This window comes from Callospermophilus lateralis, chromosome 13 (assembly GCF_048772815.1).
Source record: "Callospermophilus lateralis isolate mCalLat2 chromosome 13, mCalLat2.hap1, whole genome shotgun sequence".
Classification (NCBI taxonomy): Eukaryota; Metazoa; Chordata; class Mammalia; order Rodentia; family Sciuridae; genus Callospermophilus; species Callospermophilus lateralis.
The window spans coordinates 20,743,480-21,031,837 of record NC_135317.1 but is presented as its reverse complement, the minus strand read 5'-3'; the positions used below and the strand labels follow the sequence as shown (position 1 = coordinate 21,031,837).

The following is a 288,358-nucleotide window of genomic DNA, read 5'->3' as shown; positions in this document are numbered from 1 at the left end:
TTTCTCCCTCCTTTCCACCCCCCCCCCCACACTCATCACACCTGGCAATACATCTGTTTAAAAATATACTTTTCCCTTTTGCAAATAAATGAAGATAAATTGGGTCAGCCTAGCAGTTTGGGTGTCCCAATGAAACCGCTCCTCGTGCCAAAAAGAGGAATAATGCGTCAGTTTGGCTTAAATAAAAAGAGCTGGAGCAACATAAAAGGAAATGATCTTTAACCCTCTAATCCACAGCTCAGTCTCACAAATCTGAAGTGATGTGAGACACCACTAGGGAAAACCCCACTGTTGCCATGGAGACCGTGGATCCTGAGCACCTCTCAAAGCCCCCGCCCATCCCTGGCTGCCCTCTTTACAGGCCATGTATTTTTAAACTGGCACCAAGCTGTTGATTTTGCAAACAACATTGACTTTAGTTTAAATATATACCTAGAAAGAAACACCCACCACACAAAGCCCCCGCACCTGATGAATACACTGTGGGCAGACAATAAAACCTTTATCCGGCTACCAAATGGCAGGAGATGTTCTCCCATATTTAAGGGCTCAAGGGAGAACTCCCATCCTGCTCCTTGTACTGGCTGGAGCCTCCTTCTCAGAGGTAGGTTAAAGTTCCAAGGCGGCTAATGCTGTGAGGTTTCCCAGTGTGGCCCAATTACAGAGAAGCCTGCGCCATCATTACTGGGGCTCTACTGGAGAGTGAAACAAATCCAAGCCCCAAGTGCCTCCTTCAGCATGGTTGGAAGGTGTGGTGTGTAATTCCATGAGGAGACACCAGCTCAGGGAGAACAGAGGTCACCCGCTCTTTAACTGTTTGCACCCTTATGCGGCAGCCAGCAGGATCCAGTTCATTGTTTTCTTTACCATCTGACCATTCCTTTACTGGAATAATTTATTTTGAAACAGATTTAATGAGCAGCAGCCCAAGAGCGCTAAACCTCCAGCTGATTGCTATGGAAAGTCAAGTTCATTCACGAATCTCCCTCACCTAGGAAACAATGTATTTCACAAATGTGGTGTGTGTGTGTGTGTGTGTGTGTGTGTGTGTGTAGCTTTGGACATGGGTGTTTCTCTGCATTTTAATGAAGCAAGGTTCTGATTTATTAATTATAGTGTTTGTGTTTATAACATTCTCAAAACAGATATCTTGTATCAATAAAATAAGGGCATTTAAAACACTAAGGCATCCTTTTTGCTTTGACCAGATATCTCTGTTAAACATTATCCTAAGAGAAATTATTTACAGTAGCTTATTAGAAGCAATATTTTTTTAAGAATCTGATTTAAAATTTTTCCTATTCTTGACTGGACAAGTATGCATTAAGTCCAGTAACCCAACTACTGCATGATTAATAACTATAATTGAATACAGCACTAAGAATCTCAAACATGTTCCCCTCCAAAATAGATGTTTCTGGTGACAGCTATTATGTGATGTTATAAGGCCTTACTTGAATGAAGACCTCAGTGCTGGAGGCAGTGAACCAGAGTTCTCACCACAATGACCCAATCCTAGCTTTAGCTCTGCTAAAACTGACGAGACACCCTCAAATGCTGTAAGAGCCAGGTTGCAATGTACGCCAATAGCTGCATTTTTTGTCAATTAAAATTCTCAGGGTGTAAATGAACAAATGGACTGACAAAATTGTGAGCTCAGGTTTATAAATAAATGGAATAGCATTTTTTTTTTTTAACGGACTAGGTTTAGGTAACACAAGGGAAGAATTTAAAATTAGTCTCTAGCTTCCTATCAGCCTAACTGGCACATGTGCAAAGGAGTTCTCATGCTTGGACATCGCCATAAGGATTAGTCAAGGAGGCGGGAACCCGGGGCTGCTGTGTTCCTTCCAGGATGACAGCAAGGACCTGTCTCTTTAGTCTGTAAAGACAGTGACAGTTGCACCCTATGTATGAGTTGTTGGTTTTCCTGTGTGAACACAGCACAAGAGGACACTTACCTGAAAGGTGGTTGTGACAACCTGATTGCTAAGCTTGGTCCCTACCTTTGTGAGAGAGGGGAGGCCATTTCTTTAAATATGTAAGGAGTATAGTTGCTGTGAAATAAAACAAAAACAGATAATTTGGGTTGGAATGTAGAAATAAAAGAATTGGGGGCACATGAATGTGTTTCTCATGTCTCAGGATGGACAGGTCTTTCCAGAATTGCTGGATGCCAGGCAGGTGATGTCATCCACCTTGATGTCATCCACCAGGAAGATTCTCATCCCACAGATGGGAGAATATCACCAGCCCAACTTCTGGGAAGGGGAAGAAAATCTATGCTATGGAATCTATGGCTTCCTAACATTTGCATGCAATGTTGCAATATCCTGCTAATTACAGCAAATAGAAAAACTTCTAGCAACAAATTCAAAGTTTCCCTTCAAGGGGTAAACCTGGTACTCTGAAAACTGCTCTGGAGGTTGTAACTTTTCTTTATAAAACTTACTATTTTTTATCTATTGTTTAAATAAATAGAATTGGAGGTTGTTTCAGCAAAATATCACAGCAACTGAATTAATGCAGGTTCTTTCTTTCTGGAAGAGAGAAGCATTTTCACATATATGAGCCCATCTTCAAAGCCTTCAGTGTTCTGTATGCTCTTTCTTATTTCAGAGGGACAGAATTTGCATTTCTTTCTATGTTACAGATGCATTAGAAAGGGATTCATGTCCCAATTACCAATTTGAATGAGGTTTGAAAAGCGGTCAAGGTGAGTAAAGATGAGCCCCATTAAGAGATGCAAAGAGAGACAGTGCAAGACCTCTAGGCATTTTCTCCAAGAAAATACAGATATGGCCACATGATGACATTTCTGTCAACAATAGACCACACATAGGATGGCAGTCCTGTAAGACTATAATGGAGCTGAAAAAAATCCTATCTCCGAGTTACAGTGCAACCAAATTAATGTCACAGCATAATGCACACTCAAGCATTTGTGAGCACACTGGTGTTAACAAACCAGTGACTATGTTACAGGTTTATATATTGACTGTACCATATTGTTATCACTATCTTAAAGTGTATTCCTTCTATTTATGTATATTAAAAAAAAAGTTTCCTGTAAAGTAATATGCCTTGCTATAACAGTCTCACACGCCTCCTGTCACCTCCTCCCTTGATTACATCAAGAGGATTCCTGGAGCAACTGACCCCAGACCCTCTAAGTCTGTGGAGGGGCGCCCTATGATGTTCATACAATGAAATCATCTAATGATGCGTTTCTCAGATATACCCCATCATTAGGAAGAACATGACTGAAATTGAATTTCTTTTTTCTTTATGTTAACAAAGATGTGCTTAGAGGGTCCTCTTCTCCCAGGTTCTCTTCTCTTGCTGGCTCCTGTGACAGAAATACACACATTTCAGAAAAGATTAAAATACGAAATTACAATCTTAACATTATCTTTATGCACACATTTTTCATTTCCTGTTGGTATAAGCACTTTTCCATTGAAATCATGTTGATGGTTCACAACCTGTAGCATATTCCTCATTTGCACTTGACATCTTACCAAATGCATTTATAAGGACTGAGCAGAGCCCAGAACACAGAAAGAAGCTGAGGAAAACTGCCAACTCCAAAGAGGGAGCATCGATCTGGGAATGAAGACACTCATGGTAAAGGTAGAGAACCAAAGAAACCGCACAAAAAGCAAGTAACAGATTCTTCAGCATAAAATAGACTTGTGAGAAACTAATTGCTACAGATTTTATCACGCCCAAAATAAAACACAGGGAAAATATCATGAGCATACTGTAATGCATAAAATCTTGACACTTATGATAAAATACTCAAAATACACACGGGAAGGTTGGAGCCTGTCTGTAGTGTTCAATTCTGTAAATTATTTCAAACAGCTAGCCATATTTGTGGCATCACATTGAACTGGGTGTGAGAGGAAAAGAAACCGAAATAGACACGGCTCCTCCTTGAACACGAGCACCCCAGAAGGTGGCTTCCGAGCAGTCCAGGAGCTGTGGGCGATGGAGAAGAACTGCATTTCAGAGACACAGAAATGTTGGCCAGGACAGAGGAGGGACTTAGCCACATGGTCTCCTTTTTTTAGATGCAGGGGCTCAGAATCTTCTACCCACTGTTTCTCTGGATGAACTAGAGACAATTCTTCTTCGGCAATTACGGCAAATGATTGTTTATCACTCAGGAGTTTGAAGGAGGCCATAGAAAGATTACATTCCAGAGATTTGATCAAGGAAAATGCCTGGGTTGAAGCTGTAATTACCGGCTTTCCCAGAGCCTGCAGCACCTCCTCTGGGGTTATTTGCATAAACTCATTGCTCTTGGCAATTCCTGAACACAGCTGCCCCTCACTACTATTTCCGTGTAAGAAAGGAGGCTTCCTGGGTGAGAATTCTATCATAACTTTTGCTAAACCTCTGTGTGGCTGTACTCACAAAAAATGAACACCTAGGAGGCATTCAGGGTCCCCATTGCAGCACTTTGTGTTAATTATAGAACATCTAGAATAATCAATCCAGAGCTTCTGCAGTACAGGAAAGAGGAAAGGAGATTTGAGAGCCAGTGGGTTTCAATTAAAAAAATGATGGTGAGGTTGGTGGGTTCCTAATGGGACTGGGTCTTACTGTATTAGAACCTGGAAGGAAGAAGAAACCAGAGCCAGGAAGGAGTGACTTTCAGAGACCCAGGTAGGGGTCAGAGTATACAGAATTTGAATTCCAGCTATGCACTGCGAGTCTCAAATGAAATAACGGGCTGGTATCAGTGGATAACTTTATCAACATAAATTACAAAATTAGAGTTCCATGACAGGGCTTGGAGGAAAGGTACAATCAGCCATCGAGGGCCCAGAAGAATTGTTTAGGGTTCCTAAAAGAAAAAGTAGAACCTCAGGCCTAGTCCCTGTGACACAACCTGGCAGTTTCCTTCCCACCTTGGAAATGGCTGCCATTTCCTGTTTGTGGAACTTGGCTAGAAAAGGAAAGCCATTAAGAAAGAACTAGGTCTAGGGGTTTAGTGGGGGAAATGTCCCCATTTTATTTTCAGAAGTGTTGGTAAGAAAACAAATTCCATGGTGAGATCCTTCCAAGCAGAGACTGCTTTCTCAGTGTGATATTGGTACGTTAGTTTGAAGACGTTTAGAGAACGTTCATTCCCTTTTCTCCTCTGAAGGAGGGATAGCCTACGGGTAGCACTGGGATTCCAGCATGGTACGTTACAGCTCCCTGTTCAAAACACACACACAGGCTCACATAATTATTCACAGATTTGCACACAAATGCTCGTGTGTACACATACATGCACTGACACATAGACACACAGACATGCATACACACAATATTCAAAATCATTTCCTGAGTGACCCCCTTACCCCATTCAGGAAAAAAAGAACAAATTCTTTATATACATTTTATTATACTAGTCATCACTTGCTTATTAGACAACATGTCTCCCAATTTCTGATTTCATAATAACTAACTCACCCATCATAAATGACCCATGAAAACTTTTGAGCTTAGAGATTAAACTTGAATTTATCTTCAGTCACTCTGCCATGGGAACTTCTTGGATGACCTTAGAGAATCTAAAACAAATGATGCACACAAATATGCCACTATTAAGTGTAATGTGTCATTATTTCCCGGGCAAGGATTGACTCAATTGTTTATCTAATGGAGCACAGGAAACTAGCAAAGCAATTTTACACCCATTCTTTTTTAATATTGAGTGATTTCTTTAAAAAGGGATCCCCGTGACACTCAATGACTTTGGAAGGAAGGAAGAGCAATTCTCTGGAAGTTGTCCCCCCTGTCTTACCTGTGGCACATTATAAATGATCTTAAAAATGCCCTGTAATGTTTTAATAAGGAATCTCTGACATCAGTTTTTCTTACCGTGCATGATCCTTCACGGCTGGCTTTTCAGGTTCCTTGGCACAATGGTACGATTACAAACTATGTGAAAACAGGGGTAGGTTACAATAGGTTGCAAAATTACTTGGGCAAGACATGTGCACACTTCTCTGACTATGTGTATTAACAGCTAAGCAGCAGCCATTTGCAAGTACAGAAGTCTGTCCACATCTCAGTGCCACCACAGCAGGATTGGGCCACCTCTGTATCAAGAGTCAACACACACACAGCCTGATGAGGTGAACTTTGAAGGGCACATCGGTGCCACTGCTGGTTCTTCTCCTACACGTCTTCTCCTATTGTGCTCACCATTATCGTCTTCATCACACTGGGAGATGGTGGGTCGCTTTTCTCCTTGACAATCCTGGGAGATAAGGACATTTTTCTTATTTGTGTCTCTTGTCAAATTCAGTCAAGGAATAGGCTGATATACAACTTTTCCTAAAAACAGGAGAATAATGAATAAAGGCAGGTTGCCCCACACTGCCACTGAATTTCCATCATTTCTACCCCCAATGATCTTAAACATTCTAATTCCCTTTAGAATTTAAAAACCACATTGTATGAATTTTCAATTTTTTCTCCAATTCCATTCTTATGAATGTTTCCATTTATTCCTTCTACTTTTATGTATTGTGCACAGATCTAGCCTGAATTTTGCCTACCCCTCCAAATTTATAGATTGAGTCCTAAACACACATTATTTCAGAATGTGAAGATGTAGTTGTCGAAAGGGCCTTTAAAGAGGAGATTAAACTATAATGATTAGGGTGGCCTTCAAACCAAGATGACTATGTCCTTGTAAGAGAAGAAAATCAGGAGACAGACATACACAGAAGGAAGACTGTGGATGTTACAGGAAGAAGGCAGCCATCTATATGCCAGGAGAGAGGCCCCAGGAGAAACCTGCCCTGTTGACATCTTCATCTTGAACACGCTGCCTCCAAAACTATGAAAAAAATGAATTTATGTTGTTTTAATCCACCAGGTCTGTGGTGTTTGTTATGGTATCCCCAGCAACTCATGTGAGCACTGACGGTGCACCGGGCATTTTTAGAGCTGAGGGAGATAGGTTAGTGACTGAAACAACCTCTCTGGGCTGATTCTCCAGTGGGCAACCCACCTGCAATCAGCTGAAGGTTGACCTGAGTGAGTGAGTGAAAAAAGCAATGAATGGTAAATCCTGTAGCTAGAGTTAAGAATATGAAAATTTAAACTTTGAATGGGACTCCTTAGGACATTTACTTTCTAATGCCATACAGGTAGTAAAATAAGAAATGATGACATCTCCTGTTCCCCTTTTCTCAGTGTTTCTTTTTGAATCTACAGCCTTCATGATTGAAATCTTGGAGATGAAGTCAGGCTTCTCAGATGAGTAATTGCAGGGCCTCCCATCATTCCTGACTTAGACAAAGGCAATAATCATGTTGACCTTATCAGGAGGTGCAGTGAGTTACTTTTCAACTTGGCTGTAGTTCCCTTAGTTCCTTCCAATCCTACCAAGGCCCGGAACCGTGGTTCTCAGCCTTGAGAGAATGCGAACATGCTGGTGCCTGGGTCCTGCCCCTAGAGACCCTGATCTGACAGGGCTGGAGCAAGGCCCGAGTGCCGGAGAAGCTTAAGCCCTTCCCACTAATTTTAATGCTCAGTCCTGACCCAGAGCTGCTTCAGAGGAGCCTAGTTAATCCATCAGCTGCTCAGCAGGCCCTGGAGCAGATTCAAGCACTAACTCTTGGAATGGCACCATTTGGTAAATACAGTCGGTTCTAAAAGATTTCAAAGAGCAAAATCATATGTGGAAACAAATTTGCCCATTTTCTCTAGTCTCTATCTTTCTAACAATTTACTCACAGGGCTTCTTGGTCACATCCTGCCTTCTTTGATGTGCTTTTTTTTTTTCTTTTGATGTGTCCTTTAAAGTGACCCACATGACTGGAGTTGCTGTTCCATGTGACCCTGTCCCTTGCTCTGCATTTCCCGGTATTTCCATCCCTGGTGCTCTTTTCCTTGACTCAAATCCGGAGCTTTCCATTTATGCCTGTGATGGGCTCACTCAAGACTTTTCCCTTGTGGTCCCAGGGACGATAAAGAACCCTGATTTCCCTTTAGTCACTTCCTCTGTTGAATGGCAGCATTGTCACTTGTCTTTTCTGATCTTTAGGTGGCCTTTCATGTACTCCCCATACAGTCCTAAGAACTCTGTTTCTCACCAAGATGGCATGAGCATTCACGTCACTCCTCTGGTCTTATTTCTCCAGGATAGCCACATACTCTCACTCTGGGGACTTTACTCGATTTCAGCTTTGACTGACTCTCACTCTTTTCTGTCTCTGAACCTTCCCAGTTTCTGTGGAATACTAACTCATTGGGCTCTGACATTTATTTAATGAAATAATCCCTTTAAGCCCATTTCCAATTGGAGCTTTCTTAGGAGGCTTGAAAAAGACACAGAACTGGACACACACAGTTCCCATTAGTTACCTTCCAACAAACACACACACACACACACACACACACACACACACGCACACACACGCACACACACGCACACGCGCCTACAGTGGAGCTGGTCTGAGTACATGTGTGACACCAAGCAATGGATCATTGAAATGCGCTCTTGTTACTGTGTGCACCTGTCCATGCCCTGTAAATTGACATTTCATTTGCCTTAGATTCTAATGTTTAGAGCATGAATTCACCTTTCCACTCCTCACCAAGATTTACACCCTTGACACAAAGACAGAAAACCAGTCAGAGGCCCAGCAGGGAGCAGGATACCCCTCTGACCACTGGACTGACAGGCCTCGCAAGAAAACTATTTGCAGACACTGGGGAGAGTTAAGAGTACCAAAGGGAGGCTGAAGTCTCTGGGGCTCAGCAATAGAAGGAAGATTTCAGGGACCCAAAAAGAAAACAATGTCAACAGAGATCACTGGAAAATGAAGCCAAAGAGAAGATGTCACCCTGTAGGACCCATGCATGGGGTACCCTGGATGGACATATCCCCTACCCTATTCTGAAGCACCAAGAGGGGAGAAAATATCACCACCTCTCTCTTCCCTCAACCCCTGTCTCAGGCAAACAACTCTCTTTGGCCAACCTCAGTAGGGAGAAAGTCTCCAAGGGACCTGGCTAGGACTATTCTTAAGGGACAAGACCAGGATAATGATCATGGAAAATGGGTTAGAGAAAGGAGTTGGGCTCATGGGGGAAAAAAATCATGATTCGTTCCCAGTGCCATCAAGGGGACAAAGTGTTAGTGAAGAAAGGAATCACCAAATGCAAAGCAAACTCAGCTGTCACCTGACGCCCTGGAAGTTTCCCACTAGAATATAAGCTCAAGATGTGATCGGTTGCTTTCTACTCACCAATGTGTCTCCATCAGCTCTAGCAATGCCTGGCACTCCTTAGATGATTCATTAGTTAATTCATTAACTAAACATTGACAGACCTTTGAGTTTAAAAACGAATCTGTCAGAAGCGTTATAAAGGTTTAGTGAGGAAACCACTAGTTACTATGGAGGCTCATGATAAACAGGGCCCAGTGGGTTGTCCACACTCTCCCAATTCCAGGGAGTCAGAAGCAGTTGGGAATGAGTGACATTTATAAAGACCATATCTGTGGAAGGATGATGACAGTTTGTGGCACCACTGGGCTGCCTCTGAGATTCAGAGTTAACTCCTCTCTTGGCTGGGTCTATGATTCTCTAACCTCTGTCGTCTGTTTCCTAAGTAGGAAACTATGACACTCATCCAATCCTCAATCCTGCCCTCTTTGGGGAGTCTGTTGGCAGAATACCAGTATGTAGAATTTTAGCATCATTTGATTTTAAGAAATGTGTTCTAAGCAAGCAGATGCACATCATCCATCTATGTGGGCTTTAATCTTCAGGACTAGTCTGAGCATTTCTTGTTAAGACCTCCCTTGAAAGATTACTTTATAAAATAGTTACTATTAAACAGAAGTAGGGTTTCTCTCATGCTACATTCTGTATAACTTACTCGTATTTATGATTGATCTTCTCTCTCCATCACCACCACTTTCTCATTTTACCTGACAAAATATAAGCAGCAAGAAGACAGGGATTTTTGATCCCTTTATTTAATAATGTGCCAAATGACTAGAACAGCAACTGACTTGCAGATGAGCCATTTGTGTCTGTTACAGCAGTGAGATTTCCATGTTTATTCCATGTGAGACATTGTCCTAAATACAATGGATACTACTTTGAGAAGCACACAGCCCCAGCCTTTGAAAAACAGGATGCAGTTTTGGACGTACAAGGATTTGACTCTGAATTATAAGAGAGAGGTGAAGGAGAAAACCCCGAAGCTGAGAAAAGATACAGAAATATGCCCCCTCCCAAAAGAAAACAATTCAATTTAGGTATTTATGTGATGCTTCAGAAACCCCAAGGTGATAAGGTACTGGACTCCTGCAAGGCATGCTCCTGTTGGCCTGTGGGTATCCCATGTTTTATGTGGTGTTAATCGCCAGCACAAACTTAGACTGACTTCCTCCACATCTCTGGAAATGCCCTGTCCCATGTCTCTCTGTGTCTGCTCTTACTGCTCCCTCTGTTTCAATGCTTTCCCCTTCCTGCACCTGCTATTTACCCAGCAAACTCCCATTCATTCTTTAAAATCCACTCAACCATCCTCTCCTTGCCAAGAGCCTCCTTGTTCCCTGATCACATGGACCTTTCCACTACTGTGGTTGCTAATAACTCTGGTTTGCATTTCCTGACGACTTATTTCATGCCTGTGCATGGAAGGAATGAATGCCTTCACTCACTGCTGTTTGCTATTGGAGCACAGATACTGTAGCACAGAGAGGTCAAGTGACCAACTCAGCCATATCCATGCTGTCATTTTTCTCCTGCTACCTTGTCCACTGTATTCTAAGGAGAAAAAACACGTTGCTGCTTTCTTTGTTATCTACAGACCAGAGAACAGTACTGGACACCTTATGGATGCTTTGTAAGAGCTTGATGATCCTTCTCATGGAATCGTAGGCATATCCCCTCCACTATCCCACTACCTCCAATCTATATAAATTATTTCACGCCAAGGTTAAAATAGTAAAGGTTTTGGCATTAAAAAAATAATAATTGGAAAATTTAAGGTTTAGCCTAAAAGGAATGGTAGGATTTTATTTAGGTCAACGCACACCCTGGAGGCTGTTTTTGAGAATCCATCAATTTGGTTGACGCACTAAAGGGGGTAAAGCTTAGAGGCTGGAGAGTGGAGAGCTTCCTCAAGTTACTCTTTTATTCGCCTTCTTACTCACAGAATTTGAGAAGATGTTGAAATCAGGTACCAGGTAGCTTACTTTGTAACCGCTGAAAGAGTGGAAAGCTAAGAGGTTCAAACAAAGCAGGCGAAAAAAGTCTAATGAGAACTTGGTGATGGTCTCTTGTTCCTTATTTCAAATACCATAGTGACAGACAATGGGATTTTACTTTTAACAACAGTAAAAACAACAACAACTGCAAAACCAGTAACCACCCAACAGTAATAGGGAAAAAAAAAAAAAGGCAACATTTATATCACTGTTGGAACTTAGGCATTGTTGGAACTTAGAAGTTCTTAAAATAGCTACATTCAATAAACTATCCCATATAATTATATGAAGTAGATACTTTTATCCTCACTGTTCTCATGAAGAAATGGAGCACTGAAAGCTGACTTGCTGAAGGTCATGCTACTCATAGCAAAAAATAAAACGAGAAGGAAACTCCTCGTCCCTACACTCATCATACGGGCACAAACAGAAGAGTGGAAATATAAGGATGAAAATGTACAGATCATGTACAAATAGAAGACAGAATAATACAATTTTAGGTATTGACGTTTATCCAAGCTGGAAAGTTTGGAAGCATACATAAGAGAGGGTAGTGATCCTGACTTGAGTTCAAATTTTGATATTTATTTATTGCATTAATTTTGATTTTTAAGTTACATTAAATGTTATTTATCTAGATCACTGGATTCTTTCACATACTTTTAAGTTTTATGCATAAGGCAAGGTGTATTCTGTCTTTAGCAAGTATAACCAGATATTGATGAACAATTTCAAACCACAGCATAGGAGGGAGAATATTCCAACAAGGTCATTCACTGATGAGAGCAAATTGCCAGGTCATAGAATGAAATATTTGAATAAGAAAGACCTTTAGATACCCTGATTCTACAAAACAGGAGTCTACCTATTTCATGGTACAAAATCTTTACCTTCAGAAGGTAACACAACAAACTTGAGAACCATTGTGCTGAGAGCAAGGGAGACTTTTCATGATAAAAGTTTTGCTGAACTGAGGGGGTGAGCTAAACTCCAGAGGACCCTTGACCCTCATAGTCCTATCTGTACTACATGTGCATGTGATATAACCTCAATAGCTTGGGAGGAAAATAAATAATTTCTGATTTTTTTAAAAAGGAGGTTTATACAATGTACATATTAAAAATATTTGGGGATTTTTCTTCTGATTAAGATACTAAAAATCATGGAAGAGACATACTCATTTGTGTTAGTCAACCTCCTGTCACTATAACAAATACCCGAGATAAGCAACTTGTAAGAAGAAAGGTTTATTTTGGCCCAAAGTTCTAGAATTTCCAGTCCATGGTCAATTGGACCAGTTGCTTTTAGACAGTACCTCATGGCCAGGATGCAACAGAGAGGAAGGAAGGGATTTGGGGTCTCACAGTCCCCTTCAAGGGCACACCTCCAATGACCTGAAGATCTCCCCTTAGGCTCCATTTTCCTAAAGTTTCCACCATCTCTCAATAGGTCATACTGGGGACCAAGCCTTTACCCATGGACCCAGGGGTTCATTCAAGATCCATTATGCTAACAGCAAAAACTAACCAATGGTCTAAAGAACTGGTTTTCAAAGCCTGTTAAACACAACTCATTCAGGTCCTGTGTGTCCTCTTCTGAATGCAAAATGAGTCAAGCTCTGACCTCAGGGAGACAAGACATGAGGTTGCTTTTATGCATGATCAGATGGGGAATTAGAAGCCAGAGACAGATGTGAATGTAGAGCCCCCAGATGATTTCTAATAAGCTCAAATGGCTGATGACTAGGAAGATGGACCAGAATCCCAGGGAATCCCTCCCAAGTACCAGCGACCTCCCCTAGACTCCACCCTAAGTCCTCCACACAGCCCCAAGCAAGGGCAAACTCCCTGTGCAGGCAACAGCCTGGGGACCCTTAGTGCAATGTGCTGAGGAAGAGAAAACCAACATGAAGAATCCCAGAAGGGATTATGTGGGGAGACTGACTGCAAAACAGCACAGGGAATACTCTGGGGTGAAAGAAATGGTTTTTATATGTGGCTTGGAGTGAAGTCCACACAGAGGGATGTTATATAGCATTTTAGTGCGTATATCTTACATTTCAATAAGAATAAAGTGCTTGAGCATCTCGGCTAATGAATATTGAGTATATATATACTCAATGTTTTATATATATATATATATATATATATATATATATATATATATATATGCATGTACATTTTTTAGCTTATTTAAAAATAACTCACTACACTGCTTTTGATATTATATCATCATTTTATAACTTTTATTTGTTGCTCTATGGGAGTGTAAGTAGCTAGAAGCTTTAATTGATGGGATTGTGGGGTTTTCTTAGTTACATAATAATTAAGGTTTTGATGATAATCTGCATTTTCCATATGTACTATTTAAATTTCTCCTTCCTGATGAGATCTCAATTTTACCTTCTGACATGATTTTAAAAACCCATCTCTCTCTTTACCTTCTCAATTGTGACAGTGCCTCAGCATACTGTCCTTAAACACAATGCCAACCTCCCCGTGAATATAGGCCTGAGGAAGAAGGGAGCTAATATTTCAAGAGTGGTCAAATAAGTTACCCATTAAGAAATAAAGATGTGTTTGTATTCAAACTCGAGCTTTATAACTTTGAGTCACTAAGATATTCAATGATTTAATGAGAAACAAGCCAGTTAAGAAAGCAAGCTGTTGAGGAGGACTGAATAAACATATTAAGCAATGTGGCAAAGAAATAGAACATGGAGATTCCAAAGCTATAAGACTCGGAATTTGAATTTCACGTGGGGAGGCCTTTGCCAGAGAGGTTTTTTAATTCAGTATGTCGTTTTAATTAAATTACAACTCTGAATTAGACATAAATCAACTAGACCCATTTTGGTTTCATTTTTAGCACAAAGAGCCTATCATTTTTTTGCATTTCATTCAAAGCTAATTAAATATGGATTTATGGCTCATGGTACCTTGAAATACAGGAGGACTCTGGGAACTCGCTGACCCACTAGGAAGGGAAGTGTTTTGACTATAATAACTGCATCTCAGACATTTGCCACAGCACACTGCTTCTCAAAGCTAAATGTGTTTTCAGGGTGTGTAAACACATCTCATAGAACTCTCATTGTTTTCCATCCCTAGTAACAGTGTAAATTCACCACAAGCTGAAAGTCCCTGTTTGCCGCCAACACTATTTCAACACAATGGCTCCTGTTCGCCTCTTTCCAGTCTCTTCCTGTCTTGGCATTCCTGTTCTTCCAAGCATCAGTCAAGTAAGCAGACACACCATTTCCTCACTCGGACCGTCTATTCCCCAGAAAAAGTTGCTGTTGAGGATTTTCAGTTCTGGTTCTGGGTTAGTAAATATCTTTGAGCTGAGTTTATTGAAGGCCTTAAAAACCTAAGGGCCAGCCTCCTAGTGGCTGTAGTGTGTTCTCTGGAGGTTCCCTGTTGTACTTTGCTGGGGATTTAACACCCTCTGGTTGGTGATGAGAAACACACCCTATGAAGATGTCAAGTTACTTCTTTCCACATTAAAGATAAGCTTTGTGGTCATGCAGAAGAATGTCTCCTGGAAATAGTGGGTCCAGAGATACAGGAGGAAAAACACTCTTTTTCAAAAACAGTAACAATGGAAATTAAATGCAGTAAAAGCATTTTGGCAAAGAGTGCCAGTGTGTGTCTTGGGAGGGAAGTGGTGGCTCTGGGTAGAGACCAATAGCCGGTGGGGGGCTCTTGGCTTCCTTATGCTTCCCCATACATTTCTAGAGGCTGCGGGAGCCTGTACACAAATCACTTTTGGATTCTTAAACAATGACTAAGAAAATAATCCAAAAAGTTCTGATGAGAGAAGAGAGACTGTGTCCAGTTTCTATTTCCATGGGAAAAAATCACAGTCTGGGACATCTGATGCAGTGGGAGTAACAGAAAGGACAGAAGGTGGAACACTTGGAAGAAATCTGGACACTTCCAGGGAAAGATCTTTGCTCTTAGCTGGCGGCATCCCAGGCCAGTGTCAGGTTGCTTGGAATCTTGTTTTAAAGGTAAAAGTGTCAAAATGCTTATATGAATTGTTTCTGAGTCTGAAGTTCACACATACTCACATGCCAATTTTTTTTTTTCTTCTTCCAAGTTAAAAATAAATAAATAAACACTTTTTGGATTCAATATGTAGGTTGTGTCAGAAAAAAAAAAAATCCTGATCATATGGTATACAAGCTGTTGCTATTTAGATACTAAAGTCCCCCTTCTGCGACCGGGGGACAGGAGCCTCTCTCTGGCCTTCATTCCCCAGTAGGGATAAGCTCATCAGACCCATCTCCTCCCATGTGATGGTGACTTAGCCCCAGTGACGGGAAGTCAGGCATAGCTTTTCAACGGTACCAAGCAACTGCATTCCAGTTCTCTCCTGGAGGGGTCAGGAAGCGTTAAAAGTGATCTTTACCTCATCCTTTCCCATATAGGTGATATGCTAAAATAGATGACAGGCTTTATGAGGAATCTTGGAACTGTTTTTATTGTCCTGGATTTTGAAACTAAAAACAATCTCCCCACACCCCTTAGCAACTCAGTGAGACCTTGTCTCTAAAAAAAAAAAAATGCCAAAAAAAGGGGAGGGGGGTTCTGGGGATGTGACTCAGGGGTTAAGCACCCCTGAATTCAATCCCCAGTACAAAAACAAACAACAACAACAACAAAGAAACGGTTCCCCCTACCCCCAGAAGGGATTGCCTTTGTGTCTGATTGACATAACCACAAACAGGAAACACAGGGTCCTCACAGCACAAGGCCAGCAATGAACTTGAATTGAGACTTGGCCACATTGGAATCGACATCCGTTCCTCAAGGCTGAACCTCCAGTTCTCTTAGGGAAGCATCAACTTTGCTTTTTTTGTTTGGAAGGTAGAGACAAAGACATTCTCGCTTTGGCTTCACTGAGGTATAAAACCTGGCTGTCTTTCTCCTCTCAATAATGGAGGTGTTAATGTTCCTCCCCCCTTCTCTGCCCACGTGAGCCAAATTCCTCAAATAAGAGAGATCTCCCTCCACAGACTCCAGAAAACCCCACACTTCCAAGGGATTAGTGGTAGGATGGGGTCAAATTGCAGCCAGCCATGTCACCACACCACACCCTGTTGGAGCCATTCCTGCTCAGGAGGACAGCCACTGGAAGCACCGGAACGGAAGCAGGCACCCTCCACCTCTACTCCCGCTTGCTTTCTGGACCCAAATGGGAAGAGCTGGCTCAGCAAGAGGCTGAAATATTAGACTAGCTGTGGTTCATCCTGCCCTGGACACTCTGGAACGTTTTCTGGCTGTTTACAACAGCATAATGAGTCATGAATTTCACAAGCATTTTTTTAAAAGGGAAACACCTCTGTACTTGAAATGTGATTCTCCTATGGAAAGAGACTGTGTCGAAACACCAAGGACTCATCCACTCACTGTGTCCCTTTCATTCTTCCTCCTTGAGCCTGTGCTGAAAGCTGGATTTAACTGTTAGAAATCTGAAATCCAATCCTGTTAGATAAAAAAAAAAAAATCCAAATTCTCCCTGGGCTTACGATGAACAAATAAATTAGCACCTCCTCTACGGTGAAAGGTGAAGTCACATGCCAAAGGAAACCTAACCTGCTTTGTGGCTTTAAAAATACTGTAGCTGGAGTTTTAAAAAGGAGGAGGAGGAGGAAGAGGGGGAGGAGGAAGAGGGAGAAGAAAGAAGAGGAAGAAGAAGAAAAGGGAATAAAGAGTAGTTTGAACTGTAAGATGACCAAATGTGAAACAGATGTCATGGGGGGGGGGCGGTGCATGGAATGCTGCTCTGCCCCCACCCATGTCATTTTTACTGTGGTCACTTTTCCATAATAGCATCTCTGTGTTAGTTTCTTGACAACTGTCCAGAGCAGAGAGCAAGTGGCCAGGTGGATCATTCGCTCTTCCCCCTCATAATTAAAAGGTCTCTAGGCTCTCGATGTTCATCATTCTGCTCTTTGTGTACTCCAAATCAGTTTGTCCCCATATTTTTCTAACCGAAGCCGAGGACTTTCTCCCAAAGGGAAAAAGAGCGAGACAGAGTTGGTGAGATATGGGAAGAGACTGTGCTAGTTAATGAATCAGCCCATTTTTGTGGATTTCCCGAGATGCTTTCTGAAACTCTGTTGAAAAATATCTTGTGTGATCTTGTAACAAATTAAACAAAAGACAAACCACCAAGTACTTGCCTGTTTGAATAGGCCAAACCACAAAAGCTATGATTCATGGTGACCCATCCTGGAGGAAGACAAGCCCTGGGTTGGCAGTTTAATTCTAACTTTCATGACCTGCAGCTTACTGTGCTCCTCTGAGGCACTTTAATGAAAGACAGAGGACTGAGTCCATTCTCATAGCCCTAAGGTTCATCACAGGGAAACATTTTTAAAGGATTTAGGAAACTTGCCCCTTCTTAGCCCACTGTGCCAGATAGCACCGATTGCCTTAGTTGACACTGTCTTCGATTATAAATGAATTGGGAAATGGAGGATGCTCGTTGGTTTTTATTTTGTTTTCATTTTAAGGGCTAAGTAATTCCTTAATATATATTTTCTTTAACAATTAACAAAAGTGACTCATGCCTTTTCTTGAAGTCTATTTTCTTTCCGACTGCACACACCCACATTTCTTTGGCAGCTCACTCATGGAGCAAAACAATAAGCACCAAATCTGTTTTTCAGCCACCAAGATTCCTCCCCAGGCATGCTTCATGCGACTGGAATTTCTAGCACGCCCACTCTTGGTACTTGTTGTTGTTGATGTTGTTGGGTGTTTTCCTCTGGACTGAAAGAGAAGGATGGATTTAGGCTTTCACTTACCTCTCTGGGAACCAGCATAACAAAGAAACATTTTCAGCAGCCCAGCCCTGCCCCTCCCTGGCACCCCGCACCAGCTTGCAACGTGCTCATTCACAACACACGCAACTTCCCTTCCACACAGCGGCTCCCATCCTCTACCGACAGCAAGCTCATTCCCCAGCTCCCTGCAAAATGTTCAGTCCTGTTCAATGGGTCTTGGTTTTAAAATTTGAGTTTGCAATTTTGCTGAGGAGCCACAATGACAGTATTTTTTTTTTTTTTTTTGCTTGCCTCTTGCTAAACTGGGCTAGTTGTTGTTTTCATTGCTGCTACTATTTCGCTTTCCGAAGCTGAAATTCCTGCCTTTGGAGAATTTCTGAGTTCCAAAGAATGTACTGACTTGGGAAAACTCACACACACACACCAAGAGGAGAAACAGCATTGCGTGTGTTGCCAAAGACCATCTAAAATTTCCTGTTTTCCAAGTCTCACGTGTAGCTTTACCTTTTGAGGTCAGGTCTTTCCTGTTCTTGGGAATCTGCAGCTTTCCCTGCCTGCTAGTCTCTTTCTTTAAAGATTACTGAAAGATATCCAATGGATTCTTATAAAAAATAAACGCCTTTTAAACACAACTCTTTCTAAGCTAAACTCATTGAATTTGAAACTATTTGCACTCAACTTCTCTTTAAATATTTATTAGTTTACCACAGGGAGAAGAAAAGCTCAAACAAGTTTATAAAAAATTACATTTTACCCTTAAAAATAAAAAAAAAAAATTTCAAACTTTTAATAGTCCCAAATAAAAGTTTTATTAAACATCTGATATTTAAAAATGACTAAAGTACATAAGAAACTAAATATGTAAATTTTTATTCTATATGCTCTTCAGCCATATGTGAATGTAGAAATATATAACATGTATGTCTATATGTTATGGCATAATATAATATGACAAAATATTATAATGTCATAAATAATAGCCCTAAAGGGAAAAACTACAAATGAGTAGGTATTTTTATATTTTTAGGTACAAAATTTAATGGTTCCTCAGAGATTAAAAAAAATATGTTGATAGTTGCTTCTGAACAGAGGAAAATATGCAAATACAAACCCTCAATGACATAAAGTTGGATTCTATAGAAATTGCCTAAAAATTCAGTCTCAAATCTATAATCTCCTTATTCTTTCCTTCAAATCTCCAACTTAATACTAATTTTAGTTGAAATATAGCCTTGTGAGCAAAATCATTTACTCTAAAAATTTCCTCCATCAAATTTAAAGTTTAAAATAGAAGCTCTGCATACTTAAAAAAAAATCATCCTGTAATCATTCTAAAACGCTCAAACGTGTCACACATTGTTAAAGCTGCACGGTACAATGAGCACTCACTCAGTGATCTGACTACCTTGGCGTGAGCTTAAACACAGGAGAGCCAAGAATTCTGACTACAAGCTGGAGTGGCCAGGACTCCTCTCATTCCTATTCTCTCCTTCATGTCTCCTGTATGTGATTCGAAGTGTAAGCTGTAATCGGTTTTTACAGGCACCCCCTATTTATATACACTCATGTTCTTCCAGCTGAGTTTTTATTCCTCAAGTTTGCATAATGCTGAAGTTAAAATTTTTACAAGCTACTTTGAAAAGACTTCCTGCCTTAACTTGAAGGAAGATGAAGAGCTGTGTCAAGTGGCATGATTGGCCAGCAGCCATGTGGTATGTCCCAGTGGATCAAGGTCTGAGTTGTAGCTCTTGAGTGTCAGATTATATGGTACCTGTGAGCCAGGGGAAAGATTGTAATGAGGAGATGATTTCTAAAAATGCATATCAACTTCACAGAAAACCACCATATTAGAAACTTCATCCTGTTGATGGCAGAAACCTAGAATTTGAAAACCAAACCTTTGTTTAACTTTTGAATGTGACACTTAGGAATTGTGTGCACTGATAAATGCAAGTGGGCTCCACAGTTCCACAGGTACCTGTTCTGGTGCAGTTAAGTTATTCAGAAGACGACCACAGAGATGGGAAGAATATTCACCTACTGCGATTGGCATTCAGACAGACAGGAGGTGAGCCAGTATTTATGACGTGGTCTTCACTAAGGCTTTCTTTCCCAGGAGACATGGAAATTACTTTGTGACTTTTGTCCTCCAAGTTCTGAAGTTTCCATGTGTCATACTTTCCTTCCTGATGAAATCTCAGTCATCATTTGCCTTATAAAAGCCTAGAGAGGTGTCAAAAGAAACAAATGAGGTAATGGTTAGGAAACCACTGTTAGAAAATACACTATAAATACAATGCTGTCACCATCTATTTGTGAAATGGTAAATAGCAACCACTGGGTACACACGTGTGTGAAATAACAGACTGATATAACCTTAAACAAGGGCTTCTTTTCAAAATAATGACAACTTTTGATCACTGAACTCACAAAGATTTACACACACATACAGAATTAAAATACAATGTTCAGAAACAGGTAAAATCACCACTCGCATACACATGTAAAATGAATATATGTTTAAAGGTTTATTTAATTCATATGATGTGAGGGAATCAAGCCAATGTCATAACCCAATCAAAGCAGAATCAAACGGCCCAGAATGTAGCTACAGTACAATGAATGTTGAAATCAATTAGAAATGGGGACGTAAACGGAGGAGAAGGGATAAGAAAGGAGGGAGCAAGGACATGAATTAAATCACTACCAGAAAGGGTAGAATTTGGCCCACAAAACCTCCAATGTTGACTATTTGGCCCTTTATAGAAAAATATTTTGCAGATTCATGCTTTGTATCAATATATTACATTCCAAAGTTGTAATTAATTATGCATTTACTTCTTCATGGTTTAGCATCCAATTAAAGCCCCGGCAGGCCCACAACAAGAGGATCATCCTTAGCCACGCACATTAGTCTCCAATAGGCCTACAGTTATGATCACCATGAATCATGGGTTTCCCACACAAAACCAGTGGCTACCAACCCGTGGAAATACTCCTTCAACTGTAGAATCTCTACTATGGACTTTGATAAGATCTCTGCTAAACCTAAACCCAGTCAGCCTCCTCTAAGCCTTCTTTTAACTTGTCCTTGGACCCTGTCTCAAGAGCAAGAGTCCTGATAAGCTGGTTTAGTAAGAGTCCCCCACTCTTAATATCTGATCACTCCCCATATCTGATCAAATTCCTCACCCACCCCCCATCAGCTCTTAGGCAATATGATCACTATGATCTGTCTTCAGAAAGATTCCTTTCAATTCTGTTTACTCAGAATCCCTCTGCCCCTGATGTTTCCTCATAGTTATTTTCCATCAATGCCCTCCACCATGATCTTTGGCTCAAAATGTCCATTTTTCCTTGCTTTACTTGAAGATGAGCACATCTTTCTCCTGTACTTCAAAACCTCATTGTAGTAGTTCCTTCTTGAATAAAATCTTCCTTACCATATTTAACAAGTGTCAGAATTAAATTTTCTTTAATAATAGGGATGGTCAGGTAATTTATCAACCATAGAATAGTCTAACTTATAGGCTTTCAAGTATATGGAAGGTGTTTAAGCAACTTAATCTCTCTGTTATCTTCACCTCCCTGTATTTTTCATTTTAATAAACTTTATAGAAAAGAAGATTGACTCTAAAACCTCTCCAAAAGAATCATTCAGATTATATCATGGAATTAAAAATGATGGTTCTTCAGGTAGCTAAACGATTATTCTACATTCTTTTGAGATCACTCCTAACCAAATCAACTTACTTGCATAAGTCAGGATAAGCTGGTTGTTAGAACAAGAAAACCACAAATGAATAATACCCTGAATACAGTAGAGCAATACAACAAAATTAAGGAAGTGAGGGAGTTTATGTATAGCCAACATCTGCACAAAGATCCTGCCATCCTCCCCATTTAGCTTATAAGTTTATCCTATGATCATTCAAAAGCAGTATGAAAGAGTGACTCATGGAAAATTTTGATGGGCTCCATTTGGAAGTAGCTCACATTTCATCTGCTCAGACTCCTTACCTAAAACTCATTAGCATGCACACCTTTAACTGCAAGGTGAGTTAGGAAATGTGGTCCCTACCCATCACCACTTCCTAGTTCTGAAACAAGATGAAGGCAGGCCTCGTGACTCCCAAATCTACTTCCAATTTATCCAATAAAGGTCAAGGTTTCAGCAACACAGACTTTTTTATTTTAAAATTAGCAGCGATGATTTTAAAATACAAGCATGCCTGAAGGGGAAAGATAATAATAGGAACATTATTCTCATTATGGTGAAAATAATTTACTCTGGCTATAAATTTTAATTATGGCACCATAGATTAAAAGGAGAAGAAAGAAAGAAATATTATTCATGGGTCTTTGGACTTCTGCTTATCCTGAGTTGCCTTTCTTTTGGACAACATTTTCAAGGATGTTTATAGAATGAACAGTGTTGAAGGACAGTGATAGTATCTCCTTCAAGAAAAGGAATTTCCTACAGCCTTGCCAGATGGATAGTAACGCCTTCTGGTGTAAAAGAACAGGCAGTTATAAAAGATGTGGGATCCCTAATCTTTGTGTTCCACCCTTATAATACAATTCAGTGTGGCTATAAGTATCACCTGATCCTCTTTGTGCTGTTTCAAATAATAAGTGCTTGAGAAATCAGAACAAGAAAAATGATAATATTTAGGCAACTATAATTACTGTGAGTTAATAAGTCACCCTTTACCTGATGCAGGATTTTATGTCTTCTGTTGGTAATCATGAAACTAACATTTTAGCTTATAAGTAAAATGAAATGTCTGATCCTTCATAGATCTTGACAAGGAACTATCACAGAACTAGAAAAAGCTGCAACAGAGAGAGGTGGTCTACTTTTTAAATCTTTACTTAGAGCTAGACTCGCCACATTGTCCTTTGTAGAATAAATAGTATCAATGAATATTTTATCGACACATTTATTTAAGAGCCTAGGTCCATCTACTTTGCCTAGGAGCATTAAAACACAATGTTGTAAATGTGTTTCTTGCTGTGAGTTTTTATTTTGGACAAAGCCAATTGCAGAAGATTACTCATTGAGACTAATTGTATTAGTAGATGTTTTCCTATAATTTTATTATGTCAGAAACACACTTTATTCCAAGTTGTTTATTAGATGTTAATGAAACTGTAGTTAACTGTGATGTATATTAAGCATGGACATATATTTAAGAAAATAGAAAAATACATAGGGTTATTAAAAGTTTGGGAAGAGTGCAGGCCTACCTTGTTCCAGAGAGAAGCAAATAGCAGAGCAAGATATATCCTCACACACCATAATTGTTCAGCCTAATTTTAGGTGAGGAATCAAGATTTTAAAACAGATTCTCAATTTCAATTGTATCAGAAATTGATGACATTACAACGTGATAGAAACTTTTCTATTAATATTAGTAATAAAAACACAAGCTTTGGGTTGTAAAAAAAAGATATATCAAAAGTTAAGGTCACCAGGTTGGGTTTGACAAATGTTATCTCAACAAGGTGACTTTCTCCAAACTCATGGGCTTCTGGTGTGGGAGTAGAGCTGGCTGAGAGCAATAAAAGTAAGTAATAGTTTCTTTAAGTCTTGTGGGTTCAGTCAGTTAGTTAAATGGAACCCCTGCTGGGCTTGCTTCCTTGAGAATCGGCTTGATGCATGTAAAGACTAGAGAGGTCATTTTTCCATAAGCAGTTTCATTGTTTTGACTTTAATCTGAAGTAAATTATCCTTCTTCAGTAAAAGGGAAGAGGTTTAATCATGCAGAATACTTTTCAAAGTCAGAAATGCAATATTATGCCAGCATATTAAAATAACATTAGGCTCATGTACCTCAGTATATTTGATTATAATATGGCTCTTTCCAGTTTACATAATCACTAGATAAGACAACTGTGAACTTATTATCAGCTATGAAAACTGAGGAAGCCTGTGTGTGTATTTATAAATCTGAAGCTATTACCTATAAATACCCAAGGCCGAACCATACATCACTCTTCTGATAAACACTCTTGTATAGTATCCAGAATAATGAGAATTCATCATGATGGATTTCTATCAATGTCAAAGAGAATGGAAGTTAGAAACAGAAGGAAGATGTAAAGTCTTTCTGATCTGTTGCCTAATTTTTATCAAGTCAATGCACTATCTCTGCTTGATTGTACACTCTGTCTAAAGCAATGGCTTCTCAACAGACGTGAGAAGTAAGTACTGCAATTACCCCAGTGACAAATGGAAACTGAGACATAGAACAATGAATAAATGTCAGAGACAAGATTAACATCCAAATATTTCTGAATATGGGGCAGGGGAAGAGCAATGGATTGCTCTGAACATACAAAAATGTGGCATCTGACAGAATGTCAGAAGGAATATGCAGAAGAGTGTTTCCAATAATGTTTTTCAGGAATTTAGACTCATAACTATTTGATTTCTCTGGAATAGACATATCTTTCTGGATTTACCCATTAAAGACACCAAGTGAAGGAGACATTAGGTTTTCCAAGGCAACAAAGCCCCAGTTTGGGTATGTATCTGGCATATGGGCTGCAAAGGAAGACTTATTCTAGGAATTCTCTTAGCATTTCTTTAGGGGTAGTATGGACAAGTGCAGTCTTGACACAATTCACATTAGGATGGTCTATCGGTTGGCTTTGTACTACTATAATGAAATACCAGAGTTTTGGTAATTCTATAAAGAGAAGAGGCTTATTTCTGCTCATAGCTCTGGAGGCCTGGGATCAAAGGGCTTCATCTAGTGGTGGCCTTTAGAGTCTCAGTCCTGAGACAGTGCCCAGCATCATATGGCAAGAGATGGGGAGCACTTCTGTGTATCACTTCTAGCCTCTCTGTGTCTTCCTACAAAGCCACAGGATGCAGTCACGAGGGCTCCAATCTGATAACATTTTTTGATCATGATTACCTCCCAAACACTTTACCTTCAAACACCAGAGTTGGATTAGGTTTCCACCCTCTTCTTAACCCATAATGGGGATTAAATGTCAATATTTGAACCTTTGATTGATACAATGAAACCATATCCAAATCATGGCAGAGGGGGAAGACAGGTCTATCTGGAAGTCACATCAAAAAATGACTATTTCCTCGGCATTCAATCCAGCAAGAAGTCAAGGAGGTCAGGATGGTACAGACGATGCCACAAGGGCTGCCACCTACAGTGGTCTCAGGTGACACCTTCCAGATGAGGGTCATATTTAGCCATGACAGATAGTAAATTTCTCAGTGGTATGAATACATTCAGGCATAAGGAAGGATTAACAAGAATGTAGAGGACCAATGGGTTCAGTCCAATTATACATAACATGGTCAACGATAAAGAGAAAAAAGACTAGGTGCATGGCCAGCTAGGTAGTTTAAAACAAGGATAGGATGCAAATTATTTTAACCAATGCAAAAAATGCTCATTTCTCATCAAGAGTGGAAGTAAGAAGGCAATTTGGAAAACATAAACATCTTGTTAAATTAAATCCAGGTGGAATTAGCTCATAAACTTTCAGTTTATAAAAATTAATTGCAAATTAGCTACCAATAAATAGTTGTACTCCAAGGCTTTTAAATTTTACCATAAAGCTGCTTGGTCCTCAGTAAAACAGCTCAACATATTTAAGAGTGACATATATTGTAGGAATGCTACAGGTGCAGAGTAAAGGACAAATACCACAATCCAAAGGTAGCATGGAGGGGAAACCTGGTTGTTTGGTTAGTGCAGAAAAACTTGTGCGCAGGAAAAGGCATATTTCCTACCTGGAGTGCATTTGAGTGTGAGGCCAGGGTGCAGAGGATTGAAGTCAGGGGCAACAAACACGCCTGTGATGCCTGTGTCATACCTGCAGACGGATGAGGAGAACCAAGGCGTGCATCTTTATCTATTAGCACATCTGATCTCAGAATGTGCAGTCATCTGGGGGAACGAATCGTGGTGTTTTTTCAAATCCTACAATCCTGTGGGACTCTGCTTCTCCCCAGTCTCAGGCTGACTCCACAGCAAGTCTCACTGGAGCCACACGTGTGATAGGAAGGCATGTCCAACAGCACGAGCCATCTCTGCAACCACCAGGAACCTCTTAGAAGATGCAGGGCCTCCAGGAAACAACTCCTGGGCTGTACAGCTTCTCTGTTAAGGTAGCTCTCTCACTTTCTTTAAGTCCTCCATTTCTTTAAATGGAAAAAGAAAAGTCTAGTTCAAATGTGCATGGCTGATTTTCCTCTAAGACAATGTGGGAAACCACTGGATACTGCTTATTCCTGCACAACACCTTCTGTGGGTTCCTGCATCATGAACTCCATGTTCAAACCAATTATTGCAGAAGATGAGGCCTGTATATTCTGTGAAATATTAAAATTCCCCTGCAAGGAGGAAGAGGAAAAACCTTTGAGTTTATTCAGCATTCACTCTGTTTTACTTTGAAATATATAGAGTACTTTTAAAAGCTCTGTATTTAAAATTAAGGACTATAGAAATCTAAAAACATCTATCTGGTGGCACAGAAATTATGGGGTAAAACTTTGAATCAAGAATGTCAATCATGAAATTCTTCTGGAAAAATAAGAGAACCAGAATAGCTAAAGCAATCCTTAGCAGGAAGAGTGAAGCAGGTGACATCACTATACCAGGCCTTAAACTATACTACAGAGCAATAGTAACAAAAACAGCATGGTATTGGCACCAGAACAGACTGGTAGACCAATGGAACAGAATAGAGGACACAGAGACTAACCCACAAAATTACAAGTATCTTTTATTAGACAAAGGTGCCAAAAATATGCATTGGAGAAAAAACAGCATCTACAACAAATGGTGCTGGGAAAACTGGAAATCCATACGCAACAAAATGAAATTAAACTCCTATCGCTCACCATGCACAAAACTTAACTCAAAATGGATCAAGGACCCAGGAATTAAACCAGAGACTCTGTATCTAATAGAAGAAAAAGTAGGCCCTAATCTTCATCATGTGGGATTAGGCCCCAATTTCCTGAATAAGACTCCTATAGCGCAAGAATTAAAACCAAGAATCAATAAATGGGATGGAATCAAATTGAAAATTTCTTCTCAGCAAAAGAAACAATCTGTGAAGTGAACAGAGAGCCTACATCCTGGGAGCAAATTTTTACTCCTCACACATCTGATCGAGCACTAATCTCTAGGGTATATAAAGAATTTAAAAAGCTAAACACCAAAAAAACAAATAACCCAATCAACAAATGGGCCAAGGACCTGAACAGACACTTATCAAAAGATGATATACAATCAGTCAACAAATACATCAAAAAATGCTCATCATCTCTAGGAATTGAAGAGATGCAAATCAAAACTACTGTGAGATATCATTTCACTCCAGTCAGAATGGCAGCTATTATGAAGACAAACAACAATAAGTGTTGGTGAGGATGTGGGGAAAAAGGTACACGCATATATTGCTGGTGGGACTGCAAATTGGTGCAGCCAATATGGAAACCAGCATGGAGATTCCTTGGAAATCTGGGAATGGAACCACCATTTGACCCAGCTATCCCTCTCCTCAGTCTATACCCAAAGGACTTAAAAACAGCACACTACAGGGACACAGCCACATCAATGTTTATAGCAGCACAATTCACAATAGCTAAACTGTGGAACCAACCTAGGTGCCCTTCAGTGGATGAATGGATTAAAAAAATGTGGCATATATACACAATGGAATTTTACTCAGTAATAAAAGAGAATAAAGTCATGGCATTTTCAGGTAAATGGATGACATTGGAGAAGATAATGTTAAGTGAAATTAGCCAATCCCCAAAAAACAAATGCCGAATGTTTTCTCTGATATAAGGAGGCTGACTCATAGTGGGGTAGGGAAGGGGACAATGGGAGGAATAGATAAATTATAGATAGGAAAGAGGGGTGGGAGGGAAAGGGAAGGGGCAGGGTAGCAAGGATGGTGGAATGTGATAGACTTCATCATCCAAAGTACATGTATGAAGACATGAATTGGGTGTCAACATACTTAATATACAACCAGAGATATGAAAAATTGTGCTGTATATATAAAATAAGAATTGTAATGTATTCTGCTGCCATTTATTTTAAAAAATCAATAAAAAAGGAATGTCAAGTCACTATGAAATGTTTAAATAAGTGATTAATATTTTAAATACCTATTAATATTTTAAATAACTATTGGAAAGACCACTACTTTAAATAACAGTGTTGTTGGAAGGAGTGTAAACTTTGCCATCTTATGTGGTTTGGCCATCAGACAGAACAGGATCCATAGGTGTGATGGAGAATGAAACTTTGGTCAGAGAGAAGCAAAGAATGTTCTAATAACCCTAATTGATCAGCAATAGAACAGACCACCTATGGTGGAGTCAATCAGATTAGCAGCTCTCAAAGGATGGCAGAAGGCAAAGTTTTTAAGTCAGGTTATGTTAACTTAAAAGTACTTTTCAAATTATAACATTTTACAATATTTTGATGCACATAGTTCAAAATATCCATGCTGAATTATAATAATAGATATTGCTGTGCTCCTTCTCCTCAAGTAGCTTGTAAAGTGGTTCCACTAAGCAAAAACCTTAAAACTAATATATGTTTCAGGGTTCCTTTTTTCCCCCTTATTTTTCAATTTTAAAAAGACAATATGGTAAATTCACCATATTTTAAATCCAGCAGGGGCTAGAGGGTTTCAAAATACATTAATGTTTTTGTACCCAAATGTACACATACTCAGAACAAAAAAGAATTTACAAAGATTATTAGTGATATGTAAATTCAGGCCAGGTTTTGCTGCCAAACTTATGAATAAAACTTGATTTTCAGATCTGTTTTTGATTTTAGAATTTGCAGATGAGAAACCCATATCTTAGAACTTTAGTATCAAACATTACCAAACTTTAACCCTATTCTCCCTGGTTACAAGAAGTGTCCTTGGACAAACTAGGAGAGCAGTTTTCTCAGATGCAAATGGACCTTAATATGCATGTCTCTTCAGAATCCCAAGGTAGGGACTAAAAGAAATGCCCCTTGTAAGAGAGTAAATTTCCAAACCTTCACTAGAAATCAAAGGTGTTATGTTGGCATCGAGCTCAGAAGGAAGCATTGAATCTTGCTAGAGGACGTGCTTATGCCTTCCTGGAAGAAAACCTCTTTGATGTCACATTTGTATGCTGCTTTGCTTTCAGAGGGACTGTATTCTTTCATTTTCTTAAATTAAATTGAATTACATTGAAGAAAGAGAAATTCAGTTAAGAGATGAAAAGACGGTGGAGTCATTTGGAAGGCTCCTGCGAATGGAAGGCCCAGAATCCACTTCAGCGATGCTTTAGGGGAAGAACAGAGCTGGTCTTTCCACTGGAGAGTGGTCATGCTCGGCAGCAGGTGCCTGCATAGCAACCTGGAGGTCACTTCTCTCCCTGCGTTCTTAGCAACCCGCCATTCTGGCCTTTGTAGTAGCAGGTGGTAAATTGACAATTCTAATGGTAATAGTAATAAAACAAGAATGATAATAATAATAAAATCAAACCCTACCTCACTGGAGTGACTGTCAATTTAACAATATAAATATAGATCTCAAATAGTTGGTGAATACCAAATAGAAATAATCAACTTTATTCCACATCTGAGAATGTTCTGCTGTACTTGTTGCGAATTCTTTTCTGAAACAGGATGTTTTTCTTGTCCTATAATTGTTGCCATGGTCTCGGGGGGTGGGGTGGGGTTGGGGGGGAATTACTAATTTGAAATAGACTGGTATCCCCTACTGGAAGAAAAGAGCAGTCCCCTCCCTGAGACAACATCTTTCCCTCAAGAGGAAAAGTCATGTCGCTGGTGAGGTTAATCTGGGAGCCGAAATCATGGTAGCTCGCTAGAAACCAGACGTCCCGGCTGGATTAAGCACTCAGCAATGCAGAGCAGAGCCCAGATGTTATTGCAAGCAAAATCCTATTTTAATCTGCCCTCCTGACTCTTGGAATGTGAAATGCAACTGCACTTTGGAAAGTTCCATCCCTTTGATCTCCCCTCACAGTGGGCTTGTTTTTGAAGCAGAAGCTGCTTACTCTGGGATTTGACATCTTCCAACATAATTTTTTAAGTGAAGTATGCTAAGCATCCTCCCTGATAAGTGAAGAGGTCTTTTTTTTTTTTTTTTTTTTCCTCCTTCCCTTGGGATTCTGTATTTATATGAGGGCCTGGGAGCCTGGGGAGAATGGGTGGAATGTGTGAGTTTGTAGGCTGTTGAGCATTCCAGGGGGAAGCGGGGTCTGCTGCTTACCAGTTCTGCCAGCATGGGTGGTGGCTCCCTGACGTGATGGGACCATGCACCAGCAAATCACAGATCCTTTGTGCTGATAGTGTCTGTTCTGTTTACAACTCCTTTCAAAACAGCAAGAAAAACCTACCAGGGCAGGTCAAATGCAGGCTCGGTCTGGTCATTGACTCTTTTCCAAAGGGAAGCCTAAGTATGTCCTCTGCGCTGAGATCCTAGGCAACCCTCTTCTCCCCAGGGATTAGGACAGTTCTGATTTAGAAATGGCCACTTGGAAACAGGAAGAACCAGAACACCATATTAAGAGAGAAAGGAGGATGAGGCATCTCAGAGATCCATCTGCAGACAGACTGCCTTCAAGCTGAGCCTTTTTGCAGAGATCTTGGGATTCTTGAAGGCCTATTGGTGCCTCATGTGGAGGTTTCTGGGGGAAGAGCAGCTGAGACGCTGCTGTAGCCTGGCAGGGCTCTTTGTTCTTTCAGATCGTGGGTAGTTAATGCGTGTGACCATGCAGTCAGCATTTCCCCTCCCCTTGGGGAGGTTAATCCCACTCTCCACAAAGTGACTCAGTTCATAAGTTTGTGACCTTCTATGGAAAAGTGTTGTTGTTTTGCAGTAGTGATTACTGTAATGACTTCATGCTCCTGCGTGGTGGCTTTCATCTGAGGAACGTGGAGCACCTTCTACACTATAATTAGCCACCCCACTATGTGGCCTTTGCAATTGAATAAATGAGGCACAATCAACATAAAACTATCTGAATCTTAATGACTCGTACAGGGCCACATCGTGGTTAGTGACAAACCATGAGGCACTGAAGAATATTAATGAGACTGGTCCCTTATTCTACCTGTGGAAAAGAGTAACTTGAAGAAATGTCACTATTTTAATTCTACTTTTTTAAAATAGATTTTACTAATGTCCTCACCAAAAAAAAAAAAAAAAAAAAAACTAATTTATGGAGTTTCATCCATCTTAAAGTGAGGAAATGGACAAGCAAGGGAAAGTGACAGGAGGAAACTGACTTGGAAGAATGAGAAGATGGACATGTCCTTGGTGAGGTTTGGGAAGTCTTTTTATTTTGCACACTCATTTCTCCGTCTATTTACATGCCTGGGGTCAAGTATACAAAGCACCTTATTCTAGGCCCCAGCTCTGAATCAGGACTTTGGATAGACCTGTCACTCCCAGGGTGACTTCCAGTTGTGTTTCTCCTTCATTTCTCAAATCTTAGAGTTTTCTGTTCCCTTTAGCTTGAGGTGCAAATATTGGATGGCGTATTAGGGTAAAAATTAAAGTAACTCACCCTAAGTTTGAGATTAACTTTGAACCTTTGAAGAAGCGGCGATATAGTTTGAATATGGGGTGTACTCCAAACACTCACTTGTTCAGGGCTGATCCCCAATGCAGCAATGTTCAGAGGTGGGACTCTGGGGAAGTAATTGGATCATGAGGGCTCTGACCTCATCATCAATGGATAAGTTCATTAAATGACTTATATTTGGTGGTATTATTGTGAGTGGTAAAAGTGTAGGACATGGGCATGATTAGAGAGAAGTAGGTCACTGGGAGGATGGCCTGGAAGGGGAAACAACTTGTCCCTGACTCCTTGCTCACTCTCAATTTCTACTTCTCAGTCTCCGTGAGGAAGGAAGGAAGGAGGAAGGAAAAAGTTGAAAGGAAGAGAAGGAAGGAAAGTTAGAAACAACGGAGAGAGGAAAGAAAAAAAAAGAAAGGAAGTTGTGATAATAGTAGGGTAGAAAGCATTTCAGAAACCCAATTTGGTCAAGTGGAATTTATCTCTGACATTCACGGAGAGTTCAACATATGCAAATCAATAAATGGGATTTACCACATTAACAGAAAAAGATAAAAATCATGTAATCATCTCCACAGATGCAGAAAAAGCATTGACAACATTTTACACCCTTTACTGTGATAGAGAAATGCACCATATGTCCCAAGTCCACAGCTCACATCATGCTCAGTGGTGAAAATTAGTTCCAAGCTTTTCCTCTGTGTTCAAGGGCAAGGCAAGGATGTGCACTTCTTCCGTTTCCATTCAATATGGTTCTGCAAGTCTTGGCCTGAAAAATTAGACAAAAGAAGGTAATGAAAGGAATGTAAATCAGAAAGGAAGAAGTAAAATTACCTGTTTGTAGATGACAAGATATTATATTTAAAAAAATCCCTAAAAACTCCACCAAAAACCTGTTAGAACTAAAAACTGAGTTCAGCAAAGTTATACTTATATATAGTAACAATGATCTATCTATAAAAGAAATTCAGAAAATAATCCCGTTATAATAGCATCATAAAGAACAAAATACTTACATAGAAACTTAGGTGGCAAAAATTTTGTACACTGAAAAACTATAACATTGATAAAATAAATTGAAGAAGACACAATTAAATTGAAAGATACCTCCTATTTCTAAGTTAGAATAAATAATATTGTTAACATGTACATAGTACCCAAAATGATCTATAGATTCAATGTAATCTCTATCAAAATTTCAATGGCATTTTTCAAAGAAATAAAAAATTCTAAAATTCATGTGTAACCACAAAAATTCCCTAATAGTTAAAGCAATCTTGAACAAAAAAGAACAAATCTAAAGTCATTACACATCTTGATTTTGAATTATATTGCAAGCTATAGAAATCAAAGTGGTATGATACTGGCAAAAATACACATATACCAAGGGCACACAATTGGGAGCCCAGAAATAAACCTGGGCATATACAGTCAATTAATTTGGGGCAGGGTGCCTAGAATAGTAAATAAGGAAAGGCAGACTCCTCAATAAGTGGTGATAGGAAAACTAGATATTCATGTGCAAAAGAATAAAACCAAACAGTTATCCTATACCATATACAAATACACTCAAAATGGATTAAAGACTTAAACATAACACATGAAACCACAAAGCTCTAAGCCAAAAACATGGGGATAAAGCTCTTTTACATTGATTCATCTTAGCAATGATTTTTGGGTATGATACCAAATCATGAACAATGAATGCAAATATCAACAAATAGAAATACATCAAACTAAAAAAACTTTGTTTCTGCAAAGGAAATAGCCAACAAAGCGGAAAAGCAACCTACAGAATAGAAAAGAAAAACATTTTTAAACATCTACCTGACAAGAGGTTAATATGTTTGTTACTGCAGTATTTGTGATACCTAAGACACGGAAACCACCTAAATGTCCATTGATGGATGAATGGGTAAGAAAATGTGGTGTATACACAGAGTAGAATACTATCCAGACTTTAAAAAGAAGGAAATCCTGCCTTTTGCAACAACATGGCTAAACACAGGGGACATTATGCTAAGTGAAATAAGCCAAGCACAGAAGGACAAATACTGCATGAAGCTACTTACAGATGAAATCTAAACTAATGAAACTCACAGAAGCAGAGAGCAGGATGCGGTTGCTAGGAGCTAAGGAATGGGGACAGGGAGATGCTTATTCCCATGTGCAAAGCTTCACTTATGCAAGATGAATGCATATAGTGCTGAGTGCCTGCCACTGGCAGTACTGTGTGAGACCCTGGAAATTACCAAGAGGCTAGAGCTTATGTTAACTGTTCCTACAACAACAACAAAAACTCCGTAATTACAATACAAGGGTGGGAAGAAATTATGGGAGGTGACAGTGCATTTATAGCCTTAGTAGTGACTGTTTCATGGGTATACCCTTAACTCCAAACTCACGCACTGTGTTAAATATGTACAGCTTTTTACAATATAAAGTCATTCAATAAAATGATTTGTTATAAAACAGAGAAGCTAGGAAAATGAAAAATATAAGGACAAAAGAAGCTCAACTGGGTTGACTTCACTATTTCTAGTGTAACTAACTTATAGAACCTTTGTTTAAGTCTCAAATTTCTCAACTAGTAAAATGAAAATGGTAGGAGTACTTCATTTCAATGTTGCTTGAAAGATTAAATGAGATGATATACAATTCTTAGCCTAGGTATTGGCATCCAACAATGTTTAACTATTTCTTCCCTTTGCATTTATAGGAATGATAAATATCATAATTACTATTAAGGTCTTAGAATGCATATTTCCAGATGAATAATATTTAGTTGTGTTTTCCTGAAACAACTAAAAAGAAAGCAATGTCCCAATGTAGCCTTTTAGCAAAAGCAAAGAGGCAAGAAAATGGGAATAGAGTTTAGATTGAGGAACTTTTTTTTTCTCTTTTTTAACATTCCTCAACCCCAAGCAGATCTAAGGTCATCACTAAAGAAGAAAATAGCCTTAAACCAGAGAAATATGTTGCAGTAATGGCTCTAGCTCGGGAGCTGGAATTTTACATTATTGACCAAGGGTGATTCTGAGATTGAGGTAGATATTGTCTCATTTTCTCTCTCTCTGTGTCTCAGAACTCAGCCCATGCTTCAATGGGTGCTTTATGCAGAGTAATGGATAATGATAAAAGTCACCTAGATTTCTGAATGTCCTAAATAATGTAGCTTTTTTTTTTTTTAACCACTTGTAAAGCCTTCTTTGAATAAAAGGATTATCTTCTGTTTGATTTTCCTCCTTAGGTTGTTCATCTGTTTTCGATTTCCTGAATCCCATGACCTTCCAGGTGTGCTATTCTTAGACAGTTGTCCACCAGGACTGGTGTATCTGACTGAAGATCAGAAGGTGGCATCGAGAATGTGACACTATTATTTTGAATTGAAGGATCGAGACAAGCCTACGCAAGGAAAGCTCTTTAGCTCCCCGGAACTGCCTAAAATAAAGTAAAAATTTCCTCTTTGGGAAAGGAAACTTACATTGATAAAGGAAATTTCCAGTAGTAAAGAGTCTGTACCAGAAAGAGAGCTACTCTGAGACACCCTGTATCACAGGGGAACTGTTCCCCAGACACAGGATCAACTCCATCCGCCTCCATCTTCAGGCCTCTCCTTCCCACGATTGGCCTCCACCAACCCCAGAAGCCCCACACCCCTACTCCTTTCAGTAGCTCAGGGTGATATATGTCTCAATCAGCTGGCTGTTGTTTGAGTCTCATAGTGTGTGTTACTCTTGTGTATTTGCACAAAATTAAATAGTTTTCTCTTGCAAATCTGTCTTATGTCTATTTAATTTTTTAAAATATTTTTAGCTATAGATGGATATAATACCTTTATTTTATTTTCACATGGTGCCAGGGATAGAACCCAGTGCCTCACACATGCTAGGCAAGTGCCATACCACGTGGCCACAACCCCGGCCCCTGTCTATTTAATTTTTACAACAGCCACAGACCCTAGAATGTAGAAGGAAACAACTTTTTTTCCCTCACCTAGAATCCCAACTGCCCATGTTTAGAGCACTATTATGGTTTGACATGAGATGTCCCCTGAAAGTTTACATGTGAGACAATGGAAGGGACTCGGAAGAGAAATGATTGGGTAAGAGAACCTTAATCCTCTGATGGGATTCAGTGGAAACTAAAGACAGATGGGGGTGTGGCTGGAGGAGGTGGGGCACTGGGGGGCATGGCTTTGGGGTCTATAGGTTGTATCTGGAGAGTGGAGTCTCTCTCTTTCTGCCTTCTGATCATCATGCGAGTTGCTTCCCTCAGCCACACTCTCTGCCATGATGTTCAGTCTCACCTCAAGCCCTGAGGAATGGCACTTGATCTATGCCCTAAGATCTCTGAATCTGTGAGCCCTAAAATAAGCTTGCCCTCCTCTACAATTGTCCTAATCAGACTTTTTAGTCATAGCAGTGAAAAAGCTGACTAAAACATGCACTGTTACACAGGGACCCCTTCAGACAAGAGAAATGGCCATTCTGTGTCCGTTCTTCTATAACTTCTTCAGGTTCGCCTGCTACTTTAGTTTGAGCTTTACAGGGAGAGGTGTCCTGCGAAACTCAAAGCAAAAATCCATTCAGTCTCAAAACAACGTATCTGCTGAAGCTACTGAACATAAACATCAGGTGTTGGGTGGTGATCCATTTGTTAAATTTTGAGTAACTCCATTGTTTTGCTCCCACCCTAGAGGGTTACAAGCTTGACTTTCCCTTTTAAAAGAAACGCCATTTGACCTTGATACCCCAGCTTGCTCAGCAGTCCACCCCAAAGATATTTTGATCCACATGTTAACATTTCAGTTGCAGAATGCTAAGCTGATCACTGTTTCTGCTGCTGTGCTTGCCTGATATTGCCAATTATGTCGTCTAAAACGCAAAATCTACCAGTAAACATTTTCCATCAAATGCACTCTATTAGCCTTCTTCATTAAAGTCAATTTTTTTTTCAATTTTAATAATGCCATTATGATCAACAATCAGTTACACTGAGGCTATTTACAACGCTTATGAAATGTTCAAAGCCTGGTCTAATAATGCATTAGCACTTCACCAGCTGGGTCCTGTTGACAGCCACCAATTAATGGGAATACTTCTAATAAACTGCAGAACCTCCTTCTCGTGCCACGTGTAGAAATGGCTATTATGATCTCCACCAAAATACGATACAAAGAAGGCCACAAGTGCAAGTGTAAAACTGGCATGTTGTATTTTACAAACGAGGAAAATCCCAGGTTTGAGAAAACTGTGTGCTTATTTATGATTAAAATAAAACCAGTCTCATATAACTTGGTTATTTAAAAAGAATGACCTCTTTTACTTACCTGGATAGAGGAGACTAAGAGACAGTGACAGGTCCAGAGGCCACTGCTTCACTTCCTGAAGATCCTCTGTCCCTGCTCGTCATTTCTCTCATCTTTTGTTGCCAAGGGGCCACTTCTTCTCCATAAAAGCCCAGAACATTTTGATGAGATCCAAAGGAAGCCCCACTGTATCAGGGCTTCTACAGATGGGATCACCATCTCTGAAACCACACCTGGTCCCCAGGCAGATGGAAACTGGAGGCATCCTGTCTCTGTGGGCACCACGGTGCTGCCATTTCAGAGGCTGCCGGTCTCTGTCAGGTTGCTCCTGCTAAAGGTCCCAAAGGATTAAAGAGTCCTGCTATCTTTGTCCTCTTTTTCTAACTCAGATCACTCATTTCCATTCAATGAGCTATGACAGACTCCTCTGAAGTCATTATTTTATGTTCTCTTCCAACATGTCTTAAAAGAAGAAGCGTTAACTTTCATTGCCGGGAGAGCTCTGGGTTAGGAGTGAGGAAACCTAGGGTCCAAGTCCAGCTCCTCATTCTAATCTCAGCAAGCCTCACTTTTCTTAGCTATGGAATGGGACTGGTGATACCTTCATGGCCATCCTTATAGAATAGCTGTAAACAGAAAATGTAAAAGTGTACATGAGTGTGCTTTGAAAAAAGCCATAAGCCACTTACTAAATGTAAAGTATTGTGTTTTGAAAATATCATAAGCCGTTTATGAAATGTAAAGTATTGCTTATATTCTGTCTTCCAATCTTGCCTCTCAGAAGTCTCAAATTTTTCATTATGTCCATCTACATCATTTCTTCTTATAAAGAGGTATGTCCAATTTTCTTTCCCTCCTATTCTGAATGATAGATAGCAACTGTGGAAGCTAGGACTAGAACAAGAAATTATTTGAAACAAGTTCCCATGGAGCATCACCAACTCAATCAACCCAACCTTGATACTGTCCTTCCACCATGCAGGAGCTGATGCCTGATGTGTCAAAAGGGATCTATTTACGGGGGAAGACTCACATCAACCAAATGTATAAGGGTTGAAATAGATATTGTGTTACTGCAATAAATGTCATCTGGGACCAGACATCAGGTCCTCCTGACCTTGTGCATGGACAGGTTAATACAGTGAACAGATTGTTTAGTGAACTAAGAATATGACCAAGAAGGAAGAGATGGCTAAACAGTAGGTTTGGGTAGGGTAACCTTAAGATCAGGGTAATAATGGAGACATGCCTTCCATAAAATCCATGCTCTCCTCTAGAGGTGATGGCCAGCATCCCTGCTGGGACTTTCATAAGGTACCACCACAGTAGACTCTCCACGCTTCTTGTTGGCACCTTTTCTTAAGCTACTCTTAGGTCTGTTTTTAGGATATGATCTGTCTCTTTAAGGAAGCCCAATTAATTAGGGATTGATTTCTAATTGCAAAATGCCTATTTCCAAATCCTGGGGAGAGAATTCAGAATTGTAAGTGACTAGTAATTGATTATAAAATTCCAAGCTCTCAAACACTACTAAAAAGATCCAGAAAGAATCATTACATACCTATCAACATGGCCAAAATCCAGAACATTGATACCACCAAATGCCAGGGAAGGCTATGGAGCAGGAAGAACTAGCATTGACTGCTAGTGGGAATGTAGTGAAATGATAGGACCACTGTGAGAACAGATTGGCAGATTCTTATAAAACTAAACATACTTTTACTTTATGATCTAGCTATCAAGTTCCTTGGTATCAACCAAATAAGTTGAAAACTTACCACCACACAAAAACCCACACTTGGTTGTATCTAACGGCTTTATTCATAATTGCCAAAGCATGGAAGCCACCAGGGCATCCATTCCATAGGTGAATGTATAATAAACCATCAAGCTATGAAGAGACACAGAGTGGTCTTGAATGTGCACTGCAAGTGAAAGACAACAGTCTGAAAAGGCCGTGTCTTCTCTGACCCCAACTGTATGATTCTAGTAGGAAAAAAACCATGGTGACAGTAAAAAAAAAAAAAAATCCCTGGTTGCCAGGTCTTAGGGGGAGGAAGGGAGGGAGGGATGCTGGAGCACAGAGGATCTGGAGGCCAGGGGACCTGTTCCCTATGGCACGGTCCATGGGAGACACCTGTCATTACACACGTTTTCAACATGCAACACTGAGAGCCAACCTCGCTGTCGACTCCAGACTCTGGGAGGTGAGGATGCTTAAAGCGGTTCACCAGCTAGAATCCACGCAGCACTCGTTGTAGGATGTTGACAAGGAGCAGCTTCGAGTGTCGGGGGAAAGGATGTGGACAGGAGCTCTCTGCACCTTCTGCTCAATTTCATTCTGTGCCTGAAATTGTTCTAAAAATATAAAAACTTTTTGTAAAAAAGTAGAAAACAAGGAAACTGGGACATATTCTTAAAATTTTGATTAATCATTGATTTTATCAGATATCCTTTTTTATTTTTTTTCTTTTCCTGTTTGTATCTCAATGAGGTCATACAGCTGTCATTTGAGGAGGACATATTCGGCTCAGGCCAGTGCCACCCACACCTCTTGCCCCAGGCTGTATCTCACGGTTCACCTGGGCTTCCTTACATGGGAGAAAACCAATTCGGGAAGAGTTCCAGACACAGTCCTGCCCAGTACACCTGACTCACCAGAGAGTATTTGCTTGTTTTTGACTCCCCCTCTCGGGCAGAGTTGGGAGATTTCCTGGCAGCTTTGCTCAGTTAAATATATTTTTCTGACAACTAGAACTGTATTTTACAGGATTTTTCATCCATAAAATTAAGTGGTTAGACCAGATCATCTCTAAAGGATTTACCAGCTTGAAAGTGGTACGATTCCATCATTTTATGATGTGGTTCTGAGTTTTTCAATTATAGTTTACTCAATACGGATTATCCAGCATCATAGTGACTTGTCACAAGAAAGGTACATTCCATGGGATTCAAGTAACTCAGCATCTAGGTTTATTTGCTTTATGGCCAATTTACCCAACATTTCTTTAAAACAAAATCATTTCTGCAAAACATAAGGTAAAGGGAAAACACCTCAACAAAACTTGAAATAGAAGTACATAGTACATTACTTTACAAGACATTGTATTTATCTATTCTGAGGAGTTGGTCAAAAGAGCCACAATTTCAGATACTGAACCATTCTCCAAAAACCAATCTTCTTAGAGCTAATAAACAGATTTAGAGATAAATGGTTGCATGTTGCAATGATATATTACTATTTAATGTCATTAAATGTTTTCTAATTTTTTCTTCAATTTTTTTTCTCTTTTTATAAACTAAGCAAAATCATCCGATTCATTTTCAGTGCATGCCACAGTAAGAAGAAAATGTGACTTAAATAAATCCAGAAATGGGCGGTGGGGGATTAAGACTCTGGCTTCATTGTTCCCGAGCTCAAATAAACTTTAGAATGTCCTGAGATCTTCTAAAGGCCAGGTCTCATCCTGCATCAAGAGCCATCTAACAGTGTGGGGTGAAGTTAGGCTGCAGTGGTTCTTAAATATTATGCCGTACTTACCCGCATTTTATAGGTGCGGACACCAGGGCACAAGGAAGATACTATCCAAAGTCTACACAGCCAGAAAGTGGCATAGCTGGACTTCAAATGACTCTAGACTCTGTGCTGGGTGCAGCCCCACACCATGCCTTGTGCAAATCCACCAGAAAATTGAAAAATGCAGATTAGCACAGCACCCAAATCCTACACACTCAGAAAAAAAAACCCAATATATGATATTTTCGATTTTATCATCCTTGAGTTATTTTTCCATGTAAAAGGCTTTAGATTTTCACATATTATATTAATTTTAGTTAGGTGTAATTTTGCAGCACCATTCTAAATGAGTGCACCGCTTTTGATTGTATGATGTTGGGGTTCTAAAATATTTCTCCAAATTGTTTGACACATGCCAATTTGAAAATGAAGAGTCTGCTTCCCCTCTGGGGCATGAGCTGGACTTAGTGAATCTCTTCCAAGGAATATAGTCTATTGGAAGTGAAGGTGTGTGAATTTCAAGATCAGATCACATAGGGCCAGCAAAGGCTTTCTCCTCACCCTCTTATCACCAACTATGGTGAAAGTCCCAAGGACACTCACAGGGTCCTGTGGAGAAGTCTACATGGCCACCTGACAACCCGCAGCCCCACCTGCCTCAGTGTGGACCAACTGAGCAAATTTGTCAGTGAATGGCAACTTCAGCCCAGCTTTTGGGTGACTTCAGCCCAGCTGGCATCTTGATCTCAGCTTCATGAGGAACTCTTAGCTGAAACCATAGAGGTAAATTGTTCCCAGAATCCTCAGCTCCCAAAAGTGGGTGGAGAGAAAATGTCAATTGTTTAATTAAGCAATTGAATTTGTTGTAATTTGTTACAGTAGCCATAGAAAACTATTATACTCCTTAACATACTTTAAAACTATTTTGTGTTCAACTTTGAGAAACAAAATAGAGAGAGATGGGTCAACATATCATGACTGACAAATTATCTTGATTGCTCAAGTACTGGAAACTTCTCTTCCACTAAGCTGCCTAGATCACTTTCCATCTTGTACCTAATCATTCTCTCAGTTGTGCGTTTTGTCTATAGTAACACATCTCTGACCTTATTAAAACTTTTGATCTTCTTTGTTTTGATTCTTGAAGGTTATTTTTAATTCTAAGACTCCTCTTTAGCAACTGGCTGTTGTGAATAATAAGACAAGCCCGAACTTAAAATAAGACTTTCGCCTCATAAAACTGCATTGCAGGAAGAGAGAGGGTAAATATCCAGTTTGGAAAGCTCCACATGCTTCTCTTCACTCGGCACATCACAGGCTTTGTTTTATACATGAGCCCAGCCCAGGAGCCCATCCAAGATGCCCTGTGGCCAGTAGAGGAGAAATAGAGATAAAAGCTCATAACCCACAGCAGGGGAGGGGAGTCAGATCCATACCCATCAAAAGGGCTGCTCTCAGGGAACTGATCACATATTTAAAAGGAAGCTCAATGTCTGACCAGAAAAACATAAAGGAATACTTTTGCTGAAATTTCAACAGTATCCTACAGTGGGGCTATATAGTTTTGGAGTAATAAAACAATCTTGCTTATAAAAGACTGCTTTGTACCAAAATAGGAGGGAGAAATTTATTAATTACTAAAACTCACTGCATGTAAGATAGCATGCGGGACCACAGTGTTTAGATAGAATTGCATCCAACTGTATGCAGTACAGTGGAGGAAAGAACAATTAAAACTTCTCACATAGAAACAAATGCCACATGTTCTCACTCTACTATGAAGCTAAAAAAGTTGAAGAAGAGAGTAGAATAGAAGGGGGGAAGGAGGTTGGAACAGGATTCCAAAGTACAGGCAGAGAGAGGCAATGAACACCAGTGTCCTGCACTGCAGTGGGGAGAATGCAGCCTCTAGCCTATTCTACATTTTATGAAGAACTAAAGAGAACAGGTTGAAGGTCCCAAACAGAAGCAAATGACAAGGACATGAACATGCATTCTCATTTGGCCATTATACACTGTGTACATTTTCTGAATTATCACCCCCCCGTAAATATGCACAATTATGATGTGTCTATTCAATAGAAAAATTCAGTTTTAAAATGACAACAGTAAAATCTGATCATATTCACTTGAGAGGCAAAAGGATGACCTCCAAATGGTTTTCTCCTGAGGCACACTGGAGCACATTCCTGAGGTCCACAGAGCTTTCTCTGGGGCACAGACCTGCACAGTAAAACCCAGAGGTGGGCTCCTGGCACCTGTGATGTTTTCAGGATGCAGGCCACAGCAGGCTGAGATGGCCACTTGGAGTTGTGGTCCTGCAGCCTGACTGCACAATGTGGGCTTTTTGATACAGACTGGTAACACACACTTCTCTTTCCAGATTCATGTCATCATCCAGCTTAAATGAGCCAAATGCTTGATTTAAATAAACAACAATGGAAATTTGAGTGTTAAAAGCCACCCATAATTCCTAAATTTCTTGTTGATTTCTAAATAACTCTCCCCTGAGAAGGACTTTGTTGGCAATTCAATAATCAAGTCTGTATTCTTCTTGAGAAGAACTTTAGAATGACCTCTATTTAATAGTAGCCTGAGTTCAATTTTAATTAGGCTATAAGTGATAAATATTAGCTAATAGACTTTGGGGTGAATACTTAATCTGTGAAAGACTGCAATGTACTGACAATTTATATGAACAAACTGGTAGATTCAATAAAGCCTTTGTTAAAACAATCCCTCCTAACCTAATTGCTAAGAATTTAAGATCTCTACAAAACTGTCATTTGAAAAAAAACAATTGTCTGATTTTTCTGTAGAATTCATTCCCATCTCAATAGCTAGAATAAAGAAAATGTTTTATCTTGGTACATAGGTTCAAGCATGTGGTATTCAAGCAACTATTTTGTTAAAATATAATTTTAAAAAATGGAATTAGATGATGTATTTTAGCATTTTGTGGGACCTGAGCATGTTTCTGCTAGACTATTATTTAAAAGAAGTTACATTTTATTTATTCATCCAATAAATAAGAAGTGCTACAATTTCAAGTCTAATTATTTTTTAACAGCTTTATGGAGAGCTAATTTACATGCCATAAAATTCTCCCATTTTCATCGTACAATTCAATTATTTTTTAGTAAATTTGCAGAGTTGTGAAACCATGACCACAATCCAATCATAGAATCACAAAAGAATCCCATTGACAATTCACAGTCATTCATCAGGCCCATCCCCAACCTCATGCCACCAAGGATCTATTTCCGTCTGTATTGATACACCTTCTTTTGACTATTTTATTTAAGGGTGTCTTATATGTGGTCTTTCATGATTGGATACTTTCACTTGGCATAATATTTCAAGGTTCTTTCAAATTGTTGTGTGTAATAGTCATTCACTTTTTACTGTTGAATATTATTCCACTGCATGGATCAGGTAAATTTCATTTACCTAATCATCAGTAGTTGGACACTTGGATTGTTTCCATTTTGGGGCTATTATAAAGAAACTCTCTATGAATGTTTGCATGTGAGTCTCTATATGAACAAGTAATTTTTTTCTTGGGTAGATTCCTTGTTTTATAACTGTAGGTTTATGGTCAATTTGTATTTAACTTTTTATGAACAATGTACATACTGAGAGGAATATAAATTGTACTGTCCAACTGTCCAAGTTAGTGGTATAATTTATATTCCCATCAGTAAGGTATAAAGGTTCTTTGCATGTTCACTAATATTTGTTGTTTGCCTTTTTGATGATAGTCATTCCCGTGGGTATGGAGTATGGAATCCCACTGTGGTGTTCATTTTAATTTCTCTAATGACTAATGATGTTGAGCGTTTTTACATATAATTACTTACCATTCCTGTTCACCATTCTTTGGTTAAATGTACATTTAATTATATTTATATAGTCTTAGGTAGGTATACTCTAACATCATCTCATATACTCCATGTTTTTAACATGCACTTTATTATGTCTAAACGAACATTTACTGTTGCTGGTGTGCTCAGCTATTTGCTTTATGATATTAAGTGAGCATTTTCTGTGTGTAATGTATTGAGCTAGTTGCTTTGCCACATACCAAAAAATTTACATATAAATAAAAAATACTTAAACTCTGGAGAGCTTTATAGAATTAACCACATTAAAAGGTAGTTGGTTCATGAATGCTGAATGCTGATAATTGGGGATTTTGGTAGTTTAAAGGGAGAAAACAGTCTCTGTCATCCTGATAGGAGAGAGGTATGGAGGAAAGTCTACCTGGACTAGATCATCCTTGAGAAGACCTGTCAGTATTGGACCTTGAATTGCAGACAAGGTGCTCATGTGTACACAGAAGGAAAAAGAGAAAGCACTACTGCTCTCGGGCATTTTGCAGGTGCATTACTACCATTTCTTATTTCATAGGAAAACTTGAATCTTACTGAAGTGAATTATTGATAAGAGTATTAATCTTATTTGAAAGTAGGTTTATCTCTATCATATACAAAGAAGACTAAGTAGAGAGGGGTTAAGTAACCAAACCAAATTTGCACAGCTTTGAGAAGCAAGGAGGATTGGAAAGTCAAATCTACTGTTTTCCATAGTTCTGGGGTTGGGTAGACAAATAAGTTGGGCTGAAGGGAGTTCAGTCCAGGTGGGTGAAGACAGGGGACTTTGGGTATGGGGAGCTGGTGAGAGGCTAAGTGACGGTATAGGATATTCTGAAGCAGGGTCTTGTTGAAAAAAAAATTCACTCTGATTGGAATATAGACATTAAATTGTTCAGCAGAGAAGGTGGGGCAAAGAGACCTGGAATGTTTTCACTATCTAATTGCTTGCATTTGCTTAAATCATGCAATGCACAATAAAACTATATTTTTATAAATAAAAAATATAGTTTAAAACTATATTTTTATTTAATGCAAAATAATCTTTTTAAGTACCAACGCCAATACACTTTCAGGAGCCTTTTTTTTAAAAAACATATCTCAACACTTTAAAGACAAAATGTAGCCCTGTTGATATTTTCTGAAATGTTTAAGAAGACCATTGCATGCAGGAGCTCCCTTTTAAGGTGGAAGTTTCCTGGCTGGTGCTGCCTTTTAGGTCTAGCACTTCAGAGCTGTATGATCCTGCTTTGAAACTGCAGAACACGCCGTTTGTTCCTTCTTTCTGTTCCTCCAAATTAAGGAGAAAATAAAAAAAATTGCAATTATCCTCCTCACTCCCTCCACTTTACTATCTAAGATTGGTAAAACTAGGGAACTTCCTAGCTCATCACCTCCTTTAAACAGTTTGTTCACTGTTCCAAGCAGCTGAGCCTTAAGACTCATTCCTGCTGCTTTTTATATTTTGTTATCATCTTATCAAATACCAGAGAAAAACAGAAAAAAGAAATAAAAGCCAAGAGAGACTTTGAACTCCTAATGAAGCTCAATGAATATCTTTCAAGCAAGGGAAAAGCCATAACAATTTACCAGCCCTCTCTTTCCTACCATATCAATGTCTAATTCACATTGGCTGCTTCATTCGCTGCTATAAAGTACACCATAGCCCCATAGCTGGTTATTTGCACTTTGTAAAACACCAATTTTCTTGATGAAGGCATTGATTCTTTCTCCTGGCCATAAGAGTATTTCCTGCATAAGTCAGAGAGCTGTATAGAAATGGCTGAGGATGTCTTTTCCAAATTCACTCCATTCAGGTGTGAGGCTTGGGGGAATGGATGCCTTATATCATGGCCCTAGAAACTGGGTGTTAGAAGGAAACATTCATTGCCATTTATGCTAATTAAGTGTAACCTCATGAATGATTCATCTGTAATTAATTAGCCTATAATTAATTAATTTGTCTATAATTAATTATCTATAATTAATTTTTTTGGTGCTGACCAAAAAACCACTAAAAGGGAAAACATTCTCCTGGATGCTGGTCTGACTGTCTGTGTCAGGAATCTGCACTCCACACGCCTGTCAGGTCAGAGCGCTGCCATTGGCGGAGTCCCATCACTCTCAACACAATCAGGCATCCGTGTCAATGGGTACCTCCACCCCTCTTGCCCTTGCCATCAGGGAGAAGCACTGAAGCACTTCTAGTGCTCTGAAGCACTTCTAATTATGCTTAGGCTCCCAATAAATTTTTGAAGACCTCAGTGAAAGAATTGCTTCTTGGCCAGTTGATAGGATATAAGTAGGGGACAAATTACATGTGATAATCCATTGCAGTGTTTGTATATTAGAACACTTTGAATTGAAATTCAGTAAAGAACTTTCTGGCAATGAAAATTATTGTGTTTCTTTGTGGAGTCCTGGACTTAGGTACTTAAAGAGGAAAATTCCAAGAAGGATTTTTCATCTACTCAAACTACCACTGTGACTCTGAAAACGATCCCTTATTATTCAATCCAATTCTGTCGAAAATTGTGTTTTGCTCATCTTGGTCAGCATCTTTATAACTAAGATGTCTACTCTTAAATGCAGTCTCTAGATTTTTTTTTTTTTTTTTTTTTTTTTTTTGCTTATATTGGTTAACAAGTCCTATAAACCCTTTGGTACACAGGTCTTTTTAGGGATTGTCTTTGTAAACAGAGGGGTTCAGAATTTATCACCTCAAAATATACCATCTTGACATATTTGTTATTTTGAACTAAAGGAAATTGAGAACTGGCCAATGCAGTTAGCTCCCCTGAACTGCCTAAAATAAAGGGCAAATTTTCTCTTTGGGAAAGGAAACTTACATTTATAAAGGAAATTTCCAGTAGTAAAGGATTCTGTACCAAGAAGAGAGCTACTCTGAGACACCCTGTATCACAGGAAAACCAACAGACACAAGGTCAACTCCATTCGCCTACATCTTCAGCCCTCTCCTTCCCATGATTGGCCTCCACCACCCCCAGAAGCCCCACACTCCTATTCCTTTCAGTAGCTCAAGGTGATATATGTCGCAATCAGCTGGCTGTTGCTTGAATCTCATATTTTGTGTCACTCCTGGGCAATTGCACAAAATTAAATAGTTTTCTCCTTACATCTATCTCATGTCAATTTAATTCTTAGACTTGCCACAGGACCTCAAAGGCTAGAAGGAAGCATGTTCCCCCTCTACAAAAGCTCCTCCTGAGTCACATAGGCTGAACTCCAGGTGCAAGTCTGCAGACAATAAGATGGAGAATGAGTGATGCATAAAGTGTAATCTGCTTCCTCCCATGTATAGCATCCCTGTTAGAGCATTGCAAAACCTTGGATGAATAAAAAGCCTCATCAGAGAAGAGAAGAGAGGCTGATGAGGCTGGTGAGAAAGGCTTCATTGGAGTCAGAGGGCACAGTTTGCTCCAAAATGCAAAACTCTCTGATCAGTCCTTGAGTTACCCCTCTTACACACAAAACGCATAAATCAGTTCTGAATTTAGAAAGCATTATCATGTAAGAGCACACAAGTTGATAATGTGTCTTTGATTTTGAGTCATTGGGAGTCTACTAGAGGGGAGCTATTCTTTTAGCAGATACACCTCCAATTAAGGGGGGCCTTCAGTAAGAACTTAGGCTCCTTAGCCTATATCCCCAAGTGTCAGTAGTAAGCCACCCACCTTAAGTATCTTTGGATTCTTTATGCCCCTCATTCACTTCCACAGGAACAGCACCTGGATCCCCCAAAGCCTGGCCATCAGCAAGCACTTCATTATGGTGAATCAGAGACAATTCTTTATTGAGTAGCTTTGTCACAGCAGGCCATGAGTTGACAGATTCATCTCTCTTAATCCAGGCTGTATTTTTATGGCTCGCATTTCAGATAAACTTCAGGTCCCCAAATTTCCCCAGAGCCAGCTGGCTGCAGCCACTCTTGGTACCGATTCTTGTAATAGTCAAGGTTATTAGTTGCAACCAGCAGTAACTTTGAGTGATTTAAGAAGAAAATAAATTTTTGTAGGGCTTAGAAAACAGGCAAGGGCAAAGAGACTAAGCAGTTGGAACCATAGCCACGCTGGAACTACAGATGGGTCCCCGGATGCTGTGGGCAGCCTCCTGCTGAGCAGAGCTACCAGGCCTGACCACAGGGAGCTGCTGGGGGTGCTGGAAGCCCTGGGCCTGAACTTCTGACTCTGCACCTGCTGAAATCCACCCTTATTAAGTGGCTTCTTTGCTTTACTAAGCTGTATTTGTCTGCTAAGGCTGTCATAACAAAGTACCCCAGACTGAGTGACTTAACAACAGAAATTGCTTGTGCACAGGTCTGGAGGTTGGACGTCTGAGATAGAGTGTTGGCAGACTGCTTCCTTCCAAGACTGTGAGGGAGAATCTTCCCATGCTTTTCTCCATGGATTGGAGACAGCAACTTCTCCCAGCATCTCTTGGCATCATTTTCCCTCTGTACCTGCCTCTGAATCCAAATTTCCCCCTTTTTAATGTCCTATTAGATTAGAGACCACCCAGTAAAACTCATTTGATTACCTGCAATTCAAAATCAGATCAAATTCTGTGAGACTGGAAGTTCCACAGAAAACATATAAATTCTGGGGATGCACAATTCGACCCATAACATCAGTGGCCAAGATTGTATGTGTTTATGTGTGTGTCAGTGTGTGGTCAGTGTGTGTGTGTCTGCATATGCAGTACGAACTCCATCATGGCCTTAGATGTGTTTTTATGTAAAAGAAGATCACTCTAAGGCAAAAATATTGGTCATGGGAATACTAGCTAGTTCTTTGTCACCATACTATAAACACGCTTAAATATACTTTTACCAATAGTTGATAAAAACTGTGCAATACACAAGAAGATTCATGAAGCCACTGAATGCACAGCTATTACAATAGAATAAAACAAAGTCATCTAATAAAATCGTGCTTGACAGTAAACAGTGTGCACAACTTTAGTGGTGCTTCACAAATGTCATACTATTTTTGGTAACGAATGTACAGGTGGCCAGATTTTACTGATCACAATATATTTAAACATAAGTGTATCTAGGCCCTATTTATATTCAGGTGTCATTGCCCATCTCAACATCAGCTGTGTATTTTAAATGAGGCTTGTAGTCTTCTGCTTATTAGCATTTTTTTCAAAATATTGATAATGATTCCAATGAATGCATGATTCCACCGAAATATAATGTTGCTCATCATTTCTTCAAGAAGACTTTGGCTGGGCTCAGTGGCACATGCCTGTAATCCCAGCAGTGCAGGAGGCTGAGGCAGGAGGATCGCAAGTTCAAAGCCAGCATCAGCAAAAGTGAAGTACTAAGTAACCTAGTGAGACCCTGTTTCTAAATAAAAATACAAAAAAGGGCTGGAGATGTGGCTCAGTGGTTGAGTGCCCCTGAGTTCAATCCCCAGTACTTCCCCCAAAACAAAACAAAACAAAAAAAGGAAGTCTTTGTTTTGTGTACATCCTTACAAGGCTTGCCTTGGTTTGTAAAGGCAGTGCTACCAGAAGTCAAGGACCTAATGTCAAGTCTACACTTTTCAAACAATTTTTTTTTTCGAAACTCTACGTGAAATACAATTACGACAAGTACATGATAATAGGGTTAGAAAAAGCCTGTCATAAGTTACGGCCAGGCTGAATACAAGAATAACCAAAGTAGTTCTGAGTTGGTTCAGTAATACATATAGAAACATTGAACTTGATATGATAATAAAAACAAATAGATGGCCACAGACTAAAAGAAAATTGATGGGAAAGAGAGCCACCACTTTGTTAGTTTGACTCCATTTGTCATAATTCTAAATTCTACCTGCCAAGGAGTCTGAAAAAGACGACTTCTCTTTCTGAAATAAGCTAAAATCCTAAAATACTTCATAACATTTGCAGATTTCATAATCTGGCCATGGCCGGGACAAATATTGACCACTAGTGAGAAAAATGCAAAGTCTGTTTCTCAACAAGACTTTGCAAAGTCCCTGTTCTAGCCCATCGCCTCCCAGAAATGCCTTCTTCAAGACCTCGGGAGACAGAAACGCAGGATATCATTTCTGGCTTCTGAAATATTGCAAGAACTGCCTGGGGGCAGCAGAGTCAATTGTTTGAAACCTTACATGGGTCAGTAATTTGAGGCTGAGGTTCAGACCTTTCAGTAAACATCAAACCTCCCAACTCTAAGACAGCTATTTAGATACATATCCAGAAAAATATGTAAACTTGTTTTCCTCTGAGACTGCTGTGCTTCCTGTATCCAGTCAAGCCAGAAATAGCACAAGTGCAACCTTTCTCACGGTATTTTTCCACTCCTTCACTCAGTCTCAGCCAGAATCTTGAAGTGCAGAGATGAGCAATAATAATCAAAACTGGACCCTTTCCAGAAAGCACACATTGAATGAATTCAATTCCTGTATCCTCATTAGCATCACTAACAGTGGAATCGCCAGTGTCAAATGAAAGAGAGTGACTGGGAAAAGTGAGAGCAAGGAAAACGGACCATTTCCGAATGTTCCAGAAGTCACATATAACTGGAATCATGGCTCTTCAGGGTGCAGAATCTACACTACTTATTCTAAGTGAATGAGAGTTCTTCAAGATTTATGCAAGGCAATAGCCCAACCAGAGAAAGTTGTCCTGGCTCCAGCTCACAACCAGGCTGCTTTCAGATTCCCTACTTAGTTTCCAGGTAAGACCTTCAGCAGCCTTAGGAAGGATGGGTATAGACCACCATAGATGCTTCTGTCCCTTCTGCAGAGATTTTCCCTTTAGATAGTACCTTATTGCGTTTTTTGCTGCCATAACAGAATACCACAGACTGGTTATCTTACAGAGAAAAAAATTTATTACCTATAGTGACGGATGCCGAAGTTTCAAACGTAGGGGCTGCCTCTGGCAAGGGGCTTCTTACTGCATCACAACATGACAGAAAGCAGCACATATCCAGAGGGAGAAGCTCAGATCTCTCTTCCTCCTCACATAAAGCCACTAAGCCCGTGATGGGGCTCTACCCTGGGCCCTCCTTTAACTCTAAATTCCTCCCAAAGACCCCCACTTTCAAACACCATCAGCATGTGAATTTGGGGTAAAGTTTTCAGCACAGGAACTTCTAGGGGATGAATTCAAGCCATAGCAGATGTCAGATGCTGGCTGCTGCATGGGCTGTGTTTCCACATCCTGTGTAAGTGACAACTCTGGTGGACGAACTTCACCTGATCACTTAGAAATTCGGAGTTCTGGAGAGCAAAGATGTTGAGCATGGCTGTGTTTGGTACTATCTCACTGTTCAGTCATGAACCCGCCTTCAGCTAGCACCCAGTGAATCCCTATTCGGGGATTAATGCACTGATTGGGTTAAGGTTCTCATAACCCAATCATTTTCCTTCAGAACTTTCTTGCGTTATCTTATAGATGAGCTATTTTGGACACCTCAAATCCATACCATAACAGTCGATTGATTTATCAGGTGTTGCAATGTTAGCTAGCTCACCTTGGTTTTCTGATCTATAATATGATGAGAACCAGATGCAGTAGTGCACACCTATAATCTCATCTTGGGAGACTGAGACAGGAGGATTTTGAGCCCATAATTTCAAAACTGGATAATACAGCAAGAGCCCATCTGAAAAAAATAAACACAAGACTAATAATAAAAAAAAAAAAAAAGAAAAATAATGGAAGCAACTTCACAACGGTGAATTGGCTTAACATGACGTCTGGTCTCTCTACCGTTACTATTATTTCCGTGGAAAACATTTTCTGATAAATTGTAAGAAATGAATCAAGATGTCATGTAGTGTGCATGATCACTAAACATATAGAAATTCAATTGTCTTAGATTCATCTGAGACAATGAGGGAGAGTTGGTAGGCAGCCTTGGTACAGATCATAGTCACTGATAATTCAGCTTCAGGCATTTCTGAACAATCTAGAAGTACAGTGGCCCATGAATGACCCCAAAAAGAAATATCTCTTTAAACATACACTTCTGAATTTCTGGCATTTAAGAGAACTATCATAACAAATTAGGTTGTATAGGAAGCAATTTCTTTAATGCATTTGAGTGGTCAAGAAAAAACGAAAAAAAAAAAAAACCAGTTACTCCTTGCCATCTTAAATTAGAAAAGTAGATATTTTCAAATGCAAACAAAATGAGAAATAGTGGAATTTAATGTGAGTATATTTGAGCAAATCCTATTGCTGCCTGGATTTAAAAATACCAGCTTTGAACAGAAGAAAAGCCACCTGCCAGTGAAGTTTATCTATGTGCACTAAACTGAAAAAGTCACGTTCTTTCTCTAATAAAATTCTAAAACAGATGATTAATACAGCCAAGGACTGAGTTAGATTAATTAATTTGGCTAATTTGAAATAATATGGCATTTTGACAGCATAATTTAGTCTCAGCTCAGTGATGAAAAACGGACTTCAAGAGATTCTTCCCCAAGTGTTTCAGTCTTGGAATCATTTTAATTTCATGTTGATCTAATTAGTAATTTCAATCACAGGGGGAAGAAGAGGGAAAAAAAAAAAAAACATTTCCTCAGTTCCTGGTCAATAATTTTGTACCCACGTGGACATGAGCACTCTCCCACTTCTCACTAGGGGGCTGGAAGGCTTCCATCTGATAATGGATGATAATGGATGGATGGAGCTTTCGCACAGCTGGCTGTCCTCCGGGGAGACCGTGCGGCTGGTGACTCCAGGGAAGGAAGAGCTTCAGGAGGCACTCGGACACGGACAGCAGTTCACTCAACCTCCAGAGCATCTCTGCCTGGAAATAGGCAGCAGCCATGGCAGAAAGGGAGAGGTTGCACCATTTGCTCCACTATTATGTGAAAGACGATCAAGGATGCTGTGGGGATATAGGATGGGAACTAGGTGGGTACAGGAATGTCCCCCTTCCAAATGCCAAGAGCAGGGTGCACGCCGGGGGGGTCCCTACTGCCCAGTGCTCACATCGCGGCTCCAGGGAGAGACAATTACAATGAAATGCAAAGGTGACAATAATTAAAGGAAGAAAAATGGACCGAAAATGTCAGTTCATAGGAGTGTGACCAGAAGGAGGCCACCCCACAAAAGGACAGCAGGCCCAGAGGTACACCAGGGCCTGCAGGTGCCACTGTTTTAGACAATGGTCATGACCCCCTATTCCAGAAAGGAGGTGCTGGCCCACTTGACAGAAGCCCCAGGGAACAGCGCCTTCCGTCCATTACCTTAGGGGCAGCTCTTGGAGTTGATTCAATTGTTTGCAGTTCTTGCTTTAAACTTCTCACATTTTGTTTAAAGCCAAAGAAAATTGCTTGTTTGGGGTGCATTTACGAAGTGCTCACAACACTTGAGAGTTAAACATGTCCAAATATCACCCAAACCAGTCTTTTATTTTTACACGACAACACTGAGGCACAGGCAGATGAATGGCACCTCAGGGAAGCTTCTCCAGTTGGTGATAGGAAGCAGGATTATAAGTTTCCTGAGCAGGATTGGCTTCTTAGGTATGTCTGCTTGGAAGGGAGAGTTTAATGGAAGAAATGAAGCAAAATTTAAAAAGCCACAATAGCAAGACCAACAGCATGGAGGTCTGGACCAGAACCAAGAAAGCAAAGGGGCTAGACTTCCAGCACAATAATCCAGGAGCTGCTCAGTGCAGAAGGAGCATAAATTGAGCTTCCCACCGTGTGCCCTGGTGGAATCTTGCACTGTAAGCTGATGTCATCCCTGGGGGAACCAGCAGTTTTCAAGATCAAGTGCCACCTGCCCCCATTATAGCAAAGTCCCCTTTCGATTTCCTCTCAGCCTCTGGCCCCTTCCAGAAGATGTCCAAAGAAGTTTCCTCCTGTGGGCTTAGGATGCTGTGGAAGGCAAAGTCTGTTCTAATAAGCTGTAAGGATGCCGAATTTCTCAATTCTGCCTTATGTCCTCCTGTTCTATGTGCCTTTGAACTTCTCTTTATAATTGTTCTTTTCTATCCTGCTGCCATACCTTTACACCTCTTCATGCTTGAGAGAGAAATTGTCTCAATTTGTTCTTCCCAGCCCCCATCTCTCCTGCATATCCCTGTGGGATTAACCTCTTCATTCATGATCACTTTCCACCTGCCCTATGCAACACTTCAATGGCTCCCCACGCTCCCCAGTCTGAAGTCCTTTCCCTTTGTCTGGCCCTCAATCCTAAAATTTATACCACCTTCTTCTTCCCAGAAGTGAAGTCTCAAGAAGGCACATGCTCCTGGGCCAGTCCTGATCAGGACCCAGGCCTAGGCACCGCACCTCCCTCCCCCTCCCCTCATGCCTTCTTCTCCTGGAGTCCTCCCCTCCTGCATCATCATCTGAACTTTTTGGTGTTCTCAAGCCCTTGCTGGGTCCCACTTCCCTCCTGAACCGAGTCTTGTCTAAAAGCCTCTCAGCGTTATTTCCCCTCTGAACAGAGCCACTCAGCAAGTGCAAATGTTGGCATTGTTGTATGGGATGGTGGCCACTGCATTTCAGGTGTCCTCTCTGCATACCCTAGATCCTTCTGAATCCCACTGAACTAGCTCTTAGGTAATCGGACTCTCCTAAGAAATAAATGGGGTTTCTTATGTTCACTACATAGATCAGGCCTTGTTTTACTTCTTTTCATATTTCCCTAAGGACACAGCTACATATTATAATTTACCATATCTGAATTATCTAGAGTGATTACAAACTGTTGATCCTAATGTGAATTAATACTTGAGAAGCTGAACAGTATGATAAATTCAGGACCATGTAGGTGCCTACCCAGCTGTGTGGATGCTTTCACCATCCCATACAACAGTGCCAACCTTCCATTTGCCGGGCTGCTCTATGCACCCTGCTTTCTCAGGGCATGAGGACTTAAACTGCCAGTGGAGCAATGCCAGGAACACTGTCCCTTTCACAGTGAGGTGTCCACTCAGCCTCAACAGGGTTCTGGGAGAAGTATATAAATCCTTAGGCTGATACCCCTGGGAGTTGGTCTCTTTAAGGATAAAGACTGTATATTCCAGTCTCCCTGGGAGTCAGAGCTTTATTTACATTTATGTTTTGATATTATGCATTTATTTTCTTCCCTGGTCTTTAGAACTTAAAATCCTGGGGCTGGAGCTGGAGCTCAGTGGCAGAGTATTTGCCTCGCATGTGTGAGGCACTGGGTTCAATCCTTAGCACCACATAAAAATAAAATAAAATAAAACTTAAAATCCTGTATCTCAACTAAAGTGTCTTTTTAGTAAAAAAATTATCCTAATCCTCCTCCTCCAGTGAATTTTCAAGGGTTGAGTTAATGTAGCAATCAGATAAGAATGGCCCTTACAATACCAAAACCATTCATTTACTTCCAACTTCAAAGCAGGATTTAAAAAAAAAAAAATCCTGACTCAGTTAGTCTGAGACTAAGAGCCAAGTCATTCTCTCCTGCAGTTTTTAATTGTAAGTAGTAACTGCCCAACAAGCATCCTGGCAGGAAGTTGGGCAAGAGGAAGAGAGAAGAACTGACTTGCTGGAAACCAGTCCGCTGCTGCCTTCTGCAGGCTCCGTGGAACCAACCACAGTTAAGTCCTCTCAGTGAATAGTCCTGGTCAGCGCAACACTGGGCCCCAGGCCCAGGCCCACTGACCTGGGGCTCTAGGAGAGCAAAGCTGGCTGTCATTTACAACACTTTCAGAGCAAGAGTGGGGCAGTCCTTGGAATCTGCTGGACTGGGAATGGGGGAGGGGAGAACAGGGTTCCTGCCAAGTTCAATGCCAAGGTGTTTCATTCATGCCAAGGAGCATAAACACCACCCTAATGGAGGAAAGTAAGGGTCCCAGGCCCAGGGAAAGCCCTTGCAGAATCTGTGGCTACCACATCACATTCTGCTGCCTCAGCCCCTGCCTGGACTCTAGGCAGGACTCACCTGCATTGGCTTTCTTGGGATTTCCCAGACTGAGGGAACCTTCCATATTGTTCTCATGATCCCTTTCTCTCTGAGATCAGAAAGGGGAGAGAAGGAGAGAAAATCTAAGGAGGAATGTAGTAACTGGATCTTGTTTCTATCTTGTAATGACCAGTGAGGCAGGAATTACTATTATACTGGCTTCTTGCTTACGATAAGAGAATTAAGGCCCATCAAAATTAAGGACCATACACAAAGCTTCACAAGGCTCAAGTGGGGGTCTGAGCTTCACCCCAACATCCACTCATTCACAGTCAGATTTGTCCCAAAGGACTGCACTGCCAGGCTCTTTGTTCACACAGTTGTAGGTCAGCTGGTCAAGGATTCTAGTGAATTCTCCATATGGCGCCTTTTGTGCTCTCCAGGGCCACAGCCACAGGCTATTCCATGTAAACGCACAGTTCCCATCTGCAGGCCATCCTCTTCTTCTGGGCACCTGTAATGTCCTGGCACTCACAGGTGCAGAACCGAGGCTCAAGGCCGTGTATGAGCAGATGCTGTCCTGTTAGCTCCATGTCTGTCCAAGGGCACTCTCCTTACACAGTTGCACGTGGTGCAGAGAAGAGGGGATGTGCCCCTCAAGGTACATGCCAACCATGCTTGCCTCTTCCTAGCTTGCTCCTGTTATGAGATAAATCAAGGATAAGATCCAGACAGCGCCTTGGAGACTGGCAGTGTCCATGCAAGTCCCCAGATCAGACTCAAGTCACATCCATGAATGAACGCCATGGGGTCATCTTCTTTTCTGAGGGGCTCTATTGAGGCTGCTTATTCTGCTGCAGCATGGGCCAGATATCCACCTAATTCCTAAGACTTTGCCCCACCTCTGCTTTGAGTGATGTGGCATCCACTGAAGACCAGGCCTTCACTGTTCAGCTCCTGGGAGTGTTGACTGCTGAGGTGCAGAGCTGAGGGACCCCACAAGGCCTCTGCTAATGGGGCTGCCCCACAGGGAAGCCCCAACCCAACTGCCACTGCAGACACAGAGTACAGGCCCCCTCACCTGCTTCAGTAGATTCTCCAGTGGTCCTCCAACTCCAGAGCACCTGTGTGAGCCCTTAGAATTCTGTCCTTTGTAATCTGCCCGGCTCTGCCTTCCTAGCTCATCCTATCCCCACCCCTCCTGCAGCCTCCACCACATAGTCTCTTCCAGAAAATCCATCTTGCAACATTCCCATCAAACTTAACCCATGTGGTTAACCTCTGAGCCCTCCTCCCCTTCCAGGAAAGGATGGCCAGAGCTGGAGAAGTGAGGGTAATCCAGAGGCTTGGAGAGGGAGCTGTATGTGGAGGCCTGTGTCACTCCAGTGGGACTGAAAACATCAGGGCAATATCTCCTCTGACCTTGCACAAAAATCAACTCAATCTATCCATGGCTTTAAAATACTCCCATAACCCATAACCCAGATGGATACACAGATGCATAAGGTGTTTTTGTCAGGTTTTTCACTGCTGCAACTAAACAACCCAACAAGGACAATTTTAGAGGAGGGATAGTTTATTTAGAGGCTCACTGGTTCAGAAGTCTCAGTCCACAGTCAGCCAGCTCCATTCTTCAGAGCTGGAGGTGTGGCAGAACATCATGTTAGAAGAGTGTAGTGGAGAGCAGCTGTTCACATAATGATCAGGAAGGAGAGAAAGAGAGAGAGAGAGAGAGAGGGAGAGAGAGGGAGAGAGAGAGATTGATTCAAAATATATACCCCAATAACCCACCTCTTTCAGCCACACCATAACTGCCTTCAGTCAACAATCAGTTAATCCCATCAGGAGGATGAATTCACTGAGTGGGTGAAACCCTTCATAACCCAATCAATCATTTCTCCTGTAAACCTTCTTGAACTATCTCACACATGAGCTTTTGAGGGACACCACACATCCAAACCATAATATAAGAGAATAAGAGAATTAATTTTATTTATATTATTTATCTACCTTTCCTGTATCATCTATCATCAATCTATAGCTATTGATTATCTATCATCTGCTACATATGTATATATACAATATTTGTTGTTGTGTTTGTATGTGTGATAGTTTTATTCATTACAAAAACAGAATTACACAAAATATAGTATGGGCTGTGGATTTTATAGCCTTTATAACACAACTGAAGATGATGAGAATCAACCAAAACTTGTTGGCATAATTTTTGTAAACATAATATTTCATAATATTGAAGTTTTTGAGAACTATATGATTGAAGTAACAAACACTGTGGCTTTTATAATAAACAAATTTAAGGTTAAATCCACTGTGCTAGTGCCTCTACGGGGTAGAGAGTGACTCAAACATATTCCTGCCTCCAATGTCGTTCTCTTCCTACCATACAATGCCATGTTCTCAACTCAACATTCTGAATTTATTCAAATATAATTAACAGGCAATGCCTGACTTGGTAGTGTAGAGGAAGTGTGGCAGCCACCTGCCTTCAGTAGGGGCAGCTCTGCAGAGCATCCCAGCTCCCAAGCCTCCCCTGGACTTTGTTACCCATTGTTGCCAGTGGATCAATAGCCTGGCATCACCTGTGAGCTCGTTAGAAATGCCAGTCTCAGGGTTCACTCCATACCCACTGAAGCAAGATCTGCATTTTAATAAAACATGACTCAGGCCATAAATGGTAGTTATTTAGCTACATTATTTTTTTTAAAAAATGCCAAAGTATAGGAAAAACAAGGTACAATAGTAATGCTACCATTTTTTTAACTTAGCATCATTTTGAAGAATATTGTTTCATACAAAAAGTATGTTAAAGAAAGGCAGAGAAAGCAAATTGCAAAGTTTGCGCTAAGTTTAAGCAAAGACCCAATTTAACTCATATATATTATTTGCTAGTGATTCTGACCTGTTATAATTTTTACTTGGCTGATTTGATGTCTTGCAGTAGGAAAAGCTGCTGCAGTAAATTATTGGCTTTCTAAGTCTGCGGAGCAAGAGAGAGAAGCTTAAATGTAATGAATACCTGTTGACATCATGCCTGAACTCTCTGTCAAGTCTAATCTTGATCAGAGGTTTTACTCTCAGAGCAACTGGAATATTCAATAGCCTTTATAAGCTCTTGAAAATGGTTTATAGACTTGATTATAATGTGAAACCATAAGAACAACCAAGATTTCAGAAGAGATTCCTGTGCAAGCTATGTGTGCCCAGCTACTTAGAATCTATGTGCATGAGTTTTAAAAAGCATAATCTATGTAAAATAGATGTTTACATGGGAGGGGATGAAGAGAACAATGGATTGTGATTTCAATTTTTTTCTTGACATTGCCACTTCTGCCTTCCATTCCCAAGTAATTAAAGGTAGAACAGGTGTAGAAGAAACCTGACTGAATGATGCTCTTGGAAAAAAAGGGACCTTATCATGACATAATTTATTGTCCATCGTTTTATAGCTCAAACCATAAATACAGGCATCATTCATAATTGCTCTTTATCTCTTACTTTCCATATAACAAAGCTGTTTTGACTCTACCTCCAAGAGCTTGTTTCAATCCATCTATTTTTCTCCTGATGCTTGGGTTACTGGTGTCTCTCAGGACGTACCCATTCAGTGTTCCTGAATTGGAGGAACCCGTCTCATGACCCTGCTTCCACTTTGTCTCCTAAAGTTATTCTTTATTTTTTTTTCATTAGTTGCTCATGACAATACAATGATCTTGACATATCACACATTTGAATCAAATGGGGTATGAATTCTCATTTTTCCAAGTGTACAGGTTTCAGAATCACATTAGTTATACGGCCACGAATATACTACACCAATACTAGTGTCTATTTTATTCTTCAAACAACTGTGCTTTAAATCTTATTAGCCACACCTTCACAAAATATAAAAGAGTGAATGAGCCAATGAAACCACAAATAAAATCATTCAACCGAGAAATAGCTGAGTGATCAACACATTTCTTCTGTGTTAGATTTTGTCTATATTTCTGTTTCTTTAAGGAATCTACAATCATGTTACTGAGAAAAAGACCTACTCTGATTCAACAAAGCTAATTCTAATATAAGACACTTAAAAATAAGTGTCATGGTTCATGGGGTATTAGAAAGTAATATCTTAGCAGGACTGTGAGAATTTCACATGACAATCCTGGAATCCAGTAAGAGGGTGATTGATGTTTCTGTCCACATTTTTGAGGAATCTACTTATCAAGAAAGGTTGAGATATTATTCCTGCAAAGCTTGGGGACTGGCCTCTAGATAAATTCTGTATCTGTGTTCATTATGTGTCCTAAGGAATTAGCCTTTCTCCTGCAAGAAGGTCCTCAGCTAGAAAACTGTGATAATTTAAAATTCCTCAGAAGCTGCCTGGTGGAGTCCTGAGATGGTATAGCCTGTGCTTTTTGAGAACGGGAAGCTTTTCCCTCTACCTTTGCAACCTGACACTTTTCCTACCCCTCCCTTTATCAGCTGCGACCCATGACTCACCTAGCAAATAGGCACAGAGGGAAGGGGATCATGGCAGACTCTGATGTAGGACATGACAGCCCTGGACAGTCATGTCCAGTTTAATTCTGTCATGTCCAGTTTAAGTCCTAAAGCAGTAAGGACTAATTCCTGGGATTTCTCCTCCTGCTTCCCTATTTCTCTTTCTTTATTTCTTTTTTTTTATTGGTTGCTCAAAACATTACAATGATCTTGACATATCATATATCATACATTTGATTCAAATGAGGTATGAATTCTTGTTTTTACCACATGTACAAATTGCAGGATCACATTGGTTATACATTCACATTTACACATACTGCCATATTGTATTGTAAGGGACCGGCGAACGACGGAGGAAGAGACCACCAAGAGACCGACTCATGCAACCGCAAAAGGGGGTTTATTGAAGATCCAGCGCGCTGGGGCTCCATGCTCACTCAAGAAGGGAGAGCAGCCAAGAGCCCCAAGCAGGGGTTAAGCAGTGCTTAAGTACACTTTTTGGGGAGGGCGGGGGCTTTGCATACATGAGAGCAAATCATCATGAGGCACGGGAAAATCAAACAACAACTGTCAAACATGATTAGTTCATTCATTGGCGGGAACAGGTTGGGCGGGGGTGATAGGTTAGTCCTAAGGCGGGGTGTACATTCAAACTGATTGGATTAGGCCCCGGAGTGTGAACGTGCTGAGCTGCTCTGAGCTGCTCGGGGTCGGGTTGTTAAGCAACTAGGTAGTCAAGGGGGGAATCTGACACACATCTAATGGGCAGTTCTGGGAATTGTCTTAACTGCCACAGGAATTTCAGGCTTTGAGTGTAGCTTAGAAACTTTACAATACCTGGTCCTTTACATTTTAACTCAGGCTGTGCAGCTTAAAAGCTTTACAATGCCTGGTCCGTTACATTTTAACTTCAGTTTCTTTTATTCTTTCAGTATGATGATGTAGCTCAGTTGGTAGAGTGCTTGCCTTGTATGCACAAGGCCCTGGGTTCAATCCCCAGCACCACCACCCCCACCAAAAAAAAAAAAAAAATCTTTCTTTATTTCTGAATGAATGTCTTTGTGTGCTCCAGAGGTTAAGATCTTTCTGGGAAAAGCAGCTCTGTCTATAAGAAGATTCTTATGTGTTACTTCCCCCGGCCACTTTTTTTTTTTAATGGTCACTCAGTAAAATCAGAAAATAGTTGTGAAAAGTATGTTGTGTACTCTGCATAAACAACTGTCTAATTCATCCCTAACCAGACCAACTTTAGTTACGGCAATGGGATGATTTGGGACATCCTCATCAATGCTATTGATGACATCCAACTTGCAGTGTGGTGGTCCATGGTGGGAAGTCATAACAGGAGAGGCAGCTTTTAGCAGGTGGTGGTGACACATATCCTGTAAGGCCCTTGATTCTCATCTACACCATGTGTGGGAAGGGAGTAGGAAACTGTTGGAGGTGTGGACTGGCTGGATATAAAAACAAGACAAGCCGTATTAAGAAATAAACACAAAAGATGTGAAGTAAATATTCAAAGCAGGGGCTTGACTGGTGGAAGAGACCTGATAGGTTTGATCCTAACAAAGGGAAAAGCCCTCGAATGTTTTATTTATAGTGAAACACATCAAAGGGATTCAGTAAGGAGCTTCTTCAGGAAAACAGGATAAGAATGGGGAAAACAAGCTGTTTGGAACGTGGCAGGTTACGCCCATCTCTTAGCAGCTGCGTTTGAACCTAGGGCTGTGAGCTAAGGCAGGGCTTCGGCATGATCTGGGCTTTCTTGAACTGGGGCATTTCACTCAGGAGTTCCCAAAAAAGCACCTTCCCTGCTTTATGATGGCTCAAACAAACCTATAGTTCATACATAGCTTCCAACATCTGACTATAGGACAGCCCCTCTAATTCCCATAACTAGGTCTTGTTCCTGCTGTAGCTCAGGAGATCAACCCAGAGGCACAGCCTACAGGGGCTTCAACCGCCCAGAGAAATGGAGGAAAAACTGGGTTCATGGTAAGTTCTTCGGAAATCCACGCATTTCTGGGTTATCCTTCAAAATATAGGAAATGGTTTTTGTAAGAGTCACAAAGAGCCAAATTGCTACATTAAACGGAGATACTTTGCTTCTCCAATTCAATGGGACAAAGTTGGAAAAGTCTTTCCCTCCCGTAGCCTGGAGTACAGTGCCAGGAAGGACCAAGCATTCCTGCTGCTGATGTCCTCCTGTGCCACTGAGTGATATACACTGTTGAGAGCCACAGCTGAGTGGGAATGACCCTGGCATTTTGCCAGAAGGAATGGTTGAGACATGATGCCAGCGAGCTTTTAAGATGATGATAATTAAGTTAAGCTGTGTATAATTGCTGTGACTGGATGATACTGGATTGAAACAGGCTGTATATTCAGTTGTATATAGACCCCTGCTGTCCAGCAATAGGTCGGCTCAGGAATAGGGCAGCTCCTGCTGCCTCAGGCGCTGGCTACTTTTGAGTTCTCTCAGAGTTCCTGTTGAGTTCCAGTTGAGCTCTCCAGGGAATTCCTGGAGAGTTCATGTTGGTTGGTGAAGGACCTGGGGAGGGAGTTCCGGTTGGTGTGGTGTTCCTGGAAGGGCCGCGTGGGTGGCGGAGTTAGAGCAATAAAGGAGTTCCTGTTTGAACCTACAAGTGCCTGTGGCAGCTTGGTTATTTTGTGCCCAGCCATACTGCAGCAATACACCAGGGTTCCTCATGCAACCCTGAGGAGCAGGTTCCATGTGAGGGACCACAGCTACAGCCCTTCCTGCTGGACACAGCAAGTCCTGCTTGCAGCTGATCTCTGTTTGGGGTGGACTCTCCATCTCCAAGATCTGGTGAAAAACCAAAGTTCTCATTTCATCTCAGCAGTTTTCAAATATTTGTGAACCATCAACCCTCCCCTGGATGAAAATCCACATGTAAAAACAGATGAACTCAGAAGTTCCTTTTAAAGTGAAGGGCAGTAGAATAGGCCTCATGAATTGACACTTAACCCTTGGTTTCTCACAAAATGACTACATTTAAACAGATGACCATTCATTAATGGTCATCTGTTTAATGACAAGGTCATTAGGGTGGCCCTCATCCAAGAGAACTGGAGCCTCATAAGAAGGCACTATTAGGACACAGAAACAGGGAAGAACAGGTGAACACATGGGGAGAAGAGGGCGATCCACAAGCCAAGGAGACAGATCTCCTGCGACTTTGCCCAGATATCCCCAAGAAATCCTGACATTTTATAAAACATTGTTTCTGAAAACCACCAATGTAATCCCATCCCCTTATTTTGGAAGCACAGAATTAGTCCCAAGACTTGATATCAGTCCATGAGGCACCCCAGCAGAGCAGAGGATGGTCATGATACACAGGCCCAACTTCATCGTCCCCTCCCTGCTGTCCAGGGCACCTGGACAGGGAAGGAAGGGGCTGCTTGGCACACAGACACTCCGGGACCCCTTGCTTACTGGATGGATATGCTGATCTGAAAAGCAACACAGGGAGCCTCTAGCCCAGGGCTAGCCCCCCTCAACTCTCGGCTCCCTCCCCACCCTGCATGAGATGTGACTTCTGGTGGGTTGTATTTAATCTGGATTTACAGTTTATATCTCACCACTTTTGCTCATGTTGTGCTTAAATAATTTTCCTTTTCCAACAATTAAGCATGGACTTATTTCACCAGATGATTCTAATGACTAATCCTCACAAACGATGTGAGATCTAACTTTTTCTTTTCTGAGAACACAGAGGATAGAGAACCATGGTCCCCTTCTGTTATAAGAACCTGAACATTAGAAAACACATTCTCTGGCTCTGTAGGAAACAGAGTGTGTTCAGAAGAAGAGGAGGAATCAAACAGAACCCAACAATTTGACTTTGACCTTGACTGGTTTGGCTGCTTTATTGTTTTTTGGTTTTTTTTTTTTTTTTTTTTACTGAAACACCATCAAGAATTTATAAGAGAAATAAAGGAGCCGTCAGCTTACTATGGTCACAAAGACAGCTTTCCAAGGAGCAAAATCTCACAACCACCTTTTGCTATGGACTCCATGCTGGGAAGAAAGGAGGGAGACACAGAGATGTGGCCACATCATCTGCTTTTCTCAGGGGCTGCAATCCAGAGCCCAAGCCTGCCTCTTAATGGCGTGTTACCCACTGGCCACTCAGAGACCACCCAGTCCTTACACCCAAGCCAAGGGCCTTGGCCTGCTGGTGCTGCCCTCACAAACACCACAGGTTGAGGGGCTGAAATATGTCATTGAGTTTTTCACATTAATTTTCTAGAGGCTGGAAATCTGAGATAAGGGCATCAGCAGGCCTGCTGCCTTCCAGGGCCTCTCTTCTTGGCTTACCGATGGCCATCTATATCTTCACAGGGTTGTTTCTCTCTGTGTGTCTATGTCCTAACCCTTTTCTGATAGGGACACCAGACAAATGTGATTATGGTCCTGCCCTATGATCTCATTTTACTTTGATCACCCAAAGACCTGAACTCCAAATACTGCTGTGCTCTGAGACACTAGGGATTGTGATTCTGCATCTGAATTTGGGGGGTCATGTACCATGGACAACATCAAGTTCCCCCATTTGGTGCCAACCTCCATGTGCTCCTCCTCTCCACACATTTGTCGAATGCAGCGAACAGACTCCAAAGCTGACCTTGAGCAGATTCTGCCATCCATATATGGTGTTTCCAGTCCTTCCTCCCTGAGATGACTAAGCTCCCGGAGAAGAGAGTGTTGCCTGGGTTGAGCAATGTAAGAGTTATGGGCACACACAGACACAAGTGTGGGGACCTCAGGACAGGACAGGGAGCAGCAGCCCATCCAGCAGCATGTGCTGTCCAGCTCACATGCATGCACACCTGTGTTCATTTGCTCCACCGTGTCTCCTACCTCTCTTAATCTTGCCCCACGTCAAATAAAAGGTAACAGGAGATTGAGGAGAACAAGCCAGTAGTGCTGAAGGCATTGGCCCAAGGGCATTGAATAATAAATATTCAACCCTTCTCTCCTCCAATCCTGCTATCTAGCTTCTGTAATTCAGGACACAGTGAGAACAGTGCATGCCTCATCTGGGCCCCTCTGTGCACCCCTGTCTCCTTAAAGTGGGTCCCTGGTCCTAGCAATGTTGTTGAGTCGGACATACTGTAAGTCCCAAGACAGTGATGCTGGCCAGTGTTGCCATGAGAGAAGGCAGCACCAACCTGGAGAGGCATCATCTCTGAAAGCGCATGAAGGAGAAAGTAAGAGGAAAGGAGGCAGACCTCAATGGACCTGCGAGGTTTTGTTAAGCAGTCAGGGAGACAGCTGTAGAACCAGGAAATTGTGAAAATTTAGAGCCCAGTGTTTTCCTTCCCTCCCTGGGACCAATTGTCCTCCTTTTCTCCCTGGATGTTGTTGTTTTCCCTTTCTCTCTGGGGGGGGGGGCGGTGTTGTTTCCCATATCCTTCAATCTCTGATGAGATGCAGCTCCTCTCCCTGCAGGGCCTGACCACCCAGCCACACCTTCTCCACATCCCTGAGGCCAAATATATCTTCACCTCAACTCACAGAGTTTATGGCCCAGTGCTGCCCATATGGAGATCCTTCCTTTAACGGTGTCTCTCTGAATTTCCCTCATGTGGGACTGAGACACAACTACAGGGCATTATTGTCTTGCATACAAATACTATGCACTCAGCTGGTAAAGATACCACATTAGGAGACTTTGATTGGAGCCATCATTTGGTTAAAGTCACAGTAGCCCAGTATCATCTCAAATAATTCACCTAACCCTGTCAGGGAATGGCGGGGCCACCAGCCCAAATGCTCTAAGTCTTCAGGGTGGCAGGAATCCCTCCAGTTGCACCCAGAATTTGCCTTGTTTCTAGTTTCCTATTGTGACTAAAGGTGGCTGTTTCAATCAGCTCAGGCTGCCATAATGGATTAGCCCAGCCTGGGTGGCTTATACACAATAGAAACTTATTTCTGTCAGTTCCACAGGATGAAAGTTCAAGATCAAGGTGCTGGGAGATTCAGAGTCTGATCAGGGCCTGCTTCCTTTTTCATAGACTATGGCTCTGTATCCTTGCATTGATACAAGAGCACTAATTCAAGGACACTAAACACCTTCGGTACGCCCTCCTTCCTAACACATCACCTTGGGGACTTGGCTTCAACACAGGAGTTTTAGAGGGACACAAACATTCAGACCACAGTGGGGGAAATCCACTTGACTTTTCTCATCATAACAACTAGTAACATCTAACATAACACCCACAGAGCAAGGTTCTTCCTGACATTACATACACACTAGAATACTAGGAAATGGCCAAAATTGGTAATGGACCCACTAAACTGGAGGTGTGGTATGAACTTGGGAGAGGACGCTGTCATCTGATCTCCAAGTGGCATGGATCATAATGTCATTAGTGCTCTTTTTGTATCACAGTTAACTCCTTGAATAATCTTGATATTCCCCCTTCCATAGTGTACAGAAACAGTGTATGCATGTCTGTGCTTTCTTCAGGGGCAAGATTAGGAAGTATTTATTATATATGCTTGCCCTAATGTTGAGGGGCATGGCTCCTTATTTAATCAAGTGGCTGTAGGTCTGAGAACCAGTTCGGTTCTGAGTTGAGAGATGGATTTTGATATTTCATTTTGACAGCCTATATCAGTCTTTGGGGTCACTTGCTCTTAATCATTTGGGGTCATACAGGCCAAGCAATGTCTTTACCGGCACCCCCCAGAATACCACGGCGTCTCCACATTCCTGCAGGGACCTGACTTAGGACCTTCCATTTGCCATTCATTTGTTGCCTGTAATAGTGCTTGTGCCACTTTGCTTCAGAAGGGTAAGCGACATTACCTGGGCTTGGCTATTCTGGAATCCCACAGTCCCTCTGGCATGAGGTAGCCCAGCTCCACAGCATCTGGCCCTTCATCAGCCTTGACTTCAGGAAGACAGTCACTGAACTTCACCATCATTGGGTCATGCATTGCTTTAGTAGAAAGAGTGTCCTCTGGGCCTGCGGTGGAATGCAGTCATCTGGGGGCTTCTCTGACTATATGCAAGAAGTTAATTCTAGTAGTCCTCTCTCTCTGTCACTTCTGCCTCTGTTCTCCATCTGGGCAATCCAGCTTCCCCACTTCACCTACTGTGGATCACCATCTTCTGCAAACACAAAAAAAGCATCCACACAGTGTTTTAGGACTGGTCTCAGCATCCTGTTTAGACATCTGAGTCACAAGAGCCTGTCTCTATGTCTAGCTTATTTCTCACCCATCTGCCTCAGCTCAATGTCACTAGGATCTATAGCCCTACATACCCTCCTGGGTCCTCCAATGTCAGCCTCTGCAGCTCTTCTGATATATTACCCACTTCCTTCTACAGCTAGTACAGGACATTCCAACCTGGACCAGGATGAGACCTGTCTATGATCTTTGGTCTAAACACATGGGGTGAGATGGGGGTGAGGAACTTTGTCTCCCAGCGCCCCCAACACAGGTAAGGTGAATGGTGTCTAGGCGGGAAATGTTGTTCCCTTTAGCAAGGTGGAAGGGCCACTCCTGGATGACCAAAGGGTTCAGGGAAGAGCAGTTCAGAGTTCACAAGCATATCTCCCCATTGATCCATTTCAGGTTCACCGTCCCCTCTCCAGCCAACAGGGTGGGACTTGCTATGACAAACAGTCCAGTCTCTCCTGATTTCGTGAATGTTGCAATAAATTCCCGAGCCTGGTTTTCAGCAGCACGTCTCCAATGAAGGCATGAGATTCTCTCCCAGCACTTCCAAGGACACTGGTTCAGCTTTGGTAGTTGGCTAATGGGAGCCTGCCATTGCTTCCTTCATGGTTTTATGGCAGGTAATCAAAGGCTGTGAAAAGCACAATTGTCATTTTTGTTTCCCTCCTATCTCCAGCTCACTAACACCATTGTGGACGGAGGTCCCTCCCACCCTCCCCCACCATAGTCATGACAGGCTTCAGCTTTGTGGCATTGCAATGTGAAAGCAGATCTGCTTTCAAGAACCACTTCTAGTTAGAGTGACCAGGACACCCAGTTTGCCCAGAAGCTTCCAGATTTAGCACTGAATGCTGGTATTCGGTGAATCCACAGTCTCAAGCAACTGGAAATTCACCTGACTTCTGCTGCCAATTGTCTTAACTAGGGAGTCCCTTGACAGAGACCAAGACAGGGACTGGGGTGCAAATTGTTTATGTGGGACATGGTGGCAGGGAGCCCCATGAAGAGACTGGAAAGCAGGAGAGGGAACAGTTGGAAGTCACATCCCTCTCATACCCATAGAGAATTCTGGAAATCCTAATTGGTTTCTTCTGGGCCAGCCAAGATTCACCTTGCTGCAGACCCTATAAGAGGCTGCCGGGGTATTCTTCAGAGTTGTGCCACAGAAAGGAGGGGGCATCCTGGGGCTCACCCCTCATTGGAGGAGGGTCAGAGCTGGGGCGTTCACTTGCTGGCATTTCAAGCTTGCCAGAACATGGCTGGGCAGGTTCCACAGCAGAGAATAAACTCACTCAGTCAGAAGGGCCCAGCTAGAGGAGCAAAGGGAATCATCAGGCCTTGAGAAGGGTAGGCATAGGAGAGATGGAGCGCATGGCAGACTCTGACAGTGTCTGTGGTGCTGCCACACACAGATGTCAAATCATTGCTTCTCAGCCATTTAATCATCTGCTGTAAAGGCTGCACTGTAGGCACCTCCTGGGGTGTGATGCTGCAGGGAGACCACGGGGCAGCGGCCTGTGGTTATGAGTTGCTGGGGTGCACACATGTGTGTGCGTGCACACACACACACACACACACACACAAACACTGTACTCAGGCACTGTGACTAGGATGGAATATCTCTAATGACTTCCAGACGTGACACACAACACATATCCAAATGCCATTGTGTGGGGGATTTTAGGCAGCATTTGGTCTTTCTTCCTTCCCAGTCATATCAGCAGCTCTCCTACTAACCTGTGCCTTCTGCATGGACCTCATGTGGCTCCCGCCAGGGAACATTGGACCAGGAGACCAAACTCGCTTGAGGAGTTGAACAGGAGGACTTCACACAGAGATGAACTACATAGGAGAGGGAGGAGCTGCAAAGCAGCAGGAACAGTGAGGCCACTCTCAGCTCAGTAATGGCAGGAAGCAGCCACCAGCCCAAGGTATATGTAGACAGTACTCCTGGGGTGGGGACACAGGGACCTGAAGGAAGAGTTGGAGCCACTGAGCAAACTGCACTATGACCAGGAACACCCAAAGCAGAGTTAAGGGTGGGGGATGCCTGCCTCCCTGCTCACCACACAGGCCTACGACTCTATTCCCATAGTCTGAGCCAGGGAACAGGAGGCTGGGACCACAGCCCACAGGGTTCAGCCCTCAGTGTTTAGGGAAGGGCAGGAGAAGGACAAAGAGGAACTCAAGGTCAAGTGAACCCAGGAGACAGACACACCTCCCTGAAAAAAATACCAGGAGCTTCCATTCATTTCTCCCTCCAGCAGGCCCTGTGCAGTGGGTACCTGTGCGTGCATGGCGTTTATGTGCGTTGTGTGAGTGTGTCTGTGTGTGTGTGCATGCGTTGCTTCATTGACACACCAAAATTGCTACACACAAATAAAGGAACATAGGCCTGGTGGGTTGTGACTTGCCAAAAGTAGCTTGTTAGTGGCAGAACCAGAGAACTGCAGGGAAGGCTCATCATCCTACCTCACGTAGAGATGGACCAGGGACCAAGATGATACTTGCTCTTTTTTCACATTTGAGCATGAGTCTTTAACAATAAGTCATTGTTGAATAGGGTCTTTTACCTGTAGGTTTTGGTAGCATCACCAATTGATGATGTTCTGCGAAGATGTTTTGGTCTATGGCCACAGTCCACCTCTTTTTGTCTCATTTAGAATTCAACAGTTTGACTTAATTTAACAAAGAAGTTGATGCTGAGAAAGAGACAGGTAAAGGCAAAGCTCCAAAATCTTAACCACCCTACATGGTTCTAAGCTCCAGCAAAACATGCCTCCTTGAGGAGAAAACAGAGGGTCCACTGGAAGCCAAGATCAGAGATAACAAGTCACAGAATTAAATCTCCCAGCCTGGACCTGAACTTGCAGGGGCTGCTGCTCCATCACAGGCAGCCTTGGCAATACCAAGAGTTCACTTGGTATCAGGCTCATCAACAAGCCCAGCCAGGTCTCACAGCTCCTGCTCCAGCTTGTGCTTTATTAGATGGGCATGCACAAAAAAATGAGGAAGCGAGGTTAACCATTCACTCAGATGTTACCTGGGAAGTTGAGCCAGCACAGCATTTTCATAGTGATTCAATCCTGAACTCTCAGAGTACATCTGGCACCGCTGCCACCTCCTCCTCTTTCTTGACCTTCTCCTCCACCTCTGTGAGTCTGGGAGTGGCCATACACCATATGTTTACCATCTGAAATTCAAATAGAAATCCTGAGAAGCTAGGGCTAGAGAACATCCTGGTCTGCCCTGGGGATTTCTGGGATCAGATACAGGAGTGTGGGGCCTTGGGGACTTCCATACATGCCCCCCAGAGGCTCAGACACCCCAGCCCCCTTGTCTTCTGCCCATTTTCTGGGGATCCACCTTCAGCAGACAGTTGACAATGACCACAGTCTTTCTCCCTCCACTTACCTGTCCTATGACATATGTCTGTCTTAGACATGGCCATTTAGAAGACCCTTTCACCTGAGGTTAAGCCCGTGAAGACACATCATGCTCCTCACTGCAGAGAAGAAAAGCAATACAAACCAACCCTGCAGCCCAGACGGTGCAAAAGACTTGCTTCCTTTCTCAAAGATCTTCAGTTCAGGTACGGGAGGGCAGACTGGTTTTGTTTGTCCTCCCAAAGAGCTGCTCAATGGTCACACTTCCACACTTGCTGGGCTCTTTCCTCTCCCTGGCCATTCGCCCTCCCTCAGAACCATAGATCTCTGCTCTTATTAAAGGCGCTGTCTGTAGGGGTCTCTGCATTGCTATGCCTGGTGTACATATGTGTGGGTGTGCACAATCGACAGTTTGTGGGAAATAGGAATGCAGGTCATGGTGATAGATATCTTCCAAACACTTAAAAAATCAGTAATTGATCATTTCTCAGTATGAAATACGTGAAAAACACGCTCACCTACCCAAACACAAAGAATGGGCTCAGTGATGTGAGGAACATAAAGAAAAAAAAAAAAAAGGCCAGACCTTCAAGACGTTAATGATCGTCTTGCAAGATCAGGTGTCTGGTGCTCACAGACCCCCAGAGGAAATACAGCCAGCATTTTATCCCTTAAAGCACAAGATCCCTCTCCTGTTTGCTCATCAGCTGAGTAATATGAGGTGTACAAGCATGTACCACCACCCCCAGCTCTAAGTTACTCTTTTTTAATAGAGAGATGTCTATGTCTGTTGGGTCAGGTTGACCCCTTCCCCCACCTCCTGTGTGTCAAGGGGCTGTTGCGGTGCATGGACTTAGGATCTGCCACATCCGTAGGCGATGGTGCTCCTGTGTGAGTGAGCCGCTTGTCACTTTCCGTTCTGCTCTGCCTGCCTTCCTTACATCCCAATTCTACATTTAAGGCTAAATACTGTACTCTGAAAAATGGACCAAGGGACTTTCTATTTTCTCACAAAATGTAACCACAGTACATCTTAAAGCAGGTAAAAATGCATTATCTTCAGATTTCTCAGTTATGATGAGATTTCCTTATCAAAACTATAACTACTCTTCCTCTATTTAAAAGAGCAATGCCTGCCTATTAGTTACCCTGGAAGGAAGGCCTGTTTTCTTGGAGACGATTTATAACACCCCCACCAACCAATTCCATTCCACTTTCTGACGGCTTCCTTTTCCGCCCCAGTGAGGAGGACGTGTGGAACGCTATTCACTCAGGTCAGTCTGAGCAGGGACACTGGCTTGTCCTGATGAAGGCCAGTGTGCCCAGGACAAATGCTGCAGCTCCACCCTCTGCTTCTGTGTGAGGGGAAGGCTCTGTGGGGCCAGGCACATTCCGACGACAGGCCCACTCTCCCTCAGAATGTCCTCCCTTCTTGAAGTCAGGTGGAAATCCTCTTTCCCTAGAAGCTCTGTGAGTCTCCCCATGCTCCACACTCAGGTGCTGGCTTCGCGGATGTTCCTCCAAGGAACGGGCCCCCGTGCCTTCTGTTACCTGCAGTGGGTCTACTGCATACTTGGGTATCTGGCTGACCTCCAACTCAAGCCTTGTGATTCTCGGGTACATTTCAATTCCTAAGGGCACAGTGCAACCACTTTCCTCAAGTCATCAGCTCAAACATCTCTCTTGTCCACTACAGAAGAGGAGCTGATGTCACACTAGCACCACGTTCATGGGATGAGCATTAGCTACTCTGACCATCTGTGGAGCAGCATGATCAGCCAGGGTTACTTCTGGCTCATAAAGTGGCCACAGCAGCTTGGATTCACCTTTCCCTGAAGCCAGCAACATCCAGACTCCTAATGTGAGTTCCCACATCCCCACAGATGAGGAAGGTGCTGTTCAGAAGAGAAGAGGAGTCGGGAAGATCTGAATTCAAATTCCAGGTACATGTTTTCAGATCCTGAGCACACTGTTATTCCCTCTGAGCCCCAGTATCTACACTGGCAAAACAACAATAATACCTACTTCACCAGGTATCAGTGAACAGAAATCTACAGGTATCATGTCCATAAAACCCTGAGCACAGTGCTTCAAAAATTGGGGGAGAAAAAGTCATACCTTTCCCCACCCATAGCTAGGTTCCTGGTGGAAACTCCTGTAACCAAAGACAGATTCACAAGGGAATAGCATAACACATTTATTTAATCTATTTTGTGTAGCACAGGAGCCTTCCAAAAATGAAGACCCAAAGACGCAGGTAAAGCTATGTGTGTTTATAGACAGTCATGCAGATTCTGCTTGCAGGACAAAAGGGGCTAAGGTCATGGAAAAGACTTGGGGACTTTGCAAGTCGTGCTTGTTCAGATTCTTCTCGGTCTCTGTGTGCTACATTCTATCCCTCTGGGTTCAGCAGGGATGTGAGGGTCTTATATTTGAATGAGAAACCCGTGACCTACTTTCAGGGAAGCCCTGTGGACATGGAAGGTGGGTCATGGCCATCTCTCAGAGGAGAAAGGTAGGAGAAAGCCAGGTGGCCTGCTTGCTGCTGTTTTTCTCAATTTCCTTTGAAATTAAAGCAAACTTTGTGAAGCATTTGAGTACCAATTCCACACATCTGGCGGCATTTTCTACACCCCATCAGTAGAATTCAAGACACAAACAATTTAGAAATTCAGCTGTCATCAAATGTCATAAAATGGTCTATTCAACCACATGACCATGGCCATCATTGCAAGTTCTCACAAGTACAAACACTGTCTCAGACTGAAAATTTGGAAATATATCATCCTTGAATTACAGACCCCCTTCCTAATAACTTGATCTGTTTCAGACAAGAACCAGGTTATAGCCTGTATCGTTCTATCTTAACAGCTTTGTTGTTCACGTGTATGTTACAGATTATTTCAAAAGAAATTAGCGAAAAGCTCTTGCATACACACACTTGCACATTCGTTGTGCTAAATCCATAAATGTCAATCCTGTTCTAAATTCTGTTTAGTGTATAGTCACAATGGAAGTTAGAGATTGCTCTGAATGAAATGCACTTGTTTTCTAAATCAGGAACCCGTGATAGAAAGAAAAGACAATAAGATGTGGAATGAGCTACATGGACTATGGCTCTCCAATTTCTCCAATTTGCTAATGAATTCTTGAAAATCAACTCTATTTAATGCCCTTCACTTCCCATTTCTAAATCTTAATGGTGTTGTAAAGCAATATACATCAAAGTACTTCAAAATGTAAATATTACGCAAATAAAAGGTGTTTTAACATATACTGTACAACAAGGTATAAAGTACCCAGATAAAAGATATTTTTAATATCATAATAAGCAAAGACAAGAACTCTAATTTCCTGGCTCTCTGTGTAGTATAAATGGAGCAAGTTCAATAACTAACTTTTCTAATGAAATACAATATCTGGCAATTACTTTAATAACTATTCCTCAAAAGGATCATAAACCACCACCTTCAGAAATGCCCCAAATTTACTGTTGCTTCAGACTTAGATAGCCTGTGGTAAATGTAAGGCATTCAATTTCAAAATCTCCCTCATTAAAATAATTCACAGGCTATTCAACAGTGGCTTTGAGATTTTCCTTCTCTGAGTGCTGGTAGAAATGGGAGAGGGAAGTAGCATTTATTAACTATTACTCAGCTTCAAACACCATGCTGTGCATTTTACATATGTGACCTTTGTCAAAAGACAGAATTGCAACACACTTAAAGATTTTAATTGGCTTTATTTGTGATTCAAGATTGGGCGACGCTTCACTCCATAAAACAGAATCCGTGCTCCTCTGGGCTGAGCCTAGGAGGTTCATTCTGTAGACAGATAAGGGCTGAAGCAGCCCAAAGCTGGAACAAAAGCAGCCTACCCATTTTACAGCTATTTCCTTCTAAGGTGAGGACAGGAAGCCAGAATCATAGAGAAACAACTGACTGGTTAAAACTGAATTCCTTCAGAATTTTTCTAATGAAGATTAAAACAGGGAACTTCATTATCATACCAATTAAAATTGGCCTATTTGAGAAATTTGGCTATTGTTCTCTGTCTCCTGGTTCCTTGAACAGTTAGTGAACAATTTAGCTTTGGCTTGGTGGAACGTTGAAATTGCAGTCAGTGTTAGCATGAATGAATCCATTTTGGTTTTTAATTTGTCCATTGGAGTCCAGCACAGGAAGTTAGTTCAAAACAATACCCTCCTGTAATTTTTATTTAACATATATAGATCATTCAATGACTAAACCAAGGCTCAGAGAGTTTCTATCTCCTATCCACCTCCTACTCCTGGTGGATGATTGAGCATAGACTCAGAGCCAAGTATGTATTCCCACCAAATCTACTTTGACTCCCAAGATGAAAAATTGGTAAAAACTTAAAATAACAAGTATTTGCCAGGCTTGGGGTGCACACCTGTAATTCCAGCAACTTGGGAGTCTGAGGCAGGAGGATCACAAGTTGGAGACCAGCTTCAGCAAATTAGTGAAGCCCTAAGCAATTTAGTAAAAAACCCTGTCTTTAAAAAAAGCCTGAGTATATATAGCTCAGTTTGATCCAAGTACAAAAAAAAAAAAAAAAAAATCAAACATTCAAATGATATCATAGCATTTATATTAACCAGTTTGCTTATGAAAGTTGCTTAATCCCCCCACCCAGGATTCTTACATATCTCAAGGCATTTTCTTCTTCTAAAGAGGCCTAAATATGAATATTTTGCTTTTTTAAATTTTTTTTTTTTTTTTGGTCAGCTTTGTCTGTCACTGTGACTGTAAGGGTAAAATTTCTAAGCTGTTTCTAAACAGCAAAGCCTGAGTTAAAGTGTAGAAGTAAAAGTTTCTAAGCTGCAAGGCCTGAGTTAAAAAGTAAAAGACCAGGTATTGTTAAATTCCCCTGCTACCCCCAAAACCTGTAATTCCTGTAGCTGTTAAGACAATACCCGAACTGCCCAGTAAATATTCTCACTGACTCCCTGGTTGTCTAATAACCTGGGACTCTGTGAAGCCTGGCACGTAGGCATTGCTGGACCTAAACCAATCAGTTTGAATGTGTACCCCGCTTAGGAGTGACCAATCACCCCTGCCCAATCTGTTCCCGCCAATGAATGTAGTAATCATGTCTCAGAGTTGTTGTTCAATTTTCCCACGCCTCATGATGATTTGTTCTGATGTATGCAAAGTCCCCGCCCTCCTCAAAAAATGTACTTAAGCGCTGCTCAACCTCTGCTCTGGGCTCTGGGCTGCGCTCCCTTCTCGAGTGGGCACGGAGCCCCAGCATGCTGGAATCTCAATAAACCCCATCCTGCTTATTGCATAAAGTCAGTCTCTTGGTGGTCTCTTCCTCCGACGCTTCGCCGGACCCTTACATGACAAAATACCCGAGAAAATCAACTTAGAAAGAGGAAACACTTATTTGGGTTCACAGTTTCAGGGCTGTATTGTTTTGTGGTCTCCCACAGGGAAGAAATCATTGCAGGGAGCACCAAAGTTGCTCACCTTATGGTGGCCAGGAAGCTGAGAGAAACAGGAACGTTTGGGAGCTCCTAATATCCCCTTCCAGGGCATGCACTGAATGACCTAACCTCCTCCAACTGGGCCCCACTTCCTAATAGTGTCACAGGATGGTGACCAAGCCTTTAACAAATGGGCCTTTGGAAGACATTTCAAATCCAATCTCTGGTACTTATAGTCCAAATACCTAAAAATAGCAATTTAAAAAATTGATTCCCTTTCCTAGACTATGTTGTACAGAAAATATTCCAAAGGTTCTTTTTCACTCCATATTCCAGATTTTGAGTTAAGTAAAATGTTATGATTCACAGTTAGATGCAAGAATAAAACCTCAAAGGTTGCCAATCTCTTCCCATTGGCTGTAAGGTCTCAAAGCACTCAGGTTTTCCCCACATTTTGGTAACTAACCTACTAGAGGCTATGAACCTTCTAGTGGGTGGGAGGCTGTGGGGAATACCATCTAATCACTCTAGAGAAAAAACTATATAAGAAACCAGGTACCCGCTGCAGCCCAATAAGAAACCAGATGGAGAAGGAGTCACACCCCCCACTATAGACTACAGACTGGATGCATCCCAGGAGGCAGCTGCCTGTCTTCTAGCTGGACTGACTGCATTTTCTTTCTTTCTTTTTTTTTTTTTTAGAGAGAGAGAGAGAGAGAATTTTTTTAATATTTATTTTTTGGTTTTTGGCGGACACAACATAGTGCGCTACGACTTGAGCCACATCCCCAGCCTCCTGACTGCATTTTCTGCTTCTGACCTTGTTCATGGAGGTTCAAGAGTGAGGCCACCTTTTTTTACCAAGGAGAGGGACCTACTGAGAAAGTTTTCCTAGGTTAAAGGGAAAATTCCCTACATAACAATTGGGTTTCAGTTAAAGTCATTGCCACTAGCAATTTACCATCTTTTGAACCTAAATTAAAATTTTGTTACCTATTTCTTTTTATGAAAAAGCCACCACATAAAACATAATTACTGTAATGAAGATGCATTGCTTCTCATGGGGGATTTATGGCAACTATTTTGTTCAATTTGCCGAAGAATGTCAGAATGAAATGGCGGGGGTAACCCCTGAAGAGAAACTACCAAAGATAATTTTTTAGTAAAACAGATGAAGCAAAGTAGGAGGGTAGACAATTATCTGCTGCAGTTAAATGTTGTAGATCTCGAAGATAGAAGCACAATGCTCTTCCTCACTGAACTGGATATCCATCAAAGGGAGCATTTTCTTTGCTATTCTATTGATGGTGTCTTATAATAAAATAATAATTTGCATTTCTATGGTGCCTTTCATCTCGCAGGACTTTATAGATGCTAAATTATTTAGCTTTGTATCCACTCTGAGAGGTAAGTCTCTTCATATGCTAACCTGAGGCACTGATAAGCTAAATGACCTCCCCAAGGGCACAGTTCAGGACAGATCCTGAGGTACAGCTTCATCTTGTCTCCTGGGGGCATTTCTGCTGTCTCATTTTTTATGGTTAAACTCATCTGAGAGCTTTCCTCACCCAAACAGATGTTTCTTTTCAAACTCCGATCAGAATCACCCCATCATTATGTGACATAAAGAATTATATAGCCAAGTAAGCCCCTTTGGAAAATAGCGTACTCTATCTAGGATTTTTTTTTTTTCTAATGTCTTTTCATTATTAGTGAATGGATCATCCGCCCTCCTCCAGCTGCTCTCACCAGGGTGAACAACTGGGAGAGGATTGGAAAAACTATTGCAGGACACCATTCAACACCACGCAAATGTATTTCTATCTTTTGCAGACAGTCGTGTTTAATTTATGAGAGCAGTTCAGGGTTTGTGTACTTAAATTTTATAGTCTCTCTAAGGATGGCAAAATAATAATGAAGGACAGACTCTTGCATTCACCATGCCTAATCGGGGTCAGCCCCAAACCTGGGGTAAGCTCTGGGAATCCCAGGGGAAGAAGAGGTTAGGGGCATGGGAGGTAGATAATTATTTCCTAGGTTAGAAATGCTAAAGCTCAAAGAATATAATTGGGTGAGAACAAGAACTCAGATTTAGGAACTATGGACTCTTTACTGTTTATGAGCCACCTCCCATATTAAAATAATTAACTAGGAAGCCAATAGGTACGGTTCCTTTGTAAACTAGGGGTCCAAGCTTAACCAATGAGAAACCACCAACAAACCTCTAAGAAGAGGCCTGACCAATCAGAAACCAGTAACTAACTTTTAACCAGTGGCTTTCTTCTTTCACTCATCAAACATTTTCTTTGTCTTTCTTCTGCAGCATCTTGAAAAAGTTCTTCCTCAAGCCCTTCTTGGAGTCCTGAGCATCTATGGCCTGGCACTGCTTAATTCATGAATCCTTATGTGCCCAAGTAAATTCAGATTTGTTTTTCCCTAGTTGTGGTGTTTCTGAATTTACTTTATTATTGATGAATCTTGATGGCAAGTGAGTTAAAATTTTAATGCATCCAAGTTTATCTTTTAATGTTCCCAAAATATATAAGTACCTTTTGAATTTGGGATGAGAAAAAGATTTTCATTTGCTAATCCAATCTTTTCTCCAGGGAGTATTCTAGAATGCCTTCCAAAAAAGAAAAGTAATTTTTATTTATATACTACTTCTGAAGAACAGAAGCAAGCTATTAATTGGTGCATACCAGATCCTAGTTTCTTATTATTTTTGTTGTGAATGTGATTTTTTTTGGTTGGAACTTGGAAGAAAATATTACAGTATAATTTATTTACTTTTCTGAGATGTAACTCTCAACTAAAAAAAATCCTAAAAGATATTGTTTATCATCTGTTTTCATCAGAGAGGATGATCCCTTTTGGGGACAAATGACAGTCACAAAATCTATTTTCCCTGGGGCATGGGAAAGTGGCATGTACTGCTGAACCAATATTTGCTCTTAAAGGAATTCAGTTCAAACAGAGTGTCATTGGATATTGTGCATAAGAAAAATTTCTTTGCTGCACTACAGTTATCTCAAAACATTGAACATTGCAAACCAAAGATCAAAAGAGGAAAATACATTCCAGAGCAGCCTCTTTCTCATCTTGATTCCTCCTGCTCTCCCTCACTGGAGGGATCCCGGGGTCCACACAGCTCTGAATGGTGGAAACAGGAAATAATTTTGTTTAGAATACAGAATTCCTTGTGGTCCAGCTTCTTTACTTGCTGGCCCAAAATACTTCAGAGATGATGTAATGAAATGTGTTTGAATAAACTCTTTACGCTGGTATGAACTATTTTTATGTGAAAAGAAAGAGTTTCTTCAATGCTGATCTCTCATTCCTCTGAAACCACTTTCAGTATTTCCTATTTTTGCATCAGTTGAACACTGCTACCTAATAGGATAGACTTTAGTCCAAAGATGGCTCCTGAAATACAATATGTACAGGGAGAGGGGTATAGGATGCAGGGTCCCTTTTCAACACCATTGCCATCAGAATTTTTTATACACTTCTTTTCTATCATCTTCAGATTCTTTTCCTAGTTGTGGTGTTTCTGAATTTGCTTTGTTATTGATGAGTCTTAATGGCAAATGCTCTAAATAGAAGTGCCTGTTGTACTGGTGTAATGCGGTGGTTTTCTCTGCAATGAATTCAGTATTTACATTTCCATCAGGCACCTTTGCCAACCTCACTTCAATGAATTTACAAACAGATTGATTCTCTAACCTCCAGCATGGGAGTTGCTCCAAACAGCGTCACTTGCATTTATTTCTCTCTTCAAACGTCATCCCGTTAGCCCTTTATCCTGTTTTATTTTTCACAGTCAACTTTCTCTACAAGCAGGTTAACAGTCCTGTAAAACTATGGAAGCTTTGTATGCTACCATGGATATGAATCCTTCTATCCCAGTAAGAGGAGCAGCAAGAGGAGGGAAATGAGGTAGCTTGGCAATTTATTGACTGCACAGAAATCACAGCTGTGAGAGATGGTAGTTGACAAGACTTATCTACGCCATCTCTTCCCCAGCTCCATATACACAAATACAGACTCTGGAGGACTGCAAGGCTTCAGGAGTTCCTGTAGTCTCAGCCTCAGCACTGGGAGCCCAGAAGCAAACCCAGTGGCCACATCCAAGACCCCTGACCTCTGTGAGCTCCACAGCATCATAGTTTTCAATGTGTCATGATAGAAGCTTCATTGGAAACCAGAATTGTGTCTAATTCCTGAGGTATTATCTCCATTCAGCAGATGAAAGGTTATGGTCAGTCAGTGATTCTCCAGGTAGAGTTCCCCTTTAAGGGACTGTCTTCACATACCAGGCCAGATACTGGGGATGGTCCCAGAAAGCTGGGTTTTATCAATCTTTCCAGGTGATTCTGATGCACTCTCAAGTTTGGAAATTAAAAAAAAAAAAATTGAAATTAGTTGAAGCTGAAAACTTCTGAATAATCAGCAGTCATGGAAAGAAACAGTGTCTAAACTGAAGCAGGTACTTCTGAAAAATTGACTGTTATTGACCCTTCCCAGGAGGAATTTCCTGTTTGGAAAAAGACTGACCCTTGTCACCAGGAAATGCAAATTAAGCCATCCATTAGTATAAAAAATACTCAACAGAACCTTACATACCCTCCCACAGAAGCCCTCACCCTTTCCTTGCTCTCTGTGTGAAGTCGGTGTGCCAGTCTTTCCCTCATTTCCAGTCCTCATGAACATACAGGTCATATGTGTCCACAACTCATCTCTCTCCTGTTCATCTCTGTGTTGTCAGTTAATTTCCAGGCGCCCAATTTTTTGAAGCCCCTATGTTAGAGGAAAGCTGTCTTCCCAACAGATTTAGGCTGCCCATCTGAATTATGCTCACCACAGACACCCCTTTTTACAAACGAGCTTATACAAATTCATGCAGAAAATGGCAGAAGAACCAAGATTTCTGGGAAAACACCAAAATGCCCTAGACATCTCACATAAAGTATTTCATCTCATCCCCACAATAACCTGAAAATTAGAAGTTTCTCACACCATCTTATCAATGAGGGGACAGGTTTATAGAAAGCAAAGAGCCAAGATGCTGATGGTAAATAGAAACAAGATCTAGACCCGCCCAGGGAAAAAGGTGAGACACAGAGGAGCAAACACCAGTTCTCATTAGTGCAACAAGGGCACAGCCAGATATGCCATGTGCTGCTTCTAGGACTTGCTTTTGGTCTCAGATCTGAATTTGTGAAATGGGAATGTGGGGTGCACTCCAGGATTTGGTGCTAAGCAAGGCAATGCCCTCAGTGACTGGCATCCCCAGATTCTATGGCAGTAGGATCAGGGCTCCTACTGACTCCAAAGCCATTTTTCTCTAGCTCAGGCTACCAGTTGGGGGAGCCAAGAAGCCCCCTCACTCTAGTCCTGATCTGTCACTCATTCCATAAATTTAGGAAAATTACTTACCAGTTTGTTGTTTGAGATTCCTCTAACTTTATAAAGGAAGTATCAGGGAAGTTTGTAGAGACCTGTGTGTCTCTCATTCCCCTTGGGACATCTCGGCTCCCACTATGATGTTTCTTCTTCTAAGGACACTAATCCTCTATTCCTGTCAGATCAGAGCTACACCCTCATGACCTCATTTAATTTTAATTATTTACAGCCATACTGTGCGTTAAGGCCTCATCATATGATTTTAGAAGACCCATACTTTCACTCCCTACCAAATGGTGTATAGTAGATTTGACTAGTTGATTTCAACTTCTCTATTGCAAGCTAAAGAAAACTTTTAAGGACTTAAATGAATCATTTAGGCAAAGTAAATGGTTTGTTTTCCATCTGTTTGTATCAACTGAGGTCAGGTAACCCACACTCTGGCAGATAGCAACAATATATGTTGACACTATGGATTCATGCAGCTTTTAATGCTCTCGTGTGTCCCTGGACTGTGGTAGAAAGCAGAGGGATAAAGGTGTTTGGGGGAAATTAGTGTGGAGTGCATGAGCAGAGGACACAAATAGTGTGTTATATTTTCAAGGTCATTGTCCGTGAGTATAGGTGAGTTGCCCAGTATCCATGCAAGAGACAGACTTAGAAGACCCCAGGTCCATCTCTTACTATCTGAGAGATGTGCAGAAGATTCCCTAACCTAAGGAAATCTCTGGGCTGGAGCTGTACTCAGTGGCAGAGTGCTTGCCTAGCATGTGTGAGACACTGGGTTCAATCCTTAGCACCGCATAAAAAATAAACAAATAAAAGCATGCTGTCCATCTACAACTATAATTTTTTTAAAAAAGAAAGAAAGAAAAGCTCTACTTTCCTTATCTACAGAGAGGGGATAAAATCACCCACCACCATGGGTGTTTTTAGAATTAATTGAAATAGGGTGTAAAGTCCTAGGTATTGGGTCTGTCACATAGTGCTGCTCCCCAATACTTCACTCTCCTCTAACTCCAGCTGTGGCTCCGGCTCAGTGAGCTGGTTAGAATGGTGCTCTGGGGTGAGCCTGCTCCACAGAGTCTTCAATCAACAACACCGGGATGTGCTCCACCAGTGAGAGGAGGACTGAGGAGAAGTGTGCATTTTCACACAGCGGATGGCTGAAGAGCAAAAAATCACAGGGTCACAGAGATCTCAGAGTGGTGCCAACTCTCTCCTCTCAGGGCTATGGGTCTTCTGTTTCTGACAATGCCAGAAAACAGTGGTGGGTTTCCCCTAAAGAACTGATTTACTACAAGGAGAGAGAGACCAGGTGAGCAGCTGTTGTGGTTTGAATATGAGGTGTCCCCCAGAAGCTCATGTGGGAGACAATGCAAGACGATTCAGAGGAGAAATGATTGGGTTGTGAGTGTCTTAACCCCATCAGTGATTTAGTCCCCTGATAAGGATTAACTGAGAGGTAACTGAAGTGGTGGGGTGTGGCTGGAGGAGGTGGGGATTAGGGTGTGACTTTGGTACATATACATATTTGTATCTGGATAATGCAGTCTCTCTCTCTCTCTCTGCTTCCTGATCACCATGATGTGAGTGGCTTCCCTCTGCCATACACTCCACCATGATGTCCAGCCTCACCTCGAGCCCAGAAAAATGGAGCCAGCCTTCTGTAGTCTAAGACCTCTGAAACCCTGAGCCCTCAAATAAACTTTTCCTCTCCTGCAGTTGTGCTGGTTAGATCCTTTAGTCACAGCAGTGACATGGCTTAATGTATTTGGCAAGTGACCCAAACTCAACTAGAGGTTTTGTCTTCAAGACATGAAGATGTGGCCCTTTTACAGACTAAGTTTTAGAAAAGGAAATGAACTGTGGTGGTGGTGTTCGCTCACAAAATGTCCAAATTAAGAAAGTCAAATGGCTTCAGGAACAGTTCAGCATTTTCTCACCTGAGCCGAGGTCGAAGTATCAGCAGCAAAAAGAAGAAATGAGCGAGGGAGATGGCTTCTGATAATTGCAAATGGAACAGTTGTTCCTACACTTCCTTCCTCATCTGCGTCGTCATCTATTGACACAGCCGTGCTGTGTTTGCTCTGAGCCAGCGGGTGAGTGAGTGGCAGAAGCCCTGAATTCATCTGGAGGCTCCAGACCTGCCTTGTAATTGGGAATGTCCCCCACCCAACCAGAGCCGCTTTCCTCTCACCACCTGGCTTGGCCAGATGGGTTGAAATGTGCCATGCATAATTGTCTTTCCAGGCTTTTCCCCTACAATGTGCTCTGACACAGCTTGGGGAAGGAAGACTCACCTGGAGCGCAGCATTCAGAGGCAGAGGCATGTGGCTACTGTGGGTGGCCAGAGGAGCCATTTTCTAGGTTTGTTCTGGCCACAGGAATCACTGAAAAGAGCTTAGTACGAGACCTGGCATGTGACATGCCTCTGCTTGATGAAGTCACATTTATCATCCCTCTCTGTTGAACACCAACACCATGGGCAAGTCAGACAGCCCCCACCCCCCAAGTGGAACCACCTGGGGAGAAGCCACGCGCTTTCAGAAATACCATACCCTCCCATGCCTTACTGACTCCCCAACATGTGGAATTCCTCTGAGGGGAGCTACTTTTCTGACTTGAAGAAAGGTTGAGACTAAAATGAGCACAACAATCCCACCATTTGGTGACGGTCAGTTTTCTGTCCAGTAAGAAAAGAACAAGACTCCAAAGAGGCCAGACAGAGGTGAGCAAGTCTGTATCAGTCTTTCAGGTGTGTGAGAGAGTCACATAACTGTATCTTCAGGACCACTGAACTCAGCCACAATCACTCCAAAGCCGTCTTCCTACTGTGTCCACACTGTGGTATAGCAGCACACAGTGGGTTTAAAACAAGTGGAACAAGACCTGAGTGACTCACTTTACCCTTCTGCACCAGAGTCAAAGGCAGACTCCTCTCATCTCTATGGTAATGGATGGGCATGGGGGGTGTTGGGGAGCTCTACCGGGTGTGTGTGTCTACTTGTGGCTTCTCCAGGGGGTGAGCTTCAGCCTTCATTGCACAATTAAAGCATATGGAGGAAGACTGGGATAATGTCAACCCCCAGGACCTGCCACACAGCTCACCTGCCTTCCTGGGAGAACTGGAGAGACGGGAAGGCTCTTGTAGACTTGCATGTGATGAACATTTCAAAAATTGCTTTCACCTCCTTATTCCAGCAAATGACAAAAATGTTCCATGACAAGTACTGGCCACAGAGAACTTAACCTGGAAACATTCTGAATAGGAAGGAAAAATAACTTTCTTGTTTTAGCTTTGACAAACTTTTTAAAATGCTAATCAAAGCCTTTTCAAAGGTCTGGATTTATGTCTTGAATCTTTGTCACAGTCAGGCTAGTGGTGCCTTTGAGCACTCAGTCATTATCCTGGAATAATGCTTCCCAAAACATAGTGCACGTGAGATTTATTTTTATTTATTTGTTTTTCCTGTGCTCATTGTCACTGTAATATATATAAAACATTAGTATTTATTATAGTCACCATAATTATACAATGGATAACTTTACCTTACTTCAGAATTTTGTATCTTTGGCCAGCACTTCCCAACATTCCCCAATGGGTAGCCACATTCTACCCTCTGCTTCTGAGTTCAACTGTGCCTCAATTATTTCACTTAGCATGATACCCTATAGGTTCATCCATGTTAGGCTGAATAGTATTATATTATGTATATATACGACATTTTCTTTGTCCATTTATCCGTTAAAGGACACCTATGTTGATTCCACTGTGGCTCTTGTGAATATTGCTCTAATAAACATGGTAGTGCAGGTATCTCTTCGACATACTGACTTCAGTGCCTTGGGATGTATTCCCAGATGGAAGACTGCTAGATCCTGGTGGGATTGAATAATAGACAGATGAATTGTCCACAGTCTAATAAGCTTCTTTAAACAAAACTGGAGAAGACTAAAGGTTAGAAATTGAGTCAGGATAAGTTGCCCAAATAAGGTAAGCATGAGCTTGAGAGTAAGGAGAGAGGTGTGAGTGACAACTGGAAATCAGGACTAGGAGAGGCTAAAGAACAGGGAAGTGAGCCTGAGTCTGATGCAGACGTTTGGGGATGGGAAAGCTCTGGGGGAGAGTTTGTCTGATGGTGAATCCTTCTTGATCCCAAAGGGCAATGCCTTATGGCAAGGACATGGTACATCTTGATGTGTGTGTATGTGTGTGTGTGTGCACACGCAGGTGACTGTGGTATGTGTGCTTGTGTGATTGTGTATGCAACTTTCTCTTTGGGTTGGCCATAGCTCCTCAAGAAACTGGCATACTGGTAGAATGCAAAGCTTCCAAACTCAATAAACATCCAGTGTATGGAAATGGATTCCTGGCTCATTCTTTTTCCTCTTTGCAGTCTTTAAAGACTGCAAATTTATATCCGTGACTAACAGTTCATTTATAGAGCCAGTCTTACTCCTAAAGCTATAGAAAAAATTTAAAATGTGTTAAATTTTAAAAAATCAATTTATTTCGATGGCTATTTAGGCTTAGTTTATATTCAATTTAACAGGGAAAACAATCACAAATTCAATAGCAATGCAAAGGTATTATAAACAGTCTAATAAGCAAGATGTTATTTTCATTTGGTTCATATTAAAACTGGATTTAGAGGAACCACGCAAATTCACACTTAATAACAAATACATTTATGTATGTATATTAAATTTCCCATGCATAATCGAAACAAGTTTTCTAGATAAGGTACTTTATTGCCTGACATAAGGCATAATTTTAACTATATAAATGTTTAGGAAAATCAGGCTTAGCTGAGTTACATCTACATATACAAATAGTTTTCACTAAATTAATAACATAAAAGGCTAGAATTCTATAAAACCAAATATTTGGGATTGGGGCTGTTGCAGTTGCAGTTCTTCTAATACTAAGATACTGATTTGTCTGGAGTTGTCACAGCTTTGGAATTTGTTACAGCCAAAATTATAGTGGACTAAAATTTATTCCAACTATTGACCATTACAGGCTAATGGATCATTATGTTCCTAGTAGGATTTAGACTGAGATGTTTTGGAGAAAAGAGTGCCATTTATACCATATATAGCCACATTAGATGAAGAAAAATAGCAACTTCATAATAATCCGGTTTTTTTTTTTCAATGTGAGCAAAATTCTGGAACATTCACTACCACCGAAATTTTTAGGAGATTGGTCATCTTGTTTTATGAACAGTGCAATTTTTTTTTCAGCATTCTCAATGTCTACTATACTTTCAGTTGCAAATTTCTCTCTGGATTAATAAATTTAGCCAAAAAATAACAGGAAAAAAATATGAGTCGAAATATAATCCTCTGCTTTTACATAGTGCAAAATATAATGGAAATAGTCCAGGTCAGAAAACAAATGAACAGCAAAACACTTTCTCTTATCCATCAGACTTAACTAGCTAGGAGTGTCAGAGAAGCAGGGAGATCCTAAGCAGGAATTTTCTGGAAACTTTTCTCCCTTTCTTCCAGCTTAACTTAGCACCCTCCATGTGACAGTTCACAGCTTGATAGGGTTTATAATTTGGTTTGAATGTTGTGACTGCACATGTTGTTCTTATTATTATAAATGCCTAATCCTTAGTTGAAACTATTTGTCACAATAATACCCTGTACCGAAGACTTTTACAAGATAATTACATGGTGAGTAAACAATACAATGTTCTCTTTTATCTGTTTTAAATGGGATGCCTTCTAATTTTATCACCTGCCTTTCGTTCATATATTATTGGGCAGGGTAAATAAGAGTCACTGAACAGCCTTTCTAAATCATTTGCTATTATACCTTCTACTATATCCCTAAATTAATGAGCAATATTTAATGCTTACCATCTCCTCACTTTGTAAACATCAGTTTCCATTGCTTTTGTGCAAGGTGGAAGAAATATTGAGCCTGCTCGTTCTCTTTGAATGCCTAGAAGACTGCCTGAAGAATGTTCCTCAGATAATAGACTGAAGAGAGCAGTGTCCTCTGCATTTCTCTGAAAGGGGCTCACTGCTGACCGAGGGTGACCCAGCGTGGAGGTCAGCGATGTATTTCTTTTCTCTTCTTCTTCCTCTTTTTAAAAATTTCCCCCTCTGCTCCTCACTTTCCTTTCTTTCTTAATTCCATCTTAATTTTTTTTAAATGAGATTTTAAGTTGTTAAATAACATTTTATATCTAACGAGTGATGAAGCGGAAATTTTAATCCAGGACTATATGACCCTATAGTGCAGGCTGTTACTAATTCACTCTGTGTCTTTTATAAACCTTCTTAGGATGCCAATTTGCAACCATTCAAGGGAGAGCCATAAGGGACTCTCTTCTAAGAGTCACCTTTCCCATTCCTGAAACAGAGTTGGCTACTTAATAGATCCATAGGTGCTGTCTTTCACCTGTACAAGGGTCCTCAGCATTCCATGCGTACATCAGCTGTCCATCACTGGGGGAAAGGTCCACTTCAGAGTCTCGTTTCAAAGGGCTACACCAACAGTGGACCAGAAGAGCTCCTGTTGGCTTTGTCTTCCTGTTCCTTCTGGTGTTGTTCATCATCCCATTCCAAGAAGGAAACCCCATTCTTCCTTCCTATATCCCTTCCAACCACAGCTCCCAGCTCCTCTTTCATTTTTCTAACCTGCAGGGGACAAGCCCATACTGCCTCTAAGGAAAGGAAAGCCTTTTGGTTTATTGTGAAAAGTATTGGATGGGTTAAGGGTTGGAGATCAGGAACCATGAAAGTTGAATTTTTAAGGATTATACAGGACAAGAATGGGCATTTCTTGAGTGGAGGTGAAAAATAGGGGAGAAGGGGCTGTTTCTTTGCAGGGACAGGCCCTGGAGAGGCTGAGCTAGTGAGGGATTGCCCAGATGGAGTCTTAGAGGTCTGTGCTGATGTTGAGGGAGATGGCCCAGAGAAGCATCCACTGCTTGTGAAAGAGAAACAAAATACACAGAAAGAAGGACAGATTCAAGGAATCTTGCTTAAATACCCAGCAGCTTCTAGAATTTCAGATAACCATGCATAGCCTAGAATCAATTACCTTAGCAATTAACTCTCCAGTCTCTAGAAGTACAATTTTACCACATCCCTACTGGAACTCATCATTGATCATTATAAGAGCAGTGCTTAGATCATCCACTAGCTGGTACTAAGTATTTGCTATGCCATATGTGGATGCCACTCATCCCCAGAATTCCCAAAGTGAGATGCCAGGGCATCTGGCATGGGGTATGTTATGGTTTAGATATGAGATGTTCACCAAAAGCTCATGTGTGAGATAATGCAAGGATTTTCAGAGGTGAAATGATTAAATTATGAGAGGTATGACCTAATCTGAAGATTAAATCATTTAAATGGATTATTTGGGCCATAGGCACTATGGCAGGTAGGGTGTGACTGGAGGAAGAAGGTCACTGGGGGTGTGACTTTTGGGTTATTAGTTTGTCCCTGGTGAGCAGAGATCTCTCTGGTTCCTGACTATCATGTCCTGAGCTACTTTCCTCCTTCACTCTCTGCCATGATGTTCTGCCTCATCTTGGGCCTAGAGCTATGGGAGTCAGATGGAGTCAGTTGACCATGGACTGCACTCTGAAACTGTGAGATAAACTTCCTCCTCTAATTGTTCTTGCCGGGTTCTTTCATCACAGTGATACAAAAGCTGCCTAAAACAGTGGAGATCATGCAGTGTTCCTGGAGCCAGCAAGCATGAGACCCCAGTACTGGGCTCTTGGTTAGTTAGAATCCCATAGGGAAACAGAAAGTGTTTGGTAGTTACTGGAATAGAGGCCGTTTCCATGTCCAGACATGCCCGACATGTCTTCAAAAATATTGCACAGGTATTTTCTGTGTTCCACAAAAATTAAGCTGTGGAATGTTTGTGATCTGAAACTGTAGGTTCATTAACCAAAGAGGTCCCTAAGCTCCCCTTCCAACTCTCTGTGGATCAGCACTCCAGAGAGTTAGAACACCTGCTCATCAGTGAGTGCTCTTCAGTCACAAGGCATGTGCATATCTGCCTGCATGCCTACATATATCGTGTGCTCATGCATATATATATACCCTAAGAGGGTGCTTTTTGAAAAGCTTCCCAGTGATTTGAGCTTCCTATTCCCCTGGAGAAATTTTGCTTTGCAGCCATGTGTAAATCAGGAATTAGGGCCTCACCAGATAATAAACCTGCTGGCCCCTTGATCTTGGAATTCCCATCCTCCAGAACTGTGAGAAATAAATTTAAGTTGTTTAAGCCATCCATTCTATGGTATTTTTTATAACTGATTAAGAGACTACCTGCCATTGGTCCTGACCTGAAGATGCCTTCCATATTCTCAAATGCACATTTAATAGAAATTTAACTAATAGTGGGGTAGGGATGGGGAGCATGGGAGGAATAGATGAACTCTAGTTAGGGCAGAGGGGTGGGAAGGTAAGGGAGGGGGCAGGGGATTAGCAAGGATGGTGGAATGTGATGGACATCATTATCCAAAGTACATGTATTAAGACATGAATTGATGTGAACATACTTTATATATAACCAGAGATATGAAAAATTGTGATGTATATATGTAATAAGAATTGCAATGCATTCTGCTGTCATTTATTTTTTTAAAAATCAATTAAAAAAATTTTAAAAGAAAAAAAAAAGAAATTTAGCAAAGTTTAGCCTAAATGGTCATTGCCAGGTGCAGGTCCTATTGGGAGTGATTTGCCCTTATACCCACCCACTCCAGAGTCTGTGTCCCCTTAACAAGACTCTCGGAACAAGAAGTAGGTGACTGAATATGGAATGGTAAGCCCAACTTCATACCTTGTTCTTGTTGCTTATTTACAGAAAGTGAATGTTTATGAAAACTTACTATTGCCCACACTTTTGTTAAAGCTCTATCCTCTAGTCCAACTATTTATGCATTTCTTCCCTTATTTGTGCATTTATTTAATAAGTCCTGGGTACTTACTATGTCCTGAGCCCTGGTTTGAGGTGCTGGTAGATATGTGCTATTTTAGTCCCCATATAACATCTGAGAAGACTGAAGACTGAAGAAATTTTCAAAACTCACCCCAGGTTCAATTAGTTGTCCTGAAAGAGCCAAGAACTCAAGTCGTTCTGGTGCCAAAGTCCATATCCCTTTTAGAACAATGATTTTCAAAATATCTCAACCCCATAAATATAACTATGTTGTGATTACCAGGCAGATATTTGATTTATTCGCCATTTAAAGAACATTCCACAATTGAATGTTTTAAACATACACATATTTGAGATAACAATTTAGTAAGTTTCCATGTAATCATAACTCATCTTCAACAATTTTCAATATTTTCTTTCTTGTTACCTCAATCTTCATCAATTGCCACTATTTTTATACTGCAGAACTTTAAAGAAAATCTCAAATAACACACCACTTCATCCATAAATGTTTTATTATGTATCAAAACACATCTTTATACTTAGCCACAATTCCATTATCACTCTCCCATTATCATTTTCAAGAAAATTAAAAACAATCCCCTAATAATATCTAATGTGATTCTGCATTTAGTTTCAATGATTATCTCAACATAAATGGTTTATTGGCATTGGCATGATCTCAATGAGGGCTGCATTGGATTTGGTTGGTAGATTTCTTTTTGTCTATAAGTTCCCAACCCTAACTTTGCCATTTTTTTTTCATGACATGTGTTTGCTATTGAAGAAATAAAGAAGCTTATCCATTTGTGCTATAGAATTCCCGCAGTCCGAATTTGTCTGCTGTGTCCCTACGGCCCCTCTGTGTATAATGTGGTTTAAGCATGAGTCTGGAATTGATGGATGCTGCTTCATATTAGCAGATCTGGCAGGCAGTCTTGTTTCTAAATGACATGACACATAATCTGTCCTGTCTATGTGTTAGTGTAGGCAATGCTGAAATTACTCTGTGAAGACAATCTGTTTCTTACAGTATGGTCACTGGGGTACTAGACACATCAATATCATCCTTTTTCCAGTTCCTTTAGCTTAAAGAAATTAAGATAAACAAAATCAGGCATTTCCATTTCAAATCCCAGCCTCCACTTTAAGGCTGGGACTTGGCACAGGTAGCAGGGTTCCTGAGCAATGCAGAATCTCCATAGAATCACCTATGAGCTTCTTTCTTACATGACCTTTTCCTTTGGTGGTCCTTTAGTTTCCTATGAATTCTGCAAGTCCCCGTTTTAGGACTAAATTCATTCCCAATCATGCCCACCTTTCAAACCACCTTCTTGACTGTTCCATTGCAACTTAAACCTAGTTTACTATAGTCAAACTCAAGATGATTCTCCAGAAACCAAGTCTCGCTCTGAAATGTCCTGTTCTCACCAGCAGCACCATCTTTAAAAGGGTCAAAACCTATAAACAGTGTTTTCTTTCCCCATCCATATACCCACCATTGTTCCAATCATCCTTTCTTGTGCAGACAGGAAATATGTGCACCATGAGCAGAACAAGGACAGATATCAAGAGCAGAGGAGGATCCCCATCTTGTCTCTGTATGCATTTTGAGGCTACACCTCTGTCTGAATGTTCATGGAAATGCAGAAAGACCAGAGAACGCTCAGACTCTTGATTTACAAGCACATCAGAGCCTGTGCATCTAAATGAGTCTGATCCTTTTAAAATACTCAGTTACCTACTTGAATTCAAGAGACTTAACTCGAGTGGCTTTTAACTATTTGTGGAAACCAATTCTGGTTTTCAAGATAGTGACTTTCTATCATTGAGAAAAATCAGAATTATGTTCTAAGAGTCGTAAAAATAGTCTTTTTAAAAATAAAAAAAAAACTCCAAAATTTTTGACTGATTCTTTGTGAATGTGCTACATCTCAATAGGACAATTGAAAATAGCCTATAGTCTTCCCAAGTGATTTGCAATTCGATAGTTGGTTACTTTATAGCTGAATGAAAGTCAGGGTTCCTCTGAAGCAAAACATAGTTTGGATAACATTATTTAGTGGTAGACTGTCCTGAAGATAGAAAATATCACACAGGAAATCACTGGTATCCAAACATAACCTGACTACTATGCATAATTTTTTAATGTCAATATTACACTTTTGAGTGGTTTTACAACCATGTATTTTAAAATGTATAATATCAGGTTCACCTTGATAAATGTATACAGTTATATAACTATCCAGGTATCTCTGTGATCAAGAACAGTTCCACTGTTCAAAACATTTCCTATGACTCTATTGTAGATGCTCCTCCAGCACCTGGTCCCAAGTCAACCTTGATCTTCTTTCTGGGACTATGATTTTGTCTTTCACAGAATCTCATATGAATGAAATAAACAGGAGATGTACTTCTAAAGCTTGTCTTCTTTAACTTAGCATAATGTTCTTGACATCCATCAATGCTGTGGTATGTGTCACTGTTTACCCCTTTCTGTTGCTAGGTAGTATTCTATCACATGGATGTTCCGTTCATCAGTTGATGGACATTTGGGTTGCTACCAGTATTAGACTATTAAGAATAATGCTGCTACAAAGACTTTTGTATATATTTGAACAAGTGCAATCGTATCCCCTATATATAGTTTTAATTTTTTGCATTTTCAGTTACAAGTAGTCAGACCATAGTATGAAAATATTAAATGGAAAAATTCCAGAAATAAACAACTCAGGAGTTTTAAATGGCGTGCCATTTCAAATATCATGATGAAATCTTGGGCTGCCCTGCTTGCTTCCTGCATGAAGCGTGAATCATCTCTGGCCAGCATTTCCTCTCTGTTTACACAACCCACCTGTCAGCCACTCAGTAGACATTGTGGTTGTCAGATCAGCTGTTGTGGCTTTGTGGAGCTTGTGCTCAAGTAACCCTTATTTTTTAATTTCATTTTTTATTGAATCTTTTTAGTTATACATACTATGAGAATAACATTTTTACATAGTCACAAAACCCTGGGATATAACTTGCTCAAATTTGGTCCCCAGCACTTCCTCCACCCCCCCTCCCCCTCACCATACACCTGCTCTCCTCCCACTACTCTGCTGATCTCTCTGCAATTTATTATAGTATCTTTTTCATTAGTGTCTTGTGGATATACTTGATGTTGGGATTCACTGTGCTATATTCATGATTGTAATAAGAAAGTTTGGTCAGATTCACTCCACAGTTCTCCTCTTTTTCCTTCCCTCCTTCCTCCCCCTCCATCCCCTTTGTCTGTTCTACTGATTTTTCCTTTATTTTGATGAAATTCTCCGCCCCCCCCCAAACATTTTTCCCATTTTTTCCTCCTCTTTCTTCTCCAACCCTCTTTATTTTGGATTAGCTTCCACATATCAGAAAAAAGACATTCAACCTTTGACTTTTGGGGACTGGCTTATTGCATTTAGCATGACAGTCTCTGGTTCCATTCATTTACCAACAAATGCCATACTTCATTCTTCTTTCTGGCTGAGTAAAATTCCATTGTGTATATGTACCACATTTTCTTTATTCATTCATCTGTTGAGGGGCACTTAGGTTGACTCCACAGCTTAGCTATTGAGAATTGTCTTGCTATAAACATTGATGTGGCTGCGTCACTGTAGTATATTCATTTTGAAATCCTTTGGTTATATACCAAGGAGTGGAATAGCTGGGTCATATGGTAGTTCCATTCCTGATTTTTTGAGGAATCTCTGTCCTGCTTTCCAGAGTGGTTGCACTAATTTGCAGTCCCAACAACAATGTATAAGTACACATTTTTCTCCAAATCCTCACCAACGTTTATTATTATTTGTATTCTTGATAATTGCCATTCTGATTGGAGTGAGATGATCTGCTTTTTGGAAGTGTGTGTGGTTGTGACTGTAAGGTGCATGCCTGTATATGTGTGTCATCTTGGAACAAGAAATAGAAGAAGAAGAATTGTCATACAGCAGGTAACACATGTCAGGAAATGTACTATAACTTGTTTGTATCTGCTTTCTCTGTTTCATTGAAAAGGATGATCAAACAAAAGTGCAGTGATTTTTAGAACCCATACTTTCAAAAACAAAGAATATTTACTGAGGTCTGGAATAAGAAAATCCGACATGTGTCTCCAGAATCAGCAGAGCATAGTCATAGATGTGGTCCTTGTTCAGGTATTAAGGCCAGCAAGGATGCACCCACCTTCTAAGTAACAATTGAGAGAGACTCTGAGGGCCAAGATTATGCAGCATGGGGAGGATCATGCTCCATGAGTACTAGAAGCAACAGAGCGTGCAGTATTGGAAATGGGTGAGTGCAACAGGAATGCACCCAGGCCCTTTGCCTCCCATCAGCCAGGGCTTCTGAGCATCTTGTACCACTTCCCATCCCTACTGTCCCGACTCTCCTGCGCTTCTTTTACCGTCACAGTTGTTCTTACTCCACCCAGACTTACAAGCTGTAACCTACTCTGAGTTTTTCGTTCTCCCCTTCAACTTAAAAATATTTCTTTACAGACCCACACACCATATCTTCATTTCCAGAGTTTACACAGCTCAGGTATCTAACTCCAATCTGTCACAAAGACTCTCTAGGCTCTTCTGCAGCTCAACTATGCCTGTGAGAGATGTAACTAGGAGGGGGAGCCAATCCTGAGTCACATTTAAGGTATTCTGCAACTACACAAGTTTAAGATACAGTGAAGATCAAGTTTAAGTAAGGTTTTCTTTACTCATAGCCAGTGTTCCATGCCAGGTCCTTTCTGAGATTCAAGGTTTCTGTGGGTGACTTTGGGTGACTATGTCAAAATGTTATTCTCATAGTATGTATAACTAAAAAGATTCAATAAAAAATGAAATTAAAAAATAAGGGTTACTTCTAAAGATAGTGCATTCTCAGGTCCAGTGACCCACCGGACCTCTTTACCGGCCCCCTCCACAGGAGTCAGACCTGCCTTGAATCCACTTTCCCAGCCTATCCCTGCTCTTTCCCCAGTCTCCATCTCAGGTATGTCCCCACATACCTCCTGCGTGGCTACCCATGTTTTAGCATTTGCTTTTAGAAAGTCACAGTCTAATCAATTGTACAACTAGATTTTTTAAAAATATAAGTTGAGAATAAATGTTACCTTTTAAAAATAATATCTGATATATTTGCATGCATTTCTAACATTTGTTTGATGTAGTCCTTATCATTTATGATTATCCACTTACAGGAAATTTTTCTTTTTCTTTTTTCTTTTTTTCTACTTTTGGACTTTCTATGGATTGAGGAAATATTCTGCCTTTTTACCTCCACTGATATGGAAGTTACAGAGTCTAGTTCCCATCTCCTCCTTGGATTCCAATTACATCTTGAGAGAAATATTGACTGTGTTTCCTATGATGCTTATAGTTCTTGTTAAACATCCATCTTTTCTTCTCTCACAGTTATTGTAACTTCAGATTGTGGATGAACTCTTTGGAAGCAAAGATTGCCCTGCTCCCTCACTAGACGTCTCTCTAATCCTACCCCATCCATCACCAGTTCTCTCTACATGTAGCTTCCCTGTTTCTTTCCATCTATGGACCACCTACACTTATTTGATCTTTAAAGATGATCTTTAGTCTTCCTTACCCACTGGTCACCCATGCTCTTTCTCTGTCTAGTGTCCTAAGGAGTCTGCAGTGTTGATGGGCATCCCATTGCAAGTCTTCACCAGGCAAATGATATTCATGCAGCACTAGATCCTTAGAGTCAGTGACTAGAGAATTCACCACTGGATCTGAGGAGATTTGGTCACCTTGAATCTGTAGGTCTCACTTCCCCTTCTGCCATTGCTGCATATAGCTCATATGAATTTGCATGAGTCTGGACATGAGCTGCACTTCTAGGTCTTTAGAGACTTCTCTAACAATATTCTGCATTTTGCCTGACATTCTTCTCTCCAGAAGAACTTTGGGTCTTTTCTCTAGGACCAATCCAGCCAACGAGACTTAAAAAATCACTTTACCATAATCTCTTATAAACTCCAAGTTGGCATCCTCATTAAATGCTAGTGTTTTATTTAAACAATGATAACAAGGTCCTGAGAATAAGGGATTGGAGAATGGCAAAGCCTAGAATATTCTCTGAAAAAAAAAATCCCTTTAGAAAATGATGGTTCCGTTTGGCACCCACAACTAAAACCCAATCTGTTCGGCAAACATAAAGTTTTTTTTTTTATTTTCCTAAGAAAATTCAAATGAAGAATTATTTTAGAGAAGTATGACTAAATATGAAAAGCAGAGTCTTCTGTCCCCCAAAACTATGTTACTTAACTCTTAATATCTGTCACAAATTAAGTACTATTTCTTGATTCTTATTCTCAAATTCTTTTTTTTAATAGAGTCATGGTAATCTCTTTTCTCCTGAAATATTCATTATGAAAAACAAGTGTGCTTTATGGTAAGTTAAGACTCATAATGGAAGATCAAGTTTCTGGTATGTCAGAATTTGGGTTCCATGTCACAGTAGTGAATGAATGTTAATGAGAAGAATGCAGAAGGTGATCTCACTTTTATTTTGTTTTATTTTTTTGATTTGTTACAAAGGAATATAAACTCATCTTATTTCCCAGAAGGGGAAAATATCATTTTTTTCTACCCTAAATGATGCTCAAGCAGCCTCTTTGCCATTTGGCCGGCTTACCACTATTACCGATACCAATTCTCAGGCTTACCTGAATCCATTTCCGAAGGCACCGTTGTCACATGAAACTTCTGTGAATAAAATCTGTATGCTTTTTATGTGATTAATATCTTTGTCAGTTTTTTTATCCTCTTTGACACATCCAGAAACCCTAAGAGGGTCAAAGAAAACCATTTCTTTTTCTACACCAGCTTCTTCCAAAGACCCAGAATTTGGAGACCCCAAACTTTCAAGGTGAATCTGGGCTGTGGAGAACCATGGATGAAATTAAGCACCTTGAGCAAGGAGCATCTCCCACAATGCCCTCTGCTGGATGAAGCTCTCTCTGGAAAGATAGGAGTGAACCTTCCAAGCAGGTCATACCACACCATCATTCTCAGAATCTGTCCCCCTGCTTCTCTGATGGGGTCTGCGCGTCCGGTCACAAACAAGACATGTTAGCCATGCTCTTGTTGAATATTCCTTTAGGGAAAAACAAGGCCCAGGAAAATTCCCAGAGAAAATGGACACTGGGTCACTGGCTCTATGTGGACATGGTAGACTCAGACAGCGTCAGGGGCCAGCACAGCTCTACATGAGATCCAGCTGAGCCTGGGGGTGGTCTATGTGCCTGGTGGGAAGGGACAGGACAGCTCTTGGGACTAAGTAGATGTTAGGGCTGTTTCTGGGGAAGTAGTGCCAGGGTGCACAAGGAACCTGAAGACGCCAAAAGCAAAGCCCAGGGATTCCTGGGGAGTGAGGAAGAGCTACTGAAGAGGATCAGGGTCCTGTCCACCAGGCCTGGATCAAGGGCCCACACCAGTTCCAGAGAAGACTAGGGAATGATGAGTAGACAGGGGGTAGACAAAGAGCCTCTGACTGAGAAAAACTATAATGGCAGGGAGGAGAAGAGTGGTGTGGTACTTCCGTGGGTCTGAGGCTGTTTTCTCTAACAGTGGAAGAGGCTTTCTCTGGATCACACTTCCTAGTGGCAAAGGATGGCGTTGATGTTGGAGTGCATCAGTGTGTGGCCTCTGTCACCCCACATGTTACCTAAACGTCATGAGCTTCTCCTTTCTCATTTGTACAGCAAGTGAGAGCAGCACTGCTTGCACCCCATAAGATCCATGAAAGGATCAGGTAAAACAAGGCACATGGAGTCCTTAGCCTTCAAGCGTCTGCTGTGATTCAGGCCACACCCTGGATGGGCCTAAAAAAGGGAGAGCATGGTCCCGGAGGGAGCTGGTGGATTCCCCAGCCCTGGGATCACTGGGCTCTGGTTTATCTTTGTGTGACCCCCTGAAGTCCCCATGTCAATTAAACTGGTTTTATTTTATTTGCATGTTCTATAACGCCACAGTTTGGTGACAGTTTTGCTCAGCGTGGTGAAGTGTTCTCCCTGGGGGCTGATGTTTCAGGACAACCAGAGAGGAGACGGATCAAAAGATTTTATTTCTTTTAATATTAAAAGCAATGTCCAGAGAGTACTCTAGTCATTCCCCCCCGCCTTGTTGCTTTAAGTCTCTTTCTGAAGGTGGGAGCCTTGAGCCATCCAGCTGACAGGGGCCATCCTAAAGTTGTTCCCTCACATACAAACATCTGCATGGAGGCTGTCTGCTGCCTTTGGGGTGCTGTTTCCACTAGCTGCAGGGAGTTGGTGCTCTGCCATTTTCACACTTACCTGGAAGATTTTGAGGCCAGGTTGCAATTCAGTAGCAACCTCCTTGACTTCATTTGTGGGGTAAGAAGACAAACCAATAAATAATCTATCCGAAAGATCAACAATTAATATTTGATATTTTTAAGAACCTAAATCGGGGCCTTAACAAGGCAACTTGTCTAGGGTACTTTTCTCCCCTCTGCATTCATGCTACCCAACTTAGTAGAAAGGGAAACACAAAACTTGAACCTCCTTCTGTAGGAAAAACACTGCAATTGTTTCAGCTAATCCTAGCCTGGGACTATCATTATATAATGATGCCAGGGAGCTCAGCCTCATCTTGAATGTTCTGGAAGGGTCTAGGCCATCATGGAAGCCCCATGTGCTGGTCACCAGAGCTGTAACCAAACAGGCCCTTCACAGAGTCAGAGAGACTGGGAATATTACTTCACATAATAAAAGGGGGCTCTCCAAGGCTCTTCCAGTTACTTTTTTATTTCAATAATTTGCACCCCAAAGAATACACTGTTGGTTCACTTTTATGGCCAATCATGTTATTTTTTTTTATTATACTCTTAGTTTTTCTATCCAAAGTCTTGTAATCTTGGTAAAGCAAGACATATCTCATATGTCTGAAACACTTCCAGGAAGACTAATATCTGAAGAAATTATCATAAGAGTATGGAGGTTCTCCCACCTCTCTTTCCTTTGCCACCAAGTGCAATAAGCAATTGCCCAAACATGCATGTCACATTCAGCCTTTTGGGTTTAAGGAGAGTCAAATCCTTGCCAGATAGATGGGTCTGGGACAAGAGGAAAGGTTGGAGATATCTGCTTCCACTGCAGGATGATGACAGAGCCCACGGTCTGCAGCTGACCTCAGGTTCTATGTGCAACACAGGCAGATGGCCAGCAGCTTTGGGCATCGTCATGGACATGCATGCAGGTTTGTATGTGTGTATGTGTGTGCATGCATGCACGTGTGTGTGTCACGTGTGCATGTGTGCATGTGTATGTGTATATATGTGTACACATACATCAGAGTGGTTTTACAGATAACAGTGAATCTGTCACATCTGAGAACAGTGATGGCATCCTCCCATGAGGGCTACATAACACCTTCCAGCCAGCCTCAGTGCAGTGAATTCTGGAGAACAGCCTGTAGAATTCCTTAAAGATGCTATGACCAGTGAACCCCAGGCAGCTTCACTCTTTCCTTTCAAGCAGAACTAGGTGTCAGGAGCTGGTAACACAGACTTGAAGCTGAGTGCTTGCAAAGTGCTTGTGATGTAATTTGATGACAATGACTTGGAGACTCACAGAATGCAGTGCAATTAAGACAGAGACTGTAGGGGTAGCAAAACCTCTTCTGAACTTGAGCCAGTTTGATGGATCAGAAGAAATTTCACAGGGTACTGGAGAACATCCAGGACCATGGAGGGAAAAAAAGAGAAAGGGGGAGAGAACAAGAGAGAAAGAGAAGCGGGGAGAACAGCATGCATGGAGGAAACTCAGGCAGGGGGTCACTGATGGATGGTTCCTTCTGGCTACCTGCCCTACTGCATGCAAGTGGGGAAAGCTAGTACTAGACTGCAAAGGGCGTGTCCTAGTTTCTGGGTAAAGGTTGAAGACACAAGAAAAGTAACATTTATCCAAAATGTAATTGGGTGTTTTTTTTCTTCCTTCTCCCTTTTGATCAGTTTCTGCCATAAGATCACGTAGACTCCTCAAATGTGCCTTTATTTCACTGGAAACTTCCTGAAAATTCCACCTTCCATCTGTCTTGTGCAATGATCCTCAGACACACTCTGCACCTCACTACTCTATCCTTCATTTACTTGATATTAGCAGCAACCAAAGCCTTAGTCCCATTGCTCTCTTCAGGCTCGTTAAAGGGAACAATTTGCCTTGCTAGTAATTTGTTTGAAGAGTTCTAAGATTCAAATTGCTTCTTTCTAGTAAGTGTACAATCTAAATCATCACCTGAACACACATGCTCAATTGTACATGACACATTGATTACTATAAAGCCCAGCATGTCAATTTTTTTTTTTTTATCAACAGGAAGACTTTGGATTTCAACTGAATAATGTTATATTTGGGGAAAGTCAGCCACACTATTTTTTAATGAAATATTATCTCCTAGTAGCTAATGATGGCCTCACTGGTTTCCACCCCCGCTACTCAAGAAAAAGACACGATCCACAAATTGAATGATTTTCTCTTTAACACAGAGTAATCTGTCTGCTCCTGAATAAATTGCATTCAATTTTTCTTGGCATAATGGCTTCCTCTATAGATGAAATGAGCTTTTTGTATTTATGAAAAATGTGTATAATGTTGGCTGCTAGATGAGATAACAACTTTTTGAATTCAAATATTGGTAGAGTGCATGTAAAACAGCAGCTAGTAATTAATAGGGTATTGATCGGTCCAGCCTTGCCTAATCATAGACTGTATAATAAATCATAAGGTGTTTTGCAATTAGGAAAATCCATACCAAATAACAAAGTGCTGTTATCTTAGTAACCTTAACAGGTATGGAGTAATGCATCATGGAATAATTGCTGCAGTATAAGTGTACCTGTTTAGAACGGCTCTCCATTTATCACATGCAACCAACCTCTTGTTTTCATAGAAACTGCTGTACTGGCTAAAGGGCACTAGTGAAAAACGTACCTAATATCCCCAAAATGCTTGTTTCTCCTCCAGGAATTTTCCATATTGTCAACTACTTGGAGAGCCTTCTCCTCCATCGGCTCACAGGTAGTGATTAAAGGGTCCATTATTTCAGTAGTTTCCACGGGTATCGCAACATTTATACAGCTTTCAGCATTTCCATTACCATCCCCTAATAAATGACCAGGTATAAAGCAAAATTGAACAAGCTAAGGACAAAACTGGCATAAAAAGATTTCAGCCTGAGAGTAGGTATGTTTTTATGAAAAGAATTTCCCATTTATTTTTAAAATATATAGAATATTTATTTACACTCACCATCTACTACTCCCCAGGAAAAAAAAATATGGAAGAGATTTGTGCTACTCTTCTTTTTCATTTTTGCTTACATTGCTTCTAAAAAAATAAGACACTAAAACCTTTTATCTTGAGTGACTCTGAACACATTTTTTTCTTCCATGACATGCTTTAACTTATACCTACAAAAAGTGAAAAGAATATGAACGTAACTAAGTTGGTATCATTACATGATTCAACTTTGAAGACATATTTTGGAGCTGGAAGGGATCTTGAGGTCATTTGTGAGATGAGGCAACTGAGGATGCCCATCAGTTTTCAAGGTTATTGGTCAATGTGAATTACTCACTTGAAATTCAAACTTAAGGCCCACAAGTGCTAGCCTTATACCCAGCTCTCCATCCATATGGCTGCCCCTGTGTAATGCACACTATAGCACTTACACGCCTAGTCTGAGACCTGCAAGTCCTAAATTTCATCACCCTCTCCTCTGCTCTGTGCTTAGTGGATCTTTCCACTGACTCAGTTGCAATGCGACCTAAAGCAGAGCATGTTGGAGGTAACCTCCAAAGGCACATTGAAGCCCTGGTAATCACTCTCATTACCGATGCCAACTGAGTGTTACCAGGGACAGGTATTGTACGCACATGGTTTCAGGCTAGTGGCATCAGTCTGAGCAAAGCACCACAGACTAGAGAAGGGAGCCCAGGTTGACCTCCAGGAAGCCCCATTAGTTAAGCAGCATGGCGCCAAGCCCTGGGCTCATGCGACTGTGCCAAGATGAAGTCAGTTTGCTTCAAACATCATGCATTTTCTTAACTAGTTCAAGTGTTTGTTTTCATTAAATGGCCCCGTCCTCTCAGTGACATAGTTCCCATTTTTCCTGCCAGTTCTTTCCTTTTGTTATTCTGATTTGCCAGCCTTTGACACAGAGCCAATATAGAAACATGAATTATCCAAATTGTTCCTTTATTCAAGACACATATGAGCATTTTTTAACTTCAGCATAAAGTGTATTCATTGATTTAAACAAATCTATTAAAAACGTTGTATGAATCAGTGGCAGTAGTAACCCTGTATTGTGAACTTGAAAGAGTAGATTTTAAATCTTATTAGAGAAAATGATAGTATGTGAGGTAAAGAAAATGTTCATGATCTTGTTTTAGCCATTCCTTCCTATGTACATGTTTCAAAATATCAAAGCATAAACTCCAATTGGTTCATTAATCATGAGGAATGTACCATACTAATATAAGATATCCATAACAGGGGAAACTGAGTGTGGGGTACCCAACCTTTCTGTAAAACTATTCTACAATTAAAAACTCATCAAAAATAATAAAAAAAGAACCAATATGCTGAATGAGAGAAGCCAGTCACAAAAGAGCCCATGTTATATGATTCCATTCCTGCTGAGAGTCCACAAGAAGGAAGTCTAAAAGGCATATAGTAGATGACTGCTTAGGACCCATGGGGTTGGGGGACAGGGAAATAGGGTGGAAATAGCTCATGTATACAGGCTTTCTTTTTTTAGATGATGAAACTATTCATATTTTAAAAATTGTGATGATGGTTGCCCATATCTGTGAATGTACTAAAAATGATTAAATTGTACATTTTTATGGGGTGAATTATATGGAATGGGAATTATATCTCAATAAAACTGCTAATAAAAATGCTATAACCTAATTGAAGTTCATACATCGCTATTGAAATGTACAGGGCCAGTAATGAGTCCTTTCAGATGAGTATTTTCAAAGGGCCAATAAAATAAGCACTAAATATGAGTCTTCATTACATATCAATATTCAAAGGAATAGATTCTAGTGAAAATATGGTCACTCAAATCTCCTTTCTGTTGCATAAGTCTATGCAAATTTAAGGACCGGATGAAAAGCAAATCAATATGCTTTTTTAAAAAAGTTTAATGACGATATTAAATCACTTTATTATGAAGGTTTACAGAAAAAAAACAGTGCACATAAAGTACATTTTATTGATTATGCTAAACATAGAGCCTCTGGCACCAACTAGTTATTTTGTATTTTAAGGTGGAAGGCTAAACAATTTAATTTATAACTTATGAAGATTTAAGAATTGACATGCTTGATCTGTGAATGGTGTTTAATATATCAGTCTATACTTCAAAGCAGAAGACAGGAAGTGGGGCAGGTATGCTCTGGGACGGGTATTTCCTATGAGCTGCTTAAATCTTCTCTCTCATTCTACACCCAGGGTGGAGCTTTGCTGGTATCTCAGAGGTTTGGTGTGTTTGTTTCCTTATTGTTTCTTTTGCTCTCTGGAGATGCTCTCCTGGCCACCACTGTCTCCATCCATCCTTGTCTTCCTCCCTTCTGTGGCTCCATTTACTGTTCCTTCCCACCTCTCCCATTTCTGTTTCTTTTTTCCACCAGTCACTTCCCCCAGCCCAATGAGACTGAACCTGGATGTACATATCATATGTAGTCATTAAAATTTGATTCTCAAGCCTAACATTAAGAGAAGCTGAATTGGAAATTTCATATTTCTACAAGGCAGTCATTCTCACATAGTAACCACTTCCTCCCCTGGACCAGCCTAACGTGAGAACTTAATAGAATGCCAACTCACAGACCTCACCCCACTACCCCATTATCCCACTACTGCATCAAAACCTCTACGTTGGATCCAACAGCTGCATTTGAACAAAATTTCCAGGTACATACAATGAGAACCATAGATCTAAGAAAAGACAAAGACCATTTTGAGAGGGTTGGGTTTTTATAGTTTCTTTTTTCTTATTCCCTATCCTCACTCCACTACTATTTGAACACTCAAAAAAAAAAAAAAAAAAAAAAAAAAAGCAGGGGACACTATGCTATGAAATACTTCCTAAGGTGGTAGAGTGGGTAGGCCATTCATGTCTCCTTTCTCAAATATGGCGCTCACACCTGTTGAGCAAACCCAGTTTTGTAGATCTGGGATGACACCCAGGACTGCATTTCTGACATGTGCCCAGGTGGCGCTGCTGGATCTGACCCAAGGACCACATGCATTGGTCTCAATGAATGTGTTCCTTGCCCCTTGGTTGATCCAATTAACTTCTGTGTCTCTGTGCTCAAAATTGATCCTCTTTAACTTCTCTGTATTATGTGCTGATGAGGTGTGTTGCTATTTACCCTATTAATATTTGTAAAATTCTTTTTTTTCCTTCTTGAAACACATCTAAGACAATGATGTGACTATCCTCTCCAATCTCCAGATGGCATTCATGTCACATGCATTTCTTGTAATTCACTTAGCAACATGAAAACAATTCGTTATGCAAACAATAGTGACGTTACCAGCATACAGGGTCTACACTGGACACATATCTTCCCACCTATCATCTCTTTCATCGTCATAACGCTCTCTGGGATAATCGGTGTTTTCATCCTGAGTGACTAATAATGAGTTATGATCAAGAAAACTTAAGACAACACAAATATTTGATGTCAGAACTATAACTAAAGTCAGCTTTTCTAGCTCACTGTTGCTAATTCTGTAGCATAATAGTCACGGGTTTTTTTTTTTTTTTTTCCTACTGAGACTATGAATTCACTCAGTGCTGCCATTTGCAAACTCACATGTGGGCCACTTAAATGGTGTCTAATTAAGAACTTAATTGTTTCTAACTTTGAATATGTCGAATCTGCCACCTAGGAGTGAAATAATAAATCAACTCATAGAATCAAGTAAAAACTGTGTAATTTTTTCCACAACTCATTTAAGTAAGCATGTATTGAGAACCTGCTTCCTATGATGATAAACACTTTTGAAGATACAGGGATGACCAGAGCATGATTTCTAACTGCTAGTCACTTGCAATGTGGGTGGATAGAATAGGTATAGTGAAGGAAGGAGCCCAGGGTTACCATTGCGTTGTGAATCTACACTCGTTAATGAAAATACTTGCAAACTGTATTATGCACTTAATTAAGAACTAGCTTTATTCTTGTTTTACAGGTTTAAGAAATTAAAAGTTAAATAAAACTGCTGATGTGATATACAGTGTTATTTTATCTCTCTACCCTGGGGTCTCTTATACTATCCTATCTTGTACATGGCTCTACTTAATAGTAATAGAAGTCACACTTGGGTATTGAAAAACACAAAAACTTCCCCCTCTAGAATTTGCACAGGAAAATCCCTGAGGGAATGATATTTTCTACAACCTAGTCATTGCCCTATCTGGACCCAACAAGTTACTCTGCACAGTAATTAAGTAAGCACAACAGGCAAATTCAGACTTCAAGAGTGTGGGTTTTATGATTACAGATGTTCTCCGCATAGTCTGTTCAGCAGTTCCTTGGGTCATAAATGTTTAATTTTTAATCTATTTTTTATCGGTTTTGTGTGATGCAGCCTCCTAGTATACCAAAAGAATTTTTACTAGTGCACTTTTATAAGCAGGAAGTTTGCAATAATAAAAGGTTTAGTAAAATAAAATAAGCTGTATTCCCTCAAGAAAATGAGCATCACTTTAGTTCAAAACACAGGTTAATGTCCTTGTTATGGAACAAGCACTATACAGATCTCATTTACAGCATTGTTTGTGAGTGACAGTCTATTTGTGAAGGCAGTGTCATCCTGGGGCATCACAGGACTTACATTGCAGATGTATTGTTGGAAGCACCTTGAGTTACATCATCTATTTGCACTGCAAATGTCCTTTGAAATGATTCAGGGACTCAAAACAATAGTTGGTTCAGGATTTATTTGCTTTTTACTACTCAAACAGCTGCCCCACTTCTCAGGGGACCTTGTAAGAGAGACAATATGTGCAAATGAAAGGTAAATTGTTGGTAAAATGCCACAAAAGAAGACTGACAACCTCGCCTCTGACATCCAGTCTACATGTTTACTGATAGCTATAAGCCTGAATCTGAGTAGCCCTAAAAACATCACTGCCGGAAGCCATCTGTGAACTGTGAGTGAACTAAAATGATGTTGAAGCCATTAGGCAGGAAAGTCTGGTACCTGGAACTCCCAGCAGCAACCCTGATGATTTGAGAACACCTGATTCATGTGGCTTCCTACCCAGCTCCATCACAAGTTGGGCACAGCACTGGAGATGGAGTAATCCACTGAAGCCACACAGCCCCACTCCCCCAGAGATGGGTGTGGCTTACCAAAATGCCAATCTCTGCAAGACCCCTGCCACACCTAGAAGTAAGCACCAAGACTCCTCCCACTGAAACTTCATCCCTGCCTTTGATGTACTCCCCCTTTAACAGAGAATCTGGGGCCATTTGTTCAGTTGTTCGGTTCCAGCACTTATTAGGACTGGAAGATCTCTCAGGGGCTCCCCTTTTTAGATCTAATTTCTGTATCTGTCTCTATTTCTTAGTAATTATTTCTGACTTTTTATTTCTCAGGCAGCTCACAACTCCTGAGCAGGAATCTACCCTGGTGGGGTGCTTGTCACCTCATTCTTTGCAATGCACTGTGGGTATGAACCTTGAAGCAAACTTTTCAGGTGGGTAGCTTTCTTTAACATGTAACATGACAATTTAAAAATGAAGCCCACGTCTCCTATTTAACTTTGCATTTGCCAAATGACTTTCTCAGTCCGTTCTTTTGGGAAGATTGCCCAATCTATAAGGCGAATTCATTATCACCTTGGTGAAGGCAGACATATTGAAAGTGAAAGAGGCAGGAAATGCAAAGCAATTTCAGTAAAGGAGTTAATAAGGACAAATTGTGGCCAAGCCCCAAAGGTTGAAACCCCTCAAAAAGAACAACAGATGATCCACGGTGGAGTTGCACTTGGACTTGTCCCACTACTGCGCCTGATTGCTTTGTCCTTCCAGCTCAGAACCTCTCTGGACAGCACAGACCCTCGTTCTGGCTGCCATTTCCTACACAGCACCTCCTGATCAAGTCCAGAGTTGGTTTCACAAGAACAAAATGAACCCTCTTGCTTTGAACTAACAACATGCATCATTCCTTAGGTTTCCTAAAATTGAAAAATCACGCTAATTCTATGACCAGTGTGGATTTTCTGCTGTACTTTGCCCTCTCCAGCTGTGAAACTGTGGCCATGTTTACCATATGTACGGGGCTAATTTAAGTGTGAGTGTGGAATCCTTTTGCTATGGGGAGTTTCTCAGAGGCTCATGTGCCTCCACTGAATGACGAAATGTGGTCTGTTCTCTGTAGAGTCCCATCAGGTTTGTGCCTTTCCCTCTGCCTGCCAGTGGTTCACAGTGGAGACTACTTTTAAAACTGACTAACCTATAGAAATTTTAGACACTGTGAATAAAAATATGTGGTACTTATCTTACAACACTTGATCAACTTATAATTTATAAATAATCCTTACAAGTCTGGGAGAGGAAACTGAGTTTCAAAAGATCTCCATTTGAATTTCAGCTTATCCTTTGTTGGACAAGTTTATTGAGGTTGTTGAGTCTTGGTTTCCTCTTATTTCTCTTTTTTTCCTTTTTATTGGTGCATTATAATCATACACAACAGAGGGACTTGTTACATATTTATATATACACACAATATAACAGTATAATTTGGTAAATTTTATTCCCTAGTACCTCCTCTCTCCCCTCCACTCCTTTCTCACACTGGTTTCCTCCTTCCACTACACAGATCTCCCTTCTGTTATCGTGGAATCTCTCCCACCAATACCACCCTCTTTCCTCTCTAACTTCAACCTATTAGAGAAAACATTCAATCCTTGACTTTTTGAATTTGACTTATTTCACTTGGCATGATGCGCTATAGTTCCACCCATTTACCAGCAAATGACAAAATTTCATTCTTCCTTCGGGCTAAAAAAAAAATTCCACTGTGTTTATATACCACATTTTCTCATCTATTCATCCACTGATGGGTACCCAGACTGGTTCCATATTTCAGCTATTGTGAATTGTGTTGCTGTTCAAATGGGAATGTGTGTATTGCTATAATGTGCTGACATTAATTCTATAGTATATATAATGAAATGGTACAGCCAGGTGATATGGTGGCTCCATTTCTAGTTTTTGAGGAAACTCCATACTGATTTTCATAGTGGTCGTACTAATTTACAATCCCACCAATAGTGTAAAATTCGATTTCCTCCTTTGTCTTCCTAGAAACATCTGTGAAATTGCCTGAAACAGAGGTGGGACTCAGAGTAAGTGTGACCCACTTGAATCTACCACTCCCCTTAAGAAAAGGGAGATTTCACCAATGGCTTAGAAAGACCATGCAGCCAAAAACCATGGGACTCATGCTGAAGCAAAGGTTCTCCATAGGCTGCACCCATTTTTGAGGACTGTGAGGTCAAACCCATTTGTATAATATTTTTTTCCTCCCATTCTTTTATGAATGTGTGGAGAATGGCTACACAGGGGCTACATGATGTATGCAGTCACAAGAAACTGAATAGAGAGGCAGAGATAAAGACCCACCTGTCTTGCATAAAGACAGACTTTAAGGACATTTGCAAAAAAAATATAAAACAAAACCATTGTCACTAATTTGGGTTAATATATTTATTTTTATGAAAATATTTATTTCCATTAACATATTAATAAGTTTCTTGATTATTATTTTAATATAATATAATAAGTAAATTTAAAATTTTATGGTTTAAATTTCTAATTTGACAAAAACAGATAAACATAGGCCACATAACAGTGGCTTTTTGAAAGCTACAATATTTTAAGAGTGTAGCAGGGACTCAGGACCACAAAGTTTCAACACCACTGGATTTACACAGTATTTCTGGGGTTCTGGAAAGCATATAAATGAACAAGGGCCATGTTACAAGGCCTATGCTGGATCACCAGGTCCAGGGGTGGCCAAGGCTGCTGTGTTCCAGTAGCTTCAACTGGAATAGTTCTCCACAAGAATAGAAGATCTCTTCTGATCGTATGCTTTGTGAATGTGGCTACTTGCCTCAGGATAGATGGGTGGACAAACAGAGGGTTACATTCAAGCCCACTTGCTGTGGAGCAGCATCCATGGGGAAGAACAACCTGAGTCCTATAAACATCCTTGAGGGACCAGCAGTGGGTGACCTTGAGTTTCCAACTGTTCAAGGAGCATGCTGGGAAGCCAATAAACAAAAGCCCTTCTGCAGGCAAGATGAGGGTCAACTAGATTAGTGAAGACAAGCTAGCTCCAGGGTTGGGGAGCCCTGATTATCCTAGCAGCTTGAGAACCCAATTGTCAATATGGGAGGCAGGGGTAGGGTGAAGTCAGGACTTCTATTTTTATTTACATTGTGATTTGTTTTTATCATTTTGTCCTTACTCCTCCAGGGATTAGTGTTCATCACAAAGCAACAGGTTTTATTTCCACCCCTTCTATTTTTTCACTAAAAATGATCAATTTAAATCATTAATAAACCCTGATATGTTGTTTCTTCAAAATTAATTAACATTGATGGGTGCAACGGAGCACACTTGTAATCTCAGTGGCTCAGAGGCTGAGACAGGAAGATCACAATTTCAAGACCAGCCTCAGCAATTTAGAGAGGTCCTGTCTCAAAATTTTTAAAAATGGGGGAAAAAAAAAAAACAGGCTGGGGATGTGGCTCAGTGTTTGAGCACCCTTGGGTTCAAATCCTGATAATAATTATTATTATTATTATTATTTAACTAGAACTGGTCAATAGTAAGGCAGGCTTCAAGATCTTGCCCACTAAATAAATTCGTGTGGAAAATGGCCCAGTAAACCCAGGCAGCACCTCAAAGCCCTTGAATAAGTTCTGAGAAGGAGAAGAAAACTAAGGCTCATCCAGCAAAAGAAAGAAGCATGAGAGTTGAGAGGAGAATACATTGGACTCACTCAGTTTTATTTACTAGCAGTCATAAACAATCAAAATCACAGCGTACCCCACCATTGCTATTAATCTTGAATCAGGATTCTCAAGAACAAAGGTCAGGAATTGGTCTTGGTGTCTATACTTCCACAGAGAGAGAGCATTCCAGATCTTTGATCTCATGAGAACGGCGCAGGGCAGCCTCTCCAAGAAAACACGACTCAAAAATAAAGGGAGGGAGCCTGCCACATTGGACCCATTTGGTGGATGAAATATTTGCTCCCTGGGGAATAAATCTGTACACTGGGAAATTCAGCATCTCACTCCCCATTGCTGCTAATAAGAGCTCAATGCCTTATTCCTATGCGCTGATTGTCAATATTCTATATGTAAGTTTCTAAAGAGACTTGCTTGTTTTAAACAAAACCTATATTTGGAGAGAGTGATGTCCTTGCAGTTAGTTTTTTTCTCTCATTGATTTGAGTTTAGTTGATGTTTTTGGTTTTTTGCTGCTGTTATTAAGACCTGATTAGAAAAATTGTAGAGGAAGAAAAATTTATTTGGGGGCTCACAGTTTCAGAGGTCTAGGTCCAAAGACACCTGGCTCCATTTTTAAGGACTTGAGGTGAGGCAGAACATCATGGCAGAAGATTATGGTGGAAGGAAGCAGCTCATATGACGATTAGGAAGCAGAAAGAGACTCCACTTGCAAGATACAGAATATATACTCCAAAGGTGTACCCCCAATGACCTACATCCTCTGGCCAAACCCTCTCTGCTTTTAGTTACTATTCAGTTAATCCCTATCCACCTTCGGTTACAACTTCATTTAACAATCTGTGAATTAATCATGGATTAACTCATTGATTGGGTTAAGCCTCTCATAATCCAATCATTTTCCCTGTACACCTTCCTGCATTGTCTCACATGTGAGCTTTTGGGGGACACTTCACATCAAACCATAACAGTTGAGCACTGATATATCACTCGACACAAACAAGGCAGTCATCAGCACTATCCCCATGTATATTGCTTATTACTGTGAACAGGTTTCAAATACTACAATGGGACACAGGTTTAGAACACCAAATTCAGTGTGCACTTCTTAAGACAAATCTACAATAAATAGAAACGTCCATTTCTGTGTAACTGGCAAACGAGTGCTCACTCTACTCAACATTTTCAGTTCACTTTTCAGCTTCAACTTCTTTGAAAATATTTTGGAAGAGTAAAGAGAAGAAGCTAATTTAGTAACCTTGGTGATAATTCATATTCATTAAGAGAAAGAGAGATCATGAGCTGGGGGAGGAACCCACATATTAAGCCCCACATGTTTGCCTCTGAGTTAAGAAAAGCTATGGTGGGTTGTGTCTTCTGAGTAAAGCAATTGGAAGAAGAAGGAAGTACAAAACAATGAGAACCCAGAAAAGATTATGCAGGAACCAAGTGCCCAAGGCTGAGGCTGTAATTGAAGTGTGAACTTTGAAAAGTTTCAGGGAAAATGAAACCACCACTTCAGTTTCCTAGGCTAGGCCCACATCAAGAGTCTGTTATGTCCCCCATTCCTAGCTGACTCCTCTTCAACTCATCAGGGATGCTGCCATGAGATTCAACTACTTTAAAGTGTCTGTGTGTGTATGTGTGTGTGTGTGTGTGTGTGTGTATTTGCATTTTTCCCAAGTCACTCATACCTTGACAACCTTTAGTGTCAGTTGATGTTTGAAGGATAACAGGGAATTTCTCAACTAGACGTCAAAACCTTGGACAGATGAGCCATCCCCAACACCACCTTCCATTCCTGTTTGTCCCCTCTCTGCTCTTCCGCACCCTTTCCTCTTTCATTGAGCAGATAATTACTTTGCAAGGAAAAGATACCTGAATAGTCAGTGTGTCTTCAGTAGTTGGCACCATCTAGATTTTACCTAATTGGACCCCTATAATTGCTCCAGTTACACCTTAAGGAATCTCCTTAGCACTTAAATATTGTACAAATAAAAATTGTATGTAATTTAGAACTTCATCATTCATGTTTTTTATCTTATTCTTAACATAGAGATGAGATCCATGCCATCTCAACCATTGCTAATAGTTCTGCATCCTCAATAAAATCTAGGACCAAACAGAGAAGAGAATAAATTGATTGGATGGCTTAATTATTGATGTAACTACTGAAAACAAGCTAAAAGATTGAGTCAAAATATTCATGAAGTAAAGGGACCAATATAACTCACAGTAGTGTTTGACCTTACACTAATGGTCAAATTTTAATTTTCTTTTAAAATTCAAAAAATCATCAGAAACAGCATAAAGATGACAGTAATATATATTACTGTCAATTGACAGTAATATATATAAATATATATATATAAATTAATATATATAATTATATATATAAAAAATTGACAGTAATATATATATTACTGTCTATATATATATATATATATATATATAAAATATATATGTATACACACACACACACATATATATTTAAATCAACAAAAATTTTAATCATTGGCAAGAAAGTATGGTACTCAAATAGAACCCTGTCTTTTAGACTGATTGGGAACAAAGGATACATTTAAAGCTAAAGATCAGTAAGTATTAGTAAGTATATGATAAAAAACAATAATTGCTATTATGATTGGCATAAGATTCGAATAATATAATGAATGGCTTTTTATGTCTACATTAAGAAATTTCTACAAAATCAAATGATTGAATCTTCTATGAGTGAGCCAGCTAAACTGTTCAAAGAGACTGAGAATGTGGCACGTTCAAAAAAGAGAGTACATTTAGAACATTTGTTGCAAAGAAACACAGGGACATAACAGTTTTAAAATGTGTGAATTAACACAAAACTTGAGTCATCATAAAGCCAAGCACAAGTGTCATCAAAAAAGTGGATTTTTCCAGAGGCCAAGAGGTAAAGGTGGAAGTGGGACACATCTCACAGAGCTACATGGGAAAGCTCCAGGGTCATTCAGGAGGCACAGATGAAGGGAAAGAATCTTTACAATGGGTTACAAGAAAAGGAATGGGCAAGGCAGGTCAGCAGGCATAGTTTTGGATTATAGGAATAATGCTAGCAGGAGCCAGGAGTTGCCCCCTGTTGTCAGGTACCTGGCCCTGAGGTGATTAGGGCACATAGACTGTGGCCTGGAGCGTGACAAACAGATAGAGAAGGTGGTTGGTTAGTCTGTAGCTTAAAGCATGCCTGGGAAATAGGACTCCTCCCAGGGAGGAGAGATGCAGATGAGGAGGGAAAAAGCCAAGACCGTGACAGTAGGACATGTAATTGGATCCTCCAATTACATGTTCAGCATAGGAAAGTAACCAGAATATAGAGCATCAAGTTTACAGAACTAGAAACATGGTTTACCCAATGGCATAAATTTAACACCCACCAAGGATTCCAGAAAAAGTTACAAGGAAAGACAAGTTCATTACTATTTCACCATTAATAGGTCTGAGTATCAGGTCACTATTAAAATGGCAGAAAGCTACCTGTTTTGAAACATGGAATGCAGCCTTTAGCCTGTGCACTAGCCTGTTCTAACTTCGTGCCCAGATAAAGAAGCTGATTTACAAACAAGCCCAAGAAAGCCAACAAATGACCAGAATAGACGCTGATTGTAAGTGAAATAAACGGTAACTACAACATTGAGCCCATAACCTGGGTAGTAAAATAAAATGAAGTGGAAGAAGCCATGCTGTAATAACAATTTAATATTCACCAGATTGTAAAGTGAACCTAGGAGGAACCATTGCCCATGCAAGAAGAAAATTATCACCCCATATAATCTGCAGTGAGACAGATTCATGGCCACCTGGAGAGCTCCAAAATCTGAATGGTAGTTTTCTCTTTAAATGATGGCTAGGCACTGTTGGTACTTAATTCATGTACCTACATCCTCCAGAGCAGAATGATCAATGCTGGTGATGAAGACACATGACGAGAGCTGTCGGGATTCCAGGAGATGGGGCTGGTCTGGTGTTCACCAGTGGATCACTGAATGATTGCATACTAGAAAGCCTTGGCCTAAAATTCAGAAGGCCCGGGAGCTAGAGACCTCTTCCTATAAGTAGTCATTTGATGCTAAACAAATAATTGAATGCTTTTTCCACCTGTGAAAATAGTGAGGTTGAGTAGGATTGAAAGACCTTTAAACTTTCTTCTAATGCAAACTATTATCTTTTCTCCTTGATTCATGGGTCTTGGGACACCTCATTGTACCTTAGCACTTATCTAAACTATCCATAAGCAACGTTTCAGTGATGCTGTTAAGTTTAATTTGTTCATAAGTTCAATTCATTACCAGTAAGAAAAACTCTTATGGGGCCCTCAGAAATACACCTGGCATTCAAAGTGTGGGGCAGTGTCATTTCTCAGGGTTCCCATTATTCCCATTGCCATTATCTTCAAAGCTTGCACATCCAGGATGTTCTCTTTGCTTGTTCCATGATCACTTCAAGTTTACCTCTTCCTCTCCTACCTTCCCCCAGCTTCCAGCCTCCAGGTTGAAAGGGCTCCATTATATATATATATATTACTTTTTATTATTAGTTGTTCAAAACATTACATAGTTCTTGACATATCATATTTCATACATTTGATTCAAGTGGGTTATGAACTCCCATTTTTACCCTGTATACAGATTGCAGAATCACATCGGCTACACATCCACTTTTTTATATACTGCCATACTAGTGTCTGATGTATTCTGCTGCCTTTCCTATCCTCTACTGTCCCCCCACCCCTCCCCTCCCCTCCCATCTTCTCTCTCTATCCCATCTACTGTAATTCATTTCTCCCCCTTGTTTTTGTTTATTTTTTCCTTTCCCCTCACTTCCTCTTATATGTAATTTTGTATAACAATGAGGGTCTCCTTCCATTTCCATGCAATTTCCCTTCTCTCTCCCTTTCCCTCCCACCTCTCATCCCTGTTTAATGTTAATCTTCTTCTCATGCTCTTCCTCCCTGTTCCATTCTTAGTTGTTCTCCTTATATCAAAGAAGACATTTGGCATTTGTTTTTTAGGGATTGGCTAGCTTCACTTAGCGTAATCTGCTCTAATGCCATCTATTTCCCTGCAAATTCCATGATTTTGTCATTTTTTAGTTCAGAGTAATACTCCATTGTGTATAAATGCCACATTTTTTTATCCATTCATCTATTGAAGGGCATCTAGGTTGGTTCCACAGTCTAGCTATTGTGAATTGTGCTGCTATGAACATCGATGTAGCAGTATCCCTAGAGTTCACTCTTTTAAGGTCTTTAGGGAATAATCCAAAAAGGGGAATAGCTGGGTCAAATGGTGGCTCCATTCCCAGCTTTCCCAGGAATCTCCATACTGCTTTCCAAATTGGCCGCACCAATTTGCAGTCCCACCAGCAATATACAAGAGTACCCCTTTCCCCACATTCTCGCCAGCACTTATTGTTTGACTTCATAATGGCTGCCAATCTTACTGGAGTGAGATGGTATCTTAGGGTGGTTTTGATTTGCATTTCTCTGACTACTAGAGATGGTGAGCATTTTTTCATGTACTTGTTTATTGATTGTATGTCCTCCTCAGAGAAGTGTCTGTTCAGATTCTTGGCCCATTTGTTGATTGGGTTATTTGTTATCTTATTGTTTAATTTTTTGAGTTCTTTGTATACTCTGGATATTAGGGCTCTACCTGAAGTGTGAGGAGTAAAAATTTGTTCCCAGGATGTAGGCTCCCTATTTACTTCTCTTATTGTTTCTCTTGCTGAGAAAAAACTTTTTAGTTTAAGGAAGTCCCATTTGTTGATTCTTGTTATTAACTCTTGTGCTATGGGTGTCCTATTAAGAAATTTGGAGCCTGACCCAACAATATGCAGATCGGAGCCAACTTTTTCTTCTATCAGGCACAGAGTCTCTGATTTGATATCAAGCTCCTTGATCCATTTTGAGTTAACTTTTGTGCATGGCAAGAGAAAGGGATTCAGTTTCATTTTGTTGCATATGGATTTCCAGTTTTCCCAGCACCATTTGTTGAAGATGCTATCCTTCCTCCATTGCATGCTTTTAGCCCCTTTATCAAATATAAGAAAGTTTTAGTTTTGTGGATTGGTCTCTGTGTCCTCTATTCTGTACCATTGGTCCACCTGCCTGTTTTGGTACCAGTACCATGCTGTTTTTGTTACTATTGCTCTGTAATATAGTTTGAAATCTGGTATCACTATACTGCCTGATTCACACTTCCTGCTTAGAATTGCTTTTGCTATTCTGGGTCTTTTATTTTTCCATATGAATTTCATGATTCTTTTCTCTATTTCTACAAGAAATTCCGTTGGGATTTTGATTGGCATTGCATTAAACCTATAGAGAACTTTGGGTAATATCGCCATTTTGATGATGTTAGTTCTGCCTATCCATGAACAGGGTACATTTTTCCATCTTCTAAGATCTTCTTCTATTTCTCTCTTTAGGGTTCTGTAGTTTTCATTGTATAAATCTTTCACCTCTTTTGTTAGGTTGATTCCCAAGTATTTTTTTTTTTTTTGAGCATATTGTGAATGGGGTGGTTGTCCTCATTTCCATTTCAGAAGATTTGTCACTGATATACAGGAATGCCTTTGATTTATGCGTGTTGATTTTATATCCTGCCACTTTGCTGAATTTATTTATTAGTTCTAGTAGTTTTTTTGTAGACCCTTTTGGGTCTTCTAGGTATAGAATCATATCATCCGCAAATAGTGATAAGAATTTAAGTTCTTCTTTTCCTATTTTTATGCCTTTAATTTCTTTTGTCTGTCTAATTGCTCTGGCCAATGTTTCGAGAACTATGTTGAACAGAAGTGGTGAGAGAGGGCATTCCTGTCTCATTTCGGATTTTAGAGGGAATGCCTTCAATTTTTCTCCATTCATAATGATGCTAGCCTGAGGCTTAACATAGATAGCTTTTACAATATTGAGGTATGTTCCTGTTATCCCTAGTTTTTCTAGTGTTTTGAACATAAAGGGATGCTGTACTTTGTCAAGTGCTTTTTCTGCATCTATCGAGATGATCATGTGGTTTTTATCTTTAAGTCTATTGATGTGGTGAATAACATTTATTGATTTCCATATATTGAACCAGCCTTGCATCCCAGGGATGAATCCTACTTGATCATGATGCACGATCTTTTTGATGTGTTTCTGTATCTAATTTGCCATAATTTTATTGAGGATTTTTGCATCTATGTTCATTAGAGATATTGGTCTGCAGTTTTCTTTCTTTGAAGTGTCTTTGTCTGGTTTAGGAATCAGGGTGATGCAGATCACATATTTGTGCATTGCTGAAGACTTTGGTTTTTCAGAATTCCATCCTACTAACGATTCCCATGCCAAACAGGCTGGGGAGAAGAAAGAAAGAAAAGAAGGAAGGAGAGATTCTGGGGAGAAAGGTCCACCTGCTAATTCAGGCAACTTTGTTGAGAAGCTATGTTGCTGTTCGAACATGAGACAGTGACAACATTTGTGTCAGACCTTCAGCCAGCTAAGTAGCTGGATTCACTGTGTTTAAATGTAATCTGTGTCTTGGTGTAGCAGGTAAAACCCTACAGGTTTTAGTTTTTTCATGAAGAATCCTCATGGTTCATGCTCTCACTGCTAGGTTCTAGAAAAATCTATTAATCCTTGCTCTTGATGTATGTAAGAATATTCTTTCCTTCCTTGTTTCTTTCTTAGCATTCTTCATTTTAGGGTGGTTCTTATTTGAAGATAGCAAATAAAACATCAAATTCATTCTTCTTAAGTGTTAAAATTTCCTTCATATTTCAAGTGTTCATTACAATATTGTACTTGGCAAATATCACTACATTCTCTGCAGTTAGAAGTATCTCATCTTAAACTTTGGTTTCCCACAGATAGGGCCGTTTCTCTGCACACCCACCCCACTGCTTTCATCTCTACCTGCATTTGGAATAAGAAAAAAGAAAAAAAACTTTCCTGATCTGCATGCTTTGAGTCTTCCCCTTTGATGCCCTCACTTGAATGAGCCTTGCCCTTCTTCCAAAGACAGTTCAGTCATTTTGAATGACTGAAGGTGGTTGGTTAGTCTGTAGCTTAAAGCATGCCTGGGAAATAGGATTCAAGTGAAGTGGGTCAAAAATATCTTAACTCTGTCTATACTGAATACACGCACATATTTTAGTTGCCATTATTCACTCTAAACAGTTCAGTTAACAGTTACTTAATAGTATTTACATGGTATCAGGTATTATAAGTGTGTGCAGGTTGCATATAAATATTAGGCCATTTTATATAAAGGACTTGAGCATCCATGGATTTTGATGTCTACAGGAGTTCTGAAATAAAATGACAAGAAGCAAATGAATTTTGCTATTTACCTCCAGTGCACCCTCCATGATCCCTACTGGCTCATGCATCAGGGATCCTGAGTCCACTCCCAAATCATGAGAAGACAGCGGGCCCTATTCCATGCTCCTATGCATTTGAAAATCACATATTGTCTATTTCTCCTACCATGAATATCTGTAAAATCTATAATAGCTATGATCCAGCATACCAGACCCTGGGTTGTCCCAAATAAAATTTTATCACATTTATATAACTTTTACCCAAGGAAGTTTCCACATTCCCACTGTGTGGACCTCTGTGCTTGCAATGTACTAATCCTTTTCATCCTGACTCTGTGGCTCCCCACCTGATTCCATCTCCACAGGCTGGATGACAGCTGGGTGAGGAAGAGTGCAGACGGAGTTCTAGTTCCCTCTTGCTTACGGACAAGCCATTTTACCTCGGGCTGGCATCGTGCCCATCTGTTCCAAGATTTCTGAGCAGTGTTCCCTGAAAAAAATACGAAGCCTATCCTGGGGACAAGGGGAACCAGCAGGGAGGCTGCAACCAACCTCCACCCTCACACCAAGCAAAGTGGCCCACTTATCACCACAGCACCCATGGCAGACACACTTAGAAATAGGCTTCTACAGGGCTGGGGCTGGGGCTCAGCAGTAGCGCACTTGCCTGGCATGTGTGAAGCACTGGGTAATTCTGAGCACCACATATAAATAAATAAAATAAAGATACATCCACAACTTAAAAAAGCAATAATTTAAAAAAAAAAAGAAATAGGCTTCTGTAAAAATTTCAGAAGTTTAAAAATGACTCTTGTGGGTAGTCCCTCACATTCCTCCCAGATCTCTTCTGTGAATATTACAACTATGACAGCAATTATGGAGGCAAAGTGAATACAGATTTAAAAGTCCTCTGATGTATTAAAAGATCCTTCACTTCAGTAGTCCTTAGAAATCACCATGTGGTACCTACCATCGCACACTCATTAGCACAGCTACCATACAAACAAAAGACGGGTAAAAAGTGTTGATGAGGAGGAAGATGGCGGTGAATAGAGTGCATCACCCCCATGTACCGCGTCACTGCGCAGGTGAATAACGAGTTAGAACAGCCAACAGCTATCTTGTTAGGAATTTCCAGCAAAATTGGGGTGAACCGAAACCTAGAGGAAGGATTTCCATCGCCCGAGGATTGGTTACTGGGGCTCAACCGAGAGTGAACCGTGCGCCCGGAGATTCAGGCTGTTTGTTCAGCGGCCCGCCCTGCTGCTAGAGACTGCGGTGCTCAGGGAAACAGCGTGCTAGCAACGCAGAGGAACGGTGCTGCTGATTCTGTGGGCTCCTGCCGGCTGTGCCCTCACTGTGCTCCGGGCTGAGTTCTGGGTTTGAGACGGGGGAAGGAAGCGGTCCAGTTCTGTCCTCCACACCGGACAGCCCAACTAGGAAGCCAGTGGCCACCATCTTGGAGAGCTGATGTCACCATTGCTAGTTTTCCACAGATTACAGCTCATTCAGCGATAAAACAGGTGTGTGTCATTTAGACCATCTCCCATACAGCAGGGAAATCACATAAAATCTCTCCCCGGCTTTCCGGGGGCGTGATTAACAGAGTGAGCGTGAATAGAGGCATGGGGAAAGGTAAAGGCACCTGACCTCCAACTCCCCCCTCCCACCAGCGGCGAAAACGAAACCTGTCTCGCCAGCTCTCAGAGGAGGGGCTAGTGGAGGGAATCAAAATAATAAGGTGCCGGTTCCCAAAAGCCGCGCTCCATGTCCAGGAAACTGCAGGCCCAGAGTGTAGCTTGAACTGCTGAGAGGTATCACACTGGGAAAGGCCTGGCTGGCAGGAGAAGCGAGGGGACTAGAGACCAGGAATAAACCTAAGCTAACAGGTTTGGAGAGACACCAGGGTGGGGAGGAGGAAGCGGCCTCCCACAGATTGTTTCCTACAGCCGGAGGGCAAAATCTTGGCCCAGAAGGCACAGCACCACCTACTGGAAGCGAAGAAAATAGAAGCTTAACAGTGCCCCCCCTTTTTTTTCTCTTTCCTTTATTTTTTAATTTTTAAATTTTTAAAATTTTTAAATTTAAATTTTTTTTATTTTTTAAAATTATATTATTTTTAATTATAATTTTTATTTTACTGCATTTTATTATTATTTTTTATTCATCATTTCTTTTTCTTTTCTATTCTTTTCCTTTTCTTTCCTCTCTCCCTCTCTCTTTCTTGGTTTGCTTCCTTACCTTTTCCCCATCTTTCCTCTTAAGCATGACCACCCAGATTACATACAACTTACTAAATGCAAATAGATGAATACTACGAATCGGTCTATAGTCCACCTAAGCCCTTAACTACCCCCAAGTACTCCTGTCTATTCTCTTGTTAGTATCTGCCTGCATTTGAGCAACCCCCCAAAGAAGCTAATATACACTAACCTCCATATCATCAAATCGCACGGCCTCAACATAAAATCCTAAGTTCAAACATCAATTCTATATATGCCATCAAAATCTGTAGGCCTTTAATGAAACTAATGAATTTACCTTAAATCACAATTAAATCCAACATCTCTAAACATTGTCTCCCAACACAACGGAGAGATATTGGAACTATAAAAACCAAAACAAATTTAAAGAAGAAAACAGAAACACAGCAGTCAAACAGAGTTGGAAAGTAACATGAGCACCATGAAAAAACAAGGGAAAAAAGGATTACAAACAATGCAGGACAACTTAAATTCACAGGAGAACCTGGAGGCATCAGAAAAATGGACAGAGAAAGAATTCAAGGCATACCTAACTCAGATGGAACGGAATCTTAGAGAAGACTTCAGACAGCAATTCCAAACAATGAAAGTATACGTTGAAAACGAATTATATAAGCAAATTCAAATGACAAAGAATGAGCTCTACCAGGAGATAGAGATTTAAAAGAAAATCAAACAGTAATCCTAGAAATGCAGGAAACCATAAACAAAATTAAAAACTCAAACAAGAATATTACAAATAGACTAGATCAAATAGAAGTCAGAACATCAGATAATGAAGACAAAGTTTATCAGAATATAGTATATATTATATATAATAATTATATATAATATATTATATATAATATATATGATATATTCTTGAAAAGAATATAGTCAACACAGAAAGGATCCTAAGAAATCACGAGCAATCCATCCAAGAGATATGGGATGTCATAAAAAAACCAAACTTGAGAGTCATTGGGATAGAAGAAGGTGTAGAGGTTCAAACCAAAGGAATGAACAATCTATTGAATGAAATAAATTTAGAAAACTTCCCAGATATGAGGGATGGAAAGGATTGCCAAATCCTGGAAGCCTACAAGACCCCAAACATACAAAACCATAATAGACCAACTCCAAGACACATAATTATGAAGATATCCAACATACAGAAGAAGGAGAGAATATTAAAAGCTATGAGAGAAAGGAGGCAGATTATATTCAGGGGTAAACCAATTAGGTTAACGGCTGATTTTTCATCACAGATATTGAAAGCGAGAAGATCCTGGAACAATGTATTTAAAACGCTGAAAAATAATGGATTCCAACCAGGAATACTGTATCCAGCAACATTAAGCTTCAGATTTGACAATGAAATTAAAATATTTCACGATAAACAAAAGTTAAAAGAATTCACAGCCAGAAAACCAGCACTGCAAGGCATTTTGAGCAAAACACTACAAGAAGAGGAATGAAAAACAGCACCCAAAACTAACAGTGGGAAGTAACTCAGTAAAGGTAAGAAAAAAAATAACCAAAAAGGAAAATCTAGCCAAATTAAAATAAATAAATAAATAAGCATGACTGGAAGTACAAACCATATATCAATAGTAAACGTGAATGGCTTAAATTCACCAATCAAGAGACATAGGCCAGTAACCTGGATTAAAAAAACAAATCCAACAATATGCTGCCTTCAGGAGACTCATATGATAGGAAAAGACATACACAGACTGAAGGTGAAAGGTTGGGAAAAATCATACCACTCACATGGTCCACGGAAGCAAGCAGGACTGGCCATACTCATATCGAATAAAATCAACTTCAAACCTAAGTTAATCAAAAGGGATAAAGAAGGACACTATATACTGTTAAAAGGAACCATCCACCAACAAGACATAACAATTATCAATATGTATGTACCAAACAATGGTGCTGCAATGTTCATAAAACAAACTCTCCTCAAGTTCAAGAGTCAAATAGACCACAACACAATAATTATGGGTGACTTCAACACACCGCTCTCTCCATTGGACAGATCCTCTAGACAAAAGCTGAATAAAGAAACTATAGAACTCAATAATACAATCAACAACCTAGACTTAACTGACATATATAGAATATATCAACCATCATCAAGTGGATACACGTTCTTCTCAGCAGCACATGGATCCTTCTCAAAGATAGACCATATATTATGCCGTAGGGCAACTCTTAGTAAATATAAAGGTGTGGAGATAATACCATGCATCTTATCTGATCATAACGGAATGAAACTGGAAATCAATGATAAAAGAAAGAAGGAAAAATCCTGCATCACCTGGAAAATGAGCAATATGTTAGTAAATGAGCAATGGGTTACAGAAGACATAAAGGAGGAAATCAAAAAATTCTTAGAGATAAATGAAAATACAGACACAACATATCAGAATCTATGGGACACAATGAAAGCAGTTTTAAGAGGGAAATTCATTGCCTGGAGTTCATTCCTCAAAAAAAGAAAAAAACAACAAATAAATGAACTCACACTTCATCTCAAAACCCTAGAAGAGAAAGAGCAAAACAATAGCAAAGGTAATAGAAGACAAGAAATAATTAAAATCAGAGCAAAAATCAATAAAATCAAAACAAAAAAAATTGATAAAACTAAAAGTAGGTTCTTTGAAAAAATAAATAAGATTGACAGACCCTTAGCCATGCTAACGAAGAGAAGAAGAGAACCCAAATTACTAATATATGGGATGAAAAAGGCAATATCACAATGGACACTACAGAAATACAGAAGATAATTAGGAATTATTTTGAAAACCTATATTCCAATAAAATAGAAGATAGTGAAGATATCAATAAATTTCTTAACTCATATGATTTGCCCAGATTGAGTCAGGAAGATACATACAATTTAAACAGACCAATAACAAAGGAGGAAATAGAAGAAGCCATCAAAAGACTACCAACCAAGAACAGCCCTGGACCGGATGGATATACAGCGGAGTTTTACAAAACCTTCAAAGAAGAATTAATATCAATACTTTTCAAGTTATTTCAAGAAATAGAAAAAGAAGGAGCTCTTCCAAATTCATTCTATGAGGCCAACATCACCCTGATTCCGAAACCAAAGACATTTCAAAGAAAGAAAACTACAGACCAATATCTCTAATGAACTTAGATACAAAAATCCTCAATAAAATCCTGGCAAATTGAATACAAAAGCATATCAAAAAAATTGTGCACCATGATCAAGTAGGATTCATCCATGGGATGCAAGGCTGGTTCAATATAGGAAATCAATAAATGTTATCCACCATATCAATAGACTTAAAGATTAGAATGACATGATCATCTCGATAGATGCAGAAAAAGCATTCAACAAAGTACAGCATCCCTTTATGATCAAAACGCTAGAAAAACTAGGGATAACAGGAACTTACCTCAACATTGTAAAAGCAATGTATGCTAAGCCTCAGGCTAGCATCATCCTGAATGGAGAAAAACTGAAGGCATTCCCTCTAAAAACTGGAACAAGAAAGGGATGCCCTCTCTCACCACTTCTATTCAATTTAGTTCTCAAAATACTAGCCAGAGCAATTAGACAGACAAAAGAAATCAAAGGCATAAAAATAGGAAAAGAAGAACTTAAATTATCACTATTTGCGGATGATATGATACTATATCTATCAGACCCAAAAGGGTCTACAAAGAAACTACTAGAGCTAATAAATGAATTCAGCAAAGTGGCAGGATATAAAATCAACACGCATAAATCAAAGGCATTCCTGTATATCAGTGACAAATCTTCTGAAATGGAAATGAGGTTACCACCCCATTCACAATATCCTCAAAAAAAATAAAATACTTGGGAATCAACCTAACAAAAGAGGTGAAAGATTTATATAATGAAAATGCAGAACCCTAAAGAGAGAAATAGAAGAAGATCTTAGAAGATGGAAAAATATACCCTGTTCATGGATAGGCAGAACTAACATCATCAAAATGTCAATATTACCCAAAGTTCTCTATAGGTTTAATGCAATGCCAATCAAAATCCCAATGGCATTTCTTGTAGAAACAGATAAAGCAATCATGAAATTCATATGAAAAAACAAAAGACCCAGAATAGCAAAAACAATTCTAAGCAGGAAGTGTGAATCAGGTGGTATAGCGATACCAGATTTCAAACTGTACTACAGAGCAATAGTAACAAAAACAGCGTGGTACTGGTACCAAAACAGGCGGGTGGACCAATGGTACAGAACAGAGGACACAGAGACCAATCCACAAAACTACACTTTCTTATATTTGATAAAGGGGCTAAAAGCATGCAATGGAGGAAGGATAGCATCTTCAACAAATAGTGCTGGGAAAACTGGAAATCCATATGCAACAAAATGAAACTGAATCCCTTTCTCTTGCCATGCACAAAAGTTAACTCAAAATGGATCAAAGAGCTTGATATCAAATCAGAGACTCTGTACCTGATAGAAGAAAAAGTAGGCTCCGATCTACATATTGTGGGGTCGGGCTCCAAATTCCTTAATAGGACACCCATAGCACAAGAGTTAATAACAAGAATCAACAAATGGGACTTACTCAAAAGAAAAAGTTTTTTCTCAGCAAGAGAAACAATAAGAGAGGTAAATAGGGAGCCTACATCCTGGGAACAAATTTTTACTCCTCACACTTCAGATAGAGCCCTAATATCCAGAGTATACAAAGAACTCAAAAAATTAAACAATAAGATAACAAATAACCCAATCAACAAATGGGCCAAAGACCTGAACAGACACTTCTCTGAGGAGGACATACAATCAATCAACAAGTACATGAAAAAATGCTCCCCATCTCTAGCAGTCAGAGAAATGCAAATCAAAACCACCCTAAGATACCATCTCACTCCAGTAAGATTGGCAGCCATTATGAAGTCAAACAACAACAAGTGCTGGTGAGGATGTGGGGAAAGGGGTACTCTTGTACATTGCTGGTAGGACTGCAAATTGGTGCGGCCAATTTGGAAAGCAGTATGGAGATTCCTGGGAAAGCTGGGAATGGAGCCACCATTTGACCCAGCTATTGCCCTTCTCGGACTATTCCCTGAAGACCTTAAAAGAGCATACTACAGGGATACAGCCACATCGATGTTCATAGCAGCACAATTCACAATAGCTAGACTGTGGAACCAACCAAGATGCCCTTCAATAGATGAATGGATAAAAAAATGTGGCATTTATACACAATGGAGTATTACTCTGCAATAAAAAATGACAAAATCAGGGAATTAGCAGGGAAATGGATGGCATTAGAGCAGATTATGCTAAGTGAAGCTAGCCAATCCCTAAAAAACAAATGCCAAATGTCTTCTTTGATATAATGAGAGCAACTAAGAACAGAACAGGGAGGAAGAGCAAGAGGAAAAGATTAACATTAAACAGAGACATGAGGTGGGAGGGAAAGGGAGAGAGAAGGGAAATTGCATGGAAATGGAAGGAGACCCTCATTGTTATACAAAATTATATATAAGAGGTTGTGAGGGGAAAGGGAAAAAAAACAAGGGAGAGAATTAAATTAAAGCAGATGGGATAGTATTAGAGTCTGTAAACAAGTCTGGATGGTGCCTGGCATTTTGCCAGGAGCAGTGGTTTGTGAGGTGGAGCCAGCGAGCCATTAAGTGTGGAGATTCCTTATTGGTTGACTGTTGCATCTAGTTTATGCTAATTAAGATAAGCTGTGTGGAATGTATAAATACCTCTGTTGTCTTACAATAAAAGGCTCTTACTCCTGCTGTATCAATCTACACAAGTTCCTCGTCACCCCCCAGTTATTTTGCCCAGCCAGCCGGACTGCGGCAGGATAGAGAGAGAAGATGGGAGGGGAGGGCAGGGGGGATAGTAGAGGATAGGAAAGGTAGCAGAATACAACAGTTACTAATATGGCATTATGTAAAAATGTGGATGTGTAACCGATGTGATTCTGCAATCTGTATTTGGGGTAAAAATGGGAGTTCCTAACCCACTTGAATCTAAAGTATGAAATATGATATGTCAAGAGCTTTGTAATGTTTTGAACAACCAATAAAAAAAAAAAAAGTGTTGATGAGGATACAGTGAAATGGAAACCCTTTGGGTTGTTGGTAGGAATGTATAGCCACAGTGTAAGGAAGGATCATGGTGGGTCCTCAAAAACTTAAAGAATTTTTTACGTGAAGTAGCAATTCAACTTCTAGAATTGAAAAAAAAAAATGAAAAAGAATTAGAAGCAGACTCTTATGCCCTCATGCTCTTGGCAGCATTATTTACCATAGTTCAGACACGGAAGCTTCCCCATGTCCATTAGTGGAGGAAGGAAAAACAAAACATTGTATATCCATACAACGGAATATCCTTCATCTCAAAAGGAAGGCAATTTTGGAGGCTGGGGTTGTGGCTCAGTGATAGAGCACTTGCCTAGCACATGAGAGCCACTGGGTTCAAGTCTCAACACCACACAGAAATAAAGATATTATGTCCATCTACAAAAAAAAAAAAAAAAAAAATATATATATATATATATATATATATATATATATATATATTTTTTTTTTTTTTTTTTTAAAAAGGCAATTGTGATACCTACTGAGACACAGGTCAGTTTTGAGGACATCTTGCTAAGTGAAATCTGCCATTCACAGCATGACAAATACTGCAAGATTCCACGTACCTGAGGTTTCGAGAGTAATCAGATTCACAGAGACACAGAATACAGTGTGGTTGCCAGGGGGCTGGAGGGGGCAGGATGAGGAATTGTTACAGAAATGGGGCAAAGTTTCAGTTCAGAAGATGAGAAAACTCTGGAGATGGATGGTGGTGTCGGCAGCACAACAGTATGAATTCAGCTTAACGCTACTGAATTGTATACTTAAAAATGGTAAAAATGGTATGTTTTATGTTATGTCTATTTTCCCACTATAAAAAGCACTCTGAATCTCATTTTCTGGGAAGGATAACCTGACAGAGAGCAATGAGAAGATGCATCCTGGGAGAACAGCTGGGATTCTCTAACTGGTGGTATTTATTGACTGGATTTGTGCATGTCTCCTCTTTTTGGCAGCAGAGACCCAGCATGGTGATGGCTGGGCTGTGGGGAGTAGAAATAGAACCTCCACTTTTAGCAATCTTTTCATAAGTTGGGAACACTGACACTTTTATGCAAAAAGCAACATTTTCTTTTGTGCCCTTTTAAAAGGAATCACTTTATAAAGAAGAATACCTCTTAATCCCCAAAATAAAAAAAAAAGAAAAAAGAAAAATAACGTCTTGATTTTATCTAATCCAACCAAGGAATTCAATAGAAATGAGGTACACATTCAAATGGGAGGTTCTGGGTTTTACCATGGGTTTTTGAATATGTGGACATCAAATATTTATTTTCCAAAATATCTTTTAACCACAAAGCTGCCCAAGGAGAACCCTCGGTAAGTTTGGTGTCACCCCATGTACCCTACATGTGCACAGCTTTACCAAGTTTAGTTTACTGGGATGCTACACCATCCCAACAGGATTGGTGATTCAGCACCTCTACTTGAAGGTCAACCTCATTTTGCTTTTTAGGTACAATGTCACCTCTGCAAAAAATGGCATGGGATTCTTTGACGTTCTAGAATTATTACTACCTGTTCATTGTAGAAACTACTCATATGCCTGATGTTTTGCCTGTCTACTCAGTAAACCTCATAATGTAACTTCCTGTGTTCACATATCAGTTCTAAGAGACCAGGTTGCTCAATGCTCAGCTGCATATCACCAGGCCATGGTTGGTAGAAGGATATCAACATATCAGAACAGCTTTATGGCCCTAAGTACTTTTGCTTTGCTGGGGCAGGGGGAGGTCGGGCTCTTCCGTATTAAACAGAGTACTTTGTGACTGAGTTACCATAAAAAAATGAATATAATCCAAGTTGAAGTATTCTTATATTTATTTTTAAATCTATTCTTAAAGAAATTAGAGTTGAAACAATTCCATAAACTCCTAAAAGCATTATGGCCCAAGGGAAAGTGTCCACTGTTCCTAAGGGAGGGGTCCCTCCTGAATATTTGTTAACAGAAGCAGCAGAAGAGAACAATGGCCTCCTCCCACCTGTGTCCTACTGCCAAAAGATTGGCTCCTCTGAAGCCCTAGGGAAAGTGCTCTGCGGATCTAGTCAGCCCAAACCTGGCAAAGGCAACATAGCCCATCCAGCCACTTCCATGTTTTTCACAAGCAAGAAACCTTAAGGCTGGAGGGGTTGGAATTCTCCAAGACCGGACGTAAGTTAGTCCACCAGGGACTAGAACCTCTACACAGGTTGGTATGGGCCATCCGCCCTTCCACGCCTGCTTTTGGAAACTATTTCCTCCCTCTCTCAAAACTCAAAAATCCAATTTCTCACCTTTTTAAAACTACACCTGTTGCATTGGAGTGTCTGTGAGCCTCTGAAGTTCATATTTTGGAACTAACCCCCAGGTTCTGTATTAGGAGGTGGGACCTTTGGAGAAGTGATCAAGCCCAAAGGGCTCTGCTCTCTTAAGTGGGATTGACTCCTTAGAAGAGAAGCTTCAGAGAGAAGCCTGGTGCTTTTGGCTTCTTTTTTCCCCCTTTTCTCCCTTCCACTGTGTGAGGACACAGCCTCTGTTCCCTGTGGAAAATGAAGCTATAGGGTACCCACTTGGGAGCAGAGAGTGGCCTCAGCAGACATGGAATCTGCTGGCATTCTGACCTTGAACTTCCCAGACTTTTGAACTTAAGCAATAAATTTCCATTATTTAAAAATTACCACGATCTGAGGCAGATTGTTATAGCAGCACAAATGGACTAAGGTAGTCCCCATTCCATAGACCCAAGGGCATCTGCAGCCATCCGTGCGCTCCAGGCTCTGCGATAAGTGGCAGAGTATAAAACAAACAGATGCAGACTCAGGGCTTAGGAACTCACAGCCCTCCATGCCTTCACTCCTGTCCCCTACTTAAATCCTCCCAGAATTTTCTGGAATGTTCATGAAGACTCTCCGATTTTTAAATCCTAACTGACCTTTCAAAACAGACTCCAATCCTATTGTCTTTAAAGAAGCCTTGTCTGAGGCAATCCTAGTCTTTTCTCCCAAGTCCCAGATTATTGTGATATTGTGTTCATTCTGTATTAAAGAAAAAAAAACAAAGAGTTCATCTTCTTTTTCAAGACAGGGCTGACTAATTAATTCATCAGTGTACCTAGAAATAGACCTTGTGTTCATTCATTTATCCATTCATTCATTTTTTTTCTTTTCTAATGAAATATTCATTAAGGGTTTACAATATTATATACGATCAAGAAATAGAGGAAAAAGCTTGTTATTTTTTCAACTTTCACATCTTACTGTTGATAGTTCTTAGAGCTGGAACTGAAGGAGGGACGAAGCCTGTCTTTTTTTCCTCTAGAGTCATTATTTCTCCCCTAAGATATAAATACCAATGGTATGTAAAAAGTGAGAGTGACTGGGGTTGGAGAGTTCCAGATGGTATAGTCGTTTCTCTAGGGTGCCGGTTTAATAATGAGTAGGAAATACAAGTTTATTCATGGGGGCTGGGAGGTCAGCCAATAAAAAGCAGCGGTGATATGTAGAGGCCCAGAAGCTGGCAAGTCTGAAGGAGTGGGTTCCTGTTGGAAAGTCCCACAGCGTGAATCTGCACAAATGGGGCGGGTTTCTGACTTTCAAGATAACAAGGTGGGGTCATCCCCTAAATTGAAGTATTAAATTTTGGAAATGTATGTAACGACACTCTTCTCTCCACTGGGGTTGGACCTATCTCTGGAGAAGTCATTGGCCTTATCTTTTCACTCTGAAGCCTCTTTGCAGAGTTCATTAATGAACGGGTTACTGGTGACCTGAAGCCTGGCTGTGGTCGAGGTCCACTGGATCAAAGGCGGTGTTCCCTCTGCTCCTCACATCTTCAGCACATTCCTAACTCCAGCACTGGGACTGGTTTGAAGGACCCAGGAGGACAGGAGGAGAACAACTTTCGGTCACTTAGTGGTCTTATCTTCATTCCCCCTTTTCTGAGCCAACATAACCCCCAGAATGAAGAAGTCCCTGTGAGCACACCTTCTGTCTAACATCTGCATGGCCAGCAATGGACACTTCACCCATTGGGTCTTACCTAGGAGCAAGGTGTGTTATGCTCACTGCACAGGTAAGGTGCAGGGTCATTATGTGATGCACTGTGTCAGTTCAAACCACTAGAAAGATGCAGCTCAATTCACAAGAGCAGGCAGCCCAGTTCCTTGAGCCATCAGTCCTGCCCACGCTATTATCTGCAGCTTTTCCAAGGCTCTTGTGCTTCTGTAACCAGTGTCCTTAGATATGCACTGAAGGTTCTGGAATAGATGGCCTCTCAAGTCCCTACAAACCCTGTCTTCCCACCTCTCTCTTATTTGTCATTCCAAAAATATAAGATAATGGGGGAGGAGGGTGTAGAATATAGTATAGTGTGTGCAGCATATGGATCCAGAATAGAAAAGAGTTATGGTCAGTAAAGGTTAGGAGCAAAGAAGATCTTGTTTTGAAGTCATAAATGGCATGTGTTTTAAGAAGTGATTTCTTATATCCTTCACACAAAGAACTCAAGTAAAAAATTCAGAGATTCAGCCCTCAAAAGAAATAGAGTTACAAGAGGTAAGGTTTAAAATACTTTACAGTATAGCGTAGGTTTTTTTTTTTTAAGCAATCATAGCATTTTCTTTCTGATTAAAAAAATGATAATTTATTCTAGTAATCCAGAATCCTCGTAGGCGGTGATATGAGATTCCATAATTGTTTGGATAATGTACTACGGTTGTTTTTATATTTTAAAATTTTAAATTTCCGTGAAACTAACTCTAAAAGATTTTCACAAAGTAATAACATGATTCTGTCACCATATCTATAAAGAATATATTCATTTTTTTTTCACTTAGATTAATTTTTGCTTAGGTTTTCTTTCCTGGCACTGTCTTGAAAAAGCAATCCTTTTCTACTTCTTCAGAAAAAAACTGTTATAGGCAGCACATAATTATATTCATTTATATTCTTTCTCTGAACCCTATTTCGAACTTTGTATTACTGAAACAGAAACCTACCTATGGAATGGAAAGAAAAGAGTAGGATACTACATTTATAGAATACATTTCTAATTTGAGAATCATTTTTCTACATTGTGAAATTTTAATGTGGGTTATTTCTATATTTCATGGGGTTCAACTATTAAAAGTACATTTCCTAACACCATATAAAGCTATGTTCCCCCAACTTCTCATATCAAGTGATTGCCTCTGAAATAGACATCAGTCGAGATGTTTTCAAACAGTCGTGTTTCAAAAGGAAAATTTAACTGTAACTATAACACATGAAAAGGTAAATCCAGACCTGTAAGTGAGTGGAGATGACGTTGAGTTATTAAAGAACCACTGCCGCATTTCGCTTCCGCTGCTTTTAATCTCACAGCTTCATTTTTCTGATGACACCATGGCTACCTACTAATTGCAGGGTTTCCACTTAATGAGGCTGAACATTTATAACACGCCTACATTTTATATAGCTCCAGGAATGTATTATGTCATAAAACGAACAGCCACTTACATTAGAATGGATTGTGTGTCTTTGTTACTGTGAACTCACTGGAGCATAAGTACATTCCCAAGAGAGAAAATAGATGCTTTTTTTTTTTTTTCCTATTTACTGGATTCACATTTGAATCTCCCAACTGAAAGATTTGAAGGGGATTAACTTAGAAGCCCATATTCATACCATTGAAGGAGGTGGTGAAAAAAAACAAACTGCCCAGGTAAAGAGGAGGGTTGCAGGCACATGTGAAGATTATAATTGCACATTTAGATGTAGTCTCAGAGAATTCTTAAGATTGATGGGTCTGCTCACATCAGGTACAAGGTTGGTCCCATATTTAATGAACTTTTTTCATGTCAAATATTCCAAAATCAATGAGATTAGCCAAATCTCTGCTGATTTGAAGCACCTGGGACCTCTCCTGTCCATATGCTTTCATTTAAGGGCCAATTCGCCCCCACGAGAGCTCAAATGAACATGCTAAAATATATTGCTGCAACAATAAATTTAACCAAATGCATGCATTTAAGCAATATGTGGACATTTCACATGGTATGTTTCAATCCTTTTATTAATGGTGTCGGTCGTTGACAAATTAGTGTAACTCTGGCATAGCAGGAAACACACGCATATGCCGCATTTACTGCATCCATGCTGGTGGGGGAAAGAGAACGCACAGGCTTTCCCTGGCTCTGATCAATACAAATGGCATAAAAGGACCATATTTAAATGACAATGCTGCTATATGCCCTATGAATATCTATTAGGCACTAAAAATGCCCAGATTTGATTCCTAATCTGCAAATAAATCTTCTCACTGGTTGGAGGGCGGCTGCTAGCCTAGCCGCTGGTAGCCCATGCTCTCCTGTGTCTTAGACACCCAGACGAGAGGAGGTGCTTTGCAATGTTGTTGCTGGCACTCTACCAGCGGTCCCCAGGCCCCCTGATTGGTCTAAAGAACTATAGCAACAATAGCTCCATTATGGCAATCGTGTGCTGATGGTCCCGACAGCCTTCCCTTCAAATGCAAGATCAAAATGAGCACAACTAATGGAGCCATCAAAGAAATCAAAGAAATCGGTTTAAAGTCCTGAGTTGAAAACACCCGCACATTGCACATTCCTCACCAGGGCTTTTCCCAGGGGAAAAATGGCCTGGAAAAGCGGATGGGACTCAGCCGAGAGGGTGGCAACCTGCTCTGTGCCAGGCTGCCCTCTCAGAACTTTCCTCTCACTGAGTTCATCCTGGTGAGCCGTGGGGATTCCAAAGGGGACAGAAGAGGCTGAGCAGTGTCCGGGTTTCTCACATCTCCTGGTGAGCTCAGTGACAGAAAACATCCCTGGGTATTGTGTTCCAGGAGGGCTTGAGGGAGACACACATTCAAAGTCTGGGGATGCTGAGATGGAGGGCATTGGGGTACAATGGAGCATACAATGGAAGCATGTGGGTCAAGATCAAAGGAAGTCCACATTGAAACAGGGAAACAATATGCAGTTGGTTTGGTCTTCAGAGCCAGATTCCCACTCCATGCAAATGGGTAGAATCAGCTGCTGAAGAAAGGAGTAGTAACCATGGCATTTGTAGGAACTTGAAAAATCTGGGCTGAGAAAACCAAGTCTGGAAAGAATTTGTGAAAGCTTAGTGGTACATTTATCTGGAAGTGTAAGCAGAATCCCTTGTGAGTCTAACCAAGAAGCTAAGAATGTGAACATTCAATTTTAACAAGACCCGATCAGGTCAGAATGGATTGAGAGATATTGATCACTTCCAGCAACTTAAAAATGACATTTAAGGACAGACACAATGATTTCACGACACAATCAAAACTTCTTAGGAAAGAAATGACCTGAGTGTCTTTACAAGGGATCAGATCAGTCACTATAGAATATCTTAGGCATACCCTGCATGACTACAAACCAATTCAAATAAATTAAATAAAATGAATTTACCAGAGGTTTCTACACATGCTACAATCATTAGTGCCACCCATTTTACTAGATGGTAGTTCCAGATAATTCCACTCTGGCATGGTGCCCTATTTGGTCACACTGAAGGATGCTTATATGTGTTGGGAGGGGTTGCTGCTGGTGATCCAATCCAGAGCCTCATACATCCTAAGCACCTGGTCTACCACTGAGCTCCACCCGCACCCTGAGGATGTTTTTAAAGGGGGAAGTGAGAAGAATTGATGTTGCACTTCTCAAGTTTTCCTTATTCTTCTTTCACTTCCTTTGCCAATCTCCAGATGGCTGGGAAGAGGGTGGGTGGAACTGCTTCCCGGATGCTGTGCTTTACCATCCCTCTTCTTCCTTGGGGGTAAAGTAGCCTGTGACTTCCAGGACTAAGGTTGGTACCATCAGCTAAGCCCTGATATTTACCCTACCCTGTGAGCATAACCAGTTTCACAGAACAGCCATATCATACCAGGACAAATCAAGACAAAAACAAGAACTCTGTAAAATATGTAAAATACAAAAGTGTACAAGCCACAAAATGAACCCAGCTTTCCATTGAGCTGGCCAGTAGGCTGACTGCTATTTCTTTACTAATGGCAGCTTGAGTCTTGCTGTCTGTCATCTGTCCTACTTCTAGATGAGATTTTTGAAGATACCTGATCACAGAACTCCACCTGCTTCTCAACCACATCTAGTATAGAATGGACCCTCATCTCCTTCAACTGACCCCAAAACCAGTTACCATAAGCCCAAATCCTACAAGTCCTCTCTAGACCTTCTGGCTGAGAAGCTCATGCTCCCCAAGGTTTATGTTCTTTCAACCTCATATATGACAAGTTCAACCTAGGGATGTCCTAGCCATCATTTACTGGAGACCACCGAGACCCATGCTCCCCAGAGTCACACTCCATCATGGTCGGGGATTCCACTCTCGTCTCTGGGTAGACAGCTTGTAAATCTCCATTTCTAGCACTAACTTCTCATTTGGATTAAGCTCAAATTTTTCAAATGCCTGCTAAATATTCTCAGATGCCATGTTGCTGAAAATTCAAATTCAGCTTGCCCCCAACTAAACTCACCATTTTTTTTTCCTCCGTAACATCTCTGCATCCCAGCAGCATCCGTCTCACATAATGCTACCGGTAAGCTCTAAATAGGAAAGAGAACCTATGGAAAAGTGAATAGTTGCCAGATAATATATCCAGAAAAATCTTAGCCAAGTGTGAAATTGTATTTGAGTAGTGTCAAAGGAAAATTATTCTGACACTTGTTAAACACAGTAAGGCAGGCTTTGTTTGAGGGTTATTGCAGTGGGGTTTTGCAGTGAGGAGAGAGATGTGCTCAACTCTGAATAAAACAAGAATAAGTGGGGATTTGCAGACAAGAAGCAGGAAGACAGTCAGCCAATGGAAAATTACTAAGAGGAAACATGAACAGTTGCAGGGCGGGGGCGGGGGGGAATCTTGCTAAACCAACTGAACGTGATTCTTACTAGAGGCGGACCAGACTAAAGGTGAGGGATGAGGAATCTAATCAGATATTGGGAGGGTGGGGGTGTAGCTAGACTGACCCAGCTGGATTCTTGCTAACACTGGGCTAAGCTGGCCAAAGACCAAACCCCTTGTTGGAGACTCATCTAGAAAGGGCTCAGAGGGCCATGACTCAAGTTCTGTCAAGAAAAGCATCTTTTGTCAGTATCTGTGGTTTTAGTCATGCTTAATCTCCTTAAGACTTCCAACAAAAATAACAAATAGGCAAGGTTAAAATTTCAAGAACACAACAGCAGAAGATGATGATGTTCTTTATGTGTGAAGATTTGAACTGGTGGGAAAATTTGCCCAAAGTTGCCATTTTCTCACAAGATGACTCTTTTCTGTTTATTGATTAATTATATTTTACACTGGCCCCTCTTCCCCTACTTTGCATTGTCCTTACACCAATGTAAATGGAAGACGATCACTGTTTACTAAATGTTAGTCAGAACCCTGGTGTGAACGTGTTCATCTCAGACAGCCCTAGTGATTGCTGCTGTGCTCAGGATACGAGGGTCTACACTCGCCTTGTCAGGGGGCTCTCCTCCTCTGTCTGCAGTGGAAACCAGGGTAAGCAGTGAGATGTGAGAACAGTATTGTGGTCTAAACCAACAGTTCTAAAATTAAATTTTCAGAAAACCACTTGACGAATGTCCTTTTCTTTCAATTCATTGTTTTCTTTTCAAAAGATATGATTTTCAGGTCCACTCTGACTCCCAAGATTATAATTCAGAAGATTCAAGGCATGAGAAGCAGAAATGACTGTGTGAAACAGAAACCAAAACAAAAATCCTACCCCATTATTGATGATCAGTAAGATTCCAATGTTTCTTATGAAACAAAGTTAATTACATTCTGGATAGACTAATTGGGTCAGTACAATACATTCTACATTCTACCTAATTATTCTTTAAAACATGAAATAAAACATGGCTTTTTATTAAAAAAAAGGAAAGTTAAGACTACATAAGGCAAACTATTTTAAGTAATTGGTGTTATAAAGTAAAATTCATAAAATTGAACAGTTATTTTAAATATAGTTTTTTGTTTGTTTGTTTTGTTTTGTTTTTTAATGTATCCCTTGAGAGTCTTTTCCAAATCCTGATTCTGTTCCTTCATATCAGGGCATCCCTTTTAAGTAGCTTTTTTAAAAAACAAAACAAAGCAAAAATGGCTTAGGCCCTATTGCCGCATCCACTCTGTTGTTCCTGATGGTGGTTAATTGGTCCTTTTCCAGCTCCTATTCTTGCCTCAAATAGCCAGTTGGAAAGGTAAAGTTTACTTTCCCCAGACTGCAAGTTTTTTTTTTGTTTTTTTTTAGTTTTCTGCAGACACAACATCTTTGTATGTGGTGCTGAGGATCGAACCCGGGGCCGCACGCATGCCAGGCAAGCTCGCTACTGCTTGAGCCATAACCCCAGCCCAGACTGCAAGTTCTTAAGGGTAAAACAGTACTATCTAATCTTTTGATCAGCACATTCCTGTTGGATTTAACAGCATGGAACACAGCACATGCACTAAGTGAATACATCATGAATGAGTGAAGTCACTCTGTTCCACCCAGTGGAACTGGCAGACCTTCCCACCGGGTGCATAACCATGTCTTTCCTAACCAAGAGGAAGTCACTTGCCCTCTCAGAAATAGCAAAAATTATCCAAACTCTCAAAATATTGGTGTCTTATTGACATGAACTGTGAGTCAAAATGCTTCTGATGATGTGATGTAAATGAGAGACTCTGTGGTGTCCAGAACTATTGGACCATTGGTTACCACGACATCCGGCTACCTTAGGAAAGGGAGGGTAATGGAAAGAAAGGGAGCTTCCTGCAACACTGGATTGCAGACACAGATTTGTTACCAATCTAATTGTGTGAACTTTTACTCTACATTTAACTTAGAGAGTATATTAAATTACTTTAGCCTCCTTATCCATTGGTGATCCTTTTTTAGTAGAAAATTTAAAATCAAATGGCAAAAATCATAATATAAATTCAGTCTTTTATCTTTTTGTAAAATAGAAGAAAAATGATATGCCTGTGTTTCCTCCATTAATTTTACATAAACTGCCTTTTACTTCTGTTTCCCTTCCCATCCTCGCCCCTGTGTTTCTCTATCTTTTTATTATTTCACTGTCTTTGAAAGGTTTCTTCTACGAGTTGCTCTTGTCGCATGATCTTGTGCTAATCTATTCCCATGGTACTCCTTTCTAGACTTTCAGATAAGGGAAATCTGATACCACCAGCCTGTGTTTATTTCTGTATCCCTTGCCTACCATAGAATTTGATATGCTGTAGGAGCTCAGTACAATTTTTATGACTAGAAGAATAAATGGATAAACACGTGGATGAGGAAATAGATTGCCCTTGAGAATAAAAGAAAAAAAGAAACTCGCCACAATGAGGTATACTGAAACGCAAAGACATTTGATTCCATTTTGCATTTTTAAATTGTGGTAAAATACACCATGTTTACAACCTTAACCATTTTTTTTAAGTGTATAGTTCAGGACATGAAGCACATTCACACTGCTCATCAGTGATCACCACCACACACCTCCACAGCTCTTGCATCTTCCCGAATTAAAACTCTGTACTCATTGAAGAAATTTCCATTCCCAGCCCTCAGTCCCCAGCAACCACAGGATCCTGGGGTTACCTCCACCTTTTGATTATGGTGAATAGCCCTGCCATGAACATGGGTGTACAAATATCTGTGTAAGACAGATCCTGCCTTCCACCTCTGGGTCTTCCCAGTACCACGATTGCTAGATCAAACTGCAATTCTGCATTTAATATTTGAGGAGCTTCCATGTCATTTTCCAAAGCAGCTACACCATGTTGCATTCCCATCCACAGTTCACAAGGATTCTGATTCCCCTGAATCCTCATTAACTCTTGATATGTTCGGGTTGTTTTGTTTGCTAACAGACATCATAATGGGGGTCTCACTGTGGTTTTAATTTACATCTCCCTAATGATTACCCATGTTCAGCTTCTTTTCATGTGCTTATTGTCCATTTGTTATCATTTATATTTTGATGAGCTGGAGCATTTTATCTCTTATCTCATTTGATTGTCACCAAAGTGTGTTTCTCTATCTTTTTACTATTTCACTGTCTTTGAAAGCTTTCTTCTATGAGTTGTTCTTTTTGCATGATCTTGTGCTAAGCTATTCCCATGGTACTCCTTTCTAGACTTTCAGATAAGGGAAATCTGATACCAGCCTATGCTTATTTCTGTATCCCCTGCCTACCATAGAATTTGATGTGTTGTGGGAGCTCAGTACAATTTTTATGACTGGAAGAATGAATGGATAAACACATGGATGAGGAAATAGATTGCCCCTGAGAAAAAAAGAAAAAAGAAGCTTGCCACGACTCGAGGTCCCTCATTTTTAAATTGTGGCTGAGACAGTAAGTGACTTCTCCAAGATAGGATCTCCAGTCACTGCCCCAACTGGAACACTAACGCTTAGTATGTAAGGCTACGATGATTTATTGGAGTGATCATTTTGTACTTTGTATTTTGTAATGTGTTGAAAAGCCACACAGGTACTGATCTTCAGGAGAAAAACAAAGCCCTCAGCTAATTTGAATATCCTTTCATATTTAGACTCATCTTAAGGAAGAAGGAAATCTGAAAAAGAAATGTCGGTGGCAGGTAGGACCTTTCATCTCAGGCCAAGGAAAACACTGATTTATTCCCCAGGCACTTTATTTTATGCCTACACACAACCTTAAAAAAAAAAAGTTATTTAAGTTTTAATACAGATGGTCCTTCAGCTTGATTAATGCCATTAAGTAAAATGCTGTTATGCATAAAGGAGGAAAAAAAATAAAAGGACCTAGTTAAGCATTTTTTTTTATTAGCCTTGGGGCAAGTTCATTAACCATGCTGAAACTGTTTTGGGTAATTTATGCATTATATGCATGTACATATAGTGTCATATAAAATAGATCATTTACTGAATTAATAGCAGCATCATCTCTCGTGCTGGATTGAGGAATCTCTCGGAGTTTCTCTTATAAATTTCGTCTTTAGTCACTTATGCATGGGAAACAATCTCCCATTAAGAAGCATACATTTGGGTTCAGAAAAGGTCGAAGTGCCTTTTTAAGCAGAAAATAACTGAATCAGGATCGTTAGTAGCTCTGAGTAATCTTATTATTCAGTATCCCCCGCACAACCCGCCCCAGTCCCCTTAGAAACCATGCACTGAGAATAGAAATCAATTTCCTTGACTGCTTCCTCTTCCGCATCTGTAGTTTGGCAGCCTTCTCGTATTCACTCTAGGTCAAAGAGCACTTCTTAAAAGAAACTCGGATACTTTCTGGAGGATTCCATCATACAGGGGTTGCTTGCACCCAATCTTTGTGAGCTCTCAGATCTCTGGATCTGATTGTGAAGTGGGTCCTTCCTGGGTTATTTTTTTTTAATTACACTGGATTAATTTCATTAGAAATCAGTCTTTTCAAGCAAATAATATACAAACTATGGAGAGAGAGAAAATGCACATTTCCCCATTCTCCTCTGCTAGGTGGCCTTGGATGTCAGGGGATGGATCTGATCTGGCCTCACACCTGGAGGGGAAGCGACAAACAAAACCTTTCCCACATGGTCCTCCAGGTGCACACCTGCCTCATCCTGGAAGTGTCCTCTTGAGGGCTTCGTCATTGTTGTCAAAGGAAAATGAAATGAACAACATGTGAACAGAGGTAGATTCCTCCCATTGAAGCAAGAAAAGGAATTGAAAAAGGAGGTCACCCCCTGAGATCCTGGCATGGCTGAGAGCTGCTTGCTGGCACTGAATCTCTTAGCAAGGTGAGTTAAGCCTTAAAGAATGAAAAGAATTATAAAAGGAGTTGGGGAGGGGGCTGGAGTTGTGGCTCGGCGGTAGAGCACTCGCCTAGCACGTGCAAAGCCCTGGGTTCAAACCCCAGCACCACATAAAAATAAAGAAATGAATAAAATAAAAGTATTGTATCCATCTACAACTAAAATATAAATATTTTTTAAAAAAGGAGTTACGGGGACTAGAAGGTACATTTAGCTTCATACATCTACCTGGAATCCAGTGGTCTTCCTAAAACTGGATTCAATGCACATCAGGTCTGGTGAGCTAAGATGTTAATGGGTATTTCTAATGCTTGTATGGGAAATGGAGGAGATGTTCAAAGTCAAGCATATTTGTGAACTGGTTGAGTTTAATCATTGTTAAACAAGTCTTTTCAAGAAGAACGTGTCATTCAATATGGTAGCTACACAAGGCTATTAAGTCCATAATTTGTAGCTGGTTCAAATCATGAGTGCAAAAATGAACACCTAATTTCTTAATTATAGTATAACAATAGTGTAAAATTCTCATTAATATTTTCATATTGGTTACATGTTAAGATAATAAGATTTTGCATAGGATTAAATATATTATTAAAGTTTATTTTACCTGTATTCTTTGTATATTTTTCAATGTGGTTTATGAAAAAATTATACATGGTATTTGTAATTTGCATTGAGTTTCTATTGGACAGCATGATATAAGACTACTCAAATTCTTTAATATGCTGAATTGCCTTGTGTGTTTCTAAGAAATGGTGTAGCAACCAGCAGGTCCCAAACTAACTTGACCTCTAAACTATCCTTTGCAGAGCATTTATAAATCTTCCTTGAAACACCAATTTTCCACAGTGAAGAATTTCAGAAACCTGTCATAATAACATTTTTATCTTTGGATCAGTCTAATTCAGACCCAACTACCTGTCACATTCATTCTTCTGACAAATCCACAACAATTTCCTATGTATTTGACATATCTGTTAACTGAAGAGATCAAGATGTAGCCGGTGAGGCAGATGCTATTAGTGGTAGGCTTTTTAATGCTCACTTCATTCACCTTATAACCTATTAAACAATTAATAGACTTTATTCAACATCAGCAGCTCTTTATCATCTTTACAGATATTTAAAGGTTTGATGTAAAAATCCTGCAACTTAACCCTCTAAAACAGAATTAAAACCACCATTTATATAAAATTATTTTAAATTCTTTAATTATCTTAAAACACAGAATATGCCAAATAGCAAATGAATGATAAAAATCATTATTAGAAACCCTAATATGTAAATTAAATTTTAATTAGGAGGAACACTTTTTCAGATATTGGGCGCTGAGGCCCCACATGACTTTGGAGTTGGAGAGTATTTCAGGAAAGAAAAATGAGCACAGACACACAAGAGGAAGCTATTTCTACACTCAGGAAGCTCAGCCCACAGATCCAGGAGTGGAAGATGCCCACAGCCTTGCATTTGGTCACCCCAGAAGAACTGGAAGAGTCATAGTACCCCTGACATGAGACATAGCAGGCTTACACTTGGCAAACTTTAGTGAAAAGGTATAAAGGGAAATCATGTATTTATTTCTTTAGAAAATCAAATATTTTGCACCATGAAATAAATTAAGAGAACTTCTATGCATTTCTCAGCCAAAAAACTCTTAATGTTTACTTACACAACAACTAATGAACTACATATTGAGGGGTGAAGTGTGAATGACCTTGGGATGTGTGGGTTACCTTTGTTTTTAAATACACATAGCTTTCAGTTACAAAGTAAGAAAAAGACATTGGCACCATATGTTTTAAATTTTCCTGAACCTGAAATATTTGGAAAGTGCTTGAAGGAATTTACCTCCACCTTATGCTACATTCCGTAATCTCTGCCTAAGCTATGCTTGAATAAACTACTTTGAAAATGACTCATCCTGTACATGGATTTGTTTTCTTCCAAACACTAGCACCTTTTCATAAAGCCAGCTGGAGTAATTATAACAGAAAGATATAATTTATCTCTTTAACTCTTTCTGGATGATTAAGTCAAGCCCTAGCAGAAGCCTGGGGTAGCTGTGAGCTGGCTTGGTGGGAACCAGCTTCCATCCAATTCCACCATCTTTGCAAAGTTCATCCACCACTGAGATGAAGCATGTGGATGTCCCTACTTGACAGTTGGGCACAAATCTGGCAATTTCTCCTACTGGTCATGGGATTTTCTCCAAGTTATTCACCTGCTTATGCCTCAGTTTCTTCATCCAAAAAAAAAAGTCAAACTTAAATTTGTGTTATGAACTGTAAACCAAGCAAGTGGACATAGAACATCTATGATGGTATCTGGCAGACTGTCCATACTCGAGAAACACTAGGTTATTATGGTGCTGGGTTCTTGGGCTAATAAAATAATGGATGGATGAGAGCAGGGTTACCAGATGAAATACAGAATGCCCAGTGGAATTTGCATTTTAAATAAAACAAGAGTCATTATTTAAGTAGAAGTATAACCTGTGCAATATCTGTATTCTCATTTGCTAATGGTACAACCCTAAGCTATAGCCCTGGGTTCTCAAACTCAGATTCCATAACAGAAGCCATAGTCTCACTTTTAAGAAACACATGTTCTCCCCTGCCAGTACAACCTACATAATCCACAAGGCACATTGCACTATAAAATTAGAGCATGGAAGTCCCTTTTCAAAAGTGTTAAGAATCTCATAAAATCAAGAACACAGCATTTATACCAAGTCCAGGGACCTGGGAAAAGACCCAGGTCACTCGTGGAAGCTGGCCCTGCTCCCTGCCTTCTAAGGTTCTATGGTACAAACTCTGACCATGAAACTCTTGTCATGTATTTTATCTCTGAGTTTCTTGTAGACAAAACACACTTTCATCCCTCTTTGAAGGCCCAGTGAGTTTTCAACATTTGTTCCATACCTTTGTCCATGTCATTGCACGTTATTCTTTTATATTGTCAGGTTCTGGGAATTAGAATAATAATGAAAATAGCACTTGTCTACTGAGAACTGACACCCAACAGTTACCGTGCTAAGACTTCTACACACATGGGTCTAATCTTTATAAATCCCTGGACAGTTGAATATTGGCTCTACCACCCACCAACATGCACAGATACAAATTAGATACAGAGGCCATTGGAGAGAGTTGAGCAATTGATCTCCGGTGAATAGCTTGCTGCCCTTCAGGGAGCACAGGACTTGAACCCAGTCCTTTCTGGCTCTGAACTATGCTTTTCATCACTGTGCTATCCTCTCAAGAAAATCTGGTGAAAAAGCAGCATCCTAACCTCAATTCCCTATGTTACCATTTCATATATAAAACAGGAACTTATTTGAGGGAATTTTTTAATCAATGAGCAAAATAAAGACTCTGACATCATGATCCCCTGTAGAAAGGATGCAGAGAGTGACCTTAAGGCCACACTAGACTGAGCCGAGGTGTCTGCAAGGAGGGTGTCTCTCAATGAGTCAAATTGCCCACTGTGCTCCATTCTCAGTACATATCTGTTTTATGCAATTCCAGAATCTTCATCCCTCCTCACACTTAAAGGTCCTCTGTTCTTGATCTTCTACTGCCCTTGAGAAAAATCCATGAGACCTGTTTTTTTTTTTTTTTATCTTTTTCTTTTTCCTGCTCTCAGTACTGGGGATGGAACCTGTGGCCTCACACATAGTAGGCAAGCACCTACACTCAGCTCTACCCCAGCCCCCTTGAGGCTTTGTTACATCCACAGTACTTTTCATTTTCTAAACCAGGTGGGTTCCTGATAAGCACTGTTTTTATCTATTCATTGACACATTTATTGTCTTTTCTTATCAAAAAGTGGTGGTAAATTTAAGGATTCTGCATTTCTCTTTGCTAAAGTACATAAAGTGACCGCTGCTTCAGCCCCTTCACATAGGGTAACTAACTGTTTCTGAAGTCCAATTTCTGGGGTTGAGAGGGTTTAACTGACCCCTGCAATTATGCTAGAGGAGATTCTGGAATCCGGCTCAGCGTCCAAAACTGCTCATCTATAAAGAAGTTTTATGGCCTTGTGGTGTCAACATAAATCACCTTGTCTGGATGGGCAAATAAAATGATAGTATTAACTTTATGTTTTTAAAGCAGCCAGATCCTTCTAGAAAAGATAGAATAATTCATCAAATTAAGTTTATTTAAGTTGGCTATTTTAACTGGATATTTTACTTACAGCATATTATTGGTATAGGAATAGCATTTCCACTCACACCTCCATGTGCAAATCAGCAGTTTCAGTAATCAGAACTGTTTGTGATCAGTGCCTGGGTCTACCCTGCGACCAGAGAGCAATTTGTTCTCTTCCTTCTTCCCTGTGTCATTAATCTATATAATAATAAAGTCTTGTTCTTAATCACAGTGCCACATACTACATCTCAACTGCAGGAAGCTTTTGTGTCCAAGACACCTCACATCAGTAACAGACTCACTGGTCTGATGTACAGACTTTCTCATTTATATTGAAAAATACAATGGCTTTCCATCTGTATGGGTTTCCCCCAACAGATCAAAGTGAGAATTTGTACATTTTATTTTTATCTCCAAGACTGTCAGCTAATAATGTAGTTGTTCTGATTACAAGTACCACCAGAAACGTACAATCATTGGCTGAAAACCTGATTCAGGAAAGTCAAATCTTGAAAGTACAGGCTTGGTGGCCGGGTTTTAGTTACCTATTAGACTTAGATGACAATCTTTCTTTTACCTGTGTTAAGAGTATCTTGTTATCCTGCCAAGAGATTTATAAAGCAAGAAGTTGGAAGAGAGAGAGAAAAAAAGAAGAGCAAGAAAGAAATGTTATCTGAAAGCACTTTTTTTTTTTTTTTTACCTGAGTTTGTTCACTGACAATTTGGGAATTAATCTCAAATGAAATGGACAGAGGCCAAAAATAAAACAGAGCAGGAACAGGGAAAGAAGAAAAGACAATTGGATAGGTGTGGACCTGAAGCCATTGGTTTCTATGTAGAAGTGGATGAAGCCATTTGATTCCTGCAACTTCTGGGAAAGGGGTTGATTGTAAGTTAAGGATGGAGACAGACATGTGGGAGTCAGACATTCTAATTTATCAGTATTTAAGCCCTGGGGACTCAGTTTCCCCACTTATGAACCAGGAATAAAAAATGTACTCCTCATATGAAAGCATGATTGTGAACATTAAATGGGATCTTGGGTATGAAGTATTTTGTGCAGTTCTCACACAAAGTGTCCATCATCTTACCTGCCCACCTTCAATGGCAAACACCCCCTGAACTTCCTTCCCTACACCTCTAGTCATGCCATCCAAAGCTGCTGAGCTCCTTGTGTACTGAAAGAAATCATTTTCCATTAATTGACAAAAATAAAGAGCCTCATTTGGATTTAGATATGTATTAAGGAGGAAGAGTGTACACTTCCACTCTGAGAGGGCAGACAGGAGTGATAATGAATACCCAGCTTTATCATGCATTGCTAAATCCTGGAAAACAAAAAGTGTATGACGTTGTACTTAAAATGATCAATAAAACAACATCGTACAAAAAGAGAAGAAGTGAATGAGACAGTTTTTTGGGCATCGCTAAACTTGAAGGAAGGAATAGTACCTGGGTTGCTATTACATACACCTTGATGCCTCAAGGAAGAAGAACCTTGTGTGGACGGGAGTCACCTAGGCAGGGCTTCACAGGGCCGAGGTGACTAGGAGGGGATCTGGGTGGACACTGTCTGTGCTCAGCTGCAGTCAGAGTGTGGGGTGATAGCAGAGTTGAGAAAGGCTGGGAACAGGGAACAATGGCATTTGATGGAGGGGTGGGGTGAGGGCTTGGCACAAAGGAGAGAGAAACCAAATTGATCAGGTGGAAGGGTCAGGAGGGTCAGGGAGGTCTGGTGTGGAAGGCTCTGAGTTGTGGCCCTGCTGCCAGTCTTGGAGCTCAGTGATCTGCTCTCACAGAGCTCATGTTCTGCTGACTGAGCACTTTTCCCAAAAAAGGTTGTACATGAAAGACATTCAATACTTCAGGGTAAACATTTTTTTTTTTCACTAGGAAAAACACAAATTTCATGTGCTATGGAATAGTGACAGTACATTCCATGCAAAAAAAAAAAAAATCTTTTAGAAATAAAATCAAGACTCAATAAATGGGATGACATCAAACTAAAAAGCTTTGATTAAGAACATGAAGAGAGAGCCCTTCAAAAAGGCAGAAAATTTTTACCACCTGCTCCTCAGATACAGCATTCATCTCTAGGGCGTACTAGAACTAAAAAACTTAACACCAATAAACCCCAAATAACCCAATCAATAAGTGGGGAAAGGAACTGAACAGGCGATTCAGCCATGTACTATATGTGACTATACACCCTACTATCATGAATATCTAAAACAAAAACAACAACAAAAAAGAATCCAGTTCACAGAAGAAGAAATACAAATGCTCAGCAAATATATGGAAAAAAAAAGTTTGACATCTCTAACAATTAGAGAAATGCAAATTAAAACTACACAGAGATTCTACCTCACTTCAGTCAGAATGACAATTATCAAGAATACAAGTAACAATAAATGTTGGCGAAGCTGTAGGGGGGAAAGATACACTCATCCATTTCTGGTAGAACTGAAAATTGGTGTGAGCACTCTGGAAAGCAGTATGGAAATTCCTTAGAAAACTTGGAATGGAACCACTATTTGACCCAGTTAAGCCACTCCTTGGCTTATACCCAAAGGATTTAAAATCAGCATACTACAATGACACAGTCACATAGATGTTTATAGCAACTATGGAACCAACCTAAGTACCCTTAAACAGCTATGGAACCAACCTAAGTACCCTTCAACAGATAAGTGGATAAAGAAATGTGGTACATATACACAATGGAATATTACTCAGCCTTAAAAAATGAAATTATAGCATTTGCTGGTAAATGAATGGAACTGGAGAATATCATGCTGAGTGAAATAAGCTAGTCCCAAGAAACTAAAGACCCAATGTTCTCTGAGCAAAAAACTAAAGACCCAATGTTCATCTAATATGTGGTAATGTAGGGAGGGGAAGTATAGAAATTCATTGGATTAGACAAAGAGGAATGACAGGAAGGGAAGGGGATGGGAATTGGAAAGAATCAGACATAACTTTCCTATGCTCATATATGAATACACGACCAGTGTAACTCCACATCATGTACAACCACAAGAATGGGATCAAAATTGGAAGAAGTTGCACTCTATGAACATAAAATATGTGACTATGCACCCTATTATCATGTATATTTAAAACAAAAACAACAACAAAAAAAAGAATCCAATTAGAACCAGTCAGCCTGGGCCAAATTTACCTAGAGCTGTCATGGCAGTCTTGATGTCTTCCAGCTGTCAGTCAAAAGGTGTGACTCTCTGGAAAGTTCTCTGGGATCCTCCAATAGAACTAGAGTGTAAAATAGGCACACTGTCTTTCTCCTTTCTGAGAGGATCCACTCTCTCCCTTGAGAATGTCCCCTTTCCATTGTTCCTTCCCTTCAAAAAATTCATGCCTGTTACTCTGGAGGGGGGGGACTTCTTTTAAATATTCAATTGAAGTAAAATGATTACACACACACACACACACACACACACACACAGAGACACAAGTATTTCAAGTACCATCCATCAGTCCAGTTCTTATTCTCTGAAAGACAGCCATTAGGAATCCCTTTGGGTTTGAGGCCACTAGGGAGTGATCTCCCTGTGGGTGGTATCTGTAACTTAGCGCTTCTCCCAGGGAGGCAGGCTCCGTTCCTCACAGCCCTCTGTGTACCTTGTCATTATTATCACTCTGCCCTTCAGGTGCCTCTGCAGCCACGACCCTCTGCTTCCTACCCCTGGACATGCCGACTGTGCTCTGCAATTGTACATGTCACCCGACTCCATCCATGCTGGTGACATCACAGTTTCCATAGCAACTAATGTACTTCAAAAGGGGGAAATGGAGGGTTCTCAACTATAAATAGAGAGAAAATTGAAGAAAATGAGCAGTAAAACTAAATGCAGGTGATGGGCTATGCTTGCGGCAGAGAGAGGTTGCAGATTAAGGATGAGGGTCACTTTTCAGGGCAGCTTCAGAGCCCCCACTGTTGCAGTTGTGGAATTCCAGGTCAGTTCCATCCCCAACATCATCCACGTCGCCCTATTCATATTCATTGTGTGCACACAAGTACTTAGCTGTGTTCGGGGGAAAAATCATTCTCTCCCGACATTTTTTTTTTTTTTACTAGATTAAGATGATAATTACAAAAGATGCAAAACTTTAATATTGGTATATGTAAATTACCAAGGATAATACAACCGAGGGCTGAAATAAATGTCTTGTCACATGATCCATTGTTTCTTAAGAGGAAGAAAGAGGGGGGAAAAGAACAGGGAAAGCACTATGGATTAGTTAGCAGAGGGCTGATGGGTGTCACATAGGATGTGACCTGAAGCAAAGTCATTTAAACACAAGCAACTCATTCTACAGCAGATGCAAGTAGGAAAATCCCAGCATCTGAATGGCCCGCTGGAGCGTCTGCAGCACATATTTCTTTACAATTGCCTTTATGCATACTGTCTACCCTGGAGGGGGAAAATAATTACAATTTAGAGCATCAATTATTCAGACTAATCATGGAATCACAGGTTTGGCAGAGATCTTGAAAGACCATCCAGTCCTCTCCCCTCCTCCAGGCAGGATGGGATCCCAACCTCCAAGACAGACTGGTTTCCATCATGATCTGTCATGATAAATTATCCATCAGAGCAAACACCTCCAAACAAAGATTCCATGGCTCCCCTAGTCCCACAGTAAGTATTTATTCCACTCCAGCTCATTAAAATTTTAATCCAGATGTTTGTTGTGTTTTAAACCTACCACCAGCCTCAGTAACGTTTTTCTTTGTTGTTTTTTTTTGGGGGGGGGCCAAAATCTTGTGATCATCTTTCCTACCACATTTTAACCCAACCTCCTCTTATTTTATCCTCAGAAACGTGGAGAGCATTTGTTATTTGTTGATGGGCTCTCTGCCCATCACTTTACATATTTGCAGCTCTTAGTAGGGCTCCCAGGGCCCACATAAACCATTATTTCATGACAAAGAAAAATATTCACAAAATGTGGTTCAGTGGAAAAAATAAGCTCGTATTTCTGAGGATAAAATGGCAATAAAGGGGGAAACAGTGCCATTAAATAATTATATCCTGGCATAGAGAGAAGGCTGGCGGATTTTACACACACATGCTAGCAGTTGCTCTCTCTGGGTACTGGTAGGAAAAGCTCAGGGTCACTTGTTGGTCTTTCTTTCTTCACATATTTTGAAAGCTATCAGCATATTTTGGAATGATAATGTGTTGTAATAATAAATTATTATATAATAAATGAATTATTATAATAATAAATGAAGCCAAAAGATAAAGAAGCATCCTAGCTGGACTTCAGATGCAGTTGGGTTGTTGTCTCCATCCAAGAGTGTTCCTCTTGGGCCAAGGGCTCCAACCCAGGGTGTGTGGGGGTGGGGGATACCTTCTCCCTGAAAGAGTGGGTCCCCCCAGTTAACTTCTATTTCCGAGCTCCCTATTTTTAATGCTTAACTACAAAATAGCTCAACATGTGTTAATATTTTAAAACCTCATTTTAGCCAAGAGGATTGCACTTGGCAATCTATAGGGCTATGATTAAGGTTTTATTTGGAGGCGAGGAAGGGTAGTAAAGCTTCAGCTTTACTACAACCCATTTGCCTTTTCTAATTGGAAATGTTTTTAGCCAATTGCCATTTCCAATGGGAATGAAAGTTCAAGTCAAGTCCTTTGCCACCTGAATGCAAGGATTCCTCATATAATATTTGCTAAATGTGCAACACACCTCTCGATTTAAATTAATCTGAATCTTAAATACTTTCCTACCAAAGAGATCATCCCAAATTCAGTTTCTTAACATTCACTTTTTTTTGGGGGGGGTGGTCCTCTTTTATATTTCAAGTCACAATTTTGTGCCAATGGAGTGGATAGGCATTTGGGATTTATACAGAGCCAGCTATGAAAGTAAACATGGTGGCCAAGGAACTGCTGAAGAAGACAGGGGGGACACCCGCCCCCAAGGAAAGAAGGAAGGCAGATGCAAGCATTCAATCCTCTACTGTGCAGGGGAGCCCCAAATTACACAGGCCCAATAATATGTTGGTCAATGTTGAAAACCCTCCAAAGAGAGAAAGAGAAAAGCGAAGGAAGGGAGGAAGGAAAAAAATATTTTTGTAGCACTTGTCTAGTTCTGTGGTATAAATGTGCCCACCAGGGAAAGTGGACAATTTCTAGTTGGTGACATCCCTGATCTCAGAGCTGGAGGATGCTCACAGTTGACCTTCATAATTGACATGAGCCATTTGCAGCATGTCACCGAACACAGTTTCAATCTTTTAAGTCTCTTGCTGAGGATTTTTTAAGTTTCAATCTATCCTTTAAAAAAAACTGTGTATTATTAAAAAGCATATTATAAATCAAAGAAGACCTAAATAAATGGATTCATGTGCTCTACTCAAGGATTAGAGGATCCAGCATAGTAAAGACCTCGCTCCTTCCTGGATTGATCTCTGCAATTCCTATCACAATCCTAAAGCAATGTTTTGTGGATATAGGCAAGTTTATGCAAAAGTTTATATGGAAAGATAAAAGACACTATAACAGTTCAAATATGAAGAAAGTAATAAGTTAGAATGATATGATTTAGTCAACTTCAGGACTCACTATCTAATAGCAGCAACTATGACAGAGTAACATTGATGGAGGGATAGATCTGTGGCTCAGGGGAACAGAGGAACCAGAAGTCGAATGACATAAATATACCAAATGGGTTTTTTCAAAGGAGCAAATGCAATTTAATTGGAGAAATTAATTTTTTTAAAATTAGTACTGGACATTTGAACCACTTCCGTCTTTGAGCTATTGTATATAATGCTGGTATGAACATCAGGTGTAAATCTCTCTTCCAATCCCTGCTTCCGATTCCTTACCATACATACCATACATTCCTTACCATACATACCATACATTCCTTACCATACATGGACTATACATACAATGGAACGTTATATACCCTTAAAAAGGAAGGAAATTCTAATACATGCTACAACATAGATGGAGCTGGACGATGCTCCATTGTTAAATAAAATAAGCCAGTCACAAAGAGAAACATATTGGATGATTCTACTTACCAGGTATTTATAGTAGTCAAATTCACAGACACAGGAAATATAATAGTGGCTACCAGAGGCTGGAGGCAAGGGAAATGGGGAGAACTTCCTGTGCAGCGGGTAAAGAGCTTTAGTGAGAGAAGATGAAAGAAAAAGTTCTGTGGATGGGTGGTGGTGATGATGATAGTTGCTCAAAAATGTGAATGACTTTCATGCTACTGAAGCAGACACTTGAAAAAATGGAATATGGCAAATTTTGTTGCCATAGTTTTTTAAAAGGTACTTGAATTACCACATATATAAAAGCAAATAAAAGAAGACGAAGGAGAAGAAGAAAGAGGAGGAGGCAGAGGAGGAGGAGAAGAAGGAAGGAGGAGGAGGAGAAGAAGGAAGAAGGAGGAGGAGGAGGAGAAGAAAGAGGAGGAGGAGGAAGAAACCAGAACCTTAAACTGTATAAAAAATTAATTCAAAATGGATCATAGATTCATATATGAAATTAAATCTTTGAGAAAACAAACAGAAGGCAGTTTTCAGGATCTCGGTCTAAGCAGAGGTCAGAGACACAACACCACACCTGCAACCATAGGAAGAACAGACAAAAGCGGACTTTGTCAAAATAAAAAATAAATTGCATTGTGAAAATTTCTTAAGAGGATGAAAAGACAAACTGGAAAATACCATTTTCAAACCTCGTAGTCAACAAAAAAAACTTACATCTAGAACACATTTTGACTTCTCCAGCCTTTGTGGTATAAATCACATTTAGGAAACACTTCATTAAAAGGGAGAGAAATATGGAGAATAAGCACATGGAAAGATGCCCAACAGCATTAGCCATTGGGAATGTCAACAAGAAAGTGCTACCTGCTACCACCAGATGGCTATGAGGACAGCTAAAATAAAAAGCAGGAGGGACCCTTTGTGCTGGTGAGGACGTGAAGAAAGTGGAGCGCTCATGTGCAACTCCTGAGGACAAGAGTGGAACAGCATCTATGGGGAACGCTTTGGCGTTTTCCTATAATACTGAACAAACGTGCTTCTCTCATGTAACCCAATAAACTTATTCTGGGGCATTTTCCCCAAAGAAATAAAGAATTATGTTTAAAAAAAAAAGAGCTGGACATGAATGTTTAAACTCTGTCTTCATAACAACAGAAAACTGATTAACTCAAATTTCCTTCAGGCATGGAGGGTTATACAAACCCTAGTTCACCCATAGAACAGGCAGCTATTGAGCAATAAAAAAGAGCAAACCTGTGAAATACGCTACGACCTGATGGTTCTCCAGGGCATTGCACTGGGAGGAAATGTCAATCTCAGAAGGTTCCATATTGTGTGATTCCATTTAGGAAACATTCTCAAAATGACATGAGAGATGGAGAACAGATTTGCTGTTGCCAGGGGACAAGGACCAGGCATCGGAGTGCAAATATGAAAGGGCAACATGAGGGAACTCCTTGAGGGGATGAAATGGTTCTGCATTTTGATGGAGGTGGTGGTTACAGAAATCTGTTCATGAGATCCCCCCACACAGGAACATAGAAAACTGTGTACCTGCAGAGTAAGGTCTGTGTAGTCCAGCTAACTGTGAAATACCAATGTCAATGTCCTGGGTTTGACCTTTCATTACAGCTTTATAAGATGACATCATGGGGAAGTGGGTAAAGGGACATGACTCTACAATGTTTTTTTTTTTTTTTTACAACTTCCTGTTACTCTCTAATTATTCTGAAATATAAAATGCCTTTTAAAATCACATTACAAAGCAGTACATGCAAGTAGCCATATGAATGATAACAACAGCATTTTTAGAAATTCACAGAGCCAACGCTAGGGATTCCCATTCTTTCCCGGGCACTCTCATTGTACAATCCCAAAATTTCTTTTAGATTAAAAATATTAAGAAATGAATAAGTACATTTATTTATTTTTAAAACACATTTCAGTAATTTTTTAGGGTGTGCACAATATCACCAAAGCCCACTCAGGAAATGAGCTGGGACTCCAGAAGAGCGGTTCAAGAGAACCTGCCTCCCCTTCTCGTGGGCTGTGATTTCCAGCCCTTTCTTTGGTTCTTTTCCTCGGAGGGGGTCGCATGCTGGTTCTCCACCCAGGGGCCTCCAGGCACTGGATTCTCAGCTGTCATTCCTGAACTGCGTCTCTCTCCTCCCTTCTTGCCATATGACAGTCCCTGGCAGCATTGTACCATTGTGCTGGCAGCCCCAGGTCTCAAAATCAGATGAATAAATAACCTTCTGATTCAGAAATGTGACACACTTGGCAAGAAGCAAAGGGCTCATTTTTCACTAAGTGTTAAAATAATGTCAGAGCTACAGATATTTTTTGAATGGAGACAAGTTGCAGAAATGGCATACACGGGACACCTCAAGAAGTGCTTGTGAAACATATTCTGAAAACCACCTCTTTTTTTTCCTGCTATGTTTGCATGAGGTTTTTTAAAAAATATGTTATTATTGTTGCTATTGCTATCAAACTTATCTATGAAGTTACCAAGAAAATGTCCGACCTTGGCGACCCCACAGAGAGTGGCCACGGGTGGAAAAGGAGAAAAGACACCAACTTGGGAGAGTTTCTTTTCATTTTGGAAGAAAAGGGGGAAATACAGGATAAATTGTTTTAGATCTAAATTGTTATCTTGCATGCTGTGGTTTTCAAAAGATGCATTTTTAAAGTCTTTCAGTGGATATTAACAAAACAGATTTGCTCTGACGGACCTGAAGAACCCGCATCACCAGCTAACACAGATTCTCCATCCAACACTTCCCAGCACAATGTGCAAGAATAGAATTACCTCCTGTGCAAGTCAGTCCTCGGAAATTCAGTTAGTGCCAAGCACAGAGCACCACTAGACAGCCATATGGTCCTCCCTCTCCCTCTGTGATATTTTTATTCAGAAATTTCAGTGCAGGCCCTGAGTTTTTGGCTGCTGGATTTCTGAATCTGTCTTGTGAGGCCCCTTGCCCATGGTAACTCTTGGGAGCTGCCTTTGGATACAGGGAAAAATGATTCATAATTGAACCAAAGAGATTCTCTTAATGAACTTGCCTCAGGGGATATCAAGCTCTTTTTATGAGCAAATTTAATGAATCATAATGAATTTCATCACATGAAAATGATGTGTATATACTATAAAGGAGCCGCAAAGCTAACTATCCCAGATTCAAACCAGAAGGAACAAAAGAGAAACTATTTGTAAGGAACACATAGGAGCACAGAATTAAAAAAAATTTTTTTTAAAAAAGCAAGTATTTTGCTTGAGTTTTCAATATGAATAATGGGGTTTATAAATATAACATACATGATCTCCAAAGTAATTTTCTACATAAAATAATAATATGTACAAAATATTATAATATTTTTGTAACAGCTCTTAGAGCTTTTACAAACTTTGTTATTTAGAGAAAAGAATTTCTTTCTTTTAAGAACTTAATCAAATTTCCACTCTCTGATGACGGTTTCTCCTACTCCTCCACTGAGTTCTTCAAATATCTGACTCCTCCTGATTACCCAGACCTGCGGTAGCCGACATCCTGTGGTTGTCTGTCCCTGCCAACACAGTAAATCAAAAACCCCTCAAGTCAATGAGACAAAGAATACATGTATGAATGGCCAGGGCAAACAATGAAACAATTGTATAATACGTTTTTACAGGATGCAGGATGGAATGGCACAGTGAGCCTTTCCATGATTTGAGGAAACAGAACAAGTGTTTAGGATATCATATTTGATCTGAAGCACAGTGGATGATGTGTGCCCCTCCAGATGTGTTTTATATCCTTATTCACCCTGTCTGATCCTCAGAAGCTTGGCTGGGTGGTCTGTACACATAGTGTCCCCCAAGCATCTGATAGTGTCTCCCAGTGGAAGACAGAGGAAGATCTGGGGGTAGGAAAAGAGTGTGGCCAGTTTTTTCAAACCCTATCTTAGCTGCAGCAATGGTCCTGGGTGCTCCCCCCTTCCTTATTGGTTATATAGGTAGCTCTTTCCAGACCTTGGGATGTAATGGCACCATTCACCATCCCTTAGTTACATGGCTGGAGTGGACGACCTGTTTCCAGGCAGGTAAAACCTCCCAAGTGGGTAAAACATGACTAGGATTCATCCAAGATAAATCAGAGAAAGGAACATGTCACCCAGTGGGAAGCGGACAAGGGTAGGGACACTGGTTCTTTTTGACAGTGTTCCATTTGGCAGGGACACACAAGACATGAAGAGTAGAGAGAAATGGAGCTAGAGAGGTATGTGGGGGCTGGTCATGGAGGATGTGCTTCTCAAGAACTGTTAGCTTACCTTGCAGGCTTAGGGAAGACCAAAGGGGACCAAAAGGCCAACTCTTTGAGGCACCAATATTTGAAAAATGCTAAACATAGGCTGTCCATTAATTCAGGACTCCACCATTTTACCACTTTATAAAATTGAGGAAGCATGTTTTGGTCCTATGGCTCATGAGGTAGACGAGGTCCTTGAATGGGAAAATGTGTGACGAAACCTCTGCTGATCAGCTCTGCCAGTGCAGGCACATATTGTGGCAACATTTTAATAAAGCTCTTTTCTGCTTGTTCAGTGCAACTGTAGGCTGCACCAGTAATGCAGCTGGCTTCAAGAAAGAAGAAACTAAGGAAAGGTAGCACACAATGTGTGGACCCTAAGAATACTGCAAAATTAGAAGCAATTCTACATAAGACGCTTATTTTGTTTTTCTATACATAAGAGGTGGTAACCTTAGTTAAAAACAGCAACAGCTTCCCATTGTCCCCATTAAATGAATATTGAACAGATTCTAAGGAAAATAAGTTTAAGATGCTGCTAAATTCAAAGCTGAGATGGGAGACTTAAATGTTTACATCAGTCCTGCTTAAAAAAAAAAAAAAAAAAAAAAAAAAAAAAAGGAATTTTACCAGATTGTTGTAAGAAATGGATTGATAAAATCAAATCTTAATTTTAAGAAAATGGTTTGGATTTGGACAGGTTGGAGATGATACAAGTTTATTTTAATGAGTAGGGACTCCACAAAGGTAGAACATGGACAATGAGTCAGGAAGGAGCAGAGGATGCTAAAGAGGTAACTGACTGTGAAGTTCCCAAAATGACCCCAACCTTCCTGTCTGAGCAACTGGTGGACATTAATGTCTTTTCCTGAAGCAGAAACCAAAGTCATCTAGGAACTCTCACACACCAAACATTAACTGAGCACTTGCAACCTCAATTATCCAATTGAAAAATTAAAAGGTGAAATATTTTCCACTTCCTATTTAGATATTTCAAGCACAAACATTTTTGGACCTTCATGTGCATTATTTTAATCTAATACTTGAAAATGGATGGTTATTTTTATGTTGTATTTGCATTCCCATATTTTTATACCTAGAAGAGATGAGTGTTCCTGGCATGCCAGATTACATATCTTCCTTGACAAAGAGGAACAATACCTTTGAATACAGGACTCCTCAAACAATGGGACCAAAGGGGACTGGCGTTGACTCAGTGGTAGAAGTCCTGCTTAGCAGGCACCAGGCCTGGGGTTCCTTTCCCACCTCCGCAAACACGCTCACACGTGCGTGCGTGCGCACACACACACACACACACACACACACACACACAGGATTAAAGATGGAAAACTGCATTGACTACAGTAAAATAAAAAAGAATGAGTCAAAAATGGAAAACAGGAAATATCTGGTAGAGGCATTAGGGGACTGTAGATGATGCAGGTGCGAAAGCCTGTTGACAAGGAAGGCAAAGTCAGCTTTGTTGTGGAGAATAACAAAGCCCCCAGGCAGCACTGAATACAATACGCAGCTGCAGAACTGAACACAAACAAAGACTTTTTGTTATTATTCTGGAATATAAGAACCTCAACAGGAACTCTAGGCTGAGGATGTGCCATCCTTCCCAATGGCAGTATGGGAGAATTTTTCACCAGGATTTTTATTTATGTGTCCTATACAATAGACGGCTTTGCAGGGGGAGGGGTGCAGCAAAGTGCAGATTTTCCTTTTAACTTGGTTTGGTCTGTCTCCTTGGGAAGAGAAATGACTCAATTCAAGATTGTGACCACCACTTTGCTTATGTTTTGCAAAATATCATTCCTAAAAGAACATTCTTTTAGCCTTGGTAGAAAATGTCCAGGAAGAAAGGTTATAAGTAAGAAAGCAGATAATTCATCCAGGTATTTGTATTGTACATCAGCAGCCAACAGACCAGGGTTTGTGGTTAAAATCACATAGAGAAAATAGCCTAACATAGATGGCTCATAATAACTATTGGACATCTGTCACTTATATCTCTATAACAAAGCAGAGGTATAAAAGTTTAAAATCATAGAAAAGCAATTGCACGGGAATCCAGTGACCCAGTTTCTCAGCATGCTCTATCTCAAACCACCTACACAGCATCGAGGTACCTTTAATTGTCTGGTGCTGTTTGACTTTGTCTGCACCTGAACTGAATGATGTCCAAGGTACCTTACAATTTTCACTTTTCCTCCACACCAATATCTGTGTGAAGCATAAAGAAGGGTGACACAGAGTGCTTGTCTTTGAAAAGCTGCAGTTTCTAATTAGAGTCATGATAATCACACACACACACACACACACACACACACACACACACACGACATATATATCTCATAGCACACAGTCATGTGCTTTTACATAGTTTCTCATAAGGAGTGTAGATGGTGAAATCATTACATTTTTTGCCTCCTTACATTAAAGCATCACACATGTGACACATTTTTAAAATAAGGAGTCTGACTCTGAACTATGTCACATTGGGCAAATAGCTGTCTTCTACATCTCTAAGACATCCAGAGCTGTCGGAGAATCCCATAGTCTGACTTGTAGTATAGAAAGAGTGTACACACACTCAGAGAGGAAGCTGGGAACCGAGACATCACAGAAGAGGAAGAGATACCTGTCATGCAGAATAGAAATAGGTATATATATTTTAATATTTATATAATAAATAAATAAATCATATACAAAAAAGTCAGGTGGAGAGCTAGAGATTGGGATGGATCTCAATAGTGCTCCGGAAAGCAAGCAGCAGCCCATGAGCAAGAGCAAAGCAGTGGGCAGCTCCAAGGCAGGATTAGCCAGGCAGATTCAGACTTCTAGCTGGGTGAGGAGCTGGAGAACACACTGGGGACGAAGTGGAGCTGGACTACGAAGGGTGTTGGAAAGATCTTTGGCTTGACGCTGCCAGACATGGAATATCCGCAAGATGCTTCATAAAGAAACAGCATGGGCTGGGGATGTGGCTCAAGCGGTAACGTGCTCAACCTGGCATGCGTGGGACGCTGGGTTCGATCCTCAGCACCACATAAAAATAAAATAAAGATGTTGTTTCCACCAAAAACTGAAAAATAAATATTAAAAATTCTCTCTCTCTCTCTCTCTCTCTCTCTCTCTCTCTCTCTCTCTCTCTCTCTCTCTCTCTCTCTTAAAAAAAAGAAAAAAAAAGGAAACAGCATGACAAGAATCAGTGATCTGGGGCATGGCTGGGAACATGCTCCTGTGTACACGTGGAGCTTATGTACATACGTGATGTGTGTGTGTGGACATATTTAACACCCTCGGACAGGGTTGGATTCTAGGGGCATAATCACATCACCAGTTGTCACTCCTGTATCGTTTCATAGCAGGATTTACTCCTCATTTCTATGAAAATAAGATAATTCCAACTACCTGAAAGCAATGGTAAAGAAGAAATTAGACCTTTAGAAAGTTTCCTTCAATCTTTAGATATTTTTGTTTTTTATGCTTTTGTTATTGCTTTATGGTTAAACATAACAAAGCATAATTTTGACATAATGACACATGTATGGAATATAATTTGCTCCACTTCAGTCCCTAGTACTTCCTTTGTTCCCTCCTCTTCTCCCTCCCCCTGTTTCCCTTTCCTCTACTCGCCTGATCTTCCTTTTGTTTATTTATAGTTTGATTCCTTTTTAATTAGTGCCTTATAGTCATACAAAAAGGTAAGACTCACTGGTATATTCATACATGTACATAGCATGATTTGTTTAATTTTAATCCATCGTTCCTCCCTTTCCTGACCCTCTTCCCTGCTCCCTCCTCTCTCCTCAATACTCTTCCTCTGCTCCACTGATCTCCCTTCTGTTTTCATAGGATCCCCCTTCCCCCCCCCACACACACCTGCTTTTTTCTTATTTTGGTCTAGATTCTTGGTCTAGCTTCCTGCATATGAAAGAAGACTTTTGACCCTTGACTTTCTGAATATAGTTTATTTGACTTAGCTTGATGTTCTCCAGTTCTATCCATTTGCCAGCAAATGAAATAATTTCATTCTTCTTTCTGGCTAAACCTCCATTGTGTGTGTGTGTGTGTGTGTGTGTGTGTATGTGTGTGTGTGTGTGTGTGTGTGTGTGTGTGTGTTGTTGTTGTTCATCTATTCTTCTGTTGGTAGGCACTTGGGTTAGTTCCATAACATGACTATTATGAACTGTGCTGCTATAAACACTGTTGATCCTGTATCACTATTGTGCGCAGATTTAAGTTCTTTTGAATAAATACCAAGAGTGGGATAGCAGGGTCTTATGGTGGTTCCATTTCTAGTCTTTTGAGGAATCTCTATATTGCTTTCCAAAGTGGTTGTACTAATATATAATCCTGCAAACAATGTATATGTTTTCCTCCCACTTTCTTGCCAGCATTTAATTATTTGTATTTTTGGTGATTGTCATTCTGACTAGAATGAGATAAAATCTCAATGTAGTTTCCATTTGCATTTTCCTGATGTCTAGGGATGTTGAATATACTTTCATATATCTGTTGTACATTTGAAATTTTTTGATAAGTGTCTGTTCAGTTCTTTTGCCATTTATTAATTAGGCGATTTGTCTTTCTAGTGATAAGTTTTTTGAGTTCTTTATATATTCTGGATATTAATCCCTTGTTGGAAGAGTAGCTGGCAAAGATCTCCCATTCCATAGGCTCTCTCTCTCTTTTTTTTTTTTTAATTTAAGGATCAATTTATTGACTGTACAATTTATGGACTCTGTAGTCATTTATTGCATTATCTTATTCAACTCAATATTACTCATTATATGAATAATCTGAATCAAATTTTATACAAAAGGGTCTCAATAGTGAACACTAGTTTCATATTTCAAAAGATAACAAAATTAATTCAAGTATTAAAATCTATATTTGCTGTATGTGCATTTACTATTGATTTATTTTACCCATTTATCATGCCAAATAATTTCTTTCACTGTGCAGAAGATTTTTAATTTGATGCCATTCCACTTATTTATTATTTGTTCTATTTCTTGAGCTTTAAGGGTCTTTTTACAAAAGTTGGTACCTGTTCCAATATGTTCAAGATGGTAAGCCTAAATCTTCTTCTAACAGTTGCAAAGTTTCTGGTCTAATTCTTAGGTCTTTGATCCACTGTGAGTAGACTTTTGTCCAGGGTAAAAGATAGGGATATAGTTTCATTCTTCATATGGATTTTCAGTTTTCACTTTACCTGCGTGGGCTCTCTCTCGTCTAGCCAGGAGATCTACAGAACAGGGTAGAGGAGAATGTGGTTGCAGAGTAACTAATCAAGACCTCCGGAGACCAAGCAGGAAGCAGGTCTGATTTTATTGCACAGTTACCATGTATATATACTCAGGCAGTAGCTAAGCAGATTACAGGCAGCCACCAATGCAATTTCTGCTAACTGTCCTTGCAGCGACCAATCAAGGAGTGGGCCATGGAACAAGCACAGGGACTGCAACACATGGCCTCATGCCCAGGACTGTGCCTATGGGGTAAACGACCTGCCGCTCATGCGCCTAGCACGAGGGGAGTTGCCTGCAACTCAGACACCCTTAACGTGTGCCACGTATGCAGTACTCCATGCACTTATCCCCACAACTACCATTTGTTCAAAAGGCTATCTTTTCTCCAACATATGCTTTTGGTACCGTTGATGAATATCAGATGACTACAACTATGTGGATTTTTCTCTGGGTCTATTCCATTGGTCTTCTTGTCTGTTTTCATATCAATAACTTGCTGCTTTTGTTACTGTAGCTCAGTAGTATAATTTGAAACATGGTATTGTGATGCCTCCCGCACACTCATGTTGGTCAGGATTGCTTTGGCTATTCTGGTTCTTTTATTCTTCCAAGTGAATTTTAGGACTATTTTTTGCTAATTTTTTAAAAAATGTCATTGGCTTTTGTTAGAGATCGAATTACATTTGTATGTTGCTTTGTCAGTATAACTATTTTGACAATATTAATTCTGCCTATTCAAGAACATGGGAATTCTTAACATCTTCTAACATCTTCTTCAATTTCTTTTCTCATTGTTCTACAATTTTTATGGTAGAGATCTTTCACCTCCTTGGTTAGATTCATTCCCAAGTATTTTATTAGATGTTATTTGGTTATTGTAAATGGGATAGTTTTCCTGGTTTCAATCTCAACAGATTCATTATTGGAGTATAAGAATGCTATTGATTTATCTATGCTGAACTTGTATCCTGCTACTTTGCTGAATTTGTTGATCAGCTCTAGAAGTCTTCTGGTAGAGTTTTGTTTTGTTTTGTTCTGTTTATTGGGGGTGCAGTCTTCTAGACACAGGATCATGTTATCACAAACAGAAGTAGTTTTACTTGTTATTTTCCTATTTGTATCCCTTTAATTTCCTTTTCTTACATGATTTTTCTAGCTAGAGTTTCAATAACCATATTGATTAGGAATGGTGAGAGCAGACATTCTCATCTTATTCCTAATGTTACAAGAAATGTTTTCTGCTTTTCTCCATGCAGTATGATGTTGGAATTGAGTGTATAAAATGTTGAGATTAAGTTCCTTCTATCCCTAGTTTCTTCAGTACTTTTAACATGAAAGGGTGCCAGATTTTGTCAGACACATTTTCTGCATCTATTGAGTTGATCATGTGATTCTTGTCCTTAATTCTATTTATATGGTGAATTACATTTATGGATTTTTGTATGTTAAACCAACCTTCCATCCCTGGGATGAAACCTGTTTTATCATGGTATACTATCTTCTTAATGTGTTTTTGAATGTCATTTGCCGATATTTTATTAAGGAATTTTGCATCTATGTTCATTATGGATATTGGTCAGAAGTTTTCTTTCCTTGATTTATTTTTGCTTGGGTTTGGTATCAGGGTGATACAGAGAGCATAGAAGGACCTTGGCATTTCATGGAATAATTTAAGGAAGATTGGCATGAGTTGTTCTTTAAAGGTCTCGTGTAAATCTACTGACACTCTATATGGCCCTGAACATTTCTTTGTTGGAAGACTTTTAATTGCTGCTTTCATCTCATTGTTTTATATTGGCCCATTTAACTTTTCTATATCCTCATGGTTAAATTTGAGTCAGGCATATATGTCAAGATATTTACCAACATCTTCTCAATTTTCCAGTTTATTGAAATATAAATTTTCAGAGTTCTTTCTAACGATACTCTGAATTTCAAAAATGTCTGTGGTCATATCTCCTTTTTCATCTCTAATTTTGTTTATTTGTATTGTTTGTCTTACTTTTGGTTAGTTTGGCTAAGGGTTAACCAGTTTTAACCTTTTCAAAGAACCAACTCTGTTGCATTGATCATTTGTATTCTTTTATTCTGAATTTCATTTATTAAGACTCTGATACTAATTATTTCCTGTCTTCTACTGATTTGGGAACAAGTTTGTTCTTCTTTATCTAGGGTCTTAAGGTGTAATAATGTGTTAATTGTTTGGGATCTTTCTGTTTTTTAAATGTAAGAACTTAATGCTACAAATTTTCCTCTTAGAACTGCCTTGATACGGTAACAGAGAGTTTGATATGGTGTGTGTGTGTGTGTGTGTGTGTGTGTGTGTGTTTCTGTGAATTTCTTTCTTTCTTTCTTTCTTTCCTAATTCCTTTTATGATCCAATCCTCATTTTTTTTTAAAAAAAGTGTATTATTTAAACTCCAGGTGTTAAAATGTTTTTTTATCTTGTTTTTGATTTCTGATTTTATTTCATTATAATAAGGAATATATTTCAATATAGTAAGGAATTTTTTTTGAATTTGTTACTATTTGCTTTGTTCTCTAAAATGGGATCTATTTTAGAAAAAGTTCCATGTGACTGTTAAGAATAAAGTGAATTTGATTATTGACAAAATTGTCTACAGATATCTGTTCAATCAATCTAATTAATAGTCTTTTTTTAGTTCTGAAGAGTGTTTATGTATTAATGATCTAGCTCATGTTTTATGTATGTATGACTCATAGTCTATGTATGAATGAATAACCTAGTTTATGTACAATCGATCTATCATTCATACATATGAATGATATATTAATGACCTATTTAATGGTGAGACAATGTGTTGAAATCACCCAGTATTATTGTAATGTGGTCTATTTGATTCTTTATATTGAGAAGGATTTTTTTTTTATGTATGTAGGTGTACAAATGTTTGGGGCATAACTATTTCCAATCATTATATCTTATTGTTGGATGATTCCATTATACAGAATGAAGCCTCCTTTTTTGTCTCCTTTGATGAATTTTGGCTTGAAGTCTACTTTTTCTGACATTAGAATGGCTACCCCTGCTTGTGTTCAGTCTCCATTTGCATTGTAAATATTTTCTCACACTGATATGGGGGATTGAACCCAGGGTTACTCAATCACTGGGCCACATCCCCAGCTCTATTTTGTATTGTATTTAGAGTCAGGGTTTCACTGAGTTGCTTAGCACCTTGCCATTGCTGATGCTGGCTTTGAAATCATGAACCTCCTGCCTCAGCCTCCTGAGCCGCTGGAATTATAGCCATGCCCCACTGCACTCGGGCCATTTTTATTTATTTCTAATGTTTATTTCAAATTTTATTCTTTTTTGTTTGTTTGTTTTTTGGTATTCTTTGTTTTTTTGTTGTTTGGTTTTTTTGTTTTGTTTTGTTTTGTTTGGTACCAGGTATTGAATTCAGCTCAACCAATGAGCTATATCCTCAGCCCTATTTTGTATTTTATTTAGAAATAGGGTCTCACTGAGTTGCTTAGCACCTCACTTTTGCTGAGGCTGGCTTTGAACTCTTGATCCTCCTATCTCAGCCTCCCAAGCTGCTGGGACTACAGGTGTCCACCACTGCACCCTACCAGATTTTATTCTCTTTTAATTTACTATTCTTCTAGTGGGATTCATCCCTACACTGACTCTGATTTTTATTTTTAATTTATTTTACATGAAGTATTTTATTAATTCATGTATTATGAAGGCTTAGTAATTATGAATTATTTTACTTTCTGCTTATCATGAAAGGTTTTCATCTTTTCTTTAATTCCAAAGAATAATTTTTCTGGAGTTAAAATCTTGAATGGTAAACATTTTCTTTCAGTGCTTGGTATATATTATTCCAAGTCTTTTTGGTTTTCAGGGTCTGGACTAAGAAATCAGTTAAAATCTTATTTGGTTTACCTCTTATGTGAATTGATATTTTTCTCTATGGCTTTTAAAATCCTATTCTTATTCTGTATATTAAGCATTTTAATTATAATGTGTCTTCACTTAGCCAATCCCAAAAGACCAAGTACCAAATGTTTTCTTTGATATAAGGAGGCTGATTCATAATGGGATAGGGAGCAGGAATATGGGAATAGATGAACTCTAGATAGAGCAGAGGGGTTGGAGGGGAAGGGAGGAGGCATGGGGTTATTAATTATGGTGGAATGTGATATCATTATTATGTACAGGTATGAAGACACAAATTGGTTTGAATATACTTTGTATATAACCAGAGATATGAAAAAAATTGTGCTCTATATGTGTAATAAGAATTGTAATGCATTCCACTGTCATCTATAAATTTATATATATAATGTGTCTTGAAGAGAATCTTTTTTGATATTGCCTGTTTGGGGTTCTAAAGGCCTCTTACGTTTGAGTTGCTATAATAAGGTTTGGAAAGTTTTCTGATAGTATGTCATTCAAAATGTTCTGCATTCCTTTAGTTTGTGTTTCATAGCTTTTGTCTCTGCCAATGATTCTTATATTTGGCCTCTTAATGTTATCCCAGATTTCTTGAATATTCTGGTCATGGTCTTTTCACATCTTTTCTTTATTTTTGCTTTACTTTCATTATTATATACTTTGTCTTCAAGGCCTAGAATCTACCTTCAAAGTGTTCTAATCCATTGGTGATGTTTTCACCTGGATTTTTAATTGGAATTATTGAATCTTTCATTTTCAGAATTTCTGTTTGATTCTTCTTCAAAATCTCTCTTTATTGAAATGATCTTTCACTTCCTATATTTTATAAGTTCGTCCCTCACATCTTTTAGTTCACTGAACCTTTTAACTATGAACTTTCTAAATTCTTTCTCTGACATTTCCTCCACTGTGGCGTCAATGGGATCTGATGTTGAAGTGTTTGTTGTGGGCTGTTTGGGATGGTTTCTTCCCTTGTTTTTAATGTTGTTTTTATGTCTAGCCATCTGCTGAGATGATTATTGTTTTTACTTTTATGCAAGGAATTATTCAGTGAAATTCTTTGTTGTTGTTGTCATTTCATTTATTTATATGTGGTGCTGAGACTCGAACCCAATGCTTCACATATGCCAGGCAAGTGAGCTAATGCTGAGCCACAGCCCCAGCCCCAGACCCAAATTCTTTCTCTTAAATGACCCAGGCTGGGTAAATATTCAGGGACTGATACCCTACTCAACATATATCCTCTACTGTTCCCAGTATCAGCACCACTTTGAGAGAAAACACTAACCCCTACTAAATACAATCATTTCAGAGCAAAGCCACATATTGATACGTCTTAGGGGAGACAAACCTGTTGAAAATGCTCTCCACAGTTTCTCTAATCCAGGTTTAAAATTGTATTACCATTCTGGACTAGACTGAGAACTTAGTTATCAAAGACAGTAAAATTACTATGACATTATATGGGGGCTAAAAAGGGTAGAAGAAAAAACTGGACAAAGAAAAAATAAAGAGAAAAAAAAGATAGAAAAAAAATAATCTAAACCAAGGTAAAAAGAATAAAAAATGGGTGGGGACACTAAAGGCAAGAGCAGGTAGTGTGAGAGGGAAAAGAGGAACTAAGAGGAGCAAGCATAAACCTGAGCTAGGAGATAGAATGATTCTAGTCAGTGCTTTAAAATGCTAGAAGAAATATAATTCAATGCACTGAGGGAGCAATTTTGAATAGCAGGGGAACATCTCTAGATTTATTTATATATATATAGTCAATATTGACATTGAAGCTACTTATAATTCATGCTGAGGTGAAGAAAATTTTATTGAGTCTTCCTGGTTTGAATTTTCTTGGGATTTGGGATCTTTTAAAAACTTCCAGCACCCCTTGTTTTCCCCTCCTGTTTCCCTGTGTGTAGAAGTAGTGATCATGTCCGTTCACCTCTAAAACAATTCTAGGAGTCCCCTCCAATCTTTGTTGTGTCTGGGTACCTACTAGCTTTCTGTTGGATCAGAGGAGAAGATCTCTAGTTGTCTGTGACTTAGGAGCCAAGCTACTTCCTGATAGGGGGTACAGTCTTGTGTCTCTTCCTGAAGAAAAGTCTCCTGTATGCAGCACGGTTAAATCTAGTGTGGGTTGCGTGGGTCACCCTGTGTATTTTTCACAGTGTGGAGGGTGCGGTGGTCTAAGATAGAGACATTATAGTCTGTTTGATGCGGTGTTGGGTGCAGGGCACGGGTGGCATGTCCGTGAGCTGGTATCTAGTCACATCAGGCAGTGGCTGGTGTCGGTTGGGTGCTACTCTGTAAGCCCCTTTTGTGGGTTATAGTGTTGTGTATGTGTGAGCTTCTCTGACAGCTGTGTGGGGTTATACTCAGGAACTTCTGTGGTTCTATGAGCCTGAATGACAATTGAGGGCACGGGCAATTCTGGGACTTACAGCCGTGGATCCTCCTAGAGGTGCTGGGGAGCAGGAGACATTTCTTTAGTAGCTTGGATTTCTTACCAGCTGGTTCTTGTTTGTCAGCCCAGGGGCCCAAACGTGCATGCTTAAAGGGTGCCATGCTGGCTGTTTCTGTTGGGTTCAGTGACAAAGGATGCAGGGCTCCAGGGGCACCATATGATGGCTGTGAGACACTGGGTGCCTGCTTCTCTCCACAGGGCTTTCTTCAAAGCAGCACAGAACATGGTGAGTATAAGCATGAGACCTGTGATTGCAAGCTCTTTGCAGGGGATCTGTGGGGCAGATGCCTCCACCCTGACTGATATAGATCATGGGGTACCACTCCTGTGACTGGACGAGAGTGTTCGTTGGCCCATCTCCCACTGACCTCCCACTGCCCCTGGTTGTGAATCGTAGGCACCTCTTCCCCTCCCAGGACTTCTTTGGAGCAGTGCTGTCTAAGCATTTGGCAGTGTTCTGAAACTGTGGGGCCTGTAGGTGGGGGTTTTCTGAAGGCTGTCTGGGGTACAGAAGCCTCCACCCTGCCTGGTTCAGCTCACCAAGATTGTACTTGTGCCTTTGAAGGGCATAGGATGTCAGGTGGCCTGTCTTTGCCTGCTGGGTTGGGTTGGCGCTCCCTGCAGTGATGAGCTCTCAGGTCAGCTTAGCAAGGAGGAGTGAGTTTCAGTAGCTTTCACCTGGAAACCATTCCTCTACAACTTCCTTCTAGATGATTTACTGGGACAGCCCACTTCAGAGGTATTCCCTGTGGTTTTATTTATTGCTATGTGAAGGCCAGAGAAGCTGAGTTGATTTAATTTCTTCTAGGGAGAATGGCCAGCTGTGGACTCTACAAAATGGCTGCCAAGCCCCGCACAGCCTTCAGTCCACCACTTGGGTTAAACTGCTTGATCCCTTCCACTGTCTCTGCTGCCCAGTTCTGTGATTTTATTCTCTTTGTTATTCCTCCTCCAACCCCACCCTGCTCTGGGTTCTGGGTAAGAGGTTTGTGTCCTTATTCTCTGCTCTGGTCACCAAACTCCAAGTCCCTCCAAGTTTCAAACCGTCCGATATTGAGTTTCAGTTACTCGTCACCCACTTCTCTGGTCAGCTGTTCTTTCTCTGGTTTCTTTCTGGGCTGAGGAGAGGTCCAGGGTTGCTGTCCAGATCTACTTCACCATCTTCTGCCCACCAAATCTTCAGATTTTTAAAAAGTTAGTGTTATTTAGGTCAGACATCGGAGGTAAAAATGAGTGAATCGTATTCCCTCTGAAGTCACGGAATAGGCGAAGAGCTACACGATAGGAAATTCACGTGGAATTGTTATATTCCTGACTAAACAAGTAGCTCTGCTGCATGGGGGAGATTATGAATAAACTGATGACAGAACCCAGGAGTCTGATGACAGGTCGAGATTAGGTTCACATTGATTTTTCATTTTGGTGAATGTATGCCTAAGTCATCAGAAAATCTTTTGGAAATCATTGTCATAATGATATTCCAACCTGGCTAATTTACTTAGGTGCCCTTTTCTAAGATGCACATAAAAGTAGGGGAAAGTGTGTGTGTGTGTTTCCTGTGGCTACCTTAGCAAATTGTTACAAACTCTGTGGCCCTGTGTTATCACACAGTTTGAGAGGCCAGATGTCTAAAGTCCAGGTGTTCGCAGGTGACTCTGAGAGGGAACCCTTCCTTGCTCCCCCAACCTTTTGGATACTTGCCAGTAACTCATGGAGTCCCTTGGTTTGCAGGTGCCTGACCCTGTCCTCAGCCTCCTTCATCACAGGGCCTTGAATCACTCTCTCCTGTGTCTTCACATGGTATTCTTATAAAACTCCTGCCATTGGATTATGAGTACACCGTGGTCCAGTGTGACCTCCCCTTAACTAATCACATTTGCAGAGACCCTATTTCCCAATAAGTCACATTCTGAGTTTCCAGGTAGGCATGAATTTTGGAAGGATGATAGTTCAGCCCAAAGAGTAAGAAAGAAAAACATTTTTAGGCCTTTTCCCAGACTCTTATTTATGTGTAGCCCAATTACTCTTGACCTTGCAGCTTCAGTTTTAGATTCCTGTTGTGCAAATCAGGCACATGATTGTGCATGGTAGCACCTCCCGGAGGTGCCCAAGGCAGCCTCCGAGGGCTCAGCAGCTCAGAGTTTCTCAGAGGAGTTGACTCTGGGCACCTTTCCCCACCTCAGTGTTCAGGAACATCATGTCAATAGCTGGAATTGGCTGTGGTAGGAAAATAGACAGCATGGAAATTGGCAAATAATTGGCAAATGCTGTAATTCAGAACTTGTTTTTTTTTTTTTTTTTTTTTTTTTTTTGAAGAGCTGGTTTGTTAGCACAGCTCTGGACAAACCCTGCCAGAGTGGCTGACCAGCTGCAACTCCTCAAAGGAGAAAACCTCATTCCCTCTCAATCGACTCTGGTAGCCATTACTGATGAATGCTAAAGGCTTCTAATCTCCCTTGTTCCTTCCACAGTTATTATTTGGAGTTCTTCTCTAAGAAATGTTTATGTTTCTCTCACTTGTTTATTTATTAGTTCATTGATATTTATATTTTTAAAACAATTTTTAAGCTTTTTAAAATACTAATTTCACATGCTCAACACCTGAGTTACAAGCTAGACCACTGCATCCACATGTACACATTGGAGCACACCCCGTAGATTTGTGGTGTCCTGTTGTGATATTCACATTGTTTTTTGAGGCACAGACTAGAGTAACTCCTGTTTTCCCTTTGTCTACTTTTACTTTGAACTCTTTAAACAAGACATCAGTTAGGACATTTGCAGCTTTTCTCTTTGAATTCGATGTGTGTGTGCCTGTGTGTTAATTTAAGCTGACAGCTGACCGTCCCCACCATAGGATAGGATGTATAAGTTACAACTTACTCCTGTCAATTTTGATATAGTGTGCACTGCATGTAAAATCTGGAGGCTGAGGCCAATCTAAGACTATGCCCATCATCCATAAATCCCGTATTCAATGGATGGTAAATAGCAAGTAATATTAGATTCTTGAGCATGTAAAGCTTATTCTAGAAGGAAGGAAGGAAGGAAGGAAGGAAGGAAGGAAGGAAGGAAGGAAGGAAGGAAGTGAGGGAGGGAGGGAGGGAGGGAGGGAAGAAGAGAGGAAAATCAATTTTCTGCCTGATTATACTCATATATTGGAATACCAAATAAGAGCTCACAGAAGAGAAAATTATACTGCAAACACATATTTTAATTCCATGGAAATATGGCATCCAATCTCCCTAATGCAACATTTATTTACTTATTTTTATGCTTCCTCGTTGAGATGCCAATATTTTGTTCTACTTTAATTTCTCCTCAGTATGTTGCTCTTCAGATCTGTCATTTCTCAGTTTTCTGAAGATCTATTGTTATGCTCGGTCTGCGCAGCCGCCAAGCTATGCAAACATCTTTATTTGCCAGTCTGAGTGTTGCTGAGGAAAACGATTGAGATCAGGCTTCGGCAAAGCACATTAGGTTTAATTGAGCAGTCTTTGTATTTGTGCCTGGCGTTTTCCCTCTGTGCTTCTGGAAAGATAGCCAATATTGCAGAGGATATTTTCCATAAGCATGAAAACATGATAAAACAAATAACCTGGACAATTTTTAACAATTTGTAAGACTCTAAGTTGAGTCAGATTGTTCCTCTGTAAACACAGAATGTAGAAATTACCCAAACTTTATTTTCATATGATTTATCAGAAAATGAATTTTCTAGATATTTGGCAGGAGCCTTCCAGAAGATGCAACAATCACTGAAAATAAAACCACAGTAGGTAAGAATCAATTTGCATTCATAATTACTGAGTCTCCATAACATCATATACTAAATTATCTTAAAAAATACAGAGATGTAGTCACTTGTTCACTCATTCGTTTAATAAATATTAATTGGGTACCTACGTTGTCCAGGGTACTATTATAGATTCATGAAACACATCAATAAGCAAAAGAGTTTATATCCTAATGGGTGAGACAGTTTATAGACAAGTAAATTATGACATGTTAAAAAAGTGTGAAGTAGTACAGAAAAAAAAGACCAGAGAAATGAAGTTGGGGGATAGCACAGTTTTAAACATAGTGTTAGGGGACCCATCTTAGATAAGATGACCGTCTATAAAAACTTGAAGGAACAGAGAGAGTGAGTCATAAAAATATCTGGGGAAAGAACATTTCCAACAAAAGGATCAGCCACATAAAACCTACGACTGGAGAGAGAGAGTAGGAAATGAGATCCAAAAGTTAATGGGAGCCATATGATGAAGAACTTGGAGAACAAGTGCAAAGACTTAGACTGTGACTGTAATTGATATGGGAAGTGATTGGAGAGAAGGGTTCAAGGAACAGAGTGATGTGATCTGGCTTAAGTGATGTGATCTAGCTCTCATGTTGAAGCAAGAGCCAAAAGATTTGGAGGCAAACACAATAACAATGGTAAAAGATGGCCTGGACCAACATAGAAAGTAGTAAGAAAGTGCTAGGTGCTGGGTGTGTTTGGAGGGGAGAGACAAGTGGATTTGTTGACTATCAAAAATGGGATATGCCTGGGTTCAGTGGCGCACACCTATAACCCTAATAGCTCAGGAAGCTGAGTCAGAAGTATTCCAAATTCAAAAACAGCCTCAGAAAAAATGAGGTGCTAAGCAACTCAGTGAGACCCTGTTTCTAAATGAAATACAAAATAGGGTTAGGGCTATGGCTTAGTGATCGAGTGCCCCTGAGTTCAATCCCCGGTACCCCCTAAAAATGGGGTATGATGGAAAGAAGCGCTCAAGGATCCCATCAAAGTAGTAACATGAGCAACTTGCAGAAGGAGATGGCCAACAACCAGCGTGGAAAGTAAGATCTAATGCAGATAGAGTGAGAGAAGATAAATCAAGTCCAGTTTTGTATATTCCAAGATTGAAAAGGTATGTAAGACATCGAGTGAACAGGGTAAGTGGGCAATGGAGTTCCTATTATTAGGGAGAGGTCCATCCTGGTCATATCCATTTATGCATTGTTAGCATATAGATTTTTTTAACTTTTTAAAATTTGTTTAAATTACTTATACATGACAGTAGAATACATTTATGTACTTTGATGTACTTTGATATATCATTCATAAATGGAATATAAGTTTTTATTTTTCTGAGTGTATATGTTATAGAATCATATTAGTTATTCATATGACATATATATAGAGAGAGATATATATGACATATATACATAAAGCAATAATGTCTGTTTCATTCTACTATCCTTCTTATTCCCACATCCCCTTCCCTCCCTTCACTTCCCTCTACCTATTCTTCTCTAGTGCCCCACCCCGCTTATTGTAAATTAGCATCCGCATATTAGAGAAAACCTTAGCTTTTGGTTTTGGGGGATTGCCTTATTTCAGTTAGCGTGATATTCTCCAACTCTATCCTTTACTGACTAAAGCCAGAATTTCCGTTCTTTATATATATATATATATATATATATATATATATATATATATATATATATATCTCCCACATTTTCTTAATTCATTCATCTATTGAAGGACACCTAGGTTGGTTCCATAGTTTAGCTATTGTGAATTGTGGTGCTATAAACATTGATGTGGCTGTGTCCCTGTAGTATGCTGATTTTAAGTCCTTTGGGTATAAACTGAGGAGAGGGATACCTGGTTCAAATTGTGGTTCCATTCCAAGTTTTCTGAGGAATGTCCATACTGCTTTCCACCAGCAATGTGTGAGTGTACCTTTTTCCCCACATCCTCGCCAACATTTATTGTTGCCTGTATTCTTGATGATTCCATTCTGACTAGAGTGAGATGAAATCTTAGAGTAGTTTTGATTTATATTTCTCTAATTGCTAGAGATATTGAACACTTTTTCATATATTTGTTGATTGATTGTATTTCTTCTTCTGTGAAATGTCTGTTCAGTTTCTTAGCCCATTTATTGATTGGTTTATTTGGTTTTTTTGTGGGTTTTTTTTTTTATTGGTGTTAAGTTTTTTTTTTATGTATCCTAGGTGCATGAGGTAAAGATTTTCTCACATTCCATAGGCTCTCTCCTCACATGATTGATTGTTTCCTTTGCTGAGAAGAAGCTTTTTAATTTTAATCCATCCCATTAATTGATCCTTGATTTTACTTCTTGCGCTTTAGGGGTCTTGTTAACGAAGTCAGTTCTAGGCTGACATGGTGAAGATTTGAGCTTACGTTTTCTTCTGTTAGGTGCCAGGTCTCTGTTCTAGTGTCTAAGACTGATCCACTTTGAGTTAATTTTTGTGCATGAGAGATAGAGGTTTAATTTCATTTTTCTGCATATGAATTTCCAGTTTTGTTGAATAGGCTATCTTTTCTCCAGTGAATGTTTTTGACACCTTTGTCTACTATGAGATAACCGTATTTATGTGGGTTTGTCTCTTTGTCCTCTATTCTGTACCATTAGTCTACAAGTCTATTTTGGTGCCAATCAATTCTGTTTTTGTTACTGTAGCTCAGTAGTATAGTTTAAGGTCTGGTATTGTGATGCCTCCTACTTTACTTTTCTTGCTAAGGATTGCTTGGCTATTTGGGTCTCTTATTTTTCCAAATAAATTTCATGATTTCTTTCGATTTCTATGAAGAATGTCATTGGGATTTTAATAGCAATTGTATTAAATCTGTATAACACTTTTGGCAGTATGGCCATTTTAACAATATTAATTCTGCCTGTCCAGGTGAATGGGAGATCTTTCCATCTTCTGAAATTTTCTTCAATTTCTTTCTTTAGTGTTCTGTAAAGGTCTTTTACCTCTTTTGTTAGATTGATTCCCAGGTATTTTATTTCATTTGAGGCTATTGTAAATGGAGTCGTTTTTCTAATTTCTCTTTCAGTGGATTCATTGCTGATGTATAAGAATGTGTTTGATTTATGGGTGTTGACTTTATATCCTGCTACTTTGCTGAATTCATTTATTAGTTCTAGAAGTTTTCTAGTGGAATATTTTGGATCTTCTAGATATAGAATCATGTCATCCACAAATAGTGATAGTCTGAGTTTTTCTTTACGTATTTGCATTTCTTTAATTTATTTCTTCTAATTGCTCTTGCTAGACTTTCAAGGATTATGTTGAATAGAAATGGTGAAAGTGGACATCCTTGCCTTGTTCCAGTTTTTTGAGGGAATGCTTTCAATTTTTCTCCATTTAGAATGATGCTGGCCTTGTATATAGCTTTTACAATGTAGAGGTATATTTCTACTATCCCTAGTTTTTCTAGTGTGCTGTATTTTGTCAGATGCTTTTTCTGCATCTATGAGATGATCATATGATTCTTGGTTTTAAGTCTATGAATATGATGTATTACATTTATTGATTTCTGTATGTTGAACCAACCCTGCATCCCTGGGATGAACCCCACTTGATTGTGGTGCACTATCTTTTTAATGTTTTTGTATGCGATAAATAATACAATCAATAATTTAGACTTAACAGATATATAGAATATTTCATCCATCAACAAGCAAATATACTTTCTTCTCAACAGCACATGGCTCATTCTCTAAAATATACCATATTTTATGCCACAAAACAACTCTTAACAAAATAAAAAAATATATATCTTGTATTCTATTAGATCACAATGGAATAAAATTAGAAATCAACGATAAAGTAAAAAAATAGAAGCTACTCTAACAAATGGAGACTAAATAATACACTATTGAATGATTAATGTATAGTAGAAATCAAGAATGAAATTAAAAAAATCTTAGAGGTAAATGAGAACACTGATACAACATATCAAAATCTCTGGACACTATGAAGGCAGTACTAAGAATAAAGTTTATTGCATTGAGCTCATTTATTAAAAGAATAAAAAGTCAACAAATAAATGACCTAAAACTGTATCTAAAAGCCCTAGAAAAATAAGAACAAATCAACACTAGAAGCAGTAGAAGATAGGAAATAATTAAAAGCAGAGCTAAAATCAATAAAATCAAAACAAAAGAAACAATTGAAAAAGTTGATAAAACAAAAAGTTCCTTCTTTGAAAAAATAAATAAAATAGATAAACCCCTGGCCGTGCTAACAAAGAGAAAACTCAAATGACTAAAATACAGAAGATAATTAGAAATTATTTTGAAAATTTATACTCCAACAAAATAGAAAATATAGAAGACATTGACAAATTTCTAGAGACATGTGACCTATCCAAACTGAATGAGGAGGTTATGTACACTTTAAACAGATCAATTGCAAGTAACGAAATGGAAAATGCCATTAAAAGCCTACCAACCAAGAAAAGCCCAGGACCAAATGGGCTTTTCTTAGCCAAGTTCTATAAGACTTTCAAAGAAGAATTAACACCAATACTTCTCACAGTATTCCATGAAACAGAAAAGGAGAGAACCCTTCCAAATGCATTCTATGAGACTAATATCACTCTGATATCAAAACCAGACAAAGACCCATCCAAGAAAGAAAACTTCAGACCAATATCCCTGATGAACATAGATGCAAATATTCTCAATCAAATTTTCAGCCTCCATGATGAGCGTAGAATGAAAAAGCAAAAAATAGTTCCTGAGCTCCAGAGTACTCTAAAAATAAGAAGTTGCAAGAAGGAAAAGACCCAGCCCAGAAAACTGAGAAGAAGAACCATGTGGTAAGTTTTGAGCCAATATAAAGCCCCTGGAAGTCATGTTTAAAAAAAAAGTCAAAAGGAGAACAGGTGACCCATACAGATGTGGCTGATAGATGCAGCAGGACAAGCATGGAGATTTACCAGTCTTCGACCTAGAAACAGAGAAGTCATCAATGGCCCAGAAAAGAACAACTTTGGTGGAGTGGTGGTGGCAGATCCCAAATGAAATGGTTTAGAAGCAACTGATTAAGAAACCATGAGCATTTTTTTTTTTTAGGTGTTCTGCTGCCACAGGAAATAGAGGGATGGTCCCAGGCTAGATGGAGAAACAGAATTAGGAAGTGCTTACTGGTTTGTTTGCTAGTTTTTCAGAATGGGAGAAATAGTTGCCTGCCTAGATGTTGTTGGGAATGAATGAAGGAGTAATACAGAAAAATCACTGGAACAATGTTGACTTTGATCAGAGCTGGGATGGTTCAACTGAGCAGAAGAATATACACAGTAATGTGTGTTAGTAGTGGGCACATATGGTGTGGGAGTCTTTGGCAATCAATATTTGATTTCTTGATCATCAGCTGAGAATCAAAGAGAAAGGAAGGAGATTTGAAGAAAACAAGAGATAAAAGAAATGAGCGATAAAATGGGCATCTTCCGATTTTAAGGAGAATTAATAGACCAGGTGGTTTCCAAGTGATTTCAGGGTCAAGGATGTGAGACCAGTTAGTGCAGAGAAAGGCTTTCTCCAGCCACAATGAGCACAGATGCATGGAAGTTAGAGAAATTTTTTTTTTTGTTCAGAATTATGATCTCTCCTCTTGAGAATGATAAAGAGAGAAGGTGAAGGTTTAAGTGTGTGTGTAGGAATGTCTGGAATGATGGACTATGGAGTTATCTGGGCAAGGAGAGGGGAGAGGTCATCGAGGGTCAAAGGTATGGTGGAAAGGAGGATACACTAGTTGATGGGATATCACATTGTGATGGAAGGTTTGCTGAAGTTACAGAGTAAGATGGGAGATCAAAGAGTAGTTCATGAAGATGAGACTGTGGACAAAATGAGCGCTTCGATGATGATGATGATATCTTAGGTTTTAAGATTGGGATCTATGGATGGGTTTAAGGGCATGATTGGATTATGAACTCTAAGGATAGGATGATTTTAAGAATGAGAAGGGGATGGAGGCTGGAAGTAGAATAGAAAATGAACAATGTTGTCCAGGAAATGAAGTGTTGAGGAGGTGACCTGGGAGTCTAGGCTTCTTGTGGAGACTTGCATAAGGGGAATTATGCAGAATATTATTCGTTCTAGCTGCATCAAAAAAAGAGTGGTAGGAGGGGCATGTGTGTTAAGTTGGGATCCTCTGTTAAGACATGGTGTGATCCATAGGTAGCCTTCTAGTCCAGGGTCTTGGTTTTTTTTTTTTCCTTCTTCTCTAGTATCATCCTTCAGTACCTGAATATCAGACATGCTAACTATATAAGGAATTAATAAATGAGTAAATGAGCAAGTAGTCGCTATTTCTGTTTTATCAAATCATTGATTGTAGCCCTGGACGCTTTTCTCAAATTACATATTTTATACACGTATCTATTCCTAAAGACCTGCCTTACGGTATCCTTTGTCTGATTGTCCTTGGCCCATCTTCTATCTCTCTTTTTTTACCTATATCACTCAAGACAATTATCCTTTAATGCTTTTCATTCCGTGATATTTGCTCTAAGGTTAATCATCATTTAAAAACTATAACCAATGACCTTTGCTTCATCACCCAGGTGATAGCATTGTGTGTCTGCTTGTTAGGCTTAGCCACAGCTGCCCCAGTCCTCTTTCCTGCATGTTTCTGATTAAACCATGAGGGAGAATCTTATGAAGTTCACAAGGTGGAATGAAGTAAAGTATCCGGCACATGCTCTCAGAACAGTTTTTAGTCTATCTCCAGAGGATCGCATGCTCATGGACTGCAGCCTGCTGGCTATTCTCCTTTCCTGACCATCCCTGAGGACTTCCATCACCATCAGACAGGAAACCCAGCCCTACAGGGACCACTTCATCAGCCCCACAATTGTGTGAGCCCTTGTCCTAGAACAAATCCCTACAGGTTCTGCTTTTTGGCTTGAACTTCGATGCATCCCACTCTGTATGCCAAGTTCTAGGCTCTGGAGAGTCTAAGCGTTTTATGATATTGTCCTTGACCAAAGATGATTAAAATACAGAGAAGCTTAAAGTCATGTTATGTGTGGTGTTTCCTCAAATAGATTACAAGCTCTTCAAAAGAAAACCTAAGCCTTCTGTGTGGAATAGAGTTCCTTACTAAAAGTCCTCAAGGCCAATATAGTGACAGGAACTCAGAAAGACTCATGAGCTAACGTGCTGTCTTCTCAGGTATAGATTAGCAATTTGCCAGTCACCTTCTGGAGGGAAGGTCTCATTCAAAGCACCACCAGATCTTGGCAGATAGAAATGGGATATTTTTGCAGCAAGCCTCCTTCAGATCACACTAAGCTAATCATTGCTGGTTGGCTTCATGTCTGCATAGGACTTAACCTGAGCAGCTGGTGGGCATGCCAGTTAAGCTGTTTTAAGTTTTCCCCTGAAATCAGTACAAAGTATGTTGCGGGGTGGGCGGGGGAGCCCTAGAGAAGGAAGAGAGCAGTCATTTTGAAAGGCCTGGCGCTTTTTCTCTGCTCCCTCTTCAGACAGTAAGAAAAAGCCTTCATGTGCCTGTCTCATAGGACAAAACTAGCAGGCAGTTCCACAGAGCTCCAGCTATCTGCTCGTTTTGTAAAAATAGAACAGCATCTTGTGGCTCTGAGATATATTTCCAGAGCCTGCCTATTCCTTTCTGGAGGCATAAATTGGGTTCTTTTCAGTCATGTTAAGAAGAACCTAATTGTATAATTCATTCCATGCAGACTTTTCTACCTGTAACAATTCTGGCCTTGTTGAAAGCAAAAAGCCAATTTTACCATGATTGAGCTAATACAGTGTTTTGTGCAAACACGACCTCTTTATCTGAGAAGATCAAAGTCATTATTTCTAATACACTTTCACAACAACCTGCAAAGTGTGTAGGTGGTGAGTATTATTATTCATAGCAGATGGAAATGGCAAATCACAGTGCAGATGAGAGTAGATCTAGTTATTCTTTTCCACCTTTTGTCTCCTTATCACTCTTTCCCCTCCCTCTTCTTGCCTTGCTAGATATATATAACAGAAATAGTGTCATAAATGAGTATGTACTTCTGCAGGTGAGTCTGGTGAGCGTGCTGTACTCACCAGAAATATAATCTAGCATCTCAGTTCCCTCCTCCTTCTCAAGGTCCCTATAGTTTTATGAAGCACTGAGTTATTGATCGAAATTCTACAAATAATGACCTCAGAGAAGCACTGATTGTTCACTCATATTAGTCAGATCAGGCTGCCATAACAAAACATCATAGACGGGGAATCTTCAGCTACAGACATTTTATATTCTCACAATTGTGACAGATGGAAGTCTAAGATCAAGGTTGCCACCAAATGAGTTCCTGGTAAGGGCTCTCGGGCATCTCACTATGTCCACACATGACACAGAGAAAAACAGAAAGCTCTCTCTTGTTTCTTCTTATAAATGCACCAATTCTCTAACCGAGATACTGACCATATGACTTCTTCTAATCCTAATTATCTGCTAAAGAACCCTGTGAGGCATAAATACCTGTGCACCTGTACCAAGCCCTGGGAGGTACTCACTATGTATCACCTCCCCATCCCAGGGGAGAACTCTAAACACCTTGGCAATTTCGCTAAGGTTCCTAGGTCTAGGAGAACTCTAAATACCTCACCAAATCTGGCAGAAAGTGTTGCCACAAAATCAACAGTGTATGAGCCCAGTGAGGCAGGACCCTTGTGCAACATATCCTAGAGAGCACATTTATTACTCATATATAGGCAGTAAGGATAAACAGGAGCTTCTGGTTCATGGAAAGCTGGGTCCCAAGCTTCAGGGAAACATCTCAAGACAGACAGGGCTACATCTGTGTTTACTCCTCTTATTAGTAGCTGAGGGACCCCTGAAGCAGATGTATGCTTTCCCACTCTGAGTGTTATCTCCTTGGGAACTAAGATCACTAACTAAAGCATTGTAGGACATTGTGTTGTCAGAGGACTGAGGACAAAGACCAGGCTGTTCCAGACAATTTCTTCTTATCTCAGGATAATACATTCTGCACATTCTGTAGTTCTTTGAGAATTACAAGTGGGAAGGAGAAAAGATAGTTTGTCCAAGTTCATCCAGAAACCCATCTTCCTGCAGAACCATCTCCAATATCCCATCTTGCCTTAAAGCTTCAACATATGAATTTGGTGGGGAGAATTTGAGGAGAGGACAATTCAGTCCATACCACTCATCTACTCACTTTAGGAGGAAAACCTTGTGGTTTTCAGCTTTTCATCACTTTCACCATAATAACTGACCAGAACAATTTACAGGAGGTCAAGTTTGTTTTGGGATCATGGTTTCAGAGATTCAGTCCATGGTCTGCCAACTCCATTGCTCTGGACCTCAGTTGAGACAGAACATCATGGTGGAAGGGAATGGCTGCCCAGTTCATGGCAACCAAAAAGGAAAGAGAAAGATAGGAGGAGGGGAGGGGGGGGGAGAGAGAGAGAGAGAGAGAGAGAGAGAGAGAGAGAGAGAGAGAAAGAGAGAGAGAGAGAGAGAACAAGGACAAAATAAAATCCCCAAAGACACAGCCCCAGTGACCTACTTCCTCCCACCATGCCCTGTCTACAGTCACCACCCAGTGCAGTCATATTTCAGATTATTAATCCATCAAATGAATGAATCCACTAATTAGGTCACAGCTCATATAATCTAATCATTTCATTTCTGAACATCCTTTCATTGTCTCACATGAGGTTTTTGGGGACATTTCATAATCAAATCATAATGAATCTCCACCCCATTCATATTGCCATGTCTAGAAAACACTCCTCTGCCTTCCTGTGAACACGCTGACCCTCTAGCAGTGGCTCATAGTTCAATCGACTTCTTTTTTACCGCTACACACTAACCTGCCAGTAGCTCCTTCTCATCAGTGGATGCTTTGGACTTCTTTTTCATAGCCATGTTCCCTACTCCAAGTTCTGCCATAATTTTGAGTGAGCAGAATTTCCATGTGAATAACTCATCCAAGAGTTTGACTTCAGTTCCTTGTTCTCTCTGCAACTCACATGCTCTTGCACATGTCTTCATCCATCTACTCCTGGGATTGTACCTCAGACTGAAATACACCTTTACTGAAATTCAGTAGTCTGGCCACATCTATCTGACCAGTCTGATGACCACACCTGTCCTCTCTAGAGGTACCTGTCCATTTTCCACTCTATTTCTTTCCTTTAGTCCCCTCTATCTTAGCTTCTCTTTCCATCTGACCAGTGTTATGCAGCATTCAAATTAAAGCACTCTTGCTAATATTCTAAATTCCCATGGCCCATTGTCCTTTCATTGTGTCTACTTGAAATGCTCCAAGCTTGACTGAAGGTGACTCTCCAATGTGCTCTGTCTATACACACGGGCTGCATGGAACTGCTGGACAAATTAAACAACCCAAATATATCAGCAGCATCATAATCATGTTGTTGTCAACCAGTGCTGGGCTCTCTTCACTCTTGTTCTTATCAGATGCTTAGCTTCATGTGAAAATATAAGTCATTATGTGGACAGTACCTAACTTCTGTCCAGTTCTCCAGAAACTTTATTCTCATAGTCTATTCCATTCTCCTATTCAGAGAAATCATTTAAAAATATTCATATTACTTTCACAACTTTTAAACTAGTGCCTTGCTCTAACTCTCTGCCTTTTACCAAACTTTCTATTCTATAAGAAAAATAGAAATTAGATAAAAAATTCAGCAATTTACTACTGCCTGATCTATACTCACATGCACATTTTCCTAGTTCTTATCTCTTATAGTCTTCCTGCATTTTAATTTCTCCCTTATTAAATCTTTCCTATCAGTATTTAAATATGTTCTATTACTTCTACTTCACAATAAATAAAAAATCACTTCTGGCTCTGCCAGCCGCTACCCAATCTCACTCTATGCCCGTATCTAAATGTATTCCAAGCATTTTAAAAACTTGCTTCCTGGGTTTTATCACTATCTACTCACCTGATGGCACGTTGCAGCCAGCTGTAGTCCTGACCATCACCTTGTGACCAGCTTCTAGCATTGTGCCTGGTGCTTAGCAAGTGCTCAATAAATATTTGCTCTAGGAATACATCTCTGAAGAGACTCAAGCATTAAGAACAGGACTCTTTTGTGAACAAATTCAAATATTTTTCCTGAAACAAAGGTAGATTTACATACTCATTCATAATGCATTCATTTATCCACTCATTTAACAAACACTGAATGGCTGTATGCTATGTGTCAGCTTCAGGTTAAATGCTAAAATAATAAAATTAATAAAAACAGGCCCTGCTCTGACAAGGACAATATGCTTAGAAAATGAAGTGTGCTAGCACATAACACACAAGGAACATACATATGTTCAGCAGAGGATGTACACAAAACATATCATGTACAGGTGATGGGAGGGGCTTCAGAAATTGGGAAATTCTCCCAAAAAATTATGGGAGATCTCAGGGGTCTCAGGCCATACGTCAAATGCCTCAACAGGATAGCAAAGCTCTCCTCACAGACATCTAACTCTATCAAGACTGTGTGTTCGGAACTAATCAAATTTAATCCAATATTCTGCAATTTATTCCTCAGGAAAAGCATGTTAAAAATGATAATTCAACATTTTCCAGTGAATTGTGCACCTATCCTCAAATTCCAGCCAGCCATAATGAAACTTTACTACATTTTGCATTTTTTCTTTTCCTTAATGTAAAAAATTGCTGTCAAAATAAGTGAAATTCTTTATCAAAGATGCCAACATTTATCATGATGCAGGTTGGCAACTAGTAAAAAACTCAGAATATATTGGCTTAGCAATTTAACTGTGTCTAAATCAGGCATAATGATCACAAGTTATTTTTGACAACCCAAATTTTCTTTTTTATTATTCACACTTTGAAGAAAATCCCAATCCTCATCCTGAGTTGTGCAATGGATCATGGAGTCTGAAATCTCACAGGGGAAACAAATTATGGTAATCTCCACACAAATTATCATAATTAAAAAATAGATGCAACTCAGGAAAATAAGGTACCATGGAATAAAATAATGCTAGGGCATCACCACTGTTGATGACTGGGCGTTACTGGATTAAGAACAATGTCTTAACCTCATATTAGCAACTCTGAATTAACTTTTTATTTTTCTATAAGTGTTACACTTTGGATGTGAGGTGCACCCCAAAGCTTATATGTGAGCCAATGCAAGAAGGTTTAGAGGGAATATGATTGTGTTATGAGAGCCTTAACCCAATCAGTGAATTAGCCCCCTGACGGGATCAACTTAGTGGTAACTGAAGGCGGGTAGGGTGTGACTGGAGGAGGTGGGTTATTGGGGGGTGGGCCTTTGTGGTATGTATTTTGTATCTCACAAATAGAGTCCCTCTGCTTTTTGATCATCATGTGAGCTGCTTCCCTCTGATACACTCTTCTACCAGTCTCACCTCGAGCCCCGAGAAACAGAACCAGCTGTCTATGGCCTGAGACCTCTGAAACCTGGAGCCCCTAAATAAACATTTCCTCCCCTATAATTGTTCTTGTCAGGTCCTTTAGCCACAGCAGCGAAAAACAGACTAAAACAATAAGGAACCCCTTCTTTACCAATGTTCCTTACTCCAAAGTGAAATGCCTAATATAAGGCAAGTTGTTGACTCTCCTTTGGTCTTCCCATCGTCTCTCAGGGAGGAATCATAGCTTCACTGAAGTTCTATCCAATGCTAGAATTCAGAGATGTTTAGGGGAATTTGTTAGCATGTTGTCTGGGAAGGTCAACTAGAAACCCAATTCCTTGAGGAACTGTGTAAGCTGGGTAGAGAATACATCCCATAGGCAAGAGTATCAAGAATGAACCTTCGTTAAAAAAAAAAAAAAAAAAAATTAGTTGTTAGCAAGGAGGAAGCCTATCATCTTTAGGTTCTTGTCCAGTGCCCCTACATGAGGATGGGGGCCAGAAATACCAACACGAAACGCTCTTTGGATAAAAACCTTAAGTCTCAAGGTGACAAGACTGCCACAGTCCTTGGGACCTCAAGTGAGTCATATGACAGTAATCACTGTCATATGTCCCTTATCTTACGAGGAAGAAAATCATATCATGTAGCCACCCCAAAGGAATCACTCTCTGAGCGCTCAAATACAAAGTCCCTCTCCAGGCAAATCAACTTGAACCCATAAGCATGTGAGAGCTCCCCCACTCATCAAGCCATCAGCCGAGCTCACACCTGCCTGCATTTTAGCAGCCCCATAATGTTAGTGCAAAGGAAGCATTTCCTTTATTCTGTGAGGCATTGTGGGTGGAAGTTCTATGGTATGGATTTCAAGAGACTGGCTGCAGGGTAAATCAGCTCTGCTACCTCCATGTCACTTTGGGTGAGCTAAATAATTTCTCCAAGTCTCAGTATCACTATAGTTTCTATGTCATGGATTTTTTTTTTAAATGAGGACCAAGTGTGATAATACATATTAAATATGGGGCTGGGGTTGTGGCTCAGTAGTAGAGCTCTCACCTAGCATGTGCAGGGCACTGGGTTCGATCCTCAGTACCACATAAATGTAAAATAAAGATACTGTGTCCACCTAAAACTAAAAAAAAAATAAAGAAATATTTTTTAAAATATTCAGATTGCATATATTAAAGCCAAAATGTAAATTATTTTGCTGCTTATACAAATGAAGTATAACCTAGAAATGCAGGGATTTAGGATCCCCCTCTTTGTAATGGAATCTTGGGCATCTGGAGTCTCTTGGTGGCTGTGGAGATACTAGGTGGATTATGTCTGGTAGCCTGGATGGTGCCAAGTGAAGGAGAGGGCCAACCAAGAACAGAAAGAAAAACGAATGCCAAAAAGCAGTTGGTGGGACAGCTGGCCAGAGGTGGATGGGCACATGAAATAAAATCCACATGTGCTTGGAGCATGAGTGTGTCAAGTTACTATGTGAATTGGACTAGCTGGACTAATGAAACCTTGGAAAATATGTAAATGCCATCATTTCTGCACATTTCTACATGTTAATTCAAGATTGGGAAAATAAGGAAGATCTAGGTCAGATTTCGTAGTATAAAGCCATCCAAGACCACTCCATAGGAAGCTGCTGTTACTATAGAGAAACTAGCAGAATCAATGCAATTTATTTTGGGTATTGGTAGAGGGTTTCTATGTCAAAGACCACAGCCACATTAAAATGCATGGTTTTATTGTTCATGATATGCATATTAAGAAGTTATTCAGAATTGGTTTCCCTTGAAAGACAACATTTCACCTCACAGTTTTAAGTCAATATTTTTCCCTCATTCCTTTTTCTCTTTCTTCTCTAGTCTTCTACCTCTTCTAACCATTCCCTGTAGTCTTCTTTCTTAGTTCCCTGTCTCATAAAATTACTTGATATTTTCTTCTTGGATTATTTAAGAAATAAATAAAAGCTTTCTGCCATGCCTTTATTTATTCTGTCTTTATTAAATTGTTGAAGGAAATAAAACAAACCGACAATAATAAAAACTGCACATGGTAAAGTTTGCTTCTAGCTAAACACAGTTGAAAGATCAAATTCTAATAGAGTTTGAAAGGTTTATAGGTTACCTAAAGCAAAGTCAGACAGACTACCTCCTCAAAAACTGATGGTTACACAGAATATTGATAATGTAGAGCCTCTACTTCATAAAATCTGACATGGGTAAAAAATGACCAGTGCAATCAACTTTTGATAGATATTTAAATGAAATGAGGATAATAACAAATAGAATAATTTCACAAAAATAATATATTTTATTTAAATTGTACATAAAGTTTAGAAATGAATGAGATTGCTTTGATGAAATTCATTTCCTCTATTCAAATTTATTGGTCTTACCAAAATTGGATTAAAATATGTTTTACTTAGATAAAAAGTTAATGAATACAGAACTCCCAGGAGGTTATATACACAGAGACTGCAATAATCTTCTTGTCTGGCACTATTTTCTGAACCTTATACTCAGGTACTACAGGCACACGTACAGACAGGTTGTTGCATTAAAATTAATTAAATCAATGAAGGTGATACAATTGATAATTCCTTGAATTTCAAGTGAGGAAATTCTCCCTTAATAATGGTTGATTATTTGCTATAGTCTCAATTGTAGCCCCCAAAATTCACATATTCACCATAACCCCTACTATTTCAGAATGTGACTGTATTTGGAGATAGGTTTTTAAAATAAGTTATTAATTTAAGATGAAGCTGATAGGGTTGAACCAAATACAATCTGAATGGAGTTCTTAAAAGAAGAATTTTGAATATACATAAGCATCACAGCACATGCACAGATGCACAGTATCATGACTATGTTAAGTTACAGATAATTGCCATCAGAGGCCAGAGAGGCCCCAGAAGAAACCAAACCTGTTGACATCTTGAGCTTGAACCTCTAGCCACCTGAATTTAGAAAGTGAACTTCTGCTGTTAAGTCACCTGTCAGTGATATTTTGCTGTGACTGCCGCAGCAAGCCATGCAACTAGGTGGTGTGTACCAAGTCTCTCACCCAGACTAGAGAAAGCAAACAAAATATATATAATTGTGCTTTGAATCAATGCAGAGAGAGCAAGGCAATGAGAATAAGATATAGGAGACTGTAAAATCCATACTGATGAAACAGACATTGGGGACATTACCCCCCAATGGTTCTGATGACTCAAAAAAAAAAAAGTATTGAGTATCTTAGATGCTGAACAGAGTTTTGGGAAACTTTGTAGGAAGAGGGAGCAAAAAGAGAGTCTATCTTCTGTCAATAGCAGAACCCTAAATAAACTGCACCCTATAAATAATGATATATCAGAAAGAGGTCAGCATTCACAGAAACCAAACTTCAGTTTAAAACCCTCTGAAATTCATTAAATGGAGAATATTTTTTTTCAGGATTTCTGCTGTTCCTACCCATTTCCTTGCCCAAAGCAGTGCACATTCTCTTTGTGGAAAGGGAGAAGCATTTTTGGACACATCAAATTAAATTTTGTCATGTCTAGCACTCAATCAAAAACAATAGAGCACATAAGAATAAAATAATATGAAACAATGGACAGTAGAAACAAAAAGGAATTTAGGTGAACATGTTGCCAGTTAGGATTAATATGTTTAAGGAACTAAAAGAAAACTTAAAGAACTAGAAACTAGAAAAAAAATGAAAATTCTAGTTTAAAAAAAAAGACACAATAACCACAATAAGTTTCACCACAATAACCACAAAGACACAATAAACGTCAATAAATATAACTGATATTTAAAAATAAACAAAGAATAACTTAACATCTCTTTAGACCTCTGTGTTAGTGACCTCTTCATAGAGTCATGGCTTCTGTGTATTTTGAAAGATGGCTCTCTGGCAATCACTAATACCGGCAAGAAGAATATTATCATGGATATGTATCTAAATATTCTAGGTAGAATCAGGAAGAACTCACTGGTTGAGTTTAACAGTGAGCTGGAAGGTTGGTTGATAAAAAAAAATGTTCAGAATGAAACACAAGGAGGCAAAGGGTATAAATTGAATGTCAATAGGAAAGAAGAACAAACAGGAGAAACAATTTTCAGAAAAATTTCAAAAACTCACAACTATCATCAATTCAGAGTAGCATGTAATTCTATTAGGTCAAATATTTTTACTAAGCCACTTGGGGGGCTGAGGCAGCATAGTACTAGTTTGAGACCAGCCTTGGTCACCTAGCAAAATCCTGTCCCAAAGTAAAATAAAAAGGGCTGGAGAAGTAGCTCAGTGGTAGAGTGCCCCTGGATTCAATCCCCAGTACCAAACAAAAACAAACAAATGAACACACTTCTAAATTTAAAACATTCCCTCCTAGGGTCATCTTCCTGAAGTACAGGAGACTTGGATATTTATCTGATGGGTTTGATTGAAGGTTCTCCAGAGAAAACAGAACATACAAACTCTCTCTCTCTCTCTCTCTCTCTCTCACACACACACACACACACGCACACACACACACACACACACACACACACACACACACACACACACAATTATGCAAGCCAAGAAGGCCCATGGTCTACTGTCTTCAGGCAAAACTAGAGATATAGTTCCATTCCAAGCAAAGGCCCTAGAACCTGTAACTCAAAGATAGAAGATGAATATTTTAGCTCAGAGAGAATTCATCCTTCCTCCATCTTTTTTTTAAAGTTAGGCCCTCAATGGATTGGATTATACCCAACTCCATTGATGAAGGCAGATCTTCTTTATTCAAATAATAATCTCTTCCAGAAACATCCTCACAGACACACCCATAAATACTGATTTTGGCCATCTGTGCATCCCTTACCTCAGTCAAGTTGACACATAAAATCAATCATCACAGAAGTGAATTCCCTCTAACTTCCTGTCTCCACTAGTGTAAAACCAATGGGATCCCATGACGTTAGAGAAGATACTGAGGCAAAAAGAGGAACACATAGCAGGTGTTTGATTGGGATAGCATCACTGCAGGTGAGTTCACGTGGAAGAGTGGGCACAGCTTAACTGAAACCACAAGTAGATTGAAGAGCTAAGGCATGGGGAACCAAAGAAGTTTGCTGCAAACTTCAATAAATATAAAAGGTATTTTAAAAATAAACAAAGAAAAACTCTTAACATCACTTTAGACCTCTGTGTTAGTACCTCTTCATAGAGTTCTGGCCTCCATGTATTTTGAAAAATGGCTCTCTGTCAATCACTAATAACCACAAGAATATTGTGAAGGACATGTATCTAAATATTCAGGTAGAATCAGGGAACATGAAGAAAGTAGATTTGACTTATTCTTTCTGTCATGAGCAATTCTGGCCCTATGGGAGCCAAGTATAACTTCCAAGTCATGCTAATTAGCAACAAAGAATGTTTCCAGGACTGTATGGAACATTTTGGAGAACAGATGAAGGCTGAGTCCTTGTCCACTGGGAGCTTATGATCTATGGCTTAAATTATTCCCATTTGCTTGGATACTGACTGTTTCTCTGACTTTTGCCAAATTCATCTACATGTGAAGTGAATTTTAAAAGTGGAGTGTCAAGCGATTTCTAAACAGCTAGAGGAAAAGGCCTGAGCTGGAAACTGGATCAGGTGCCATCAGCTGCACCTACCGGAGTGGCCTGCTGTGGACAGTGACATGCTCAAGCCAAGATTTCCATCCATCAAAAATCTGCAGGTGTTCCGAGCCACCTGTGTTTTTATCCTTCCTATAATGTTGCCAGCCAAAGTAGCTTTAAATTAGTAATAAAATCAAAAGGTTTGCAACCAGGCACCCCCTAGTGAGGTTGTATTTCCAAGGCCACTATCATTTTGCAGTTGTCCCCAGTTCCACACAACTTACTTTGAACTAATGGTTCATACGGATGTCACATTTATAGAGGGAAAAAAAAAAATCAGGCAAGTGCGTTATTTTTGGAGTGAATTTTGCTCAGGAGAAAGGTTGTCACATAAAATCTGCTCAAATCAAAGACAGGATCCATGCTGTCAGTTTTCTGTCCTTAGTATGGCTGGGACCAGCTATAGGGACTTCTTTAGTGGTCACCTTTTTTTCTCCTTGCTACTTATACTTTGCTTGCAGGCATTGATCTGACTGTACCAAAGCCCCAAGTGTCTCATTCACAGGAATCTCTTTCTATATTGCAAACTATTTTGAGCATCACACACACAATAAAAAAGGAAAATAACATAATGAATACTCATAAACTTGTTTCATTAAAACAACAATTTGCATTGTGTTCTTATTATTTCAGTTCTTATTATTTAAAGAAATAAATCAATATAGTTATAATTTAAATCTCCTATATACCCTTCCCCAATACTTTCTATTTTATTCTTCTTGAAAGATAATCAGTATCACATAGTTTTGGTATTTAGTTAGCCCCCAAAATGCCTTTGTATTGTATGTAAGTTTACATATTCATGAAGAGTACATTGAACTTTCTATCTATGGCTTCATGCTGTAAATGTCATTCTGTATCTTGTTTTCTTTTTCACCCTTTTCCGTAATTTATCCATATTGACACATAAGATTCTAATTCACTCATTTTAACTATTGAAAATTTCACTGCATAAATGGACTCAAATGTTCATTCTCCTCTGTGGATGCTTAAGGCATTTTCAGCATTGGTCGATGACAGGTGAAATCATTTGTGTGCAACAGCCTACGAGTTTCTCTGGGGAACATCCATGCAAGTGCATCCATAAAGTTGTAACTTCATTGTGTTAAAAATTACCAAATTCCTCTCTAAGGAAGATGTAGGATCTCACAGCAAGTGCTGAAGGAGTATTTGTTAGTGTGACTTAATGCATCCAGAACAAGCACACACCCCCAACTCCAGCCTGGTCATAAATGGGCAGGTGACAGTCATAATTCAATCAGTAATCTTTGCAGCTGACTGAGCTCACCTCTGCCCACTAAACAAGACCCTGACATGGAGCTACAATGTACCTAGGGTTTTGTGAGATGAAATGTCTGATCCCTGTTTACATGATATGGCAGACAAGTGATTAACTGGCTGATGGGTATCAAAAACTAATCTATCTGAAAGTCAGCCCACTTGGTTACATAATTGGGCTGCATTCTGTAAAGTTTAATTAGATTGTCACTGGCCAGGCCCTAGAGTTTTATTAATTTAATGACATCAAAATTAAATGATCCTGGTCTTGTTGTAAAAACACTTGTAAACTGACTTTGAACAAGAGCATTCGTGCTCTTGATTACAGCCCAGGGAGGCCTGATTGGCCGTCCTTGCCCCACTCCTTGGTGCAAAATATCAATCCCAGGTGGGAGGCACCTGGGAAGGATGGGCAGAGTGAGGAAGAGAGGCACTTTAGAGTCATGTTCAGTGCCTGCCATAGAAGGACACATTTGCCTTCTCTCCCACAAATCTGAGCCCACATTTGCTTCTATCTCCAGCAAGATATGAGAGGGTATGTAACCTCTCTCAGTCTCGGTTTCCTTGTCTGTAAAATGGGTTACAAGAACTGACTGAGAAAGGGGCTTACAACAGCATCTGGTATAGGGCAAGTGCTATCCAAGTGTCAGCCCTGATTATGACTTTGTATCATAGGAGAGGAGTGTGTGTGAAGAGCAATCTGTTCCCACATCGGGGGGCCTGAGTTCAAATCCACTCAAATGAAAGACCCTGTGTAAGATATGCTGATTTCCAGCCCAACATTGCATGAGCAATCAGCCTAGTATGCAAAGGCGTTGGAAGGCCAAGAGTAAGCCTCTAATGCTCCTTCCTTCCAGGTTTGCTCATCTCTATTGCATCATCCAGGGCTCATGAGGCAACACCAAGAAGCACAAACCATCCAAACAAAACCCAGCATGCAGAATTAGAAGCAAATGGAGCAGATCAAAGCAAAGGTTTTTCTACATTCTGATTTATTCAACCAGAGGAAGGACAGGGAGCCCCCATCTGCCCAGTCCTTATCTATCCCTCAGCAGAAACATTGTCCCACTTGGCCAGCACCATCCAGAATTCAGAGCTTCACGAATTCCTGTGCAGATTTCCCATCATTCTCTCTAAAGCTGATCATGTTTTTCTTGGTTCTTGGCTAAGGGAGAAGTTACATTTATCCAGAGTCCTAGAAGCATGGAAATCTCTGCTTTTCAAACTTCATGTCTGATCTTTTCACCTACTGGGTTGCAGTATTATGATCTACCTCAAATCTTCTGTAGAAGGTTGAATCTATACTTTCCATCACATATCCAAACATTTTATATCCTGGCCGCACTTCTATAGGAATGGAATCTTGGTTGGAAAAGTAGAAGAGTGATCTTGCAAGATCAACATCTCATTATGGTCTAGCTGAAAAGTTAAAAAAAAAAAAGTGCAGAAAGGAGGAGACACGTACTGCACGCACTGATGTAGGCAGATCCTGCTGAATCATTTCTGCTTCTAGACATGTTGTTTCCTCATAAGCAGCACCAGAGCCCCACATGGCTGCAGTTGGTCAGCAAGAGTCCTGCTGTGCTCAAGCCACTTGACCTTGGATCTCTCTCCTCCAGTCCACTCTGCAACAGCTCGTCACCCTGGAGATTGTGCAATGGCTCTTTATTATCAGACAGTTGGTGTTGGAATTGGTCTGGTAACTTTTCATTTTTGCAACTGTGTTGTTAGCATATTATCAAGTATGTTTCTTCCTCAAAAAGCCATCTTTACTGTTTGCTTTTGCAAAGAGAAAATTCTTCCCAATTCTTTCCCACATCATAAAGGAAAATAAAGGATAGCATGTTGGGAAATATGCTTCATTTTTTAGGCAAATCTATATTATGATTTAATTATGATGGCAATGATGATTTAATTTCCTAAGTGTGAGCAGCCTTCTAGTGGGTGCCTTATAGATAGTGTGATATCTATGGCCAACACTTGATTCCTGGAAGTTAAATTCCATCAAGTGTCAAACTTGAATTTCTCTACTACCTCTAAAATTTATCTTATCTAGACAATATTTGATCCCCTTTCTCCTAAATAGGGAGCTGCAGAAAGTGAAATATAATTGCTAACTTAGATACTGAAAATAAGCCATGTAGGGAGATAGCTAATAGGATTCATAAAACTTTAAAAATCACTTTGCAACCTGTAACTTGAATTAGTGGAGCTAACAGTGGTCTAGGGGTGACACATGGAACCGCAACCTAAAGCAGAAGTAGCTGCCACTCCTGTCTTTTTCCCCAAATAGGACTGGGTTTTTAAGCAGAAATAAGAAATAGGCCTTGCTGCCTTCAAAAATGAGGTCAAGTGTGTCCTACCTGTTCCTCAGTTTTCCTCCTGGGAGCCTCATGTGTCAAGCAGCACTTTAAGCTGTCCCTATCTTTGCCTGGCCAGACCAGTACCTGTCCTTGCCTTCTCCACAGTAGGCTCCTCACCACCTTAGGCTCTGCAATTTTAAATTTTAGCAAGAATTTAGTGACATGTGGAAGAATGTAATTATGTGAACCAGGGCTTGTTGGAGAAAATATACAAAAATCATGTTGTTCATGGAAACTTCAGTTTCAGTGGCAGGAAAATGAAGTTGAGGTTGAAAGCAGCCTGATCCCTTTGCTCCACTGGGAAGCATTGCCCAGCCTCTGATCAAGTGCAAGTTTGTTTTCTAAGTCTCTAGAAGTTCAATCGACTTCGACAAATGTCAGTCTTCTAATCTAGGCAATGGGATAGCACATCCAGCTCAACAAGTTTTCTAAGGACTAAAGATATTCAGAGTGCAAGACCACAAAAGCCATCTGTGGAGTTAGAGAAATGTAATTTTTTTTCCCTACCAATTTGTACTTTCCTAGGTAGAAATGCAGCCTGAATGCCCACTGACAAGGGTCCTTTCTCACTTTAGCCACCCCTCAAAAGTCCTCAAATCTGAGTTTGAATTTTCTCTTTTTCTTTTTCCTTTCTCCTCTCCTTCTTCCTTTATCCGTCCACACGTAAAAAATGTACATAAATTTGGGCTGGGATATAGTTCAGTTGATAGAGTACTTGCCTTGCATGCACAAGGTCCTGGGTTCAATCCCTAGCATCACAAAAAAAAAATGCACATAATTTAAAAACCAAATATTATCAAAAGATTTAAAATAAAAAACAGGCACCCTTTCTACTTCTCCCTCCAATTCTGTTTTGGAGGGCTGATGGTTTCTTTACTCTTTCATTGCTTCTGCTGAAACTATCTCCGTGACTCTAAGTACCAGGCTCACAGCCCTAAGTCTTGGCTTATTGCTTTTGGATTGTATTACTTTACTTTAGATTGTATTCCTGTTTTTCCAGATGAGGATGTAGCCCTCTTAAATCTCCCAGGCTGCCATGAAATCTGTCAGTTCTGCCCTGCTAACATATATAGGAGATAAACCAGTAATGGAAATGTGCATTATCATGAGTAAATAAATATTTTTCTTCACAATTTCAAGTACAGTCATGTGTAGCTCAATGGTGGAGATACATTCTGAGGAATGTGGGATGAAGTGATTTCCCCACCATACAAACATCATAGTGTGTACCTCAACAAACCTAGACAGACAACCTGCCACATACCTGGGCTGTACGGTGCAGCCTGTCACTCCTGGGCTACAAACCTGTACAGCAAGTTACTGATACTGGGGGCAATGTGACAATGGCATTTGTGTATCTAGACATATCTAAACATAGAAAAGGTACCATAACAATACAGGATAAAAGATTAAAAATGGCACACTGTATAGGGCACTTAGCCTGAGCAGAGCTGGCTGGACAGGAAGTTGCTCTGGGTGAGTTACTGAGTGAATGGTGTGAAGGACCAGGCCACATCTGCACACAGCCACAGACTGCGGAAACACAGAGCACTTAGGCCACTAGAAATTTTTAACTATTTCTTCAACAATCAGGTAAATTTAGCTGGATGAAACTTTTTTGCTTTATAAACTTTGCTTTTTTTTAAAGACTCTTGTCTTTAGCTTAAAATACAAACACATTATATATCTGTACAAACATATTTTCTTTATTTCTTAATCTATAATTTTTTTCATAATTATTTTGTAAATTTTTAAACTTTTTTATTAAAAAAAAAAATAAGACATAAACATCCCTACCCGGGGGTCAGGATCAGCAATGTCACTGTCTTCTTTCTCCTTCACTTCTTGTCCCCCTGGAAGGTCTCCAGGGGTGACAAGACACATGGAGCTGTCGCCTCCTATGATAGCAATGCCTCCTTCTGCAACACCTTCTGAAGCACCTGCCTGAGGGCCTTCTTGGGGACGTGTCACTCTTTTCAGAAATATCCCCATGATGATTTGCTTGCTCTTTTTCGTTTTTTTAACATCATAGATTTTCTTGTTTGCAGATAATGTACCATGAATATTCTTGCCTAATAAAAACGTTTCTGTGGTGAGATTCATGTTTTCAAGCTTCTTCGTGAGCTTGGGTAGGTCTGCAAAAATCTTCTGCTAAATCTCTCACTGTGACTTTTCTTGGGGGTTCTTCTTTTTCTCCTCCTGCACTTTCCTTCCCTCTTTGCCTCTCCAGCCACTCTTGCTCCAGTTTCAACGACTCGTCAGTCAGTTCTCAAGAACCACCTCCAGATGCTTCTCAGGCTCATCTTCATCCACACCCAGCTTGAGGTTGTTTTCCAGCTCAACCACAGCCTGGCCGATTGTTGCGACCTCCTCATCCTCGGTAATCCATTGATGTCATTCACAAACCTCTCAAATGTCTTCTTCCTGATGCCATTCAGTGACATCACCCCAAGCCCAATCAAAGTTCTTGATACAGTCATAGATTCTGTAATTCTTCCCGGATTGCACTACTGTCTTCTCAGCACCTTCTCAGTTGCGACAGTAGCCTGGGAAAAGGTCCTGAACATAGTAGGCCTCAAAACCTGCAATAAATCCTGGATTTATTTGTTGAATCAAAGAGGTGGTATTTGGAGGGAGAACCACCACTTAGATGTTGGGATTAAGAAGATCAATAAAAGGAGGATGTGCAGGAGCATTATCAACCAGCCAAAATCTTGAAATGTATGTTATTCTTTAAAGAGTTCCTCATTTATCTGGCATGGCAATTAGGGTGCCAAGCAGGAAGAAGAGCTGGCTCATCCCTGTCTTCTCGTGCTTCTGTAGAGAGCTGTGCTTAGTGATAGGCTCGAAGGTCTTGGGTTCTCACTCTACCAGATCACAAAAGGTTTCGCTTTGTAGTTTTCAACGTGGTCCCCAACAAGACTATCATCCTGTCCTCAGAAGCCTTCAAATCTGACAGCAATCTAACCTCCCCATGCCAGGTTTATCCAGGAGCATGAGAGAAATGCAGAATCTCAATCCAGCTGCAACCAACAGCCTCAGGGTTTGCATTTTCATGAGCTCCCAGGGGATGTACATGTGTATTAAAGTTGGAGAGGCAGACACAAGAGCCAGGCAGACCAGGACACAACTCTGCTCAAAGTCAACAAGGAGCTCTCCACGAGGAGGCATGAGGCAGAAGTTATCACCACTGTGTCTCTCTGATTTGCCGTGTTCACAAAAAAGGAACTCATGGTCACCCCATTAGCTGTCCTCAGTGGTGTTTGGAGGAAGAATGGACTTGAAGAATGTGGGGCTTTATAGGACAGTGGGGTTCCCGAGATGACCAGCGCTTTCATACAACATCCTAGGATGCTCTCGTCTCCCTTACTAGGCATTTTTTTATTGGATGTCAATCATCACATCTCAAATATCCCAGAGGGCAGATGCATCTCAAAGGCACCCAGACTCCTGACATCTCTTTCTGATTTTAAGTTAAGAAAAATTTACTGACTTTCTTGCTTGCCAGCTTTCTCAAGTGAACATATTTTTTCATGCCACACAGGACAGTTGTCATAATTAATACCCATAAAGGACCTTGAGATTAAAAAAAAAAAGGGTTCTTGTTATAGGCACATCTCATTGCTAGTTCTTTCAGATTCCTTTCTGAGAGACTCAGTGTGGAAAGATTAGAAGTATTTTTGGGGTTTCTGATATTGCACAAATATTTATTCTTTGAGTCTATTGTTGTTAATGGCACCAAGGTTTGCGATTTACATCTTGTTCTCCTGGCTACATCCTGCTGGCCATATCCAGTGTTATCTCAGGTATATCTAGTGTCAGATGAGCACATGGTAAATGAAACGGGAGTCTAATGCATTCCGCTGCTTCAGAGGGGGTGTGGTCAGCCTTCTCCACCTGAAGATGCCTGTCACACTCTAGATGAGATGCCCACACCAGGTGTCTGGGTTTAAGGAATGTCAGGTTGTGGTTCTGAAAATATGGAAGGCACAATCTTTACCAAATGGCAAAGAAATGCTCCCTCAAAGCTGTACCAGGAAGCATTTCCTTTCCTCTGTCTTGGTTTGTGTTAGGCCTGGAGAAAGCACATCCTTGCTGTTCACTATCGGGTGTCCCCAGTGGGCACATCTGGAATCAAATGAATGTACTGCCACAGTCACTTTGTTAACTGAAGAATTAAAACCCAAATAGCAGAACAAATGCTTCTGCCTTCTTTAAAAAAAAAAAAAAAAAAAAAAAAAAAAAAAACAAACAAACAAAAAACCCTGCTTGAAAATGTAAGATTGTGGTAATATTCACAGGAAAATCGAGACCAAGGCCCCTGCTGCTACACAAGGCTTCCCAGTCTTTTAAAAGCTCCCGGTCCTGCCATCTAACATGAAACCGTCAGAAGGACACTGTCCATTGAGTTCCGACCTTCTAGACATCCTTAAGTCCCAGAGTTAATGATAAGACTCTCTCAGCTGCTTGGCAACAGTGCCTTTCTGGAGATGGTTGTTTTTATGAAGTTGTCTCCCTTCACAGTTCCTTTTCTTATTCATTACCTCCTTCCTCCTTCCTTCCTTCCTTCCTTCCTTCCTTCCTTCCTTCCTTCCTTCCTTCCTTCCTTCCTTCCTAAATAACAATAAACATGTCCCCTTTGGATGATCCAAACAAAAATTTCCGACTGTCGGATGCTCGGATGCACCATTTTTGTGACACAATGTCCTTGCGTATGCACTGTTCTATGAACTGAAGTCCACGGGTCCCTGTAAGTGACAAGGGACATTTACTGCCTTGTGTTTCAGGAGCCTCAATATTGCTGCTTCGACAAAGGACATGGTGCGGGTCGAGTTGTCCTTTGCTTTAAATTCTTTCTTCATTTTTCTTTTCTTCTTTTAAAACTCTTTGGTCATCTTTTATGGTAGAAAATCTGATTTGTTAGTAGGAACTCTGAACTAGTTAAGGATTCAGAGGATTATCCTGCAGCAAATTTAAAAGGACAATACATAAAAATATGTATTTGAAAGCCAGATGAGGCTTGTCCTTTGCAAGCAGACTGGAGTTTTGCCTCTCTGTCCCTGCTTTTGACTTTCAGGAACACCTCTGAATTTCTATACATTCTAATTCAATACAGCAAGAAAAGTGTTACCTTTAAAAATTACCTTTTTTTACTGATTTTTTTTAATCACAGTTAGGAGAGTGCTCTCTCTCCCTATTCTCACTCACAATGCCCAAAAGAGAAAATAAACACAGCAAGATGGCTGCCATCTCTCTATTTGCTGCCCTTTACTTTGTCCCAGGAAAGCGGAATTATCAGGAGGTCACTTGGTCTAGGCTGGCCCTCCTGGCTGCCTGAGTATCACCAGGAGGTGCCAATGAGCTTTCTGAAGTGCCTGGGCTGGGGGTTCCAGTTTACTTGGGTCACAGCCTTCTCTCAGGCATCTGCATATGGGCATCTTGAGTGACAGAATCACCTGTCCCACTCAAGCACGCTTGCTGGGGAGTCAGGAGAATGCAGCCTAGAGCCAAGGAGCTGAGCATAGCACATGACAGCCCAGCCCCTCCATCCCCCAACCTTGCCTGGCCAGCGTTTCTTCCAACTTATTAGTATAAATGAGTCTTTCCTTCATTAGGGACAGAGGGCAGCTATTATTAGAAAGATACCTCACAGACTGCCTCGGGCGAGGGATGACTTGAGCCTCTTCCAACCGAGAGAAGCAGAGTCCTCGGATACCCTGACAAATTAGCAACCGGTTCTAGTTCACATCTACAATGAGTGCCCCAGCAAATGGAAACTTATATATCTATTTCTTGCTGCTCTTTTGTGAAATGGAAACACCTCACAGAACATATTTGGGAGATCAAGACTGTAAGTGAGTTTCTTCTGCAATATCTTCATGTATCTATCACAGATACATCTCCAGTGAATAAAGCTTTTGAGAACACATCACAGCTGTTTCTTCTTAAATCCCTTTTCTCCCCAGCATACAAACTAGATGGCTGAGTCAGTTGTTTTATGGGAAATAATGATTACTCTCTGCCAGAACCTAGGAGTAAAGGAAAAGAATTTTTAAGTTAGAAGACACTCGATTCCAGATTTTGCTGACTATTTTTCTCACTACTCCCATTCAGTTGCTTGTCTGCTGTGGAGATGGGTTCTAAACTGGAAAGAAAGAATATAAAGCGTGACAGTGACAGAGCATGTTTCCAAGGCAGCATTTTGCAATGGAACAATCATTTGCAAAGGTCTCCTCTCCAGCTAGAACATCTCCACTCTCTGCCTCTCAACCCTCAAGTGTAAAAATTCTCCTGGACTCACCCTATTTACACCACTTCAATAGGAAGCACAGAGGCCACTGTGTGTCAAGAAGAGCACACTGAGGACTGTCTCTGTGCCCAGATTACAGAGTAGAAAAGCAGGAACTGTTATTTATGATGCTATTGCTTACAGTGTGCATACTGTTGGTTAACTGCATACAGACACAATCCAGCATTTACCTGGGAAGCATGTAAAACTCCATTCATCCATTGCAACATTCCTTAAATATAATCTGTCCGTCCCCTGTTCCAGCCAACATATGCACATGCGTGTGTGTGCTCACACTCACACACTAGTTCAAAAATTAATAGATAAACTTGAATGAATAGAAAGTGTCCTCTTTCATCTTAAATGGCATTTAGATTTGAAGTGTTCACATTCTCACCATGATTTTTTTTTTTCAAGTCAAACATTCCATTGGTTTTGGAAGTTCCTTGGAACCATGGTAAGACATCAGGCTGGGATTTAGTTCTGTTCTAACTTGTTCAAAACATCTTTATGGAATCTCAATTTTCTCATCTCTAAAATGGGACCACATAAGATCTACACCATCTACTTTATTGAGGTCCTGGTGAAGACGTATGAGACAATGATTTTAAACATTTCTATGATAATTTTTAAATCATATTCCAATATTGTTAAGATTTTACGGCTCTTTTGAGAAAGTTTAGAGTAGTTTTGACGGTCCATCTACTAAATTGTCAAAGTAATGGATATTAAAATGATTGACCTAGTGGTTCATATTGTCTATCTGAATAATAATTGTTTCTTTCCTAATGAAGAGAATTATGGTATATACTTTTATTTCACATCCATTTGGCAATAATAACAACTTGTAAGTCTTCAAAGGAAAAGCAGGTAGTTTTAATCTGTTATGAGAAAAAAAAAATTTTAAGGAGGTCATTTGTCCAAAGTAATTCATAAGTCATCCTGGAATTAAAATCTGTGCTATTTGGAGTTTGATTTTTTTTGACAATTCCAGTGGCCCATTAAAATGCTCACTATCGTATTCTTTATGATAGATGTTGAACAGAGAACCAGGATTTCACAGAAGATGTCCAGCTTAGTACTCTGTACCCTGGAGCCTGTGTGTCCTCCAGGCTGGGCCAAGTGAAATTGTTCTTGCCTCTGCTCAGACTACATGGCTGTCAGGGTTTTGACAGAGAAACTGGCCTTTTAAAGAAGAAGAGGTTTGAAACAGGAAGTAGAGCTTAAACTGCTGTTGGAAGGGCACCTGGGCAAAAGCAAGGAAGTAGCAGGGACGCATACACACGTACCCATGGTGCATCACCACAGACCTCTAGAAACCCCCCGTAGTGTTAAGTAGGAAGAAAGCAGCAACAATGTCAAATACCCACGATGACAGCTCATCTTTTTTAAATGCGTGTTCATTTCAGAACGAAGCATATTGACTGCAAGAGAGACCCAGATTCAGTTACCATTGAGTGAATATTTATGGTGTGCTTTCTAAATTCCAGGCAAGTTTCTAAGCCCGGGGGATGGAATAAAGAAGACGTTGTAAAAATCCCAACCACTAGGAAGCTAACTTCCATTACAGGAAGTCAGGTAACAAGCAAATAAATATATCAAATGTCAAGTAGGATATGAACCAGGGTGAAATGATAGGGAGAAGAGCAGGAGAAGGAGGGTGACCAGGGTGTCAGTGGGGATATTTTGTAGAGGGAAGTCAGGGTGACATTGAAGAAGTGAGAACTCAGAGCTGTGGGTATGAGACAGAGCAGCAGCCTACATAAAAGACCCCAGAGGGGACAGCACCTGCCACACCCAAGGGCGGTGGTAGGAGGGGGAGCCCCGGGCGCAGTAGGCCAAGGTGTGGCTGGAGGAATACACCTGCTTGCAGAGCATCATGAGGACTTTGTGTTTTATTCTGAGCAAGACGGAAGGGCACTGAGGGGTGGAAGAAGAGAAAGGAAAGGGATCTGATGAATAATGAAGGACTGCACTGACTATCAAGTGGAAAGCACAACCCAGCAGGCAGAAGGGGGCAGGGATATGGGTGAGAAGTAGAAAAGAGAGACGCCATCTTGAACCGTAATGGTGGTTCCGCAGGAGCAGAGTCCTGTTCTTGGTGTTTCTGAAGGCAGGGAGATGGGATTTGGACAGCCAGGCAGACCTGGAGGCAGGGCTGGTGTTTTAGTCATCTTTTTCACCAGTGTGACCAAAAGATCGGACAAAAACAATATAGAAGAGGAAATGCTTATTTGAGGGCTCACAGTTTCAGAGGTCTTGGTTCACAGGTGGCAAACTCCATTGCTTTGGGCCCAAGGTAAGGCAAAACATCAAGGGGAAAGACTGTGAAAGAGTAAAGCAGCTCAGGCCATGGGGATGGGGATGCAGAGAAAGCTCTGCTCACATCCTAAAGGCACCACCCCAGGGACCTTCCTCCTCCGGCCGTATCCCACCTGCCTTCAGTCATCACTCAGTTAATCCATGCAAGTGGATTAATGCACTGATTGGGTTAAGGCAATCATAACACAATCATCTCACCTCTAAGCTTTCTTGCACTGTCTCCCACATGAGTTTTTGGAGGACATCTCATATCTAAACCAGAGTGGTTGGCATTAAATGTGAGAAACTCAGGAAGCACACGCATCCTGAGCATGCTTCAGTGCTGTCCTGTGTCAGCTTGAAATCTTGATCCATTTTTAAACAAGAAGCTTGTATTAGTTTGCCATAATATATCAGACCAAGAGCTTAAACAGAAATTTATTCTCCCTCTATTTGAGGGGTTAGAAGTCTGAGATCAGGTGTCAACAGGTGGGTTTCCTCTGAAGACCATCTCCCTGGCTTGCAGATGGCTATTTCTCACTATTTCCTCACATGGTGGCCCCTCTGAGCATGTCTCTGTCCTGATCTCCTCTTAGAAGGATATGAACCATATTGGGTTAGGGCCACCTCTACATCCTCGTTTTACCTTTATTGGCTCTATTTCCAAATACAACCACATTCTGAAATACTGGGACATTTTTAATTTTGAAGGACACTAGTCTACTTGTAGCCAAGGAGGGCTGTCCATTTTCACTCTGCTCCAAGGATTCTGCCAGGACAGCTGCAAGGATGGAGTTGCTGGTTATGAACTTGGGGACAGCAAGAATCCAGTTTTCCTGAGGGGAGGAGAGACTGAGATTTCGGACCCACCAGTAGGGACAAAAAAGTTAAGCTATCCAGTAGACAGCTGGAACACTGTGTGCTACTCAGGGAAGAAGGTGAGCTGGAGGCAAATGTGGAAAGAAATTGCATAGATTTTAAGGAACGTGCCCTCCATCCTGCACCATGGGCAAGCCAAGGTTTCAGAGCACAGAAGTTAGGACAGTCCAGTAAGAAGTATCGAGAAGGCACAGCTGATGGAGAAAACCAGGGAAGCTTTATGTCCCCGACACAAGTGGGAGAAGGTGTGTCAAGCACCACAGAGACTTAAGACCTGTCCACCGGATTTGACACTGCTGGTCAGTGGTGTTCAAGAAAATAGCCTTGACAGCAGAGGACTTTGGTGGAGGAAGGAGGCCCAGGAGGTGGGAGGAGGAGATCCTTGTCAATGCTGCATTGTGCATGTTATTAGCAAACCTTTAAAGCTCCTCCTGTCTCAGTCACACCCTAAATCACAGCAGAACACCAGGGGCAGGTGCCATCACTAGAGACAGTTTGATCAAAACTGCTTTAATAGTGTGTTCAGTGAACAAACAGTAAAAGGGGATATGTTTACTGGCAATAGTAACAAATTGCTTGTGATATCCACAACCACTCTTGTAACAACTGGTCTCACCAGCAAGCTGAACACAGCTGCTCAGAGACACACGTGTTCTGCACAAGTCCACGTCTCCATCAGTCCCTTTCTGCCTAAAAGCATGAGGAGAATCCTAGCTTCCATCCTAATCAGACATGGTAGTTGAAGGAGCCATTGCACACACAGCAAATATTCATCCTGCACGATTTGGGCTGCTGGGCCAACATGAAGAAAAGCATACACTGGAATTTATGCATGGTATGTCACAAGGACTATGGACAGGATGAATGCCAATAAAGGTCAAGTTTAAAAAACATACACATGTATGTGGCCAAGTAAAAGCAAAAAGCAGCCAGTTATAGATGTTCTTATACATATCAAATCCACAGGTTTAACATATCTACAAATATGTCTACACCCATGCACACAAATACGCACAAACACATATATTCATGCACACACATAGCTGTAATATATTGTTTTTTCAGTTCTATTTGTGACTTTTATAAAAATAAACTGCCCTCCAGCACAGCAATACCAGGTCCCTTATAAATATTTATGGTGACATTTAGCTCTTCTGAAAGCAACCCCTTTTGCCATGTGACATACTGCTTCGCAGTGAAAGGAGGTCCCAGGTTGGCTTTTCAGCTCTGACATGACACACGGGCTGCAGCACATCTCCATGGACAAGGGGGACTGCAGGACCTGCTCTCCGGCTCACTGCTGGTGGCTGAGGGCAGAAACGCCGTGTACAGCATTTATAAACAAAATCAGCTCTCTTGTGTTTGCTTTTAGACACTGCACTGGAGCAGTTAAAATAAAATGAACATTTCCCCCATTGATTTGGTGTGCACTGAGCTAAATTACACTTGGAAAATTATAAACCAAATGAGCACGCAGGAGAGAGTTCTGTCAACTGCTTTAAAAAAAAAAAAAAAGAAAAAAGTATTTTTTTCAGGTATGTGACAAATGGTTTGCATTTGTGGCAGAAGAAGAATTAGAGCCAACTGCAGTTCTACCTCCAAGAAAGCCTAGCTGTACCTTTATTCTATTTACCTACTCTCTACTAGGGATGGGATCAACATGTGACCCCCTACAGCTCAGGTCCCAAACATGACCTTAGGGCCAGCTGAGGAGCCACAGCAGCCAGTGAATACTGTGGAATGACCTAGGAGTGTTTGATGAAGTGGTGCCATGTTAAGATGGGTTTGTCCCCAGAGGCTCACGCACTGGAGGCCTGGTCCCCAGTGCATTGGTACTGAGAGGTAGTGGGACCTTTAAGGGGTGGGACCCAGTGGGAGGTGTTTAGTTATTGGGACACCTCTCTCAAGAGATATTAATGCCCATCTCCTGGGAGTTGAGTGGCTACTTTGAGAGTGAGTTGTTACCAGGGGAGACGCCCCTGTGTGTTTGGTCTATTCCTCACACACTCACATCTCTTTCCCTCATGTGAGGCACCTGTCATGTCATGTTGCAGGCAGCACAGGGCCCGGCCAGATATGGCTGCCTAAGCTTTGAGTTTCCAGTCTTCAAAACATGAGATTAAAACTTCTTTTCCTTATAGAGTATGCAGCCTCGAGGATTTGTTATAGCAACACAAAAGAGACTAAGACAAGCAGTTACATTCAAAGGATTCATAGAGTATAGGAAGGTAAAAGATAATGGCTTTGTTTGCTTTCTTGTCACACAATATACAGGTTCCCTATAGCTCTGAAAATTCAGAAATAAAAATAAATGAAATAAAAATCATCAGCTATCTAATCATCTTTGAAATTAATTCTTGAGATTTTGGTGTCTATTTTCTTCATTATTTCTCTTTGAGTACATTTTTATGTTTTTTTTCCTTTGGGTACATTTTTCCATAGTTAGGATGACACTGAATTTGCAGTTTAGATTCTTCTTTGTTTTCATGTGTTATTATATGACAAGCATCTTTCCCATAGTATAATATATTCTTAAAAGTATAGATTTTAAGGGTTAGATTGTCCCTAATCAGATGTTTTGTAATGCATTTAATTCTGATCTCCTTTTTGGACTATTTAGGAAGCTTTCTGGGTTCTAATATTGCTAATTAGGTTGCAATAAATATTTTGATCATTGGTGCAAACATCTCTATGTTTCAAAAGGATGAAATTATTGGGTCAAAGATAATTTCTTAAGGTGGCACAAGTTGGTTAAAGACAAAGATATGTAAAATTTACCCTAGTCTTATAATAGGAAAATATTTGTTGATGAGAAAGGGATATGATTGGCTAACTTTATTTTTTAAAAATAGAGAACAGTTTTAGCATGTCTTTGCCTCTGTGATGTTATGACTTATAAACATATGCATGACCTTAGACTGAAATTAGATCCTTGAGGATTGCTCTTGGTGAAAGGCAGGGACAATACTGAAATTTTTGGTGTCAAAATGTTTCTCCTTTATTTACTGCATAGCAATCCAACAGTTCTTATTATGCCCCATAAACAACAGCAACAACAACAAAAAACATTCCATAAAAGTTAAATGGTGAAAACTAAATTATTTATGTGATTTCATTTGGTGAATGTATTTTGTGCCATTGAGCCTAGCTTCCTTCTAATGTCATAACACTATTAGAAACTGTAATAATCTTCAGGGGATGTAAGATTTATCAACCCTTGCAATATGGGATGGAAGCCAAGGAGGGAGATTAAGGGATACTGGTGAAATTAATCAAGTGTCTCTCTGTGTACTGGCCAAGAGAATGCAGTCGGTTATTATTCAAGCATTTTACACAGTAGAACCACAATTTGACCACTACCATATGTTGAATTTAAAATTACATGCTAGTCTTTTCCAAAAACAATCTCATAAAAGTGTCAATACTATTGTCAACTAATGGCTTTATCCACTAAAAAAGGCATTTACGCACAGAAAGAGAAAGAGCAATGATATCCACTAGCTCATTGGAAGACATTACCCTGCATCCTGTTGCAGAGCCAGACTAGCTGATCTGCAAACCACGAAGACTGGTGGAGAGACGGGTGACCAGAGCCCTCACATCACTCTTTCTCCCCATAAAAGGAACTGGAGTCCATTCCCTGGTAGAATGTGAATGGTTTGCCATCAGTGTCCTTGAAATATGAGCTTTTCCTTTTCACTTGAGGCAATATTGAAGTTTTCTGGAACAGATAGAAACCATCATTCCAGGCCTAACACAAAATGAAAGCATCATGTGGGAGCAATTTTGAAAATGTATGAACTTCATAAAATGTTCCATTTTCTACTATGTGAGTTTGGCTCCACAATCAGAGCATCACAGATCAGGAAAACCACCTCTTCAGGCCACCACCTTTCACGCCTATTTGTATGATACTAAGAGAATAAAGCATTGGCCTTATAAGATGTTCACCACTAATGATATAATAAATAAAGACAACACTTGCTATGTCATGCAAACTATGACATCTTTGTGCTGTAAAGAAACCAAAGGATGAGGTAGCCAGCAAGTTCAGAGGTATTTCTCAATGAAGCTGCTATACATTTACATTTAAGGCTAAAGCCATATTCTTAATTTCCATGTGATGAGGCTTAAAAACACTCTCCATTAGGTCCATATTAAAAGTGACTGCCTCATCATATCAATGAAAAAAAAATGGAATGTAAATTTGCCAGTGGATCTTTTTCTTTCCAAAATGAATCAGCACCTTCTATGCACTCCAAAGGAAAATAAACACCAGAGCCAAACTGACCCCATAATCTATGATGAGCCCATAGATGATAAATCTCTCAGCCCTTTCTTCAGACTTCTAAATACAATAAATGTGGGTGGCCTTGAAGGAAGCAAGATTTTACTGAAACACTCTGGCTGCTGTTGTCACAAAGAATACAAAGGTCTCAAATATTCTCTCCTCAGGGAGTTCAAAGGATTCTAATCATTCTCAGTGGCAGATAGAGCTCAGTAAATGAGTTCTTGCTCACTCAGGTAAATGGGCTCTGACCCTCTGACTAGGGGTCAAGAGAAATGATCTGTATGATGCGCAGGTGAAAAGCCGCAAAACGGGCTCCAATGTTGAGCAGTATTTTGGAATTGTTCTTCTACTGTTACTCATTATTTCCTCAACTGCACTGTGAATTTTCAGAATGGATGAGCTGTGTCTTCTACAGAGATACTCATGTGCCCGTGTACAAAGCTGTTTTAAAACTCAAGTCAACCAGCTAGGCACAGTGGCACGCGCCTGTAATCCCAGCAGCTCAGGAGGCTGAGGCAGAAGGATCTTGAGTTCAAAGCCAGCCTCAGCAACAAAAAGGCGCTAAGCAACTCAGTGAGACCCTGCCTCTAAATAAAATGCAAATTAGGACTGAGGATGTGGCTCAGTGGTCAAGTGCCCCTGAGTTCAATCTCCAGAACACCCCTCCAAAAAAAAAAAAAACTCAAATCAACCTACAAATGATGAATGATGTACAATGAGATGCATTAGGTTTGTGGTATATGTGTGTGTGTATATGTCTGTGTGTCCCAAATAGTAAAGAATATGTAACCTAATTCGACCTGTGGGTGCAGAAGAAGGAAGAAAGAAATGAGCTTACATGTTCAAAGTTCTTACTTCAAAATAGTCATAGATGTGTATGAAGAAAAGTCCTGCATTCCCTTCCCCAGGTCCCCCGCAGTGGCATCTGATGTGATTACATGAAGAGCTTTTCTGAAGTTATTTTTGAAATATAGTGTTATGTTTCACATTTAAATCTATGATCCATTTTTAGTTAATTTTTGTAAAAGGTATGAGATTGAGGTTGAGGTCCTTTATTTCTCTTTTTGCCTATAAATATAAAATTTCTCCTGAAATTTGTTTATTTGTATACTTTTTACTCTAAAATTAAATAAATTTTTGCCTTTCCCTTACTCTTCCCCTGGATGAGGTGCTTAGCAGAGCAGGGATAACTGGGTTCACCTGATACTGTCTTCTTTGTCCTGGAGTTGATCTGATGAAGCCTGAGGCAGTTCCCTTAGGGCTTCTCTCTAGGCCCTTGAAGTCTCACTCTCTGAATATCTACTAGACCTCCATTTAAACTTGCCTCCAGTTCAGCAAGAAGCTTCCAGGAAGGACATTTCTTCAGTCATGTGCGTGCATGCACACCGTTATCCATAACAGCCAGCATGTTAATGGAACATTTCCTATTCATCATACTTAACCAAATCTAACTTTTGGCTATTTTTGAAAAAACAACTCCATTTCATACCTTTTTAAAAGAAAAGAGAGAGTCCACATGGAAAGGGATGATCTTGAAGGAGGCAACTACTTTTAGTGTCATATAGGTTTCTTGGAAGTACGTAAACATTGCTTCATGTTATTTTTCTAGAAAAGTGGTTACTTTTAGTTAAACATACTAGGAAAAGTTTTTTTTCTTTTTAAAAAATGCTTCCCAGATTTCAGTTCAGTTAGAGATGTCTATTTTATTTCTTAGTCAGAAGAACATAGCTGTACAATGAAACTTACATAAAGAAATGGATCACATACAGACACACACACATCTAGTTGGACCTCTTCTTGGATTGCCACTATGAAATATGAAAAAAAAAGTTTTTTTTTTAAAGCTATCAATTTGCACTATTTTTTTTTTTTTTTAAGAAGTGGAGAAGGAAATAACAGCAACTCCATATCAGAAGCTAAGCAGAGAGTTCCATTTCCAGTTATCGGGAACACCAAGTCATTCAGGTCATCTTTTTCTTTGAAAGATACTAACTGAACTCTAAAGAAGGGTATTTAAAATTTATTGACTAGCTAACAAAATAGAGGGCAATTATCGGAGTGGAATGTAAGCCTGTAATACAGAGGGTTTAGCCAGGCATACAACAGCTTGGGTCCTGAGGGCACCCGCTTAATCAAGCAAAAGTGAAGTGAGATTTCATGAATACTTAAAAGTTGGGAGACCCGTGTAGAAGTGGGGGCTTCCACAAGAAATCCTCTCTTTATAAAGCTGAGATCAGAAAGGATTGCATTCTCCACAGACAAGGAACCTCCCCCTCTGAAATAGAGAATCAATTCACAGCTTGCAATGAAAGGGAATGTCCTAAATCCAATGCAGGGCAGACACAAAACAAAACAGAACAAAGACAAAATGCAAAAACTCCAGCAAAATGTACCTACTGCTGTATGCTGAAATCTGCCCTTCAAATCTGGAATAAGACAAAAACAATCCCTCTGGGCACCCGTATCAGCACCATGCACAAGTGATGTGGTGGAGCTAGGTAAGGATGGTGTAGAAAGGAATTCACAAGAGCTGTCTGCATTTCCAGCTTATGTGACTGTGTACATCAAAGTTGTTTTAATAGTAGAATTAGTAAGAGATTCTGGTGAGTTCCAAACTACGGAAGCCCCATGGGTGAGGAGAGAGGGGTCAAAGGTGAAGAGGCAGAGTGGCTCCGGGGCCTTCACTGGAAGGAATTTGGGTTGTCCCAATATGATGGGGAAGTAGGGAAGGATTTGAAGATGGGAGTCTTTTTGTTTTTTTGAAGAGGCACTTTGTTTGCTCTGGGAAGGCAGCAAAATCAGCCGCTGGGAGAGAAGAGAGAAGAGAAGGCTGGGACTGGGCAGAGGGATGAGGCCAAGTCAGGCATAGAAGGCCTAGGAATTGCAAGGCCTGCTGCTCCCCACTGCCTCAGAGGGAGAAATCCAGAAGTATTTTTAAGTTTGTGTTTTAAACAAAAGGCAAATAATGATGCTATTTGCAGAAATGAGGAGGATTGGAGGTAGGACATGTTTGAGGTTAGAGAAAGTTATGTCCATTAAACTTGACATCCATTAAAAAGTCAAGTGCCAAGGGCAACCCACCTCTTTTCATTCCCTTTCATTATTGTCCCATTCCCCTGTGACCCTCGTTTTCCTCATCAGACCCCTCATCTCTGTAGGGAATAATGTAGACCAATCAGAACAGAACTCCCCCAGGCTCCTTTAGGACCCGCCAATGGCTGGCTTGCCCCTTTGGAGGTTCCTAGGGAGGAATCTCCTGGTGCTATTCTGAGTTAACCCTTGATATCCTGCCTGGATCCTTTTTCTTGTCACTGTTTTAAGAACATTCCTTCAGCAGCTGTCTTTTTTGTCTTCTAAATAACTCACTTGTCTCTTTATATTGAATCACTCCTGGTAGCATAAAAAAGAAAAAAAAAAAAAAACATGGTATAATGTTCCACTATGTCTTTTAAATCACTGTGTTTACACAACACCAGCTAATGCCTCAATTATTCTTGGACAGATGAGTAGTCATCCCCCAAAACTAACAGTGGATGGTGTCACAAGGATGGGGCAGAAGCACACATGGGAGTGAAAATCACACCTGAAAGCAAGAAACCAGAAAGGGACTCAGGATCAGGCTCATTCTTACAACAACTTGCTCTTGAGATAGTTCAGGGGTCCCAGGAAATCTGCCTCCATCCCTTCCATGGACAGTACCCTTAGGGCTTCTCTCTAGGCCCTTGAAATCTCACCACCTGTCAGCACCAGAACACCCAAGACTAAGACTCTAACCCATGGTCCCTTGGGGCACACACTCGGACAGCATCCTAACCACAGCAGCAAATCAAGTGCTATTTCCACTGACTGATGTGTACCCCAAAAGCTGTGTGTGCATGCCCTCTTTATTCCTTTACTTCATGCTTTCAGAAGCCACTCTGGTTGATTTCACCCGTACAGGTCCATGAAGACAATTACCATTCACCAGGTTGGCTGGTGGCATCCATGTGGTAAAACCCAAGAGTTCAGACAGAGTCCTCCCCTTCCTTGACTTCTTAGCAGCACGGCACATGCCTGACCAGTCCATCCACCCTCCCAGCCCTTGCTTCAGCAGGTGCTGAGGACTCCATACCTCCCAGCTTCCTCCTGCCTCACTAGCTGCTGCTGCTCACTGTTCTTTGCAGATGAATTAAACATTTGAAGAAAAGATTAAGGCTAAGGGGTGGAGTGCTGATAGCCTAGAATTTCATGAGGCACAGGAAAAGCCCTGCAGAAGGGAAGCATATAGGGTAAGAGCTCTGGTAGGGGATTGGACATCATCAGGAGGACTCTGGAGGCTGGCTGGTCCTGGCGGCTTCAGAGCAGAGAGTGAGTGATGGGTTCTAAACAGACCCTGCTCTATCGGGCCCTTGGCCCATCACAGGTGAGGAGCCCGTTGGAGGGAGAGGTAAAGTATGGAAGAGAGTTGTCCCATTCTCTTCGGGAAGCATGCCTCATGAAGTGGCAGTGGGAAGTCCTAATGCATGCTCTTCATTATCATGTGCCTGATTATTTAATTCTCGTTCATTCCATTCATTGCTTGGACCATCATCCCTTCACTCTATTGCCGTTTACCACTTACACTCAGCCCTGTCCTCCTCTGTCTTCTTCTCTACTCACCTTCAGATCCCTGCCATAGACTCCTGCTGTGATGTCAGGTAGCCTCTTAGCATTCAGATTTCATCTGTGAATTAGGATCAACAAAGTCCTATTGTTAGCTGGCCACTAAACTAAGATAAAATAAGAACAATAAAAAGATCATTGGCAAAAAGAAAAAAAAGCACCATACCAAGATAGAATATGATAAATATTGTTCCTTTTAGGACCAGGCTAGTTTTAGGTCGAGAGATTCATACAGCCAGTGAAATGTTGCCTATTTTGTAGCAATCAGGGGCTCATCCATTGATTCACCCTCTGTCATTTTGTTCTCAGTGTTCCTTGGAAATAAAAGGCACACAGTTCAGTCAAGTGCTGTCATAAAGGGAATTGAGAAAATGAATGCTTCAAACTAAGAACTTGAGAGATGCAAAAGAATGTAATCCTTTTGTGTAACTTTTCTGTAGACTTGTATGTTCTTATCTAAAGAGTCCTGAGATGTCGAAAAATCATGTCAAAGTGCATTCTATTGATCGTGTAAAACTAATTAGAACGAGAGAGACAGAGAGAGAGAGAGAGAGAGAGAGAGAGAGAGAGAATAATGACACAAGTGTACTTGGGAAATATCCACAGATAAATGTATAGGAAATCATAGTATTACCAAAATTTGATTAGCATTAAGAAACCTAAAAAAAGAGATTTAAATCAATGAAGAACTAGAAGACTCTTAGCACGTTGTGATCATCTCTTCCAAGGGCAACTTGACACAAAGATTTATAGAAACCATATCAGTAAGCTTTTATCATCTCTATCTAGTTTCAGTTTAGCTTGCAGAAATGGTTGGGTTTTCCTCAGAAATTAGTATTTCTCATGCTGGTGTGCATGCATTTTGTGTGGGAAGGTGAGAGAGGAAGAGATGGAGAGACGGAAACAGGTCCGGATGATCAAAATATAAGTAGAGAGAGGGCTTATGGAAGAGCTTTATTTCATAACACAGTGTTTAGTAGCACTATTCTTTAAATGAGTTGTGTCTCTCAGGCCGATTTTTAACAATAATTCTTTTAAATAAGAATTTATTACAAGCAAATATTATGCTTGTAACTATCCTTTGGATATCATATACACATTAGGCTAAGAAAGTACATTAATTATTCATAAGACTTCACTTTCATTTCCTCTCAGCCTAACATCTAATACTTAAGCTGTTAATGTGAACAGAATAGAGATTGTTCAAACAGTGTGCTTCTGTGACAATATTAAAATAACGGAAGGGTATGGGCTGTCAACCCCTTTTTGACAATAAGCAATAAAGTAGAAGGTCAAAGCAATATCAGTTGTATTCGAATAATCCTTCCGATCGATTCTGGTCTCTTATCAATTGTTTGTTTTCATGCAAAAGTGTCCTTTATGGTTTGTACCTTTCTTTCTCCCTTTATTTCCACAGCCTGTGTCTCAGTGACCATAAAAAACCTATAGTATAGGAAATCTCCTCACTACCACTGCAAATGACATAGCTACTGTTCCTGCCTTACCTCACCAGAATTCACCAGCCTCCCCATTAAAAAGTGCCAATAACAGTTCATTTTCTATTCACAAAATCTTTGGCAATCAGTAAAATCTATATGAGATGTAACAACAAATGACTGAAACAGAAAATCATCTGATTTACATTAAAATTCATATGTGAGTAAGGCTTTGTTGATTGATTCCTCTCTGTATTTTCCATAAGCTGCAAAATTACTGGTGGTAAGAAGTGTCACTTACGCATGAAAGAATTACCAAGGGAAAAAAAATTCACTCCACTTAAGTAATGTGATACACCACTTGACTAATTTAAATACCTTGGGATTTAGCTGGGTCCTTCTCCTTCCTCCTTCAAGTGGATTAAAGCATCTCTAAAGCCAGAATCTGGAGAGCATCACACAGCTAGATGAAAAAACCTGATGGGTTTAAAGTCTATTTGCCGAGTCCTCACCACAGCTCTATCCTTACTCACCCCTGAATATTTAATCCATGCATATCATAATTGTGCTCCCGAGACTGGTAACATAAGTAATGCATAAAGCATGCCAAACCTCTGCTTTTATGCAAATGAAAGACCCTGCACTTTTACCCCTACTATTAACTTAATTAGCCTAATTTCTCCAAATACTTGCTTGCTGGCTCCAAGCTGATGAAGATGGGCTCCGTTCTTTCTTTCCTGGATTCTGCCTTCTAAACCGCAAGTGGAAAAGGTTAGGGAAAAAAAAAAAAAAAATACTCAAAAGTAGCTCCAGCAAAAAGCAGGAAATTGGGAGAAATGTCTCAGGGGGACACTGTTCATGTAATCACAGGACAGAACTATTTAAGGAGAAATGCAGATTTTCCTTTAACTAATGGAGCTTTGTCATTTTTAAAGGACATCACACTGTGATCGCCTCGTTACATTAGAAGATAACTGTGGCCTGTGCTCTGTGCTATTTTTAGCGTGAAGCATACCATAAAATCTGAAGTTAGGCAATATGATCTTCATGTCTCCCAAGGGTCTCATTAAAATGAGATGTTCCCTTCCAAAGGTTAACTCAGTAAGCAATGTTTAAATTTCTCAATCAGACTGTAGGAAGTCACCATGTAAGAAATAGTTTTGAAAACAAATCTGTCCAGCAAAGATAGAGGCTTGCAGAGTGTCGGTAAAATCCCACTGACTTAAAAGGAAGAGGGAAAAATAGCCTTTGAATGAAAGATATTTAGAATTTTCAATATCCTAATTAAGAAATAAGAAAGGTATCTGTTGGGCTAGAGAGTAACCATTGAATCAAATTATATAGTCTTTTGAGTAAGCCAATACAAACTTTATAACATTTGCCATATAATAAAGTTGTGAATATAAATCTTCATTTTGAAGTCAGGTTGGGTATTACTGCTGCAAATAGAAAAAAGCGGAATTCTAAGAATAAAGTCAGTTCTAAATTAGTCAAAATTGTTCTTATAACTGGCAAATAAGCAAAACTCCACTAAAACAGGTCTCATTTCCCCAATGCTATTAAATATCCTCCATAATTTTTCATTGTTGAAAGCATTCCCAGAGTACCCTCATGAATAAGTCCTTAAAACACCAAATAAATAAAACTGGCCCTATGATGAATGGCAATGTTCCATTTCCTGCAATTGAAATGCAAATTGTTTTATCTAATTGTGACTGTGTGGGGCTTCTGACCCATCAACTCATCTACATAGTTTTTCTGTATTAAAATGAGCAGTCTGGGTGCCTCCTAACTTTGCAGATGCAAAAAGCTACAGGGCTGAAGGTTACATGATGATGGGGTTATGACTTACAAAGCAGGCCTCCTTCAAACCTGCTGACCAAAACTGAAAATTATCAGAACAATTGTGTGGATATATAGCTGTGGAACAGGAGACGGAGCTACACAGATGTTTTTCAGAAAGCCAGTATCCTAACGCTTTGTGCCACTAAGTTTGTCTACTTTGCCTAAGATGTTATTCTTTTTTTCTGAAGAAGATCACATCTATATGAAACAATTTCCCAGTTGGTTCAGTTTTTTAATAACTGTCTTGGAACACTGGTAGCCCGCCCCCCAGATCTAATTACCCATGAACTGACCCAATTCAACAAGAAGGTTGAAAAAAAAAATCTATCAACTGAGATCATCTAGACAATGAACCAAGGTTACTAGTCTATCCCGTGGAAGGATGAGTAATATGAGCCCTCCAAGGCCAATTTCTCTGTGTTTAAGTCACAATTGCTCATGAGTTCTTTGAATGGGTTGACGTGACACCAGAAATTTGTCATAAGAATGATTCAGTTAGAACTGTGGTTCCATGGAATAAATTATGTCACAGTAAAATAATGCATGCAAGAATTTCCAAACTGAATGGAATCCTAGTCCCCAAAAGAGGAAACCCAGGAAGGAAGCCATAAGTTTATTCTGGATAAGATAGACATCATGCCCTAAGCTTCACTTGAGAGACTCGAGGATCAACTAAGAGATTTAATTGCTAGTGACAGACTATCAACAAATGTATTTATTAGGCCATATCTAGGGTCATTCTGCCATTTTCATGGTGCATGCCATAGATTAAATGTTTGCACCCCCTAAAATAATTCCTATGTTGAAGCCTCAACTGCCAAGGTGATGGTATTAGGAGATGGGGCTTTGGGGGGTGATCAAGTCATGAGCTGGAGTCCTCATGAATGGAATTAGTGCCTTCTTTTTTCTATCATGTGAGGACACAGAAATAAATCACCTTTTATGAACCAGGAAGTGGGTCTTTGCCAGTTAACAAACCTGCCTGTACTTTTTTCTTAGACTTCAAGCCTCCAGAACCTGGAGAACTAAATGCCTATTGTTTATAAGCCACCCAAGACTTTGGCACTTTTTAATATAAGCACAAATGGTCAAAGAGAACACCTCTGTGTTTATCTAAAAAGAAAACTTCCATTTTATTAAGGAAATAGAATATATGTGTAGATTCTTATATCAAAACATGTATATATTCATTTTAGATGCTTTGAAAAGTTAGACCAGATTAATTCAGTCCACATGCATAGATTTGCTGCCCAGTATGTGACAGCTATTGCACAGATTGGAAAGTATGAATTTTGACACATTTCATATCAAACTATCTCCCAAGTTCCCCGGGGTCTGTACATTAATGAATTGAATTACTAATTGCATATGGCCACTCACTTGCTCTATACCTCCCCCCATTGCTGAATAAAGAGGGCATACAGAATTCACGTAAGGTGGTCATGCTGTGGGTCAGCATGAAGTCCGGAGCTTCTGATCAGGACCAGACCGAACTTAACACAATAACCAACAGCACAAATTATATGTGATTCTATCAGTAATTCAGCAATATGTAGCTATTCTGGGAAACAACAACCAGCCCAGGAATTTAGATCATAAATATCATACCCCACCTCACCAAATTGCCTTTAAAGTATATTTTAATACAATTGGAATGTTTCTGCTTTTACAAAACATCAGAACACAAAGTTTAAGCCCTGTCTTTAGAAAAGTAAGGAAAAATCTTCACTTCTTACACTCTCAAGGTCAAACAGATGGCACAAAGGCACAATGCATTACTGAAATAAAAAAAAAAAGATTTAACACTAGAGAAGAGGGAAACACAGCATGGATTAAATGTTGTTCGCACCACGTAAGCCGAGAAAATCTTTTGTCTCACTTAGAAGTCTTAGGATTTCATTAGTTCTAATCCTTGTCTTGTGTCACCCCCACCTCCTCATGGATGAATTTGTTCATGTCTATTTTATATACATCATTGTTAGTGCTCTGATATAAGCAGGATAGATTTTTCCCTATTCTCAAATTTTACATGTAATATGTATTTACCAATCTCCTGCAGTAGTTCTCAGGCCCCTCTACCAGATGTTGACTGCTTGTTTCAGATACTGTCAGTACAGCCTTGCCATGCACATTCCACAATGTCTCTGGTAGCCCAGGGACAACTCATTCGATATCCTGTTCAAGGAAGAGCACATATTGGTCACAGATATTGTCAGCCATTGGATCCTTACAAGCAGAAAAAGACTTCAAGTGCTTGGGTGACAGACCAGACTTCCAGCCACAGCCCATCATCCAGCATAAGCCATGTGATACCATGAGCTATGGAAGAGGCTTGGAGACCTCAGCTTCATAAATCCCAGGAGGGACAGAACTTTGAGGTGGAAGACAGTACCAGTCACACCTACAACCCTCTCCTCTAGAATTGCCGTTTATTTGTACAAGAAGAATGACTGGAAATAGAAATTTGACTAATAAGGGAGAATGCATGCCACTTCAAAGATTTCTCAAGATCTTGGAGAAACATCTTAAATGCATGACATTTTTACAAAATTAGAATGTTTTCCAACACACTGCACCCCGAGCATTGAAGCACGCTAAGAATGTTGATTTAGAAATCAATAAATACTTAGTGAAATCAGCACCAGTAAACATGGATTCCCTTTTAAGTCATGGCCTAATATGGTAGGGACTTCCCAAACAGCTATGTGCAGATTGATAAAGAGGAGGCATGAACCATTTAAAAGGACCCCTGGTCATCCCCTACATACATACCTATTCCTCCAACTTGTCAAGTTGGTAGTGCATATGGTGAAATTTCAACTCCATTACCTAAAACTCCTACAGTTTTCCTCTGAAAAAAAAAAGTTTTTTATTTTTATTTTATTTTATTACCCTTCACTTAAGTATTTCCAACTGCTAATATCAGAATTCAAGTGAAGCCACAAAACACAGAGAAGAAAAGATCAACTTAGGGAAATCGATTTTTGTTTATGTGTCTAAATTTTCATTTCTCAAATGGCCACAGAAAGTAAATATTGTTAGCACTAGGAAAATCCCATAGAGCTTCAGCTCTTGTTCTTGGCACACTTCTGACTCAGCAGGTACCATTTTCTGTACACCCCCAGTTCAAATCTATGAAAACCAAAAATGAACACACACCTCCAAACACAGGCACTTCTGGTCCACTTCTTTCACTTCCACATCTTTCACTTCCATGTACTTCTCAGGTCTCCATAAAAGTAATGATAATTCCCAGTTTTTACAATTTATGAAAGACAGTACATTTTGATGGTGTTTTCTGTCTATCATGTTGGATTTTTTGTGATAGTTTTATAAAAAGAATATCAATATCCTTTCATTTTGTGCAGAAAACTAGGGTTTCAGGGTATCTGAGTTGGAAATTCACCAAGTAAATCTATCAAATTGACAACTTGTAGGTGTGGAGGTGGGTGAGGGAGGTTCTCTGGGGGAGAACTGAGTCAAACTGAGATGAACACAGCAAGAGACCGAGTGTCAATTCTAGAATGACTTTTTAGTGCTGGGAGGGTTCCTGGTTGATCCTCTGGGGATGTTGTCACAGCCTGGTGATTTGAAAGATTCATAATTTATAAGAGATTTGTAGAGTCAATTGAGGAGAAAACTGAGAATTGCAATTCCTCTCTGACCTCCCATCATGTATCGCTGAAGAGCAGTGGTCACATGCAGCATGAGAGCTCAGGTGAAATTTCATCAGAAAACAGAAAGATGGGGAAAGTTCCGTAAACAAAGCCAAAAGTTCACTTCAAACTTGAACTAGGCAGATACAAGCTCAGGCACAAATCTTGTCTGTGGTCAAGGGTGTAGTTTGGACTGAGGTCTAACAGTTGCAACCGGTACAGTATTGAGGGCTGTCCTCTTTTGTTTTTTTTTTGTTTTTTTTTAGGAGTTTTAACTTTCAGGTCTCAAAAAAAGATGCATGAGATCTGCTGAAGCACATGATTGATAACATGGAGGTGTAGCTGTTAATTTCAAAAATTGGGACATTGTGATACTGAAACATCTGTTTTATCTGAGTTCTTTGTCACAAAGAACATGAAAAAAAACACAAGAATCCTCATAATATGCACAGGAGAGTTTCTCTTCTTAGGTTAGAACACTTAGCTTATCTGTTGATGGAGTGTGGGTTAAGCATCTTCTACACAGGATTGTGCTGGATGCCGGATGGTGCCATCTATGAATAAGGCAGCAGACAGATTCAGGGATAAACTCACTTACAAGTAATGGATCCAGATTCTAGAGATTTAAAGTCCATGAGCCTTGGTTTCATTATTTGGAGAAGGAGGCAAGAATAACAATCTGAGTTTCTACCTCCAAAAAAGTTCTGAGGACGATACAGGTGGAATACGATGAGCAGATGGCCTGGCAGAGAACAGGCAATTCATATTGGTGTTTTACTGCCTAGCGGGGTTTCAGTGGAGGGCCTTTGATCATGCTGTATCTGGTGGGGTATGGGTAGGTGAACCTGAGTGGGCAGCAGAGTTTGACAGGAGGAAAGCTTACAAGGTCTGCATGGGATAGTTCAATAGAGTGAGAAGAAAGTGGCTGTCCCATCTGGAAGGGGAGGGTTGACAGAGAAATAGAAGGGCCAGACAGAGAGCTGGGGAGAAGAAGGGCTGATGTAAATGTGTCAATTGCCCAGTGATAGGGACAAACAGACATGTTCAGAAATGTAGTCTTTTAAATAGTAATTTATAAGCTCTCCTCTTTGCTTTAGATTGAACACCTCTGCGTTAGTGAGCTTTCTGCTACTGTAACAAATACCTGAAGGAGGAAAGGTTTACTTAGATTCACAGTTTTAAGAGTTCTAGTCCAAGGTTGGTTGGCCCCATAGCTTTTGACCCTGTGACGAGGCAGTGCATCACAGTGGGGAGTAGAGTGGGGAGCGATGCTGTTCACCTGTGGCCACCAGGAAGTGAATGAGAGGAAAAGGAGGGTCTGGGGTCTCAGTGACCTCCAAGAGCATACCCCCAATGACCTCACTTCCTTCCACTGGCCTCACCCCTCAGGGTCCACCTCTCATGAGATGGAACCTAGCCTTCAACACATGGACCTCTGGGGAACATTTAAGATTCAAATTCTAGAATCCTCCCTTATCCCCCCTTCTCCAGCTCTCAGATGTCAACTCCCTCCCTATGGTGTGTGCAGTTCGAGTATTGTGTGATTGTGTGTGTGTGTGTGTGTGTGTGTGCTGTATTTCATCCACTTTATGTTGTTGTCAATTCTGTTAAAAAGCTGCAAGAGGATACTTGAGCTTCTAACAGCAGTTTCTATCTGAGCCTTTACTTTGTTGCAAGCCCCCTCTTACTGCTTCCCAGGATGGTTTGCCCCAAGGTCACCTGGCACTGGGTGGGGATGTCATCCTGCTCCTTGGCATTGATACTGACATGCTGGAGGTATTGTTGAGAATTTAGTAGTACGATGAGTTTTGATTGTCATTGAAAAAAATTGTATCATATTGCTTTGGTGATTATTTTAGTTCATTCAAGCTGCTGCAACAAGATACCATTAACCAGGGACTTATAAACAACAGCCAGTTATTTATCACATTTTTTGGAAACTGGGAAGTCCAAGATCAAAATGTGCCAGGTGATTTGGTTTCTGGAGAAACTTCCCTTCTGAGTTGTAGACATCCACCTTTTCCTTCCTCGTGTGACATAAAGACGGCCAGAGTTCTCTCTAGATCTTCTTTTATAAGGGCACCAATCTCACTCCTGAGAGTTCCACTCTTGAAATCTAATTGCCTCCCGAAGGCCTCAGGTTCTAGAGCAATCATCAAGTGTTAAGATTTAAACATAAGAATGAGGGCAGGGAGCACACTGAAACATCCAGCCCATAGCAGTAATGTATTTGCTTACATAAATTTTTATATAGCACTGAGCTATTCAGGGGATAAAGTCCTATAGAACTCATCCTGCCTGAGAGGAAGTGTTCTGCATCCATGGACCCCTCCCAGGTAGGCAGAGGCAGCATTGGAATACTGATCTGAGGTTTTGGTGGTCCATTGGGAAGTGAAGAGATTGGCAGTTCTGAGTTCTTACACAGATTAAAACCCTTATGCCTTTAGCATTCACAGTGAAATCTCATTTTCTTTGATGCAGTACCACATCCTCATTCAACTGGAAGTGAAGTGGAAGGCCACACCGAAGGAAAGACTCACAAAATGGTTTTCTGAGACATCTTTAGCCTATACTGCATTGAAGTTTTAAACAATCAATGAATATTTATTGAGCATTTACTCATGTGCTAAACATACTATTAGACACCAGGGGACTTTTGAATGTAAGATGTAATTCTTTTCTTGCAGGGACTTCTCTGTTGGGGAAAAACAAAATGCAAATCAAATACCAAATAACAGGCACAAACAGTGTTACATATCGGAATAGAGAATGAGAGTAATTAATTTGTTGCTAGCTATCTGAGGTCCCTTAAGGAAATGCAACTCGTAAATTGGAAGGTAACTGGACAAATCAATTGGGAAGAGATCCCTACCAACCATTTCTCCTTGGTGGTCTAGCAAGGTCATAAAGGAAAGATTGAAAAATGAGAACAAAGAACAAGCCAATCCATACAGCGCATGAAAGCGGATTTCTTAAAAAATTCCCATCCTTTCTAAGGCTGAATAACATTCCATCGTGCAGATAGCCCACACTGTGTCTATCCATTCATCCATTGATGGATATTCAGGTTGCCTCTGCTCTTGGCTGTTGTAAATAACGCTGCTGTGAATGTGGTGGCAAGCATCTCTGAGATCCTGATTTCAAGGGGGATATACCCAGAAGGGGATTGGCTGCATTAGATGGCAGTTCTATTTTTAACTTTAAGAGAAATCTTGAGATATATTTTCTAAGTGAATTAAAGTCTTTCAAAAATGTGTGATTGCATTTTACATTTTTGGTTAAAACCTTTTAAAAATATTAAATATGTGTATATTATGTGTGTGTATATGTGTGTGTACACATATCATCTCCAGATATATATACAAAACATGAAGAACACTTCTGTGGGGACACACAGTCCAGTGTCAACCCATCAGAGAAGCAACCTGGTCTGCCCTACCAGGACCACCATGCATCTTCCCCCATCTGTCGCTGCCTCCCAGTCTACCCCACAACTCATGGTGTATTCATCATCTTGTTGGATCATCTCTGGTGGCCACCACCGTTTCTAGGGTGTGCATCACAGAGGGACAAGTTCATCCACTGTATCCCCAATAATTACAACAGTTCTTAACCTCTAGTGGGAGTTTAATAAATACCATTCAATCAATGAATGACTATTTACAATGGTTTGGCAGGATGTCAAAAGAAAAAGACACTGAGGAATTGAAATGTGTTGCTTTTGACTTTTAATTCTATTAAATTTGATTTTCTAAATCTATTACATTATAATTTTTTAAGCTTTAAAAATGACAGATCCCAGAAGTAAACAACCCTTCCTTCCAAAGATGAATCCCTATGGACAGGGATTTTTAGGTACTCTCAGGTTAGAGAAGGAGAGACACTGTAGCATAGAAAACTTCCAGCTGTGTCACCAAGTCCTTTAGTCTTCTCCACGTAAGGCCAGGCCTACATTGAGTCCTGATGCTAGCTTAAGTGTGAGAAGAAGGGGTACTTAAGGCCAGGGGACAGTCATGCCCCCAGACACATCCCCTCAGTCCACTCAGGCTATGCCTCTTTCACCTTGGGAGCCAATGACCCTGGCTCCCTGAGGTTTGCAGAACATCCCCAAATAGGTGACTCCATGTATAGTAATGACACTAAGGACACTGTGCAGCAGAATCTGCCAGCCACACACCAGGGATGCACTAGCCAGGGTAAATATTGTATGAAACAAATACTCTGGACACCGTTGACTTACATCAACTTCCATTTTTGTTCTGTCCAGAAAGTGGAGTGGGCTTTTTGGTGGAGAACTAAAGCAAACTAAAGCAGGCTGGATCTGTGGGGGAAAGCTGTGAAGGGGACGAAAGGTTGAAATAGCAAACAAAGAAAAGGTTCTGAGAAAGGCCAGGGCTGGATCCTGTTATTGTTCTGTGATTCCCTAAAAAGAACCCTTTCTGCTGGGGGGGCAGGGGGGGGCTGGTTTATAAAACTCTGAGTTGCCAGAAGGAGCAATTAGTCTAGAGGGTCGGAGGGAGGTGGTCCCCCCACCTCAGTAAGTCACTTCTGGGTCATGTGTAGCAGCCACAAGTTGCAAAACAGGAAGGAAAAAAAAATTGACAAGCTGCAAAAGGAGGGCAAAAGTCACTCTCTTCTCCCCGAAAGGCAACACAATAAATGGTCACTGGGACCAAATAACTTCCAGGTTTGGGAGGAACAGAGCTGAAAAACAGAGACAAAAACTTTGGCAAGTTGAAAGTCAGAGGAGTCAATCAATGGCACGGTGATTACCAGGATGGGGTCCACAGTGCACCGGGGCCTGCCTTTGCTGGAAGCAATGGAGAAAAACAGCCCTGAAAATCTCCGGCACTGGGAAAGCTCTTAATGCAGATTTCCTGGGATGAAGGGCTGGAAGGTGCTTCTGCCCTGACAGTCAGTCCCCTTCTCATGTCTGGGGTCCATCCATACTGCCTGGCACAGACATGATTGTCTGCCCCCACAGGGCCAGGGCTGCTGTTTGTAATGTCACTCACAGGCTGAGGCTTTACGAACTGCTCCCCTCTCAGGAGCAGACTATAGAAGCATCCAGAAAAACAGATGGTGGACATACACCATCACTCACAGAAAGTGAGCTAGCAATGTATGCCCTAGGCATCTGCAAGACCTGGCAGAGAAGTGCCCAGAGCGCGTCCCAGGACCCTTCTTGTCTGGAAAGTTCCATCTTGTCTTACCATATCTTATCTGTGTGTTGGCTTCACACAAAGCCACTCCTGTGGCAGGTCCTTGATTTCTGGTGTGTGGGAAGGAAGGAATGCCCAACTCTGGTTCATTCTTCTCTACCTCTGCATTAACATTCCTGCCCCCCCCTCCCCGGCTTTCCCCTCACCTGCAGTTTGGCGGGGACGGATCAGGTCTCGCTTCAGTCCAGGAGTCCTCCCTATGTTTTCTTTAGAAGATCACGTTTCCTTTGGTTTGCCATGTTACTGAGAGGGTAGTCAATGCTGCTTTAAAAATCATGTAGAGCATATGTGTGTATCAAACACCAACCAGAATAGTGTAGCAGAAGGTCAAGGTAAATGTTCTCCACCAGTCTGCCCCTTCGGGAGTTCTCCTACCTTGGAGTTGGGTACCCATGTGGCTTCAGCCAATTCCTTCTGTTATCTACTTCTTCCCCCCGGTTCTCTTATTTATAAGACTCCTGTGTTTTCAGGAGCAACGCTGTTTTCCCAGTCCCCACAGTGTGTAGGCATCTGATTTGTGCTCAGATGATCTAATAACAGTATAATCCATCCAGCTATTTCTGCAACCTGTCATTGTTGCTGGGACTAGGGTAGTCTAGCACCAATCTCTAGAATCCCTCTACTTCCAAGGCATGGCCATTGTACAGGTGGCAAAGCAGCCTAACGCATATTGTTATGGCAGAGAAGAAGATTAACGGGGGTCAGCAATGATCAGAAAGAGACGACTTCTGAGAGCAGGTCAGTGACATTGTTGCTTGGCCAGCCTGGCAGGTCATGATTCCACAGGTAACTCAATACTCTGGCATGAAGCCCTTTCAAATTCTTGGCTGTGTTGGGTGTTTGGTGAATAATCTCCCAGCTCATAGGAGTCATCCTGGCTGCCCTCATAGGCATAGGATTGGCAGCATAAATGCCATCAAGATGGAAGCTTCTCACATATTATTGTACATACACAAATAGTTAAGAGGATCCCATGAAAGATGCAAATTCAACTGCAGTAAACCTGGCATGGAATCTGAGATTCTGTTTCCAGCAGACTCCCAGAGGTGCTATCCCAGGGCCACACGGAGCATTAAGGGCTAAAGTCACTGCTTCCCCAACCTGCCTCACAGTGGGATCAACAGGGGTCCTCTACAAACCGCTGTTGCAAGTGCTCCCCCAACTGCCACTCTGCTCCCCATCTAATTAGTCTAGGGCACTGCCTGGGCTTCAGAAAGTTTAAGAGCACCCTGAGCAAAAGTGAAATGTTCAATCAAGTTTGAGAACGACTGATACAGATGAAATAATAATAATAATAATAATAATAATAATAATAATAATAAATCCTTGGCAATCTAAAGAATTTCAATCAAGGATTTTTTTTTTCTCCCACCATGAACAAACAGGCTCCTAAAAAGCTTGAGTTCTGGGTAAATTTTCAAATCTTAGAGATACATCTTTGTTTTGCTGCTTCTTTTGAACAGCTAATTTCTTTGCTCAAAATAAGACCAGTTATCTCCTAACTAGCCTGGGGTCTAGAACAGACCCAAAGTGAAAGAAATGTTCAGAGAACAAGACACCAGGGGCTCCAGGACTGTGTCCACCAGGGCAGAAAGCCCTCTCTGCCACCACCTGCCCACCTTCTCCCTGACTCTAACCTCACCTAGCCAGTTGCATCTGCTCTCCTACTCCCTGAAGTTACTTCAGCTAGAAAATTCAGAGATCTTGAAGACTAGTTAGGATTTGGTTCAACTGAATGTAGCAAACAAACAAAAATAAATAAAACAAAATAAAACAAAAGAACAAAGGCTTCCGTAATATAGAAAAGCTATTTTCATTTGCACAGCTAATGAGTCCAGAGGTAGTAAGTTAGGACCAGAATGATGGCTCTCTGGGCATTGGAGTCCCCATTTATTTAGTCTTGCTACCCTGTCATTCCTGGTCTTTTCTCTCATACTCAAAAAGTGGTTGCTCAAGCACCATCCAGACTTCCACCATGCAGCCAGGAAGGAGGTGCAGGGGAAAGCTTTAAGTCTCTCTTTTAAAGAAACCTGCTCATTAATTAGGTTTTGCTCCCAAACAACAAGGAGGGTTGGGAAATGCCAAACTACAAACTCAAAAGTTCTTTTACTAAGGAGCAAGAAGAAAGCATATTGTAGAATAATCAGTAAGCACAGGAAAATCACTTGTTCCTCATTCTATTCAACTTTATATATCTCTTCTCTAGGAATTAGCATCTGTGACGCATGTACAAGAGCCAGGTCCTGCATCAAGCACATTTTGAACAATAACTTGGTTTCGGTAACTTTCGAAGTTCACCCAACGAGCAGTTGATGTGATTAAGATTTGAACTCAGATATCTATCTCGCAAAGCCATTAACTACTCTGACCTGTTTCTGACATGGGTTTTGTAATAGGCGTGACATTGCATAATCGACACCCCTGAGGTCACTGAGTCCTGCACACAGACAAGACAAATGTGCCAGGCATTGCATCGCAGCCTCATGCTCCTGCCTGCCAAAGATTCCTTGCTGTTCTTATTGTTCTTCCTCCTCTTCTTTCTTCCCTTCCTCCTTATTCCAATGGAGTAAGCTTAGGTGCTTCCAAAGCTGTGCCATTCACCAAAATTCTGCCTTGTCTTGTGTACTTTGATTTCCTATAAGATCAACAAAGCCGAGTATTCTGGACAGTAATGGTCTTTCTTAAATAAGCATCGCTGAATGTTCCCACAGATTTGTGAAGTTCTTAACACGAGATATGAGCTTGTTTCTCTCTTCCCTCTTTCAATAAACAGAAGTAAGTGAGCTGCCCCAACATCCCCTTAATCATTTCAGACTATTCAATACCTTGGGTCATCATTCCAATTATAATATCATCTACCTTTAGATATAAAGTAGAAGTTGAGGGGAAAAAAACAACCTAGGGATACATACTTAAAGTGGATTTTTTAGAAAAGCCCATGATATGACCTAATTTCCTTGAGATTTAGCTCTTGCTTCTAAATATGGAAAGCAATGAGCCAGCAAGAGGTGGGCTAATTGATCATTCTGATCAGTGGAGCTCCGGTTTGATGTCTATTTCATTTTATCCCTTAAAATACACATGAGTTACCCACTTGACAAAGACCAACTACTCACAGCTGGACAACTATTCGTGTGGTTTTGTATTCAGCCAAAGCAAAAATAAACAGATATAAGATAGCTCCTTCTGCCAGGTGGGCGCAGTGGCACCAGCCTGTAATCCCAGCCATTCGGTAGGATGAGGCAAGAGTATCACAAGTTCAGGGTCAGCCTGGTAATTTAGCAAGACCTTGTGTCAAAATAAAATAAAAAGACCTGGTAATATAGCTCAGTGGTAGAATGCTTGTTTAGTATGTGCAAGGTCCTGGGTTAAATTTCCAGTACCTCAAAGAAAAGAAAATTAAAAATTCCTTCGGTTGATGCTTCTCTTTTCAGATAATTATAATTAAGCTCTCTTTAACCTTTCCACTGCAGAGCATTCTGATCTGCATATTTTCTACTTGCAAACTTTTGCTTGAGCAGACAGAATCTCTACCTAAGAAGGTCTCTTGGTATTGTGTCCACAGCTGAGTGCATCTGATATGGATAAACTTGAGTTATCACCATGAGCCCTGAAGTCAGCATCTAAGAAATGACATTTGGAGTGAAGATGAATGATCCCCTGAGCAGACATCGAATGATGGTTGTGATAAGGTTCTGGAACCTTCTCACCCTCTTTGTGTGCAGAAAGGTTTGTGTAAAATAAGATCAAATAAAAGATCTCTCCCTGGTCCCTCAGTCAAATTATCTTTCACTTAGTGTAGTTAAACAAATATTGGCCTGGTTATATAGGATTTAACCTTTTTAAATGTGCACTGTGAGTTTATCTATCTTTTGTTTAAAAAAGAATAGCACTTTTAAATTTGAGGTTTTGCCTCTCTTGGGGTTTTTGCTTCCCTGCCAATTTTCACAAGAGACCTCCTTCCTGTTGTTTGGGTTTGGATGAAAACTAAGCAAAGAGAAATAAGTCACTTCCCCAGGTCGCCATGTTGCACGAATAGCATTCTTCAGTATTAAAATACTTTTCACAAAGACAGAAAACACTCAAACATTCTCTAATTTGGAATTCAATTCAGACAGGCCAAAAGGGAGCCTGTCCTTAAACCATCTGGTCTAGAGCACAATATTTGCAGGTAAACTTGGCTTTCATACCCAGCCCTGCTTCACACTGAATGGGACACCTTTGCCAGGGACTCAAGCTCTCAGACCTCAACTACCTTATCAGAAAAATGAGGATGGTAGCAGTACCCTCTTCATCTAAAGTGGTGGCAGAAATAAATACTGTGGAATATAATAAATAAATATGCTGGAATAGCCTTCATCACAGTCTCTTGTCACCCCTTCCTCCAGATGTCCATTTAAATAGCAATGCCTCAGTGCTCTGTTCTGTTTTATAAGTCCTATCTCATGCATATATTGCACCTTGCACTTCCATCTCTAACAGTCATAATTATGGACTTATAGATATTCTCATTTATCAAGAAAAAGACTTTATGATTTCACTCATATGGGGTACCTTGAATAGTCAAACTCAGAGCCAGAAGGCAGACAGTGGACCCCAGGAATTGCAAGGAAGAGGGAATAGGGAATCCTTATTTAATAGGGATAGAATTTCATATTTGGAAGATGAAAAAGTTCTGGATATGGATGGTAGCACAACAATATAAATATATTTAATACCACTGACTGTACACTTTTAAATGATTTAATTGGTAAATTTCATGTTGTATCTATTTTGCCACAGTTTTTGCAAAGTATTTCATTAGTTTACTAAAAGGCCTATCTCCCCACTTATTTGCACACCCTATTGTCAAGGTTACTACAGAGCACAAAGAAGTTGCTCAAATACCTTCATTATGTGAATCAATAATGAATATTTAATTATTTAAACATAAATCTGACATCTTCTCTGTACAGGGGCTCCCTTTCCCACTGATAATGAAAAAAAAAATGCACCTTGTCCATGTATTGGCCTGGTACTCCCAGACCTACATCACTCAGAGCGGATTGGATTGGAAGAAAAATGAATGTTTTACAGGACACAGCAAGGAAGCGGGAACAGAAGCAAGTTGTGAAGCAGAAGCACTGCCAGGTCTTTCAGAAAGTACACAAATGGACATGTCTCTCTGCCCCTCTCTCAAGAGCTTATGAAACTGTTGAAAACCTGACATGGGAGGAAGACATAGGCATAGAAGTCAGTTGGCTTAGATGGGATTTGGCTTCACTCCATTTTTATTATTATTATTATTATTTTCATTGTAGATGAACACAATATCTTTATAATATTTATTTATTTTTATGTGGTACTGAGGATCGAACCCAGTGCCTCATGCGTGTGGGGCAAGCACTCTACCACTGAGCCACAACCCCAGCCTTGGCTTTACTTCTTGACACTAGGACCAGTTATTGGACCTCCCTAAGTTGAAGTTTTCTCCAGCCCCAAAAATGGTGATACTGCTCAGTGAACAACTATGGAGAAACCTCAGGATTTCATATTAAAGTGGAAGACCTGGACACAGCTCAGAATGTAGTATGGTATAAATCAAATGACATTTAAGTATGCATGCATGCACACCTATGCAGGCTCCGTGGAAAACATCTGGCCAGGAAGAGCAACATGAGGGTAGAAGGTTTTGGGCTACAGGGTCATGAGTGGGTTTGTCTTTCCTTCTCACATCTTTCTGTGTTTCATCCTGACTGTGAGAGACAACTGGTGCTGGAAGGGCTACTCAAGATTCCAGAGTTTAACCACTGGGGGTCCAGGTGATCCGTGAATAACGCATAGACGCTCTGGATTGCAGGTGCCTTGTCTAAGGCAGCCCACTGCAGCTACCTTAGGATTGGTGAGATGAAGCAGGAGCATGGCCACAATGAGATGAAAGCAGAGGTGTGCTTGGGAGACCCAGGGAAGGCGTGGGCAGGGAAGGAGCAGAAGGGCTGTCCACAGCTGGCCAGCTGTGCTCAAAGTCAGTTCTACTTTATGCTGAGAAATGCAGAGACACCAAAACCTAGACAGGGCTAATCTCTCCCTCATCTATTATTATTATAGTTCATTTCTAGTAATATAAGAGTGCAGTTCATGGTGGTATTCAACAGTGCGTGGACTGCCTTGTGAGCCCACACTTGAATCCCTTGTTTAAAACCTGATAACTGTTTTGCAGTACTGTTGAGAAGGTAGATGGGAACACACAGAAAGCATCAGGGATACTGAATGAGCATTTTAATTTTGACTTTTCTCCTCCCATTGGCCTGGGATGATGGGGAGAAAAGATAAGCCCACCATGAAAACATGCAGTGCTTCCCTGGCCCTGTGCCTCTCTGAGGGTGGGTTTGGAGAAGAGAGAAGCCCATTACTTGTCTAAGAGCCCCCTGTGACTCCTTCCACCTACTTTACTGAAGACTATATCATGCAGGCGGCTCAGCAAATGAGAAATGTTATTTGAGACTCTTAATAACAGGCTGTATGGCTTGGGATTGAATTGGTTCATTTTGTCTTGGCTAAGAACATAGCCATTTTGCTAGTGCTCGATAAAATAGGTCCTCGGGACTCCATTAAAATCCCAGAGAACATCACACTCTTGATAAAGCTCAACTCTTTTGTCATTTTCCATTATCTAGGAAGTCTTCTATAGTCAGATTTTTTTTTTAAATGCAATCACTAAAGGCAAACTTAGCGAGGAAAGTTAGGGTAGAGCTCCGTGAATTCCTGAATTGGAGTAGAGAATTCACAGGAATTAGAAGGTGAAACAGAACTTGAGATCAAGGAAAAGGGAAAGGAACAATATTCTTTCTAAGATCCCACGGGTTTCCCTGCACAAGTTGTATTACTTTTTATCAGCAGACTTATAAGCTGAAGCATGATTTGCCCATGGTACAGTCAGTGTCTGGACAGAGGGGAGCTCTCAAGTATGGCTGAAGGTCTCATAACCAATCCATGCCAGCTTCTTCTCAGATGCCTTCCCTAAAGTCCCTAGAGCCACTATAACTGGGAGAGAAAAGTACATCTCTAACCCCTGCCTGTCCTGTGCCTCCATTTTTCCAGCAGCCTCTTAGTCCTATGGGAGTCTCTAGTTATTTTAATCAAATGATAAAGAATAAGAATATGAATTTATTTTATAGCCAGTTAGGGCCAAGGCATGGATTATATAGGAAATAGAGTCTTTTTAGTGCAAATTTATGGTCCACTCAAGACCCATAACTTATAACAGGACTAGTAAGCTCAGCTGAGCAGGCTTCCTTTGAAATCTCTAGCGCTCTGACAGAATTTTCCAGGACATTTGCCACAAGCGAGCATGCTACATATTGGAGGGATGAGCACAGAACCGCGTCCACAATGATCGATGCAGGCCTCACCCTTACTGGTTCACCCTACTAATCTCGCGACTCCCTTTGCCCTTCTGTTCTCACTCATTCTTATCTATCAAATAAGCTGGTTGACCTCAGTTACCTTCTCAGCTTGTCTCTGGAACACAAATCAAATTCGGGAGTGGAGCATGTAGGTGAGAAAAGTAAGTCGATCCCACATGGCTACATCTCCATCCTGGGAAGCACTGGGAGTCCACTCTGCTCTCTCCTACTTGCGTGGATCTTTGGCTCTGTTCTTCCTTTAACATTTTCCAGGTCTGAAATTGAATGAGAAAAGTATGTCTGCAAATGTCCACCTGTCTTCTCCTTGGAAGGTTCAACATGTGGGAGGAATAAAGATCAGCAAATAATAATGAACATTGTAGACTCAGTTCACCCTGGACACCAGCAGGAGGTGTGGTGTCCAGGGTGGTCAGGGAGGTGCTCTTCTGCCCAGCCATGTAATTTTTGCTTTACAGATATTTCACAGTTTCCTTGAGCTCTCTTCCTGTATGCATTTAATTTTAACATTATTCTCTCAAAATCTGTGTTGCAGGTGGAATCTCTCCTATCCCTTCCATTTCTGCCTCCAGAAGATGTGATTTAAAAGGACAAATTTCAACCCCTCTGAGAAGGTGTTAACTCTCTTCCCAGAATTTCAAATTTGAAGGCAGAACCCTGATGCCCAGAAGGACTCATCGATATTATCCCTTTACCCATCCTTTGTTAATATGGAAAATGAGGTGGAACAGAAATTAAAATGTCCTCTCACATCTCTCTCTGCTACCAGACAAGGAGTAACCATAGTAACGGGACGCCTAGAAAAATTGGGGGTTGAGAGTTATCAAGGATGAAAATCACCCTCAGCCCCCGGGAACCCTGAAAGTCTGAGGTGAAGCTTCTGTTTTCTCACCTGGATTTTGGAGAAGGATATTTTCATTTCTCTCCAAAGTTATCAGAAAGAAACGAAAATACAAACCACTTTGCAAACAGAGAGCATATTGAGTAAAGAAGAAATTGAAGAAGAGGGGAGAGATTAGGCATTTCTTTTTTTTTTTTCTTGTAATGTTCTTTATTTTTTTTACTTTCTTTTTTTTCTTTCTTTTTTTTATTATTAGTTGTTCAAAACATTACAAAGCTCTTGACATATCATATTTCATACATTTGATTCAAGCAGATTATGAGCTCCCATTTTTACCCCGTATACATATTGCAGATTCACATCGGTTACACATCCACTTTTTTACATACTGCCATACTAGTGTCAGTTGTATTCTGCTGCGAGATTAGGCATTTCTTACACACACACACACACACACACACACACACACACACACACCTTAGCTTTGAAAATAGCATAAATGATGATTAAAAAAAATTATCACTTGCTTCAGATGCTTCCAAAGAGATCAGAAATTAAAATCAGACTGCTGAATCATTCCCTCCTGTGGCGGAGCCCATGCCTACTGATGTCAGCTCCCTGAAGCCTTCAGATGAGATGCCTGTCATCACTGTGGCTACTCTCCTGAGTACTTGTGGCCCAGAGGAAGAAAGTTTCTCAGGAACAAGAGCCCAGGAAGCCCACAGCACCATGGGCCTCAGGCATGATGGCCTGCTCCCCTAGGTCACAGCCTCCTTAAACTATGCCTGTGTCCCCAAAGACAAAGGAGGAACCCCACTCAGAACATGGCAATCATGTGAGATTGGACCTAAGCCCACAATACACATTCACTGTGAGGGTAAATAAAAGGTACTGTCCGTTTGAAAGTTCTCCAGCACCCTGCTGATTTCAGTGCAGGCGGATGTTCCTGATATGTTCTAGATGTCTGTGGGCTCCATCTATTCTGAACACAAAAGGCATATGTTGTGTAAATAAAGTATGTGTCTGCTGAAACCAGCTGTTCTGTTGAATCTGAGGCTATGGCCGAATCATAAATCCAAGTCAAAGTAAAGGCTGGGCCAGGGAAGACAGTCTACAGACCATCTTCTTCAACTGGATTACCACCACCACAGGATGCCCAGAATCCCAGTTCTGTGTTCATGTCTATCTTAATTTATCAAAAAAAAAAAAAAAGCATTATAAACTGGGTTTTAAATAAAAACCATAAAAGTTTGGGGAAAACACCATCTATTTTTCAGTATATTTCAAGGAAACCCATTTTGAATCAAGGGAATAGATTTGTTTCCCAGGATACCTCAACAAAATGCACAGCAAATCCAAGGCAGGGGATGAGTTAGTGGAAATGGTTCTCCGGACAGCACAGCTGTAGACAGTAGCTTCCAATTCTCCTTGTCCTAGAATAGGCCTTTTTCCTCTGTGCCCTTACCCAAGAATCAGTTTAAGAAAGCAAAGAGGGACTGGGGTTGTAGCTCAGCGGTAGAGCACTTGCCTCACACATGTGAGGCACTGGGTTCGATCCTCAGCACCACATAAAAATAAATAAATAAAGATATTATGTCCATCTTAAAAAAAAAAAAAAAAAAAGAAAGAAAGCAAAGAAACACAGCATCTATGAGCATTTCCCTAAACAGAAGCAAATACATTGTGTTTGTTTGTTTGTTTCCTGAATGTTCCAGCAAGGCTTTGTGCATCCAAGAGCATTTTTGCCACAGCATTGAGCTCCCATCTGACCTAACTGCACCTTTCACAGACAGGGGAAACGGGTTCTGAGTGTCTCCCCTCTGAATCCCCTGGCCGCTGGAACTGGGAGGCATCTGTTTTGTCCACAGAGTCAGGACTCTTTTTTAATATTTTGTATCCTTTGTTTAAGTAGGCCAAGTATTCCTCTAATCTCACGTTGTGGGAGGTATGTGTATTTGTTGACTCTTGCCTTCAATCAATGGGCAAACTGAAATGTTGCAAATATCATTTTTAAAAGTCAGGGAGAGTACAGTATGATGAAACTTGCTCCTGAAGAACAAAAATTATTAAATACTTTGCTGGTTTTTAAAAATAGTACAAGTAACTCCAGATGACAAAAAGTAAAAAATATCATTCTATGTAACCGCAATGAATAGGCAGTACTTGTGGCCCAGAGGGAGAAAGTCTCTCAGGAGTGAGAGCTCAGGAAGCCCACAGCACCATAGGCCTGAGGCATGATGGCCTGCTCCCCCAGGGCATATCCTCCCTAAACTACGCCTGTGTCCCCAAAGACAAAGGAGGGACCTTGTTCAGAACATGGCAATCATGTGAGACTTGGACCTAAGCCCACGATACACAGTTACTGAGAACTATTTTGACAATCAAAATTCTTACTTTAGTCAGCTAAAGGATGCTGTTCTTTTTTTTTTTTTTTTTGTGTGTGTGTGTGTGTGTGGTACTAGAGATCGAACCCAGGGGCACTTAACCACTGGGCCACATCCCCAGCCCTTTTTTGTCTTTTATTTAGAGACAGGGTCTCTCTGAGTTGCTAAGTGCCTCACTGAATTATTGAGTCTGGCTTTGAACTTGTGATCCTCCTGCCTCAGCCTCCAGAGCTACTGGGATTACCCGCGTGTGTCACCGTGCCTAGCAAGGATGCCATTCTTTTAACTTTTTTTTTTCTTTTTTTTTTTTTTAATTGGTTGTTCAAAACATTACAAAGTTCATGACATATCATCTTTCATACATTTGATTCAAGTGGGTTATGAACTCCCATTTTTACCCTGTATACAAATTGCAGAATCACATCGGTTACACATTCACATTTTTACATAATGGCATATTAGTGATTGTTGTATTCTGCTACCTTTCCTATCCCCCTTTTAAACTAAATTTTCTGGATGTGTGCAGCTAAGAGTTGATGGTTGCTTCACCATTCCAAATACACTTTTTTAATACAGAAAGAGGACTGATGAACTTCATCATTCAATGTTGCTTGTTGAAAATAATTTTTTTTTCTTTAGAAGAGCAGAAGTGCTCAAATTATTTCATTGGACTTGATGAAAAGTGAGATAATTGAGTTCAGAGACCTTGATTCTAATTTTGGCTAACTAACCTTCAGCACTTCTGTTATTTCATTTTTAGGTCCTGTTTGTAAATTAGGAGATAAACAAAATCCTCTGTAGCATGAAAAACTGAGAGAGCTGGGTACACGGAGAGATGAAGAGAACAATGTTAGACAGAAGGACAAAGGATGGAAGGGTGGAGGGCCTGAGGTTATGGCTCAGTGGTAGAGCATTTGCCTGGCATGAGTGAGGCCTGGGTTCGATCCTCAGCAAAACATAAATATAAATAAATAAAATAAACATATTGTGTCCATCTGTAACTAAAAATAAATAAATGAATAAGCAAGCCTCCATGGAAGGATGGAGAGGTGGATGGGAGATAGATACACATGTACATATATACCTACATTAAATAATAGAAATAGATTCATACATACACTAGATTCACTCTGGCTCCCTGGCAGAATGCTGTTTTCATAAGGAAATAGGTCAAAATTTTTTTCCCACCTTTTTTATTGGTGCATGATAGTAATACATAATGGTGGGATTTGTTGTTACATATTTGTACATGCAAATAATGTAACATTATGATTTGGCCAATTTCACTCCCCCTCGCTTCCCCCCTCCCTCTCCTCTTCCCACCTCCTGGTCCCTTTCTTCTGCTGATCTCCTTTTAATTTTCAGGAGAACCCACCCTTACCTTTCTTTTCCTTTTTTCTCTCTGGCTTCCACATATGATAGAAAACATATGGCCCTTGACCCTCTCTGCATTTGGCTTATTTTACTTAACATAATGTTATCAAGTTCCATTCATTTTCCTGCAAGTGACACAATTTATTTTCCTTTATGGCAGAATAAAACTTTATTGTGTATATATGCCACGTTTTCTTTATACATTCTTCCATCGATGGACACATAGGCTGGTTCCTTCGTTTGACTATTGTGAATTGTGCTGCTAATAAATATGGGTACGTGTGTATTGCTATAGAACATGACTTTAATTCTCTCGGTTAAATGCTGAGGAGTAGGGTACCTGGGTCATGTGGTGGTTCCATGCCCAGACTTTTGAGGAAGCTCTGTACTGATTTCCATAGTTGTTGTACTAACTTACAATCCCATCAACAGTGTAAAAGTGTCCCTTTTTCTCCACATCCTCTCCATCATATATTATTGTTTGCATTCTTGATGACTACCGTTCTGACTGGTGTTAGATGAAATCTCAGTGTAGTTTTGATTTTCATTTCCCTAATATCGGCAAATCTTCAAATAAGGAGTTAAAAGTCTTCTCTATGAGGTGGGTCCAAGCCATTAAAGATATTATCCCCAATTATAAGCTAATACAAAAAAAAAAGAAAATAAATAAATAACTACCTTTAAAATAACATTTTTAAAAAGAATACAGATATTGTTAGTCAAGTTGTCATTGGTGGTAAACTTTTTTTCCATTTGAAAGATCACTATGCATGTCAAAACATCACTACTTTACTTTATTATTTTATGTATGGCCACTTTGAATTAAAGGTTTATACATGTTCTTGTAGAAATGGGAAATATTTCTTCAGTCTTGTGTTCTTCCTGGGTGAGTCTCTCCTAATCTATTAGTTAAAATTAACAAGTGGGGACTGACTCTGTTTCCCCCGAGGGCAGGTAAGTGTCTTTCATTGCAAATGGACAGAAGGATATGTTTGAAGGGAGATTTGAAGACAGAATTTCAATAATAATTTAGAGTATTTGAAGAGTCATATTTGTTGAGCACAAATAGAATTGAAGTGAACATATAAAAGAAAAAAATGTGCATTTTCCACTTAGATAATTTTCAGACTATTTGAATACCTACATTATAAAAGGGAACACCCCCAAACCAGCGTAGGCAGGAGTCATAACTTGGCTACATGAACTGAGCTTTCTAACACAGAGAGGGGGAGAGAGGAAATTTGATGATACATTATCCTTTTTATGTTGCATTCACTTATAATTGGGAATCTAAATTCATTTTCAATTTTGCATATTTTTCTTTGACTTAACTGCACATAGGCATAGACCAGCGGAAATATGGGTTGACAAATAGGTGATCATTACTTAGAAGAAATGAAAGACTTGAATTCTGGCAGGGCATTAAGATCAATTTAATTCATATACTCATGAAACCTGCCATTTAGGATTTGAAGTGATTCGTTGTGTGAACTTCTGTATATATCTATTAAAAACAAAAGTCCAGAATTTAAACCAACTTAAATTTTGACAAAACAGAACTTTAACTGATACCATTAAAGATGACATCTAATCCCCAAGTGAGAACTAAGATAAACAAACCTGCAGTTGGCAAATGAGATATTATTGCGGGTAACTTTTGTTAAGCCAGGACACACAATGCCCTGAGGGGCGTTGGGGAGTTTTGACCATTGATACATACCATAGTCAATTTCATGCTGTGCTGTGGATATTGCTATCCAAACCGGTGCCTTTTATCTTTGGGAAGAAGGATTGGCATTGTAGATGCTAACAACCAATTGACTGGGAGGCCACATTATCTAAAATAGAAGGTGAAACATGTTGGCAGCTCCAAACTTTAGAAACCATTTCAGTTGGTGACATAACTGCTCAGTGGACTGTGCATTCAGCAGAACAGATTGAAGTTCATCATGCTCTGAGCCAGCCACTCCTGTTTCAGATTTGGCAGAATTGGGCAATCACTAACTGCTTCCAAAGCTTCCAAGTGAATACTGTATAACCACCTGTTTTGAAGACTCACTATGTCCCTGGTGGTTTGAGAATGGGGGAAGGAGCAAGGGAAGCCTGTGGAAACAACAGACAAGGCCCTGAGACAGTTCTAGAGAGAGGACTCCTCCTGGAATAAAAAGAAGACCCAGGAAAGATGCCTTGTCCAGAAGCAGAATACGAAGGTGGCTGTAGAAGCTTTAAGAGCAACAGAGAAAGGGGATGCAATCGGCTTGGGAGGGAATAATGGGATTTTGTGTGCGTTTCCTTCGCATGTGCCTTCTAATGGTATCCACTCACCAGCATCAGAACCAGAAGAGCTAAGTGAAGTTAAAACACACTACTGAATTGCTCGTCTGATTTTTGGTTGCTTGGCTGTGCTATGGTGTTGTGCTGCCTGATTATGAGATCATTTGTGTCATTCAGAGATACGGGTGGCCTGTTGGTGTGGGACAGTACTAGAGATAGGACCAGTCGCCAGATGCCCGGACTCCTCCAAGCATCCATTTCCTCATCTGGAAAGTGGGGACATTGACCTGCTCTTCTCATAGGATTTTTCTACAAAGCAAACGAAGCAGAAACCCTTGTTAAATTTTACAACTCTGTGAGGCACAGAATTAATACAAATCTTTGCTATTATCATTTCCTGCACATAGGTATTCTTACCAACTCAGGTCAACATTTCTGCCACTTTTTTGCCTCAGCATTTGACATTTGAGCCTCTGCTCTTACCCAGCTTTAAGGGGAAAATGACACTACAGTGGGCACCTGGGGCTCAAGTCAGAGAGGGGACACAAAACCCTTCATGAGGGCAGTAAAGATGGTAATGAAGCATTCTCACAGAGCACATGAGAATCAAATGTTCTAATATGACTCTGTGTCCTAGGTGATATTTATAACACAAATAATTGACATTAAGTGGGTTACTATATCCAAAAGCCCCCCAGCCTCAAGTCCATTCAACTGTAAGCTCTTGTAATCAAATATTTGCAGCTAGGAATGCCCTTAGATCTATAAGAATAGAATCATTACTTTAGTCATTTCAGAAGATCCACCCATCATTCATCATGGGTCACCCTGTGTGTCCTACTAGATACAGCTGGTGCTGACAGACTCCTGCAAGAAGTTCTTAACTGAAAATAAAAATGAATTTTTAAAAAAAAGGATTCACTTATTCACTTGCACATTCTAACTAAGTTTCTATAAGAAACATTTAAATAATCATTAAACATCATGGTTTAGTTTTGGAAAATTAAATCCATCAGTAAATGAAAGTAGTTTTGCAGACTTATCACACCAGACGTAACTTGGCCTCTAAGAAGTAAACTGTTTTGCTGAATTCTATTACTTGAGTTTTCATTGCACTGACTTGATTCTTGAATGTCACAAGACAGTTTTTTCTCCATATGACTAAAAGTAATGAAGGACAAATTCGTGAAGCTGAATCTCACCTTACAAAATATTTATATTTCAGAGATGTCTCAGGCCTAACGTATTCAACTTCAACTCACTTCAGCCAGGTTTACTATCAGAGAGCTTGCATTGAATCATTCAATCAAATAAATGTCAGCTGTCATCATCATCTGCTAGTGTCCACTGTGAAGCAGTGTCCTTTACCAATTTCAGAACTGTCATTGCAGGCCTTATTTTGTCCTTTGTTTGGTAAAGTATTTTACTCTGGGGCTCATCTACACAGAGATGGAACAACAAATTGAATCAAAGAATTGTGTAAGAAAACATTTATTCCTCCCACTAGAACTTTAATTTTTGAACTCAGCGCTAAGTCTGTGGGAAGTGAAAATGACTTCCAACCCAAGCAACTGTTAAGCTACAACATTCTTCAACTCAAACTTGAGTTGGTGTGTCTCTGAGTTGGAGTGCCACACCTACCCTTGTCACTTTTTCCAGGACTCTCCTTGGTTTCTATGAAAACAACCAGAGACACCCTCGCCAATTACAGAATAAACCACAGCAAAAGATGAGCTGAGTCACAGGCTCCATTAACTATTCTCCAGATTGCTACTTTCTCACAGGGTGGGGGAAAAATCAGGCAGAACAAATCTTTGCAAACTACCCTAATCATAGGCTTGTGTCAGGCAAATATATTGTGAAATGAGCTCTTTCTTAAAGTAAGAATAGATTTACAGCACATCATTGGAATGAATATACTGAAAAAATACAATTTAACCTAGTAAAGGGAAAACAGAGTATAAAGCTAAAAGGTCATTCATTCACCGACGCAGCAGCTCAGAGTCACGAAACATAACAGAGGAAATTGAATCCAATATTTGCTCCCTCCAGAGCCTGCCTTGCCTTCCTTTCCCTCTGCTATATTGTCCACTTCATCTTATTTAGAATAGAAACTGCAGATGCCTGTGTGCTGCCTAACAAGGAAAATGCTCTCTGGATGAGTACAGATGTGAACCTGTTTTTACTATTAAAAGCACTGCTCTTCTTAGGTACTAAATATTGTTTTAAAAGATAGAAGCAAAAGGGAGGAATTTAGTTGATAGAAAAAAATTTGTTTGGTATTTTTAAAGTGACTCAAATAATATAAATCTTTATATATATATTGCATAGGTTTTTATGCAATCTGTGATTTAATTCCTTTTGATTTTTAGGGGAAACTATCCAGCTGTTGAAGCTCATGCACATTGCTTGAAAAGCATTGTATTGCATTAATAGCTAGCAAGCCCTCTTAGATTTTGTATGATGATCCAGGAAATACACTCATAGACACAATTAAATAAAAGTTCATAAGACTATCATTTATCTTGTGGATTGCACTTAAATATTTCTATTCCAATTCCTCTTTCCATATCTTCCTCCCTCCCTTCCTCCTAAACTCATTCTTCTCTCCCTTTTTTCCTTCTCTTGCTTCTCTCCTTCTTTCTTCTTCAGAGCACACAGAGACCCTCTAAAGTGACTCCATGAGCCTAATGTGTCCTGACCCTTGATCTGAAAACCACAGTTCAAGACAACAACAGTGATCAGGAGAGAGATGATATGTACAATTGGCGGCAGCAGCAGCCACAGTGGGCTGTGCACCCGCAACAAGGCACAGGGAGGGCCAGCCTACTCTAGAGTGGACCAGGAACACTCAGTTCAGATGGGGAGGGGAAAGGAAATGCAAAGAGAAGAAGAAGATGAAACGAACATTTACTGAGTCTGTCTGTGGCTGACCAGAAGCCCTGGAGAGACCTAGTGTAGGAAGCTACTATTTCAAACCAAGAAGTGCTGAGCCTGGGCCCTGCAGTTCAGGTGGAACTCATCCTCAGGGTGCTGGCATCTACAGGGCTCCTGTCTCTACCCTGCCAGGCTTGAGTCACCTCATTTCCACTGTGACTGTCCCGGGTACAGCCTTGTCTCCTCTACATGAAGTTCAGAAGTTAGACCCTGCTTTACTTTAGAAGTCATGGAGTATGGAGGTGCATCATTCTTGTTCTGGATTCTTCCACCCATTCCCAGCCATCAAAGACTGCAGGAGGCACTTTTCTACCCATGACACAGTCACTATAAAAACCCCTGAGAGATGAGATGGGGATGGAGCCTGTGGCCTCGGCTTTGAGGACAAGAATGTTTTTCAGTGTAGAGAGGATCACCCCACTCCCACGTCACCATCTGCCAGATCATGTACACCCACACCAGTCCCGACAGAGATTTCATGGTGGGACAAAGACATGACCCCAAGAGTGCTTTTCTAAACTGTGGATTTCTGTGCTCTTGCTCTTCATTCTCATGATTGGGGGAACACACTCTGATGTGCTCTGCACTATACGTGGCTGTGCAAACCACACAGAGGACCGCAGTCTTATGTTTTCACACTTGGTTCACTGAGAACCGAGACCAGAAAAATCAATGGTTTTAGCTTCCTAGATCCCTAGCCTCGGAGCTTGACCTCAGTGTTGAATGATCACATCAAGTGAAGTAAATGGGGTCTCTTCAAAGCACGTAAGACAGTTTCTGTCTTCTGCAAACTTTATGAACAACAGCGGCTCATTCCTTAAACTACACCATCTCTCTGCTCCTTCCAGTTTTCTCAGTCTTCTTCTGTCAGAAAAAAAAAAAAAACTATGGGCAGAATGAGGGCCAAGGTCAGAAACACATATTCTGGGTGGTCCCCACGTCTAGGGGCAAAAATGACATTGTCTGCTTATGTTTCTCATCCAGACTTCAGTAATCCCACTTCGCACTTGACATATTGAGTGTGCTTGACATGGCAATGAACTAGGAAGCTGTCTTTTACATTGCTAAGGGTGAACTGCCCGGTGCTGTCTGGGGTTTGCTCTCCTTGTGAGTTGAGACGTGGCTGATAAAGCAGAGACCTTTGTGTAGTTGTGAAATTAATCATTGCATTTTAAAATAAGAAAACTGGGCTCAGGCTGTAGCTCTGTGGAGAGTAAGAATTAAGAACCCTGAAGCCTTGATCTGCAGGCCCAGCACAAGGAGGTAAGACAGGAAAGAAAGAGGGAGGGAGGGAAGGAAAGAAATAGTGGACGAGTCTCTCTGCATCAGGAGCCCACTGTCCTGACAGCACTTAAGTCTCTCCTCCTTCCTCTGGGCTGGCATTGCAAGGCCAGGGCCCTCCTCCTGCACAGAAGGGAGCACTGCTCCTCTGTCCGTGCCAGATGGACAGCACTGTGCCCTCCTCCTCTCTGGGCCTCGCATATGTTCAGTACATTTTTTTTTTTTTTTAAGAGGCTGCCTATCCCAACTCTTCTACAAAATCTGCCTTTTAATCTACTCACCTGATTTGAGATAAGTTTCTATAGCACAAATAAAATGGCTGTCCCCTCCTGGCATTTGCTTTCTGGGGAGCAATGACTTTATTCTTTATTCTTACTAATAAACATCCATCAATAGACCAGAACTCCAGCATGATCATAGACTCTGTGGGCTCAGGAACTGCCGGATGCCAGTCAACTGAGGCTAAAATATTGACAAACATTAATTGGAATAATAATTTAGCAATAAGAATGTAAGAAAGTCAATCAGCCTGAGAAACTGTCATGCCCTTGGTGTGCACCCATTAAGCTAGAAGCTGTCAGAGCCCAGCAACAAAGAGGCTGTGAACGCTCAGCTGCCTTTACCTGGCACCCATCAGCATCTTGTCAGAGATCACTTCCTAGAGGCAGGACTCAGGTACCAGGCTTCAGGGACGTCCTGTGCAGTTGCTCCTGAATTCGCCTGTGCTCATTGATGGGGCCTAGTGAAAAAACATAAATCCAGCTCCAGTGGCCTGGACTCCCCCTCCTCCCACCCACCTCAGGCCTTACCTGGATTGGTGATGTCTCCAAATCCCTCCTGAGACTGAGGGTCCTGGGCCAGTCCTCACCCTCCCTAGACCACCGCATCAGAGTCAGGGAGGCTGACCACCTGGGGCACCACAGCAACAGACCTCCCAAGCAATCACCCAGCTGCTCGCTGCTCCTGCTTCTCCTTGGCTTTGAGTCCTTGTACCTGTGGCGACCTCTGTCCCACAGACCCTCACCAATGCCTTTTGATTTAGAGCCATCTTTTCACATGGCTCCTTAGGCTTTTCCTTGGTTTTCAAGTCACACATCGACAGACAGGAAGTTCCCTACTCTGACCTCCAAGCCATAGACTCGAAGTCTTCCTCTGACCTCCCTGGAGAGTAGAAGAGCCTAATCCCTAACCCAGTGGGCTACTGATATTGAAGAATTCACCTCTGCCTTGGTGCCTTTGAAGACTGACAGTTTGGGTTCAAAGGAATGATCCAGCCAATGGGAATGTCTGGCTCCTGAGACAAGGACAGAAAACATATTTGCAAACAGACTTCCGGCGCCTATCATAGTTGGCCACGGGAAACTTGTCACCTCTTGGTACATCTGAGGTTAGTTCTGTAACACCCAATATGTCTGAAGTTAAAAGTCTGTCTTTTTAAGAGGAGAGCATATAAGAACTAGGTCTGCTAATATAGAAGCTTTGGAACCCAAGGGATAGAGGATAACTCGGTTCCGGGCATCTCAACACACAAGATAGAAATGTTAAAAATAATTCTAGTCCCTAAGTACTTAGAGAACAACACTTCATCAGGCTTCTTTCAATAAATGATTTTATTTATCATGAAAGTCGAGGAACACATTATCGACTTGACAGCAGATTAAGGCTATTAAGAAAATTTGCTAAAATAAACAAAGAACTTGTGCCCTGCAGTAATGGCGAAATTGTCAGTAATCACCAAGTACCATGTCTGAATGGCAGGATGAAGCCAATGATCATCTCACTTACATCAAGTTCCGTGCAGGTGATGACCTCATCAAAATAAAGAGAGGGTACAGCTTTAATTTATGGACATAAAAGAAAGGAATAACAAGTGTGTTTGAATATAAAACCTAATTAGACAAAGAAAGAGGATTAACCAGGAGCTGTGTCCATAAGTATTATTTGAGGAGGATTTTATTAAATCCTAGGGCATCTCTAATTCTCCCCCTAAAATATTATGCTTAGAAGCAGGAGACCTGAGTCCTAGGGAGACCTATGATGATCCCCAAGGAACCTCAGCTTCTCTGCTTTCTCCAAATGGAGGGCCTGAAGGAGCTTCCAGCTACCTCCTGGCTTGAACATCTTTGATCTGCAAGAAAGAATACCACAAAGTTAAAAGGACCAGAATTTATCACCCTCCAGAAAATGTCTTAGTTAGAAAAAGGTGAAAAATTGTGGGACCAGCAGCAAACGAGAGCCAGCACAGGGAGCCCACACAAGACAGGTGGCTTGCTGGGGGACAGTGAGACAGACATGAAGACTACAGTTTGATGAGTCTGAGTGTCGGAATGTTTGGCGTTGAGTAGTTGCCCAGACCTGAGATGCTGTGCCCTATTTTCACTCGAAATATCAACGATAGTCACAGCTCTTCTACCATCGTAGGAAATTATTTCATTTCTTCAGCTTTCATTTTTACGTATTCCCCCCTTAGTTTATTAACTGTACAAGATGCCAGTTCTCATCATGAAACCCTGTCACCTGTAAGCAGTTTAGGTATGCTTTCAGCTTCTTGGGGCTAGGCAGCTACTGTGGATAAAAATCATTTATATTTTGATTGATTCACTTAATGGTGTCAGGGTGTGGAGGTCAATGAATATCTGTGAAGTCACAAAATTTGTTATCCTGTTTCTAGCTTGACTGTTTATAACAGAAAATACATACTTGTTCAACTACCAGAGAGTTCTGTCTGCTATGTGCTGTATGCTCCAAAGACCACCATGTTCCACGGGTCACTGATGTTTAAAGTTGGCCAAGAGAAGGAAAGCTCACTTCCTTTGGCTTCTGTAGGTGATGGTATTTACTGAAGGCTTCCAGGAGATAATTATCAGACTGGCCCTGGCAGAAGGCCCTGCAGAAAGCCCCACAGAGGGAGCCCAGAGCTGGTTGGAAAGGTCACCTGGGATGCTTTCCCAACAAGACTACGACTTGAGACTCATTGTCAAAAACCAGCCTTGTCCAATCCATTCAGAATTAAATGTCCTGGGAGTTCTTTCCGCTCAGTGAAGCTGCAACTGATGGGAAGTCAGCCAGGAAGCATTTCTGAGCTATCTGGTGCAAAAAAAAAAAAAAAATGAGATTCAGAGTATGTAATGGAATTTGACAAGGGACGCATGGGTCTTCTTGGTGTCACTGTGATACACACCCAATCAGCCCCTCTCCTTGTCTCATCGCCTCCTCCTCCCCTCTTTCTATTGCCTGTCTCTTCTTCCTATCTCCTCATTTCATCTACAGCACACACAGTTCAGATATTCACATATGTGTAACACAGACATACATGTTCACAGCCTGAACCACACATGTTCGCACATACACCACATGCATGCATTCAGAGATTTACACTCACCACACCTACACACACACACACCACATCCACATACACATGCATATGTATGCAGACATACACAGCATACCTACATAAATGCACAAACCACACAAATGCATACGATATGCTTCAACTACCCTTCAGTCTAAGCCTCCATCATTTTCAAAGGAAGCCAGGATGAGTAAATGGATCAACAGAAACAGAGCCCTGGGGAGGAGAAAGTCCTTGATTAGGTGGCCACCTGGCCATTTAAACCCTCTGAGACAGCCAGTGTGCTGCTGCGTTCCTTTTTTCGATATGCATGCAGACATAGCTTACAGAGTAGGGGCTGCTCATTGTAAATCTCTTTCTGAAAGAAACCTGTGTGTGTGCATGTGCATGTGTGTGCACATACTGGAGTGTGTGTGTCTGCACACATGTGTGCCTGCATGTCAAGACTCACATGCAGCTTCCTGAGGTCCGTGGCTGAGTACACGGAACTTGGAGCTCTGACAAGCACTTAGAACTTGAATAAACAAATTTGTAGAATATACATGGAGCAGTCTTTGCAGTTCACTGTCTATTTTACTTTAATGCAAATGCTTCATGAACATGCAGCAAATTGGCATAATAAGAGTCAGATGCATCCTCAGTACCACAGCCCTAATGTGCCTGATTTGATTCAGTGTGCATAATCGTGGGCTATTAGGTTCTCCAAAGTGAATGGGGACTTCACGGAGACCTGGTTGCTCCCAGAAACACCCAGGACAACCTAATATGGCATAATATCATTGCCATGGTAACTGGGATTCACTACCAGAATCACAACTATCTATCACCAATTTAGTGCTCTACTAAACACAAAATAATGCCTCCTTTGATGATGCTGGGCTGAAATTCCTAGTAATATGGGGACCCTGTAGCAAGTGCCAAATTACAAAATAAAGCTGCAGGAAAAAAAAAATCCCCACTTATTGTGCAAAGTCACTGTGGATTCCACAACGTGAAAAAGTCAGGCGACAGCTATTTCTAATGGTCCTTAATTGGAAATTACTTAGCAAATTGCATGAGCAACCTCTACTAGCAATTCTCCCAGCCCAGGATTAGGTGTCTCTAACTTTACACTGATTGGAAGCAGCCCAATTGCAGCTGGTAACTGAAAAGGTGGGTCCCTGTCCTGGTCTACTCTAAACAATCATTTCTGCTTGGGGAGAAGGGCACAGGCAGAAGCAGGAGGAGCAGGAGGCAGAGTCTGGTGTAGGAAGTGATAAAAGCTTGATACAAAGCTTCAGGAGGCGGAACTTCGAAACAATAGCAGAGGGAAGCCCAGCCCCCATCTATTTTTACTCCCCTGCTGGTGAGAGAAGCCTCCACTTTCCTGTCATTGCACTGCCATTTGTCCCAAACTCATTTTTTTTTTTTTTAATTTCATCCTGATTGTTCCAGAAAACATCCTACTTGGCAAAGTCTCAATAGTCTCATTCCATCCTCAGTGTGGATTCCGCCCTCCTCTGCAGCCCTGGCGCTGAGTCCTGAAGAGACCTCTGGTCTTTTTTTTTCTTTTCTCCCTTCTTTTGGGGGTTATCCTAAGAAACATCCCTTCCTATTCCTGCCCGCCAGTCCTTTCTGCATCTCTAATAGCCACTGAAGGGCAAACACAGGGAACTTCTAGTATGAGGGAAAGAACAAGGGTCTGAGAGCCAAACAGTCCTACATTTTGAAACCCACTTTGACTTTGAACTTGGCTTTGAAAAGTTCCACAATTACTCTAAACCTCATCAATAAAATAGAAGTAGGTTGTATGAGAAGTGACTGCGGGACGTCCAGCCTCCCTCCCACACCTGCCAAGTGCTCCCAGATCGCCTGCCTGTCATGCTCTACCGCGGGGCCTCTGAGCCTTCCTTCCGCTCCATGTAGGAGCTCCTTATTGACCCTTTGCAAACTGTGTGCGGGCCTGGGACAGTCGGTGGAGTGTGTACAGCAAACAAGACTGTGGCCCTCTGACCACGGGCGTGGCAGAGCGAGGGTCAAAGCTAGCCAGGGAAGAAGGAGAGGTTCTCATTAAGCATGGTCACCAAGCAAAGATGGAACAGAAGCCCAGTAATTGTCACACGCCTGCCGAATGCACTTTTAAGAAGACGTTTTTCTGTAGTTTAGAATCATGGTTTTCCTAAATGGTGAACTAATTTTATGCCATTTCCCCCACTAATTACCATCTCATTATTATTAGAAAGGATGGTTTCCTTGAAATCTAGAAAATTTCATTCCAGTTAAATCCATCGGTGCAATGGCAGGGAGCCGTGGCTTCCATTCCGAGGAAGATGGCGCCACCTAGTGACCGTTCGCTCCACGCTCGATCGCACCTGGAACACCAACAGCAAGAGTTCCCAGGCTGTCTTCTCAGGCTTTGCCAGATTTTAAGCACTACCGAATATTAAATTATGTCAGGTTAACATCTTGACGAAAATGTGCAGATCAGAAAGGAAAATAAACCCTCAGGACTTTGAAACTTCAAAACCCCCAAAGGACACTTGACCTCAATGAGCCTGTCCCTGAATCCTGGTCCCAGATAAAGCAAACATTCCTGTTTTCCAGATCTCCCTGGTTGTTCATAGTACCCACCATGACTGGGGATGAGGCCAGGACATGTCTTAAATTTAATATTCCTCTCCCTACACCCTAGTTTTTTATATAAGTCAACTATAACTGAGAGGTGATTAATGACGTCGGGTTCTCTGCACATAGGGTTGCATTACAGCCTGACCCAGACACCTCTTCCCTGCAACCTGGACAAGGACCAATCTCACAGCCTCCTAAGACTGAACACTTCCAAGAGTTCTTTCTCATTTTCTGAAGTGGGAAAAAGAATGAAGCTTAATTGTGTTTTCAACATATACCTATATGATACAAGGTCTATGTAGTGAATCCATTTTTCCTTCACCCTACCCCCGCCCCCAACAAAAAAAATAAAAGGAAGGGAAAAAATGAAAGAGCTCTCTTGAGACAAAAGACTAGGGATGGAAGAGGAACATGGGGGCCTCAAGATGACCAAGACACAGAAATGACACCCTCTCTGGTTGTTCCTGGGGCCAGCTCCATTTTCTAATGATTGTGTCTGCTTTGCTCCAAGGGGGAACTCTAATTACCTGTCAGTCCTCACTTCCCACTCAGCCCCCATGCAGGGCCAGCAGACAAGCTCCAGGTTCATGTGAATAGACACTGCTAGAGCCACTGTGCTCAGTGTCACGTGTCCTTTGGGGGGCTATATTGTCCATCCTGTGCATGGACTATAGGCAGTGACTACACCCCCACTTGTGTTGCTGAAGCCCCGCAGGTGAAGATGTGCCCAGAGACCGAAATGATGGCTGATCCAAAAGGGCTGGATGGCTGCTCCCATTAAAGCTGCTTCTGGGAGGAAAACCATGAGCAAGGAATGGGCTGAGCAGGAAATTCATTTGTAAGCAATCTTTCTAAGCTAAGACCAAGATTTTCCTCCAGGCTAAAGCAGCGTGTGCCCTTGAGTCTCTTTCTCTGCAACAAGAGCTTCCTAAGGGGTCTGTGATTATGCTGGAGACCAGAGTCCACAGCCATCTCAGGCCAACTTCTCATCTCGATGCTTTTGTTGGCGCTCAGAAAATGACACCCCACAGCTGGACACCCTGACATGTCAAATGCTTAAACTAAAGAAGGAGCAAGGTCTCTCTGACCTTCTCCCAACCACCCCACCCACCCCATCTCTCCCCCTGCTTTTCCTCCCAAAGTGCATGAAGTTCCTCTACCTACCAGATCCTTTAGAAGATTAACTCAAAGTGGGGGTGGGGGACAGTTTTTTTGATACCACACCCAGAGCCCACGCAAACTTTTCCCCAGTCTGTTCCAGGCTCATTATCTTCCCTAAAACACATTTACTCTTCCTCTAAAATTGCCCGTGGCCCCATTCACTCTCAGCAACACAGAAGATACTCGAGCTTCAGTCATCTGACCTTTTTTTGAGTTTCAGACTCATGTGGCTCACATATACTACACATTAACAAATGTATAGGCCTTTACTCCTGTTAGTCTGTCCATTCTGTTTATTTTATAGACTCTCGGATGATCAAAACTTTGAAGCGTGAAAAGAAAGCTCCTTTCAACCCTACACCTGCTCTGGTGTAGATAGGCTGCTACTGCAAGCTAAGGGAGTTCAGAAGACCTGGGTGCCTCTGGCCAGACACCTGAGAAGCACACCTGGCCGCTCCATTTTCTCAAAGTAAGTATTAATGTTAAAAATCCTGGGTCAAGGCATTCATTCTAACCTGTGCTAAGGTTATAGATATTGGCTGGATTGATCCACTTCTCCTTAATTCTCTAAATAAAATGATAATGGTTTGATGGTCATTTTCTATTTTAAAAGTGGAATATTACTACCCTCCCTGAGAGGAGGTTGTCTGCAAGAGAAAGACGGCCCTCTCTAGTGTTAAACAAAACAAAACAAACCAGCATTGTGTGTATTCTAGACACAGAATCCACTTTTTAACCCCCCACCGTCCCCAGTGCCCACCTCTGCCCACTGCTCAGGGTTGTCTCTTTGGATGAGAGTGCACTGATTGGATCTCAGCTCTGCCCCTACCACTTGCCCTGCGTCTTCTGCCAGCCCTGACTCAAGCTCTTCACCTGCTGTGTCCTAACTTTGGTCGCTTCTGAATGGATGTCATGTCTGAATGAATAATTTTGTGTGGGAGGGAGGAGGCTGTGCATCGTGGGTAGCAATTTGTCCTGGCTGACCCGAACATACCTGGTGTGTCATTAATTGTGAGCAGGTTGTCTACTGGACATAAGAACTGGGAAAAGTGAAGACATTCAAGATGGAACACGGCCAAGACAATGGACCTTCCCCAGGCGGTTTACATCCTGCAGCCGCTGCCTGGTGTGAGGATAAGTCTTGAGGGCTTTTTTCCTGCTGTTTTAAAATAGATATGAATAGACGCCATGCCATTCCATTCTCAGACACAGCTCACCACTGGGGCTGGCTGTCGAAAACCCGTTCTATTGTGAAGACATGTGACAAAAATACGAGTTATACATACTCATTTTCAAGCACACATTATATATGTTCTGAATCATCAATAGGATTTCCACCCGGTTCAGGACACTTGCCTTAAATGTAATTCAGCTTGCAGCCTGGGTAGTGTCATTTTGTAAAAAGGATTATATGCTATAAATAACTGTCCCTCAAACCTAGAAGTAGGATGGCTCATGAATAATGCATGAGCTGTGTGCTTCAGCTCTGCCCTTTGAATCAGAGAACATGTGTTCCCCAGTCTCGGGAGGGAGAGAGCCTTCTTTCCATCCCCCTTTTAAATTTGGGGCTTGGAACAAGCCCAACTCTTTCTGGGGCAAACCAGCCCTGAACTCCACACTCGATCCCGTCTTCCATTTTCCTCCCTCACTTTCCTACTTCAGCAGGAAGCCAAGCCCTGGGTTTAAGGCTTTGTTTCTCCTTGCTAAGGTGCTAAGCAACTGCAGCCTCCCGCATACACACAAGGCACCTCATCTGGCTTTCAGTAGTGTGAGAGCATGCCACTGACTCTGGTCCCCAGGAGCCTGCTCCCAGCCCCACAGATGCAGAGCATACAGCTCTCGCTGCATCTCAGTACTGATTCCACTCAGCTATCTGTGACCTTGACCAGGGTGAGGGCTGCTGGCTGCCTCCTGGAGCCCACTTGGAAGCCAGCTGACAAGGACAGAAGGATGTCCCCAGAGGGTCAGGAAAGCAGTGCTCTGACCAGGGAGAGCAGCAACCTGGTGGGCGTGTTGTTCTGCTTCTGCCCACCAAGACCTGAAAGGGAAGGAAGACAGAAGGGCAGAAAGCTGAGAGGGTATTTGTCTGTCATTGCACAGTGGCTGAGAAAGGTGGTGAAGGCCAGACCCTCCACCTCTGAAAGGGAAAATGATGATACCAAGCACAAAGACCTTTTGACTGGTCCCTGAACCAGATCCTGATTGATCAATGCCTTGCACCAGGAAACACTTGAAAACATGAATGAACACCTGCATGAATTAATGAATGAGCGTCCCTGTGCTTTCTGTCTGTTGTGTCCTAGCCCCGTACACATGACTCCTCTGCTGCTGCCTCCACCCCACAACCCACTCGCTGCTGCCACTAAGAAACAGGGAAGGGGAAGTGTTCCTAAGAGGACAGGGTGCCCCCAAAGGTGACATATGGGACATATGGGACTCTGTTTTGCAGGAGGTATATTTGGGTGAGGGGGACTGAGGCAACCCATCCAGCACAAAATTCCAACCATCAGGTAAACAACATTTTAATGCAATATGTTAAAAAAAAGTGCAAAAGCCCATGACAAACTATCAAAATTTTAAAAGACAAGATCCCTATTACTTTTTTTTTTTTTTGCCTCGGGCTCCAATATGGTTTAGCACAGCACTGGGCCTTTATGTCAAAATTTGATATTTTGTTCATGAGAATAATTTTTTGCATTAGTGGTATTTTAGGAGAGCTGTAGAACTCCCTGCTCCTCCCTGTCTTCACCCACCAGTTCTCTGCTCAATGCCATGTCCCCAACCAGCCACCCTCTACTGCTTCAACCTGCTCAGTATACCAGGCACTTTCTCCACAGTGGTACCCTATGCAGTATACTTCTCCACCACTGTATAGAGCCTAATTCTCAATGGTCATTGAATGAGCGAATGATCCCATCAATCAGCTCAATGTCCTGAGCTTAATTGTTCGAATGAAATGCAGACAGTCATCATCTTGGTCTTTTTGTTCTCCCACTTGACTAAGAATAACCCTGGAATCGGAGTCCTGCCTTCCTTTTTCATGTTCCATTCTTCCTTCCTTTAGACATGGGTGCACACACAAACATACACACATAACACACACACTCACACACATACACCACCCCTAAACCTGCAAAGCTATGGGGCCTGGAAGTGACCCAGTAGTGAAGCAAGAAGGAGCAGAAGTCACCTCTTGCAAGTGGGGTGGCTCAGATGACTTGCCTCTGAGTAAGACATTGCTTTAAACTAATTTCCTGGTATGTGATTGCTTAACTTTTTGCTCATGTAATACAGTCATTGGTTTGTGTTGTCAAGATACCCAACTACACTGTAATTTCAGATCAACAATAAACTATGCTTTAGTATAAGTATGTTCCAAATATTGCATGAGACATACCAACACTCAAAAACCTTTCTGCTGTTCATCTGAAATGCACATTGTAGGAGTGCTTTACATTCCCTGTCACTAATGCGCAGTTTTTAAAGTATGACAACACTCCTTTGTTGAAATCACAGGGGCTTCATCTCCAGCCCCAAGCCATGCCTGTAGGCCTCCTATGAAACTACCTTTTTCAACTCCTGGAAGAATGGAATCTCACAATTTTCCTATATATGGTATTTATCAAGTAAGTCCACATTTATATGCTAGCAACAAAAATTGAGGGGAGAGTTAGAATAGCTTCCCTTAATTAATTTGGCTTGCCCCCAAAATGTTTTAGGATATATATATATATATATATATATATATATATATATATATATATATACACAGAAGGTTGAGGTTTCCTGGAAAATCCTGAATGTTGTTTTATATCTGATTCCTCCATTTTTTTTTTTTTTTTATCTTCACTGAACTGACTTCCACGGTTCTTGGAGGGCAAGTGAATAATTGAATTAGTCACTAAAAAGGGAAGTGATGCCACTGTATTGTGCCTTAAGTCACATATGACAGTCTCTACTAGGTCACATAAGATTGTAAAGGTAGGTTCTATCCACAAATTCTTAAAATAATAAAGTACATTTTGGAAGATACATTTTATTAAGACACTAAATATGTAAGAATATATTATATATTATATTATAGAGTGATTATGTGAGCCTCAACTCCCAAACCCAGTACAAGTCCTTTAGAAGACAGATCAGGTACCTCTTACTAAGCTGATTGCAGGGCCCTGTGTACCCCACTGTATTCTCACTATGGTTTCTAACAGGAGTAAGAATTAGCTGATTCATAGAATTGGGATGAAGGAGGTTGAAGAAATATTATAGGAGTTCTAGTTCAAACCAGCACTTTATACAAGAGATCTGTGCAGACCCATGGTGCCCACAGGGAAAGGGTGACATTGGAATCCTGCTTTACCTGCCCTCTCTTCTGAAGCCATTCCTATAGATGTGCAGACAGAGTCAATGATCCGGGAGCAAGCATGTTAGCAAAGTCCTGGGCTGCCTGGATAATGTGTCTCCAACTTGGAGCAGATTTCCTGGGAGGAGAACCATCACAGCCTAGACCCAGAGGGACAGTCATTGCTGGCCATGATCGGTGAGGTCCCAGGGAGTCCACCAGTGAAGACAGCCACGTCTTCCCACTTGGGGTCTTCTGAGTTCCATGAAATAAAAGTGATATTTTATATATCACAAAAATCATTGCTAATGGATGGAACAGGAGTCCTTCCTCAAGGCTTACATATGGTCTCCAGGAGGATTTTTGCCATGGACTGAACAGGGGAGATTGTTCTGGCATCAAAATTATTAAAGCCCTTCCTGGCAAAGTGCTGAAAATTGTGATGAAGAACCAGCCCTTCCAGTGCCTTCGAAAGAAAATTGTTATAGCTAATGAGTATCAGAATCACAAAAGACCACAAAGAAGATTTCTGGTGCATTTCTGTTTTCTGAAGAGAAAGTGCTTGAAGGTATTTAAATATTGTTAACAAGAAACTTCTGCCTTCAGAGCCCAGCCACGGATTAGGATTCATATGTATACATATTTATGCAAATTAAAATGTTGAGAAAGAGACACTTTTCAACAGAATCTTTAGAAATCCCAGGGATCTTTATAACCCAAGAGTATATTGGTGAGAGCAAACAAAAATCATAAACACTTGAGTTTACTTCAGCCTGAGGAGCTGGGAGATTAAATGTCACCAGGCCAGGAGCCAGGACCCTGGGCCAGGATTCCAATGTCACCCTTCCTCTGTCAGCACCAAGGGATCTGGGCACATGACTCAAGCTCTCTGTGCCTCAGTTCCATTCCTAAGGACTGCTGGTTTGAGTTAGAACCACTGTAATATTTCTTCTAGCTCATGCACCCCAATTATATTATGAATTAATCCTTACTCCTGCTAGAAACCATAGTGAGAATACAGTGGGATACACATGCATATACCACAGATATTGGGGTTTGGTTCCAAAGCACTGCAATAAAATGAATATCATGATAAAGTTAGTCACACAAATTTTTCCATTTCCCAGTGCATATAAAAGTTACGTTTGTACTATACTATCGTCTGTTGAGTGTGCAAAAGCATTCTGTCTTTAAAAATGTACCAACCCTAACTTAGAAAGCTTTATTGCTACAATTCACAATAGCCAAACTGTGGGACCAGCCTAGGCATCTGTGAATGGATGAATGGATATGATGTGGTATATATACACACAGTGGAGCTTTATTGAGCCATAAAGAAGAATGGAATTGTGTCATTTGCAGGAAAATGAATGGAACTTGAGAAGATTCTGTTAAGTGAAAAGTCAAACTCAGAAGGCTAAGAAGCATATGTTTTCTCTCATATGTGGAAGTTGGAAAGGAAAGGGGAAAAGAAAACCTGGGGGCAGGGGCAGTCTCATAAAAACCAAAGGGAGATCAGTAGCTGGGGAAGGGTATAAGCCAAATTAGACTGTTAAAATATGTAAGTGTATGAATACCTAACAATAAATCCCACCATTATGTACAACTATGACATGCCAACAAAAAACATGGAAAAAATACTTTATTGATAAACAATGCTAAAGATCATTGGAGCTTTCAGCATGTGGTTAGAGGTTCTTTTGTCCATGTCCACAGCTGCTGAGTGGTCAGGGAGTGGTTACTAAAGTTGGAGCAGCTGTGGGAAATTTCTTAAAGCAACAATCACACGTGATGTAACATAAAAGATTTCTCTGTAGACTACAATGCTGTTTGATAGCCTTTCATCCACATTAGGTAGCTTTGAAAAATCAGAGGAAGTTCTTACAAACCCTGTATGGGCTATGTCTACTGAGCTTATGCAACATTCTCAATTCTTTTTTCATCACGTCAGTAGCATTCGCAGCATCTTCACCTGGAGAATCTTTCCTTCCAAGAAACTGCTTTCATTGATCATCACAAGAATCAGCTCCTCATCCATTAAAGTTTAACCACGTGATGGTAGTAGTTGGGTCACACCTTCAGGCTCCACCCCACCTCCAGTTCTAATTCTCTTACTATTTCCACCAGTTGCTTCTTCCACTCAAGTCCTGAACACCTCAAAGTCATCCATGAGGGTTGGAATCAACCTCTTCAAAACTCCTGCTAAAACAGTGACATTTTGACCTCCTTTCACAAATCATGAATGGCATCTGGAGTGGTAAATCCTTTGTAGGAGGTTTTCAACTGGCTTTTCCCACCTCCATTAGGGGAATCACTATCTATGGCAATTGTTCCTTTATAAAAATATATTTCCTAAGTAATAAGACTTAAAAGTTAAAATTACTCTTTGACCCTTGAGCTGCAGAGTGGATATAATGTAAGCAGAAATGAAAACCACATTAATCTTATTGTACATCTCCATCAGAGTTCCTGGGTGACTAGGAGCATTGTCAACAAGCAGTAATATTTTGGAATGAATTTTTTTTTTGTACAGGGGATTGAAGTCAGGAGCACTCAACCACTGAGCCACATCCCCAGCCTATTTTGTATTTTATTTAGAGATAGGGTCTCACTGAGTTGCTTAACGCCTTGCTGTTGCTGAGGCTGGCTTTGAACTCACAATCCTAGGAAGGAATATTTTTGCTCACTAGTTCTCAAGGGTGGGCTTAACATATCCAATAAATCATATTATAGGTAGATGTGCTATTACTGGGCTTTCTTGTTAAATTCACAGCACACAGGAAGAGCAGAATCGGGAGAGTTTCTAAGGATCCTGGGATTTTTGGAATGATAACTGATCCTCGACTCCAACTTTAAGACACCAGTTGCACCCCAACAGAGTCAGCTGGTACTCTTTGAGGTTTTGAAGCCAGATTCCAACTTCTCCTCTCCAGCTATAGAAGTCCTACTGCCATCTTCATCCAATGAAAGGCTGGTGGCTCAACAGCATGCAAATCAGGAGTTTACTGAAGCCACCTTATCAACTGTTTGGGCAGGATCTCCTGGGTCACTGGCTTTGAGATGCTTTGAGACCATTGTGGTGGGGTTATTAACTGGTTTAATTTCAACTTTTCAGGGAATAGGGAGGTCCAAGGAAAAAGAGAAAGATGTAGAAAGGCAAGTTGGAGTACTAGTAAAAACACACAAAAATACTGATTAATTTCAGAGTTTATTGTATCCCAAAACAATTAGAGTAGTACCATCACAGATCATCTGGTACTATTATTATAATGAAAAGATACATTAGGGGGAAGATGGCGGTGAAGGGACTGCATCACCCCCGTGTACCGCATCACTGAGCAGGAAAATGATGAGGTAGAATGGCTAAAAGTTAGCTTGTTAGGAATTTCCAGCAAAATCGGGGTGCTCCGAAACCTAGAGGAAGGATTTCCATCGCATGCGGATCAGCTACTGGGGCTCAAACGCGAGAGATTTGTCCGCACGGAGGGTCACGCTGCTTATTCAGCAAATCTCCCCGCGGCCAGAGTCTGCAGCACGCACTGGGAAACAACGAGATAGCAACGCATAGATACAGTGCTGAAGATTCTGCAGGCTCCCGCCAGCTGTGCAATTACTGTACTCAGAGCTGAATTCTGGGTTTGAGACGGGGAAGGAAGCGGTCCAATTCAGTTCTCCACACCGTTCAGACCACAGAGGAAGCCAGCGGCCACCATCTTGGAGAGCTGACGTCACCATCCCTGTTTTCGACTGATCGCAGCTCTTTCAGCTATAGAACAGCGGGGGAAAACTTAAGGGCCCCTCCCAGCTCTCCTGTGAGCGCGATAGCCAGACCGAGGGAATCAGGAGTGGCACGGGACTCGAGGCGGCACGGGACTCGCGGCGGCCCGGAACTCGCGGCGCAGAACTCCCAGCTACCACTCCCACCAGTGCTGACAACTGAGGTCTCTTGCACCAAATACCGGGGTGTGGCTACCGGAAGCATCAAATAAATTTGTAAGAGTCAACAGTAACTCAGCAATCAAACAGAACAAGAAGTAACATGAGCAGCATAAAAAAGCAAGGAAGAAAGGGAGTACAAACAATGAAGGACAGCCTAAATATTCAGGAGGACCTAGAGTCACCAGAAAAATGGTCATATAAAGAACTCAAGGAACACCTTAGACAGATGGAATGGAACCTTAAAGAGGATACGAGACAGCAAATCCAAACAGTGAAAGAACACATTGAAAATGAATTACATAAACAGATAAAAGAAGAAGTAAAGCATCTTTATCAGGAGATAGAGATTATTAAAAAAAATCAAACAATAATTCTAGAAATGAAGGAAACGATAAACCAAATTAAAAACTCAATTGAGAGTATCACTAACAGAGTGGAGCAAGTAGAAGCCAGAATGTCAGATAATGAAGACAAAATAGATCATCTTGAAAAGAGTCTAGCCAACTCAGAAAGGCTGGTAAAAAATCACAAGAAAAACATCCAAGAGATATGGGATAATATTAAAAAACCAAACCTACGAGTCATCGGGATAGAGGAAGGTACAGAGAATCGAACCAAGGGAATGAGTAACCTTCTGAATAAAATAATTACAGAAAACTTTCCAGAAATAAAAAAGGAAACGGATATACAAATTGTAGATGCATACAGAACACCGAGCACACAAAATCACAGTAGACCAACGCCAAGACACATTGTTATGAAGATAGCCAATATACAGAACAAAGAGAAAATATTAAAAGCTACAAGAAAAAGGAGGCAGATTACATTCAGGGGTAAACCAATAAGGTTAACAACGGATTTTTCATCACAGACGCTGAAAGCGAGAAGATCCTGGAATAATGTATTTCAAACACTGAAAGACAATGGATGCCAACCAAGAATTCTGTATCCAGCAAAATTAAGCTTCAGGTATGACAACGAAATAAAAGTCTTTCATGATAAACAAAAGCTAAAAGAATTTGCAGCCAGAAAACCAGCATTGCAAAGTGTCTTGAGCAAAACACTACACGAGGAAGAAATGAAAAACAACAACCAAAACCATCAGTGGGAAGTGCCTGGGTAATGACAGAGGGCAGGGGGGAAAGCTAATCATAGAGAAACAAACAAACTAAATTAAAAAAAAAAAAAAGATAAATAATCAAACATGGCTGGCAGTACAAACCATATATCAATAGTAATTCTAAACGTTAATGGCTTAAACTCTCCAATAAAGCGACATAGGCTGGTAACATGGATTAAAAAAACAAATCCAACAATATGTTGCCTCCAGGAGACACATCTGATTGGAAAAGACATACACAGGCTGAAGGTGAAAGGGTGGGAAAAAATATACCACGCACACAGTCCTCGCAAGCAAGCAGAGGTGGCCATCCTCATATCGAATAAAATCGACTTCAAGACTAAGTTAATCCAAAGGGATAAGGAAGGACATTATATACTGTTAAAAAGAACCATTCACCAACAAGACATAACAATTATCAATATTTATGCACCAAATAATGGTGCTGTGACATTCATAAAACAAATTCTCCTCAAGTTCAAGAATCAAATAGACCACAACACAATAATTATGGGTGACTTCAACACACCTCTCTCACCATTAGACAGATCCTCCTAACAAAAGTTGAATAAAGAAACTATAGAACTCAATATCACAATCAATAACCTAGACTTAACTGACATATATAGAATATATCAACCATCATCAAGTGGATATACTTTTTTCTCAGCAGCACATGGATCCTTCTCAAAAATAGACCATATATTATGCCATAGGGCAACCCTCAGTAAATATAAAGGGGTGGAGATAATACCATGTATTTTATCTGATCATAATGGAATGAAACTGGAAATCAATGATAAAAGAAGGAAGGAAAAATCCTACATCACATGGAAAATGAACAATATGTTACTGAATGATCAATGGGTTACAGAAGACATAAAGGAGGAAATCAAAAAATTCTTAGAGATAAATGAAAATACAGACATAACGTATAGGAATCTATGGGACACAATGAAAGCAGTTTTAAGAGGGAAATTCATCGCCTGGAGTTCATTCCTCAAAAAAAGAAAACACCAACAAATAAATGAGCTCACAGTTTATCTCAAAGCCCTAGAAAAGGAAGAGCAAAACAACAGCAAATGTAGCAGAAGGCAAGAAATAATTAAAATCAGAGCAGAAATTAACGAAATTGAAACAAAAGAAACTATTGAAAAAATTAACAAAACTAAAAGTTGGTTTTTCGAAAAAATAAATAAGATCGACAGACCCTTAGCCATTCTAACAAAGAGAAGAAGAGAGAGAACTCAAATTACTAACATACGGGAAAAAAAAGGCAATATCACAACAGATGCTACAGAAATACAGAAGACAATTAGGAATTATTTTGAAAACCTATATTCCAATAAAATAGAAGTTAGTGAAGACATCAATAAATTTCGTAAGTCATATGATTTGCCCAGACTGAGTCAGAAGGATACACACAATTGAAACAGACCAATTTCAATGGATGAAATAGAAGAAGCAATCAAAAGACTACCAACCAAGAAAAGCCCAGGACCAGATGGGTATACAGCGGAGTTTTACAAAACCTTTAAAGAAGAATTAATACCAATACTTTTCAAGATATTTCAGGAAATAGAAAAAGAGGGAGCTCTGCCAAATTCATTCTATGAGGCCAACATCACCCTGATTGCGAAACCAGACAAAGACACCTCAAAGAAAGAAAACTACAGACCAATATCTCTGATGAACCTAGACGCAGAAAAAGCATTCGACAAAGTACAGCATCCCTTTATGTTCAAAACATTAGAAAAACTAGGGATAACAGGAACTTTCCTCAACATTGTAAAAGCTATCTATGCTAAGCCTCAGGCTAGCATCATTCTGAATGGAGAAAAATTGAAGGCATTCCCTCTAAAATCTGGAACAAGACAGGGATGCCCTCTATCACCACTTCTATTCAATATAGTTCTCGAAACACTGGCCAGAGCAATTAGACAGACGAAAGAATTTAAAGGCATAAAAATAGGAAAAGAAGAACTTAAATTATCACTGTTTGCGGATGATATGATTCTATACCTAGAAGACCCAAAAGGGTCTACAAAAAAAACTACTAGAACTAATAAATGAATTCAGCAAAGTGGCAGGATATAAAATCAACACGCATAAATCAAAGGCATTTCTGTATATTAGCGACAAAACTTCTGAAATGGAAATGAGGAAAAACACTCCATTCACAATATCCTCAAAAAAAAAATAAAATACTTGGGGATCAACCTAACAAAAGAGGTAAAAGATTTATACAATAAAAACTACAGAACCCTAAAAAGAGAAGTAGAAGAAGATCTTAGAAGATGGAAAAATATACCCTGTTCATGGATAGGCAGAACTAACATCATCAAAATGGCGATATTACCAAAAGTTCTCTATAGGTTTAATGCAATGCCAATCAAAATCCCAAAGGAATTTCTTGTAGAAATAGATAAAGCAATCATGAAATTCATATGGAAAAATAAAAGATCCAGAATAGCAAAAGCAATTCTAAGCAGGAAGTGTGAATCAGGCGGTATAGTGATACCAGATTTCAAACTATATTACAGAGCAATAGTAACAAAAACAGCATGGCACTGGTACCAAAACAGGCGGGTGGACCAATGGTACAGAATAGAGGACACAGAGAATAGTCCACAAAGCTACAACTATCTTATATTTGATAAAGGAGCTAAAAGCATGCAATGGAGGAAGGATAGCATCTTCAACAAATGGTGTTGGGAAAACTGGAAATCCACATGCAACAAAATGAAACTGAATCCCCTCCTCTCACCATGCACAAAACTTAACTCAAAGTGGGTCAAGGAGTTAGATATCAAATCAGAGACTCTGCGTCTGATAGAAGAAAAAGTTGGCTCCGATCTACATATTGTGGGGTCGGGCTCCAAATTCCTTAATAGGACACCCATAGCACAAGAGTTAATAACTAGAATCAAAAAATGGGACTTACTTAAACTGAAAAGTTTTTTCTCAACAAGAGAAACAATAAGAGAGGTAAATAGGGAGCCTACATCATGGGAACAAATATTTACTCCTCACACTTCAGATAGAGCCCTAATATCCAGAATATATAAAGAACTCAAAAAATTAGACAATAAGATAACAAATAACCCAATCAATAAATGGGCCAAGGACCTGAACAGACACTTCTCAGAGGAGGACATACAATCAATCAACAAGTACATGAAAAAATGCTCACCATCTCTAGCAGTCAGAGAAATGCAAATCAAAACCACCCTAAGATACCATCTCACTCCTGTAAGACTAGCAGCCATTCTGAAGCCAAACAACAACAAGTGCTGGCGAGGATGTGGGGAAAAGGGTACTCTTGTACATTGCTGGTGGGACTGCAAACTGGTGCAGCCAATTTGGAAAGCAGTATGGAGATTCCTGGGAAAGCTGGGAATGGAACCACCATTTGACCCTAGCCATTGCCCTTCTCGGACTATTCCCTGAAGACCTTAAAAGAGTGTACTACAGAGATACTCCCACACTGATGTTCATAGCAGCACAATTCACAATAGCAAGACTGTGGAACCAACCCAGATGCCCTTCAATAGATGAATGGATAAAAAAAATGTGGCATTTATACACCATGGAGTATTGTGTAGCACTAAAAAATGACAAAATCAGGGAATTTGCAGGGAAATGGATGGCATTAGAGCAGATTATGCTAAGTGAAGCTAGCCAATCCCTAAAAAACACATACCAAATGTCTTCTTTGATATAATGAGAGCAACTAAGAACAGAGCAGGGAGAAAGAGCAGGAAGAAAAGATTAACATTAAACAGAGACATGAGGTGGGAGGGAAAGGAAGAGAAAAGGGAAATTGCATGGAAATGGAGGGAGACCCTCAATGTTATACAAAATTACATATAAGAGGTTGTGAGGGGAAGGAGAAAATAAACAAGGAGGGAAATGAATTACAGTAGATGGGGTAGAGAGAGAAGATGGGAGGGGAGGGGAGGGGGGATAGTTGAGGATAGGAAAGGTAGCAGAATACAACAGTTACTAATAGGGCATTATGTAAAAATGTGGATGTGTAACCGATGTGATTCTGCAATCTGTATTTGGGGTAAAAATGGGATTTCATAATCCACTTGAATCTAATATATGAAATATGATATGTCAAGAGCTTTGTAATGTTTTGAACAACCAATAAAAAAAGAAAAGAAAAGAAAAAAAGACGGGAGCAAGGACAGATTCCCAGCATTCCCATCCAGCCTCCAAATAACTCCAGCTCAGCTGCCAGGGGACTGTCTCTGAGGAGGCTCCCTGAGACAGCAGCGGAAAACCTGCCGGCTGAGCTGTCAACATGCAGGACCATGAGAGGTTGTGAACCAGTTCTCTCCAGCTGGTAAGTTTAGGAGTGGTTTGTTTTGTGGCAAAAAAATAAATGCAACAGGGCCTTGGCTTACCCAAAAAAATAAAAATTAAAAAAAAAATAAAAGGTAAATTACTATTATTCAATAAAAAAAAAAAGATACATTAGCCATGAAAAGGGTTAAAATGTCTGGGAAAATTACCAAAATGTGACACCAAGGCAAGAAATGAGCACATGCTATTGGGAAAATAGCCCCAATACAATGTTTGATCTGAGGAGGTCACATACCTTCAGCTTACAGAATCATAAAGCCTGTGAGCATCATAAAATAAGCTTGCACTTAAACAACATCCATGGTTTGGTTTTCCTAAAAAAATGAAGATGTGTCTGGTTTATGAAACTAGTGTTTCATAATAATAAAATGAATAAAATTGGGGGAAAAAAGAACACAAAAGTCAAACGATCACCTACAGTTTTATCAGCCAGGGGAAAATTACCATTAATATTCTCCATAAATTGCTTTCTGATTTTTTTTTCCATATAACCTGGATCATATTTTACCTTGCTTTTTCCTTTAATATGGATGATATCATGAGCCTTTCCTCCTACAGTTGGCCTTGTGTCTCTGCAGGTTCTATATCCATGGATTCAACCAAACACAAACCAAAAATATGTGGAAAAAAAATGGATCTGCACTGAGCATGTGTAAACTTTTCTATCATCATTATTTTCTAAAGAATACAGTATAACAACTATTTACATAACATTTACATTGTGCTAGGTATTATAAATAATTTAAAAGTGGTTTAGCATATTCAGGAGGACATGTGTAGGTTATATGCAAATAGCACAGTGATTTCCATAAGGAACATGTACATCCTCAGATACCAGTGTCCTCAGAGGCTTCTGGAACCAATGCCCTGTGGATTCTAGGGGGCAGGAGTGCTCCAATTTCAAATACTTGGTAAGAATTGCGCTACTGTGTGTGCCACTTCACTTGGAGGGTCCAGCACAGGATCTTCTGCCCCTGCCCCCCATGTCCAACTGCATCCATGTACAGACTCTGCAACAAGCACCTGCCTGGTCAAGTCCCTAGTCAGTAGGTGCCCTTACTGTCCTCATTTGCAGAGGAGGGAAATGACATGCAGACATGACTCCTGTCCCAAAGCTGGACTCTGTGAATATCTGTGTTGTTTCCAATTGGAACTAAAATCTATAATGGCGCTCCTGGGCGCCCGCTTGACTTAGACTTGCCCTTGCTTCTCCACCCTTCATTAAACCCCAATACCACTCTCTGTACCAACTTCCCAATTGCTTTCCAACTGCTTTATGGACTCCAGCCTCGCCCCTACCCACCCCGGAGTGGATGCTGGAGTCTGAGCCCAGGTGGGTTCTTGCCTTTATCACTTGTTAGTTGTAAAAATAGACAAATTATTTTCCTTCTCTACGCTCAACTTGTTTCTGTATAAAATAGAGACAAGGAAAGCATCTGCCTCAAACACAGTTATTAGAATTGAGCCATGGAATCTGTGCAGGGCTTCATTTCTATTGTGTCCTTTGACCTCATCTCTCTAGTGTACACATGTGTGTGTCTCCACACACATTCTCAGGGCAGGAAACATCTCTGATTCATCCTTGGAGTTGCCACAAAACCCAGCACAGAGCCTTACCCTATTAGGTAATTATGAAAGACACACTTCACCTATTTCATATGTATCCTGAGCCATAAGTTTGAAACGCTGGGCTTCAGAAAAACATGGTGATGAACATTTTGATATATTAACAACCTCTCCTAACCCCTTTCTGTTTTACATGTAATTTTCCCTGTTGAGACCACCACAGGTTTCTGTTTAGTTGGTCAGGAAGTGAATGACACATCAGTGGTCCAGAGAGAAACAATAGAGGCAAATTCCTAGAACATGAGTGTCCAAAGCTGAGGTACAGGCAAAAAAACCACAACGGATTTGGAGGCCATTTTTATCTATTAGAACCAGTTCTTTCCCCCCTGCTTCCACATCTGATGTGTTTTCCTAAATAGGAAGACATGGAGAAAAAGAGTCAATAGGAGAAAAAAAACACCTAAATACTAGTGGGTTCCTGAGAAGGAACTTTGGCTCTATTCCCCACCCCCAGTGATGCCCAAGGATCGGGCAACAGGATTCTCTGTTGGGTGTGGATCAAACTATGGTTTGATCACAAAGTGTCCCTCCAAAAGTTCCTGTGTTGATGTGCAGAGGTAAAATGATTAGATTATGAGAGCTGTGACTGAATCAGTGAATTAATCCATTTGATGGATTAATAACTTCAAAGGACTACTCTACTGGGTGGTAACTGTAGGCAGGTAGGGCATGGCTGGAAGAAGTTAGTCACAGGAGCCTGCCCCTGGGGGTTAATCTTATCCCACTGGCCTTCCCCCTTCTCCCTCTTCTTTCTGGTTACCATGAACTGAGCAGCTTTCCTTCACTAACCCTTCTACCATGATGTTCCACCTAACCTCAGGCCCAGAACAATGGAGTCCAGCAACCGTGGACGGAACCTCCAAAACCATGAGCTCAAAAAATAAACTTTTCCTCCTCTAAGTTGTTCTGATCAGGTATTTTAGTCTCAGAGACAAAAAGCTGACTAAAGCACTCACTCACTCAGGGTAGGTCTCCGAGAGACACACAGTTCCTTTATTTCTAACCTGCTCAGCATTCCACAGAAATATCCAAGAAGGTGGCTGGTGCATTCACACGTAGTCCCCAAAAGTTTCTGCACGTCCTAGGTGGAGATGAAAACAGTAGTCATTTTCTCAATACCCAAAACAGGAGGATGGAGCAGGAGGAAATAGAGAAAGATGGATGTAGAAAAGCCTTGGACAGGAGCTGAGGGCCTGAGCAGGGAGACATAGAGAAGATGCTCCCAGCAGAGCTCAGGGTGGCAAGGGACAGCAGAGCACTGGGCACTGCCCTTCCCAAAGCTGAGACACCTTACCTCTGAGAAAGGATGGGGGAGAGGACCTGTGGGGAGAGCTGTGCCAGGACAATTGGCTTAGGAATCCCCCCAACAGGTGGAAGAGGTGACAGGTCAGGTGGGCATATAACAGTACAACTGTTTGGGGGGCCTGAGCCTAGTCAAATCAAGATTGAAAAGTGAGGCTTATCTCGCTCCTGTCCCCTCCCAGGATGGGGGCTCACTGTGATTGGGATATCACATATGACAGAGGCAAAACCTGACCATAGGAGCACAACGTGGACTTGTCCCAGTAGCAACATTCACCTCACTCACGTCTGCTGCCCTTCTTCACAGGAGGTATGTGTAAACTCCATGTCGCTCTAACAAACAGGTCCCACACTGTCCACAACTAGGATGGAACCCGTGGAAGTGTGGACCTTGCCGGTCTCGTTCCCCATTGTGCGTGGAACAGAGGAGGTGTTCAATAACTGTTGAGAGCATGAGTAACATAAATGTAAATCCATGGCTTAATAAACAGAGCCTCCAAAAAACTCATACCCAGGCGTGACATCACCTGTGGGGAGGCCAGTGCAGGCCAAGAGACACCCCCATGCCCCAGACCTCTAGCTGCATGCCTTAATTCTCACAGCAGACATTTTTAAACTTAAAGAACTAAAGACAGACTCTTGCTTTCTGGAAACAATGTGCTATTTTCAAAAATCCTTGCCTGATAAACCTCAGGACTCTGTCTGGGGCAGATGAGTCAGCGTGTCCTTGATGAGTTCTGGGGCTTCAGGGAAGTGGGCCCCACTGTCAGGAACCTGGGGGGAGCAATACCAATCACTTCATTGGATAATTTGCTAATGCTTGTTGGAAAAAAGGACCAACTTTGGAATTTGTTTTTTAAATAATAATTCTAATGAAGTGAAGGGTAAAAAAAAAAACTAGGTTCAGCATGGATAAAATAAAATTAGCAACAAATTGATAGTTCAGAAATCTGGCTGATAAGTACATGAGGGTTTATTATAAGTCTGTCTACTTTCGATATGTCTGAAAATTTCCATATAAAGAGTCTGTAGGTTTTCTTTCTTTTTCTTTTTTAATTCACATCTGTCTCTGGAGCAGTGCCAGGAACTCCCACCCCTGTGGTAAAAACACATCCCATCTGTCCCCCTCATGACTTGCCAGAGCAAATTTTCAGACTGCTGTATTCTGTCTAAATTCCAGAAATAGTCAGACCACCGCAACTTCCAAGCATTGTACCTGAGATAATTAGAAAAATAAATCTATGTTCACGTGTCCAAAATCATTGAAGAATTTTAAAAGTAAGTCAAAGTGAGAAATAAGAAACTTTTCTTTCCCTAAAATTAATTGCAATTATCCCAAATCCATGTTATTTTTATATATGAACTTCCAGAAATGCATGACATTTATAACCAGCAAAGAATGTGTTCTCTTAGCTCAATAAAAGGAAGAGTGAAATCAAACTGGCTAGGAAGAGGCGAAATGAGCCTGTGTGCTCGCATATGATGAGTCAAGTGGATTTTCATGGCAGAATGATTTCTCAACTCCTCATCAGCCTGACCTAAGATAAGTAAACCCAAGTTGTCATCACGGACACGCCAATCACTCTAAAAGCAGAGACTCTTGAGGAAGGCCTGGCAGCTATGGCCGACCCACGGTTGCTTCTGAGCCCAGATGCTGTTTGGATCATTCATGTATGTCCAGCAAATCCCTGAATTGACAGAAAAAGAAGAAAGGATGAGATCAATGCCATTAATTTGGTAGGAAAAAAAAAAAAGAAATATAAATCAAGAGGCAGAATCTGGAAGGGTAGAGTTCAATGTGCTTGGTAAAAGGCAGCTGAGAGCAGAACAGTTTGAACAGAAGCATCCACTTCTGACGTGTCCTTTTCCCTGACACTGAATTTAGTTCCATTTATTTATTATTGACTTCGTCTTTGTCTTTTTTCAAGATGAGTTTAAAGAAACTCAGAGAAGCATGTGGATTTTAACAAGAACAAAGCAAGTGATGAAATGAGAGCAGGGAAAGGTGGGGTAAAGAAGAAGGACACAGGAGATCCTAGACAGTCCTTAGGGACAACCAGATTGGGCTCTCAGCCGCCGGCAGATGCTCAGGAAACTCCAATGACAGGCCAGGGTGGACAGACGGTGGAATTGAAACCCACTTCTGTGATCGCCATCACTGGAACATGATCAAGAGAAATTCCCCTTGAGAGGCAAAGGATGGAGAGAGGAATTCTGTCCCCTTGTCTTCCAAGGATCGTGTTTTGCAGTGGAAGGAGGGGCCGTGAGAAAGGCAGAATTCACCATATCAGGTGCAAAGTGCAAAGCAGCTGTAACTGATCATAGCTATTTTTATGAAACCGGATACTTGTAAGTAGTATCTATCTTCCTTACAAAATTCATGTACAAATTATTAAATTCTTCATGGACTATACATCCTTTGATTTCTGAATGGACAACAGGCCCTCTCTCTTCCTGGGTCCTGCTCTGTGAAATGGGTGAGGATCAATGGCCACATATCACCTTACCACCATCACCATCACCATCACCATCACCATCACCATCACCAATTCCATCTAAAAAGCCATAAGAAACACCATTACCAAGAGCAAAACCATTCCCATCATCATCACTGTCATCTTCATCACAATCATCTTCAGACCCAGCACCATTAACAGCACCATCACCATGAGCTACACCATCAATACCACCATCAGTGACATCATCACCAAACTCTGTACAGAATTTAGGTAGAGGTCAAATATTTCAAAATCTAAAAGCATGTGAAATCAGGCAGGAGCTGGAAAAATGGAGTTCCCTACATTGGTGAGTACCATCTATAATGACAACAATAAAGAATATTAGTACCAGCATTTTACTGAAAATATGGTTTTTAATGAACAATTTTAAGATTGGCTCAAAGAGATGTGGAACCAAGGAGTGGGATAAAAAGGAGATGCTGCCTCATAAGAGAAAGAGGCCAGAAAAAGGCCAGTGAGTGTGGAAAGGAGAGAAAGGATCAGGCCTCACACAACCAGAGCAGGCACTTAAGTTGATCCACTCACCTCATTATTAGCAAACGTTAATTCTTCCCACACTTTGCTTTGTTTGAGGATGAGTTAAGAGAAAAAACAAGACTAAAAAAAAAAAAAAGCACATAACTCAGTTGGTAGAGTGTTTGCCTCGCTTGCACAAGGCCCTGGGTTCGAGCCCCAGTACCACCAAAAAAAAAAAAAAAAAGAACATGTCTCATCTGTGACAGCAATTTCCAGGGAGACACAGTTGAGACTTCCAGGAGGCCCTTCAGTATTCTCCGGAGGCCCAATGAGGATACAACTTCATAAAGGAGAAGAACGTGGTCATAAGGGGAGGCAGGGTCATGAAAAAAAACAATGGAACATAAGTAAAAACGGTAAAAATTGTACCAAAGGGACCTCTTTATTCAGGAGTATATCTGAATTCAAAAATAGACCACTACCTACATGATCCAGTGGAATTTAGGACTCAAATATGCAAAGTAAAAATAGAAGAATGAAAATCTGGGGGATTTTTTATTATATTATTATAAATAATATAATTATTGCTGCTGAATGACTAAGCCAGTCACTTGGTAAAAAAAAAAAAAAAAAAAAACCTTGAGAATGCAGAGAAAATGGGGGAGATGGAAATATGGATAAGACAACAGGGAAAAGAGGATCATTTCATAAATTCTACAGGAGACTTCAAAATAAATGGGGGAAGCCAAAAGCAAACATTAAACATTTTAGGGTACGCAAGTCCAGTGCTTATAACATATGCCAAACAATATCAATTTACTTTAAACAAAGTAACTAACGATAATAGTTAAAGGAGAAAAATTCTGCAAATGTTCAGGTGCTTGACTTGCCACTGGGGAGAAATCAGAAAAAAAATAGAAGAACATTAATCTAATTTATATAAAAGAAATACATAAAAATGTCCATGCAGTACTCCCTGCCTTGCGTGAAGGGGTCCAGAGGCAGTGTTTGCTCTAAGAGTTGTACACTGTTCGTGAGGCTGGCATAGTGACAATCCCAGGTATTCAAGACATCTGACAACACACCAGATAGATACTTTTTGAAAAGTGTACCTGGGACAGTTCAGTGATGAACAACTACTTGGTGAGGGGAAATCAACTCAAAAGAGGCAAGAGAAAGAGAATCCACCTGGAATAGAAAATTCTCCTGGTCTTCAGGGATTCAGTAATTTGAACGAAGGAAAACCATCAGACCAGCTGCAGAGATCAGTGTTGTTTTCCTGCTCTCTCCCATCCTCTCTCAATTACAAGTTCCGCTTGCTTAGCAAGCCTCGCCCACACGATGGAACAAGTCCATTTTTCAATCCCGTCTCCAAAGGGTAAGGTTTATTTAAGTCGTTAGCAAAGTGTGACTTTGTTTAAAGCAAAATGTCAAACACTATTACGGTAGCACCAAAAAGCTGGCCTACTTTAAAGCCGATTTGATTTAAGGTCTATTTCCCCACCCCCACCCCCCAAACTCTTGGTATCTTAGCAAGAAATGTTGAAATAATAAACAGTTCTGAAGCTACATTAAAAAGTGAGAAGAGAAACAATAATTTTGGCCCAAGTTTCTAGACCGGGGGTTTACCTCAGCCATGACAACATCTGTGAGCTGAGAACAAGGGCAAAAATAAGTCTGAGGAATTGCAAGAAAAAAATCTGCTTTCCAACGAGAGGCTCTGTGACCTGCTCAACAATTTCAAACCATTTGATGATAACCTGATGCTGAGTTACTAAAAGGTTAAGAGCAGCTATTCTTGTTTATTCAAGCAGAATCTGACTTAAGGATATAATATTGTTGCCAGGGTTGTGCTGGCAGGAAGAAGGAGATCATGTCCCTGGGCTCAGAGGATGCTCAGGATTTTGGCAGAGGGTTATTTCATGAAGAGGGGAGTCCTAGGCCTGTTCTCCCAGCTGCATCAGATTCGGCAGAGAGATGAAAGACACCCCACCCTAGCAAAATACTCTCCATATGGAGAAACAGCAAAGGATTCTAAGCATCAGACTTCCTTCTCTCTGCCCATAGTCTGATCAGAAGTAAATACTCCCTCTTTTCTTTTATGTATTCAATAAATTTTCTGAATACCTATGGCATACCTCTACTGCGTGCTAAGGCCTAAGGCTCTTTAATTTAATATGCACTTCATTCCTCTTCAACATATGAGACGGCATGTTCAGTTACAGGTACCTTGTGCAGCCTGGTATAGTGACTAGGCAATTCTCTGGTGTCCATAGCAGGTTTCCATTTCTTCTTTCTCCTCAGCCTCTATGTGATATGGAGAGCAGCATACCTTTACCATGAAAGCTCTCAATGAAACCTCCTCCACTTGATTTGTTCTTAAGGCACCCAGCTCTGTTCTTCCAAATACCCAGCCTGCAGGGCATGTCTGCCTTCTCCCAGGGGTATGAGGTTCACATACCCCTTTCCCCTAGGATCATGAACATCCCTATTCCCTCCCCTTGCCTCTGAAGGGCTGCATAATTATGCTTCAATATCTCAAGTTATGTATCTCAATCAACTGGTGCTTCAACAAAATAGATGACTAAGTATTACTTTTCATGATGCAATGACTGGTAGAATTCCAACACAGCAGTATCAGTGTAGTCCTACACACTTCATAGATACTATAATGGTACACAGGAGCTGGACAGGACCAGACCCTGACTAGAAGGATTCATGAGGCTCCTGAAATATAATTTTGAGACTCAACACAGTTGAGATACTGTGGCCCCTTCTGCACTTGCAACTTACCAAATGGGGACAGGAAGTCCCAGTAAGAGGACAACCATATCACTCTCCCAGATCTTCTGACCTCTTTTGCAGCATACCAGCACACTTGAGCTCAGGCATTGCCATAAGATTTGCTAATTAAATGGAAGGGGAATTGATGGTGCTACTTATAGGCAGGAGGCTTCCGAGTCTCTTGTGGTTCATCTCATTCTCCTTTCACCATTTCCATAATCAGGCAAGCATGGCTTGAGATGGATCAACAGATGGGTGACTATAAAAGAAAGAAACCCAGTGCTGACCCATATGGATGGACAGGCAGCACAAATGAGAAAGAAGTTGTTGCTGTTCAGAATCGCCAAGCCTATCCTATCTAAAAACAGCTCTCTGGCATATGTTGTCTATAAATAACACATAACACCTTGAATTTCACTTCCAATAAAATCAGCGCAGTCACCTATGTGGACCATTTAGCATTTTAGTATTATTTCAGTATGTCAGCAAAGTAATTGTTGGAAAAGTGAAGAGTTGGTTATTTGCTCAGAGAGGAAATGAATAAAATAAATCTAGTTATTTGCTAAATGTGACATATGTTTAATGCGCCAAGTCAGATAGCTAAGTTGCACAAGCCAGGAGCTATTCTTCATCAAGTCAGTGCCGTCTTTCTTTGAGTACTCTTCTTGTGTAAATCATATATTAAAATATGATTTTCTTTCCTTCAACCATTTTCCTTTGAAAGGACTCTTGTAAGATCTCGCAGGAGCCCAGGGGCAGCTCCTGACTTTGAACCCAGCCTGTGACCCTGTATTAAGAATCCTTTGAGATTGAACAGCTCACACAGGTCAGAGCTGGAAGCCTCCAGCTCAGCTGGCCTCAACACTTCCACTGACAGACGAGGAAGCCCAGGGACCAAAGAGCTTTCTGCCTCCTTTCAATCCCTTTGTCTCCAATCTTACTGCTATGTTTTGTAAAGTCATCCTATCTCCCATTTACTAAGAGTCATTTTTCTCAGTTATTCATCCCCAGCCTCCATAGGATGAGGTCAACTTGTAAGCTTAAATGAGCTGTTGGAGTAACTTCTTTTCCTCGCTCCTATATTGTTAGGTTCTGCTATTCTAGTTGTATTGCCAAAGCCTAGAAGCATCCCCTTTCTGGAAGGGATTTCTGTGGCTCTCCTCTTCAGAATAGAGCACACCAAGGAATTCACATTGAGACAGTAGAGAGCCATGAGTCCTCCGTGGGGCCAAGGTCAGCTACTCTGAGGTCACAGCCTACTACATAACAGGCCCTACCAAATCTTCCTCTGACTTCTCTCCTCATTTTTTTTGTTCCTCACGCTTCTTCTTTTTCTGCTTGTCTTTCTGATGATTCAAACTGTAAAAATGGTTCTTTATGGGTCTAGGTTACATCTTCTAAGACAGCATCTTACACCCTTGATAAACTCCCATCCGATCTAGTACCGTGACAGATACATGATAGACATCCAAACAAATATCTAGTTCACTGAATGAATGAGTTGGAAATCATTTGCTAAATTCCTGGAAGTTACTTTTGCAGAGAAAGTTTGTTAATTCATGATTAATATTGCATCTTCTCATTTGCATTTCATTTGATGTATCATTATTAATGAAAGACTGATTGAATGAGCATTAATGTGATTGAAATCTGAATTAATGTATTTTCATAATTATTGTTTTCATAATTCCAAGACAATAGGATCAGTGGGGTGGACCTCATGTTCTTAGACCATTGGAATTCAAAATGATAAGCCTATTTATCTTTAAATCCACTTAAATCTCTCAGTAAAAATTTGCTTGTGTGACTACAATAATTTTCCTTGGTGGTGACAAGTAGGTAAATTTCCTAGCTGTCGTCAAGGAAGCCCCATTTTTCTAAGTCTGCAGACCTGTCCTTCTGCGTTAGGAATGACAATGCGTGCAATTCAATGAGCTAGTGAAGCTGTAATTCAGTGTTGAAATGCTGTTCAAGGTGTGAACTCTAAGGTTCACAACAGCAGCAAAATCCTCCACTGAATTATGTTTTCAATCTGACCAACCCAGCTGCCCTATTTATTTCTCCTATGTAAACAGCATTGAGTATATAATGTATGAACTCACTAGTCTTTGCTACCACTGTTCAATAAAACATTTGTTTTGTTTTTCAATGAAATAGATGAAAGACACATAAAATGGAATTGGAATAATACTCCTGGATGAATCAAATTCAGTTATCATTTCAGTACTACTCTGAGCATTAGGAAATCTACATAAATGTGTTGAATAGACTGAAACTTGTATATGGTAGACCTTTTTTTGGTGGTGTTGCTTATTTGGGCAAATGCACTTTAAGTTTTAAATTACATGATTTGGGAATGTTTGTATGCCAATAGATCATTTAATTCAACTTTAAAAATGCATTTCATTTCTGTGAGACAGTACCCTTTGCATAGGACAAAACAGGAAACTGAACCCTATGCACCTCTGCCATCAAGAGGCTGCTGTCATTTCTCAAACACATATTTGAGATCATGTCCATTAAGTCTGTGTTTAAATGCCCTCAATAACTGCTTAAAAACTGAGCCACCACTCAGTCATTCAGCATAAGACTTTGTTGATACAAAGCCAATCACAAATTAGACTATTAATGCCTTTTTTTTTATTGAAAGACATTTACTAAAATTGAATCCCATCCTTCCTTAAATATTTATACAAAAACTTTGGAAGATGCTTCCTATAAAGACATAAAGGGTAAATATTTTAAACAACAGACTTCTATGGTCCTTAACCACCTTTAGTTTCTAGGCAAAATGTTACTTCCTCTGAGGAACATTTTAGGGCTATTACTTCAAGTATGTCCCCATTCTTCTATTTTCTGTCACCTTGCTCTGTTTCCTCTAATTATAACCATGAGTTAAGAAAAATCCACTAAAATGACATGAAATCTCCATAAGAATTTTCTCCTTATGTGTTTTAGCCATTGAACATTAATTAGGCACATTAGTTTCATTGATTCAATGTTTTCTTCACTAACATTTTTCTTTTTTTTTTAAATTGGTTATTCAAAACATTACAAAGATTGCAGAATCACATCGGTTACACATCCACATTTTTACATAATACCATAATAGTAACTGTTGTATTCTGCTACCTTTCCTATCCGCTACTATCCCCCCTCCCCTCCCCTCCCATCTTCTCTCTCTACCCCATCTACTGTAATTCATTTCTCTCCTTATTTTTTTCCCATTCCCCTCACAAACTCTTATATGTGTATTAATGCCTTTTTTAAATGACTTAAATAGATAGGTTATAGACTATGAATAACATCTCCCCATTTCCTCCTTGTCAGTCAGAGGGCACAAACTTTCAGTTTTGCAGGTGAATAAGTTCTGGGGATCAAAAGTGTGGCATAGTAGCCATGGTGATTGTAGTTACTTAATATATACTTGCAAGTTGGTTAAAGAATGGATCTTTGTTTCTTGGTTTTGTTGTTGTTTGTTTAGTTGTAAATGGACACAATATTTATTTATCTTTATGTGGTGCTGAGGCTCAAACACAGGGTTTCACACATGCTAGGCAAGCGCTCTACCACTGAGCCACAACCCCAGCCCCAAAGAATGGATCTTGAGTGTTCTCAACACATACAGGTGCACACACATACACACACACACACACAGAGTTAATTACATTACGTGATGAATATATTAAATAGTTTTATTGTAGAAATCATTTCAATGTATTCATATATAAAATAATCACATTATACATCTCAAATATACACAATTATTTGGCAAATATTCTTTACTAAAGGAACAAAAGTGGATACCTAGATGATAGATAGATAGATAGATAGATAGATAGATAGATAGGTAGATAGATAGATATTTGTCTTGAATGCACAAAGACTATAGCAGGTTAATATCCTCAGGATATTCATAGTCACAGGGTCTGAACTGCATTCTCACACAGGGCAAATAGACCTTGAAGTATACAAAGGAAAGTCGAAAACACAAGGAATGGCCTTCAGAATAAGTTATCACAAAAGCATTGAGAAGCAAGAGAGCAAATATTTCGTGACACTCAGATTCTGCTGTAAAACTACTGCTATTGCTATTGTCAAAATCCTTGGAGAAAATTCAGATGCCTCATTTCTTTTTTGTTTGCTTTGTTTGTTAATTATAATAACAGAAATAAATGGTAAATCTCTAGTTTGAAAGAATTACTTTTGCCAATTATCTGCCCAGCCAACCAGAACTGCCTTCCAGAGTAACTCTCTTTCCTTTCTCAAGAAGGTTTGCACAGTTGCCTGGGCTTCCTTCTGTAGCCCTCACTGGCCCCCTCCACCTGTGTATGTCACAGGTCACACCTGAGCCTGCTTAGTTTGCTCACACCTCTGGACTGACATTTCAGCTGTAGGCCTTCTGATAAGCAAGGCCCTGGCTTCATGGGTCATGCCATAAAAACTTCCGCTATCCTAGGATCCCATAGTATGCTAGAGCACTCTCTTCCATCCTACCATATCATATATTGCTTGATGAAATGTTATTTTTTTATTCTGTTGATAAGGACTAAATTTTTAGAGAGATTATGTTGGTCAGCTTAATACAGCGGCAAACCACATGAGCAAAACAACTCAGAAGAGAAAAGATTTATTTTGGCTCATAGTTTCAGAGGTTTCAGGCCACAGTGGGCCAGCTCTAAGGCAGAATATCAAGGGGAAAGGACTTGGAGGATGCCGCAGTCCAGCTGCAGCAAAATAACCGGGGGTGACGAATAACTTGTGTATGTTGATACAGCAGGAGAGGGAGCCGTTTATTGTAGGATCTGAGTGATATTTATACATTTTACACAGCCTATCTAATTAGCATAAAATAGATACAGCAGTCAACCAATAAGGAATCTCCACACTTAATGGCTTGCTTTTGTTACTTTACAAACCACTCCCTCTGGCATTTGGCCAGGCGCCATCCAGACTTGTTTACAGACTCTAACATTTCTCTGGCAAAATAACAGGTGCCAATCTGACTTGTTTACAGACCTTAACATTTCCCCCTTTTGTTTAATTTAAATAAGGACCATAGTGTTTTTTACAGAAACACCATAAATAACCTGCTAGAAACAGAAAGGGAGGATACAAAATGTTACAATTCCAAGCTAATTGATGGCTTCATGCAAGAAGCCCTTGGAAAAATTATACCAGCAATGACACCGTTAGCAAAAATACCGAGTTACAATTTGTTGTAGATTACAGTTTGTTGGCTCAGTCCAGATAAAGCAGTGTCTCAATAGATTAACTCACAGTCCAGGTAAGTCACAGTCCAGGTAAGTTCTGCAGGCAGCTAGCTTAAGTTGTAGCAGCAGAAACAGCAACAGCTCCAAAGTCTCATCAGGTTCTCAGCCGAAGTTTCCTCTGGTTCTCAGCAACACTGTAAATTCTTTCACCTTTGTTTTCACCGGCACTGGGACAAGGCAGGAACTCCGGATGGCTAAAGAAAATCCTGTAGCATTTCACTAAGAAAACAACCTTTTGAACAATTTAGTACATTATCTCAAGGTTTTTTACATTTGAAATAAGCCTTAATAGTACTCATTACTCATCAGCCTCCAGGTGTGGGAGACCCATTGTAGTTACTGGCCTTGGAAATGATCAAACTTCAGGGATGCCAGTAGCGTCTTCTGCCAGCTGTAGCATCCCGGGCAGCCCCAGATGGCCCTGGGGAGAGTCCCAGACTCAAACTGCTTCTGGGCACGGGGAGCAAAAGCCTGCGAGACTGTGCCTCCAGGTCAGGTCTAGATTTGGGCTCACAGTGGCGATCCGCTCCCCGGGGCAGGGGGGCGGGGAAGAGCCCGCAACTGCTTGGAAAATTCTTGCTGCGCCATGATCCGCTTGGGCAGGTGGCAGCCGCCTTGTCGTTTCACGCACCCTCGGGTATCGAAAAGTATTCAGTAATAGCCTTTTGCTGCAACTTTTTTCCTGATAATCCTTCTTCTTCTGATCTTTCTTTTTCTTTCTGACTAGAGTTTCTGGGCTTTTATCAACACATGCCCTAATTATTCTTGGTTCCACTGGGGTGCTTTTTCTCTTATCAATTTACTTCTCACCCCTTCCATATTTTCATCACAAAGACAATACAACATTTCAAGACAAAACAAGACACAAACATACTGCATCAATCTTCTCCATTTTCTCGAAATGGCCATTTTTCCTCTCGCCCTATCTGCCTAGGGTCGAGCAGATTGCTCCCGTCCTATCTATGGACGGGCAGCTTTTTTCGTCACTTACCCCCGAGTGTCCCAGGGCTCCCCATAACGGGCCACCATCTGCCGCAGCCCGGCTGGCTGGGCAAAATATCCGGGGGGTGACAAATGACTTGTGTAGATTGATGCAGCAGGAATAGGAGCCGTTTATTGTAGGATCTGAGTGATATTTATACATTTTACACAGCCTATCTAATTAGCATAAAATAGATACAGCAGTCAACCAATAAGGAATCTCCACACTTAATGGCTTGCTTTTGTTACTTTACAAACCACTCCCTCTGGCATTTGGCCAGGCGCCATCCAGACTTGTTTACAGACTTTAACATTTCTCTGGCAAAATAACAGGTGCCAATCTGACTTGTTTCCAGGAAACAGGGGTTGGGTGCGGGCAAGAAATGCCTTTCCAGAGCTTGCCCACAGTACCTACTTCTCCAACCGTGCCCCATCTACTGGAGTTTCTACAGCCACCCAGCTATCAGTGGATTAATCCACGGATGAGGCCAGAGCCCTCATGACCAGGTCTCTTTCCAAAAGCCCCACATCTGACATTGCTGCATTGAGGGTCCAGCCTTGAACATGAAGTTTGAGGGAATATTCCAGATCCAAGCCCTAAGAGTAAACATATCCTAGCTGATTAATAGAAGCGAATGATCAGCTCATGCTAATTATGTAAGGACCATTTTTAATAGTTATTTTGTTTACTTTTAAATATATCTAGGTACATCCATGTTATACAAATTGAACATATTGTACGGGAAAGATGGCATCTTTACTTATTGATGATTACTAATTCTGACTATTCTTCCTAGTTTTATGTGCATTAATGAACTTTTATTTTTTTTACTCTGTTAGACCATTCCGGGTCTGCTTCTGCCATATGTTATGATTTCTGGAGGGTTTATGAATTTTTTAAGTGTATTAATTGTGGCCAAAAAAAAAAAACACTGAACATAGGATTTCTTATCGGGATCATTTTTAAGAGGATAGTCCAGGGGCATTAAAGCATTCATAGTATAGTGCCACTGTCACCACCATCAACACACAGAACTTTTCCATCATTCTACACTAAAACTCTTTTCTCCATTACACACTGGCTGCACCTTCTCCTCTCCCCAGTCCCAGGCAGAGAGCCACCCTTCCACTTTCTGTCACCAGGTAACATCTCTGGCTACCTGATATAAATATAACCAGCCTGCTTTGGCCTCTCTGTGACTGGTCTAGGTCACTTAGCAAAATGTCCTTAAGTTCACCCATGCTCTAGCGTGTGTCAGATCCCCTTCCTTTTGAAAGCTGTATAATATTCTGTCCCAGGGACAAGCCACCTTTTGTTCTCCACCTGTCTACTGGAAGACTCTTGGGTAGCTTGCTCCTTTCCACCACTATATATGACACTGTTAAGGATGCAGGTGTGCAGATATCTCTTGGGGATGCTGCTCTCTGTTCCTTTGTGTAAATATCTACAAGTGCAGTTGCTGAACTGTGAAGGAACTCTATGTTGAACTTTGCCTTCTTTTTTTAATGTGTCTCCTTTTCCTTGTTTTCCCTTAAATTTGTCACTGTGTCGTCTGAGTGTGATCTTGAATTCACATGTGCTTCTGAGTTATTTGTATGCTAATGTGAAATTTTTACACTTATTTTTAGTTTTTTACAAGACATTTAAAAAATATTATCATCTAATATACCTAATCCTTTCTCTTTTTAGACAGTATCTCTAAATTGCTTATTTGAAGCAATATGAAATTAGTATAGTTCTAACCTCTCATCTCCCTTCCTTGTCTTCAAACATTTTAATTCTTCTAATACTTGATACTTTCAAACCTGCACCATTTGTCCTTTTTTAAAAAACAAATATTGTTTTTGGTTGCAGATGGACACAATATCTTTATTCTATTTATTTATTTTTATGTGGTGCTGAGGATCAAACCTAGTGTCTCATGCGTGCAAGATAAGTGCTGTACCACTGAGCCACAACCACAGCCCCACCATTTGTCCATTCTATACATTATTTTTCATCTCATTATATTCCTCCTACTCCCCTGCTGTTGGTTTCACAGCATCTTATCAGTAAATTCCATTATTTTAATGGAACTCTTCTGTGACCCTAAGCCTGGTGGCAGTGTGAGCATTAACTGCTACATTCCAATGGTTCCTTGCTCCCCGCCCACTTTTTAGCTTAGCACCTTCTAAAATTTCTTCAAGAGGGCTTATCAGAACTACATGGCCCAGGTCTTGCAGCTTTAAGCAGCTTTCTGAGCAACAGTGTGCTCTGTTCCCTTCTAGAATGAACCATTGTGAAGCATGAGTGCAGCCAACCCCTCCCTTTACAAACATCTTGTCTTTTGTTGTATTGTTCTGTTTGCCTAGAAACCCCAAAAAAACTTTTCTTAAATAAGTATGTATCTGTTACTCAAATCTTGTCAGCACATTGTTGCAGTTTCTAGATGATACTTTGTTGTTGTTGTTTTTTCTATGTCAGTCTGTCTTTTTGCTCCACCTGCTACTTCAGTCACTGCCTAGTTGGTTTTGTTCCCTGCTCTTGGGGGCTCTCCTGTGCTGCCTTCATTTCTTCTCCATACCATCCTTCATTTCTTTGTTTTTCTCTTCCACGTTTTTGCTGAGAGCTGCCAGTGTCATTTCTATGTCCTTGTCTGATCTAAACTTTTCTCACTGAAGTTCTCAAAGCCTTCCTCTGCCACTTAAAAAAGATTATATCAATACAACACACGAGGCTTCCGTTTTATGTATATGCGTGGTCTCATCTTCATTTTTTTTTCTTCTTCTTTCTTTCTACCTTTATTCTTATGGTACCTTTAAGAGTCCAGGCATTTGTCTTCTTGATAGATTCTTTTAATAAGTTGAGTCTACTCAGATACAAGCTGGGCAGAGGACAGGGCAGAGTTGTCCTAGCTCAAGCTAAGTTCTGTGCCACCCAGAGCTGTGTACCTGTGTGTGTGTGTGTGTGTGTGTGTGTTTGTGTGTGTGTGTGTGTGTGTGTGTTTGCATCTGTACTGTACTTTTTTTTCCAACAGGTAACAGGAACTGAGGTTCCCATCTTACTTCACGACAATGACCTTCCACAATGGTCTCTTCTCAAAGTAACATCTGAAGCACTTAGCACAACACCTAACATATGATAGATGTTCAAAAGGGGGCAGTTCCCCCATCCCTCCACCTTGGGCAATATCTCCTACTTCCTGGTAGTTCCCAGGGAAATTTCTACAGCTCCCTGAATCAAACCCCTCTATTTCAAACAAAGATTCTTGCTTCTGCCCTGAGGCTGCAGAATTGCTTTAGAAAATGTGGCCAGTTGCTGACACTGTCTGAAAGCTGCCCTGTTGGAAGCCCCTTCTCTCAGAGTCTTCCCATACCCAGTTTCATGTTCCCATCTTGTGACGCACTAGAGATACTTGTGGCTATGCTCTAAGCTCCATTGTAGAGCAAGTGTCTGCTTTCTGGCTTGCATTCATATTTCCTGGGGATGACATTAGAAACAAGGATGTCTTTACCCTGTTATTTTAAATGTAGACAGAAAGTGGCATGCTGCCTGACAGGGACAGGGGGAAGAGGATTATGGAGTTGGGTTCCGAACTCAGCTTAAGAAGGTGGCAAAATTCTGGGATAGTTGGTGGTGATGGCACACAACCATGAAAATGTACTTAATTCCCCTGAACCATGTGCTGAAAATTTGTAAATTGTTATGTGTATTTAAAAGAAGGTCAAAATCAACAGGTAGATGATAGATAACATGGATAGAGAGATGGACACAGCCCTGGCCTTCAGGATTCCTTGGAGCCATTGGTATGCCATCCTGAAAAGTGGTTCCTGCCACCTCACTAAGTAGTTCTGTGATGATCCTTCTCCCCCTTGAGCCTCAACATCTCCACCACTAAAAGAGAGGATAGGACTATGGTCTCCAGGTTATCTGATATTCCAGGATTTGGTGACCTTGTTGACATTGCATCCTAAAATAGCCATAAGTACAACAAAATTGTTATCCCAACACCCAGGATTTTTCACACTGCTTCTCACAAGCATGGAAAGCTTTATGTTTACACAGTCTCGCCCAAGTGAGAAGCAGCAGAGTTTGGGAAATACATTCAGGTGTGAGCCAAGGTTGCCTGTAGTCCATGCGGTCATGGCTGCCCGCACCAGGGCTGCAAATCATGTAGCGAGTTCCCAGTAGGCCTTAACCTCAAGTGGCCAACACCATCTCAGGAGAAGTTAGAGTAGCTTAATTTTCAAAAGAATGTAGCCCTTGGCTGCGCTATGAAGACAGCCAGACCAGGACTTTGAAATACCGAGAATGACAGTGTCCCAGGAGCCCATAAACATGTCAAAGAGAGAGGCTTAAATCCCTGTTTTATTACCCTGGAACTCACAATGTGGAGCTGGGATAAAGGATGAGTCTGGGAGTTTGGTTTTAAAATGACCGAACTTGTGCTAATTTACATCACTTTTTGGCCTAAGCACTTGGCTTTGACATTTGGTTTTATTTCTGTTCTGCTAACCCCTTCCCAAATGCCTTTGCTCTCTGATCACAAATAGATTTTTATTAGCATTTTGGAAAAGAAAAAGGAGGAAAGAAGGGAGGTGAGGGGCCCCTCCTTCCTTTTGCTTGGCTTTAGAAGGTCATCACTCACTGAAATTTAAAGTAAATAGTTAATCATCTAGAACATGAAGAAATTGGAAAGGATGGTGTTGGTGGAGTGGGCCTTGGACACCAATTCTGCCTGTCCCTACCCCGCCCCACATGCTCTGTGCACAAAAACAAGGGGTTCTCCATGGGGAACTCTCCCCCACCCAACAGCACCCCCTGGTCGTGACTGCTCTGGGGGTCTTTATATTCCACCATCATTTCTCTTTGACATTGGCTCCATGCTGGTTTCACTTCTGAAGTGAAATGATGTGAGTCCCCACCACCCTGCAGACCCTCTGCTGCTCCCATTGAGAGACAGCAGGCCGGGGTCCATTTCTCCTCCTGCCTCTAGCGAATCTGGTGGTATTCCCAGATCCCACAGCCTCGGCTTTCACAGTCATCAAAAGGGAATCATTCACAGCTACTCAGTGCAAGGTGCTGGTGTTGGAGAGCTAAATGCAATCACCCATGAGTGAACACAGAAAAACCATGAGCCCCTCCTCTCTAAGCCACTCAAAAGGCTACTGTAGCTCTCCTATTCATTTACAGCACTTTTGTCACTGGGGAGGTACACATTAGTGGAATCTCTGAGTCATCCTCTTCCACACACCTGCTAAAGAAGAGTCTGTCCACCAGCTACCTTCCCAACTTCTTCTCCCACACACCTGCCACCCCAGAATGCTCTCTGAGCACAGGCTTGGAGAGAAACTGTGCTCTATATCTGAAACTCCTCCTTCCTCTGATCTCACAGCATCTGTCTTATGCTCCAGGGTCCTCATGTTCACTTCCTGCTGCACTACAGATTACCATGACTCCTGGGGCTTAAAACAAAGCCAATGGGTCAGCAATCAGTGCTCTAGGGCAGAAGCACCAGAGGCTCAACTGGGACCGCTGCTTAGGGAGTCATGAGGCAATACCAAACTGTCCACCGCATGGGGCTCTGGGAAAAATCCACCTTCCGGCTCACTGAGGCTGTGGGCCAGGGTGGTCAATTGTATGTGTCAACAAGGCTGGGCCACAGGGTGCCCAGATATCTGGTCCAAAAGACTTTTAAGTATTTCTGTGTAAGGATGTTTTTTTATGATGTTATCTTTAAAGTGGGAAAATTCTGAGTTAAGAAGTTGTCCTCCCTAATGTAGGTGGTCCTCATCCAACCTGTTGGAGGTTTTAAGAGAATAATAATAATAAAAAAGACCTTCCTCCAGCAAGAAAAAAATCTCCCCAGAAGATGACCTCAAACTTCATCTGCAACATCGGCTTTTTCTGATTCTAGGAAAGATGACCTCTGAACTGGAAGTGCCCTGTCACCTTTCCTGATCTCTGGCCTCCTTTCTTTCCTTCTGTATAGTGGGGATGTAGGTAGGTAGATAAGATAGATGATAGGTATGATGGACAGATGATAGAGATAGGCAATGAGTAAGATAGACAAATGATAGATGATCAATACTATTGACAAGTAATATATTAAATATTGATATGTAATAGAGATGATTGATATGAGATAGGAGATAGAGATTGATGAGAAATAAAGATATGAGAGATAGATGGGACCCTAGGTGCGAGGTCTTTCTCTCCGTGTCAACTGTGCCGACTGCTGGCCAGGGGGGCACTGTCTATTCTAGAGGCTGCTTTCATTCCTTGGCATGAGACCCTCCATCTTCAAAATCAGCAATGACACCTGAAGTCCTCTTTCCTCTTCAAATTGCTTTTATTTCCTTTCATGCCACCAAACAATAGAAAAATCTCTCGGACAAATTGGTCAGGCCAACTGCACAATCCCCCTTTTGTCCTCCACAACAAAATACTCACAGATGTGAAATCCCACCACATTTAATCCCCGAGATTAGAACAGGCACATGTGGGTTGACTTTAGAATTCCGCCATCGTTTTTTAACCCTGTTGGGAGGCCTAACTCCTCTCTGCTCCCTGGGGCTCCCTAGACTTTTGAAGGAGGCCCAGGTGTGGCTGTTCCTTGCCTCCTGCCCTTTCTCCTAGGGAAGGAATCCCCCAACAGATGGCCAGTCCCAGTGCCTCAGTGAACTTGCTTGCCAGGCCACCCGTGTCTCCACCCACAGCCTTCTCTGTGCCACATCCTCATGCTGGCTCTTGTCTCCCTGACTTGTGCTCTGTGTGCAAGCTTGGTGGATTGCAGCCCATTTGACACCTACCTCTTGCAGCTAAAGATGAGTCAGCTGTGCCTGGGGTGTGGGGAGAAGAGGCTGATTCAATGAGAAACAGGAGTTGCCATTAAGAGAAGGTAAGGGGACTGTGCACTGAAGCTGGAGTGTCCACTGTGGTGCAGAGGGCAGGCTCACAACACAGGCGCTGCACCAGCCTTGCTAGGGCCAGGAGCTCCCAGAAGCATGGTTGTTTGCAAGGACATCTTCAGGAGACTGAAGTCTAACTTTATGGGAGAGGGTAGGAATAAAGCCATCAAAAACACATAGGACCTCGTGAGTGCCTGTCTTGGGACACAGTGGTGACTCCTGGCCCTCTGGGGGTGTGGATGCCCTTCAAGGAGGTGCACAGGACTCGGTAGTGGTGGGCCCCGTTTCACATTCTCCAAGGTCTCGCCTGTGTCCCAAGACAGACAAGAACCACACCAAATGAGCTCAGGCTGAAAATGAGGTGTCTCTCCAGGACATGAGCCAGCAGTAAGAAATGTCACTCGACCTCTCCTGGGCGATTTTTTTCTTTTCATAATTTTGTCTGAGAGCCCCTCCTCCATACCTGACAATGGGACGTGGCTCTTGGCATCCTTCACATTGATATGAATATTCTGAGAAAATTCACCTGAATAGAGAGCTGAATCAACAATATTCTTAAACTTAACCTTTTGTGCAAGTCATAGGACCATTCTTCAGCTGCACCATGACACTTTAAATTTAAAAGGCATACTAAAGCATTAAAGTATATTCTTAAGGATCATTACTTGAGAAAGTGTGGATCTGTATGAAAAAAGCAACAGGACATTTTTTTTTCTGCAATTTCCATGTAAATTTGCATTAATCATGATTCTCTTGTTTGTTGTTACTAGTTAAATTAGTTGTTGATGGAGAGAAGTGAAAAATGGAAGATGTGTACCTGTGTGTGTTCCCGTGTCTCTGTGTGTGCATCTGTGACTCTGTGTGTTTGTGTGTTTCTATATTTAAGAATGCAGGTGACTACCAAAGAGAGAACTTTAATAAGCCTATATTCTTCCTGGAGTCTTTGTTCCCTGACATCTTATGGCCTCTTAGTGTAACCCACTTGATCACAATCTGGCTTGCCATGTGCTGTGTTTCCTTCCTCCTTAGTAAGTAATCCCCAGAGACCTCTTGAAGACAGGTCATGCTATTTTGGTACACACTGGTGAGGTAAAACCTGGTAAACTAGCAGTGTTGAATCCAGAATGCCCCTGTAAGATCATTTTTCCATCTTCTGGTAAGCTGACCTGTATGAGTTGCCCATTCTCTTGAATCTGTTCCCAAGATGGATGGATTTCCAAGGCTCTGAGCAAATGGCAGGCACTTGGGACCCAGGAAGGCCTTTATGTGCCCCAAATCCTATCACACACTGTTTGCTGGACACCTTGGAGCATCCTTGAATCTCACAGGAAGAAAACATGAACTTGAGGGCACACTTAGACATTTGCTCACTCTCAGGCAAGAACTGTTTGGGAAAGACTAATGTTTACGTAGAAGCTTGGCACCATCTAAAGCAGATGTTGGACTTGGGCTGACTGAAGAGCTTAGACTCAGTTTTGAAGGGCTCAGATATGAGAGGTAAATCCTCTCTTTAGGAGAGAAATTAAAATCTTCACCTTTGTCGGTTTTCAATTCTCTGCAAACCTGACCCTGACACATAGGATCCATCATTTCCAGCCCGCGGTGTTTCCAATTGCATTTTGAAACTATGGAATAAATTAAAGACTCCCAAAGAATGTTGAAAATTTTTCAATACCTTTTTAGTTGGTGGATCTGGTCAGCCCTGGAAAGGGATCAGTTACAGTATGGATTTTAGATGTCTTTCAATGACCCATGTGTCAAAGGCTTGGTCCTCAGCTTATGGGGTTTTGGGAATGTGGCAGAAGCTTTATGAGGTGGGGCCCTGGGGAAGTGAGTTATGTCCTTTTGGGTGTGCCTTTGAAGGGATATCTAAACTCTTCCTCTCTGTCTCCTTTTGCTTCCTAGCCACCATATGGATAGCGGCTTCTCCAATACCTGCTCCTTGCCATGATTTCTGCCTCCCCACAAGCCCAAAAGCAAGGAAGCCAACTGACTATGGACTGAAATCTCTGAAACTGTGAGCCAAAAAAACTTTTCTTCCTTTAAGTTGATTTTTCTTCGGCATGTTGTCACAGCAACAGAAAGCTGACTACTACAGCTCTTCTACAACATTATGAAGACAGCAAAGCCACAATATCTGGAAGAGTATGCAGCTGTCAAAGGGGAGTCTGACAAGCTTCCATCCATCAGAGTCTGATTTACCTGAAGACACATGTGTGCGTGACTAAAACAAAGATCTCTGAGAGGTAGCACTGGGCTCATC

At 40.6% G+C, this 288,358-nt stretch overlaps 1 non-coding gene across 1 annotated transcript; it reads left to right on the top strand.

Moving 5' to 3' along the window:
• The first annotated feature begins 61,653 nt into the window (after positions 1 to 61,653).
• Trnat-ugu (transfer RNA threonine (anticodon UGU)) lies at positions 61,654 to 61,726 on the top strand. Its single transcript has one exon. It is a non-coding gene; the product is annotated as a tRNA-Thr (tRNA).
• Positions 61,727 to 288,358: the final 226,632 nt, after the last annotated feature.